General features: G+C 36.6%; 1 protein-coding gene and 1 pseudogene across 4 annotated transcripts; one reads left to right on the top strand and one right to left on the bottom strand.

The window, feature by feature from the left end:
- Positions 1-47820: 47820 nt before the first annotated feature.
- On the bottom strand, positions 47821-275302 carry Mpp7 (MAGUK p55 scaffold protein 7). Of its 4 annotated transcripts, XM_071599942.1 has the most exons (19): positions 275105-275302; positions 265612-265754; positions 252563-252589; positions 217792-217949; positions 193052-193170; positions 135759-135836; positions 133092-133172; positions 119004-119135; positions 108539-108620; positions 107964-108049; positions 104638-104712; positions 104243-104439; positions 103685-103749; positions 78223-78393; positions 64416-64496; positions 55845-55938; positions 54686-54794; positions 52494-52637; positions 47821-50956 (listed from the first exon to the last, which is right to left on the bottom strand). In XM_071599942.1, the coding sequence occupies exons 4-19, from the start codon at positions 217826-217828 to the stop codon at positions 50777-50779; spliced, it is 1731 nt and encodes a 576-aa protein (XP_071456043.1). In that variant the 5' UTR covers positions 217829-217949; positions 252563-252589; positions 265612-265754; positions 275105-275302; the 3' UTR covers positions 47821-50776. The 4 variants fall into 4 exon arrangements, with proteins under 4 accessions (XP_071456043.1, XP_071456044.1, XP_071456042.1 ...); XM_071599943.1 differs by lacking the exon at positions 252563-252589; XM_071599941.1 differs by lacking the exon at positions 265612-265754.
- LOC114087041 (large ribosomal subunit protein uL11-like) lies at positions 211076-211529 on the top strand (annotated as a pseudogene).
- Positions 275303-288358: the final 13056 nt, after the last annotated feature.

Raw genomic sequence — 288358 nt, 5'->3', positions numbered from 1 at the left:
GTGCCTTTTGAATTAATAAGAAGCAGGATAAGAATGCAATTGTGAAGTATAACTTTAATTTTTTCTGAAAATTAGTATAGAACATATTGATCCTATCATGAGAATATTTTAACAATCCAAATTTTATATTCCCTGCCCATTCATGTTGCACAGAATGAAAAAAAATTTATTGTAATTCACAACTTTCTTTTGAGAACAAATGTGACAGAAACAAGAAGAGAAAGTCTTCTTGGACTGTTATCTAAATTGGCTATCAAAACAGTCTAACAATAATATTTAAAACCAAAATTCAAATGAAATAAATTTCACCTTGGCTAAATCAAAATTTAGTCTTTAAAAGATCTTTTAAAAGATGACATTATCTGTAACATTAAATAGGAATCAATTTTGAAAACAAGTTCTGATGTTAATTCATAATGGGTATTGTTTTCAAATAAACTATACTTGTGTGTGCTCTCATTTGTAATAATACTGATCATTAAAATCTTCTTTCCTGAATACTAGATAAATGGTTGCAAAGTTAAATATCGAATATATTCAGATTTTTTATCCATTATTATTACAAAGGCCCAGAAATATAAGATTCTACAGAAATGACTTGGAGATTAAACTTTCCATAGTGTATTAAATCTTGAAACCCAATAAAAGGATTTTAGCACTCTAAAAAGGGCACTAATTCCTGCTCGGAAGCAGTATAGAAATATTATAAAGGCATCTAGTTATCAAAATGAAAGAAAGAGGACACCAATGGCATTTAGTGATGAAGACAAAGAATGCCCAATGTCCTTTTGTGTAGGACAATAACCCAAGAGGAAGAATTCTGTTGCAACCTAAAGGTATCTGGTCAGAGAAAAACTTCAGATAAGCAATATGTGAGCCTGGAATTTTTCTTACTTTACAAAAATCACCAAGTATTTTTTCCCAGTTTTAACATACATAGCATAACATGCTGAATTTTCCAGGATTGTAACTGTCATACAAATGAAAGGAAGACTGTACATATTTCATTTTACCAAGAGCTCAGCATTTTGGAAAGGCATATGCTATTGGTGGCAATGTTATGGACAAAATTAAAGTTGCAATGACAGACCTCAATTGCAAAATTAAAGTTGCAATGACAGCCTGCATTTGGCCTAAGTAGCATCTGATAACTTTCTTATATATTCTAGCATGGTGGTACCTAAGCATTTATAATTATTTTCCATTCAATTTTCCTTTTGCAATTAGAATACTATCAATATTCCAAACTATATTACATATGTAGGATTATTATATATGATCTTGATTCCAGAATAGTAAAGTAGCATTATAGAATATTTATTACAAAGAAAACAAGCATTGGATCAGATAGAGTTGAAACAACTGATCAAGATAGATAGCACTAGTGAAATATATGTAATTAGTGTACAATTTTTTTGTTATTTTGTTTCTATTGTTAATTGACAGAAAATGTTTTAGATTCAAACATATAAGCACATATTGATGTTAGTGTGGCACTTGAGTTTCCCCATGTCATGAGAATAAATATAAACTAAGAATAAGTGCAAATAGCTTTATCTTACACAGAAAGGCTTTGATGGACAGTTCTGTTCTTTTTTTAATTTTAAGCATAACATTTGTTTAGGTGATCTTATAAAGATGTAGTGATTGCCTCATTTCCTTCCTACACCTTTTTTAAGAATAATGTGAAATTGCATAGATTACATAAAATTGTGGAAGTCAACATACCATACAATAACTTCTTAGAAAACAATTTAGAAAGGAACTAATAAATACAAAAAAAAAATCTTTTTGTCATGAGAAATTTTATAGAAATATAAGTGAAACTTACATTCGAATCTATTCAAATTGTTTTGATCCAGGAGCCACAGGGATACACCAGCTTTATTCAAGAAGGCTGGTTAGCAGAAGCCATAAGCAAACCTTAGGGATCTATGTCAATCCAGAAGACAAGTGCAATATTACTGGGGGGTGGGGGAGAGTGTTCAAATGAGGTCAGCATAACTCAGGTAAAAATACTAAAACCAAAACTTATCAAGATAGGCTGCTTCTGGTGTCTACCCATCACCAATCCATTAAGTCTTTAGGCCTAAAAAAAAACCATGGTTACGATGAATCTGTGCAAACACAATGTACATATATTTGAATTAAAGTAAATTTTAAAGAAAAAAAGTTCAAAGATAAAAGGAGAAAGGTTTCCATGTAGGTGTTTGTTTACACAAACTGGGAATCACAGTCTCCTCCTTTTCTCTTCAGATCCAGTAGATAGAATTTGGTTTTTCTTTTTCCAAATCCGTTTTGAGCTTCGACTATCATTAATAAAATGAAACCCTTTCGTGCACAATCTCTGTGACCCTGGAGCGGAGGCGAAACCAAGCTCTTTAGAAAGCAATGGAAACGTGGCCATCCACTCTGAAACCTGCTGGTAACCCCCCTGGGGAGCCAGAGCACACCCGCACTCTCAGCATCGAGAAGCCAGTCCCTGGGACCTACAGAAAACCCAAAATTCCAGAACTGACACGAGCCCAAGGCGGCGCGACGCCGGCCCCCACCCCACCTTCACGAGGAGGCTGCGTTTCCAGGGACGGGGTGGGAAGGGGCTGCAGAGACCGGGGGGACAGTGAGGACGCAGAGCCGCGAGGGCGGGCGGAGGAAAAGGGAAGGAGACGGGGAGCGCCTGGGGGAGAGGATTCAGCCTGGACGGTGGAGACGGGTTGGAGGGGCCCGAGGTCCGGGCGGGCCGAGGCAGGGAAGGTGACGGAGAGGGGGACAAGGACGGAGAGAGCCGGGCTCCGCTCCTAGCCGAGAAAGGGAGGACCGAGAGAGAGACGGCCGCGGGGCTGGGGGCGGCCCCGGGTCCTCCACCGTCGGCAACCGGGCGCGGGGTCCGCCGCGCTGCACCCACCTGCAGCGCCTCCGGAGCCCGCCGCCCGCGGTCCGGCCGCCGCCAGAGCCGTTGCTAGGACGCCGGTAAACACCCGCGACGGCGCTCGGCGTGGCGCTCGGCGGAGCGCACGGCCTCGGGGACCTCCTGGAGCGCCGCCGCAGTCTTCAAGTGCCGCGTTTGCCCGCCCCGACCGCAGCCGAGTCTGTCACCGAGGTCCGCCAGCTCCACCGCGTCCCAAGTTTCCCCGCCGAACCCGTGGCTCCGAATTCCGGCGACGCTCTGCGCTGGGTTCCACCAGCGTCGGCGACCTGCTGCTCGCCTCTAGTCCCCTCCCTGGAAACTGCTTGGTTCCACTGTCTTCCTCCAGGACTGGAGTATTCATCCCGACTCATTCTGGGCAATGGGGCCTGTTTATCTTAATTAAACTGGGGGACAGTTGAGGGGCTTTTAGCAGCCACATAAAATGAAACAGAAAGCGAAAAGCAGAGAATAGTCCTTAGAAACATGGTTTCTGTGGTTCTCCAAAGGCTTCCAGATAAGTGTATTTTGTGTACCTTATAGCTTCAGAACCCTGGAAAATAGCATAGGGATTACATTTCTCTTTCCAAAAAGATAATAGAGTAGAACGTGCTAATATCACTAGAAAAGCAGAAACTGCTCCTCAAAGAACTTGAATGAAAAGAAAACCTTCCGCCATCTTTTATTTTAGCTTTTTAATGTATTTTACCTTTGTCCATCAAGATAGTCTTGATCCCCCCCCCCCCCAGGAGACACACTACTATCAAGAAGCCCAACTCTGAAAAAAACTCTGGGGACTGAGGAAGTGGTAAAAAGAAAATATTCAAAGTAAAACAATAAATAAATAAAACAGAATGAGCAGTATACAACTTTAGGGGGCAGTGTGTTTAGCAACCAAGCTCTGGATAATTAATTGAAGGTCAAAGAGTGTTTAGAAACTAAACCTGATTCTTTCCCAAAGTCAAAGAGGCTTTGGAATGATGTTAGGGTAGTATATGTCAGAATGTTATACTGCCTCATTTCAACCACGGAACCTTTCTGTAGATACTTAGAATATGAAATAGAGATATTTGGCCTTTGTTTTATTTTATTTGTATTCTCTTTTTGAAAGTATAAAAGCTGTTAGGAGTGGAATAGTTTTGCCTAAAGGAACCATATGCAACAGAGAAGTGTAATAACCTGTCTGAAAGGGGTCAGTGCCCTTAGGTATATAGGGGAGCCCTTTAGAAAGATAGATGAGACACTTAGAGACAACAACAGCATCATACCTGTGGAGCTAATTCAGGCCACAATATGGTGAAAACTGTAGAGTTCACCATTCAGAAGGGTTCTGGAGCATTCCTGAAAGAAGCTAAGCTTCTTTAGGTACTTAATTTCACTTTTTTGAAATCATCTATGTAATATGATGGAGCATTACTGGGCTCAACATAGAAACCAGCCAGAAATCTATAGTTCAGGGCATTTGACAATGGTTTGTAAAGCTGAAAAAGCTGGTATTATCAAGATCTGAGCATTCATGTCTTCTTTTGCCAAACTCACACCAATATCACAATGTACCATTGCCTAATCTGAAGGCAAAATTTGAACTTATTTTACCTGAGATTTTTTCAAGTAAAAAATAAAAAATAATATTCAAAATGAAGAGGTCCTAGCTGACTGTACAATTTCCTTGCCACGCTGAAATTTCATTGGCCAACTTTCAGCTCTCCGCTTAAATGACTGCTTATCAGAGAGGCCTTTCCTGACCACCCAACATGAGGAAGAATCTTCCATGTTCCTCGTGAAGGACACACCAAGACCAGTCTGTCTTGTTGCCTATCTTCTACCACCATAAAGAAAGCTCCAGAAAACACTGTCTCCTCCAAACATGGAAGGAACAAAATTGACAAATCATCTAGTGAAAAATGGCTTGCTCCCTAACGCTCTTTGTTGAACAAGGCACAAGAAAGGCAAGGCCCACATTTTCTTGGACATGGCCAGTAGAACCAATTAAAAGAATCTAAGTGCCCATACTCCCGGCAAAGTCCCTGTACTCAATACCAAGAGTACACCCAGCAGTTTGTTGAAGCAAACTGACTACAGCTAGAGAGCATAGACACATGGCCCAGTTCTGCCCAGTGGAACTTCCGAGATTTGCCAGGGGTTTCAGGGAAAGACTTCAAAGATTCTGGCCAATCTCTGTGATTTTATTGCCAGTTAAATATGCTTCCTGTGAAACATCTACTCTGGCTTGGACAAATCACCTCTTCTGGGATGGAATAGAGTTTCAGGCACAGATTCTGTGCGGTAGTTTTTAAGGCTATCACAACAGCAGTGAGGGAAGGGTCCCCACCATATTTTTCTTCCTGGCTGATAGATGGTTGTCTTCATGTTCACATGACATTTTCTTGGTGTGCCTACCTCTGTGTGCCTAATGCATTAACACTCAGCCTAATGAACTCATTTTAACTTTGCTACTTCTGAAAGGACCCTACATCCAATGAGGTTGTTCTCTGAGGTCCTTCAGGTTAGGACTTAAACATAACAGTTTTGAGGGGGACATAATTCAACACTTACCCTTCTGTGCACAGGTGAATCAACAGGTTCATTCATCCAGGTGAAAGTGGGGCCGTCTGGTGAGGCCACCAACAAAAGTACTTACAGGCCACAACAAGGGCGAAAGTGGTGGGCAAGATTGGTCTAAGTGTTCAGTACCTCAGTCAGAAAAGGGCTGAGAAGGATGATGCCTCCGGAGGGTGCAGGGAAGTGTGGTCATTTCTATTGTATACTAGTAGAATTAAGCCTCACCCAGGGCAGGATTATTTGTTAGTGGACTTTTACCGGGGATATCAACAGGAATTCTGATGAGAGAAAATTGTATGGAATCTTATGAAGTCCTAAACATCAAGTCCTCCAGATCCTACCTTCCCTTAGAGAGGACAAAGAATCAAAAACATTCAGTCTCAACTATCTCCATATGTCCTAAGATATTACCCAGTGATGCACTGCAGACTCCGTCCCATGGTCTGGAAGTGAAATGGCTCCTTCTTAGATTCTAACCTCTTGACACTTATTTACTCAATGCTTTTGGATACCAGTATATGCCAGGCACTCTGTTGGTAGAACTGGGTTATCCAATTTGAGTCCTGATTAAAAAAAAAAAAATCCACCACATTCTATTTAGGGTCCCTGCAACAGAAAGGTCAGTGGCATAAAGCACAGTAAGCAAAGGACAGAGAGGAGAGAAGGATAAATAGGAAAGAGGATTGTTTAAGGTAGGCCCTTTAAACCCTAATAAAGGTTCAATTTTTATTCTCAGAATAAATGAAAGCTATTTCAAAATTTAAAATAGGAAGTGGTATGATCTGATTTGTGCTGTTAAGAAGCCATTCCGAAATAAGCCAATCCCAAAGAAAGAAAGGTTCAGTGTTTTCTCTGATATGTGGATGCTAATTTATGATAAGGGGGGAAGGGGAAAAATAGAGGTATTTTGGACTAGACAGAGAGGAGTGAAGGAAGGGGAAGGGAGGGAAGGGGGAGGATGGGAGGGGTGGGGTACGGGGGTAGAAATGGTAGTAGAATGAATCAGATATTATTCCCTATGTTCATATATGATTACCTGACCTGTGTTATTATATATCGTGTACAACCAGAAGAATGAGAAGTTGTACTCCATTTATGTATGGTTTGTCAAAATTCATTATACTATCATGTATAACTAATTAGAACAAATTTAAAACTATGTTTTAAAAAAGAAGCCATTTGGTTATACTGTGGAAGTAGACTTATAGAGTAAACGCAAAAAGAATATTAATAAACTCCCTTTCATCAGGTTCCCCAGGACGTAAACTCCTATACTGAAAAAAATGTAAGAATTTATTGAAGAAGTGCATTCAGGGGAGTAAAGACAACAAGATTTTACAGAGAAGTTGAGTTTTAGTGCAATAATCAATACCTCATGGAGGATGCTGGAACTGGGATGATCCTACAGAGTTTCCCATATTGAGGCAAAGGGGCTAGATTTATACATCCCCCACCATTAACTGGTCATCGCCAACCAGTCACAGGATACAGACTGTCTCCAGGAAGAAAAGAGATCTTCAGTCTTTTAGTGGAGTGCTATTAGCTATTAATATTCCCCAGCAGCTGAGGAGAGGGGTACTTCAGTCCCAGAGAGTTAGGATGAGGCAGGGCATCGGGATGGTCCAATCTTCCCTTGCACAGCTTGTATCCAGCAGCATTGTGCAATACATCTGGGAGCAGCTCCTCCAGGATTCTAGTGGGCCTCTTTTCCTGGGGAAATTTACAAGAGAAACCTATATACCTCCTGGTTCTACGGCTGGTCTCACGGTCACAACTGATACTCACCAGATCCCTCAACTTTCACCAGCACCATTGCTTACCTAAATAGCTTCCCTGGTTGGTTGATCTTGGTCCTACCTTATGGAGAGTCTGATTTCCCAGTAACATACACTTTTCAAGTGGGGGTTACTCTATTTTTACCTTTACTATCAAAATTGGGCAAGAAAGTTTCATGAAATTCACAGGTGAATCGTGGGTTCCAAGTATATTCTTCTTTTATTCCTCTATCTCCCCCTGATGATAAGGATCAATTTTTCCTTTGGGATCACAGTTCATGTACTTGCCTGTTAGTCTGTTGCATAAAGATCTCAAAGTCACAAAGTATCAGCCATAACTTGGTGGCACATTCCTCCTCTAGAAGCCAGGACTTCCAAATATGCCAAACCCAGGTTTGTGGTGACTGGGAGCACACATTCCTCAAATGATAGGTAAGGATGGTCATTTCTACTTCCATCTCTTGATTCCAGTACCATGTAATTTGCTATTAGGCACCCCAGTCCCATATAATGACTGCTGATTTAGGGCACACACCACAGCCTGGAGACAGACACTGTAACCTCAGAGAGTATCATCTCCAAGCTGGCACTTAAGCAGCACCTTCAGAAGGCTCCATTGCTCTACTAGGACAGTAGCCAGCAAGATGAACTAACAACTTTGGGGGTTATAAGTGCCCTTTCACTGAAATTGTTGAATATAGATGACCGTCTATATGAAGAAATGTAAAAGAACTTGGCAGGGATGGAGGTCATGCATAATCCCAACAACATGAGTGTCCTCTGGCCAATATTGACTTACCTAATGCCACTGCTAAGTGTCCAATCTGCCAATAGCAAAGATTCGATGCTTTTCAGGAAAACAACCAGGCTACCATGATAGGTCCCTTCCATATTGGGGGTGGCAAAAAGATTCCTTTTACTAATACTGATATGCATTCCAAATATGTGGTCCTTCTCTGCCCACAATACGTGCCAGCATTACCATCAATATGGTATTTCACTTAGTAATGATTACCTCAAGGCAAGAACTCATTTTGAGCAACACAGATATAACAAGAGGCTCCTGACTATAAGATCCACCAGTATTACCATGAATCACATTGCCCAGAGGCAGCCATCCTGTTGACACAGTAGAATCACATATTGAGGATTCAGCTAAGGTGCCAATATGGCGCAATACCTCTCAGGGTTGGTTCCCCATCCTCCAAGATGTGACACGTGCTTTTAATTAACAGTTGGTGTGTGACATCTATGTTGTGCTCTTTTTCTTAATAGCTAAAATTAATGTATGTACAAAACAACGAGTGATAAAGTAGATCAAGGACCTGGGCATTAGACCAGATACACTGCACCTAGTTGAAGAAAAAGTAGGCCCAACTTTCCATCGTGTCAGCTTAGGAACCAACTTCTTCAATAAGATCATAAAGCACAAGAAGTAAAATAAAGACTCAATAAAGGGAGTGGTATCAGCCTAAAAAGCTTTTTCATAGCAAAGAAAAATCAGAATGTGAATAAAGAGCCAACAAAATGGGAGAAAATCTTTATGACCTGCACCTCAGATAGAGCATTAATCTCCAGGATATACAAAAAACTCAAAAAAACTTAACACCAAAAAACCCCAAATAACCTAATTAACAAATAGGCAAAGATATTTCACAGAAGAAGAAATACAACTGATCCAAAAATATATGAAAAAATGATCAACATCTCTAGCAATTAGAGAAATGCAAATTAAAACTAGACTGAGATTCCATCTCATTCCAGTCAGAATGGCAATTATCAAGAATACAAGTAACGATAAAAGTTGGCAAAGATGTGGGAGAAAAGGTTCACACATGGCTAATGGGACTGCAAATTGGTGCAACCATTATGAAAAGCAGTATGGAGATACCTTAGAAAACTTGGAATGAAACCACCATTTGACCAGTTATCCCACTCCTCGGTTTATATCCAGAGGACTTAAAATTAGCATACCATAGTGACACAGTCACATCAATATTTATAGCAGCTCAATTCACAATAGCCGAGCTATGGAACCAACTGAAGTGCACATTAACAGATAAATGGATAAAGAAAATGTGGTATACATACACACAATGGAATATTAGCCATAAAGAAGAATGAAATGATGTCATTTGCCTATAAATGGATGAAACTGGAGACTATCATGATAAGTGAAATAAGCCAATCCCCCAAAACCAAAGGTTGAATGTTCTCTCTTATATGCAGATGCTAACTCCCAAGGGCAATAGGAAGGGGAACAATAGAAATTAATTGGATTAGACAAAGGGGAATTAAAGGAAGGGAAGGGGGATGGGAATAGGAAAGATAGAATGAATCAGACATAACTTTCCTTTGCTTATATATGAATACGCGACCAGTGTAACTCTACATTATATGCACCCACAAGAAGTGGATCCTAACTGGCATGCACTGTACTCCATGTATGTATAATATACCAAAATACATTCTACTGTCATGTATACCTTTAAAGGAGAGAGAGAGAAAGAAAAAAAGAATTAAAAAATAACAAACAAAAAACCAAGGAGGGAATCTTTTCACCATAACTATTAATGACATACTTGTGAAATTTAGGCTTCTCATTCACACTACCTTGTGGTCTACCAGATCCCAGATCTTAAGTTACCATGAAGAGACTACCTCTACCTGGTAGTACCATGTTCCATTGAACTTAAAGCTGTGAATCCATGTGGTTATTGTAAGACTGGAAGACGCTGCACCACACAACACAGATCACCAAAGAGGTTTCCACTTTATTACAAAAGGCTGTGTGTTTATATAGGTCTAAGGAGAGGTCACAGGGCTGAGGTAGATAACAGGTCGCCCGTTTATTGGCAAGCTCTTCCATATGTCAGTTCCGGAGCCCAATAGGTTAATTCTAATTGGGGCTAAGGCTTCCCACCAGCAGGGTTTGAGCATTGGCGCCAGCGGGAACGTTTCACGCCAGTGAAAGAAACAAAGAGGAGAAAGAGGGTCGTTAGACGCCATGTTGGGGTTTTTCTCTGGGGTGCTGCTGTTTTCCCAACAGTTATTTTGAGTTCCTTATGCTAGTAAACCCGCATGGGGGTGAGGGGTGGGTTATGCCAGTCATTCCTTGGTCATGATTATATGAGAGGTAGAGGAAGATGTTTAGAACCCAGGGCCTAGGGGAGTCACTTGAGAGCAGACCAGCTCTTCCAAGCTTTTCAACAGTTGTGAATTGGAAATTACAGCAACCACAGCCTAAGGAGGAAAATAACTAAGAGCTCAGGCTCTCAGAAATAGGGATCTAGGTCATCCTACTAGGCAAGCATACCAGACCAGCCAAAGTGCCATCGAAGGACTAGGGACATTTAAATGTGTGATCCCTACTTCCTCCTACTTTGTCGTCACTATTTCTTACCCATGGCTGCATTCTAACCCTTTGGGTATGAAAGGACTTGGAAGGAAGAAGAAAGAAGACCAGGAATATTCTCATTGTCTGGCCCCGTCATATGAGCTTTGCATTCTTTGCATGAAACTTGGCCTAACTCTTTCTCCTGTGGGCATTTATCTTGGCTCCTCAGAAACCTTGCCTCATTGGTGCCATTTCCCTTGTGTTTCACTCCACCCAAAATGAGCTTCTTTATTCTGGACCTACACTTGGGAACCTGGCAATTTACTTCATCTGTTTACTGAGGTCCTATAGCTGTCACGGCCCCTCAACCTCCCCCCACAAGTATGTTTTCCTGCCACAACCTAAATCTGGACCGTGAGAAGCACTCTCAAATTATTTCCCGGGCCAGCTCTGGAAGTCCAGGTCAATCCCAGCACTATGAAGACTCTCTTCCAAAGCCACTCTGCCAAGCCTGTCATCCCCAGGACTCCTAATGTGGGAGTCAGATACCTATGCATGTGTCCTCTCCAGCCCACAGCTAGCTCAGGGCAAAGGACATACATTTTGCTCTCCAAGTGATCTCCTTAGAGTCCCTCTTTTCCTTGCCTTTCTGAATTGAGGCTGGTGACAGGAAGGCAATGAGTAGAGAGGAGGGGACTGTCATGGCTCTCTCCAAAGGGCTTCTCCATGGAAATCCACTCATTTTCCTTCTCAAACTTCAGAGTGTGTGAGTCAGATAATTGACTTTCCAGTTCAAGCTTCTACAATTTTATATGTCAGCTTCATACCTCATTCTGGAATAAATTGTCTATTGTATCTTGAACTAGTGAAATGACTTGAACAACTTATTTCTTAGGTATGTGTTGAAATTGTGGATAGTTGCCCAGTCGCTCAATAATGCATTTTTGCCTTAGAAAATGAATGGGTGGGGAAGAATGATTAATTCTTCTAATTTATAAATCTCTATCTTTTGACCTTAACCTGTTTTCCTATAGTAAAAATATAGGACAGTGTAAGAAACAATAGACATAGAATGTATAAGTAAATTTAAATTATTTATATGTGTATTTACTTTTTAAAATAAGTATTTAAATTTACTAATACATTCTACTATATTTATTTATTTGTAAAAATTAGGCCATATGTCAAATATAAAAATATAACAGATTATTTCATATGTATCAAACAAAATTATTTTGATCCTAAAGTAAAACTATACAATTGCTTTAAACATTTTGGCCTCAAGCAACTTTATGTAGAAAATATGTTTTGTTTCTAATCCTTGTCTAGTACTCCAGTTATCTGGCATTTAGACTAGAAAACTCAAGCAAGAAAATAATCAAAATGACTGGAACCTGAAGTTTTGGGGTACAGAGTAAGCATGTCACGTATTTCATATAAAAGAAACCTAAGGAGGTATATTATCTTCACAGTCTGACCAACACCTCTAGAAATAATGGAGGCGGTCTATGCCATCAATGGTGTTTTAAATCTACATACTGCACCACTAAACTCTCAATGAAATATAGGCATTATGCACGTCCTTTAACTCTGCTAAAACTACAGTACAGTAAGAGAACAGGAAGGAAGTGGAAATAGGCAAAATATGTCAATAAAATATGGGTAATAGAAAGCAAAAGAGTTGAGGTGGCTTAGCAGTGAGGGGAAAGCTGAAACTGAATAGCTTAAAGGGGTCAAAGCCAACAAAAATAAAACAACCGTAAATCACAGACCTTGGAAAGGCTCAGAACTTGGAGGCATCTCTGAAGACTGTGGAGAAGTGGGCTGGAAACAGGAAGACATCTTGTTCAAAGGTAGCCCAACCCCAAACCCTTTCCCCCAACAGAAAGAAATCTCTACAACTCGGGCTCCAGACACAGCTGAGAACACTGTACTGAATTCTGATTCCCCTCATTCTCTTCCTTGCATTGGCAAGATAGCTTACATCTTCAGGCAGAAAAGCTGAGACTGACCAGCCTGAAAGCAAAGATCTATAGGGATTCATATTTAAGAGCCCTTCCAATCAAATACAGTCAATCCTCCTTATCTATTTCTAAGGATACAACCAACTGTGGATCAAAAATATTTGGGAAACATTTTTTTCTTTACTGAATATGTATAGATGGGTTTTTTTCCCTTGTCATTATCCCCTAAACAATTCAGTATGACAACTATTCACATAGAGTTTACATTGTATTAAGTATTATAAATAATCTCAAGTCGATTTATGTGTATAGTTTCTATGAAAATATTATGCTACTTTACATAAGGGACTTGAACATCCTTAGATTTTGGTATCTGAGGGAGTCCTAGAACTAATCTTCCGTGGGACAACAGTACACAAAGACTGAAACAGGGATGTGTGTGGGTAGGGTGGGGAAGAAATGATAGTTGTAGAATTAGACCCTCTTCTTTGACAGTAAGAAACGAATAATAATCTCTAAAAAAAATAAGCAAAAAATAGTTAAAACATGTTGTTTAAAAATATGGAAATGTTTAAGCAACACTAAAGACAATGAAGGGTAAGAGTTGTTGCTCAAAACTATGACTTTTAGAGAGGAACAACAGGAGCAAATAAACTTCTCAAGAAGAATCAGGGCCAATCACTTTGTAGAAGATTTGTTCTCCATTATCCAGGCCTGGTGAGTCATCCCAAAGGCTCAGATAAATCCCATCCTGATGAACACAGATTATCAGAGAGGATGAAGCTTCTGTGACTGTAAACTATCACTGCAACAATACTACATAGCACACTGTCCCCAAACTCCAAGTATTTGTGTATTAACACTCACATTTGAGAATCTAGTCATTTATAGTTTCATTTGCGTTTGGGCTGATCTATGCTGGACCTAAGTTTCTTTGCTTCAGGCTGTGAGCCTTCTGAGCTTGGTTGAATCTGCTTCATGTATCTCATCCCAAAGCCCAGGTTGAGGGGCAATTGCTACTTATGGGGATGTTCTCATTGTGTGGATCACTTCCGCTGAAACTCCAAGGCTCTGAATGCGTCATGTTCCCTAATATACTACTGACCAAAATAGGTCGTAAAGCTACACCCAAAGGCAAAGTGTGGGTGCTACAGTTTGAATCTTAAATGTCACCTACAGGCTCATACATTAAAGGTTCAGTCCCCACTTGACAATTTTGGGAGATGGTATTACCTTTAAGAGGTAGGGCCTAGGGGGAGGTGATAGGTCACTGGGGACATGCCCTTGAAGGAAATTTGGGGGACTCTGGTCTCTTCCTCTTCCTCTGTCTCTTTTGCTCGAAGCCATGAGGTGAATGGGCTTCCACCATCACACACTGCTACCAAGATGTACTTATTCCCACTACAGGCCCAAAAGCAAAAGGGCCAATCAAGCATGGACTAAAATCTCTAAAACTAAGGCAAAACAAACTTTTTCTCTTTTTAGTTTGGTTAACTTAAGTATTTTGTTACAGCAACAGAAAGTTGACTAATAGAGTGAGAAATCATAATTTTCCCACCACAAAGCCATGGTATATAGATGCATAATATAGATGCATAATAACACTAAGCGAGAGTGAGGAAATAATTAAGACTAATAATTCAGTCTGCCAAAGTACCCTTCTTCATCATACCAATCACCATTCATCAATTGCATTCCAATCTTTGTCATTATTCCCAATGCATTATCAAATTCTACCAGTTAGCAAGAATATCTAGGATGGATAGCAGAATTAGTGGTTTGCATTTGCTTCTTTTTTAGTAGTTATTTTAAATATGTTAAAATCTTTTTATGAATTGTATTCAAAGCCTTGCTGTTTTATAAGCTCTTTCTTTTACCTAAATAAGAATACAGAATATTGGCTAAAAAAAAAAAAAAACTTTAAAACTGATTTTTGTTAGGATGCACTTGTTCTGGATTTTTTTAAAAGTACAAACCCAGATCAAAATACACTGGAATGCAGGGAAAGTTATTTGATATAGAAAATGTGTAGTCTAGCCAAAAAGTGATTACTCCAGAAATCCTCATGGAGAATAAAGGATTTAATGTGAGACTTGATATTTTGGAAAAACAAACTGAGGATTAATAATATCCGGGTGATGTCTCCCAATAACACCAAAGGAAACATTGAAGACGTCTTAAAAGAATGGCTTCCAGATGCCTAGTAAATCATGTGTCCATACCAAATGAGAACGTGGCTAACAGAGGATATTTCTTATTTTGAGAAAAAAAATCATTCTTTGGGTTGCTGGTAGTATTTTTCACATCAACTTTGTAACATTATTAAAGAGATAAAAGCCAACAGTGTCAGCCTTTTCAAATAATGAAATAATGGAAAACTAGATGCAATGAAAACTAGTTTTGCCATTCAGCATGATTTATTTGTTAGAAAATAAGTGAATTAGAGTTAATGGTGAGATTTGTTTATTTCACTGGCTGGGATACACCTTAAAGTCTTGTACAGTAAGAGAAGCATAATTATAAGAAGGGAGACAGGACACGAAAACTAGGATGACACTTTGCACATAGGGACATTCTTAGATACCCAAGTTTTGTTTTTTGTTTTAAAGACTCTGGAATCTAAAAATTGATTTCCTACAAACCATTTACACCCACAAGCCCTTGGGAAAGAGTTCACAGGTACACCATTTGGAAGACCACTGATTTAGTTCATTGCTAGCATTCCCAAACTTCTATGTCTTTTGAGGTCTTAAGTCATTTCCTCCGACACACTCCTTTAAGGAGTTACAGAGTTATGGCACCTATCAAAATGTGCCAGAACCCGTGAGCCTTCAGAGTTAGCCTCATGAAGAAAATTTAGTGAAGTCACTGGCTTTTAGTTTTTCCATATTGAAATCTTCCCCTTGACTTTCTTGGTGATTAATTTTTTCATTTCTATATTACCTGGCAAGTGTTTGCACTTGAATAATTCTCTGGGTCTTGTCACTGGAAAACAACAGCAAGAGTAGCAGAAGCAAAACTAGTTCTTAAGGAACACCAATTTTTGTAATCAGATATTATAAAACAGAAATTAGAATGTGTACCTTCTAATGGGATATTCCTTTTAATCAACTAAACTTCCTATAGAGGACATTAAGCACAAATGGACCATTTGGCAATTTGCATGGATATTAAGTGGTTGAAGGAGGGATGGGGGAAGAAAAGGAAGTCTGAAGGAACCAAATTAATCTTCCATTTCCTTCCTAACTGGTTAATCAGCTGAAAGTAAGAGCAGAAACATAAATTAATAAACCACATGCAATGTAACGCCAGTCGTCATTTGAGGGAACTACATTTTTTTTCTATCATGTTAATTGCCTAAGTGTTACCATAATATCTCAAGAACTCCTTGGGATTAAGAAAGCAATGATTATTTTCCCCTCCTTTGCAAAAGTGTCTATTTTATTGGTTTCGATAAATTCATTCTGTATTAGCTAAGATTAGGTTCTGGTGTGGGAAACAAAGATTCCCGGCAATAGTGGTTTACAGAAGAGAGAAATTATATTTTTCATAATATTCTGGAGGGAACAGTTAAGGTCTGCAGTGATGGCTCTCCTCTGCAAAGTCCTGTGAGTCCCAGGCCCTTTTTCAATGTTCAAGGACCATGTCCCCAAGACCTGCTCCGTGTCCAACCACCAAGACCACATCACAGCCAATAGGAAAGAGGATGTCAGGCTTTCTGTATTTTGAAACTATCTTAATAGGCATATAGAAATTTAAATCTGTTCTATTTTCTTGGGGGTTGATCTTTCATCATTATAAAATGACCCTGTTTTTCCATAGTAATGATTTTTACCTAGAAGTATATTTGATTTAATAGAGGTATATCAATTTTCTTTTGGGGTTTCCCTTATATCTTTCTTTCCCCATCTTTTACTTTCAGCCTTTCTTAAAACTTAAATATGTTTATTATAACAATATAGCTGATTTTGGGGGGATGGGATTGTAGCTCAGAGATAGAGTGCTTGCCTTGCACACGTGAGGTCCTGGTTCGATCCTCAGCACCACATAAAAATAAATAAAAATAAAGAGATTGTGTCTATCTACAAACAAAAAAAATTAAAAGAAAATATAGCTGATTTTAAAAAAATCTAGTCTGACAATCTTTGTGTTTAATGAAGGCAATTATTTATTTTCATCATGGGTCATCTTATTTTGTACTATTTGTCCCATCTTTTTCATGATTCATGCCATCTTTTGTCAGTTTTTGCTGTTTGAGTTAATTATTTTCTTCTAATTTTACTGTACCCACTAATATTTGGGTATTATGCATTCTGATATTATTTTTTAGTGTTTGCCAATACACACACACACATACACACACATTTAATTTATCAAAGTCTCAAGTCAGTCAATATTTTTACCCAGTTGCTGAATGTTTCCAGAGTTGTATGCCTCTCTGTATTAAGATGCCACTGTTATTTATACTAATCCACGTATTTACTAATTTCTGTGCTTTTCACTTTTTTAGAAATAGAATTATTGAGGTATGGTTGACATAATAAACCACACATATTTAAACTGTACAATGTAAGTTTTGAAACATGTGAAACAACTGCTACACTCAAGAGAATATGTGTATCATCACCTCCAAAATATTTCCCTTGACCTTTTAAATCCTTCACTTCTGTCATTTCATTTTGTTGTTGATGGTGGTGATATTTCAGGCAGAAGCCTAAATGGCAAATCCTTATCTTGGCTATTAGTGGAAGTCTCTCCCTATTTCTGTTTGTATCTCAGACTTGGAATATGAGATCACTTTCCTTCCATCTCTAGCACACTCTTAGATTTTCCTTTGGCGAAAATGTACTGAAGACAAACTCCCCTTTGTTTTGATGGCCTGAAAATGTCATCATTTTGGCTTCATGCAAAAAAGCCCTTTTCTCCCCCTAAGCATAGAGATTTAGGTTGAGAATAGTTTTCCTTTTGCACATTGAATATGTCATTTCAAAGACTCCTGGCTTCCTTTACTGCTGTCAAGAAATGAGCTGTCAGTTTTTGCTCCTTTGAAGGTAATATATCTCCTTTTATGATCTTCTCTTTGTCTTTGTTGCTGTTCAGTTGTACTGTGATTTATCTAGCTGTGGTCTTTATATTTATCCAGTCTGATTGTTCACTGTGCTCCAGATGCAATCTGGAGAAAGATACTTTTCATTGATTCTGAAAATTCTCAGCCGTTTTATTCTCAAATAATGTTTTATTCTCTGTACCATTTTTTCTTTCTTTTCCTTTAGAACTCTAATTAGACACACTTCCACTCTACCTTTCTTAAACTTCCATTTTTTTCATCTAATTTATGGGCAACATTTTGCATAATTTCTTCATACCTATTTGCCTGTGAGATCACTAATTCTCTCTTCAGCTGTGTCTAATCTACTTTTAAGCCTGTTTACTGAGGGTTTTTGCTCATTTTAGTTATTGTGCTTCTCATTTCTAGGTGCTCTGTCTAGTTCTTGTTCAAATTTGAGAGATCAAGTAATCATTCTGTATAGATTATTATTATTATTATTATTATTATTATTATTATTATTATTATTAATTACCAGGGATTGAACCTATGGGGACTTAACCATTTAGCCACATTCCCATCTCCCTCTCTCCCTTTTTTCTGGAGACAAGGTCTCACTAAGTTGGTGAGGGCCTTGTTAAGTTGCTGAGACTGGCTTTAAACTTGTGATCCTCCTGCCTCAGCTTCCTGAATTGCTGAAATTAGAGGCTTGTACCACCATGCCCAGCTAGTTTATTATTCTTTACATAGATTTTTCAAATGTTTCTTTCACTTATTTAAGCATGCTAAACATAATTATTTTATAATCGGTGACTTGCAACAATATTGGAAGTAACTCAGTTTATTTCCGGTATCTCCATTTTGCTGTCTCTATGTAGTGTTGTTTTGTTATATTTTGAATTATTTTTGACTGTGAGCTGCTCATTTCCTTTGGGATTTGTTTTTCAAGGAAATTCTTTGATAATTGGGGAAAATAAGCTTCTTGCAGAAAGGACTGACATTTGCATTTGTCAGATACCTGCAGGCATTGCATATCTCAGACTACTTTAAGCTATTGGTACCATTTTATATATTTGGTTTCCAATTTTTCTTTTAACAATATATAATGAGATGTTCATCATTCCAAGTGTTAATTCATTCATTATTTTTAATGACTGTATGGAATCTTGTAATTGATCTAACCCTTCACCTATTGATAGTCTAATAAATTGTTTCTATTTTTTTCTACTAGAAACAGGTATCACTGCAAATGTGCATTTTTATTTGCATAATTCCCCCTTACGTATACATGTGTGCATGTATATGTCTGTATATATTGGTGTAGATACAGTTAAGGATATATTCCTAAAAGTAGAACTGCTGTGACAAAGATAATAGGAATTTTAAAAATATTAATACATGCTGGGAACAGTGGCACATGCTTGTAATCTCAACAGCTCGGGAGACTGAGACAGGAGGATCTCAAGTTCAAAACCAGCCTCAACAAAAGTGAGGTTCTAAGCAACTCAATGAGACCCTATTTCTAAATAAAATACAAAATAGGACTTGGGATGTGGCTCAGTGGTTAAGAGCCTCTGAGTTTAATCCCTGGTACAAAAGAAAAATTAATGCATGCTACACATGACTCTTCAAAAAGATTCTATTGTTTATAGCCCATTAATATATAATCCTGAACTTGAAAGCACTAATGCTATCCATCTTTAAATCTTGCTGTTGTGATGAGAGTACTATAATATCTTTTAAGAATATCATAACATATTACTACTTATATGGCTGAACATATTGCTACATTTATTGACTATCATTTACTTAGTCCATTTTATACATTTTCCTGGGTCATTCTTTTTTTTGAATTTAAGAATATTAATGTCTTTAATTGTTTAATATAAGAATAACTTCTAAAATATAAATATGAGCTTGTATAAATTAAATTATTTTCATTAAAAAATGAATGTTTTACTATTATACAGTATTATAGTTGAGGCAAAAGAACTTAACAATGAGCTAAATTATATATTTTATTGTTATGAAATGAAATCTAATTGCTTCCTCAATATTTTTAAAAAGGTGTTGGAGATTCATGTGGTAATAATCATAATTAGAAAGATATTTTTACTTAGATTTTTAATGATTTACCAGCAGAATATTTATTTTCAGAGACTTTTTATTTTAGAAAAATTCAAGCACTCATCAGGTAACCAATTTTCTCCAGCTTATTTCACCTTAATTTATTTACAGATTCTATTTATATGAAAAAGGTATTTATGTAGATTTTATCATTATTGGAATTTGAAGTTTTAATAATTCATATTTTCTATTTTGAAAAATGTTTAGTTTTAAAATGATTATTCACATCACTGTTTTTGATAAAAATTATACTTGACTCAGTCAATTCTTTTGTGCTATAAACTTTTATAAAGTTATTGAATAAGATTTGTGACAATTATAAAACATTGGCTGTAATTGTTAATGATTTTTACAAGTCTTTATAATGTGAATTGTTTGACTTCACACATTGAAATAAACTTATAAATAAGGGAAAGATTTTTATTCTCCCCTTGGATACTTTCTTCGTTGTAGAAAATATACAAAACGATAAAACATCAAAGATTTTTAAAAACTGATTTGATTTTCACAGCATTTAAACTAGAAATATACAAATTCAAGTTGGATAAACACTTAGAAGAGGAATATGGTATTGTCTTAACATATCTATATTTTAAGAAGCAAAATTGTTTAACCCTCACAAAGTTAAGAATTGGCAGGTTTTAGAAATTATATTTCTCAGAAATTTCCCAAGCAATCTACTAAAAACATATAAATTCATCTGATTCAGGACTGATTCAAAAGTAGAAGAGATAACAATAAAGTCTGAGCAAATTTTGTATTTCTCAGAAAATCTTATTAACTATTTTGAACATTCTTTGCATTTAAATATCAAGTATTCTTTCTTATTTTATTCAGGAACATACCACTTAAAGTTATAAAATTTAACTTTTGTTTTTTAAAACTCAGATTCATTTGATCACTCAGAGTAAATAAGACAAGATAGTCAGGGGGAGATGATCCTTGGAATTGTAATTCTCTATAATCAGTCCAGAAATAGTCTCAGAGAATAAAGATATAACTGACTTTCTCATGATAAGCACTATAAATCTTAGGCTTCCTTAGTAAAACTATACTTAATTTTTGTATTATAAGAGATGTTAACCCTTCCTGTTAAGTTACAATAATCATGTAATTTGGAATCTGATAATCAGGGTCAAAATTACCTACCTAAGTTATCAAGCAAGTTCTGGAACTCTCTGGATTTGGGGACAGGATATCTGTCAGGATCAAAAGATACCAAGATCAGAAGGGAAGCACACACAACTAATGGAAGAAAATTTCAGGAACACTGTACAGGCATCGAATCAAATCAAAAGTAGAAAGTTGAGGCCCTAAAATTACTATAGTCACCAAGATCAGAGAGAAGCTGTAGAGACATCTCAGGGGCTTATACTTTTACTCCAGGACACTAATGTACCTGGAATGGCATTAGCATAGAAAGAAGAGTGCGAGAAGGCCTTACTTGGAGTGTAAATCTAGGTGAACACTTCAGCTTCACTGTCTTAGTCTTAGTAAAAATGGACATTCAATCTCCATAATTGATCGTAAAATTTATAACAATAAATATGTAAGTCACACTAAGTTTTGGGATATACAACAACATATTATTGTTTATATATCATGAAGACAACCATTTGGTTTTCTTTTTAAAAATCTCTTCATCATCTATGCTGAATATTGATTAGCAGCCACTGCTAAGACTACTAATAATCTGAATATTAAACATGATCTGTGTATTAGTTAGCAGCATGTAAGCAAAGTGTCTAGTCAACTCTTTAATTTCCTTTGCTCAAGTATTTAATTAGCTGTACTTAAGTCCTTAACTGTACTGAAATCAGTAGATACATAGTGAATAAATCATGAAATTCAATAAGTGAAACTATATTTGGAAAATACCACCTCAGGGAAGGAGCATAGTCATTCCTTTCTTGTGTTATGTATAATCTTAGCTTTTCATTGCCTATTTAAAATTAATTAGGTTGATCAAGAACCAAAATACTAGCAAAAGGCTTATATCTACAAAATTTAAAGGAATGTTTCAATCCATACCACTTTCCACATTTAGAACTAAAAAGTATCTTTGTTCGCTTTCAAAAACTTAATATCATATTTTTATTCTCCAAACACCTCTCTGCAACATACACTTTGAACTTTCCTCCCTAAGAATAGAATCCCAAACATGCACTACAGATATATATCTGATTATTTCTGAGCACAATAAAACTTGGAAACATAAGTAAAAAATATGAATATAAAAGGTTTGCTTCTCCATCTTGGAATTTTGTTTATGTGTATATATTTTAGTGTTTAATTCACAAAGCAGAGTGCAAAATTCTAGACATATTGTAGTTACAACTATGTAAAATACACATACAAGATAAGAAAGGATGGGCAGGAACCCGCTAAAATTGTAATAGTGGCTCTGTTAGGGTTACAGAACCAGGAGTGTTTGTTGTTTTTTTTTTTTTTTATTTTCCAAATGATATACAATGTGGTTTACTACACTTACTATGTACTATAATTACAGTGCTATTATGTTCTAATTTAGATACCTTCTTCTCCCTGGTGTATTTGAATGAGTACCTCCAAAAGAATTTACTCAAAAATGTAGAATTTATTGGGACTTCATAGGGAAGGAGAGATCGTCAACACTCATTCCACATTGAAAATCTGAAAGCACCTTTGATATCTTCTGTGCTGTGTTGCCAGGAAAACCATTCTTTTTTTTTTCCCCATCCCCCTCCCAGGACCTCGTCACCACAGCCCTAGTTTCACTGCCCCCAGTCTTTGCCCTCCAGAATCCCACACCTCCCCCTTCAAGTTTTCCCTCTCTTGAAACTATTCAGAAAGATTTATTCATGTCTTCGCCTCCACCTCTAAACTTGCTTATCAAGCCCATCCCACCAAGGCACTCAGAAAACAAAAGTTCTGCAATTAATTGCTAGGAATCACCCTCTAATATTGATATTAAATCAGGAAGCTACAAAGCTCTAAAAACTAAAGAGAAATCATAATGATGTGCATGCATGGACATCTTTTTTTTTTTTTGTATGTGTGAGTATAAATTAAAATAATGCTCAAGAAGATACTGTAGTGATGTCTATCAAAATGTAAAGTGTATATACCCTCTGACCCTGAAATCCCACTGCCAGAAATTCATCCTATAGAAGTAGTCAAGAAAATTCCCTGAAGAAAAATGTCCATGGATGCTTAGGGCAACAATGTGGGTAATGACAAAAAGTGGGAAATACCCCCAAACAGCCACAATCTGACTATTCATTGTATTCACATAAAAGACTGTTACACAACTATTAAAAGAAGAGAGAGAGAACACAGAAACATACAGACATGTAGAAAACTCACATATACAAACATAATATATATGTTTTATGTAGAAAATATATTTAATTTGATGTACATATTATATTTATATTATATATAAATATGTATATTTAAATCAAGATGTTGAACAACCTTTAAACATTTTTCAGAGGGTGAAGTGCAAACTATCTCTATTTATATAGTAAATAGTAGATAAGATCTAAATAGAAATAAAAGTCGGTGGAGGAATATAACTGTCCCAAAGGCACAACTCTGGAGTCTCCTGGTTTGTGCCAACACACAAATTGAAGAGAGAGCCAGCACCTGCCTGAGAGGTCTCCTCACTTTCTAGCCTTAGGGATGTGTGTGCCCTCGTGATCTTTCAGGGGACAACAATGCCGGTGGCCTAAGTGGCTAACACGACCACCATAGCAAGTAGCCACAAAGTGTGGTGACCAACCCCTCCTGCCGCCCTCTGGTTGCCCTGCTGTGACCACATGGGAAGCACCATGGCCAGGAGGTGCAGATTTAGGGCCTGCCACAGAGGGAGGTCTGGTGGACTCTGCCACACGGTGCACTCCGTCATTACTCTGCGGGCCTTGTACATTCCTGTTTTGTGCAGAGAGGCCAGATGGGTCTGATTTTTCTGGTGAATTCCTGTCAAACATGTGACCTGTGTTCTTTGGTTTCTTTCATTATATCCCTCTGAGATGCTGAAACATCAACCCTATACTTTAACAAACAGCACCTGGACTTTCTCATCTTGTTTCTTTCTAAAGCAATCGAAAAACACTTTAGTATAAAAGATTTATGACAACTTTTCTATTTTTTTCCATTTTATATGTCTGCTAAATTCCATTTTTTTCCAACATTATAGAGAAAGTCACTGGTGGAATCACAATGTCTCGAAATGTTAACTTCTCTGTAAAACTGAGGCCACTCAAATCTTGTTAAACTGATATTGTATTCATGGTGCCTCTTAATGCCCACGTTCATTCCAGAGGACTTATAAAATGAAATCATCAAAAAGTTCCCAGCTGCACAAGTCTTTTGAAACTTCTCTGTCGTAACAGAGTCTGTGTTACACATTACAAAAACACGCAAGGGGGCTTAAAGATAGTTTAACAAAAAGACTAGAAAGGGAGAATATCCAGGTGGCTTTTTAAGTGTGGAACATAATAAAACAGTGTTTGGAAAGTATTGTGCCAAGATGTAATAACTAGAAAACAAGAAAGTCCATTTATGAGCTGAAGTGTAACTTCAAGTCATAAACAGAAGAAATGTTGGGAATGCAAAGGGAAAATAATAACATGAGTGCTTATGAAATGTGAAACAAATAGCAAAACCCCTTCAGATACACAATGGCAACATGGCTGCAGGTTTGGGCCCATCTTTCCGAAGCTCCGTACTCAGGCTTTGGGATTTCTACTGAATCGGTCAGAGTCCTCGCTGGGAAGGGAAACAGAGGGGCCTGGTACAGGAAACTGGTCACGTGGGGGAAAGAAGAGCTGAAATGCTCAATAGCAAACCGGAAGGTGACTCACCGAGATTCATAGTCCCAGGAAGGAAGCCGCTGTCTCCTCTGAGACAGAGCAAGAGGCAAAGAAGCAGGGAGTTAGAAGAGACCCAACAATTGCATGGGATGTCACCTGGGCCAGAGAAGAAGTGGAAGAAGTAGCTGGTTACTCCTCCCTCCTGTCCCAGATCCCACTAGTGCTGACCAAGCCATTCTCAGTTTAAGAAAAATATTCTGCAGGGTTCATCCCTCATGCAAGGCAGGGACAGAGCGAGCAATGGATCTAAAGACAAACAAACAGGACCTGGACCAGCACTGCCATTGATCCTGTTTGTGATGAGGATGTTCCACTGAGAGGGACCAGTATCCTATCAGGAAGAGCCTGGGATTCCGACTCACACTCTTTCTCTCCTGAGCAATGCCTTTGCTCAAAGAAAGTAGTTTCACTCTGATTGTTCCTGACCGTGTTGCTGTGCTGCAGTATTTAAAATAATATTCCATTTTTTCCATACTTTTTTTTTTTAAAGGGCCCACTTGACCCCTAGTCTGGGTGTCCTGCTGTAATTCATCTATTGGCCTTTGGGCAAAGCAAGCTTTATAACAACATCAGAGGCAGGTTAAGTAGAAGTCCAGCTGGGCCATTGTCCATGGCACCAACCTACAAGGGGCACTATGTGATCAGTAGGCATTAAAATCCATATTTCTGTGGAAATATCACTAGTTGGAGGAGAACAAAATCTTGTATTTCTCAAAGCTCCTTTTTACCTGGTTGAACTTTTTAATTTGCTTTTAGACACTGCCTCTCCAAGTTCCAAGGCTGTTCTTTGTCTCTGGAAGCCTCCCCCCCCCCGCCCCCCCCCCCCCCGCCAAAAAAAAAAAAAAAAAACTGAACAGTAAAGGAAATATGTTAAATGATATAATTAAAAAACAAAGGTCAGGGTAAACTTCAGGCCAGTCTTGACTCACAGCGCAGTGAGGTGTCCTGAGTCCCTATCCTCTTCATGGTTGGCTTCATAGTTGCAGAATGGCTGCCAGGCACATGCCCAGGAAGACAGAAAGAATGTCTCTTTTCTCAACATTAGACTTTGAGGATTGTCAGAATTTACAGACCAGGCTTGTGACCTCTTTGCAAATACCATTTCCTTAAAAATTTATCTATTCCTGCTCCCTATTCATCTGGCCACTAATGTATGAATTAAGGTATTGGAAATGAATGAGGAGAATGGGGGTGAGGTTCAGACATAACAATTTTTTTTGTTACTATTGGTAACACATATTTTTGTTTATTCAGGCACCATGCTTAGCTTTAAAGGAGAATTAAGCATGTTCAACTTTGAAAGGCTTCAGATAATTGGACTCCCAGATTCTATGAATAGCAAGTCCAATAGAAAGTTACCTCTTTGTAAAGTCAGACATGAGAAACTTCTTATCCAACATGGTAGGACTGTCTGTTGCTCAACATAAATTCAAAAGGAAACATTAAAAGCTATATATACATTATTTTTTAAATTTTTTTAAAATAACGAGTTTGCTTTTTTTGAGAGAGAGAGAGAGAGAGAGAGAGAGAGAGAATCTTTTTTGTAGATGGACACAACACAATGCCTTTTATTTTTATGTGGTGCTGAGAATCGAACCCAGGTCCGCGCGTGCTAGGCGAGCGCTCTACCGCTGAGCCACAATCCCAGCCCATATACATTATTAATATTTTAACTCATTTACTAATATTTTGGTGTGAGTCTATGGTTTTTCCTCCAAATGTGGGTCTTTTCCACACGAATCTTAGCCCAAACACATCAAGGCATCTAAGATTTCTAGTTTCTTTTTGTTTTTGTTGCTGCTGATGATGATGATGTGAAGTAAGAATTTAAATACTCCTGTGAAGTATGAGAGCAGAATCCTCTAAATTTTTATAATTTCTCCAATTTTTTATAGTTTGAGAGCAAATTTTAAGGCAATTTACCAAATCTTTCCAAATAATTTATTTTTCATAGAAAAAAGTTCTCTATTTTCATAATCATTGTTCACTATAATTTTTATAATTCTGCAATATTTAATTAAAATGTATAATAACAATAAATGCAATTGGCATAAATAAGTTTGGGAACAAAGACAAATATGCTAGCAATTGGTGAAAACAGGTATACCGGTAGGGGAAGTTTAGACCCATAGCCAAGAACATGCTGAGGACCATGAGTATGGGACTGGATTTTTTATAGAAGAATGGAGCACATCAAGTTTCCAACCAAGTCATTTCAGAAGAGGTTGGTTAAGATAGCAACTATTGCATTATATTCTCTCTGCTTTTAGGAAAACAACTTGCAGACTAAGTTTATATCACTCACATAAAAACTAACTCAGTGCTACAAGATGTACTCAGAATCTCCCAAATCTTGATTTTATTCCCCTACCAAATGTCTTATTGCTATAGCCTTGGAAGAAATGTGATCAGAGTCTCAAAATACAATTAAAAAATATTTTAGCCACCTATTTCACTGCATAAAAATGTCACCAACTTTCCAGCTTAGGATAGATGGACTCACCCTTGTTTCCTTCCACTACATTCTTAATTCAGACAATTCTACATTTTAGAAATTGTTCTTTGCAACTTTGTAACATTTCCTTTTCTAGTAACAAATTATATATGTTGTGCTTCTTTTGATCAAATTGACTTAATCAAAAAATGTTTGGGCTCATGTAAAATTCCAGAGGAAGAACAGTTTTCAGGCAAAGATCCAGTGTTTGGCTGTGTAGATCACGCACAGTGCTAGATACAGTATTTCTATCCAGAAGTGCCTTATGTGTTAACAGTAGGAGCTCTGAGCTCAGCATTGTCAACCAAGAATTGGTTCGTTTTTACCTCTTTTCTGCCTTTCCTTATGTCAGGTACATCCACAGGTTGATTCTACTCATATTCACCAGATAAAGGCCAATATCACCCAAGTCTTCCTTTTCTTTGTGTAGTGAAAGAGTGAGTTCACAATCATTCAATAGACTCACCTCACATTGGATCAACCAAGGTCGTGCCTGATCACTATGGCGGAGAGACTGAACGCAGTGATTGGTCAATGTAGGATCTATCTCTGCCATTTTGCTACTTGTTTTCTTTCATATGTCATATGTTCTTTTTTTGTTTCTCTATTTCTCCAGCAGTACATATTTTCCAGCAATTTAAATTTCCTTGTTGTTTCTTTTAGTAAATTTTTCATTTATTTTCTTCTTGGTTGCCTCAGAGAGTACAATGAACATTTAACTTAAAATAATCTAGCTCAGAGTAATAGCAATTTAATTTCAATAAGGTTTACAAAGTTATCTCTAATATACTTCTCTTACTTTCCTCTGCCTTTCTGCTCCTGTCATGCAAATTACATTTTATACTTTATAAGCCCAATAACAGTTCTATTATTGTAGTATGTAGTTTTCTTCTTTTAAATTTTGAAATAACTATAGAATTATATGTTCTTATAGAATCGTACATAATTATAAGAAATAATACAGAGAGATTCCATGAACCATTTACCTACTTTTCCCAGTGATAATACCTTTAAGACTGTGGCATAATATCACAACCAGAATATGGATGTAGCTGCAGTAAAGATACAGAACCCTTCTATTATCCAGGAATCCTTGTTATTGCCTTTTGTAGACATACCCACATCCTTCCAACTTTTGCCCTCCCTTTAACTTCTGGCAACCACTTAATTTGTTTTCCAACTGTATAATTTTGTCACTTGAATAATTTTATATAAGTGGAATGGTGTTTTATTTAACCATTTTGGAATTGGCTAATTCCATTCAATGGAATTGTCTGGAGATTCATCCAGATTGACCTAAGATTTGATCTAGTACAAATAAAACTGCTATAAACAGTTACATACAGATTTCTGTGTGAATACAAGTCTTTGTTTCTCTGAGATAAATGTCCAAGAGTGCAATTTCTCAGTAATATTGTACTTGTGTGCTTGTTTTGAAAACTTCACATTTTCCATGGGAGTGTGCCATATTACATTCCCTTCAGCGTTGTATGATAATCCCTTTTCTCTGTTTTCTTACCAGTGTTTGGTCTTTGTATCAGTTTTCTTGGGCTAACTAAAACTAAACAACCAAACCTTTGGAAGCTCAGACAACAGACTTACTTCTCATAGTTCCAGAAGCTGAGAAGTCCAAGATCAAAGTGCTGCATATTGAGTTCTTAGTAAGGACCCTCTTTCTGGCTTGAGGATTGCCACCTTCTCACTGTGCCTTCACGTCATGAAGATAGCATGATCTCTTTCCCTTTCTGTTCTTATTAAGCTGCTAATCCCATCAGGAGAGTCCTACTCTTAAGACTCATTTAACCCAACCTTCAAAGCCCCATCTCCAAAGACCACCACATTAAGATTAGAGCTTCGAGTATATACTCAGAGACCGGATTTGGGGAGCAGAGAATGGTGTGGCAGGCATTTCCCCCTCTTGTGTAACCATATCCTGATTGTCTCTAGAGCAGTGATTCTCAGTGTAGTCTGAGGACTGGTAACCTCAGCTTCTCTTGGGAACTGGTTAGAAAAATAAGTTTTCAAGCCTTATTGAATCAGGCATTCTGAGATGGGGCCCAGATTCCATGTTTTATCAGGCTCTCCAGGAAATTCTGATATCACTAAGGTAGAAAATCACCCCTTCCCCTAATCTCTGGCATCCCGATCAGGGATGGAGCATAGGACTTACACTTGTCAATTAGAGTAAATGTCAGGATTGTATCTGAGGCTCCCAGAAGACTCCTGTTCTTCCAGCTGTTGAAGTTAGTTCCTGGTACCACTGACTTATTACCCCTAATGGAGAACCTGTCTGAGAATGAAGCCAGCTGGTGGAAGAAAGCCCAGCGAGCTGGGCCAAGCCCTGGGCCTCAAGGCAGAGAGAACCAGGTCTTGATAGTGTTGCTGGAGTCCTGACATCCTGCATTACTGCAAACCAGCTCTGCCCTGGGTTATTTAGATACTAAAACAAATTACCTTTTTAAACTGAAGCCAGTTTGGCCCAGATGTCTCAGCACTTGAGAGTAAAGGAATTTTAAGGAATATCATCACGTCGAAATGCTAGTCTATGCCAGTCAGTAAAGATAAGGTTTTGTAAAGAAAAGAGCCACCAAACTCTGAGAACTCACTCTTAGCAGAGAATCTTGCCTCCTCACTTATGAAGAAAATTAAGTTCCCTTGGGCTGTCTTATCAACACCCCCCTCCCTTCCACCACTATGACTCGGCTATGTAAGTCTTACCCCTTCCCCATGTCCTTGACCCTTAAATTTTCCATTTCTCCTAGGACCTTGTACCTCTAGGCACTGTTTCTCTCCTACATCCTCAGCCTTTCCCTGTCGATGTCCCCTTGCCTTCAATATATAAATATTCTCTAAATATGATTATATCTTCCATCCTAAAAAACTCCTCTCTTGACACTCAGCCCCCCTTTAGTATGGTCTAGGCTCTACCATCATTCTTGCTCAACCTTTGAAAACAAACAGTGTATATTTAATAGTTTCATTGCCTTAACTCCCAATGCATTTCTGTCTGATCTCTCCCTTCACCACTTATGCCGCAGTCCGGCTGGGCAAATAACCGGGAGGTGACAAGCAACTTGAAGGCTGAAACAGGAACTGCTTTATTGCGAGTGAACTCACCGGGAACTGAGCGAGAACTCAAAGTAGCGGGCACCCAAGGTAGCAGGAGCCGCTCCTCTGCGAGACAGCAGAGGTAATATATACCTAACTAATTACACACAGCTTGACTCAATTAACATCATCTAGATACAGCAGTCCAATAAGGAATCCTCATCATCTTAATGGCTCACTGGCGTTGCTTCACAAACCACTCCTCCTGGCAAACTGCCAGGCGCCATCTTGACTTGATTTGCATCCCCAACACACTTATCTGGAAATGTCTTCATTAGAGTTATCAATGATCACTCATGTTGAATTCAATGAACATTATTCAGGCCTTACTGTCTCAAGTTCTCATGTATTTAGCATCATGATCATTTCTTTCTCTGCTCTTTTGGTTTCTACATCATTGCTTTCCTATCTTTCTTCACACTTCTAGCTCTTTCGTTACTGGCTCCTACCATCTTTTCCTCTGGGTACCTGGTAAAAATTAGTAGTATCTGAGATTCTGTCTTTAGCACCTTGTTGCTTTCCTCCTAGATCCTCTCCATGGATGATCTCAACAGCCCTTAAGTCCTAACTAGGACTTTTGGTCTGCGGACTCCAGAATCTGGATATTCATGCCAGAGCTTCCTTTGAGTTTTCAGACTTGTGCATCCAACTCTCCATTGAACATCACATTGATGTCCTGCAGGCATATACATTCAGTGTACCAAGGCTGACCTAATAAAACCCCTTCGTTCTGTATTTCTTATTAGATTGATGACAGCACTATTCATTCAACACTCCTGCTACAAACTCAGCTTCTCCCTCTCCTTTATCTCTTATTTCTTTTTAAAAAAATTTATTTCTTACATACATGACAACAGTGGAGTGCATTACATTCATAATTATCCATTCACAGCACAATATCTCTTATTTCTAATCAATCACACATCCTCCAGATTTTGCCTACCACAGAATTTCAGAATCTGGCTTCTCCTTTCCATCTCTATCACTTCTACCCTAGTTTGGATCAGTGTTCTATTCCCTACAGACGAGATCAGATACCTTTTTTCCTCTCCAGATCAAGCCCCTCACAAACTTCCAGAAGGTCTGTTATGGAAGCATGGCAAAGCGTAACTCCACTGCTTCCAGCACGCTCAGATTTCTTGATTGCTTTCTCATTGCTGATGACACCATTTTTCAAATCATCAACCAAGGAACATCTGCGTCTGGCCCACCTAAGGTGCCTGTGACAACTCCAACTATTGAACCTTACATCGGTCTTATCAAATGACAATCTCCAGCTGGTTCCTAGAAATCTGAATTTTTCCACACATACCTCAATGAGGCATGCATTTGAACATCTGGCTTAATGATAAAAACACCTTCCTGATCTTAGCTCTTGCCTCTCCAATCTCATTTACTTCTCACTACTCCCTGACTTTAGCTCCATGCTTTGGTAATCCTCCAGGCCTGTATTTTACTATAGTGTGTATCTCACTTGTATGATTTCACTTATGCCTCTGGCTCCTGCCCTTCATCTCCAGCCTCCTTTTATATAACTGTGATTCGGCTCGTATCTCCTGAATTACAACAATACCTAATTTTCTAACCTCCCATTTCTCTTCCCCCCATGTTTTGTCCTCTGTTCAGAGGATCAGACTCCCTTTTGAGCATCATCTCTATTATGCCTATCTCTATTATGGCCCTGACTGTCTGATCTCATAATTCCTAATCTGTGTGTCTATTTCTCCTTCTACAATATGAGATCTTGAAGTGAGAGACTCTACGAGTTCACTCATCAGTTCCCATCCCAAGCATAGACTGAACAAATGGCAGGAAATGAGTAATGTTTCTTCCATAAAAGAAGTGAACATGTGTGCTCTACCTATCCTTATTAGTGGATTCCCTGCTACAGAAATGAGAAATCAAGAGTACCAACAGGCAAAGGCACAAGTTGAGCAAGGAGGAGGTGACACGAGTTCGATAGAGACAGTATTAAAGTTGAACAGAAAAGGAAGATGCTCATTCAAAGGGACCTTCAAGGTCATTATACTAGTTGAGGAAAGAGGTGATGAACTTCTGAAAAAAAGACAGCAGAAGAGAAGGTGGAGAGGGGAGGACAGAGGTAACAGGTTTCTGAAAGGATTTCGTGACTGAACTGTTTCTGGGGGGCAAGTGTCCTGCTGTGTAACACATTCCTAACACATTTAGAACCACGCTCATTTTTGGCTCCCAGTTCTGTAAGTAAGAAGTCTAGGGATGGCATTGGATGAGTTCTCTGCTTAGGGTCTTATGTGGCTAAATGCAAGGTCTCGGCAGGGTTTACTGCTCATCTTACTTGAAGCTTTTCTTCCAGGCTCCTCTTGTTGTTGGCAGAACTCAGTTCCTTGCAGTTGCAGGAGACCCTTGCTTTCTGTCTGTCAGTGGGTCTTCTCTCAGCTCCATGTGGCCACTGGCATTCCTTCCTTGCCCTGTGGCTCCCGTCATATTCATAGCCAGCAACAGAGAATCCCCTCGCATGAAATCCCTCTCACACCTGGAATTTCTTTCCTCAGGAAAAAGCCTGATCACTCTTTCTTGCTCTTTTTTATTTTTATTTTTGATACCAAGACTAGAGCCCGGTGGTGCTTAGCTACTGAGTCATATCCCCAGTCCTTTTTATATTTTTTATTATTTTGAGACAGAGTCTCCCTAAGTTGCTGAGGCTGGCTTTCAACTTGGGATCCTCCTGCCTCTGTCTCCAGAGCCCCTGGGATTACAGGCATGTGCCACCTCACCCAACGACTGATCTCTTCTAATGATTTATCTGATTATCCCTAGATAATCTCTTTTTAAGGCCAACTGATGTGTAATCTTAAATTATAATCTTAAATTACAAATTTAATCTTAAATTACCTTTAAAATCCCTTCATAGCAGCACCTAGATTAGTGTTTGGTGGAATAACTGGGAGTGAACATGTATGCACCACCTTGCCCAGCCCTGTGTATAATTTTAGAAACAAATGTACACCAGAGAACAGATCTTCTAGAGGTCATCTCCGAGTAATAAGGAGAGACTGAGCATTCAATCAGGACATATTAGAGGGATATTGGAGCCATTCATTAACTAAACTTGAGAATACAGAAGGTGGAAGAGTTTTGGTGGGCAAATGAGTTCATATTTACATACATGACTACCAAGCTAAAGAGAAAAACAATCTGAAGTAACTTTTTTTTTTTTATAAGAACATTTCCTATCAGCCTACTTCATAAGGGCTGAAGCCCAATAGAACTTTTTTTTTCCAGGAATATGAAATTATTGGAAAAAATTAGCTGGTACAAGAAACCGATCTTTAGGGAACATAGGGTAATAGGAAATATACTTTATAAAAATATTTTGTTCTGCTCAGCTATCTGAAAGTTCTAAAGAATATCCTCTGACTCATAATGGTTTATAAAATGTGCCTGAAAATTGGGGGCCAGGTTTTTATTCTCTAATTCTTACGAGAACCTGGCCCCACATTTTCATTACAGTGGTATTTCTACCTCATGGCAGGAAATGGCAGTCTGTGGGATAATGGCCTTGCATATTTCCATCAACTGAAGACCTCAATGGGAAAAGTTACAGGGTAATTTTCCTACTTCTTCAAAACATATCCACACGTCTAAAGTATCAACTACACAGGCTACCAAATGTTCTTGCTTTGTGTAGTTAAATAGATTTCCATGATTCCGTCCACCTTCCCATGAATTATTCAAATGCCAGGCATTTCAGGGAAGAGAGAGGAAACTAATACAATTAAACATTTTCTGCATGCATCTGGCAGAGATGGGGGTAAAGGCAGATAAACTTGAGGGTAGGTCATTACAATGGGACCTGACCAGTGCTAATGAATACATATATGAGGTGCTGGGAGATGTAAGGATGGAGGTGAGCCTCAAAGACCAGGCAGACAATAGATCATATAAGACAAAGACATTTTTAATAACAGGATTGATTGTCTTGTCTTGTTTTATTCTGTAGATGCTTGAGATCCAATTCTCTACTTTGTGTTCTTTATTTTTTTCTTTCAGAATTTGTATTGATTCTTTTTGGTACTGGGGATTGAACCCCAGGGTGCTTTACCACTGAACCAAATCCCCATCACCTCCCCACCTTTTTTTTTTTTTTGTACCCGGAATTGAACTCAAGAGCACTTAACCACTGAGCCACATCTCCAGCCCTATTTTGTATTTTATTTAGAGACAGGGTCTCACTGAATTGCTTAGTACCTCCCTTTTGCTGGGGCTGGCTTTGAACTCGCAATCCTCCTGCCTTAGCCTCCTGAGCCTCTGGGATTACAGGCGTGCACCACTGTGCCCAGCCCCTTTTTCTATTTTATCTTGAGACTGGGTCTCTAAGTTGCTTAGTGCCTCACTAAATTGCTGAGGCTCACCTTGAACTTAGACCAAACCTAACATTTATTGGGATAGAGGAAGGCACAGAGATTCAAATGAAAGAAATGCATAATCTCTTCAATCCTTCAGTCTCAGCCTCCTGAATTGCTGGGATTGCAGGTTTGCACCACCATGCCCAGCCCTGTATATAATTTTAGAAACAAATTTACTGAGGTAAAATTTAAGTATAAGAGTCTCAGCCCAAGACTTCCTCCTCCACCCCTGTGGGAGCCCAGGCCCAGGTTGGGCCCAGGTCTGCCCTGCCTACCAGCAGACTCAAGCTGGAGCCCATAACCTGGCCCAGGACTGTCTCTCCACCCCACCCACATCTGGGAGCCCAGGCCTAACCCACCTCCATTTTGGGACACTGCAGCCATCACCATAGCCCTCCCCTCGCAGTAGCCTCCACCTTGCAACAAAAGACAGGGTCTAGAAGCAGCTGCATCTTGGAACAGGCATCCCAAAGCTAGTGTAAGGCCCACCCTTCCAGCACCATCTCTGAAAGAGTTTGCATCCATCCTACTGCTATCTTGAGTTATCTCTGCTATTGTCACCACCACCTGTAGTTGTTGTAGCATCCATCGTGGGACACCTATAGGGTCTGGAAGCCCAATTCCAAGGTGAGACAGATAATCTGCACAGATACTACAAGATTATAGGGTAGAAACTATAATCCCTCAGATCTGCACTACAAGAAAGGAGGACACATAGACAACATGAAAAAACAAGGGAGGAAAGTGCCCCAAACAAATTAGGACACTATAATAGCAGAACCCATGGATAGTGCAGTTGAAGAAATGTTAGAGAAGGAGTTCAGAAGGTTCTTAATTAAAATGATCTGTGAGTTGAAGAATGACCTAAATGAGCAAATACAGGCAAAAATTGATCACCTCAACAAAGAGATAAGAGACCAAATACAGGCAACCACTAATCACACCAACAAGAGATAAGGGAGCAAATACAGGTAGCAAAAGACTACTTCAAGAAATATATAGAGATTCTGAAAAAAAATCAATGAGAAATCCTTGAAATGAAGGAAACAATAGACCAAATAAAGAACTCAATAGAAAGCATCACCAACAGACTAGATCACTTGGAAGACAGAATTTCAGATAATGAACACAAATATACAATCTTGAAAATAAAGTGGACCACACAGTGAAGATGGTAAGAAACCATGAACAGAACATCCAAGAATTATAAGATAGCATCAAGACCAAACCTAACATTTATTGGGATAGAGGAAGGCACAGAGATTCAAACAAAAGGAATGCACAATCACTTCAATGAGATAATATCAGAAAATTTCTCAAACATGCAGAATAAGTTGGAAAATAAAATACAAGAGGCTTACAGGGGCTGGGATTATGGCACAGTGGCAGAGCACTTGCCTCACACATATGAGGCACTGGGTTCAATCCTCAGCACTACATAAAAATAAGTAAATAAAAAAAAGTATGTGGTCCATCTACAACTATATATAAATAAAGAGGCTTACAGGACACCAAATGTACAAAATTACAACAGATCTACACGAAGGTTTATTATAAGGAAAATGTTTAGCATACAGAATAAGCATAAAATCTTGAAGACTACAAGAGAGAGGAATCAGATCATATAGGGGGAGACCAATTTGTATCTCAGCAGATTTTTCAACCCAGACCCTCAAAGTCAGGAGATCCTGGAATAACATATACCAAACTCTGAAAGAAAATGGATGCCAACCAAGAATCTTATATCCAGCAAAATTAAGCTTCAGACTTGATGAAGTAAAAATCTTTCATGATAAACAAAAGTTAAAAGAAGTTACAGTGAGAAAGCCCACACTTCACAGCATCCTTAACAAAATATGGAGGAGGAAATGAAAAACAACAATGAAAATCAACAAAGTAAGAAACTACACTAAAGGAAAGGCCAATCAAAGGAGAAACTAAGTCAAGTTAAAAACCAGAAATAAACCGAAATGACCAGAAATACAAATCATATTTCAAAAAATAACCCAAATCATATTTCAAAAATAACCCTCAGTGTTAATGACCTAAACTCATCAATTAAGAGACATAGACTGACAAATTGAATTTAAAAAAAAGACCCAACAATATGTTGCCTTCAAGAGACTCATCCACAGACTGAAGGTGAAAGGTGGGAAGAAAATACACTACTCACATGGACCATGTGAAAAGAAGGGGTTTCCATCCTCATATCAGATAAAGTGGACTTCAAATCAAAGTTAGTGAAAGGGATAAAAAAAGACATTTCATTCTGCTTAAAGGATTCATACATCAACAAGACATAACTACCATAAATATCTATTCCCCAAACAATGGGGCGTCTCTGAACGTGAAACAAACCCTTCTCAAATACAAGAACCATAGACCACAACAAAATAATACTGGGTGACTTTAATACACCTCTCTCACCACTGGATAGATCTTCCACACAAAAAGAAACTCTAGAACTCAATAATACAATCAATAATTTGGATATAACAGACATATATAGATTATTCCATCCATCAACTAGCAAATACAGTTTCTCCTCAGCAGCACATGGATCCTTCCCCAAATATACCATATGTTATGCCACAAAGTAAGTCTTAGCAAATGCAAAAAAAATAGAGATACTACCTTGTGTTCTTTCTGACCATAATGGAATAAAATTAGAAATCAATGATAAAATTTAAAAAGAGAAACTACTCCAACACCTGGAGACTAAAGAATTTAGTCTATTGAATATGCTATTGAATAATGCATGAATAACAGAAGACATCAGGGAGGAGATAAAAAGAATTTTTAGAGAAATGAGAACTCCAATACAACTTATCAAAATCTCTGTGACACTGTGAAGGCAGTGCTAAGAGCAAAGTTCATTGCATGAATTTAATTCATTAAAAGAAGAAAAAGTCAACAAATAAATGACCTGAAAAGACCTAAAAAAAAAAAAAAGAGAACAAACTAACACCAAAAGTAGTAGAAGACAGGAAATAATTAAAATCAGGGTGGAAATCAATGAAACAATCCAAAAAATTGACAAAATAAAAAGCTGATTCTTTGAAAAAATAAATAAAACTGACAAACCTTTAGCCACCCTAATGAAAAGGAGGGAGAAAACTCAGATTAATAAATTTGTGATGAAAAAGGAATTATCAGGACAGACACAACTGAAATACAGAAGACAATTAGAAACTATTTAGAAAATTTATACTCCAGTAAATAGAAAACTTCAAAGACACCGACAAATTTCCAGAGGCATATGATCAACCCAAACTGAGTCAAGAGGACATATACAATTTAAACAGATCAATTTCAAGCAAGGAAATAGAAGATGCCATCAAAAGCCTTCCAACAAAGAAAAGCTCGGGACCAGACGGATTCGCAGCTGAGTTCTACAAAACCTACGAAGAAGAATTAATACCAATACTCCTCAAATTATTCCATGAAATAGAAAAGGAAGGAACCCTTCCAAATTCATTCTATGAAGCTAGTATTAACCTGATACCAAAACCAGGCAGAGACACATCAAGGAAAAAAAAATTCAGACAAATACCCCTGATGAACATGGATGCAAAAATCCTCAATAAAATTCTGGCAAATTGCTTACAAAAACATACCAAAAAAAATAGTGAACCATGATCAAGTGGGGTTCATTTCAAGGATGCAAGGTTCGTTCAACATACGGAAACCAATAAATATAATTCATCACATCAATAGACTTAAAGATAAAAATCATATGATTATATCAATTGATACAGAGAAAGTGTTTGACAAAATACAGCACCCTTTCATGTTCAAAACACTAGAAAAACTAGGGATAGTAGGAACATACCTCAACATTGTAAAAGCTGTCTTTGCTAAACCAAAGGCCAACATCATTCTAAATGGAGAAAAATTGGAAGAATTCTCTCTAAAAACTGGAACAAGACAGGGATGCTCTCTTTCACCACTTCTATTAAACATAGTCCTTTAAACTCTAGCCAGAGTAATTAGACAGATGAAGGAAAATAAAGAATATGAATAGGGAAAAGCAGAACTCAAACTATCATTATTTGCTGATGACACGATTCTATACTTAGAAGATTCAAAAAACTCCACCAGAAAACTTCTAGAATTAATGAATGAATTCCGCAAAGTATCAGGATATAAAATCAATGTCCATAAATCAAATGCATTTCTATACATCAGTGATGAATCCTCTGAAGAGAAATTAGGAAAACTACCCCATTCACAATAGCTTAAAATAAAATACTTGGGAATCAACAAAAGAGATGAAAGACCTCTATAATGAAAACTAACAAACACTAACAAAAGAAATTAAGAAGACCTTAGAAGATGGAAATATCTCCCATGCTCCTGGATAGGCAGAATTAATATTGTCAAAATGGCCACACTACCCAAAGTGCTATACAGATTCAGTACAATTCCAATCAAAATCCCAATATCATTCCTCATAGAAATAGAAAAAAACAATCAAGAAATTCATTTGGGAAAATAAGAGATCCAGAATAGCCAAAGCAATCCTTAGCAAGAAGAGTGAAGCAGGATGCATCACAATACCAGGTCTTAAACTATATGACAAAGCTATAGTAACAAAAATAGCATGATATTGGCACCAAAATAAACATGTAAACCAATGGTACAGAATAGAAGATACAGAGAAAACCCCACACAAATATAGTTATCTCATATACACAAAGGTGCCCAAAACAGGTGCTGGGAGAACTGGAAATCCATGTGCAACAGAATGAAATTAAACTCCTATCTCTCACCATGCACAAAACTCAACTCAAAGTGGATCAAGGACCTAGGAATTAGTCCAGAGACCCTGTGCCTAATAGAGGAAAAAGTAGGCTAAATCTTCATCATGTCAGATTAGGCCCCGACTTCCTTAACAAGACTTCTAAAGAGCAAGAAATAAAATCAAGAATTAAGAAATGGGATGGGCCCAAACTAAAAAGCTTCTTCTCAACAAAAGAAACAATGAGGTGAAGAAAGAGTCTACATTTGGGGAGCAAATTTTTACCACATGCATGTCAGATATATATTTCCAGGATATAGAAAGAACTCAAAAAACTTAACACCAAAAAAACAAACAATCCAATCAATAAATGGGCTAAGGAACTGAACAGACACTTCTCAGAAGAAGATATACATTTGATCAACAAATATATGAAACATCTCTAGTAATTCGAGAAATGCAAATCAAAACTACTCGAAGACTGTGTCTCACCCCAGTCAGAATCGCAGTGATCAAGAATACAGACAACAATAAATGTTAGTGGGGAAAAAGGCACACTCATACATTGCTGGTGGGACTGAAAATTGGTGCAACCACTCTGGAAAGCAGTATGGAGATTCCTTAGAAAACTTGGGATGGAACCACCATTTGATACAGCTATTCCACTCCTCAGTCTATACCGAAATGACTTAAAATTAGCATACTATAATTAATATAGCCACATCAATGTTCATAGCAGTTGAATTCACAATAGCTAAACTGTGGAAGCAAACTAGATGACCTTCAATAGATGAATGGATAAAGAAACTGTGGTATATATACACAATGGAATACTACTCATCATAAAAAGAATAAAATTATGGCATTTGCAAGCAAATGAATGGAGTTGAAGAATATCATGCTAAGAGAAGTAAGCCAATCCGAAAAAAACAAAGGCCAAATGTTCTCTCTGATAAGTGGATGCTGATCTATAGAGTGGGGTGGGGCATGGGAAAAATGGAGGAACTTTGGGCAAAGGGGAGGGAGTGGTGGGAAGGGCTTGTAGGGGCAGGAAAAATGGTGGATTGAGATGGACATCATTACCCTAGGTACATGTATGATTGCACATATGGTGCGACGCTATATTATGTATAACCAGAGAAATGAAAAATTGTGCTGCAATTGTGTACAATGAATCAAAATCTATTCTGCTGTCATATATACCTAATTAAAATAAATAAGTTAATTTAAAAAATTAAGTACAAAAAAATACACAATTTTATAGTGTAAAACTTGATCCATTTTGACAAGTTATCTATCAAGTCATTAACATAATTTAAATAAGAAACATGTCCACTTCCCTGAAGTTTCTTTGTGCTTTGTTCCTATCCCCTATTGCATACATACCCTGGTAATCTGCTGTGTAATTACAGATTGCTTTGAATTTTTTATAATTTTCTATAAATTCAACATGATTTTGAGATTCATCCATATTGTTGTATGTTATCCATATTGTTGTATATTTTATTCCTTTTTAGTGTGGAGTTCTATTCCATTGTATGGGTGTATTATAATTTGTTTATCCTTCCACCTGTTTATAGACATTTAGGTTGCTCCCAGTTTGGAGCCATTGCAAATAATAACAATACCAATGTTTGTGTGTAAGATTTTACGTGACCATAGCCTTCCATGTGTTTTTGGTAAATATTTAGGAATGGATTGGTTGCATTACATGGTTGAAGGATGTTTAAGAAACTGCAAAATTGTTTTTCAAGGTGGCTGCACTATTTTCCCCCCCTCCGGCAAAGTAAGAGAATTTCCTTTGCTTTACAGCCTTGTCAAAACTTAACATGGTCAATCTTCTTTAATTTTAGTCAACCTAATGGGTGTATAGTGGTATTTCATTGTGGTTTCCATTTTCATTTCTCTTTTGACTAATGAGGTAGAACATCTTTTTATATGCTTATGAGACATTTATTTTCTTTTGTAAAGTGTTCAAATCTCTTGCCCATTTTTTTATTATTTAAGACACTGAAGGAATTCAAACAAGAGCGGGTCACAAATTTATGTTTTAGAAAATCAAGCAAGCTGGAAATATTGAGGATGAATTACCCCAGGGTGTTGAAGTGCCGAACAGGGATTAGTTGAGAGATATTAGAATAGGTCCAATTAGAATTGGTCCCTGGCAGTGGGTTAGGAGACATTTTTGAGATATGACTCATAGGTGCTGGTGGCCATGTTTCCATGTGAGAGCTAACCAAGAGGGAAGACATTCAATTCCATTGGAAATGAAGATCTCGAATGCAAGAAAAATATACATAATACCAAATACCTATTGCTATGGTTTGAATGTTTGTTTCCTCCAAAACTCATGTTAAAATTCACGTAATAGTATTGGGAAGTAGGTCCTTAAAAGTGTTTAGGAAGTCTCCCCTCATGAACATATTAATGCCGTTATCTAAGGAGCATTCTCTCATTATAGAATTCTTTTTTTCAGGGTTCAAAAATTTTAGGAAGTATCTGGACCTTTTTATAACATTTTGGTAGGCCACTGAATGGGGATTTTATGTAAATCTGAAGATAGATCTTCAATTTTATTTATTTATTCAAATTTATTCTATTATTATTTCACATCATTATCTTACTTTTTCTTCTTATGGGAAATCATATTAGGTGGAAGTTGAATCTTTTGGATCTATTATCCATGTCTCCACACTTTTCATTCCTTACCCTTTCTAAATTATGTTCCAGGAGATTCTATGTCAGCTTGCTCTTTTAGCTTAAATATTTAGGTCTATAGTAATGTCCATTGTTTTATTCAATCCTATTAGATATTTTTTTGAGAATAACTTTAAAGGCATTTTGTTCTTCATCATCTGTTTGTACCAGTATTATTTGAGTATACTATTTATGCTGTTACATATTAATCACATAAAATATCATATTAAAATAGGATGGGCAGTGAAGCTCTGCTATAGTTTGGATCTTGATGTCCCCTACAAAGGCCCAGGTGTTAAAGGTCTAGTTCCCAGCTTGGCCAATGGATGGTGATGGAAACCTTTATGAGATGGAGCCTCGTGGGAGGTTTTCACTGGGGATGTGTGTTAGAAGGGGATTGTTGTATGCTGGTCTCCTTCTCCCTCTCTGCTTTCCAGCTGCCCTGATCTGAACAGCTTCCTCTGCCATGTGCTCCTGCCATCATGTGCTGCCTCACTACAGGCCCAAAACCAACGGGGCCAAAGGACTATGAATTGAAACCCTTTAAAATTGTAAGCCAAAATAAACCCTTATTTCTATTGATTTTCTTAAGCATTTTGTAATAGTAAATGCAAAACTAACAAACAAGCTTTAGTGTGTGAAATAGATGGGGCTTAAATGACCCTGCATCTTAAGCAGTGATACTCTATTATACCCGATAGTCCCTTTCTGAAAGAGAATTTTGTAAGATCCCTTTTTTTTTCTTTCCTGAAAATGAAATCCACAGATACTGTAATCTGCACAATTAAAAGAAACTCTATTGCAATGGAAGGGGAAAAATAAAAGGAAAGATATTGAAAAAAATAATATATATTTTGGCTTGCACTTCCCTGGCAGGCAACAGTAATCAAATGCAGGAAGACATTGTGTATGCCACTGTCAGTCTGGTACAGATGTGCACTATTAAAGACCCAAACACCTCCAGTGGCATGGTCATTAGTGACACGATGTTCCAAAATTTGAAAAGCTCTAGGTAAAGTCCTAAAAAAAAAAAAAATCCCATAATCTTCCTTTGATTTACATGGTAGTGCATTCCTGGAAAATTCAGTGTATATAATAACGTAGCCAAAATACTACTCATGTTATTCTTTTCCGAGTTCTTTGAGCCAATGTTTATTTTTATTTTTTATAAGTTTTAAAAGTGACAAATTTTCCTGAGCTCAGTTTTAGTCCTATTCCACAGACTGTTAGTTTCATTATTTTCTAGATAATCTGCAATTTCATTTTTGTTTCCTCATTGACCAAAATATCTTAAAATTGAAAAAAAAAATCTTTCTAGGTCTTTATGGTTGTTGTTCCTTCATTTCTAGTTCTATTGGATCATGGTCAGAAAATGTAATTTGAGGTAAATAATTTGGAACTTAATGAGTCTTTCCTAGTGGCCTACTTTAGGATTACATTTTGTAAATGCTCAATGAAACTCTTGAATATAGTGTAATCAGAGTTTTCGGGACAAAATAGTCTTTCCACACCTATGAGATCAACCTGAGGAACTAAGACCCTTCATAACCATTTCTGTTCAAGGTCTATGAGAACATTTTACGGATTAACAAGTAATGTGGCTTTATTGGTTGCTTTTGAGTTTTTACTTAATGTCTTCAATGCTCTTCTTTTTATGGCTTACACCATTGATTACTGAAGATTGACTTTTTGACCCAATTAGTGAACACTGAACTCAATGCTGGTATTATTAATATCCTCTCTGTTTCATATTGTCACCAATTCTGTTAACTTGAAATCTTTCTCTTTTAGAAGCAAATGGCTAGTTTCATTTCTTGATGTGGTGCAACTTTTCAAATTGTCTCAAAATACATGAATTTATGCCATTTAAAACTGTAGTAAGGATACACATGGTCTTGTTTCCATTACCTCACTTTAGGGATCCTCTCTGATTCTCCTAGTTCCGTGGGTGATTGCTTCCAAAATCTTAAGAAACAATGATTCAGTATTGCTTCCCTCTTCCAACCTGTTATTTGGGTATCTTCTAGATTTCTAATATTTACCTATTTTTATATCCAGCTTTAACATTTACAGGAATTGTTTCATTTTGTAGCCATAGTTCTTAGAATTATCTAAATATGTTTCTATTTAGAACTTTTCTATATTTAGGTGGATGTGTATAAACAGCTTACATGTATTAATCAGTAAGGTGCCGAGTTTAGAGCAAAGGCTCAATGAATGGAAACTTTTCACATTATTATTGCCCAAGTCAGATTAAAAATGACATAGGTATTACTTCTTTCAAAATGGCAGACTCGGGTAGTGTTTGGTCAGCCTTTTAGTTTATATAATATTTTGAGCAACTGATAAAATTAGAACAAAACCATGATAAATTTATAAGTCCAAACACTGAAGAACAAATTTGCTCTAACTTAAATTTTAAGGTTTCCCATCCTAAAGCTGGGAATGGATCCACCATTTGACCCAGCTATCGCCCTTCTTGGACTATTCCCTGAGGATCTAAAAAGAGCGTACTATAGGGATACTGCCACATCAATGATCATAGCGGCACAATTCACAATAGCTAGACTGTGGAACCATCCTAGATGCCCTTCAATAGATGAATGGATAAAAAAAAATGTGGCATCTATACACAATGGAGTATTACGCAGCACTAAAAAATGACAAAATCATAGAATTTGCAGGGAAATGGATGGCATTAGAGCAGATTATGCTAAGCGAAGCTAGCCAATCCTTAAAAAACAAATGCCAAATGTCTTCTTTGATATAAAGAGAGCAACTAAGAACAGACCAGGGAGGAAGAGCATGAGGAAAAGATTAACATTAAAAAACAGACGAGTGGGGGGGGAGAAAGGGAGAGAGAAGGGAAAGCATATGGAAATGGTAGGAGACCCTTAATGTTACACAAAATTACATATAAGAGGTTGTGAGGGGAAAGGGGGGGGGGAACAAGGGAGAGAATTGAACAACAGCAGATGAGGTAGAGAGCGAAGATGGGAGGGGAGGGGAGGGTGGATAGTAGGGGATAGGAAAGGTAGCAGAATACAACAGTCACTAATATGCCATTATGTAAAAATGTGAATGTGTAACCGATGTGATTCTGCAATTCGTATTTGGGGTAAAAATGGGAGTTCATAACCCAATTGAGTCAAATGTATGAAAGATGATATATCATGAGCTTTGTAATGTTTTGAACAACCAATAAAAAAACAAAAACAAAAAACAAAAAAAAAAACAACAAAAAAAGATTTGGGCTGGGGATGTGGCTCAAGCGGTAGTGCGCTTGCCTGGCATGCGTGCAGCCTGGGTTCCATCCTCAGCACCACATACAAAAAAAACAAACAAACAAAAAAAAGGTTTCCCATCCATGTAGTACAGGAAAAAAATAGTAAAACCCAAGAAAAACACATTTTGAATGCAGTCTCTTGCTTTAGTCCACCCTACAGGTTCCAGGATGTTTTAAAATTCAATAGTTATATCCAGGGAGGGCATGTGACAAGCTTGATAAGTGAAAGCAGATATTGAGAGTGGTCTACATTGCTCATGGATACTACTTTTGTGTGCTTTCAGCATCAAGAAAAACAAACAAAAAAACCCAACAGTGACTTAACCCATCATAACATTTTTTTCTTCAACAATTACAGAAAAGAATCCTTTGGATTGATTCAGCAGCTCAATAGTTTTATGGATTTAGGGCTTTTCTCTTTTTCTATTCAGTCATCCTCAGATGATAGGCTTTACCATCCTCTCTAGCATAGGTGTAAAATTATGGCTGTCCTATTAATAAGCATCACAACATGACCAAGGCATCTCAAGCAGGAAGGATGGGGGCAGGAACATGAAGTATTTTCACTTCATGCAGTTGTTTAAATCAGAGAAATGTGTCTTTCTCCTCCAACAGACAAGGCATTATCTGGAGCTGGTAGCATGACCAGCCCAGATCAATCTCCATAGGAGATTGATTGACTTACAAATCATGAATCATCACTAAGGACTGGGACTGAGACTAAACAAACAATTGCCTACTATGTAAAGTACTTAGAGCAACTGAGTTCATGTTTTTGTATGCTTCTGATCATAGCCACTGGTTGTGATTAACCCACTCTCACAGGCAAAGATACTTTAAGGTATATCTGATCAAAGCAATGGTGTTCTGAGAAAACTATTAGGCACGTGCATTCAAAAGCAAAGATGCATGATTGCTCTAATTATTCAACTCTTACACAAGTTTCCAGCTTTATCTCAAGTTCTAGCAACACAGAGAAGCACAACTGAGTGAAAATCTCATGGAGATGGAGGAAGCTGGACATTGATTCAAACCCTGATTCTACTACTCATCTCCTATGTGGCCTTGGGCACAGTACTGTAGCCCTCAGTTCTCTCATCTATCAAATATGAAGATAATATATCATCCACATAAGATCATGGTGAGAATTAAATGAGATAGTGCATTGAAATCACACAGACCTTCCAAGATTAACACAGTGCAATTTCATCAGGCTAATGTATGTCTCTAAGATAGCTCTTCTAAAAAATAGCTTCCAGAAGCTTATGTAACTAAGCAAACATTGAGGAAGGTGGCAGCAGAAGAAAGAGCAATGAAACAAGAGGTATTTCTTTCAAAATATTATCAAGCATACTGCATCATATTCAGTGTTTAAAAATAAAATTAGACTTTATTTTCTTTTGGGTATTGCCTAATTAGTTCCTATGTTTGGTGGGAATCAATGGAATTTTAAAAAAATAAAGTTATAATAGAAATTATTAGGAATTTCTAATGAGTTCACTATTGTAATAAGGGAGTTTAGTGTGATTAAGAATACTTACATACCCATTTTTAAATTGTGTGATGTGATAAAGACCATTATAAAAAATGGGAGCTCACAATTATTGAGTGCTTCAATTCCAGATTTGGCTCTAAATACTTAACATGGATTCTGTCATTTGATGCCTACAACAATCCTATGAGGAAATATCTATTTATTATCTATATTTTCCTGATGAGAAAATAAAGACCAGAGACATTTGATGTTTTTTTTTTTTTTGTTCCCAAGGTTGCAACACTGGTAACAGGCAAAACCCAGAATTTCAGCTCAAGAATTCTGGATTCAGATCCCAAGCTCATTCATATGTATATGAACACACACATATTTATAAATGAATTATACATAAAATATATATGAAAAAATATATATCCTTGCTTCTCAACAAAACTGGGGATTGAACCCAGGTCCTCATGCATGCTAAGCAAGTGTTCTACAATCAAGTTTCATTCCTATTCCTTTTTAAAATTTATTTAGAGACAGGGTCTTGCAAAGTTGTTCAGGCTGGGCCCAAAGTTGCAATGCAACTTTTATTTGGTACCTCATTATAAAATCATTATGTGGAAGCAGGGCTTGAACTATTGCAGCAAGAACAATATTTGCCTGTTTAAGAGAAGATAGTGTGTTCTTATAGGTGTAGCTAAACAAGTTCAGTTTTGCATAACTGGCTCAAGAAGAAAATATAACAGTCCTGATGGGGTGGGGGAAAGGAAGTGGGGAAGCAGAGGAGTGTTCCCATCATGGATGGTCCTGGGTCATCCAAACCACTCTCTCTCTCCACATCTTTATGCTGTGGTACTTATGGGTAAGAGCAAGACTAGTGAATCTGGTGACTCCAACAATTTTGATAAAAGCATTGTTTGAAAAATCAGAAAACTTAATTTTAGACATGCCAAGTTGAAATAAATCACTTCATATCACAGCAGAAAAGAATTTGTCCTACCATGGAAAATAGTATAAACTGAATATTCAAGTGCAAAAAGAAGTTTCAAGTACGCATACTGTTTATAGATACTTTATTAAAACCAAGGGCTTTCCATTGTCCTTTCTTATCCAAAAGAAAATAAATAATAAAAATCTATCTTCAGGAATATTTTAACAACATAGTTTCATAAATCTGAGTTTACAGTTTGTCAGATTTAGATACATTCAATCATTACTCAATACAAGAAATGTCAGCCTTAAAGATACTAAGAATTTCTATACTGACCAGTAAAACCATTGCAAAACTTGTATTTCAATTGCACCTTTTTTATTTTTAACTAATTTGTCAATCATGAGACAAAAGAATTTCCTTCTTGGTTCTGGATTTTAACACACAGTTGAAAATTAATCATCCCCTTCTGTCAAATCGTGGCTGACATTCCATGTTGGGAGTATAGTGCTCTTTTCCTCAGGGGCAATGGTGGATGAAGGTGGAGGACAGAATCCAGGCCAATTTATGCTACAGTTATCAACAAGTCCTTGGAGCTGGCCTGCCTTATTAAATTTTAACCCAATCTCTAAGGACCCACAAACACCACTTATAAGGCTATGTATACTACCTGATTTTTCAAATTGCCCTTCTTTTCATTATTTTAAAAACTTTTTTTCCAGTTCTGGTCTAAAAAAGGACAAAGGTCTGTAGAGTTGTAGTTTCAGAATGTAGCCATCACCACCACCATCTGGAAGGACTGTTTCCACTACCCTCCACTATCTCTATCCCTAAAGTAATGAATTAAGGCATTTATCTGGAAATGCAGGAAAAAAAACATGTAGATATTTCAGAGTAAAGAAATAGGGCAGAGTAAATTATTCAGAAGATTGCCTATACTATTATACATTTCCCACCATTCTTTTTATAGGAAGTCTCATTTCACTGGAAATTTTAGCCAATGTTCAAAGCATGATTCCATGCTTTCAACCCAAACCAGACTTGCACTTCTCTTAAGAGAAGCCATATAACTTTAAGAATGGCTACAATATGAGATCTGGTAACCTTTCCCTCATTTTTTTTTAAGTGAAATGGCTTGCTATTTAATAAATTTAGAACTCACTCGGTTTGTGTTGTTAAATACGATTTAGTCTGAATATCTGACTACTTCGGATGTGACTATGTATCAGGGCCATTGAAGTAGTTTTTGTTCCTGTTTCTAGTATGTAATTAGACATGTCTGAAATAAATCCAGTGATGAATGCTACCAAATGTGCAGTGTATATATAATGTACTTGTGAATCTATCTGTGTAAAGGTCAAATATTTACATGGAATGTTGACCTTGATCTATAAAACTACTATTTTAACTTATGACATCTTTACATATAGTCAATTTATTTTATGGAGAGCCCCATTTGATAATTAAAAAAATATGCCTTTCAAATATTTCATAAATATATAAAATTTTAGTACATTCTATATTTTTTAAATGTGACATCTAAATTCTTTACAAAGTGACAAAAATAATTATTTTGTATGAAAGTCGTAGATGCAGTGAGTTTTGATTGGCAAGATCTTTCTACATGCAAGAATAGCAGGACACGTTCTCTTACAGAACTTATAGACATTTGTAGTATTTTGAATTATATAATTCACTTTCTGAAGATCAATAGTACCAAAGAAAGACGAGAGATACCATTTAAATATTTTACAATATAAGGGTCTTTCTTTTACTACTTCTTCTTCTTTTATTATTAATATTATTATTTGTGGTGCTGGGGATCAAACCCAAGGCATTGTGCATGCTAGCCAAGTGCTGTACCTCTGAGCTACTCCCCAGCCCTTCTTATACTTCTTTAGGTTAAGATGGTATATGGCCAGTGTTCAGAATCATCTGGTGACAAAAGTTACATTACATAAAAAGTTTTCTAAAACAGAGCACAATTTACATATATGGTGATCAACTGCACAAATTGGAAAAATGATCATTTTTTAACTGTATCACTAACATATAAAACATATTTTACATAGTTTAGGAATAACATTTTTATAATTTATTGGGAAAATACAAAGCCTTCTCAAAATATCTTTTTGGTGACTCCAGCAATGTCTTCTGAGAATTTACAAATAAAACTATCCTTTATAATTATTTCTTCCCCACTCTTAACACCATATGGAAAGATTATGAGTTATATTTACAATAATTTTTAAAAGTCTACTGTCTGTGCCAGGTGTAGTGGTACACACCTGTAATCCCAGCTACTTGGGAGTGTGAGGCAGGAGGATGGCAAATTCTAGGCCAGCCTGGGTTATAGAGAGAGACCCCTGTATTAAAAACAAAAACAAAAACAAAAAAACCTCTGTTTTCCCTTCTTACATGTTATGTCACTGATACATACTCGTAAGGACTACTCTAAAATTATAACATGAGGTCACTCACTCAAGGTAAATTTTCAGTTACGCCTCTAAGATTTTAAAATGTACACACTGTGAACGTATTTTGTAGACATAAGAAAAGTTTGTACTCTTAAAGTAGTAAGAAGACTATGTCTTAACTGTCAGCCCAGTTAAGTCATGGTGACCCATCTGAAAATTCAGAGCTGACATGTCTGTAGAGGTTCTTGAAACTGTTCAGTTAATACCTTCAACTACGGACATACAGATTGAATGGCAGTGGCCACATCTGAGACCAGCTGGAGTACAGAACGTCTATCTATTTTGTCTCTAGCTGTATCTCTTTAAAAAAATTCAACCTCACGTTGCAGATAGAGATATATTAAAGACAGCTGGAAGGTCCAAAGTTTTGCTCAGAATATAGTATTGAGCAAGGGTGGATTGTTAGATTTTAGAGTCACATGTATTTCAAATAAGGCCATGAAAAGACACAAACTAAACTACTATTCAATTTTTACAAAGATTATACATCTATGATAGTGATATAATTAAAAAACTCTACCACCAAAATGGCAACTGATTTAATTATGCATTCTATTAAAAACAAAACAACACATACACACACAAGTGTGGAAATTTCCTGTAATTATGAATGTAACCAGCTCACTGGTACCCAATGGGTATCTGTCTCTAATTTGTCAAAAGTTGTTTTGAGCTCATTAAATGCCACAGTGAGATCATCATTTATTATAATTTTGTCAAAAAGATGACCATACTGACTTTCCATTATCTGTGCAGATTTAATCATTTCTTGAAAGTCTTCTTCCTACAAAAGGAAGTATTTTTTAAAAAACTGGTTAACCAGGCACTTATATCATTTCACACCAATGTAAACATTCTACAGTTCTTACCTAATACTGTTTTTAGCATTAGTATCCTTACCTAATACTGTTCTGGGTTTAGCCTTTCACCTCATCCAACAATAAAAATTACCTTCTTTAACCACTAGTTCTTCAGATGTCATAACCTCTAATATTCTTTTCTCTAATCTGCTTATAACTAAACTCCTCTGAGAAGATCCAAAACTCCCACCTTAACTAAATTTCAGGATATATAGTCACTAACTTATCATTACATGGTTATGTGGTTATTAAAATAGCTACTTGGGGAAAAAGAACTGCTGACTCATTGCATTGGTTTGTGGCATTATTTATGTTTATGCATAGGAAGGAATTTACAACACAAACATTTTCATGGTTGGATACGTTATAAAAAAATAGTTACTATCTCCCTCTTTTGGCTCATTTGAAGTGCTTCAAGAGCCTTACATGGCCACATTTTTTGACATCAGGAAGTTATTTTAGCTGGCTATAAAACTTAAGGCTACGTAAGTATATACATAAAGGTTAGTGAGACAAATCCCAAGAACATATTATCATTTATCTTCACCAATAAACTTTAAATTTATAACAAGATAATAATTCTTCATATTGCACTTATTGAAATAATTTAAGAACCCACATTGCAATGTCACCTATGATTTCCCAATAGAAAATTTAACGTTAGTGTTAATCAAGAACCTTGAGTAACTAATATCATATGTTAACATCTACTCAGCATAGATAGATACTGTTAGCATTTTGAAAAAAGATCAAATATTGTGAATCATAAACAAAATCTGTATTTGTAATCACAATTAAAAGTACACAGATTAACAGAGACTAAAGTTAAATAGAAGGGGGGGTGTTCTTAACATTTAACTTCGTTACTTATTTTGATCCAAAGGTAGAATACATTATCTTGATAAGACTGAAAACAAAACCAATAAAAAGACTTGCCAGAAGTCAACATATCCATTGACATATCACAGTCACTATTTCCAATAACACTCCTAGGAAATACGAATAGCACTGTTAGAAAATAACAGTCTACTAGTCTTCTCCTCAAATGGTGCCTTTTCTTTTTATAGTGCTAAATATGATACCAGGAGAAAAAGGAAGTTATTACGTTTTTCATTTAGACTATTAAGAAAGAGTAGTAACTGATTTGGGTACTTTTATCTTTAAATGTAAAGCTAATCTGAAAAATAATTAGCCTAATTTTAATAAATGCTTGGCCTAGAAAAATCTAATATATACATATAATAACATACAAAAATAGTTTTAAGTTAATATGAAGCTGCATTCACAGAATTACAAAAAGAAATTAATAGTGCAATGGTTCAAAATATGTACATAAAGACAATTCTACCTTTTACAGATTTTTGAATCACAGCTTTGTCTTTAATAGCCTTCCTGAGTAGCCACAGATGCACGTGCTTTTATGCACTGCTTAGATACCATCACTAATATCTTGGTACTCACCGTAAAGGGCTTTGCAGCACCCTGGTCATCTCTGCTTGAAATAATCTTTGCATTTTTCCTTGTCTCTCTCAAACGCTCTATTGATGGTGGTTTTATAAATATCACATAGGGCTTAAATTCTAGGGTCCTTAAATGTTTCACTGTCTACAAGGAAGAAAAGAATTTTTTTCTTGTATTTCGTCATAACCTCATGAATTATTTCATTTTCTTAACTTATTTCTAAACTTATTCTCTAATTAAGGTCAGTAGGTCTTTTGATGTATTATTCAATCAGTTATTAACAATTGAAGGTGACAAATGTTCCTCTCTAAAAGAAGCTGGAAAATGCAAATTTCATTAAAAAATGTCTGAAATACATCATCATAAATGTTGAACACAAGTAGCTACGAACACCACGAAACTGGCTTTTAGAGCAAATACCAAAAAGATGTGACGGGGTAAATTATAATAACAGTACTAATAATATAATAAGTCACCTGACCATCCCTATGGCCCTCTCCTGATCTCAAGCAGGAGTCCTTGGCCTTCACCTGCCCCTAAGAGGGAGTGATAAAGGCGGCCCCTGCTGTCTGTGATGGCACCAGCATTCCCTCATCAAGGGTCTTACGTTATTTACACTCTGCTTCTGGGGACTCACCTATCATCAAGGGTAACCGACAGAAGGGTGAGGGCTGAGGAATGTTCTTGAACTGTGTGTCAGATCCTTCCAAAATATGAATATAAATGATAGGCGTCACCTAAAGGATAGGCAGATGGGCTATGTGTAGGCAGCAGAGGGAGTGTGGGGAGTGGGGGTAGTGCAGGTGGCAGGGGACAGAGGGGTGCTACAGGCACTAGGAGGAGAGGCAGAAACTGCACTATGAGGATCCAGGAATAAACAGATCCAGTGGAGGCTATGTGCCTCAGGGTACCACCACTGGTAGAAGGACAATCTAGGGCCCCTGGAGGACCAGGAAAATGTTATGGGTTTGGCATCAGTGGGAACATATATGATTTGACAAGGAAGTGAATGGCTTCATCCATTGGCATCCTCAGTCTGGAATTCCCAGGTGCTGGGTGAGGCAGCACATGCCTGTAATCCCAGTGGCTTGGGAGGCTGAGACAGGTGGATCACAAGTTCAAAGCCAACCTCAGCAAACTTAGTGAGTTCCTTAGTAATTCTGCAAGACCCTGTCTCTAAATAAAATACAAAAAAAGGGCTGGAGATATGGATCAGTGGTTAAGTGCTCCTAGGTTCAATCCCCAGTACAAAAAGAAAAAAGAAAAAAGAAACCAAAACACAAAACAAAAACCCCAGGGTGACAAAGATCAACTGTTAAAGGGATCTTGCCCAGCACAATTCCTGGGAAAAGTCTCATAGCTCTAGCAGGGGTTTTAGGTTTCTAGGACATTTACAAGACCCAAATCAAAGACAGAGGATTGAGAACCAAATGTCCACTGTTAAAAATGATAAACACTTAGAATAATACATAACATAAAAAATACATCACATGGAAGATGGAAGGAGAACCTCGTTGTTAAACAGAATACATATATGATGTTGTAATGAGAAAAAGAAAAAAAAGTGTGTCACATTAGATTGGATAGAGAGAAAGGATGGGATAGGAGGGGAGGAGTAGGGAGGATAGGAAGGGCAGCAGAATAGACAATTATGATTGATGTATGTACATTCCATGTATGTATTATGTGTCAAAATACATTCTGCTGTCATGTATGACTAAAAAAATAAAAATAAATCGTATGGTTAAAAAAATACATCATATGTGTAATAATGTATTCTTTAAAAATATGAAATACACAGAAATATTTAAAAGTCATTGAACTTGACTGGAAATAAATGAGAGTTACAAACACAGATCTTTGAGCTCCCTCCACTCCTATTTCCTAATTATATTGTGGGCTTCCCCCACCCCCACAAAAGATATATCAAATTACACTGATGAGTAGACTTTATATTTACCTTATACCAAAATGCTCACATGAAGTGCAGTAGAGTACATGGGTTGCAAGTGTTCTGAATATTTCTTTTTTTTAAAATTACTACTCTTCTTTATTCAAGATTAATATCAATATCAAAGATATGTTTACAATGAGCATGTATTTAAACAAGATTTAAATACACAATATTCTAATCAGTTTCTTTATAGCCTGAAACAATTATCAATATTATAGATATTCAACTGTTTACTTACATGAGGCTGAACATCCAACAAACAAACTTTGTTTTTAGCTAGGACAGATCGAACTGAGTCTATACTTGTGCCATAGTAGTTGTTCTTATATTCACCATATTCAATAAACCTGTGGAAAATTAGAGGCTCATCAGAATCATTTGTGAATTAAATTCATATGTGGCAAGATATAATTCATAGGTAAAAGACGTTTTTGCTTAACATTTAATTTTTTACCATATTTAATAGAATAAATAGGGCCAACTACTTCAGAATGTCAATTTTTAAAAATCTTCTATTCTACATTTTCAAATCAGTAACACTTGCTTGTGTTACACTTAAGCAGAAAAAAAGTACTTCAGTCCAGTAGAGCTCTAATGTTTTCCATCACCCCTTTTTCAGAACTAATGCAATGCAATAAAACCATGAATCAGCCAAACAATAGAAACTACTGAAATTTCATTGCATACTACAGAGTAACCAAGCTTAGCTTCAGAACTACAGGAGCTGGGTGGTGGCTAATGGAATCAGGGCAGCCGATTATGTGCTATAAAAACACAATCATTGCTCCAAATGCGAAGAAAGCATTTCGATGTTTCAATAAAATCCCACAATCCTGCATTAAAACACACATTGCTTTTGATATCATCCTAAAATAGTCATGCTTAAGCAAATGGAAAACCCAAACAGTGTTGGGGGTGGGATTTTACAGCTCGCTAGAGAAGATGGTATGTGTACAACTTAACCTTATTTCAATTTCTTGAAGTATCAATGTAAGAATGAAATGTGTGTGTATGGAACAGATTGTAGGACTAGGGATATAGTGAGTAGCTGTTCACCAATTTAAAAAATAAAATTCCACCCAAATTACATGTTAAGATTAAATCAGTGGGCTGGAAAGAAGTTACAATAAGACACCAGTCAAACCTTCCCTCATACTGCAAAATAATACCTATGTGTTTAACTTAACAGAAACGTAACAGTTCTAGTTATTAAAAAGGGGTAAATATTGGTAAAAATTAATAACTGAATTGTCATTTTATATGGGTTTCAAATAATACTGTGGTAAGTAAAATACATTTTCAAATGCAGCAAAACTCTAAGTGGATATACAGGCTGGATATATAGGAATATGCTTAAAAACAATAGTCATATAAAACTTGCCGAAATTTTCACATACTTGTTATTTTGTACATCTGTCTCAAACAAATGTTTGGAAATGAAAATATATTCAACACCATCACTCTCCTGGCTTCTTCTTGCTCTGGTGGTATCTGTGAGTTGATTAAAAAAAAAAGTTTAGAAAAGCTCATACTTGATTTTAAAAAAAGAGTATAGGAAATATTAAAGAAATGATCATGTATAATCGAAGCAGTTATCTTACATGGAATTAAAAAACTTATAAATAAGTAAATTAGTTAATAAAATATAGTAAAGTGTCAAATGCAGATTTTACTACTGATATTAAAATTTGAAAATTGAGTAAAATTCAATTGCATTGTGTGTCTGTGCTATTACTCATTATTTGAAGGTTTTTTAATATAATTAAATAAAAGTGGTATCCTAAACACTTTGAGGAAAACTCCTTTCTTTTGCAAATAATATGCTCATCATCTTTATTTATTGATCCTCATTCACTGAAGAAAATCTGCTGCCCACTAGTTACAAATTATGAAATTATCTTATTACCTTCCTAACACAGCACTATGTCATCAATGCTTTCTATTACACTGGATAAAGTCAAATACTTCTATGTGCTATTCATTATCCTTGGCAAAGTTATAAGCAGCACCCTCTTAGAATATTATTTAACTTCCAATATTCCAGTAATTTTTCTAGTTATTTTTCAGTAAACTGTAATGGAGCAGAAAATGCAGGATTAATTACAAACAACAAAACTCAAGGTTTTCTATTGATATGGCAAGTAAAAAACACACCACAGTCCTACTGATTACAACAAAAACCTCTGAAACCAGGACAACTGCCTGAGTACTCTGAAAAATAAATAAAACAGGTAAGATTGTGGAAGCGGGTCAATCTGCATGGGGAAAAGTTTAGCTTTATTTTTTTTTCTAGGTTTGCCCCAAGGGTAGGAATCACTCCAAGAGAATCATAGTGGAATGTGTGCTAAACTCCAATAGATGTCCTGCCAATTTCAGTGAAAGGACCAGAAAAAAAGGGGATGGGGAAAAATCAAGTCATTTTGGGTTAAAGAGTATGTAGGAAATCCAGGAGGGGAGAAAGTATAGAAGGAAATACTTTAACTCTAGATATGAACAACCATTAGTCTAAGAATAACTCTTGCCCTTACGCATGCAGTTCAGATTCAAACCAGCACAGTAAAGTTTTTAAGAAGTGAACCGGAGATTAGAATACTCAAGTCTAGGTCTAAACCCTGCATAATAGAAAACACTGAACACACCCTTAACAGTGTAGGAAAAGCTTGGAGAACTGAGCTGGATTTGAATTATGTATACAATCTCAGACTTGTCTTCGAACCAGGACAGATACAAATCAACAAAGATAAATGAGACAGAACTTAGTATCAGGCAGTTGTTTACCTGCTAAGATAAATACATCAATATTTTCCAGAATTTAGATCAGGACCTAGTGTTAATATAACATAACACTCACAATACCTAGAATGCAATCCAAAATTGTTCAATATAAAATAACCAAGGAGGGCTGGGGTTGTGGCTCAAGCAGTAACGTGCTTACTGGCATTTGCGGGGCACTGGGTTTGATCCTCAGCACCACATAAAAATAAAATAAAGAGGTTGTGTCCACCGAAAACTAAAAAATAAATATTAAAAATTCTCTCTCTCTCTGTGAAAAAAAAAAAAAACAACAAGGAAATATGACCATTCTCAAGAGGAAAGATAACAGATGGAAACCGCAAGACCCAGAAGTTAAAACACAGACTCTAATGCAACTATCGTAACTATGCTTCATAAAGTAAAAGGAAACACTTGAATTCAATGAAAATGTAAGTCTTAGTAGAGAAATAGAAATTATAAAAGAAGAACCAAGTGAGAATTTTAGAACTGAGAAGATACAATATATAACAGAAACAAATCACAAGATGGTTTTAGTAGCAGAAAGAAGATAATAAATAAAAGAGCCAGTGACCTGAAGATGATCAATAAAAACTATATAATCTGGGGCTGGGGTTGTGGCTCGGTGGTAGAGTGCTCACCTAGCATGCCTGAAGCACTGGGTTTGATCCTCAGCACCACATAAAACAATAAAAACAAATAAAGGTGTTGTGTCCACCCATGACTAAAAAATATGTATTTAAAAAATTGTATAATCTGAACAACAACAACAAAGACTGAAAAAAAATAAATGGAACTCCAGGGACTTGGATTCAACAGGTGAATAGACAGAAAAATATTGATATTTCCATATCAAGAATGAAAATGAATCAACTATTGATCTATGAAACAACATGAATGAATCCCAATGCTGAAATGTCTACTGTATGTGTAATTAGGTGCTAGAAGGAGAGAAAAATTATATTGGAGCAGATTCTGGAATTTTAAAATTTGGTGAAAGACATAAACTTACAGATTTCAGAAGCTCAACAGATCCCAAACAGGATAAATTCAGAAAAAAAGATCATGCCTACACATATAATCACATCAGTAAAAGTCAAATGTAACTAAAAAATTTTGAAGTCAACTGGAAAATATAATACCCATAAGGGAAGAATTATTTAAAATCATCACAGATTTCTTTTCATAAATCATAAAAGAAATAAATGAAATGAAATAAATCAACCAAAATATCTTTCAGAAATAAACGCAACATAAAGACTTTCTAAGATGAGGAGAAACACAGAATTCATCAGCCCCTTGTTCTAAGAGGAAAAATGGACATTTTAAAATGCTGAAGTGAAACGGTAAGAAAGAAACTTGGATCTTCAAGAATGAAGAAAGAACAAATAGCTGAATCCAAACGAAGTCCACTTTTACCCTCTTAAGTCCATTAAGACATATATGACTGTTTCAGTAAAAGTTTTACTACTGATTGATAGAATTTTCAATGTATGGAAATATAATATATTCAATAACTGCAGCAGATTAAGGTAGGGGAAAAGGGAATTACATGGTTGCAAGTCTTGTATATTTTATGTGAAACAATGCCAAGTTAACTCCACATAGATGGTAAATGGTTAGATATGTATATTATAATCCCTTAAAGCAACCAGTAAAAAACTATTGCAAAGAGATATAAACCAGAGTGCCAATAGGTAGATTAAAATGGAATACTAAAAAACCTTCAGATAATCTAAAGGAAGGCAGAAAAGGAAGGAAAAGAAAATGAAATACAGAAAACAATGAGTTAAAAAACAACGCAATCATTTTTATAGTTAAATAAATGCTTAAGGTTTCTGTACACCCATTAAAAGGCGGAGATTTACCCTAAAATGGGTAAAAGATAAATACCTTAGTACATTTCTGCTGATAAGCCTATAAGAAAGCATATTACATATTAAGACACAGATACATGGTCATTCTCCTACTTACTTGCCCAAGAGAAACAAAACATACGACCATCAAAAATCTTGTATACTTGGGCTGGGGATGTGGCTCAAGTGGTAATGCGCTTGCCTGGCATGCGCGGGGTGCTGGGTTCGATCCTCAGCACCACATAAAAATAAAATAAAGATGTTGTGACAAACCGAAAACTGAAAAATCTCTCTCTCTCTCTCTCTCTCTCTTAAAAAAAATTATCTCTCTCTTTAAAAAAAAAAATCCTGTATACAAACCTCATAATACCTTTATTTGCAGTGGCCAAAAATGGGGTGGGGAAAGAAACTTCTAAATATCCATCAATAGGTAAATAGATTAAAAAAATCAGTATTTCCATAAAAAGAATGGTATTCAACAGTGAAAATGGATCAATTAATGATCTATGAAACAACATGAATGAATCCCAAGCTCATGTTGAATAGAAACACAGCAGGTATATGCTGTGTAATTCAATTTAAAGTACTAACAATTCCTACCGACCCACACGGCCAAATGCAGACCAGCAGGAGCCTTGCAATAGGAGTAGAGGGATGGGCTGCAAAAAGCACATGGACATCTTTGAGGAGATAAAAATGCTTTGTTATGTTGACTGTGGGGATAGTTTCACATGTGCATATGTATTTAAGACTGATCACATCATATTTAAAGTATGTGCAGTTATTTTAATTGTATTTAAATAATGTTATAAAATTGTGAGAAGTCGGGGAAATAGTAAGCTAATTCAAACAGCAATGGATTCATAAAACCCAATTAATTTAAATTATATCCAAAATTTTAACTCCCTTTTGTTTAGTTAGAAAGCACATTTTCCTACAAAGTTCTTATTTCTTGAAAACAGTTTTTCATACTTGTTTCCACGTGTGGCGCACCCAGAAGCAGTGTTATTCTTTATGGAATGTCACACCCTTTACAGGAACTGGATGAAGTACTGATACTGATACATTTTATTCTATCATAAAAACTAAGAATAAGTTTCATAGCACAAAAATGTTCTGTTGGGTGTATGTATAAGTATCTAAGACTTTGAAAGATTAAAATTAGTATGATACTGTGCTTTAGAATTAAGGTTTATATTCATTTATCACTTAATCCGTTTTGTTACCACCATTTGTTATTGTTCCCTGAGCAAATGGTAGGCTTAAGATAAAGTCTTGCAGAAAATCAAAATAGAATTTTCTACACATTTGTTTCTCATTAACTAAGCAAAGACTGACTTTATCCAACTGTACTGGCAGAACATGCTGACTGAAAATCTACAACAGTTAAAATCACTTTCCCAACACATGGAGTCCCCCTAGAGGGTTAAAAATATTTTTAGAACTACATGAAGTAGTAATTAAGATATTTATTATGTTACTGAACATACTACATAGGTATATGTCTACAACCAAAGTGTTTGTGTATCATAATCAACCTGAATTAGCTAGGTCTGATGCTATTTTACTGATGAAGAATTTCAGCGTCTAATTAAAATGAGCAACCTTGGGAATCTCATGAACTCAGTAACAATGAGGGATTCTGAATGAAGGACCTAGAAATTCACAGGACAAGGAGATTCAAAGGGAAAGATGGGCCATAGCAGGCCACTACTTCGTGACTGCTGATCCACTACGCTTATAGGTTAAGACAAAAATCAAATGCATATAGAACAAGTTCTAGCCTCTCCTCCTTGTCCCCAACAAAATCCCAGAATAATAACCATGGTGAATTAATTTTTTTTTAAAACTGGTATCCTCATTCAAAACATTTATAGTTTGGAAATTTTAAGTAAGGCATCCTGTGGACAAAGGAGTGTTCTAAAACATAGGTACTTGGAAATCCATAAAAACACAAAATTTGTGATATTTGCTTTCAAGGAAACCATAGAAAGTGACTTGGTGGCGAGGTTGACTCTTAAATCATAAGAGTGCCCAAAGTCCAGACTATAGAGATTCTAGAATCCACTCAATATTTGAGATCTACTGTAATATTTTTTGTTAACTACTTTTCAGCCATTTTAGCCCAACAACAATAGCATTAACCTGATTTGGAATTCCTTTATATGTTTATATATTGTCCTGTGCTTCATAAAGACATTTTGCATTATGGACTGTGCATACAACAGTGTTCCCATAAGATAATATTGTCCAGTGACGCAGCCAACTTAGCTTGTGAAAGTTCAAATGAGGAAACTGCCTAACATTGCATTTCTCAGGATGTATCTCAGGGTTAAACACTGTGTGATTGTGCTTATTTTTTAAAAAGCAGAATAATTATAGATTCAAAAGTAGTTATAAAAATTGTACACAGAGAGGTCCCATGCAACCATCCCTCAGCTTCCTATGGTAGGACTTATAAAACTACAGCACATTGTCAAAACCAGGAAATCAACATCAGAAAGCCAACTAAACTACTAGGTATTTATTTTGAACATTAAAAAACCCAAGTATGATATACAGAAAGAAAAGTTCACATAAAGTTATATATACACTTATAAATATATGGCTTGATGAATTTTCACACATCAAACATGCCTCTGTAATGAGCACTTCTGATAGAAGCAGAAAATTGCCAACACCCACAAATTACTGGTCAATTTTTCCCTCCTCAAAATTTCGAAGGGCACATATTGCTGTGCTCTTTTATATTTATAAACATGGAGAAATAATGCAGGTCCTCTTCTGTGCTTGCTTCCTTTTACTCACATGATGTCTGTGGGGTTCATTTGTATGGGTCTGTGTATTTGTGTACTACTTTTTTCTGTGTTCTAGTATTTCATTGTGTAAATATGCCTTAATTTATTATCTATTCTACTACTACTTTTCTTTTTTCTTTCTTTCTTTTTTTTGTACCAGGGATTGAACCCAGGGGCTCTTAACAACTGAGACACATCCCCACCCTTTTTTTGTATTTTATTTTGAGACAGGGTCTTGCTAAGTTGTTCAGGGCCTCACCAAGTTGCTGGGGCTGGCTTTGAACTTGCAATCCTCCTGCCTCCGTCTCCCGAGCTGCTAGGATTACAGGCGTGTGTCACCTTGCCTGGCTTCCATTCTACTTCTGATAGGTGTTTGGGTAGTTTCTAATTTTAACTCTGATAAATATGTTTCTAAGAATATCTGAATATATGTCTTTTGTACATATGCAATTCTGTTGGGTGTATATCTGGGAATGGAATTGCTGGGTCATACGGTGTGTTTGAGAAGCTTTAGTAGATATGGCCACTTAGTTTGCTGAAATGGTAATTTATACTCTGATCAGCCATGTACAAGAGTTCCATCTCTTTTATTCTACCTATTCTCGTGGATGTTATATGTCTCAGAAAGGAGAATTGTAGTATTAAGCATCAAACAATACTAGTAATCATCAAAACAATAATTTTTCTCTAATATTCAATATTTTTTTCTATAATATTCAAGAGTCTGCCCAAAGTACTTTAGAAAGCAAAACAATGAAATTTCAAAATTACTCTTAAAATATATTTTTCTTAAATTAACTACCTCACCCTTAATTGATGCTCTAGTTATATTTTCCAAACATGTCTGATCTTATGAATGACCTGGGATGCTTGCTATAAACATAGTCTCAGACATGTATTTTCTTGCAACCCCAAGGAGATTCTTATCATTAGGCATGTCTGAAACCATTGGTATTTGGGGACCCAGTGACATTAATACCTGTTTAAAGTGGATCAGAGTGGAAAATAAATACTCTGAGGATTTTTTTTCAGAGTCTGAGCCCCAGGATCTTTCTAGATATTTTCTGATTCTATAACAATTTTGGAGACAGGTTATCTCAGCACTTAAAAGCCAAAGTGCCTTGTTCTAGGGCCTTTGGTAACACCAAAACCAGTACAGAAGGTTACATTTGATAGAGGGCCTTATTGATATTTATCATCTTCACTACAGTTTTTACTGCTCCCTGGGCTTTCAGTAAGTAGTTTGAAAGCATTGCTAGAGAAACACAGGAGAAGAACATAAGCAGTGCTGTCAAAACACCTGATTTCAAATCCAAGTGCAACTATCATCGACTGAGCTATGAATGAGTCCAGGTACTCTTTGCACTCTTTCCTTCTCTGTGAAATAGAGAAAATATCACCCATCTTACACCACTGTTGGGAGGGCGACATAAATTAAGATGAACAATGGAGATGAATCTACAGTAGGAAATTGAAGTTTGTTTTTCCTTTGTAATCTGTTTTTGCATCTCAGGTTTCTTCTATAGTTGCTCACCTGTAAGCTTAACAACCATTTGTATACTTTTCTAGTTACCTGTAAATTGAAATTCAACTTTAGTAGGTAAGAGAAGTGAATTAAAGGGGGCGGCGGGGGGGTGGGGGTGGGAAGAAACTGTCTAATTTCACATTTCCCTGGTGGAAACCAGCAGTCCTATAACTTACGGCTGAAAATGATTACAAACAATAATTTGGAAAAATGTAGTAACAAGATGTAACTTGAGGTAATAAAAAACTATAATTTTAAAATAAAGTTGAACTCTTCCAAAACTAGAGAACATTGCTAAGGGCAATAGACAAATGATTTTTTTTTCTAACATTACTAAAACCACTTGAAAAAGCCAACATTTCAATTTAGCCTTTTAGACAGCTTTCTAACATCAACATATTAAGTAGTCAAATGGCATTTATTCTGGAGATCAAAATGTTTCAAGCATCATATTTCATTTGTAAGAATGCCTATGAAAACCACTTTTATAAAAATAGATCTAATTCTGTGTACTGAAAAAAAGCCTACCATATTTGGTCTATATGGCCATGAAAAGCCCATTTAACACTATCTGCCAATTACTACATATAAAAGGTAATTAAGAAAGGTTCATATTATGAGAAGTCTCCTTCAGTTCTCTGTGGTTTGTTCCTTCTAATCGTAAAACTGGAGAAAAACTCTGGAAAATATTAGCACTTATTTTAGGAAATAGAAAAGTGAGTCTTTTACTTAGAAGAAAATTTGTAAATAATAAGTTGATGTTATCTGTGAAGTAAAATTCCTCATAAAATTCTAAAAGTAGGGAAGCTGCAATTAACAAATATCCTACCAATCATCCGTGTCATCTAGGGACAATTCCTTAACCCCTGGTACCTCTGTTACCTCCTCTGTACAATGTGGATAATGTCACTGCACACTTCTAGAGGCTGATGGGAGGTCCAGAGGGTGCATGCTCTCTAAGTGTTCAGCAATCCCTACTAGTGCAGTCACAGTAGCATTGAAAAGTACAAAACTCACGGGGCACTGTTACACCATAATGCTGTGTATCACTGATCAGCAGCTTCCGTTTCAGTTCATTCAGACCCACTCCTACGGGACCTGAAAAACAAGACAAGAGAAATTCACTAAATGAAACATTATTTAAACATTTCTATAACTGATCTGAATCTGTATGTTAGACTGAAAATATGGATCCAATCTTGTACTCCAAGTAAAAAGGTATTTCTAGTTAAGTTGTACATTAAAAAAAAAGAAAGAAAACTAGAATTTCTTTCGTTGCCTTTTTACTTTTAAAATTTAAATCCTGATCTCTTCCTCAAAAAAGGATAAAAGTACTTTACATGAAAATACTCAAAGTATATCTGAATATATTAACAATTAATTAATGGTACACATAAGATCCTAAAAAATAAGTGCACCTAAAAAAATTGGACAATGGTTCCCATAGTGATAATTTCAATTCTAAGTATTTTTAAATTTTAATAAAATATGACCTTTGACCTTGACTTTCTTTGGGATGTAAATTCCACTATGCATTTTAAATTTGCAAAACTATGGCCACATTTATCTTTGCCAAGACCTTCTCCTATACTATATATTTTTGGTTAGTCCTTAAGCATTTGAAAACTTGCAAAGGCCTTACACATTTAAATCAAGTAACCCATACATACTGAACATCAACAAGAAGCAAAAGGCATATGGTAAATGTTGTAATTATAACAGATACTAAACAAACTCTACTTTCCAAGAAAGTAACCAGTTAAAATACTAAAAATCAAAGGGCAGTTTCAAAAAGGAGTCTGAAATCAAAGTTAGAAGGGCACAAGCCCCAAATAGCCAGCATTACTTTTCTATTGAAATGCTTTTCACAGCACTGCCATTAGGGTCCATTTAAGGACTATGTACTGCAGCAGAGAGAATACAGGCTATAGCGCCCACCTGGCCTGAGCTGCGTTTCCCATCTCTTCCACCCAGTATTCCCTCTCCTGTGTTCCTGGGAGGTGAAGACACTGAACCTGCGCAGATGTTCTGAGTGGTAATGTTCCGTTCTTGGGTGAAATTAATGAGATCTTATGTACAGTGCCTAGCACAGAGCCCAGGTACTTGAGATTATCTCACTGCCCACCTCTTCGTCCAACCTGGTAGATCAGAAGATTCTTTGAAAAAGAACACTGTTTAAAGTCAGACAACGATGGTGTTTTGGTATGGATGTGAAGTGTTCCCCCAAAAGCTCATGCTTTGGAAACATGGTCCCTAATACAGCAAGATGCATTGTTGGGGTTCTGGGGCAATGATGAAAGCTGCAACCTCATCTGTGGACCGATCCATTGGGTAGATTAATAATCTGAATGGATTATTGGATAACTTTAGGCAGGTGCAGCATGATTGGAAGAAGTAGGTCAGTAGGGGCTTATATCCTGCGCCCAGGCCCTCTCTTCTCTCTGCTTCCTGGCTGCCAAGAGCTAACAACTTTCCTCTGCATGCTTTTCTGTTATGGTATGCCACTTGCTTCAGGACAAAGCAATGGACCTGGCTGGCCATGCACTCAATGTCTGAAATACACTTTTCCTCTTCTAAGTTGTTCCTGGTCAGGTATTTTGGTCCTACTAATGAAAAGCTGACTAACACAGAGGGACTTGCAGATGGACAGAGAAGAGTATGGTGGGCATTCTGGGTGGAGGGAAGAGTGTGAACAAAGATAAAGTGGCAGAGTTGGGAACTGCACCTTCCTTCTCTACTGTACTTCTCAGTCCAGCACCCTGTATAAAAACACCTGTCGCCCTGGTGGTCATTCAATACCACCTTTTCCCATACTGTTGCCAAGTATTAATTCTCTAGCACCTTCCTCTTACTCTCTAATAAGACAGTGGCTCTCAACATTCCGTTTTAAACACTACAGCATCCCACTGATATCCTGAAATGATGTGAATTTAGCATTTCTTTAGTAGATCTCAGCTCTAGAGTGTAGGTACTTTGCTCAGTGACTAGCATTTTCTTCTTATCTAATATCTACATTAAAAGGAGAGAGATTTATTTTAACTGTGGAGAAAAGAAAAACTACAAGTGTTTGCATTTACAGGAAAAAGTATTCCCTCTCCAATGTGATACCCTTAGATTTTGATAGTATTCAATTTTGGCCTCCATATGTTAATTTTATAATTCAGCCCTTACAAATGAATTTACTTTATCGAACACTCATGGAATACACATTCATATATGTCAAGATTATGTTATTCTAGATTGTCACTTTCAAAGGTAGAAGCACTGTTGCAAAAAGCTTAAAATAGGGACATAAATTCAATCATTTTCACTATAAAACTGTCTTGCAGACCTACAAATAGCATTTTCCCTGCAGGGCCCTTGAATCAATTCTGCCACCCATATTAGAGAAGTTAACAGTTTCTCTTGACATTGAAAGGAGAACATTCCTGTTCTGTATCCCCCTTCTGTGGTTAGGTTCTCATTTTTTGCAATAATTTTAGTAGGCAATTTTGTATATAGAATACAAAGGCTATTTACACTGCAGGCAATTTAAGGATGTAAACTGCGGTTTATTCATATGACTCCTCAATGAGATGGCTTCAATTCACCCTTCAGTACATAACATTTTTTTTTACAATAGGTGAAATACATTTATATATACACAGCTAAATAGATTTTAGTTTGTTTTCAACTGCACTTGCTAATGATAAAGTGAAGCAGAGGAGAGAATCTACATAGCACATCTTTAAAGTGCAGACAGCAGGCTTTGGAATGATGATGAGGATGACAAGGACAAGGTGAGGCCCTTTCATGTGGCAGGCATGTGTTACATAGTTTCATACACCATTACTAATCTTCAAAACCTCCCTAAAAGAAAGCTATCATTATCCTTGTTTCACAGATGAGAAAACCGAGACAACAAAAGGTTAGGTAATTTTCAGAAGGTCACACATCTGGAATGTGGCTTAGGTAGTATTAAAAAGACTTTCTGTTTGCTCAAAAATTTTGTGTCCTTTTTTTTTACTCTATGATCTTTTCAAAAGAATGCTGATGATTTCAACTTAATTATAACTCCTTATTGAAAGTGGGCAAATGTGTCAAGTGTGAATTTATTAAAAAAAAAAAGTTCATTTTAGCCAAAGAAATATAGCCCACTTAAAGTGTCAATAAAGTGATGCTGGTAAAGTTCCCTTTAAATTTTACATTTAAGGAAACAGTCACTGTTAACAACCTGCAAACATTCATTTTTAGCTTAAAAGGTTAAGAAATCATATACAAATTCTCAGATTTCACTTATGTAGAAAGGTAATTTAGACACATGACACCTTTTCCACAAAGGACCCCCTAAATCAGCTGACATTATTGTCATTACAAGAGGTTAAGTATTTTTATTTCAGATTTTTATCTTTTCATACCACAAATATGTGTAAGTGCTTATTATTTGTAGCAAATGCTAGGGGTGGATATTTTTATTAGAATGCTGGCACAATACACTTTCAAAATTAATTCATAGATGATGTGTTTTTCATTCTGTAATATGGTGCCCAAAGAGATCTACTTCCTGAATCTGAAACAGACATTGAAAAAGCTAAGTGAGTATAAAAAGCACTGAGGCAATAAAACCTGTACCTAGACAAGTACTTTCAAACTACTGTTAAGTGCACTGAGAGGGCTTTAAAATATTGTTCACCATTCTTACATGAAAGAAAAAAATGTCTCAGGCCATGCCTGTGGCATTGTACTTTGGAGATTCAATCACCTACATATTAATATGTTCATGCAGACCGTAAGTGAATGAATAAGTATTTGCTAGAATAGCAATTATTATAGTACTATTGTGAAAATACTTTTATTGTAATCAATGAAATGTGAGATATATATTTATGTATGTTATATATATTTCAAATGACATGCTTTCTACAAACAATGAGCATAAAGTATTTTTTATTTGTAAATGTCTGGCTTAGAATTTAGGCATAGTTTTTCTGATGGCTGGTGAGTACTGAATTGAACAACTCAAGGGTTTAAGTATCTGTTGCTCTGACAAAATACTATTCAGATCTTAGGATCTTTGTATATCTTGTTGTAAACATAAAAATAGCACATTATATGGAAGGCTACTGACATCAATGTAGGTTTTATTATGTGCTCACCTCCAGTGTATCTGTACTGCTTCACATGAAAATGCTTCCACAATTCCCTATAGACATTTTTATGATATTGGCCAGACTTGTTGCTCTTACAATCCAGAGAAAAGTAGAAGAATTACTAGAGTCTGCAATAAATATTCAAACTGCCTTGTTACCTGAAAAAGCATACTTATTCATTTGATTTACTACAAGATAAATCAAACAAAATCTCTAGGTATCCCTCAGATCAGACATGTGTTATAGTATACTTATCATATTGTAGCACTACTATCTGGTTGCTCTAGGCATTAAAAAAAAAAAAAGCACACACGCTAGTACATTTGACCCAGTCTTAGAATTATCATATTAGTGGGTGGCTGGATTATTGCATTCGAGAGTGACAAGTCTGTTTATAAAACTAAATTTAAAGTTCCTTTGGAATCAAACTCTATAAAAAGTATAGCTACTTGGCTGTTCTAAGAAGCCTTGATAGAAATTCAGATTTCCTTGCCTCTGTTGCATTCAAATGGGAGAAAAATGTTAATAATGAAGCATCAGTTTGTAATGTTAGTTTCCAGAAAAGAAGGAAAAAAGGACACAAAAAGGGAGCAGAAAGCTTGCTGAAAGAGCATCATTTTTTCCATACCAGCTATTTGCCCTAGACTTACAGAGACTGGCTTAAGTATATGCCTCACCTCTATCTCAGAACTATGGTAAAAGGGAGAATAAAATTAAAAGGTCAAGATACAATCATGCCCATCTTCCTTAGTTAAGTAGAAGAGGGCTTGAGTACCTTCCTTCAGAACCTGCTCTGAATGTAACCTTTCAGCAGGGCAACAGGAATCCTGAATCAAAATCTATCATGTCCTGGTTCCAAAATCCTAATTCCCCCATAACCGGCTGCCCTATCATTTCCTCTGCAGCCTTACCACCTTCTAACAGCTATAGAAGTGGCTCTATCATTATCATTAATTTATTACAAATATGGTTTTGGTCTATCTTCCCTCGTTAGAATGTAAATGGCTTGAAGGCAAGAATGCTTGTGGTGTTCACTAAGGAGTCCACGTGTCCAGTGCAAAGGCTGGCAGTCAGTCTTCTGTGAAAATCAGCTGAATGAACAGCTCCATGACTTAGGCCCAGAAATTAAGCCTGAGTATAAAAAGACCAATGGCATCAAAAGCCAACTGTGATTCTAATGAAGAGCATATTTGCCTCTTCTAGACAAGGATTATAATTTTAAATGCATCACACACTCATAAATTTAATTATGACTTTTGGTTTTATGGTTATCTACATAAAATCCTCCAGAGCAGACTAATTCCTACAAGCCTTCAATGGAAGTTCAACAAAAGCAATGAAAATTCTAAGACATCTATTAACCTTCATGTTTAGTTCTGAGAGAGTACTTTTCGTCTCTGCTTTATGTGGGAGACTGTGTTACATCATCGTTTTATGGAAAAACGATGACAGTCTTATAAATGTCTATTTATTCAAATGACCTCTGAAAAGCAGTCTTCAGGCAGCATGTAAGATCCAGCACAAAAGAAGGGCAGAACAGTACTTAATGCTCAAGTTAGAAATGTGAAATATACGGAAAGATTTATTATTAGTTTCCTCTTATAACCAGACAGAACAAGTCGCAAATTGTCTGAATATCCACAAGATGAATTTCAGCTCTAGTTTTGGCTTAGACCACAAAAAGTGTTTTAGTAGCTTTTTAACACCAAGACTTTCTTCCTGCTCCTCTCCCCAGCGCCCCCTCATTATTTGACTTTATTACTTCACTTTGAAAAAAGTCAGATTTTACTAAAGATAAAATTTGTCAGTGTAGGAAAACATACTAAATGCCTGACAGTTTTCACAACACTTTTTAGAAAATAAAAAGCAGAAAATTTAACAGAAAACTATCATGGACATGTTTTATGGCTAAAATGTGCCTCAGGAATCATACGTTAAGGGAAGATTAAATGCTTCTAATCAAAGTTCAAAGTCTTCTGATGCCATGATGATGCCACAGTAACAACTTGGTCTATCTTTATTTCTTCAACATAAGATCCAAGAATAAAAATTATGCAGTATTATAGTAATAATATAAAGAAAATAGTATGCACCTCCCCAATGATGTTCATTTAACAGTTTCAAGGCAAATATCATTACTCCCAATGGCTTTGAAACCACTGGGTAGAGATAGACTGGATATATTTCTGCTGTAGATGTCATGAAAATATATCCCAAGTATACAATTTTTTTTACAAGATCATGAAAGTAAACAGTCAACTCAAGAGCAAGATAGAGCTTCCAAAACATGTATCCCCTGCTTGCTTACTTATTTCAGATGATAAACTGCTAAATGAGTTTTGAACACTGAAGATCAAAGTCAGCTAGAGCCTGCTCACACTTGATTTCATGTTTATCTTGCTAGTATTTTTAGATAATATAAAGAACTGCTTTTTATTAAAACCTTACTAGCTCCTAGGAATTGGTTTAAGTCTTTGCAAAGATTATTGGGTTTCACCCTCAAGTCTAGAAAGCAAGTGTTCTTATCATTGGTACTTTTCAGATGGAGAAACTGAAGGACAGAGAGAATGTGAATGACACTGGTGTCACATGATCAGGCACAACAGAATTGGGGCTCTGCCTGTAAGGCCCCCAAAGGCCTGTTTCTTTCCTTCTATGCTACCTTGCCTCACAGATGCAGATTTCCTCAGGCAACAAACTAAACTTCTGCTACATCAAAGATGCCAGACACACAGCAGAAAGGTTTTCTGAGCAGTGACTATATGGAAGAAATCTAATTAAAGGGAACATTCTGGAAGGACAGTTTCATAAAACTATCCTGAGCAGTCACCAGATTCCACTTTCATTTTGCATGGAAGGCCACAGAGTGGACAGGAGTGGAAGGACACACTCTGAGGCTCCTCAGTGGCACCAGGGGAGATGTGCAAGCCTCCACCTGTACAGGCATTTTGGCAGGTTTACAAGTCTTCCATAAATAGAAACATTCCTAAGAAGTTTACATGAACATAACATGTTTACATCATTCTCTTAATTCTTCATAGACACAAGATATATACTATTCCCCAGGTATGATATGTAATATGATGTGACAAAAAGAATAAGATTAATATTCTTCATCTGTTCTGTTGCAAGGTGACTGTTATCAATTTGAATACTCCATTATATCAGCCACTGCTCCAAAATGGGGCTAAAGAGTTTGTTATTTTTCCTTCAGGGCTTTCAAAATAAAAGCTAAAAATAATAATGAATCAATTGATCAAAACAGGCAAAGCAAACCCAAAATATCACCGAGAAAATTATGAACAGATTAGGATAAAACCCAAAGTTTTAGCCATCATCGTAACACAGGCACGAGAGAGCACAAAACTGAAAGGTGATACCCCCAAAAAGGTCAAAATAATCGGCAGCCAGTTTGCAAAGACCCACCAAAGAAGTTAATGGCAACTGAACCCACTTAAACACATTGCTGGACCACAGCAATGAGGCTTTTTCACCCACTGTGTGCACAGTGCTAGTGCCTTGTGGCACTTGCGTTATCACCAGTAGCGACAGGTGAAAAGCTCAATGCACTGCCTCATTAAGGAGGCCAGCAGCATCTGGAAACTTGTTAGAAACATAAACTCTCAGACCACATCTCAGACTAGCAAGAAACTGCATATCAGTAAGATCCCTAGGTGACTGGAATGCATGTTACATACAGTCTGAGAGGCCCTGGAGTAGGGGCTGGAGGTCAGAGGGGAAAGGTTAGTAGGGCTCTTTCCTTGGTGTATTCTCCAAGGCTGCCTCTGTCTGTGGCTATCAAAAAACAACTAAAAGGTAAGTTCTCAGCTCTGAAGACAGATCAAATAGCTCTGGCATAAACAGAACCTTCCTTGGTATCAGGAGAATTATCCCAAGTGGGCTGCAGATTTGATAGGGAAAGCCCAGGAAAGCCAGCCTAGAATACTTCAGAAATTCATCAGTGAGTTGTAAAGAGGGACAGTGAAACAGTAATGTGTGCAATAAGGGGCTCCCCCTAGGTAGTATGCAGAATGAATGTGAGGAAGAGGGAGAAGAGCCTGGCAAGCCTGCTGCACCAACCTGGGGGCTGCAGTGGAGAATCTGAGGGTAGTGAAGGGGGCTGGATTTAGGGGAATGATAGATGCTTTTGGAGGACTCAGATCCAATGTTCACAAAATGAGGAGGTCTTTGTCAGGAAAAAGAATGGATGGACCCTAAGTCAATGAGGAAAGAAGAAAAATAAAATATTTGGATATAGCATGGAAGTAAAGCGTATCCTTGATGTTGCAGATTGGAAGCCATACTCCATAGTGACAGGAGAGGGTTTTAGCTGGGTACAGCGGTGCATCCCTGTAATCCCAGCAGCTCAGGAAGCTGAGGCAGGAGGATAGCAAGTTCAAAGGTGGCCTTAGCAATTTAGTGAAATCAGAGGTAACTTCGGGAGATGCTGTCTCAAAATAAAAAATACTAAAAAAAAAAAGGCTGGGGATATGGCTCAATGGTTAAGTGACCCTGGGTTCAATCTCTGGTGTTATGTTTAGATATGGTGTCCCCCAAAAGCTCACATGTGAGACAATGCAACAAGCTTTGCAGAAGAAATGATTGAGTCATAGCCTTTACCTAATCAGTGAATCAATCCCTAGTGGGATTAACTGAGTGGTAACTGGAGGCAGGTGGGGTGTGGTTGGAGGAAGGGGTCTATTGGGAGCGTGGCTATGGGGTATATATTTTGTACATGGAGAGTGGAATCTCTCTCTCTGCTTTCTCATCATCACGTGAGCTGGTTCCCTTTACCACAGTCTTCTGCAAGGATGGTTCTATGTTCTGCCTCACCTTGAGCCCCCAAGGAATAGAGCTGACTTTCTATGGACTAAAACCTCAGAAACCATGAGCCCCTGAACAAACCTTTCCTCCTCTACAGTTGTTCTACTTTGGTCTTTCAGTCACAGCAGCAAAAAAGCTGACTAAATCACCTGGTACAAGAAAACAAAAACAAAAACAAGTGGATTCTGGTCTGTAGTGGCTTGGATCTGATCACACCACAGCTTAACAGCTGTGGAACCTGGGAGAGATTACTTATTACTTCTCTCTGTACTTTATTTCACCATCTATAAAAATGGGTGCATAAAAGTATTTACTACACTGTCATATTGAGGACTGAAGGCAATAATATATGCATAGCCTTTAGCTAATGGCATTCCACATCATGGAGAAGGAAAGGCCCCACTTGACAAACGAAAACTTAAAAACTCAGGGGGACTGTTAGAAAGGATCCAGAAGCAGGAGAGGGTGGTGAAACAGTATAGCTAGATCTTAGTAGTAAAGAAACCTGCTAAGTGGTAAAAAGCAACAAAAAGACAGAATAGGTTGTTACCAAAGTAATTGAATTGCTATTTACTCAAGGCCCAGAAGAATCTGCAGAGTGAGGATACAGGAGTGAAGGAGAGACACACGACAAGAAAAGATGAGCCCTTCCTGACTGTGCCCTTGGGAGAAGCTACATCTAGTTCTGGCTTAGGAACATCCTGAGGGTGAAGCTCCCACCAGAAGATCAAGAGTGCATCTCCACCGAGGATCGGGGCTCAGTCAGCATGTTAAGAACTGCCAGCAGAAGGCCGAGGAAGGGCAGTCATGGCAGCAGGGCTGACACCACGGGACAGAAAACAAAGCTTTAGGATCCTGCTAGAAATAAAAAGTTATCGAGAAGAGGGAGATGATTTCTCTGTTAGAAAGGTCTGGCATCTGCCCAAAAAGCAGAGTCCATACTCAGCTCAGAATTCAAGTGCCAGGAACCCAAAGAACTGAAAGGCAAGGGTAAATAGGGCAACTGAAGTGCACAGGAATAAATTGACCTATTTGCTCAAGGTTTTAGCCAGCAGAGTTTTAGTTCAACGATTGTGGATCTCAATAACAGCATTCATATAGAGCAGAAGCCAAAATACCTCAGGTTACTGTGAGACTTGGGGCTGACAACGGAAAGTTTGATCTGTTTCTGGGGGTAACTTTTTTTAACCTCCAAAGGTATTTGGGATGACACTGTGATAAACTCTTAATGGGAGACATGAGTACTGGGGCTCCTTGCTCAAGTCTGAGGATGCTGACTGAAGTACACCAGAGAGAGAGGCCAAGATGTGCCTGTGAGATTAGTTTTAGGGAGCTCTGGTGCCACAGTGGTAGGGAGCCCAACTATCTCTCCATTGAATATAACCAAACTCTCTGGATGAAGCGTAAAACACAATAACCTTAGTACTCTAAAATGTAAATGAAAGCAGCCAGATGATGAGAGGAAATAAAAAGTGATCGCTCAAGTGGGGGCAGTTCCTATTTTACTTTTTCTTCCTACCTTGGGCTTTGCCTAAACATGGTGAGGCCCCATCTCAAAGCTGCAGAGGGGAGCAGTGGCGGTCTCCACGAAGAGACTCAGAGCAGCTCAGTCTCCACAAAGGTTCTGGGCTTAACCCTGGGCAGGGTACCAATGTCATGAATCCAGAGCAGGACAATGAAGGCTTTGAGAAATGAACTCAGTGTGAACCACTGTGCATGTCTCTGACTAACCCAAGTGCCACATGCAGGGAACACACCCAAGGCAGACACTGGAAGCTGACCTTTCCTAACCTAACCTTTCTTAGTGACTAAGAGGGTCAACCCGGGTGGGCTGCTGCAAGTGTGAGCAGACACCAAGACCAGGGAAATCAGCTGAGAATACTTTAGGAATTCACTGGTGCAGCCTACAAAGCAGCCCATGTTCTTTTTTTGTGAGTGTGTGTGTGTGGGGGAGGGATAACAACACTCCCAGTCAGTAAAATGAAATGTTTAAAACATACAAGATATAGAAAATATGCAACATACAAAGAACAAGACAAAGGCGACCAATTCTCAAGAAACAAACAAACAAACAAACAGTTGACATCCCCAAGATGTCTCTGAAGCTAGAGTACAAAACAATAAAGCATCAGTCTAACTCAGCGCCGTGAGCTAAAGATAAACACACTTGTAACTGTCAGAAAAACAAAATCCTGGGCAGACCAACAGCAACCATGGAAAGGAATTAATTGGTAATTTAACAACATATAGAAATCAAAATGCGAAGGAGAAAATTGACTTGGGGGAACTAAATACCAAAATGATAATAGAAAGAGTTGGGGATTCTGGAGATAGACCAAAAGACACTATTGAATTTGAAAAAAGAGGGAACAAAGTACCCGAAAAATATAACCAGAGCCTCAGGAACTGTGAGGCAATATTGGAAGATCTAATGTATTTGCTATTGGCATTCCAGTGACAGTGGGTGTGAGAAATCAAGGACAAGGGCAGGGTTTCTGAGCTTAGTAGCTCAGATGGTGATCCCCTTGTGTTTTATCCCCAGTTAATGATGCCTGGTTAGGACTCTGGCACCTACTGCAGCTCAATAACAGCTTTATTTTCCTTTGGCATTTGCCACGATTAGGATCTTAAATGTCCCCCACAAGGTCCACATGTTAAAGGTCTAGAACCTTTGAGAACTGGAGCATGATGGGAGGTCCTTAGGTCACTGGAGGTATACAACCCCCAGGGGGAATATTGGGAACTTGGTCCCTTTCTCTCTCTTTGATTTCCTGATGAGGTAAGCAGTTTTGTTCTACTTCTTGCTCTTGAGCTTTACCACAGGCTCAAAGTGATGGGGTCAAATGAAATTCCTTGATGTTTCATATACACTTTATATACATGGCCTGAGGATAATTTTTCATAAGATTTTCACTGTGCCTGTACTCTGGCTGCAACCTACCACATGAGGTCAGGTGTAAGATTCCTTGTAGAATCATGCTGGCACTCAAAACCACAAGCCAAAATGAGCTTTTCTCTTTATAATTAGCCCAAGTATTTTGTTTTGGTGTTGGATAGCCGATAACACAGCATCCTTCCTCTTTATACCCTATGGGGACTATAGAGAGGGGTGCTGAACTACATTCATCTGTACCCTGGGGCAGAACATAATGAGCAGGTCCCACACACAGGATGACTGCATCCTGTAACCTGCTTTTCCTTTGGAAGAGTCTAGGGGTTGGCTATTTCTTTTCCATAACCATCAACCACCTATATCTGTTTCAGACAATGACTTCCTTTCATTATTACCTGGGTATTCAGACTCATAGTTTAGCCTCATCCACCTACTCTTTCTCACCCCTAAGGAAAAGGTTTTTATTGTTAGCACTTACAGGGGGGAAAAAAAAAGGTAAAATTCCTATTTTAATCAGATCTCCTATGGAAAGGTCAAAGCTCACTATCCTAACTTCAAGAAGTGATGATCATTTTTTTTCCACCAGTGCTGGGGCCTGAACCCAGGGACATTTTATCACTCAGCTACATCACAAATATTTTTTATTCTGAGACATCTTGATAAGTTACCCACCTGACCTCAAACTTGTGATCCTCCTGCTCAGCCTCCTGAGTAGCTGGGATTACAGGCCTGCACCACATGCCTAGGGGTCACCTTGATGTTAGGGCAATGAAGCGTTACACTATCATGTTATCTCTGCCCCTTTATTACAATGGATCTCCTCTGGACTGAGAAGGAGAGGCAATGGGAACAAAAGAGATGCTGCAGGGATCAGTGCCATGAGGGAGGGGCACAGTGGGGACAAAGAGAGGGAGACAGGCAGAAGGCCAACGAGGGACCACTGGATTTATCCATGACCACCAGCACCATATGAGTCATGGTATGCTCTTACTCATCAGCTTGACTATCAGGGCTAGAAGTTCAGACGCTGTGAGTTCTACCTAACATCAATACTTAGAGAGGTGTGGTGTGGGGAGGTTCAGGTGAGGAGATGTGAATACTGCTAATAAAGAAAAATTGGAATTTCCTTGGAGTTAATGCCTGATGGTGCTAATGATCACTTCCAGTGCCATTAGAAGTGAGCAACTGCATCATTTCCCAAGATTCACCACCATCTGTGTTGTAACCTTTCAAAGTTCTTCACCTTACCGAGATGGGGCAATTCCTTGGCTTTCCATTTATTCTCTTCCCTGTAACTGTCATTTTGAGTTTATAAAACGCCAATTAACAAGAGACACCATGCTCCTTTATTATAAAAACTTTTCCAAAATTATTGGCTTGGATCCTGGAAACTGACATGGCTCTCACCACATTTTTAAAGAAACACAGTGGAGGTGGGGTAGAGCAGCACAAGGCTGGGATGTCTGTGAAACTGGACAAGATAGATGTGAGAATGTTAATGTGAGCAGAAAGACCAGCATGCACTTACTACACCTCGAGGCACTTTTATTAACTGATAGCCCTGCTTGGAATACCCTAGAACTCTGTGTTAATAATTTGTTTTGCTGAAGCTCTAAAAGCTGTAAGAACCTTCTACCATGGTGACTGCTCAAAATGAATGGAAAAATAACTTGCATTATATTTTGAAATATTCATTTCTATTATTTAGTTACTCTGATACATCTATTATTGCAGTGGGGTCTGCTATCCCCTCTCCCAGAGAGGCTTCCCCAGCATGCCAGGACTAATCCTCATAGAAGCCTTAAAAGTCTCTGAATGGCATGTAAGTATGAAAGACTAAAAAGATTTCATTTTAGAGACTAAGCAAAGACTGTTCAAGATGGGATTTTTAGCTTGTAAATGTCAACTATGATACACTTCAAAGTTAAATGTTTATTATTTTGCACATTTTTGCAGAATTACTTTCAAAAACACTTACCAACCAAGACAACAAGTCTGTATTTCTCATTAGTTTGTCGCCGATATGGTGTCACTTCTTCATATGTGGGTACGTCTGCTGTATCATACTGATCGCTCTTCTTGCATTCATACATGGATTTATTTGTTTTCTTGTCTTTTCTGCTAAGACGAAAACTTCTTCTAAAACCAGCTGCAAATAAAAAAAAAGGTGTGTATGTGTATATATATATATATATATATATATATATATATATATATACATACATATATACACACACACATATATAATATGTAATAACATATGTAATAACTAAAAAAGAAAACCCCCCCAAAAACAAAACAAAACCTTCAAAGTTGGGGTAGCTTGAGGTAGAGTATATGCCCAGTATGTGCAAGGCGCTGTGTTTGATCCCCAGCACCACAAAGACCCAAAACAAAACAAAAAATATTCTTCCAAGTTGTGTCGAATTTTAATTACCGTAATTGTTACAAGTGCATTTAGTAAGGGAAACAACTTAGATACTAAGCAACTTCATCAAAATAGAAAATCTATAAGAGGATTATCTAGCATTTACTTATGTAGCAATAATAATATAAATTTCATTTGGTTCTAAATCATGAAGAGCCTTTTTCAGAAATCAGTGAATAGAATAACTGTACAATGAAGCAAAAAAAGCCAGAAATCACAAAGATTATTTATCATAGACTTACTGGTGAACACATTTCATAAGTTAAAAATCCTAAACAAGCATTTAAAACATAAATGACAAACTCTTTCATGCAGTATAGTAAGAAAAAAAAGATATTCTGAGTAAAAACCTAACAACATACCTGTGGCACAGACAGCATCTATCATTAAATAAAAAACAAAACCAAATTAGGGAAAGCACAGTGTTGAATATGCCTATGCACAAATCAGGATGACAGAAGAATCAGGCTCAGTTGAGAACAGGTCAGTCCTAAGCAAGTCATTTAACGATAATGTGATTCTAGCAGGATGGAGTAAATGACTGAGCTTCCAATAGAAACTCTATGCATCTATGATGTGAAGCACACAAAATGAAGTAAGTTTCAGGATAGGTCATATGACGTTTTACTAAAATAATAGGTCATATGACATTTGGAAGTCACATATCTTTGCCCATTCAATGACCAAGGTAGTGCATTTCCCCTTTCCATATGATGTTTTACTAAAATAAATTTTTTATATCTTTATTTCTTTTTATGTGGTGCTGAGGATCAAATCCAGCACCTCGCACGTGCTGGGCAAGCGCTCTACTGCTGAGATCCAGCCCTAGCCCCTAAAATAATTTTTAAACACTTAAAAAATTTCATGTGTGCTTTATCTTTCCCCAGCTTGGACTTAAATATTTCAGCTAAAGTTCCTTTTCTTAGTTAATGCCACTTTCATTCTGTTTACTCTTCATGCTGTCACATGAGTCCGGTTTTATTTCATTTCTAGATATGTGATAATCATCACACATACTATTCAAGAAAGCACTACGATGTGCAATGAACTCTATAACTAACCAACTCGATCTCTCTCAAAATCCAGACTTTAAGGAGAGAGAAAATACTTTGTTTATTGAAACATTATATGTATTCTACATCAGCTCCATAGCATTAGTAAGGGAAAATTAGATTTCATACGTTTAAATGTATAAAAATATATTTTATTTAAAAAGAATATTCATCAAGCTAGAAAAATAGAAAACTTTTTTTTAAATACATATTTTTAAAAACAAAATGTAAAAATGACATAATTGATCTAAATGAATTTGGGGGGATATAAAGGAAGTGAATAATTATTACCATTGGGTTTACAAATTAATAGGATGTAAACTAATTAATATTGAAACATGTAGTTGTATGACTCTCCTTATGGATTCAGAGTGTAACAAAAATTTGTCAAAATATTAAGAACAGACTAATAAAATTTGGTCAGATAATGTATTTCTGTGACTCTCTAAGAGTTGCTCTGAGTTGAGGGGATCCTTGGATTACTTCAGGGAAATAATTACTTGTGAAGGATTTGAAATGAGGAAGAAAGTCTCTTAAGGTCCCTTACAGAGGTAAAGAGGAGAAGCACACCTCCCCAGTCATGAAACCAGGCCACAAAATAGGAGGAAGCAAAATGCATGACCTTGGTTCTGGGATGGACCAAGATGTGTGACTTTCAAAATCCCCCGTGCTGAGAAAATGGAATCTCCTATAGGAGGGGCCCAAGGAAGTACTGTTCCTCTTGTTTCCTAGGACACTGGGAGAGATTTGTGAGAACCCAGAAAAAGGATACCTTCTATAGGTGGTCTTTACAATAGCAAAAGAGGTGGTGAGATGCTTACAATGACTCCCATGTGCTAGTCCAGTGGCTCTCAGACACGGGTCTCTTCCTAATTTGCAGCCTCTAGTTATCCCAACCCACCAGTTACCCCTAACTCCGTCACTTGTGACTGCTGACTCAAGAATGGAATTCAGAATAACAGGACTTACAATTTAGTACAAAAATTACACGTTAGCTATTCTAGTTAGAAAAGGTCAAATGTGGGTATTTCACAGTGTTCTAATTTCAGGTTCCCATGGTTCTTGCCTCCTGAGAAGCAATTATAGATAAGCAGGTAAAACTACAAATTCCCTCACAATTATTCTTTGTATAGAAGGAGGGTTTTCCTTAAGTCACTACAAACTTTTAGCACAGGAATAGACATAACTAAAACATAAATGCTTCATCCAAAGCAAACAAAGTCCAAAAGTAAAACCTGAATTTTTTTCTGATCAGTGAATCACAGCTAAATCCTAAATTTCAGAGCAAGTATTTATCTAATTACGATTCATTGAAGCTTTTAATTTTCATCATAAACAGTTGGAAGAGAGAGTGGGGAAAAGAGATGATGATCAGATTTCTATGTGAGGTTGTGCTGACAGACATCAAAAGATGGAGACCATGTTCCATGGGATGGTTTGGTGCAGTGGAGGGCTTCCTACAGAAGAGTCGCTTGATAAACATTTCCAGAACTGAAGTAATTAGAAAAGGCAGTGACCAAAACCCTGTCGTTCCTGTTTCACCTTAATCAACAAAGCAAGCATGACATATTCGATGTTTTCACAAGAGTTAAAATTCACACATAGAACAAAGGACAGAACACTTCGTAAACACCTTAGAGCTGGAAGGAACTCTGGGGGTCATCCAGGCCTGCTCCCTCTCCTAGGCACAGATGTCCCTGGTGACTGTCACTCTTAGACTCATACCCACCCAGCTTTTCAGTAGGGACTTCAAATCAAGTGGGTACACAAAGATTCTGAATGAAGCTTCAGTGCCTTGACCCATATACTTATTTGACAAAACAGGAGCAAAGATGGTCAGGTGGCTACAGGACTCTCTGAGTGCAGGAGAGTCACTGAGTGTTAGGAACAAAGGCTGGAGATGGGCATTCTGCACATGCAGTGGTCTCTGCCGCTGACTTACCAGAGGCTGTGTATCTTGGGGAGCTTCTCTACTTTAAAATGCGAGTAACAGCAGTATCTACCTCTCAGGTGGTTACAGATTAAATTGTTCAGGTAGAGCATCTGAGCCAGTCTCCAGTCTATGGTAAATGCTTCCACATGTTAGCAACAGGCTGATGCTTGATTATGTCTCCAACTACTTGAAAATACCTTGAAGGCAGGAACATGTATTCTTTGTATTCCCATAGCCCAGACTCTAGAGAGAAAGGGAAAAGTACTTTCGTAGGCCTAATTAATCAGTGGTCCAAGAAATACTGAACAAGCCTTTTACTAATTTATGTTGATATTCATCTTTTACTGAACAGATTACTTATTATGTCATGACATAAAAAGGTGATTCTTGGCCTAAGTTGTGCTTATTCTCTTATTAGTAATATCAGTACCAGAAAAACAATATTAGTGTGGTAGTCATTGATATTTATTGAGAACTTGCTAGATGTCATGCTCTGCTCAAAGAATATTATGTGGATTAGTTTATCTAGTTTACGTGGATTTATTTAGTTCTCACAGCAACCCTATGCAGTAGATGTAATGATCCTCATGTTTAAGTAGACCTTTCAGTATAATAAAAAAAATGCATGCCATGGCTTTGCTTTAAAGTAGCAAATGATGAAGTGAAGAAGAATGTTTAAAAGGCCATACACAGGTGCATCACAGAAAAAAATGATGAGCTTTCTGTGATTTTATAAAATAATTTATGGGGAAAATTTATGAAAGAGGAACAGAAGTTTAATTTAGGAATTAAAAATATAATTTTTTTTCTCTGGGGGAAAAGACAGCTTCTAAATACAGTTAAGTAATTTTTTATATTGCTCTATATTCAGATGGTGTATAAATTACAAAGAATATGTGAGAGTATAGCCCACCTCACAAAGCCCCCAATCTGCTAGAGGGTACAATAATTATTCTCAAACACTTGTAATTTAAGTTGTTTTCACAACATGGGACCATACTATATGATTTTTTGCATCTATTCTAATGTCTGATTTGATTTTCACATTTTTTTCAAATAAAAAAATATCTGGGAAGTTGTGATTTGGTTATTTTCAAAACTGATTAATTACAATGAATTTGTGTAACACATTCATAAAAAGAACATTAATTCTTACATACTCATAATTCTTAATATTAACCTTAAGAATCGGTTAATAAAGTAAGTTTCAATATTGTAGATAAAGTTACACCTATATTATAATTTTAAATGTTAGCAGTAATAGTTTAAAAAAAAACTTGGAAGAAGCCAAAATATGCAGAAGTATTGAAATGATTAATTAAATCATGAAATACTTCAAAGAACTAGGGTTAAAGCCATTATGATTATATAAAGAAAACTATATAACACCATAGAAATGCATTTTGTATAATAAAACTGGAAAAAGCTGGATAGGATACAATAATCATACTTGCTTTATGTGTTTTACTTTTTTATGAATATGAAAATTGTTATAAATAAAGAAATATAGAATAAAATAAAAAACAATGGTTGGGTCAGGTAGCAAAGGCTATGGGCAATTATTTTATTTTCAATGTTTTATGATTTATAATTGGAAAAGAAACCACAAAAATAAAGAGTTCATATGTGAAAAACCAAACAAATAAAGCCCATTACTGGCAGATTTATTTGTGTGGTTATACCAACATATGATACAAAATATCTTTGATTATGTCTCAGAGGCAGGTTTTCATCTCCTATGTTTTGAATGATTATAGCAATAGACAAGTATCTCCGTTCAAAATAGTTAGAAATAGCCAATAAATTCAAATATAGAGCTAGACAGGACAGCAAAAACAATGGAAATCTATAGAAAATGAAACTATGGTATAAGAATTAAAGATCAGGGAAAACAGAACCAGCAATCTCACACAAAAAAATTAAGTTTTGAATACTTAAAACCAAAATAATAAAACTGATGTGAAATTTTTTAAATCACAAATTATCATATTCTTTGATGTCCACAAATAAGTAACTTCAATGTAAATTTTAAATGTAATAAATATTTATTAGTTTTAATAGTCTCATTTTCATAGATTGTGCCATTTAATATGGTATTTTATTGAAAAATACATGATCATACTATATAGAAATATGCCCATTAACACAGAAACCATTACAGCCCACGTTGCTCACCAGCAGTTAAAGGCCTTAGAAATCACACATGTGAATAGGAGAAAAGTGGCCCTGACTTTCTGTTAACTCAAAGAAAATAAATACTGAATTATTATGCAGCCACCTGCAATTTTTCAAATGGGATTCAGATTTGATCTTTGATTACATCTCTTTTAGACAACCAACCTGGTCTAGTAACATCAGATACTGTGCATTTCTAATGTCTAAGTAAGCTTTTAATATGTTTAGATTTTATAGATGTTTATAGCAAGAGAAAAAAAATCTTAATGAAACTTTCTCAAATCAGAACAAATATAGGTCATGGGTGCATCCAATATTAAAAACTTATAGAAAGATCCATGCGAAATAAAGTTCCTATTTTTTTAAGAAATATTTTATTCGATGTGAACATAGTCAAGAAACCTACTTAATTTCCAAAAAGGAGACACATTTTTTGAACTGTTTTTTCTCATCTTCAATATACTAAAATGTAGATCTCTTTTTGAAAAATTGGGAGTACTGCCAAAAATTTATGAGAATTATTGTCTGCATCTTAAAAATCAGGACAGTTTGATCAAACAAATATTTAACTGGTTTCATAGGTGCCTTAATTACAAGGAAAGTAAAACTTTAAAAAAACTTAAAAAAATTTTTTAAAAATGTACACATTAATAAAAACAAAGCTGCTTAAAATTATACAATCTTTCCTTCCTGACAACAAAATGAACATTTTCAGGAAAATAAATATTCTGAATATAATGCCAACGTTGTTGTAATGATGCAAATCACCACAGACAAATTTTTTGTTGTTGTTGTGTTTTTTGTTTTTTTTTTTGGCACCAGAGATTGAACCCAGTGGCGCTTAACCCCTGAGCCACATCCCCAGCCCTTTTTAAAATTTTTATTTAGAGATAGTTTCACTAAGTTGCTGAGTCTGGCTTTGAACTTAATCTCTTCCTGCCTCAGCCTCTCAAGCAGCTGCAGCTGCTTTGAACAGAAAATTACTGAAATGCTGTCCCCTAAGGTGCCAATCATAAAGTTATCACAAAGACAATGAAGGATAATTAAAAACAATCTTAAAGTGACAAGTGAAGATCTGGGGAGGAATCTGAAACTGAGGGGGAAAAAATGCCAATACACAACTGTAGACGTTAATGGGATCTGAAGAGCCCAGATTAATCAGTTTCTATATTCATCATCAATGCTAGGAAAAAATCACCAAAAAACCATGATGCACTATCAATACCTTATTAACCAGTCATACATATGCTAATTTTGTATAAAAAGGAGAAACAGGCTTTTGAACAAAGGGAAAAAAAATCACCTCTGGGATCTTACAGGTTTTAAAGTTGCTCAGCTCATCTCAGACTAAAAATAAAAAGTAATTGATAAAACCACAGACGTTAATATATCAATTTACAGTTTCCAAAGGAAAAATTACATATTTTTGTTAAAAAAAGTTTTCCTGATACCATAGACCATTTTTTTAAAAAAAAAAATTATTTTCCAAGGTACATCAAAGGATCACCTTAAAAAATAGAAAAGCTGTATGAGAATTTAATTTTCTGATAGCCATCTCATAAAGAAATGAGTTCTTATTTACATTTTCAAAATTATGAGAAAATACAGTGTGTATACATAAAACTCCATAAAAATAATAATTCTGAACAGAAAACTGGGTTTAAAATTTTAATGTTTTTTAAATTGAAAACTCAAATTCTTTAAGCAGAAATGACTTCCTCCTGTCAGAAAAATAAAATATTTTCAAGTAGTATTTCAGACATGTTACATTATGGAGAGTTTTTTTTTGTTGTTTGTTTTTTTTAATTCAAGAAAGAACCTGTAAAACTTTGGAAAGAATGCCTCTAGATGATTTTTGTAAAAGAATTTAATTTTGAAGTATTAGAGATATTCTGACATAGCTGTACTTACATACCCAACAATCTTCTAAATGACTGGATGTTGTAGTAAATGGGAATTTTTAGTAGATTTACAAAATCAGTAATGTAACTTATTGAGAATCAATGGTGTTTAAATATAGGAGAAATAGGATTAGGAAAGAATGCAGAAGTAGAGAATGGGTAAATAATAACCTTTAAAAGAAATAACAGCAAATGAAAATTCTTGTTTTTATTTAACTTTTTGATAAACACTTTGGTTAAGTAGATGAACAGTCTGAGCATCCGTAAGTCCCAAATTGATCTTGTTTTAAAGGAATGCATGAAGTAATCCAGCAAGGACAGGAGTAAAGAAAAATCCACTTTTCAGGAAATCATTTGTAAGAAAGAATGTCAGAAAACAGACGCTTGATTTGCTGTGCTTTGTGAATTGATTAGAACAAATTTTCTATAAAAATTAACCAGAATAAAACATTGTGCAATTCTTACTAATGTTAAAAAACTTAGTAACTCTTCATATGGACTATTTTTTTCTGCCGTAAGAAAAAGGAGAATCTTTAAAAGCGGACTATTCAACTACACAAAGCAATTACACTTTGTAAGCAACACCACGCACATAGACCAAAAACACATAACTACACAACATTCACCAAAGCTAAGTAAAATTTCCAAGATGGGGAACATGGATTAATTCTAATAATTCATATACACAAATACAGTATGTACACATAAATAACTAATCAATCTATAAATGACAAATGTTCATTTATAGGCAGCTCTTGGCTTGTAGCGATTAAACTTTTAAAAGTATAATTTAAAAAAAAATTTCTGCAATTCATACATACAGTATAATTACTTATTAACCTTCATGTTTCAAAATTTTATGCGGACTACATATAACTTATATTACCCAGTCACTGAGCTTTTCCCTTCCTTCGAATAAATAATCAAACCTTAACCTCCAAGAAATGACATATCAATAAGAATCATACTACAGAGAGTACTTCCACAACAGTGAAACTTTATTAATTATGCTTTTAAACTACAATTCCTATGAAAATCAACATTCAAACCTTGAAGTGCCATAATGTCATTTTTTTCAAAAATCAAATTATGTTGATGTGACATTTATTTTTCAAAAATGTCATCTATCATCAGGTCAAGGGCTATTTATATATGCTGTTTTGTGCTTGATTTTATAATATTTAAATTAAATGAAAATAATCAAATGTCTTACATGAGCTATTGGCTTGATTTAGATCCACTGTAGTCAAGGGCTCTACAAGTATATCCTGGACAGTTCCATTTTTTGGTTCAAGGATATTCTGTTTTTAAGGTAGATCACTTCTATTTCTTCTTTGGAAAATACAAGGTATGAAAGTGAATAAGCCAAGGATAAGTTCCTAAAATAAGTGAGAGCTTCAGAAATTCTCTTAAGGAATCCTTGCTAAAGATCTCAAGAGAAGGCTGAATTTCTAGGAACTCCTTTGGTTATTTTCCAGAGCTACTACTCTAAGATAAGACAAAAGTATTATGTGCTAAGGATTGAAACAAATATTCTTTAAAACTAGTGTCACTGCCATGTATTTGGGAAAGTGGTGGTGTCTGCTGGGACCTGATGTATCTATCCCAGAATACTATGATTCCTTCATATGCTATGTGGTAAATGACTAAAATGTTACAAGCCCATTCCATCTTGTTGAATTACACCGTTTAAATTATGAGAAAGACATGCTATATAAAACATACCACATCTCCAAAGGAAAGTTTTTTTTCTCCAATGCAACAATTACCATAGATATAATTTTTAAAGTATTATAGGCAAAAGTGATGGTCAATTTATGTGTTGCATTGATTGGGCCATGGTGTCCAGACATTTATTTGGTCAACATTATTTTGTATGTTTTTGTTTCTCGATTGACAGTAACATTGGAATATGTTACTGAGTCCCATCTACAATGTGCGTAGACTTTGCCCAGTTAGTTGAAGGTCTTGATGGAACAAAGACCTCCCTGATTAAAAGCAAGTCAACCAATCTTTAGAAATGCTTTGTCAGGTCAAGGAAGTTCCCTTCTGTTCTTAGTTTGTTTTTATTACCAAAGTGTTGGATTTTTGAAAATGTCTTTGAATCCAACCAAACTGCTATCAACAATGTCCACTAAGGTCACCAATAACTTCCATATTGCTAAGTTCATTGTCAGTCCTCATCTTCATCTTGTTTGACCTCTCACTCTTTCCTCCTTGAAATTTTACCTTTTCTTAGCTCCCAGAAAAATGACATTCCTGGTTTTCTTCCTACATGAAGTTCTTTTGTTGTCTGTATCTACACTCCCCTGGTTATTCTTTCCAGCTTCAATTCCCAATGTATCCTAAACAGAAAACCTAAACTTTCCTCACTGCAATCCACTCCTCCACAGTCCTTCCTATCTCAGGAAATAGTAACTCAATTAGGAAATTCTTAAATTTCCTAAGTTTTCAAACGGTACACTTATCCTTGGTTCTCCAATATGTCTAAATTTTTTTCCATGTTTTTTTATCGATGCAGTGAAGTTGTACATAATGATGGGATTTATTATTACATACTCATACATGCACACAATATAACAATATAATTTGGGGGCTGGGGTTGTGGGTCAGTGGTATAGCACTTGCCTAGCATGTGTGAGGCACTGGGATGGATTCTCAGTACCATAAATAAATAAATAAATTGTCCATAAACAACAACAACAAAAACAAATTTTTTTGATTCTTAAAAAAATAATAATAATTTGGCCAATGTCAGTCACCCTGAGAGGTATCTAAAAATTTTGTTCAGAATATGACACCTTCTCACCACCTCCACTGATGATAACCTGGCTCAAGGGGACAATCATTTCTGGCTTCACTTACTATGGTAGCTCTCTGTTCCTGCCCTTGCTCTCTTCCAACACATTCTCAACAGATCAGTCAGACTGAGCCTTAAACAGGTCATGTTCTGCTTCTCAGAATGCTTCAATTATTTCTTATTTCACATAGAGTAAAAGACAAAGTACTTGCCCCTCCTTACCATAATCATGTGTTTCCTCAACCACTTCAATTCTCTCTTGCTCATGCTGCTCTGGTCATGTTGGTCTCCTTATGGACCCCCAGGTATAATGGACATCCTGCCTCAGGGTTGCCGGACATGCTTGTTGTGCTATCTGGCATGCCTGCTTCCTGTAACATTCCATTCAGGTTTTTGCTCAAACATGACCTTCTCAGGGGGGCCTTGTTCAATCACCCTATTTAAATTTGAAAGTTCTTTCACTATTCTGTTCCTGCTTTACTTTTCTTCTTAGGACTTATTACTATCCAGTGGATTATATAATTTATTTAGTTATCCACCCTTACTCCCAATTAATGGATTATATAATTTACTTAGTTATACACCCCTGTTTATTTAGTATCCACCCCTATTCCCAATATGGAAGTGCTAGGAAAGAAGGATATTTGCTTTGATCCCAGTTGAAACTCTGTGCCCATTACAGTGTCTAAAACATAACAGGCACTCAATGAAATAGTTTTTAAAAATCCAGAAATAGCATCACAAGAAAGTTACATTTTGTACATAGCAGAAGAAACTGCCAACCAAAGCTAAAAAGACTTCTCAAGAGAGGACATGGGACTGGGAAAGAAGAAGATAGGGGCTCCTGTCTTTAGTCTGCAGACTTGAAATACTATTTGGACTTTTCCACCAATAGAACAATTTCATATCTAATGGATGCAGTATTTTGATAAGACTGAAGTAGAGCAAATTATTATATTCTATGCATGCATGATTATGCTAAAATGAACCCCAAACCTATGTATAACTATAATGCACTAATAAAGACATTTAAAAATACATAAAATTTTAAATTATTCTAAATAATTTTGTTGTGGAATATATAAATGAAACTTCAGAAGAAAAAAAGGAAATAATTAACAGATTTGGCTATGTTAAAGTAAAATGTCTATATGCTGCAAAAGTCGGCACAGAAAAAGGTAAAACACAACCAAAAGACCGGAAGAAAATGTAAGCAACAGAGGAAAAGTTAATATTCAAAACAGAGAAATGGCTCACCAAATTAACCAGAACTGACAAAGTAACCCAGCAGGAGGCAAAACTATTAAAGGAAAAAAAGAAAGAAAAACTACTAAACAGTCACAGTTGCACTAAATCACTGCACACTTTAAGGTGTTTGTTAAATATATACCTCTACCATAAATAAGTTTTGCCATTTATGTTAGCATGTTGCTTATGAGACTTCTTTTTAAAACATACAGGATCTGTAGGTGTTTTAATAATTTGGTTTGTGTACACACATTCTTTTTTAAACAGAATTCTTTTGTTATATGTTTCTATTCTCAGGTATCTTCCTCTATTCTCTTTTCTCAGTGGTATCTAAAGAAACTTCTATGTACATAACCCTTGTGATAGACTCTGGCTGTATGTTAAAACAAGTTTTTAGACCAGGAACAAATAATGTCATAATGCATCCTGGAGTTTAGGTCTATAATATCCTTAAAGGTCCATGTGTTATAGCCCTGTTCCCAAAAGTGGTAATATTGGGAGGTGGTAGAAAATTTAAGAGATGGGGTCTAGTCCTTTAGGCCATACCATCAAAGGGGACTGTGGGATTCTGGCTCTTCTTGTGTCTTGCCCATTAGGTGAATGGTTTTACCATGTGTGGTTGCCATAATGTGCCGCTACGGGCCCCAAAGTGATAGGAACAATTGATTGTGGACTGCAAATCTCCAACATTGGAGCTATATAAACATTTTCTCTTATTAAGTTTATTATTTCAGGTATTTGCTACTTTGAAAAAAATTGATTAACACAATGCAAACATATTACACTCCATTGGCTGAATTTTTCCCTTTGCCATAGAAAAGTATGGAAAGGAAACTATTGTTTCTAAGACTAGGAGTTGAATGCAGTGAATGGCTACACTCCACAACCACAGCTTGCAAATCCAAAATCCTATCCAAGCCAGACTGGTAGAAAAATCATCAGGTGCATTCTGCCAATGGTAATATATCTATAACATAGTTAGTCCTTGAAGACTGAACCCCTCTTGGGTTACTTTTACTTCTCCACAGATGAAACTACAGATGAAGTACACATATAACAGGAGAATGTTAACTGATATCCTGTCAAAATTGGCAATATAAGGAGGAGTGGTGGGGACTGTACTGAATAACTAGAGAGCCCATATCCCATTTAAGCAGTTATCCATAACTTAGCTCAAGTTAGATAATGATGTTGGGATGTGAAGGCCTAGTCTGGTCAAATCTTTTGTTTTGCCAAAGGAGCTCTAAATTTGTATATAAATTGTTCATTTTCAGGTCTAACCAAAAGTATATCTTTGTCTAAACATAGCCTATTGATTGTCTGTGAGCCACCAGCTTGATATGTTATGGTTCATGATATTTTCATTCAACCAATATGGTCTCCTATTTTCATCTGTAACTGGGTGATGTAGAATTGTCTCTTGGAGGCACAAAACCCTCTGCCTTTTCCAAAGAAATGATTTTTCTAGATCATGGGATATTTTCATGCTGAACTTCACCAGCTCATGCTAAATTCTTTTATCCAACGAACTCTTAATTCCACCCAATCTAGTCCTGGGCTTGTTTTAGCAATTATTTCCTATCTCAGATATTCAACCCTACCATAGGAATCATCATCTCTGCCTACAAAAATAATCATACATCTTTACTCACTAAAATATTCCTATCCTCAGCTATAAAAACTGCCTTGAACTCAACTGCTATCTTTCACTGTCAACTGTTATTCCTGACACCTTGCAATTTGGCTCCCAGTAAAACTGTTTCTCAGATGTTATCAGTGACTCCAAGTTACCAGATCCAATTGCATATCATTTTCTGCATACTCTATAAAGAAATCCATATTGTTGACCATTTCTTTACTTTTGGACTTTAATTCAAATCTACCGATTAAATATTCATTTTACAAAACTTCTAAATGTTAAAAGAGAGACTCAGAGTAAAAACCTACATTTTGTTCTTTGCCTACAATTTTCACAAAGAATGATGCTGATACCAATGCTTACAGAAGCATAATTCACAAGAGCCAAGTTATGGAACCAGCCAAAGTGTTCCTCAACAGATGAATGGATAAAGAAAATGTGGTATCTATATACAATGGAGCTTTATTCAGCCTTAAATAAGAATGACATTATGTCATTTACTGGTAAGTGGATGGATCTGGAGAACATCATGCTATTTAGATTCAGAAAGTCAAAAGAGTTGAATGTTTTCTCTCATATGTAGAAAGTAGAGAAGTGGGTGGGGACTTTAAAAAAAGGAGGGAATCACACAAAAACAGAAGGAAGACTGTTATGCTTTGTATATGAGTATCCCCCAAAAGCTCATGTGTGAGCAATGCAAGAAGGTTCAGAGGAGAAATGATAGGGTTGTGAGAGTCTTAACCCATTAATCCCCTGATAGGGATTAACTGAGTAGTAACTGAAGTCATAGGGTGTGGATAGAGGAGGTGGGAATTGGGAGTGTGGCTTTGAGGAATATATTTGTATCTGGCAAGTGGAGATCTCTTTCTGTGCTTCCTGATCATCACATGGGCTGGTTCCCTCTGCCACATTCTTCCACCATGATGTTCTGCCTTATCTCAAGCCCTGAGGAATGGTGCTAGATTTCTTCTAGAGCCCTGAGGAATGGAGCTGTACTTCTATGGACTGAGACCTCTGAAACCATGAGCCCTCAAATAAACTTTTCCTCCTTTAGAATTGTTCTGGTTGGGTGATTAAGACACATCAGCAAAAAAGCTGCTAAAACAAAGATCAATAGAGTAAAGGAAGGGAATTGAGAGGGATGGAGGAGGGAAGGGCAAAGGGAAGTACTGGGGAATTTACCAAATTATGCTATGTCCATGTATAGATACACTATAATTAATCCTGCTTTTCAATATAATTATAATGTACTAATTGAAATAGAATACATAAAATAATATATATTGAATGTATATATGAATATGGCATAACAAATTCCACTATTATGTATAATTATGATGTACCAATAATGCTGAGTATAAAAATTAGGTAAAACTTCAAGTAATGTGTAAATTACTTAGCTTGATGTTCAAGATCTCACACTGGCAAGTAACCAAACTAAGCTTCCAGCCTTATTATCTACATATCACCCAAACTTAAGGCCCTGGATTCCGCAACATTCAAGTCTTCTTCCCATGCCGCTTACATCTTTATCCCCTGCTGCTAACTAGAATTCCATTTGACCTTTGGTGCCAGTTGTAATGTTATCTCTTGAGGATTAAGGCTCTGACTGCCTCAGTTGAGTGGATCCTCTTCCTCTGGAATGAGCATTTTACAGTACTCACCACATGTTACTTTGTGTCACAAGGATCCATTGGAAGTATATAATCTATCTAATTCACTGCATAAGATCCTAAATCAAGCAGAATAGGTACAACTGTCTATTTTTGAATCAGCAGAAGCATGCAGTAATAACTGTATCTTATCATACCTCCCAGTATCCAAGCTCTCACACTGACTCCGCTTGGCTAGGAAACTGGTTTTGGTCAATGGGACATTGCAGATGTGATGCAGGCAAAGGCTTCAAAAGCACTCACAGGCTGGAGACTTCTTTTTCTTGTGGCTCTCCAGACTCAGACTTGTGATGGGCAGAGTTTAGTGCAGGGTGAAAGACCATGTGAAATAAACAAGTTCACCCAGCTGAGCTCGCCAAATCAACCAGATCCCAGCCAACACACCAGACTGTAAAGCACCTCAAGCTGAACCAGACCAGGAGAACAGCAGCTGACCATGGAATCATGGGAATAAATTCCTGGTGACTTAAGCTGATCAGGGATGTAAGGAGAGGTGTTCATTAACACAGCGTGTGTTAATTATCTAGCACACATTATTTTTCTGAAACAAGTAAAAAATTAATGATCATTCAATTCTCTCTTATATTTTCTCTACACTACAAACTGTAATATTCCATATGTGTACAGAGTTTCTGTTTTGTTTCATAAAATGAAAATCCAGAGGGAAGCACATTGTAAAAGATAAGAGGATAGGTATTTTAATACAAACGTGGATTTGAATTCAGGATGTATCATTTACTATCTTCTAGATATTAGGTAAATACTGTAAACTTTCTGGGCCTTATTTTCAATATTGCAAAATAGATATAATACTAAAAACTTCAGGGTATTGGAGACAGTATGTTTAAAATACATATGCATATGTGCATACAATGTCTAAATCATTTCTCTGATAATCAGGAGATAGTATCATTGTGTATATAAATGTTAATCTTAAGGATGCTGAAGCAGTTGATCTCTAAAACTGTGTTTCCACACTACTAACTATAATCAGCAATGAAAGGAGAGAACTTCTCAACATGCTTAAAGATGACTAAAATGCGAGAGATTGAAAGTGAAATGCAGATGATAATAATTTTGATGCCCTAATGATTTCTAGATATCTTTGCCACCATTCATACCATCCCTTGGCATCTCCAAACTAGAAATTTCTCCTTCCAGTACAGATTAGAAAATTAATGGTAAGGTCCAGCTATATGTGGGGTTCAGACAATGGTTATTTACCCACATTATGGGAATAGCAAATCATAACAAAATAAAATCAAGAAGTTATTCAAGAAGAAAAAAGTTTTTTTAGAAGTTCTGAATAATTCAGTTAATCAGATGATTTAAAAAGTATAGGCATTGTTACTTGAATACAAGGATGGCACCAAGGGGATGCATTTTCATCCTCTATCAAAATATATATAATGCTTTACCAAGTTAGAGTGTCTAGAAAGCTTCCTGAGTAGTAACCAAGGAACATTATGAAATCCTTTGTGTCCAGCCCACTGAGCCTATTTAATACAAAGGTTTATGCTACCTACACTAATATCAGAGCATGCTAATGCAAATATGCTCATTTAAGATAAATAATATAATAACTGTGAAGAAAGCAACAGAAAGAAATAAATCCTCTTCCGTGACCAATTGCTCACCTATATATGTTCCACTGTTGTTACCAGCATATTCAGCATCTTCTGGATGGAGTGTAAAAGCATACAGAACAAAAGCCAAGAAATAAAGCAGAACAGTTAGAAGCCCAGCCACTGATGCAAAAAAATAAATTACTCAAAACAATCATGTAAAGCACAGCATAGAACAGCCCTCACAATGCCACTCTTAAACATAAAACATTTTGTTTTATATTTAAGTTTTAATATTTTGAAATATCATGCAGGGTTTTTTTTTTCAACCTTCTTCAGAGGTTCCTTGATGAAGTTCCAAGAAAATTATTATAAAAGACTTGTCTGAAATGTTTCTGCTTTTACAGTTAATAAAACTATAGCACTTGATGCCCAAAGAAAATTGACTTTGGTAAATCAGGCTCTTGGACAATATGTAAAGTATAGCACTTATTTTGGCTCATTGGATTAGACAAAAAGGTTAAGATTAAAATATATTCTTTCTATTGACAGGTACTCATTCCATGTTGGAAAGGAATAAAGGAATAATATTTCCATTTTTATTTAAAAAATAATTGAAAGTAAATAATGTGCCATGCAGTGAAACACTGATTATGTACTTAAGATTTTAGCCTCCAATATTCAAATAAATACACCCCTAGATTAACACAGACTGGAGATATGGTTCAGAAGTAGAGCACTTGCCTAGCACGTGTGAGTCCCTGGGCTCAATCCAAAACTGCTACTACTATTACTACTAATAATACTAATAATATGGTTGAGAAGATGGTCCCTATATCCTTATTCAAAGTAAGTCTGTCAATATATTTAAATACACTGAACATATGTCAGTATATTTGAATACATTCTTTATTCACCTTAAAGACTACTGACCAGAGACAAACATCATGTGCTATTTGAGATTACATCCTATATTTCTTCTATGAGAAGCAAAAAACAAACAAACAAACAAACAAAAACCCAAAACAAATGAAAAGTACATTTCTTTCAAAAACAAAGTACAACCATGACTTTTGGTACTGAAATGTCAAGATGGAGGTATGGATGTACAAGAAAGTTCTCTTTCATAACTGCTTGGTATATTTGCTTTAATCCTATTACTTAGGATCACTAAATAAATCACTAGACTATTCAGAGAAACTTTCATACATGTACCTTTAATTTCCTCTGAGAAGCACAAAGAAAATGAGAAAGGGTATGGTTAAATGAGCAGAACATACAATTAAAGTAGGAAAATGTTGCATCCAAGAAAAAAAAAAAAACAACAACAAAATACACCTACCACACTCAACTGCTTCCTCATCTTAGAAAAGCCAAAGGGGAAAAAAAGAAATGTATTTAAATGTTTCAAAATTATTAGTTAACAATTAGAATTTTAGACTGCAGTATAGACTTAGTCTAAAATGACTTTTACGCTTTAGTAAAAAACACAAAGCCTTCATGTAACAACCAAAAGGGAAAATAACCAGAAAAAAATCCTCAGCGATTTTTCAAAATGATACCTTGAATAAGGGAATTTGATTTATTTTCATAGATTGGTTGTCTTTATAAAATCAATGTTTAAGACATTTGAAGAAATTTCATGATAAATATGGTCAAAAGAAGAAGGAATTTTAGAAACAATAAATTTTGCCCTTAAAATGTCTAAATATCCTGACAATGATCAATTTATTATACACATCAAATGAGTCAGGTGGATCCCTTTGTTTTCATTTTGTCTATATCATCTGATAAAAAGTATCTTAAAAAAAGAAAGTCCTAAACAGTTCTTAAATTACTAATTGGATAGTTAAATCTGATGAGACTCACTTTCAGTAAAGGGTGAAAAATGTTCTGGGAACATCCACAAAACCAAACCAAACCATGAGTTAAGATCAAACATATTCTACAACATGACTATAAAGAGTAAATAGGAGCAGTAAGAACACTTCTCTGCTCACTTTGTCCGCAACTACAAAATGGCAGCCAGAAAACACTTTGGGCAAAGTGTATACCATTGTATTTTTATTTTCAAATACACATGGGTCTTCTAACTGTGTTGGTTCTACTTGACAAATATTAGCAAATATGATAAGCAAACCATTAGTATTCAAGCTCATTTTATGAATTACCCAAGTTGTGAGTTTATTTATGCATATTTCCTTGTAGCTCCAAAATGTCATGTGCACCTAAAATGAATCATCAGAAAATAAAAAGCAAACTACATGATATAGATTAACCCTACCAGACATATAGGCTTGATGGAAATAATGAGTAGTTAGTTACAACCAATAATCATGAAATCTCCTGGACTCTGCTACAAAGTGAATTGTTAAGCAGTGTCTACATTTTTTGATAGGAATATTAGGATAAATTGAGTATTGCATCCTTGATTAAAGACTCAACGTCATGGTAATCAGATGATAAAAACCATGCCACAAAACAAAAAATTAAAATGCCAAGACCAATCCACAATAAAAATAAACACTCTATATTAGAGATACGTATATTTCATATTCTAATAAAAGGTCATGAATATGCTGCTAAATTTCCAAAAGAATATTTCTCCATACAATTCTTTAGAAAAGGAATGATATATTTTAGCATGACAAAGCCACACACGTGTGTCCAGTAGCAAGTTCATGCTTAATAGACATAAGTAGGAAAACAAAGAAACACATTCTCTTAGAATTAGCAAGTTAGAAAAAGGAAGAAATATATATAAAAAGTTGATCACAGAAGAGAGCCAACCACATGGTTCTTACTATGTTCAAGGAACTGTTCTAGGTACATTAAATGCATAAAGTTATTTATTTCTCCAACAACTCTATAAGGGCCAATACTATTATCCCCTTTTTACAGATGGGACAATAATCAGTAAGTGGCAAATGCAGGATGTGGACACAGTCTGGTTCCAGACTTCTGAGTGTCTAATTATAATGCTATATAATTATGCTAAAATCATTTGATGATTACTCAGTCTTTGGGCTAGAAAACAAAATGAGGGGAGAAGTAAAGACATGAGTTTTTTTCCAAGACTCCTATCTACTCCCATTACCTCCCAACACATTTCCCTATTGCAGTTTCCCCACAACATCCCAAGAGTGGTTCTCTTTCCAGTGGTATCAGGAGTCGGCCATCCACTAACTTGCAGCACTGAAGAACAGGAGAGAAAAGAGAACCACGGGAGGTCAAAAAGCACATTAAGAGATAAATTTAAGCCAGGTACAGTGGCATAAGCCTATAATCCCAGCGGCTCGGATCACAAATTCAAGGTCATCCTCCACAACTTTGGGAGATCTTAAACAACTCAGAAGACTCTGTTACAAAATAAAAACACTTAATGGGCTGGGGAACATGGTTCAGTGGTAAAGTACCCCTGGGTTTCAATCCCCCGCACAACAAACAAACAGAAAATGGGGAAGAGATAAATTTACTGTCTCAGGGAATGGACTGGAAAGGCTCTCATGAGGAACATGAGATGAGCTCTGCAATTGGCCATTCCACTGGATACAACTCTTAGTGGTACATATCTGACACTCTTGACAACTGGAGCAATCTTAGGTCTACATTGTTCAGGTATTGTGCATATGGGCAAGACAAAATCTGCTTTTCTGTTTCCTTTACCCTCCTATTATAAATCTCCCCTAAAATTCTGAAATAATCCATGTCCACAGACCAGAGTTTTAACCAACTCTTTCCTACCTGCATGGCACTGGGTCCCCAGGACAAAATCCAAGGAATGTTTTAAACCCATCCAACTAGACGAATCTACTCTGAAGGTGTTTTGGAAGCAACACTATCGGATATGCAAAGAGAAAGCAGTTTACTGAGACTAAAAGGTGGTAATAATACCTCATCCATATAATCAAGGAAGTAATAGGACATGAGACTTACAACCTAGTTCATTTGCACCTCTTTCTACACAAACCTTGAACTTTTGGGTCTTCAAATGTTATTAATAAATATTAAAATAGAACAGTTTGGATCTGGAACGTCTCCCACATTTCCATGTTTTGGATAGAGGCATGGTCATCAGTTTGGCACTATTAGCAAGTGGTAGAATTTTTTAGGAGAGGGTGCCTAGTGAGAGGTCTTCCAGTCTCAGAGGGCGTGGTTTCGAAAGGGACTGTGGGACCCAAGGGAGAAGCTCTGCTCCACTGTATGCTCTCACCCCAGTGCGCTGCCTAGTCACAGGCTCAAAAACAGCAAAGCCCAGTCATTCACGGGCTGAGATCTTCAAAGTTTCGAGCTAAAGTAAACCTGTTCTTTTATAAGTTGATTATCTCAGGCATTTGCTAAGATAACAGAAAGCTGACTAATCCATACAGAAAAATGCTTTTAGAAAATTTTTTAAAACTCCATGTGTTTCTGTTTACTGAAAATCCCATTAAGAAAATGTTTGACAGTGTTTACACATACAAACCTAATTTTCACAACATAAGCAATCTATTTGTTTCTGAATTAACTCTATGTGTGAAAACACTGAATAAACATTATTGAGTATGCCAGGAGGAATGTACTCAACTTGAAAAGCTTTATTAAAACAACCTGTAGAGTTCCTGTCATATATTTCTTACATATGTGGCCTTCTAAGATATTGGGACCATGTACAGGGAATTCATTATTTCAGTGCTTAACTTTCCCTGGTTAAAGTGATCTGCATTCCACAGTGTGCTTGTCTTGAAAGAAGCAGGTAACACCTTGTTTGAATGGACACCCTGTGTCTGCCCTTAAATATTTTCTTTTTATCCACATAAACAATTAAAATTAGTGAAACAAATTATAAAATTTTGGTTTTAAGTTCTAAGCTTTAAAATGTCAAAAACTACTCTCATTTCTTTTATGACAAATTTTATGAGATACTTTTTAAAATATTTCAAATTAGTATTATTTAAATTGTCATATTAGAAATGTTCAGGTATTTATACTTTGATAACTAAAAAAGGAAATAAAAGCACTGAAAATAAAAATCATACTTGAATTTCTGCTGTAATATATACTATACAACAAAGAGCTATTTCTCCATCCTTCCTGAATATCATTTACACTTCATTTAAATACAAATTATATCCTATTGAAGTCAGCATTAATGTAATTAATTAGGAAGACAATTCTTAACACACACATTTAGATTTCAATAGAAGAGGAACAAACAATATTTCAAATAAATTCACATTTCTTTTAGGTCAGGTGATATCATATGCTATATAAATGCAAAACTACTAAAGTAATTACTTTAAAGTATTTTGAAACAGAAATGTAAGCTACCAACAATTTTCCATTATAAAAAACTATTCCTGTATGTGACTTGAGACATAATATTCACCTATACTTATTTTCAGAACACTTAAACTCCCTCTTTTATGTAATAAACCAAAATTCATCATATCAAAGAAAGTCTATCAGACATCTAGGTCTGCTCTTTTGTCTCTGTTACTGATACAAATATATTAGGTGGAAGCCTATCATTAGATGATGGGAGGAAGGAAAATAAAGTTCTTCTAAAAATTTTTGTTGTTGTTGTTGTTACAAAGGCAATTCTTCCAAAAAGCAGAAAGGGGGAAGAAAGGAGATGAGTCCCCATATTAAGCTTCTAAGATTTAAGAATATTTTCATTTTAAGAGTCCCAATCCCAAAAAAACAAATGCCGATATAAGGAGGTTGACTCATAGAGGGGTAGGGAGGGGGAGCATGGGAGGAATAGATGAATTCTAGATAGGAAGAGGGGTGGGAGGGAAAGGAAGTAGGCAGGGGATTAGCAAGGATGGTAGAATGTGATGGACGTCATTATACAAAGTACATGTTTGAAGACCTGAATTGCGTGTCAACCTACTTTATATACAGAGATATGAAAAATTGTGGTATATATGTGTATTAAGAATTGTAATGCAAAAAAAACAAAGTACATGTATAAAGGTATAAATTGGCATGAACATACTTTATATACAGAGATATGAAAAACTGTGCTTTATATGTGTAATAAGGATTGTAATGCATTCCACTGCTGTCGTGTATTTAAAAAAATAAAATAAATAAAAGATAAAAAAGAAAGAAAGAAAGAAGGTAGGGGAAATGGTGGCCTGAGTAAAGGTTGGCTTGGGTCCAATATTAAAAAACTATAAACTTTATTAGAGTAGAGGTTATTTATTTCATTCACCAAGAATAAAATTATATTGTTTTGTCTCTGTTATCTTTAAAAAAAAGTCAATTTTTTCGATTTTAGGGATGTTTAATTTTAGGAAGCAAATTATTTTGTTTGGGAAGCCTAGTTTTTGGATATGTAGTAGATAGGCCAAGATTCTTAAGAGGAGATAAAAACCAAGCTACAAAGACGAATGCCACCTACATTGTGAGTTTTGCATAAGGATGCTAATTTCAAAGCCTAAAGAGGTTCTTATTATCATATCTCCTGACTTTATTTACCTTAGAGTCAGGAACCAGAGCTCTAGCACAAATATAACTGCAAAGATAACAAGATTAGAATTTGCCATTCCTTTTTGCTTTCTATGTTGATATTAATTGAACCTCTACATTTCCAGAGTCATCTTCCATGAACTTTTTCTCCACGGAAAACTTCAGTATGGTGATATACTTAAGAATTAAATATAGAGTAAGATCATAGCAATATAAACAATCACCCAGGAACAAAAATTAACCAATTTAACACATATTACTAGATGACTAAGTTCATTATTCCAGACCCAATGCTTATAATATCTTCCTGGCATTTAAAGGCACTTGTAAAAGTAAGTACGGAAAATTTTCATCACTATAAGTTTTTCATAAAGTTGTAACACCAACATGAAAGAATTATTCTTTCAGAAATTTAACATTTTATTTAGCACTGTCAGAAACTTTTCTTAAAGTTTTCATGAATATTCAAAATCATAAAAATTATTTTATAGATTATAATTTAGCAAAGGGCATGATAACATGAACTTCCTATTCCAAAAATCTAAGTACCAAATGTTGACTCTAAGAAGCAGTGAGTCAGATGACCTTTAAATGATACAGCTATATTTAAAGAATCACTACCAAATCCACAGGTTAAAATGCTTTTAAATTCCACTAAGAATGTTCAGAACCAACACAATGACTTATGAACAGACTTTAAGTTTATAAAACAATATTCAAAGATCAAACAGAATTTCATTTCTTTCAGAATAAAGACACTAGCCTTCTATAATTTTCACATAAACATACTGTGTCTAGTCAAGGCCATATTTACCATAGCCTGAAGATTTATTTGGATAATCCTTGGCTAGCTTTACTTAAAAATAAATAACACCTAGATATGAGAACAAATAATACATCTTTTAGTGAATCTTTTAGTGAATACATCTTTTACTTTAAAAAAAAAGAGAGAAGTGGGGGAAGTAAGAAAACAGAAGATCAAGAAACATTTCTAAATGGCATTCAAGAAGCCAAAAGAAAAAAAAAAAGCCAAAAAAAAAAAAAGAATACTTCTCAGATCTAAACACTGAAGAGTTAACATCAAAAAAACTGTGCAAATCAATAGATGAAAAACCTTTTATTACAATTAATGCTGTCTACATACACGCATATACACACACTCTTCTCACATTCAAATTCACACACATCTATACCAAATTCAGTGTGGGAGAGCTACTGAAAAGCCAATCACCTTTGTGTATATAGTTTTGCAAGGAAATATAATTGATTTAAAATTTAAATAAACAAAAATTCAAAATTATAATAAATCATAAATTTCTAAGTTGTCTTATGATTCAAACAAACTTGAGTCTGCATTCGGCTTTAAGTAGTCATATTTCCCTCATTTTTTCAGTGATGCATGTTTATCCATTAAATGTGGGTACAACTCTGATTTAATGCTCCCTGAAAGAGCCAGTCAGGTGAATGTCTCAACGTTCCTTTCAGCAGGGAGTTGCTAATGAAAAGTCGCCATGCTTAGAAATAACGCACCATTAAATTTTAAGGAATCTGATGTCTTAGGATGCCACACGTATTATGACAATTTTTTTCCTTCTGCACTGAAAAAATGTAGCAAGAACAAGCAGGCTTTTGAATCAGTATTCTACTTAAAGTATTTGCTTGCTATGGGATTTATACTCAACTGTAGTCTGGCTCCCTTACTATGTGATTCCTGGGCTCTAAGAATCTACAAACTGACAGAAAAAACAGGAGATGTGAAAAATGCAACAATACTAAAAACAGATGTTGGTGTAAAATTCCAGGGCATTTCACTTTTTAATGTACAATTTCTATGCTTAAAACAAGGGACCTTTTTTTAACTATTAAAAGAAAACCAGAACCATGAAATATTTAGGGAGATTAAACTGAAATTTATGAACTGGAGATTCGAGAGGACATGATGTGGGAAGTAAAGAAAAGCTGAGAGAAGGGTAAGATGAAAGAAAAACAAACAAACAGTGTTTTTCAGAAGCTGTACATCATTCTTTTCCTTACTCTCATTTTCTTGGAATCTAGTCTGGTGATAAAATCCAATCATATGAAACAAAGGTCAGAGTTTTAATGATTTATAATTTGTGGATATAATCTGTGGATAAGAAAGGAATTATGATCCATAATTATTCTTAGGCACAAATGCTTTTGTGCCCAAGAAAATGGTGGGATTTTTGCACTAATCTTTATCTGGAAATATCCTACCCAAATCTCCTGAATTTGGAGAAAGAATAGTTGTAGTCTAGGTTACATTTACAAAAATAGTTAACTTTGGATATCAAAGAGAGCAGTAGTTTTGAGTTATTTTCTTAAAGAGTGAGTCATGGGTTTATTATAAACATCTCCAACCACACTTTTCTTCCCAAGATTCACATTAATATTCCTACTGTGAATTTCTTACGTCTTTGGTTCCTGAAAAATGATAATCCAAAAGCTATTGCAAGATAATATGATTCTGTTTTCTTCCATGAGCACCTGCTTTAATAGTCAAAAATAAACAGCAGGATTTAGTTACTCTGCATTCTTATTAACAAACTTACATGATTTCCTGTTGGAAACTTTCAGGGGCTGAACTAGTATTTCTGGTCGTCTCAGAGCCAATCTCCTGGAGGAATAAAAGGTCAATATGCCTATCAATTTTCAGCATATGTCTGAGGTTAATGTAGTAGCAAAATATTAAAAATCCTTAAAAGAAAAAAAGAAAGAAAAGAAAACCCAACCTTACAAGTTAGGTGGGGAAAAACATGATGCAATTTTCTCCAGTTATAAAACAAACCTTCTACTTTAAAATTTTTCTAATTATTTGCCCTGATCCTGAAACAACTATTTTTCTCTACCTTTCACCACAACACTATCAGATATTAATGCGCTGTTTTCCATTTGCTTTGTAACAAAAACTTAAGATGACCTGGTACTGTCATATTATTTTTGGTCATTATTCATACTTACTTAGACAAAACAGAAATCCAAACCCAAGGGATAATGAATTCTAAGGCAGGGTTTTAGAGCTTATTTTATCACAACTATGATGGAATGAAATTTTTCAGAGAACAAAAGGTCAGTTGAAGAAAGGCCACCATTCCATGCCAGGAGCTCACCTTTCCTGGAAATGCTTTGAGGGAATCAAGCCAGCTCTGGGGTTGGCATCACCTTCATGCCTTGCTTGCCACCACGTTGCATCATCTTGGCTCATAATCTGAAGAATATCTCCCTTTTTGAAAGAAAGCCCAGCTTCCTTACATGGAATTGCCTTATCCTCATTAGGATCGTAGTCAAAAAGGGCTTTGATAAACATCTGGAGGAAAGTTTCATTGAAGAAGAATAAATATAAAAAAATAAATGTGAAATGGCCTACATTCTTGCAATGTATATTTAAGAAATAATGATCCAAACGACTAGAATATGAAAATAAACTTGTGGTGAAAAAGTAGATATGTATTAAAAGAAAAAAAATTACTTCCCACATGCAAAAATATTTTTAAGAAACGATTACCTTGCCTTCTTTGGAGGGTGTCTCTTCTTTGATGCTGGGTATAATCTTAAATGTAATTGCTCCCTGAGACTGACCCTGATATTGGGTGAAAGAAAGAGTCATAAGAAAACTCTTGCCAAGGAAAAATAAGATAAAATAGGTAGAAAGCTAAATGCATCTAAAAATTTACAAGCTTGGGATTACTGCTCTTAGACCAAACTGAGGAAACTATTTTTGTAGAAATTCCGGTAATATGAGAAAGCTCTAAAGTTTGTCAAGTAAGTTAAAAAACATTAACCACCAAATCCACTTTTACTTTCTGTGTACTTCTAAGTTATCCCTCAATATTATCATCCATGTCAAGCTACTTCAAAATAGAAACGCAAAATATAATGTGCAAAGTTCAGGCTATTACATTTTACATACTGGCATCTATGTGTTTTGAGACAAAATACTTCTACTGTCAGTACTACGGTTATAGACACATGATTCATTTAGCAGCGGTGACCATCAGAAAAAATAAGGAACATTCAAATATATTGTGTTCTGGTTTGTAAATTACCAAATACAATAGATTCATTAAGAGATGAAAAGAGAGAGTGTGTCTATTCTAAGTTTAATCAAAACAGGCATCACCAATCTTCCTTGACTCAGACGAGGATAGGCCCCTCTTCAAACACACTCTCATATTCTGTTTGCCTCTCTCTTTTGAGCACTGATCACAGCCATAATTATTTATGCAATTATTTCATAATATCTGTTACTCCTGCTTAATTTAAAGCTCCATAAAAGCACTAAATACCTGGCATATATTTAAAAGAGATGAAGAGGGGAGAAAAAGAGGGAAGAAAGGAATAAGAAAACAAGACAGGGGCTGGGGATTTGGCTCAAGCGGTAGCGTGCTTGCCTGGCATGTGTGCGGCCTGAGTTCGATCCTCAGTACCACATACAAATAAAGATGTTGTGTCCGCCGAAAACTAAAAAATAAATATTAAAAAATTCTCTCTCTCTCTTTAAAAAAAAAGAGAAAAGAAAAGAAAACAAGACAGGCAGAGAGGAAAGGAGGCAAAGAGGGAGAGAAGAGAGGAGGAAGACATCTCCAAGCAACTATCAGTGATGCGCTGGTAAACCAAGACTCTGAAATGGGGCGGGGCTGATGGTGCTGTCAGCCAGTTTCCAGGGTATAAATGCTCCCACCTTAGCCAATTTCAACTTACTGGCAGTTTCTAAAAGTTGGGTTGGAAAATGTCACAGAGTCAGCTCTAACAAGCTATAGTGGTGTCAGTTTCAGCCCAACACAGTTAGTAACACAATTTATAAAGGAGTGATTTATTTTAAAATGGCATTACTGTTTTTATATTTCACAAAAATAATTAACAAATCTTACTAAGAACTCAGTCTAATACTGAATTACACAAGTAAAGAGAAAGCAAGATCTTCTTTATAATCCACCCACACTTTTCCAGTTTTTATGTGTATATTTTATTTATTTATTTATTTATTTTGGTGCCAGGAATTGAACCCAGGGGCACTTAACTACGGAGCCATATTCTCAGCCATTTTCATTTTCTGAGACAGGGTCTCACTAAATTTCTTAGAGCCTCACTAAGCTGCTGAGGCTGGCCTCAAACATGTGATCCTCCTGCCCCAGTCTCCCTGTTGGCTGGATTATAGGCATTTGCCACCACTCTCACCTTATGTGTATTTTCCAAAATGGAGGGAAATCCCTCAGAACAGTGTCATTTATTAAGGGATCAGTTACTGTTAGCAGTTATTATTAGTACTATTATTTTTAAGTCACATAGGTCTATCAGCCATTGTGATTATTTCCCAGTAAATCATCATCTAAATGATTGCAATCTTCTTTGAAGTTTCCAATATTTAAAACAATTTTTTATACATTTGCCAAGTTATTTCTGGAGGATTAATTTCTAACAGTTGAATCTCTAAATAAAGGATATGCACATTTAAAATTTTGGTGGTTTTAAAGGGCCATCTCAAAAACCCTATTAATTTACCCCATCCCTAGAAGCACATAAATAGCTATTTCTCCATACTCTGGCCAACTCTGTGCATTAGCAAGCTTTTAAGTCCAATGAAATCCAGTGTTTTTCAAAAATATCTTTTTTTGTAAATTGTACATATAAATATCCCTGATTTTTATAATATTTTCTTAATGATTTTTATGGTTTCAATACATGTTAAAAATGCGATCTTTTTATAATATATATTGCAAATATTTCCCTATAATCTCACTTGCCTCTTGTTTATAATATGGTGTCTTTTTTTTTGTACAGAAAATTTTGAGTTTAGTAGAAATAGCTGTTATTTTTCTATTTGAATCAAGGTTAAAAAGTCTTCCTGTACCTTACAATTACAAAAATTACATGTATTTTATTGTATAATTTCTGTGATGCTTGGCACTTAAATACTCAACGTATTGGGAATTTATTTTTCTATGTAGTGTAAAGTAGAGATTATCCTTATTTTTTTTCTGATTTAAAAATGCTTTCATTTTCTGCCCCTGCATGATGAAGGTGATGGTAAGGCTCAGCTCCAGATTAAACTCAATGTGCAAGCACATGGATGAGAGGGGGAACTGATGGATGAGGCACATGTCTCTAGAATTTTCCTGGTTGAAACAACAATCTCCCTTTGAGGTCTTGTCATGTACTCTGTCATTATTTCTATGTGCTCCTATAAAATTCTCTCCTTTTAAAATTTAAATTCATTTTCTCAACTGATCTATAAAAATATAAAGGTTGTACATGTTTATGAGGTACCATGTAATATTTCAATACATGTATGTATTGTGTAATGTTCAAATCAAGTTAAGTATATCTCCTTAATATTTATCATTTCTTTTATGGAGTTTCCTCAAACATAAGAATTAACAGCGTGCAGGCCTAAAACAATTGCCTTCAAGTTTTGGATTTCAAAAGACTTCTAAATCAGTTTCAGGACTTATGACTTACATACTAGAATTCACAGCCTACAGGATGGCTGTCTCAAGAGGAGGACAATGAGGATGCATCCCCTCTACCAGTGTAGATACCACTCATTGACTGATTATACCCACTTTGGGAGAGACCATGTCCTTTCTCTAAACTCTTTATATACATTACCTAATTTAACCCTTAAAACATGTGAGATACTTACCTCTTCTCATTCTCATTTTGCAAATGAAAACACCGAGGTACAAAGTAATTAAAATATTTTTCAAAGATACACAGGGACTTGGATTAGTAAATCCAAATCCTGTATATTTCAAACAATGTCTGAAAAACCTGAAATTTAGTGAGTTGATTTGATTTTCATTGTTATTTTAAATTAAATTTACAGCTTACCAGAATCTGTATTATCTCCTCAGGCCGTTTATCCTCCACTGGTATTCCATTCACTTCCCTAAGTTCATCACCAACATGAATAAGACCTGACAAAGACAAAATAGGCAATGTAACCCACAAAAGAAACTGAAATTTTCAATTGTTTCCATAATCAAATCATCATTAGCTCCTTTAGCATATTTAAAGAATTGGAAAGGAGATAACTTCTCAAGTTTCAGATTCTGTGCCTCTATGGCAATGAGTCAAAGAATATAGCATAATAATGCTGGTAAAAATGATAACAGTATCTTGGTCTTTGTCTAGAAACAAACATTATTGACATCTCATAAAATAATATTTATTTATTTAAAAAGCTGCATGCTCTTAATGGTATTTTGCAAATCAGAAATATTGCAACAGGTCTTAAAATAACTTTGAAAGCCTGTGCACACTACAGACCACAGAGTTAAATTCATCATTTATTTATGGAGGTTCCCATATTATGTTAAAAGACTGTCATCTTTTAAGTTATATACTGGGGATGTCATAAAATACAATGTCACCTGTCTATATTCAGTGAACATTTAGACTCTCACCACTCCTATCTGCAGCTCCTCCTCTCATGATTCTAGCCACAACAATTGCCCCGGTCTGCTCATCCTTCTTAATGGTAGCTCCCTTCAAAAAAAAAAAAAAAAAAGTGGGTAAATGTGCACTGGGTGGTAGGAAGGGAGAGACAGAAATAAGGACATTCATCTGGAAAAAGTGAAAACAACTACAAAAGAACAATTAAAGGAATGAGGCAAGAAGAAGAGACATCTTGCCATCTGTCCCACAAACACTCCTTACAAGGTAAAGAAATTCTATCTAAATAGCACCTAAGCATTTCAGCACAATTTTAAGATTTAAAAAAAAATTAATCTCTTTAAACTATAGAAATAAAAAACTTTTTTATTTAATACCTTGCATTTGAATGTTATTTTTACTTTTTTAAAGCACTTTCTCATTTCATTTTATACTTATAATAATCCTTGACGAAGGTGGAATACTGATGATTATGTCCAACAGGCAAAAGGACATGCAATGAATTAAACGGTCATTTGAGTGTATACTCAGTGGGAGAGCATTTGCTGAGCTTAGGGGCAAGGCCTCGGTATGGATCCCCAGCACTGGAAAGGAGGGGAGGAAGGCCCAGGTTATCAGACTTTGAGTTTAATGATCTTTCTGTTACACTAAGCTGCAATAGTAAAGAAGCTTCATGATAATGTTCAAGAAATAGAAAACCAAACCAAACCAAACCAACAAAGCTGGTAATTAGTTATTGCTATTGCTAAGGTAAATGAATGGATATCTTCTCTTCCCCTTCCTGCCTCAAGGGATTGGCGCAAAGGGCACTTCACCACTGAACCTCATCCCCAGCCCTTTGTATTTTTTTGTTTAGAGACAGGATCTCACTAAGTTACTTAGGGCCTTGCTAAGTTTCTGAGGCTGGCTTTGAACTTGTGATCCTCCTGCCTCAGCCTCCTGAGTCTGAGATTAGAGACGTGCACCACCACACCGGATGACAGCTCTGTTTTAATGAATTCAGATTGTACCTAGTATAAACAAACAAACATTCCACTATAATGTTAAGAAAATCCCAAAAAGAGACAAATTAACAGAATGTTGCTTTGTAAGAATATCACATGCAAATGGTTACTTTGAAAGCTTTTGCATCAGCTTCCTCCCAAGAAACTGGCTGCATCAATGAAAAGGTAGACCTGAAGTGGTGGCAGAATTCTTCCTGAGTGTGTTGAATAAGCACATGCATTTCATTAAACAGATATGTAAACAGTACTAATCCATTTGTAATAAGTATACTTTATATACTACAACTATCAAATACATACATACCTAACAATAAAAATCAAAACTTAAGCAATACGATGTGCCTTTTTTTTTAACCATCTATATATGCAGACAAGGCCAAATACTTGAATCTGCATCTCTCCATTGTCATAAAATTAGACCCACCAATTACTTGTATTTTCTGCTTTTATTTAAATAGCTAACTCTTGGCCATAATGACTGGTGATACAACTAATTACTTTAATTACATCAACTTTCATTCCTTGAGAATGTGTCTTAAGATTCCCACCATAGTAGGCTAAACTGCAGAAGAGCCTGGTAATCTAACTTTAAATTTTATTGATGAAAAATCAAATTCCAAATGGTCATAATTTATCTAACATAAAATAACAAGTATGAATACAACAGACACTAGTATGGCAATATGTAAATCAATGGATGTGTAACTGATGTGATTCTGCAATCTATATAGGGGTAAAAATGGGAGCTCATAACCCACTTGAATCAAATTGTGAAATATGATATATCAAGAACTATGTAATGTTTTGAACAGCCAACAATAAAAAATTTAAAAAAAAAAAAAAATAACAAGTATGAAGTGAACAGGACTCTTTGGCAATCTGACCAGATATTATTATCATTCATTTGTTGCTTATCCTAAATATTTCCATAAACTTTGCTGACAGTTCATTTTGTCTGCAAGTTCATGAGTTCACAAGCCTTATGGTAGCTTGTCTTTAAGGTAGACATGATCAATTCCTTCCCCTCTTGTGTGTGCATGTGACATTCCCATCTCAAATGTGGAACATGGTTTTGAGGTTTCTAAGGAAATGATAAGATTTGAAGCTGTCACCTGGGCTTGAAATACTTGCTCAAGGTAATTCAGCTGCCTTTTAAGAAATCATAACTACCACCATGCAGTGAGAAAGCCAAAGTTGGTCAAATAGAGATGCCACTTAGAGAAAAAGATACTGGACCAATCCCCCATTTTTCTGCTCCCAGCTCAGGAATCAATCATGTGAATGAAGAAGCCCTCAGATGACTTCAACTTCAGCCACCATCAGACAGTACATCCGAGGGACCTCAACTGAGAACGTCTCATCTGAGCCTATCTCAAAACTGTGAGAGATAATATGTTATTAGTCACACATTTGGAGATGTTTTGTAAAAATACAACTACATAACCAAAACAACTCTCTCTTCATACTATGAAGTGTGCTATTTTTCAGTATAGAGCCATCACATTTTTTTGTGTGTGTGTTTAATGCTGGTCCCTCTGATTTAGTCAATGAAGTGATTCAATGAAGTAAACAAATGTCAACTGAGAACTATGTACCAGTGTTCTAAGGACTTGCAATATGTTGGTGAACAAAACAAAAGGGACACAGAGAAAATACAAGCCATGAAATACTTGGTATATTATATATTATATTAGAAGGTAGTAGGCACTGTAGAAGTAGGAGAAGGAGCAGAGTAAGAAAGATCCGGATACCAGGGTAGGTAGAGGGGAATCTGTAAGGACACAGCCTCACTGAAGTGAGTAAATAAAGACTAGGAAGAGGTGAGGGTGTTAGCCAAAGGAGAGAGAAAAAATGGCTGGTTCAAAGGTGCTTAGGGGGACCTGTGAATGAAGTGTATAAGGAACAGCAAGGAGTATGGCTGAAGAAAAAGGGGAGAAGCAGGAATAGCGACGTCAAATGGAAGCAGAGAACTAGATTATTCAGTGCTTTGTAGACTATTGTGCGAGGACACCCATTTCTGATTTATATTACTAGAATTCCTTCTCTGAAGATGCCTTTGACTCTTAACCTGCTAGGGAATTTTATTGTTGCTGTGAACTATGCAGTCTTGTGTCTCTTCTAATAACCATCTCTCCCTAAACTGACAGATATCATTTGACAATTAATATTGAAAATAAATACTTTTAAATTTTTTGGTTAGTACATTTTTAAAAATTTAAAATTTTAACTGGGCACTGTGACACATGCCTGTGATCCCAGCAGCTCAGGAGACTGAAGCAGGAGGACCAGAAGTATGAAGCCAGCCTCAGCAACTTAGGGAGACCCTAAGCAACTTAGGAAGACCCTTGACTCAAAATAACAAATAAAATGGTCTGAGGGTATGGCTCAGTGGTAAAATGCCCCTGAGTTCAATCCCCTGTATCAGAAAAAAAAAAAAAAAAGAAAGAAAAAACAAAATTTTGTTCACCCAGTAGTCTTTTATTTTCACAATAATTGTCAAACTAAAGTTGATATGCTAGTTATAAATTTGACAAGAAAAAATTCAAGACAAGTAATTGTCCTCACTTGATTTCATATTCTCATTTGAAAATGACATTTAAAATCTTAAGAGCTTCCAATCACTCCTGCAAGGTAGGCGGGCCTGCGACCCACCAGCAGAAGAGGAGCAGCGGCCTGCTGAGGGGCAGAGCCGCCCCCCACCCCCCGCGCCTGCCAGGTAGGCGGAACTGTGACCACCGACAGAAAAGGCCCAGTGGCCCGCGGAGGGACAGAGCTTCCAATCACTCCTGCAAGGTAGACGGGCCTGCGACCCACCGGCAGAAGAGGAGCAGCGGCCTGCTGAAAGGCAGAGCCGCCCCCTCCCCCTGCGCCGGCAAGGTAGACAGAACTGTGACCACCCACAGAGCAGGCCCAGCGGCCTGCTGAGGGGCAGAGCCGCCCCCCACCCCACGTGCCTGCCAGGTAGGCGGAACTGTGACCACCAACAGAAGAGGCCCAGTGGCCCGCGGAGGGACAGAGCTTCCAATCACTCCTGCAAGGTAGGCGGGCCTACGACCCACCAGCAGAAGAGGAGCAGCGGCCTGCTGAGAGGCAGAGCCGCCACTCCCCCTGCGCCGGCAAGGTAGACAGATCTGTGACCACCCACAGAGCAGGCCCAGCGGCCTGCTGAGGGGCAGAGCCGCCCCCCACACCCCGCGCCTGCCAGGTAGGCGGAACTGTGACCACCAACAGAAAAGGCCCAGTGGCCCGCGGCGGGACAGAGCTTCCAATCACTCCTGCAAGGTAGGCGGGCCTGCGACCCACCGGCAGAAGAGGAGAAGCTGCCTGCTGAGAGGCAAAGCCGCTCCCTCCCCCCGCGCCTGCAAGGTAGACGGAACTGTGACCACCATCAGAACAGGCCAGACCTGCAACCGACAGACAGAACAGGCCCAGTGGCCTGAGGAAGGGTAGAGCCGCCCGCCCGCCCGCCCCCCCGCGCCTGCAAGGTAGGCGGACCTGCGACCCACTGGCAGAACAGCCCCAGAGGCCTGCAGAGAGGCAGTGCTACTGCCTGCGCCTGCAAAGTAGGCAGAACTGCGACCACCGACAGAACAAGCCTAGTGGCCCGCAGAGGGACACAGCCGCCGCCCGCGCCTGCAAGGTAGGCGGACCTGCTACCGACCAGCAGAGCAGGCCCAGCAGCCGGCCGGCGTGGTAGGCACATTGCCCCAATTGGAGGAGGGGCAGAGCCGCCGCCCGCGCCTGCGAGGGAGACTTTGCAACTATACAAGACCAATATAAATATATAGGGGGAAAATTCAATAGCACAACAATTTCACCAAGTAGAAAGGAACGCGAACAGTATGAAGAGACAAGGAAAGAAAGGACCACAAGCAATGCAGGTCAACTCAACGTTAGAAGAGGTAATAGCTGCAGCAGATGGAATATCAGATAAAGAATTCAGGATATACATGCTTCAGATGATCTGGAGTCTCAAGGAAGACATCAGACAGCAAAATCAGACAATGAAAGATCACTTCAACAATGAATTACATAAACAAATCCAAGAAGCAAAAGATCAACTATACAGGGAAATCGAGGTTATAAAAAACAAACAAACAGAAATCCTAGAAATGCAGGAAGCAATAAGCCAACTTAAAAACTCAATTGAGAATACTACCAGCAGAGTAGAACACTTAGAAGACAGAACATCAGACAATGAAGATAAAGTATTTCAACTTGAAAAGAACATAGACAGCTCAGCAAGACTGTTAAGAAACCATGAGCAGAACATCCAAGAAATATGGGATAACATCAAGAGACCAAATTTAAGAGTCATTGGGATACAGGAAGGGACAGAGTTTCAAACCAAAGGAATGAGCAATCTATTCAATGAAATAATACGAGAAAACTTCCCAGACTTGAAGAATGAGACAGAATCCCAAATCCTAGAAGCCTACAGGACGCCGAATGTGCAAAATCATAAGAGACCCACACCTAGACACATTATAATGAAGATGCCCAACATACAGAATAAGGAGAGAATTTTAAAAGCTACAAGAGAAAGGAAGCAGATCACATTTAGGGGTAAGCCAATCAGGATAACAGCTGATCTTTCAACACAGACTCTGAAAGCTAGAAGATCCTGCAATAACATATTTCAAACACTGAAAGAAAATGGGTTCCAACCAAGAATTGTGTTTCCAGCGAAATTAAGCTTCAGGATGGAAGATGAAATTAAAACCTTCCACGATAAACAAAAGTTAAAAGAATTTGCAGCTAGAAAACCATCTCTTCAAAACATCCTTGGCAAAACATTACAGGAAGAGGAAATGGAAAATAACAATGAAAACCAACAGTGGGAGGTAGGACAGTAAAGGGGGGAAAAATAATCAAAGAGGAAAACAAACCATGTTTAGTAACATAAATAAACAAATATGGCTGGAAGAACAACCCATATCTCAATAATAACCCTAAATGTTAATGGCTTAAACTCACCAATCAAGAGACACAGGCTAGTAGAATGGATCACAAAACAAGACCCAACAATATGCTGCCTACAGGAGACGCATTTGATAGGAAAAGACATACATAGGCTGAAAGTGAAAGGTTGGGAAAAATCATATCACTCATATGGACTTCTGAAACAAGCAGGAGTGTCCATACTCATATCAAATAAAATAGATTTCAAGCCAAAGTTAATCAAAAGGGATAAAGAGGGACACTACATACTGCTTAAGGGAACCATACACCAACAAGACATAACAATCATAAATATATATGCCCCAAACAATGGTGCAGCTATGTTCATCAAACAAACTCTTCTCAAGTTCAAGAGTCTAATAGACCACCATACAATAGTCATGGGAGACTTCAACACACCTCTCTCGCCACTGGACAGATCTTCCAAACAAAAGTTGAATAAGGAAACTATAGAACTCAATAACACAATTATAACCTAGACTTAATTGACATATATAGAATATACCACCCAACATCAAGCAGTTACACTTTTTTCTCAGCAGCACATGGATCCTTCTCAAAAATAGATCATATATTATGTCACAGGGAAACTCTTACACAATATAAAGGAGTAGAGATAATACCATGCATCCTATCTGATCATAATGGAATGGAACTGAAAATCAACGATAAAAGAAGGAAGGAAAAAGAATACATCACTTGGAGAATGAACAATAGGTTACTGAATGATCAATGGGTTATAGAAGACATCAAGGAGGAAATTAAAAAATTCTTAGAGATTAATGAAAACACAGACACAACATATCGGAATCTATGGGACACATTGAAAGCAGTTCTAAGAGGAAAATTCATTGCTTGGAGTTCATTCCTTAAAAAAAGAAAAAACCAACAAATAAATGATCTCATACTTCATCTCAAAATCCTATAAAAAGAAGAGCAAAACAACAGCAAAAGAAGTAGAAGGCAAGAAATAATTAAAATCAGAGCTGAAATTAATGAAATCAAAACAAAAGAAACAATTGAAAAAATTGACAAAACTAAAAGTTGGTTCTTTGAAAAAATTAACAAAATCGACAGACCCTTAGCCATGCTAGTGAAGAGAAGAAAAGAGAGAACTCAAATTACTAGCATACGGGATGAAAAAGGCAATATCACAACAGACACTTCAGATATACAGAAGATAATCAAAAATTATTTTGAATCCTTATACTCCAATAAATTAGAAGATAGTGAAGGCATAGATAAATTTCTTAAGTCATATGATCTGCCCAGATTGAGTCAGGAGGATATAGACAACCTAAACAGACCAATATCAATTGAGGAAATAGAAGAAACCATCAAAAGACTACCAACTAAGAAAAGCCCAGGACCGGATGGGTATACAGCAGAGTTTTACAAAACCTTTAAAGAGGAACTAATACCAATACTTTTCAAGCTACTTCAGGAAATAGAAAAAGAGGGAGAACTTCCAAATTCATTCTACGAGGCCAACATCACCCTGATACCTAAACCAGACAAAGACACTTCAAAGAAAGAAAACTACAGACCAATATCTCTAATGAACCTAGATGCAAAAATCCTCAATAAAATTCTGGCGAATCGGATACAAAAACATATCAAAAAAATTGTGCACCATGATCAAGTAGGATTCATCCCTGGGATGCAAGGCTGGTTCAATATACGGAAATCAATAAATGTTATTCACCACATCAATAGACTTAAAAATAAGAACCATATGATCATCTCGATAGATGCGGAAAAAGCATTCGACAAAGTACAGCATCCCTTTATGTTCAAAACTCTAGAAAAACTAGGGATAACAGGAACATACCTCAATATTGTAAAAGCAATCTATGCTAAGCCTCAGGCTAGCATCATTCTGAATGGAGAAAAACTGAAGGCATTCCCTCTAAAATCTGGAACAAGACAGGGATGCCCTCTCTCTCCACTTCTGTTCAACATAGTTCTCGAAACACTGGCCAGAGCAATTAGACAGACGAAAGAAATTAAAGGCATAAAAATAGGAAAAGAAGAACTTAAATTATCACTATTTGCAGATGATATGATTCTATTCCTAGCAGACCCAAAAGGCTCTACAAAGAAACTATTAGAGCTAATAAATGAATTCAGCAAAGTGGCAGGATATAAAATCAACACGCATAAATCAAAGGCATTCCTGTATATCAGCGACAAATCCTCTGAAATGGAAATGAGGACAACCACTCCATTCACAATATCTTCAAAAAAAATAAAATACTTGGGAATCAACCTAACAAAAGAGGTGAAAGACTTATACAATGAAAACTACAGAACCCTAAAGAGAGAAATAGAAGAAGATCTTAGAAGATGGAAAAATATACCCTGGATATGGATAGGCAGAACTAACATCATCAAAATGGTGATATTACCAAAAGTTCTCTATAGGTTCAATGCAATGCCAATCAAAATCCCAACGGCATTTCTTGTAGAAATAGAGAAAGCAATCATGAAATTCATATGGAAAAATAAAAGACCCAGAATAGCAAAAACAATTCTAAGCAGGAAGTGTGAATCAGGCGGTATAGCGATACCAGACTTCAAACTATACTACAGAGCAATAGTAACAAAAACAGCATGGTACTGGTACCAAAACAGGCGGGTGGACCAATGGTACAGAATAGAGGACACAGAAACCAATCCACAAAACTACAACTACCTTATATTTGATAAAGGGGCTAAAAGCATGCAAAGGAGGAAGGATAGCATCTTCAACAAATGGTGCTGGGAAAACTGGAAATCCATATGCAACAAAATGAAACTGAATCCCTTTCTCTCGCCATGCACAAAAGTTAATTCAAAATGGATCAAGGAGCTTGATATCAAATCAGAGACACGCCGTCTGATAGAAGAAAAAGTTGGCTACGATCTACATACTGTGGGGTTGGGCTCCAAATTCCTCAATAGGACACCCATAGCACAAAAGTTAATAACTAGAATCAACAAATGGGACTTACTAAAACTAAAAAGTTTTTTCTCAGCAAAAGAAACAATAAGAGAGGTAAATAGAGAGCCTACATCCTGGGAACAAATTTTTACTCCTCACACTTCAGATAGAGCCCTAATATCCAGAGTATACAAAGAACTCAAAAAATTAGACAATAAGAGAACAAACAACCCAATCAACAAATGGGCCAAGGACCTGAACAGACACTTCTCAGAGGAGGACATACAATCAATCAACAAGTACATGAAAAAATGCTCACCATCTCTAGCAGTCAGAGAAATGCAAATCAAAACCACCCTAAGATACCATCTCACTCCAGTTAGATTGGCAGCCATTATGAAGTCAAACAACAACAAGTGCTGGCGAGGATGTGGGGAAAAGGGTACACTTGTACATTGCTGGTGGGACTGCAAATTGGTGCAGCCAATTTGGAAAACAGTATGGAGATTTCTTGGAAAGCTGGGAATGGAGCCACCATTTGACCCAGCTATTCCCCTTCTCGGTCTATTCCCTAAAGACCTAAAAAGAGCATGCTACAGGGACACTGCTACATCGATGTTCATAGCAGCACAATTCACAATAGCAAGACTGTGGAACCAACCTAGATGCCCTTCAATAGATGAATGGATAAAAAAAATGTGGCATTTATACACAATGGAGTATTACTCTGCATTAAAAAATGACAAAATCATAGAATTTGCAGGGAAATGGATGGCATTAGAGCAGATTATGCTAAATGAAGCTAGCCAATCCCTAAAAAACAAATGCCAAATGTCTTCTTTGATATAAGGAGAGTAACTAAGAACAGAGTAGGGTCGAAGAGCATGAGAAGAAGACTAACATTAAACAGGGATGAGAGGTGGGAGGGAAAGGGAGAGAGAAGGAAAATTGCATGGAAATGGAAGGAGACCCTCAGAGTTAGACAAAAGTACATACAAGAGGAAGTGAGGGGAAAGGGAAAAATAATACAAGGGGGACAAATGAATGTCAGTAGAGGGTGCAGAGAGAGAAGAGGCGAGGGGAGGGGAGGGGAGGGGGGATAGTAGAGGATAGGAAAGGCAGCAGAACACAACAGACACTAGTATGGCAATATGTAAATCAATGGATGTGTAACTGATGTGATTCTGCAATCTGTATATGGGGTAAAAATGGGAGCTCATAACCCACTTGAATCAAAGTGTGAAATATGATATATCAAGAATTATGTAATGTTTTGAACAGCCAACAATAAAAAATTAAAAAAAAATAAATAAATTTTAAAAAGACTCAAAAAAAAAATAAATAAATAAAATCTTAATACTTTTTTAAAAAGGAAAACCCATCAAATACTTTTAAAATTTCTTCATTTAAGTTGAAGGGATGTTTTTCTATATGGAGGTATTATATTAGAAGCTAATTTTTTTGTTTTTAAATAGTTACTTAGCCTGAAACATGCAATCAAATTGAGGATGAGTTGGAAGATAGCATCCCCAACTTTTTAAAGTAAAGAAATATAAAAGTGCACTGCACAACTTAGGCCAAACTCACCAGTGGTTCTCTATTCTTCACTAGACGAATTATTTTTACAGAGTCTTCCTCATCGTCAATATCATCAGGCATAGGAGGCAGTACAGGATCGTAATTCTTCTGAGCCACAGTATCATGTACAGAGAGTAAAGCCTGTAGAATTCAAAAGTTGGTAAAAATAATTAATCAAACACAAAAGGACAAACACTTCAAACTGTAAAGAAAACAGAAATAGTGTTATGATTTTGGCCTGGTGGTAGCAAATCAACTTCTTGAAAGGGGTCTTTTATAAACAGGATGGTAAGCAGAACCTGCAGAGATGCAGCTGGCAGCACGACCTAGCTGCACCTCTATCTCCAGGGTCATTAATGCAGACAAGAATGAGCACACACCTTCCTCTAGCTCAGCTATTGCTGGTTTATCCTTACAAAGAAGGCAACTTGGAAGCAAAGGTGGAGAGGGTGTGTGAAGGGAGAAAATGAGGCTATAGATACATAGTCAGTGAGCCAGAAGGAATCTGAGAAAACTACATATTTTTTCTTCTTAATATTTGTCGTCCTGTTGGAAGAAAACACAGAACTATCAATGTGATTCTTTTGTTTTCTCATGTTTTGTGTAACAAGTGTGTATAGAATAATAAAAAGTATTTTTAGTTATGATAAGTATGGGAACAAAACTCCATAGTGCATGGATATGTTGTGTTTATAGACCAAAGATGGGGGGAAAAAAGCACTGAAACCTTGCATGTCACTACTATTTTAGAAGTGTGGGTTTTAGACTTTCAATTAACTTGTCTCTTAATCTAATCAACAGCATAACTGACCATAATTTATTCAAGTTGGAAGTCTGCCAATCATCCTTGAAATCTCCCCTCTCACTTATACTCGCAATATCCCATCTTATACCCTATTAAATCCACTCCTCAAATATATCTCAACTTTATTTCCTTCTCTGTAGATCGGAGATTCGTACAACACTGCTTATTTTTGTGAATAAAGTTTTATTAGAACATAGTTGTGCTTATTTATATATTTATGGTTGCTTTCATGGTATAATGGCAAAATTCAGTAGTTAGAAAAGATAATTTCTTATCTAAAACATTGGCGACCCCCAGTCTAGATGACTGACGCTATCATTTTGGGCTTGGAGTACTGCAATAGCCTCTAAATGGTCCAGCTGCATTGAACTTCATCCATTTTCATATCCATACTTCAAACAGTAGCAAGACTGATTATTTTGAAATTTATCCCTTCTAAGCCCACAGATCTTGGAAGATCAAACTCTTTGACATCTTCTAACAGTCTCGTTATCTCTCCAACCTTATCTTACACCATTTTTTTTTTCACTCAAGTAATTTTTTTCTCATAGAGGCATGGCCCAGATATTCAGTATAAATATTAAATGGCAGTTCCCTCCATTTCTTCACTTCATCACCTTATTCTTTGCCTTCATAAATGTTCACAACTTGTAATCACATAGGTATTTTATGGTTATATATTTAATATTGGCTATCTATTGAACCAAGCCCTAAGGTAGTAAAAATGGTGTCTTTTTCAATTAGTCATTTTTAGTGACTCTTAACATATGCAGTCATCCCTCAGTATTCACAGGAGATTGATGTTAAGACTCCCCTCAGATACCTAAATCCTCAGATGCTCAAGTCCCTTACATAAAATGGTGTGGTATTTACATATAACCTACGCCTAGCCTCCCATACACTTTAGGTCAGTTCTAGATTACTTATAGTACCTGATATAGTGTAAAAGCCATGTAAATGGTTGTTACACTGTATTGTTTAGGGGAAAATGACAAGAAAAACCAAGGTCTATATATGTATAGTACAGATGCAATGTTTTCTTTCAAATAGTTTTGGTTTGTGGTTGGTCGAATCTCAGATGTAGAACTCACAGATATGGAGTACCAACATAACACAGAAAGTAAAGCTTGTAAATGCACTGAAGGATGAATTTAAAAAATAATATGCCCCAAAAGAAACTGAACCCTAGAAGCTCCCGTTTAAGTGTTTTACTATTCATCCTGCCTCTCTATCCCCCAAAGGGTGACTCTATTTGAAAATTAGGATTATAAGAGTGGATTCAGTTTTTCACTAATATTAAGTAAGATTTATTCAAGCTGTTACTGGTGGCAGTTTTCATTTTTCATATAAATTGTATCCCAAATACTTATTTCAGTTCTTTAGCCATTACATTTTTGAAGGACATATAGTTTGCTTCAGTTCTTGACTATTACAAATGATATTCCTGTAAATAGTTAATGTCTTTTGATGTATAGATATATAATTTTGGCTAAGTATATTTAAGAATGGAAATGCCTAGGCCACTGGTTATAAGTATAGCCAACATTAGTAGACACGATTTTTCAATTATACTCCCATTAACAGCATAGATGAATCTACTTTCTTCCCCAACATTTTACATTATTTTCATCCCCCAACACTCTACATTATTAATTTAAATTTGAGTCATTCTGAGTGTGTACCATCTCCTCTGGTTGAAATTTTCGAATAACTGATGAGACAAAAGGCAAAATTCTTCTACATTGATTAAGCATGTATATATATATTCTTGTGTGAGATGCCCCTTCAAGGCCCTTTTCCATTTTTCCATTGTATCTCTCTTTTTCTTATTGATTTGCAAGAGTTCTTTACAATATGCTGGATTAGAATGTTTGTCAATTACACATGCTATAAACATAGTTTCTCACTTGGTAGCTTGCTTTCACTTTCCCAATGGCATTTTTCAATCAATAAAGAATCCTAATTTTAATGAGCTCAATTAATGCTTTTGTGTCCAGTAAGAGTTTGCTTCAATGGGAAAAAATGAAAAGTATCAAGATGATGAAATTTTTAGAAATAATGGCTACAAATTTCCGAGAACTAATGAGACATCCTGAGATTCAGAAAACCAAGGATTTTTCTAAAAAGCAGGAAAAATAAAAAGAAATCCATGCACAGAAATATTATAATGAAACAGCTGAATGCCAAAATAAGGAAAAAGTATTAAGGAAAGAAAGTTTGACCAGCAGAAACAATGGAAACTAGAAAACAGCTGAAATACTTTGAAAATGCTTTGAAAAAATAAAATCCAGCCCCACATTTTATATCCAGCAAAAGTATCTTTCAAGAACACTGATGAGGGCCAAGATGAGATTACAAGTACCCACCTGGAAAACGCCTTTTAAACAAAAGGAAAAGGAGACAATAGTTTTCTTTCAAAAAACACTGGACATTAAACAATGAAGGACAGTGACTACTGAGAAACAGAAAAATATCAGAGAAGAAAGAACCCATATAGAATTCTGACAGTGGTCTAAGTTGTAAAAACAGAGGTAGAAATGAATCCAAGGAAGTCAAGAAGCTGAAGTTCTCAGGGAAGACTATGGGGGAAGAGAGAGCGGCATAGACACAGAATTCCTGAGATATAAAGGATAGCCAGGCCCTAATCCATAGCATGCATATGCAAAAACTACCAGATGGTCTGATTAATATTCATATATATAAGATTCTCAAACAACTACACAGTAAAAAATTATTGACTTAAAAATGGGCAAATGATATGACTAGACATTTCTCAAAAGAAGACATGCAAATGGCTGACAGAAATAGAAAAAATGCTCAATTTCACTAATCAACAGGCAAAGAAAATCAAAACGACAATGAAATACTACTTCATATATGTATGTACTGTTTATTATAGCAATATTAACAATAATCAAGGTATAGAATCAATCTACGTGTCCACCACTGAATAAGTGGTATCTATACATAATGAAATGTAGGCTCATGTACTACAAAAATGAATGAAATTTTGTCATTTGGAGCAACAGGTGAGGAGGACATTATGTGTTAAATAAGCAAGGCACAGAAAGACCAACATTTCATGTTTTCAATATGTGGAAACTAGAAAAGCTGACTTCATAGAAGCAGTGGGCAGGACAGTGATTACTAAAAATTACAAAAATATAGTTAGGAGGATTAAGTTTTAATGTTCTATAATGCATCAGGGTGAATGCAATCGACAATAAAGTTCTGTGTATTTCAAAATAACTGAAAAAGAGAATTTTCAATATTACCAACACAAAAGAAATGATAATGTTTAAGGTGATGGACATGCTAATTATCCATTTGATCATTGTATCTCACTGTAGCCCATAAATATGTAAAATTGTGTGTTAATTTAATAAATACTATCAGAAAGAATTAGATACATGATTCTTAAGGGAAAGTGATTTCACTCTCCAGGGAACATTTGGCAATGTTTGGAGGCATTTTTGATTGTCACAATTTTGGGGTTGCTACTGCCATCTAGTGCACAGAGGCAAGGGATGCTCCTAAATATCAGCACAAAGAACAACCCTCTTACCCCAAAAACAATTATCCAGCCAAAAATGTCAAAACAGTGCCAAGGTTGAAAAACTCTTCTGCTATAGTTTGGATATGTGGTTTGTACCCCAAAGGCTCATGTACTAGAGGTCTACCTCCCAAAGCACTATTAAGTGGTAGTAGAACCTTTAAGAGTTAGTGCCTACTGGGAGGGAATTAGGTCAAAGCGGGTATCATTATGGGAACATATTACTCTCGAAAGAGAAGTTAGCTCTTGAGAGACTGGATTGTTAAATTCAAGACCACCCTGGGCACCTGGCCTCTTCTACACATGACCTGTTCCCTTCTTGTTTATCTACTTGTTGTAATGCAGCCCAAGGAGTCCTTTACTAGAGGCCCAAACAATGGAACTGCCCGATCTTGGATTTTCACCTTCCAAAACTGTAAACTAACTAACCCTATTTTTTAAAATAAGTATGCAGCTTTAAGTATTTTATTATAGCAATAGTAAACAGAGTAATACATTCTGAACTACAAGGAACGATCCCTGAAGCAGGAGTAGTTCTTCTCACCTGAGAGAAGGAAAAACACAACACATTGAGTTGTCACATAGACTTCAACAGTTAAAAATAGGCCCAAGATTAAGTGTTGCTATGGTGTCATCTAGCAAAGCTTAAACATAAGCCTCTGAAGGATCAAAATGTTTCCAAATAACTTCACTATTTAACAGAAAAATTCTTGAGATTTTTATTTACAGAAACACAAAATTACCCAGCTTCATGAGAGAAAACCCACAATGATTGAAATTCAATCAAAAGTTGCCAGATATCCAAAGAAAGCAGAAAATATTACTTATAATGAAGGAAAAAAAATAAAGCAATAGAAGCAAGCCCCAAAATTACACAGGTATCAGAACTAGATAAAACTAAACCCCGAAATTACACAGGTAAATAGACAGTAGATAGGGAAATTAAGTTGTTATTAGAGTTATATTATAAATGTTCAAATACCTGTGAGACTGAAATAGGAGATATGAAATATGGTTAAAATAAAGATTCAAAGCAAACTTCTAGAGATGAAAAATGTAATGTATGAAATAGAAAAAGTACACTAAATGAGATTACCGTAAGTTAGATACTGAAAAAGTAAACTAATAGGCAAATTAATACAATATATCCAAAAAGAAACACAAAAGAGAAGAAATGTTTTAAAATGATGAAAGGAATATTAGCAAGCTGTGGGACAACTATGAGTGACTTACTATAGTAATTGGCATGTTCAAAGAAAGGTAGAGTGATGAAAAATATTTCAAGAAATATGGCAGAAAATAGTCCAAATTTGATATTGGAAAAAAAAACCCCACATAGTCAAGATCAAAGTACCAAAGCACAAGAAACATAAGATCAAATTGCTTAAACAGTGAGAAAATTATTAAAACCGCCCAAAGGTGGGAAGGTGGTGGTCGTGGTATATAACATATGAAAGAATGATTATAAAAAAGGAAAGCATACTTCTCATCATAAATAATATGAGCCACAAGACAATAGAGTAATATCTTATTATCTCAAAATACTTGAAAAATATTGTTAACCTAGGATTCTATACCCAGCAAAAATATCTTTTACCTGGCATGTAGTAAGAACAATACAAATAGCTAATGAAAACATTTGTAGGTAAAGCAATTGTCATTGTTGCAATAGTATATGCAATATTAAGAGTACCAGTTATACACATCTTTTCTCACTAGCCAAAATTAAGGAGATATCTGGATTCCAGAATAACTTTATGGACTTCAAGTTTATTATTTGTAATAGCTCTGCTTTACAAATACTGTTGTTTAGCAACATTTTTACTGTGGACAACTAAAAGTCATTTTGTATTCCATTTTCCTGTTTTAACTATGATGATTTTATTTTTCAATATATAGATTTTCCTTTCAAAAGGCAATATTTAAATGAAAATTGTGTTTCCATATGCCATAACCACCAATCACAACTGATGGGTTTACCTGTTGCTCAGAAGGATCTGCAGGAAATTGAACACTAGGCCTTGTAACTCATCTGGCTCACAAGCTTTCAGTGCCTCAGACCCCCTGGAGTCAACTCTAAGTTCTAAGTATCTGTCAGGTTCACAGAATTGAGTATCCAGCTCATAAGGATGAGGAACATTGATTTATCCCTCCAGAAGGAAGCTTAACTTTTTTCTTTAGCATGCTTTAATGAAGCCTCATCCATCCTGCATGCTCTAGCAATGAGTAATTTCTGGTAAGTGAATGCTTTCAAAAGCTAAAAAATTACAAAAAAAATTTTTATTTTATCCTACCAAATTCTCCCTGACTTCCTAAATTATAATACCATGTTTTCAAGATAGTGTCACTTCACTATTTTATCCAAATGAGCCCCTGGATGATGACTCATACCAGTTAATTTGCCTTTACTGCAGCAATTTGATGGCTAAAAGTGGTTCCTAATTGTTAGTGAGTGACAATGATTTTCCTAGAAACAAAATTTCTGTATAGACCAAAATTGCTCCATTAATGCAGGAAGCATCTGGCTACTTATTAACTTTTCCTTTTCTCCCCATCTGTCATTTCTTTTATATCTTATTGTTTTTCCTAGACTTTAAGATCGAAACAATAGGACTTTGTAGATACTTTTGACTTATAAAAATAATTTATTTTTGGATATGTTAATTGATAATTTATGTTGGTATCATCTTTAAAAATCTTCTCAGCTGAGACTATTTTTATGGAATGGCAAATCATTTTCTCGGTTAAAGGCTTAAGAGCAACAGGCTATATGAGACAAGTGTTGGCAACCCTTCAAAGCAAGGGATTATGAAAAAGTGAAATGAATAGGATCATGACTTTATATTATTATGAATTAAAGAACATGAATGAAAACCTTAATAGGTATATGAATATGCTGAATTATCTTATATGAAGATATAGGAGATGTAAAAGATTATAATGGAATAAAAATTCCAAATGTTTAACAATTTCCATTGATTTCAATTTACTGGGAATCCCCTATGTTCCAAGCTACGTGCTATAAACAAACAAGATCATGTCTCTGGTGCAGCCATAAGAAAAACAGACTTGCATTCTTTGTTGAATACAGAACACAGAATACCCCTGAAACACACAACACACACAAACATGTTAAATGTCCAGTTTAGTTAGTTTCTGAATGCAAATTTTTGAGCTTCAGTGTTCCTAATACTCAAAAGAGAGTTATATTCAACTTTGTGTATAAACTTGTATAGGACCATGTTTATGTAAAGATTACTTTCATATAGTTACATTTACAAAGAAAGATCAAACAAAAAATATCTTTGACAAATTTTACATAAAACAGGTTGAATACTGTGATTAATACTGATCACACTAGAAGTTAACATATAGTTAAAACATCAAGAAGAAAACCCAAACAAATCCAGAAAATTTAAACAAGTCAGGATAGTAAACTTATCAATATTTGCTAGAGACTATTGAGAAATTAACATCAATACCAAGGGGACATAAACAATAAACATGGAAACTTATCAAATTCAAAAATCAAACTCAGCTTTTATGATTTTATGTTTTTATCTAACATTTATGCTTTTAATATAGCATATGTAATGCTTATATGTTACATATATATTTAATTTATATAATACTTTTATATGCCATATATAACATGTAAAATTTATATATGCTTCTATAATTCAACAGTGTGAATAAACAGGCCAAGTACTCAGCTGAAGAAGCTGGAGGGGAAGACAAACCAATAGAAATCAAAGGAAGGTAAAAGAAGAAAAAACTGAGAAACAGAATTGATATTAAATAGTCAGTTATTTTGAGAGATTAGGCAAACAGTTTTTGCTATGCACAGTAAAAAAAAAAAAAGATAAAAGAAAATATGTACATTGGTAGTATTGGGAAATGAGATAGAACTTCAGATATGAATCAAGTAGGAAAAAATGTTGAGTACCACTAATAAATCTGAAAATCTATAAAAAGAATATTAAGTTTTCTAGGAAAAATTAAAACAACTCTAGAAGAGGTTGAAAATCAGATTAATGACAACAAAAGAATCTGAAAGAACTATCAAAAAGTTTTCTTCCCAGATGGTCCTAGTACTAAGGGACTGTATTAATGTTTTCTATGCTACTTATAAGCATTGCATCACTCAAGAAAACCATGAAAATATTTTTTATTTCTTTTCTAATTCTTTTTTAAAATAATTTTTAGTTGTCAATGGACATTTATTTATTTATATGAAGTACTGAGAATTGAACCCAGCGCCTCACACATGCCACACAAAAACTCTACCTCTGAGCCACCACCCCAACCCCTCTTTTCTAATTCTTTTAAGAGATGGGGTCTTGCACAGATTGGCCCAGCACCACTCCTGACTACAATATCTTTTGCAAAAGTGTCAGAACCAAACTGTAAAACCTAAACACAATGCATAAAATGATAATACCACAACTCTTGCATCAGAGTGGATTTTTAAAAAATATCTGAGGATTACATTAGAAAATCACATGGTTAGCATAGGCGAGGTTGTGGGAAGCGGTTCTCTCACATGACTGAGATACCTCCCTGACTGGGTGTGAGGCGCTCAGACCAGCTGAGTCAGAGCTTTCCCCACCCTTTCCAGGTGCGAGGGCTTGTCTGTGTGGGGGTGTGGCTGACCATTGACCTGGAAACCAATCACTGACCCTGACTTTGGAATGCTGTCTCCCTCGACCTTCACTGGATGGAATTTTCCCCTGAATTTTTTGTTCCCCAATAAAAGCCCACTCTCTGGCGTGCTTCTTCCTCTCTTTCCTGCTGGTCTCTTGTGTAAACCTCGATACCGCCAGGTGGATCTAGGCAGGAGCCAGGAAGGGCCGTCTCTGAGCTGGGCAAGAAAAAGGTAAATTGAGTTTATGTGTCTTTATTTTGATCTCACTAGTTAACTTCTATGTTTGGAACCTCTAGTATGAGGTTCTTAGCAACTCAGTGAGACCCTGTTTCTAAATAAAATACAAAATGGGGCTGGGTATGTGGCTCAGTGGTTGCGTTCCCCCGAGTTCAATCCCTAGTACCCACTTCCAAAAAAGAACAAGCTAGCAATAACCACCCAAATTTTTAAATATGAATGTACAACAATTTACTGATATGATAAAAAATATATTTTTATTCAACATTCCATAAAATTCTGTTATATAGCCAGGTGCAGTGGCACACACCTATAATACCAGCAGCTTGGGAGGGTGAGGCAGGAGGATCAATAGTTCAAAGCCAGCCTCAGAAATAGCAAGGCACTAAGCAACTCAGTGAGACCCTGACTCTAAATAAAGTACAAAATAGGGCTGGGGATGTGGCTCAATGTTCAATGGCCCCAAGTTCAGTCCCTGGTACCAAAATAAAAAATTCTGTAATATACAAAAAATGTACATCAGTGTTTTTTAAATAATAGAAAAACAGAAATGACAGAAAGACCCACTTATAAGTAATAAATTAAGCAGATAATTATATTCATCCCAAGAGAAGTTCACAAAATACCCAAATGTTAAAACCAAACAAACCCACAGTTAAGTAGCATATTCTATGATCACATTTATGTGGAAAAATGTACATTTAATATTGATATTTAGGAAAAAATGGAAAGGTAATTCAGCCAGCTAAGGACAGTTATTCCCCAAAGGTATATGAACATATAATTCACAGAAGAAACAGTGATTATGCATATCAAGAGTTATTAATCTTCACTAAAAGCAATGAGAAGAGTGGCTTCTGAACTTTGTCAACAGTTTGAATTAAAAACATAATTATGTATCATCAAAAAAGAATATATGTTTGCTTTTGTCTTTATCAAGAAAACTTTTAAAAGGTAAAATTAAAGTTTCACATTTTACTAAGGACAAACATCATAAATCATTTATATAAAGAACTCCTTCTAAACTCATTCAGGGATTTTTAAAAACTCCTATGGGTATGAGCACGTGTATGTGTTTCTGTCTGTGTCTATCTGTCTCTATTCTTGTGAACACTTCTCTATCCCATGATCAAATAATCTTTTGTTGTTGTTGTTGTTGTTTTGTTGCAAATTTCTTCTTTTTGCAGTACTGGGGATCAAACCTAGGGTATCACACATACTGGGCAAGAGCTCTACCACTGAGCTAATATCTCATGGTCCAGTTTTTTTTTTGGCCAGGGGTGGGAGGGGGTGCTGGGATTAAACTCAGGGGCACTCAACTATTGAGCCATATCCCCAGTCCTATTTTGTATTTTATTTAGAGACAGGGTCTCATTGAGTTGCTTAGTGCCTCACCGTTGCTGAGGCTGGCTTTGAACCCTGATCCTGCTGTTTCAACATCCCAAGCCACTGGGATTACAGGCATGTGCCACCATGCCCAGCACATGGTCCAATTTTTTTTATACTTCAGGCTTTATCCTATTTGGAATCCATTCTAGTGGGGATTTTTCTTTTCTATTTCCTCCCCCAAATATCATGTACTAAAGTTATCCCTCAAAATGACCTGTCCCCCATTTCCTTCATCAGGGCCACAATCATATTCCTTTTCCATTATTTCCACAGACTCCCAACTGACCTTCCTTGATTGCGGTATTTCATTCCACCCACCCTTCATCCCTCAAAACTGTTCCATATTCTACATATGGAGTGACTCTGTCACTGCCTATGTAAGTCCTTTCAATGACTCTTCACTACACTTCGGATGAAATCCAAACTTATCATGTTCAAAATTAGTGTGGTCATATAATAAAACATATAAATAAGGAAGCAACTGAAAGTAAAAGAAGGGCTATTAATAATAATCCTTAACTACAAGCATAAGCCAGATTCTGTGGGACAAGCCCAACTCAAAAGGCTTGACTTCCTGCTCCAAACTCTTGCCCTGTCCTCTCTCACAGGCTACTGTCCAGTCATGCTGAACTTTAAGAGACTTCACATACTATGCATTTGCCCTAAAACCTTTATTCTTCACACTCTGCTGATGACCCATTCCACATGCCCCTGTTCTGTTCTGGTTACCCGGCATTCAACCTTCAGGCCTTCCTCTATAGTTTTCTTCAACCAAAGTTTGGATTTAGCATCATTCCTATATGTTTCACATCATTTCCATTTGTTCTCCCTTTTTTTAAACCCAATATTTCTTCTTGCCTTCATTAATCTATTTACTACAAGTCGTATCTCCAGAGGGCCTGGCACACAGTAGGCATTGAATAAATATCTGAAAAAATATATTTCTAGCAACATTTACAAATCACCAAAGAAAAGTTCTAAAGCTTTTTGAAAAGAGTTATTAGCAAATCTGAGGAATACACATATTATTTTTCTGTAGTGGCTGCATATTTGGTTGTTTGTACCTGAGTGTTTTTTAAAAAGTCATATTAGGGCTGGGGCTAGGGGCTCGGTGGTGGAGTGCTTGCCTCGAACGTGTGAGGGACTGGGTTCGATCCTCAGTACCACATAAAAATAAATAAATAAAATAAAGGTATTGTGTCCATCTACAAATAAGAATATTTTTAAAAAGGTCACATTACTTGGTAAGCATATGTCAGGTTTTCTTTCAGTTACTATGAATAAAATATTTAAAATAGAATAACCATCTAAACAGTAAATAATTTTGTATCTGCTAAAAATGACAGACAACCCTCAAATTAACACACCAGAATTACATATTTCATATTTCAACTGTCAGTTCAACTAATAGCCCATGAATAGATAACATATTCTACCGTACCTTCCTGTTGTTTTAAAAGAGGAAAATAAAGCAAATATTTTAATTTAATTCCTAGGACCAAAAGAATTGACTGATTTTATTCTGAAAATGTCCAACATGTATTTTAGGGCTGAGCTTTTTAAAGAATTACTTATAGGTGACATTCAAAATGATGGCAGTTAATACAAATGACTTCAAGGAAAGCTGTATTATATGTTAGGTGAAAAATGGAAGAAAGATATGTACTTCCCAAGACTGGCTAACCACGGATTGTCATTGCCAACTGAAACATCATGTGTCTGAAATATCATCTGCTTTTTACTCATATTTAATATACATCTTTTACGCTGACCTCTCATCCATTCTATTGTCTCACTGTTAAATATGAAAAAATAAACAACATAATCCATATAAAATACATTCCATACAATGAAATTTAACCAATTATTAAATTTTATCAAATGGGATCTTCATAATACCATCTAAGTTATATCTCCTTTTTAAACCAAATGCCAGTCTACCTCTTGTATAATTTATTTTTAGCCATTCCATTTCAAACACTGTTGAGTAGAATACCAAAGTCACTTTTTAAAAAATCTGAAACATTCCTCTTTAGTTTCTAATGTCGTTGAACCAAGTTAATAATCTCAGAAAGGGATCTGACAAGCTTCTTATAGCTCATCTCACCCTGCTCTGGTGATACTAACTTTTTACATACGGTTGATACTAAACAGAGCTTTAAATCTCAAGATTTAAAGAAATCTTGACAATGGTCTCCACAAATCTCCTTCTTGGAGTGCTTAACCATGTGGCACCCTTTCTTTTTAATACTAAGCAACTTTTCTGTTCTAATTTGATCTTTGTTCTTTTAGAAATAAAATTTAATTAGACTCCTAAACCATTAGAAATTAATTACCCTGACATTATTATTCATAGTCCATTTACTTCTGACTTCAATACATTCATGTACTTATAAGGGTTAGACACTATGGCCCATTTTATACTTCATTTCAATAACTTCAAAAAAATTTATTTTAGTCGTTGATGGACCTTTACTTATTAATTTATATGTGGTGCTGAGAATACAACCCAGTGCCTTACACATGCTAGGCAAGCACTCTACCACTGAGCTACAAACTCAGCCCTAATTTCAAAAACTTTTTAAAAATATAAATTTTAAAACCAAATACAGCACAATTTCAAAGGGATATTTCTCCAAGAAGGCAAAAATCAGCTTTTATACCTGAACGTAAGTTTTTTCATTCAACACTCTATCCTTACCAGTATTCATAAGACAACTGATCATTTTAATTATGCAATTATAAAATTCATATGTAATTGTGACTCATGGAAACCATTTTACACACAGTTGCAGTAGTTTCAAATTCTCAATGTATGCATTATAGAATTTTATGTACTGATAACCTTAGAATAAGAGCAAGACAATTGTGAAATGCCTTCTCCAAACCAATCACATTCAGAAAATAAATAAATAAATAAGTGAATAAATAAACTCTGAGGAAGCAGGCAAGACAGAATTGATGTCTATCAATATTTTAAGAGATATTTGACACTGGACAACTGCTCTATTCTATAAAATGGTATGATATTTTGAAACATGAATTAGCATAAGGATAGAAAATGGGGCAGTGGAAGGGGGAGAGAAGAGTGCCAAAATAATCCTACAGAAAAATAGAGATATTTGTCAAATATATTAAAATAATCATTAACTGGCCAAGTTAAATGAACCTAAACAAAATCATTGTGGTTCTGTATTTTGTATTCTTAATTTCATTGTAAAGGAAAACGACCTTGAAGCTGCACTATATTAAGCCAACTTAAATACTGAGTTTCCCAGTTAAAGTACTGGGTACTACTTGTCACAACATTATAATTCTTTTACCTTACTAGGATTCGGGCTAATAAAATACTGTGTACTATTTGAAAATACATTCAGTTGAAAATTGATGCCTGAAACACAATTCATCTGAAGACTCAGAAAGTGGCCCTTTCAGAAGGTATTTATTTCAGGAGTAATATGTCCTCACCTTAACATTGGGTTTTGACAGTAGTTTCAACAGCTCTCTGATCTCACTGTTTAATGGCTTGTTCTGAAGCTCTTCAGCCAGCTGCAAGGAAGATTACATTGACATAAGTAACGTTTAGCAAGAGCATTGTGAGGTTCTGTGCAGAACTGAGAATCTATTTTGCTCAAGGTTATTACTTTCCAGTGTTTAAGTCAGCATGAAAGAAATCAATCAGTGCTCTTCTTTTCTGGTCCTTAGAAGAGCAGATTCAAGCCCAGGCTCTGGGCTGAGTACAACCTGCGTGATCATATCAGCTACATCACTTCTGATTTATTGCAATGAGGGCAAATCCCAGCACTTCATCTGTGCGAATGGTCTTTTGCACGTAGACAAAGGACCATTTGTAAAAAGGACTGGATCAAGTTTTGACACTGTGAAAAAAAAAAAAAAAAAAAAAAGATGGAGAGTTTTTGAATGAGGTGGTGAAATCCACAGGGTTTCCAAAAATCCACAGTAGCTGTGCTGTTTATAACCGGGGTAAAACGAACTAAAATGATCCTAATAGAGTAAATGACCTGAAACTTTTATTATGTTTATCTACACAGACTAAGAAGTCTATTAAATAAAAACCAAGTTAATCATAAATCCATAATAGATGGAGAATTACTCTGGCACCAAAAATGCTGACTGTACTTTATTGTAATGATTAAGAATTCCCATTTGTCAATTTGATATGAAGAAAGAACTGGAACTTTGAATCTGCCTCACATTCTTCAATAAGAATGTTTTGAATGTTCTTACCACAAAGTAATGGTATATGTTTGAGCTGTTGGGTAAGCTAATTAATCATATGTGTGTGTGTATGTGTCTCAAAATATCACACTATGTACCATAAATACCTACAATTATCTTTTGCCAGTTATAAATAAAAACTTGAGACTTTCCTATAAAAATTTCTCAGTAAGGATCATATAATTCTATAAGAAAATCAAGACACAAATATAAAAAGATAAAGTTTATGCAACATATATGGTTTATAATTCAAAGTATATAAAAGCATTTTATCTTAAAATACTGCATGAATTTTCCATTTGCCCCTACTGTTTCTTTTATGCTAAAAACAATGGTTCTTATCTTTGGAAATGGACTTTTCATACAGAAAATAAAATCAGAGAAAGTTGACAAATAACATTACAAAAATTGCTTTTACTTTTTCAGGGTAACATTTTTATAGAATTCTTAACTTACAAAAAGATACAAAAGGCTCTTCATATTCTTTACTCACTTAATACATAATAATATATGTTTAACATTTAAGTATACTGTTATAGTGAATTAAAAATACTGTGTTGATCATATTTAATAGTAAGGTTTACTATTTTATTTTATTTTACTTTTTTCTTCAGTGCTAGGAATCAACTCTAGGGCCTCCCGTATGTTAGGCAAGTGCTCTACCCCTGAGTTCTATTCTCAATCTCATATTCTGATTTAAAAAAAAAAAAAATTTACTATGTACTATGCTTGGGGGTAAATTATATAGGTCTCTACACAATTTTTTCCTAAAACCCTCAGCAGTAGTTGTTTGAAAACTGGTTTTAAAGCCTTTTTCAAATGTTAGCTGAAGCTTAATTATGTAACTATATATACACTTTTATTCACCTTTGTTTCAAAAGTTTTAGTTTTACAATGCAGAAGTAAGCTTCCTCATTAAACACATGTATTGAAACATATGTCTGGAGATAAAAATATAGAATGGAAAATATTTGAGGACTAAACCAACACACATAACTGGATTATTATTACATATGTTTTAATTTCTAAATTAGGATACAAAATATCAAAGAAAATCAATTTCTGAAGATGGTCAATTCTTTTTTTCTTACTATATTATGGTCCTGGCATTTTACTAAACTGAATTACAGTTTGCCTTATGGTGATACAGGAAAAAATTTAAGAGCAACAAATAAGTTACAGGATATCACTACCACACACTAAACACATTTCTCGACTAGCTGAGTGTCCTTTATAGTTTATCCAGGTGTGCTCTCAATTCATCCGAATCCGAAAGTTAACAGTAGGAATCAGCAAGTTTGTTTCCCCTCCCCCAGACTTAAAATAAAATTATAGCTACAGGAAATTAACTACTCCATCAATGCCAACTGCCTCTAAAATTTACTTTTTGGTTATGAAGGTAATTTGGAAAGGTCTAATATCCATAAATCATAACTGTGCTTTATAATCCATTTTAAAAACAATTCTGTCTTTTTATGTATTTCATATATGCCTCACTCCTATCCTAGGACCTGTCATTTTTTAGTACTGTCAGCAATATAACTATCTCATTTGTCTTTATTTCTCTAAAGCTTTCCCCTTGTCTGTGACTTTCTCAGAACACCAATGCCTGACAGTTTCTTTCTCTCCATAGAGTTTGAAGCCTAAAATTTCTATTACGTCGTTATTAAGGCAGAACACAGGGGTAGCTGCATGCACAATTTTTAGAACAGGAAAGTGAATGAAAATCAACATAATATCAGCATAAGCTCAGTGATGACAGGGCTTTGGGAAACATTTGCAACTTCTTCTGGTTTTCACTCGTAGGATCACACACATCTGTCTGCACTAGGATGAGTTCCACCTCTGCCAGGCCTGCGGCAGACACGTCCCGTGAGCTCAGAAAGACACACTTACGTCATTGGCCAAGGCCGCCGCACCATGGAGAATGGGCACCGGGCTCTGCTTCTCATAGTAGTGGAGTTTTTCATGAATCTGGAAGAAAATCAAACAAATGTGAGCTTACCTGCTAGCAAACAATCACAGATATTTAAATAGTTTTATAACTATAAATAGAATTGGATTCCTTGGACTTTTTCTACAGCCATGTGTTTAAATAAACCTATAGGTGGCAAATATGTATACAAAATTCATCTATTACTGTGTGGAGTGAAATAGAAAAGCATCGTCATTAAATAGGACCGACCCACATAGAAACTAAACCTTAGGTTTTCCTCCTGAATAAACATGTCACATTTCTAAAGCTCTATAATTTCTAAAATATATAGCTTGGATACCTCACGTATTATTTGTAGTTTATTTTCCTTAAAACATAAGTAAAACAAAGCAATAAGTAAGCAGCAACACTATGAGAGGTTGGCACGTAGGAGCCACCAAGAAGCAGCAATTGGTGTGGTGAATACCTGGGTATCAAGTCCAGAAACACCTTACCAAGCACTCTGTTCCTGTTACCTATTGCTCATTTATTTTTGAAACTCCCTAACCTTTACCCCAAATTCAGATTTCAATGAAACAAAGAGATTCCTCATAACTAGAGACATTTCTCACAACTAGTTAGTTTAAATAACCTTCTCCATATTACAAAACATGTAACTTATATTAATTAAAAGGAATTTAGCCCTTCACATTTCCTATCATTGTGACCCAAGAAACACAAAAGCAAGAATCTATTTTAATGCTACATGAGGCAAACTGAGTCCTTAAGAAAATCTCATACTAGAAAGTTGAGAAGTAAATGATGCTTCGATAAAGGTGTACCTGTTGGTACTTAAGTTTAATCTATTTCAGCTCTTACATCGGTGTACTTCATATTTTTTTACTTGAAAACTCACTTTAGCAGCTTCTATATGTATTTAAAGAAAATGTTCCACAATATACGAAAACCAGTTGCACCTCACAATTTCCTGTCTTTAATAGGTATCAAATAATATGCTTTTTAATTATACTCGAAGCTAACCAAACTCCCCTGTAAAAGTCTGGAAGACAGATTTTATTTTGATTAGCCAGAGGCTATTGCTAAGAGAGGATTTTATTACGTTTTTGGCAACCTGGTATATAATGTAAAGCATCCGGGAAAGAACTGTGACAGTTATGATATTACCAGAATGATCAGGACAACATTTTTACTTAATATCTTGGAGCCTTCAAACATTTATCACATTGAGGTAATAAACAAATTTTAAAGAATGCAAACCATAAAAATAATAAGATCTGATTTAAGAAACTATGAAAGTATAGTTTGAAACAAAAACCAGCCATACTAAAAGCTAAGCTAAATTTGGTTAAATAATTATCAAGAATTAGGTCATTTTGATATATATGATCATGGAACACTGAACTTAGCCTATTATAAAACTCATCCAGCTTTATTGCAATTACTTGTTTAAATGTCTTCTTCCCTGATATAATAAATATAGAAGCGTATACTTATTGGGCACTTACCAATGTAAATTACCTATGTAACAGTTGTTAGCAATACTAACAATATAGTCTTTAATGAGTTTTATCTCTTCATTCCTTGGCCATTATGGGAACATGAAGAGGTAGATAGTAAGATTGTCTCACTTTACAGATAAACAGATATATAGGAGTTAAATAACTTGCTACACTCTCACAGACAGCAAAAAAGCCAGAACTGGACTCTCAAGCTCCAGCCATCTGGCTCCACGTCAGAGCTCTTAATCACCCACTTTCCTGCCTCTCAGACAAACATGTCGAGAGCCAGCCTGTGTTCCTCACTGGGTGCTTTCAGTGCTGAGTGAACGTGACCTGTACACAGGGCACGGAAAGGACTCAGGAGAGAGATGACAAGGAATAGTGAAAGTCCCCAACAACTAAAAGGATTATGCTGGCTCCTCTCCATCCTTCTCCCTTATCTCTTCTTTCTGATGGTTCCCAGTTTTCCTGGATTAATCCTGTAATTATACCCTAAAATTATATTCCCCAAAGAAACTGACTCTGCTTCTTCTGAGTGTCTTATAAAAACAAACAGTTCCTCCTCCATCATCTTCTGGGTAAGCACCAAGTAAGATAATAGCCCACACCCTCACCTCCCCATCCCTGGACTTTGTACTATTATCAAGAATTTTCTAAATGTTCTTCAAGAATTGCAAAATGCTGGCAATCCCAGGTTGATACGTGTTTTATTTCACTAGTCTTAAAATCTTAAAAATTGAGTTGGGAGGAAAGTTAAAAAAGATATATACACGTGAAATAATTCTGAGCTATTCCTTGTTTCTAAAAATTAGTACTAGTATTTATAATATCCAGGGAATAAAATCATTTTAAAATTCTAATAAAATAAATAAAAATAAACAGGTATCACCTATAGATACCATTCAAGGCCAGCCAACAAAACTTGCTGTGAGGCTGAAATGCTCTATAGCTACTTGTGCAACGTGGGTAGCCACGAACCACGTGGCTATTGAGCGCTTGAACTGGGACTAATGTACTTGGGAAACTGAATTTTTAATTTTATGTCATTTGGATTAATTCAAATTGAAATACTCACATGTGGCTACTAGCTTTCCTATTGGAGAACATGGCCTACCTTTACATTACACTCTCTATAATTTTCCTTTATAGTCCAGAAAAATTCACTAATATAGCTTGGAAAATTGCTCTGAGTAGGAACATTTTAAAATCCAGTAGACAGATGTATAACCAAAGAGGCAGCTTAATTATCAACACCTATTATTAAATAGAAGGCAAAATCTCATTTATTTTTAACTATATATTTCCCACAGCAGATCCAACCATATAATGATAACAGTGTGCTTTCATTTTTCTCCCATGAGCATGAGGAATAAGGGAAGGAATTCAGGGAGGAAAGGAGTTAGGGAAAAAGATGTCTGGAGAGAAGACAGAAAGACATACCTACTCCACAGAAAGCTCCTAAAATAATGACATGCTGAAATATTTAAAATATACTATTAAGAGAACATTTCAAAATCTACATATATTATGCTGTATTAAACGGTGCATATGTATGTGTCCCTAAGAATTTGTTTTCTATAGTTACAGTAGAGTTAGAAAAAGTCAGTTAAAATAAAAATCATTTATTTGTGGAACCAGTTCTTATAAGAAAGCTATAGTTACCTTCATTTATATATCTACTAAAATTTTTATTTTTAGTAAGGGAATTTGGTGTCAGCAATCTAATTTTAGTTATACACAAAACTTTTTAAAATGAAGCTCCCATAGTCAGAGTATGAATAGGACTTAGAAACCAGTCCCAACACAATCATTTGTACTAAACCTCTCAATGATGTGTAGAGGTATTTACACTGGAAGAACTCCACCATGTTTTTTCTAAATTATTTTATATTAAATAAACCAAAGCTATAATCCTTTTCCTGGTTTCTAAGTATAAAAAGCAGTGCAAACAACTGCTTAGTAGTTTGAATCTCTATTATGTTAATCAGTAGTAACCAATCTGGAATTAACACTTGTATGAGCACATATATGCCATCTACTTTATTTAAAAAATGGAGGTGGGTGTGGGGGGAGATCTGATTATTAAATAAAGAAAACCCACAAGAAGCAATCACAGCCAAGAGAGCTGGAATTCACATACTATGTTGTGTAAAAATAATTTTTTACATGTAATGGCTGGACTCTTTTTAAAAAATAATAATAATTTAATCTTTATCCAAAAGAAAAATATTGGAAGTCAAAAGAAAAATGAGACAATAAAGAGGAAATTTAAACCTAAATAATAACAAAGAGGACAGAAGGAACAATACAAATTACACATATTCCTTTCCAATTTGATACGCTTAACCTCTCTCTTGTAGTTAATTTTCAAATGGCTAATAACTACCAAAAAAGTAGTAAAATTCATATCATTGTTTTGCTTCTGTCTTTAATGATAAATTTTGACTTAATATTGCTATAGATCTATACTTCATGTGAAATCAGTATTCATGCATTCTAAATTTTTCAATAAGTTTTTAGTAGCTCAACACTATGACACATGCCTGTAATCCCAGCAACTTGAGGTTGAGGCAGGAGGGACACAAGTTTGGGGCCAACCTCAAGTAATTTAGTGAGGCCCTAAAGCACACACAGTATATAGTACATCATTCTTTAAAATTTTTTGAAATGCCTTATTGATTAATATCCTATTACCGAGACACTTTAAACGTTTTTTTAAAAGAAAATATGATAAACACTTGCATACACAGTATCAAAGTCAAACATATTAACCTGGCATATTTGCTTCAGATAAGTTCATTATATTTTATCATTAGTGATATTGCTAAAGACCCATACTTCCATTCCTTCCTTCTCTCCTTCCTCCAAGGAAAAAGAACCATGCTGCATTGCTGGACATATTCTGCAAAAGAAATTGCTGGATATTTGGATTTTAAACATACAAACATCTATGAACAATATAGACTATTATTTATTTCTCTGATGCACATATATGGCACTATTTCCTTTACCACTAGATTTTTCACTCAATATTACATTGATATATCTACATTGGCACATGTAGAACTAGTTGATTCATTTGAATAGTTAAATAACATACTACCATAATAATTAACGGTATTTGCATATCCACACTTTGACCTAAAGCCAATACAGTTGTTTCTACATTGTTGCTATTGAATATCCTTTTACAAGACTCCTGTACCAGGACAGATGTGTACAGGAGTTCACTGTTTTCTGTTCCCCTATACCTTTGCCAACACTTGGTGCTATCAGACTGTCTGGCAGATGGCTATGACATGGAACCACACAGTGGATTTACTATATATCCTCTGAGATCTAGGACTTGCCTTTTCATCATAGTTTGTGAGGGAGGGAAAGCTTGCTGCTCCCCAGTATCATTCTCCCCTCCACAATAACAGAATCACAGCTGGGATGTGGCTGCTTAGTCAAGGGCTACATGTCCTGTAATGCTCAGTCTTTCCCCTTCTTCCTGCAGCTCAGTTAGTGCCTGGGATTAGTTGTCTAGCATGAAAGGTTAAGTGTACGTTCCAATGCCACTTCCAGGCTAAGGCCTTTAAAGCAAACAAACAAAAACAAAAACAAACAAAAAACAGTATACTTTTCCTCCATATTCTTCTCCTTACACTACCTGAATGCAGATTACAACAAGACACTAGGAGACAGCAAAGCACCACATGGAAAGAACTTGGGTCTCCAAAATACCCCCCGGAGAACATCAATGCATCAGTTTGGCATCTCACTTTAGGATTACTGAGTAGAAACATATTTTATGCATGCATGCATCTAAATGTCACACTGTACCACATACACATGAGTAAAAACATGCTTAATAAATGAGAAGAAAATGTTAGCTATCCTGATTTGGTCATGACACATTGTACACATATATTTACAACACTGTAACCCATAAATTTGTGAATTTGCAATAAAAAATAAATTTTTTAAAACTTCCATTGTACCTACCATTACATTTTTTTGGACTGTTTGCCAATTGTTTATCCCATCTTAAATGTTGGCCCTGGGCAAACAGAAGTTATTTTAAAGTAGCCAAATATATCTAGATTTTTCTTCATGATTGTCCATTTTTTTTGTTTGTTTGTTTCTTTTGCTGTACTGGGAATTGAACCCAAGGGCACTCTACCACTGTAGAGTTTTTGGTGAAGGAGGGGACAGGGCCTCACTAAATTGCCAATACTGGCCTCGAACTTGTGATCCTCTTCCTCAGCCTCCTGAGTAGATGAAATTACAAGCACAAAAAGCTGCATCCGACTAGATTTCATTTCTTAAAAGAACATTCCCAATCCTAATGTAAGAGGGAGTCCTGTGATTTCTTCAAAGTATTACAGTTATACTGTGTATACTGAACTTGCATCCATGAGAGATTCTAACTTAATAGCACCATTTAATTTATTTAAAACTCCCACATAGCTGGGTACCTATAATACCAGCTGCCTGGAGGCTGAGGCAGGAGGATCAGCCTGGGCAATATAGTGAGTGCCTGTTTCAAAAATTAAAACAAAATTTAACATATATTAAAGATAAACTCCTACATACAAGTGTATCTGGACTTTCCATATTGTTCAATTCTTTGTCTTTCTCTGAGTCAAAACCATTACTATATTTTTATGTACTCTTAATATCTGGTAGGACAAAGTTGTTAGGCATACATTGCCCCATGTGGCTTTTAGGATCAGTCTACCACCTACCCATATGTCATGGAAAACTGAGTTGCTGTGTCCTACCCAACATTATTATCTCTACATTCTAGGAAATTTTCCTTAAATCTATCTTCCAATTCACTTTTTTCCTCTTAAACTGTGTCTAATCTCTGAGGAATCTATCCAGAGTTACATGTGTTTTTCTTTTTGATGACTATGGTTATTATTCTTATGGTTCAAAATGGTTCTTTTATGAATATTTTTGTTCTTTTTTTCTAGTAGTTCTTTTTCCTAATGATTGTGGCTTTCTTTTATGCCTTCCTATCATTTTGTAATTAATTAATTTATTTTACAGTAGAATGCATTTTGATATGTAGTACACAAATGGAGCACAGCTTCTAATTCCTCTGGCTGTACATGGTTCAGAGTTACTCCACTAGTGTAATCATACATGTATATAGGGTAATTTCTGTCTTTTTCTACTGTCCTTTCCATCCCCACAACCCCACCCCTCCCTCTCCCCTCACTCCCCTCTACACAAACCAGAGTTCCTTCATTCTTCCCTATGTCCCCACCCCACTATGGATATCTTTTAAACATACATGTTAAAGGTATGAGACTTCTATTATATAAGATGCTCAGGTTTTAACCTTGGTACTTGCTATGCCTGTAGGTTGTGACTGAGGTTAAACTGTTTTCTCATGTGTTTTATAATTTGGGGTTGTTAGTGCAACCTTCATGGGGCTTTCTAAGAGTCATCCAGGGGTTGGTGGTATATTCTTTTAGAAAATATTTTTATTTGCTTCTGATGAGTGACCTTGAAATCTCACCAGCCACTTGCTAATTTCACAGTGTAGGACTCCTGGATGGGATGGATCAAAAACCTCACATCCAAAGTTATGGACCAACCAGTCCACATCACAGATTCTGAAAGTAGACTATTTTCTGTTACCACCTAATCCCAAGAACAGACAAAACAGCTTCTTTGTCATTTCTCTAACAAATAGTTGGAATTTTTCTTACCTTCTGAGATGAGAAAACGAAGTCATTTTATGTGTGTCTCAGTACCAATTCCCCACCTTTAGTTAGCCTAAATTATAGGGGAGGGAGCCCCATCCCCAACCCAATCCCCATAACAGAGATATAACTGGAGCTTAAGCAGTATCCAGAACAGTATTCAATTTACCACCTATTTCTGAAACTACAGGATTCCGCCTATTTTCTTTTTCAAGCTTGGCAATGCATGTAAAGGAACATCAGTCACTACTAAGAAATCGCATGTATAAATATTGCTGTTTTGGTAAGAGCTATAGGGGAGTCATGTTGCAGAGTAATAAACACACTTACTTTCAATTCAGACAAGGTATAAAGCTTGTACTTTCTACTTACTAATAAACAGAAAATTAATAACCCCAAAAAATAAAAATTAAAGAATGTTTGCAATTACCCAGAATTTCTAGGTACTTGTTGTAGTACTTAAAAGGCTGGATTAATTGGCTGGGGCTGTAGCTCAGTGGAAGAGCGCTTGCCTAGCATGTGTGAGACACTCGATTGGATTCTCAGCACCACATAAAAATAAGTAAGAGAGCAGAGCCGCCTCCCGCACTGCAAGGTAGGCAGACCTACGACCGACCGGAAGAACAGGCCCAGCGGCCCGCCAGCGTGATAGAGAGATCACCCTAACTGGAGTAGGAGCACAGCCGCTGCCCGGCCCTGCAAGGGAGACTTTGCAACTATACAAGAGCAATATAAATATATAGGGGAAAAATTCAATAACACAACAGTTTCACCAAGCAGAAAGAAACACGAGCAGTATGAAAAGACAAGGAAAGAAAGGACCACAAGCAATGCAGGTCAACTCAACTTTAGAAGAGGTAATAGCTGCAGCAGATGGAATGTCAGATAAAGAATTCAGGATTCACATGCTTCAGATGATCTGGAGTCTCAAGGAAGACATTAGACAGCAAAATCAGACAATGAAAGATCACTTCAACAATGAATTATATAAACAAATCCAAGAAGCAAAGGATCAACCATACAGGGAGATAGAGGTTATAAAAAACAAACAAACAGAAATCCTAGAAATGCAGGAAGCAATAAACCAACTCAAAAACTCAATTGAGAATACTACCAGCAGAGTAGAACACTTAGAAGACAGAACATCAGACAATGAAGACAAAGTATTTCAACGTGAAAAAAACATAGACAGCTCAGCGAGACTCTTAAGAAACCATGAGCAGAACATCCAAGAAATATGGGATAACATTAAGAGACCAAACTTAAGAGTCATTGGGATACAGGAAGGGATAGACGTCCAAACCAAAGGAATGAGCAATCTGTTCAACGAAATAATACGAGAAAACTTCCCAGACTTGAAGAATGAGACAGAATCCCAAATCCTAGAAGCCTACAGGATGCTGAACGTGCAAAATCATAAGAGATCCACACCTAGAAACATTATAATGAAGATGCCCAACATACAGAATAAGGAGAGAATTTTAAAAGCTTCAAGAGAAAGGAAATAGATTACATTTAGGGGTAAACCAATCAGGATAACAGCTGATCTTTCAACACAGACACTGAAAGCTAGAAGATCCTGGAACAACATATTTCAAACACTGAAAGAAAATGGGTTCCAACCAAGAATTGTGTATCCAGCGAAATTAAGCTTCAGGATGGAAGATGAAATTAAAACCTTCCACGATAAACAAAAGCTAAAAGAATTTGCAGCTAGAAAACCGTCTCCTCAAAACATCCTCGGCAAAACATTACAGGAAGAGGAAATGGAAAATAACAATGAAAACCAACAATGGGAGGTAGTACAGTAAAGGGAAAAAATAATCAAAGAGGAAAAACAAACCATGTTAAGTAACATAAATAAACAAATATGGCTGGAAGAACAATCCATATCTCAATAATAACCCTAAATGTTAATGGCTTAAACTCACCAATTAAGAGACACAGGCTAGTAGAGTGGATCAAAAAAAAGATCCAACAATATGCTGCCTACAGGAGACACATTTGATAGGAAAAGACATACATAGACTGAAGGTGAAAGGTTGGGAAAAATCATACCACTCATATGGACTTCGGAAACAAGCAGGAGTGTCCATACTCATATCAAATAAAATAGATTTCAAGCCAAAGTTAATCAAAAGGGATAAAGAGGGACACTACATACTGCTCAAGGGAACCATACACCAACAAGACATAACAATCATAAATATATATGCTCCAAACAATGGTGCAGCTATGTTCATCAAACAAACTCTTCTCAAGTTCCAGAATCTAATAGACCACCATACAATAATCATGGGAGACTTCAACACACCTCTCTCACCACTGGACAGATCTTCCAAACAAAAGTTGAATAAAGAAACTATAGAACTCAATAATACAATTAATAACCTAGACTTAATTGACATACATAGAATATACCACCCAACATCAAGCAGTCACACTTTTTTCTCAGCAGCACATGGATCCTTCTCAAAACATAGATCATATATTATGTCACAGGGCAACATAATACCATGCATCTTATCTGATCATAATGGAATGAAACTGGAAATCAACGATAAAAGATGGAAGGCAAAATCATGCATCACTTGGAGAATGAAAAATAGGTTACTGAATGATCAATGGGTTATAGAAGACATCAAGGAGGAAATTAAAAAATTCTTAGAGATAAATGAAAACACAGACACAACATATCGGAATCTGTGGGACACAAGGAAAGCAGTTCTAAGAGGAAAATTCATTGCCTGGAGTTCATTCCTTAAAAAAAAGAAAAAGCAACAAATAAATGATCTCACACTTCATCTCAAAATCCTAGAAAAAGAAGAGCAAAACAACAGCAAAAGAAGTAGAAGGCAAGAAATAATTAAAATCAGAGCTGAAATTAATGAAATCAAAACAAAAGAAACAATTGAAAAAATTGACAAAACTAAAAGTTGGTTCTTTGAAAAAATTAACAAAATCGACAGACCCTTAGCCATGCTAGCGAAGAGAAGAAGAGAGAGAACTCAAATTACTAGCATGCGGGATGAAAAAGGCAATATCACAACAGACACTTCAGAAATACAGAAGATATTCAGAAATTATTTTGAATCCTTATAGTCCAATAAAATAGAAGATAGTGAAGGCATCGATAAATTTCTTAAGTCATATGATCTACCCAGATTGAGTCAGGAGGATATAGACAACCTAAACAGACCAATATCAATTGAGGAAATAGAAGAATCCATCAAAAGACTGCCAACTAAGAAAAGCCCAGGACCGGATGGGTATACAGCAGAGTTTTACAAAACCTTTAAAGAAGAACTAATACCAATACTTTTCAATCTATTCCAGGAAATAGAAAAAGAGGGAGAACTTCCAAATTCATTCTACGAGGCCAACATCACCCTGATTCCTAAACCAGACAAAGATACTTCAAAGAAAGAAAACTACAGACCAATATCTCTAATGAATCCAGATGCAAAAATCCTCAATAAAATTCTGGCGAATCGGATACAAAAACATATCAAAAAAATTGTGCACCATGATCAAGTAGGATTCATACCTGGGATGCAAGGCTGGTTCAATATATGGAAATCAATAAATGTTATTCACCACATCAATAGACTTAAAGATAAGAACCATATGATCATCTCGATAGATGCAGAAAAAGCATTCGACAAAGTACAGCATCCCTTTATGTTCAAAACTCTAGAAAAACTAGGGATAACAGGAACATACCTCAATATTGTAAAAGCTATCTATGCTAAGCCTCAGGCTAGCATCATTCTGAACGGAGAAAAATTGAAAGCATTCCCTCTAAAATCTGGAACAAGACAGAGATGCCCTCTCTCACCACTTCTGTTCAACATAGTTCTCGAAACACTGGCCAGAGCAATTAGACAGACGAAAGAAATTAAAGGCATAAAAATAGGAAAAGAAGAACTTAAATTATCACTATTGGCAGGTGACATGATTCTATACCTAAGAGACCCAAAAGGGTCTACAAAGAAACTATTAAGAGCTAATAAATGAATTCAGCAAAGTGGCAGGATATAAAATCAACACGCATAAATCAAAGGCATTCCTGTATATCAGCGACAAATCCTCTGAAATGGAAATGAGGACAACCACTCCATTCACAATATCTTCAAAAAAAATAAAATACTTGGGAATCAACCTAACAAAAGAGGTGAAAGACTTATACAATGAAAACTACAGAACCCTAAAGAGAGAAATAGAAGAAGATCTTAGAAGATGGAAAAATATACCCTGGATATGGATAGGCAGAACTAACATCATCAAAATGGTGATATTACCAAAAGTTCTCTATAGGTTCAATGCAATGCCAATCAAAATCCCAACGGCATTTCTTGTAGAAATAGAGAAAGCAATCATGAAATTCATATGGAAAAATAAAAGACCCAGAATAGCAAAAACAATTCTAAGCAGGAAGTGTGAATCAGGCGGTATAGCGATACCAGACTTCAAACTATACTACAGAGCAATAGTAACAAAAACAGCATGGTACTGGTACCAAAACAGGCGGGTGGACCAATGGTACAGAATAGAGGACACAGAAACCAATCCACAAAACTACAACTAGCTTATATTTGATAAAGGGGCTAAAAGCATGCAATGGAAGAAGGATAGCATCTTCAACAAATGGTGCTGGGAAAACTGGAAATCCATATGCAACAAAATGAAACTGAATCCCTTTCTCTCGCCATGCACAAAAGTTAACTCAAAATGGATCAAGGAGCTTGATATCAAATCAGAGACACGGTGTCTGGTAGAAGAAAAAGTTGGCTATGATCTACATACTGTGGGGTCGGGCTCCAAATTCCTCAATAGGACACCCATAGCACAAAAGTTAATAACTAGAATCAACAAATGGGACTTACTCAAACTAAAACGTTTTTTCTCAGCAAAAGAAACAATAAGAGAGGTAAATAGGGAGCCTACATCATGGGAACAAATCTTTACTCCTCATACTTCAGATAGAGCCCTAATATCCAGAGTATACAAAGAACTCAAAAAATTAGACAATAAGATAACAAATAACCCAATCAACAAATGGGCCAAGGACCTGAACAGACACTTCTCAGAGGGGGACATACAATCAATCAACAAGTACATGAAAAAATGCTCACCATCTCTAGCAGTCAGAGAAATGCAAATCAAAACCACCCTAAGATATCATCTCACTCCAGTAAGATTGGCAGCCATTATGAAGTCAAACAACAAGTGCTGGCGAGGATGTGGGGAAAAGGGTACACTTGTACAGTGCTGGTGGGACTGCAAATTGGTGCAGCCAATTTGGAAAGCAGTATGGAGATTTCTTGGAAAGCTGGGAATGGAACCACCATTTGACCCAGCTATTCCCCTTCTAGGTCTATTCCCTAAAGACCTAAAAAGAGCATGCTACAGGGACACTGCTACATCGATGTTCATAGCAGCACAATTCACAATAGCAAGACAGTGGAACCAACCCAGATGCCCTTCAATAGATGAATGGATAAAAAAAATGTGGCATTTATACACAATGGAGTATTACTCTGCATTAAAAAATGACAAAATCATAGAATTTGTAGGGAAATGGATGGCATTAGAGCAGATTATGCTAAGTGAAGCTAGCCAATCCCTAAAAAACAAATGCCAAATGTCTTCTTTGATATAAGGAGTGTAACTAAGAACAGAGTAGGGACAAAGAGCATGAGAAGAAGATTAACATTAAACTGGGATGAGAGGTGGGAGGGAAAGGGAGAGAGAAGGGAAATTGCATGGAAATGGAAGGAGACCCTCAGGGTTATACAAAATTTCATACAAGAGGAAGTGAGGGGAAAGGGGAAAATAATACAAGGAGGAGAAATGAATGACAGTAGAGGGGGTAGAGAGAGAAGAGGGGAGGGGAGGGGAGGGGGGATAGTAGAGGATAGGAAAGGCAGCAGAATACAACAGAAACTAGTATGGCAATATGTAAATCAATGGATGTGTAACTGATGTGATTCTGCAATTTGTATACGGGGTAAAAATGGGAGTTCATAACCCACTTGAATCAAAGTGTGAAATATGATATATCAAGAACTATGTAATGTTTTGAACAACAACAACAAAAAAAAAAAACTTAAAAAAAAAAAAAAAAAAAGAGGCAACAAGGTACCAACTCGAGCACCTGCATGGACCGGAGCATAGTGCAAGAAGGTTTGGAGGAGAATGATTGGGTTATGAGAGACTCAATGAATGAGTCTACTGATGGGGTTAATTGAGTGATAACTGAAGGCAGGTGGGGTATGGCTGGAGGAGTGGTTCCTGGGGGCATACCTTTGGGGTATATATTTGGTGTCTAGCAAGTGGAGTCAGTCTCTCTCTCTCTCTCTCTCTCTCTCTCTCTCTCTCTCTTTCTCCTTCCTCATCTTGATGTGAGCTGCTTCCTTCTGCCACACTCATCTGCCATGATGTCCTGCCTCATCTGAAGCCTAAGGAATGGAACCAGTTGTCTATGGACTGAGACCTCTAAAACCATGAGCCCCAAAATAAACTTTTCTCCTTTAAAAAAAAAAAAGAAACAATAAGTGAGGTAAATAGGGAGCCTACATCATGGGAACAAATCTTTACTCCTCATACTTCAGATAGAGCCCTAATATCCAGAGTATACAAAGAACTCAAAAAATTAAACAATAAGAAAACAAATAACCCAATCAACAAATGGGCCAAGGACCTGAACAGACACTTCTCAGAGGAGGACATACAATCAATCAACAAGTACATGAAAAAATGCTCACCATCTCTAGCAGTCAGAGAAATGCAAATCAAAACCACCCTAAGATACCATCTCACTCCAGTTAGATTGGCAGCCATTATGAAGTCAAACAACAAGAAGTGCTGGCGAGGATGTGGGGAAAAGGGTACACTTGTACAGTGCTGGTGGGAATGCAAATTGGTGCACCCAATTTGGAAAGCAGTATGGAGATTTCTTGGAAAGCTGGGAATGGAACCACCATTTGACCCAGCTATTCCCCTTCTCGGTCTATTCCCTAAAGACCTAAAAAGAGCATACTACAGGAACACTGCTACATCAGTGTTCATCGCAGCACAATTCACAATAGCAAGACTGTGGAACCAACCTAGATGCCCCTCAATAGATGAATGGATAAAAAAATGTGGCATTTATACACAATGGAGTATTACTCTGCATTAAAAAATGACAAAATCATAGAATTTGCAGGGAAATGGATGGCATTAGAGCAGATTATGCTAAGTGAAGCTAGCCAATCCCTAAAAAACAAATGCCAAATATCTTCTTTGATATAAGGAGAGTAACTAAGAACAGAGTAGGGAGGAAGAGCATGAGAAGATGATTAACATTAAACTGGGATGAGAGGTGGGAGGGAAAGGGGGAGAGAATGGAAAATGCATGGAAATGGAAGGAGACCCTCATGGTTATACAAAATTACATACAAGAGTAAGTGAGGGGAAAGGGAAAAAAAAACAAGGGGGAGAAATGAATTACAGTAGATGGGGTAGAGAGAGAAGAGGGGAGGGGATGGGGGATAGTAGAGGATATGAAAGGCAGCAGAATACACAGACACTAGTATGGCAATATGTAAATCAGTGGATATGTAACCGATGTGATTCTGCAATCTGTATATGGGGTGAAATTGGGAGTTCATAACCCACTTGAATCAAAATGTGAAATATGATATATCAAGAATTATGTAATGTTTTGAACAACCAACAATAAAAATTATAAATAAATAAATAAATAAATAAATGAAGTCTAGCATAAAAAAAATAAGTAAAATAAAGGTCCATCAACAACTAAGAAATATTTTTTTAAAAAGGCTGGATTAATTATTTACTGTAAAATAACTCACTACTTAACAAGGCAGCAGCCAGTTCACTTATACAATATGAAAGGGAATAAAGTGACTTTTTAATAATCAGGAAAACAATTTAGGTTGATTTATATAGGAATTTCAAGAGTTATGTTCATTTTCTTGTGAGATTCATTTTGTTGAGCATTTTTACTTCACCTCAATGCTTTTTTTTTTTTTGCTTTTTTTTTGGTCTTTTTCATAGTGCTAGAAATCAAACCAAAGGCCTCACACCTACTAGGCAAGTGCTCTACCACCGAGCTATACCTCCAGCTTTTGAAAAAACTGAATATTTCATGTAATTTGGAATTACTTTTTCAAGTTACAACAAAGATTCTCATCCTTTTGTCTATGGGCCTTCTGCATTAAAGGCTCTGTGAGTACACTTATGTTACGAAGTACAGTTAAAAAGCAATGTTTCGCCAGGCACAGTGGCACATGCCTGTGATCCCAGTAACTTGGGAGGCTGAGGTAGGAGGATCACAAATTCAAGGCCAGCCTCAGCAAATTAGCAAGATCCATCTCAAAATTTAAAAAACAAAGTTCCCAGAACAATATTCAAGATAAAATATGCAAGGCATTACATGGGAATATCTTAGTGATTCAATTAAAAGAAAAAAAAACTAAACTCGAATTAACCAATCCAGAAGCATATGAGCTGTCTTATTTTAAAGCAACCCAAGACCTGTACATACATCTTTCACTACTCTCATACTACAATGATCAGATACAGCATTTAAAAATAAATATAAACTTTAACAATTACTGAAGAATTAGGAACTGTTAAATTTTTTTTTATCAAAGCAGTATTGGATGGTATTACAAATGAAGTCATGGAACTCAGCTTTCAACATATCCATAGAGATCAATTACATGTACACCAGGGATTGAACCCAGGAGTGCTTAAACTGAGCTACATTCCCAGCCCATTTTATTTTGCTAAGTTGCTGGCTTTGAACTCATAATCTACCTGCCTCACCTCCCAATCTGCTATTAAACAGGCCTGCACCACTGTAAGTGTACACTTTAACAAACATGCACTGAAATCACAGGTTTAAAATAAAATTGTTTAGTGACAAAAGAAAGAAGGAAATGACTTAGCTGGTAGAAAGTTGCATATCTAGGGCCCGTGGGCTAACTGAGTTCGTGGATGGCTCTCAACTGGTCCAGGATTTTCTGGAAATGGTATGCAAATTGTTTACATGTTTCCCCCCCCCTAGGAAAACAATCCAAAATGCAGATGGATTGTTCCTGTGAAAAGGCTTGATCCTTACCCACTAAAAAGAATAGCAAGCCATTAAAGAAGAGGAGACACATAACTCAAATTATGCTTCATTCCACAGTCAAGAGGATACTGCCCCAGTGGGAACAGATTCCAAGAGAACTTGTCATGCTCAGGGTAGGTACCTTCCGAGGTTCCTCCAGCTCTCCTGTCTTTTTCTTGGCAGCCAGGTGGATTCGGGCAGCTTCCTCCTCCTCTCAGTACCAGCCTGTGGCCTCTGTGAAATAAGCTGGACTCTTCCTGGCTGCTATTTTCCTTGCTGCTCCCAAGATGAGCATTTAGGCCCACTGTGTATTAGGGATGTCACTGCTATCCAGGATGAAGGAAAGAATCACAGAGAACTTACAACATTAAAAAATAGTGTCAGAATAGCTTACCGAGAGCCTTGAAGACCAATATCTGAGTTTAATTCCCAGTTCTGCCCCTTACTTGCTTTTAGGCAACTTATTAACTTTCTAAACCTTTGTTTCCTTGTAGTTAGAAGAGATGACAACAGTAACTACTACATAGGCTTATACTGAGAATTAAATAAAGTTGCCATTACAAGAGCTTCATGCTACCCCTGGAAACAGAGAATATCCAATAAATGGTACTTTAAGTCCCAAATCCTCCTCTACCCTCCACTGCTATTCTATATATGTAGCATAAAAGCAAGACCTAAAGATAAAAATCAGAGAAGAATTGGTACCATCTGTGCTCACAGAGAGAATATGTATTTCTGAGGGTCCAACTAAATGCCATCTCCTTTGACATTTCTTCAAAGCAGTCAAAGTTACAAAATACAGAAACAGAGAACCTGAACAAAGGCAGGACCGCAGGGTTTAGGGAAGCCTGACAGGAGCACAGAAAAGGCAGGAATATATTTTGACCATACCATGTGGCAAATGATGGAAAGACTGAAAAAGCAAGTTGAAAATAACAGTGTGACTTCCAGTCAGAATGAGGACTCTGAGGTAGAATCTATATGTTGATTTACATACGCAACAGGACCTGTCCTGAAGCAGCTTCACTCTAGTGTCCTATTCCTAAAGGAGAGAGGAACGAAATCCTCACACAGGAGAAAGCATCACAGCTAGATGGAAAGACTCTTAGAGAAAAAGAGTCACCACAGAGTTCAGAGGCCATGAAAGGGCAGCTTCCATTGTTGTCTGCTATCATCTCCCTGTAAGAGTTTAAAGACCTTGTGCCCACAGTCCCAAATTCTACTGGAATCAATGTGGAAATACATCATTTTGAGATGAGCTAGTATCTGGGGAATGCATTCCAACGTGACTGTATGGAAAATGTGTACTGGAAAAGAAGCAGACTTCATTCACAATGGAATCATAAATTAGTTGTCACTTTCTTATTTAGGTCTTTCAATGGCTTTTCATTGCATTGAAGATTAAGGGTACACTTGTCAATGCACTGGGAAACTCAAGCTAGCTTTGGGGCTATGTATAGCGTGACCCCTATAGAATTCGATTTCAAACCACGCTACTCCAAGTTCCAAACACAAGGAGCTTAGGCTAGGTCCTCCAATCTACAAGGTCCCTTCACTCTCAAGGTCTTTCCTGTCTGCAATGTCCTTGATGCAGGTTGGGGGTGGCAGAGGTGTGTGTCTACACTCAATTCTGTGTCTCAACTCTAATGCCACTTACACAAAGAAACTCTCCCCCAAGTTCCCATCTAACCAAAATTAGCTCTCCCACCATTGGTTCTGATAGCTGTTCTTTTTGCTCCTTACTCTTATCAGACTTTGTATTCTTGTTGCATTTATATGCTGATACCTATTCCTATGGGTAATGAAATTCTTAGATTAGGGAAAATCTATGAATTCACAAGTTAGGGACAGTGGCCCCTGGAGGTCACCACTTTGTCCCTAGCTCCTAGCCCGATAGACCATATAGAATAGATACTCAAAAACTATAATTATTACGAATGATGAAAAACATTCTTGCAATGTTGGGTGACTGGTAAGACCCTGGGATCATGGTACAAAAGGATGGAGAGTGTAATTTTATTCTTCTTGCCCCAAAATTTATAACTAACATTCAAAGCTGAGAAAAAAGAATTAAATTCCACACTCCAAGGAAAACGTACAAGAAATAAAAATATGAATCTTTTTAGAACTTAAGAGATGGATGAAATGTAGCCACCCAGTATCTTCTCCTCCATCATCTTATCTGCCACTTTCCGGGGGAGGGGTATGGGGGGGACTGATGAAAGAAAATTTTCTTACTGGAATAGGAAAAAAGAAGAACAGGAAAGAAGAGTGAGAATGGGGGTAGAGATAAGGAGACTGAGAAGGTCTTCTCCAGCTCCTACGTACAGGCAGCAGACTGGCTGGTTGGGTTTTGGTGCCTATCTAATAAACGGGAGAAGAGAAGTGAGGAGAGAGGGCAGAATTTTAAAAAGGGACCCATCACACAGACTATTGTTTGGCCCACAAATGATGCAGGAGTTTCCCAGGGGTCAAGTGGGCCCCACTGAAGACAGCTGGTCTTGAACCACTTTGTTGAGGACCAAGCCAACAGCACTGCAAAAGGCTCTGGACTGCACCAACTGTGCACCCTACAAGAGACATGGCACTTGGGCACTTTCCAGTCAGTGTTGGATGCCAGTCAGGATGCCAGTCAGAGTTGGCTTGAGGAGAAACAATAAGGTGGCTAATTAAGGAAGAAATACTTTTCCATTCACTTTTTAATTTTTTTTTTTTTTATTCTCCCAGCCAACACACAAGAAAAGTAGATCTCTTTTCAGAGTGAACTAGTCCATCTCCCAAGGGTGGGGCAGTGTAAGATAAAAGAAGAACACATGGGGCCCCATCTCCATGTCAATTCCCCACCCCTGACTGCCACTAAGGAGAGGGAAAGGTTGAGATTTAAGTCAGATACAAAGACAAAGGAGTATTAAACTGGCCTTGTAATTACTGAAAATGCCTTAAGACGTTATAGATTTCGCCAGAAATTTTGTTAAAGGAGAGAAAAATTAGTTTCAGTGTAATGCATTTTGGTGCAGTAAACAAGAAAATTTAAATTGTCTCTTAATTGAAATAAGTTGCTTGATTTATTGGCAAGAATGTTCTCAAACCATTATGGTCTCCTAACCTCCTGACACTCATAAAATTTACTTAGAACCCATAGTCCTTATATGCATTGTATCTATTGGTAATTCTAGTATTAACATTAAAACCAAGAAATATTTAGATTAATCTATTCAAAATGAAATGTTAAAATAACATGTTTATAAAAAATAAACGTATTCTCCAAAATAAAAATTTCAGAAGAGTGGCACTGTTTCACAGATTTGCAAATATCTTTCATTTTTGGCTGAAAAGGAAAGACCTAAATTGTCCTATCTTCTTCTGCATTCAATTTGTTGGTGTATATTGCTTGCATTGAGTACGTGGAGAAAATCTGACCTCACACAGACTTGCAATTGGAAAAGAAAGACACATTTTAGTGGCCTTTTAAGCTAACTGGAGATATTCATTGATACTTGTGGTGTAGATATGCGGTGTCCCCCAAAATCTCATGTGTGAGACAATGCAAGAAAGTTTAGAGGTGAAATGATTAGGTTTTAAGAGTTTTAACCTAATCATTGTATTAATCTCCTGACAGGGATTAATTGAGTTATAACTGTATGCAGATAGGGGGTGACTAGAGAAGATGGATCCCTGGGGATGTGCCTTTGGAGAATATACTTTGTGAGCTGAGCTTTGTCTCCCTTTTTCCTGGTGGCCATATCCTGAGCCACTTTCCTCCACCACACTCTTATGCCTTGATGTTCTGCCTGCAGCAATGGAGTTGCCCACATATGGTCTGAGACCTCTGAAACTGTGAGCCCCTAATAAACTTTTCCTCCTCTAAAATTATTCTTTCAGGTGGTTTAGTGCAAAAAAAAAAAAAAAAAAAAAAAAAAAAAAGAAAACGTGACTAAAACAATACTACACCAGAATTAGAGAGATGGTGATTTCTCAGAGGTAAGATGCAAAGGGAACTCTGCAGCTATATCGATGAACCCTCCACACTCGATGACATTACCGTCACCAGTCTCTCTGCATTCTCTATGGCTCTTACCCACGTATGGTCTTGTGGTATCATGCCCTAGTCATCTGGAAAATATTACTTCACTGAGTTATGCAGACTTTCCAAATGTTCACCCATTTCATGGTATAACAACAAAGATCACATTTGTTAATAATACCACCAGTCTCATTGGGGAAAAAAAATTAAACACCAGGAAACTGCCAATCCTCATGGTACAGCAGATACAAGTTTTTTAAAATTCTAATATTTGCATGAAAGCTGGAACTTTATCGTTGATGACAATATTTTGTTGTTGTCTTTGGAATAGCACTCACTTTGATCATTTGGGTGAAAAAAATGTCTTCCAAACACCAGTCAACCTGAATAAACTATCTTAGAAACCTAGAGTTTCTAAAGGTATCTTATGAAAAAAGCAGGTAGTACAGTTCACAAATCACAAAATCCCACAGGAGCTTTTTTGGGAGGGGCAACCAGAAAGCTGGTTTGCAGCAAAGACATATACTCAAAGGTTAAGGTTAATGCAATTAATAATTTTCACTGCTTCATCAACACATTCTTAACTAAATTAAAATGGTGCATTTTTCCTCTTTTTTTAATGTGGTAAAGAACATAAGGACCCACTGGTGGCCCTTAAGTAGTACTAACTAGTACCAGTTGGTATCATTTGGTGTCCTGGCCTCCATTTGTGTGTTAGCACCAGCTGTACCACCCAACAGTGCTTTTACCCAACAATACAAATGTCAACTCAGTGAAAGAAACAAACTGCATCACAATATTATCATGAAAACACTTCTTGTGGAACCCCTGAAATAGTATGAGACCCTCAGAAGTCCCCAAATCACACTTTGAGAACCACCACTACACATATGAACTCTGAATGAATAAGTGTAAAACTTCTTTGTGGCTTCACAACTCCATGACTTACATGACTCTAGGACAGGAATACTTTCTGCCTGATGTACACTATCTTCAGAACTTGGCATTTTACCTGAAGCCACACATCCAGGTTTGTGATGTGCATTACTATCTGAACCAGGTGACCCTTTTTCATAAAATATCACAGTTCTGAAATCTGAAAGTGGTGACAAGAAGCTTTAAGGAAGTCTAGCATAATTTTAATGAATTCATTTATACAGAGTCACAGATCAGGTTTTAGCATTTCATGAAATTTAAGTTCGCTCTGTCCCTTGATGTTTCACTATTCACATTTTTTTCCCCAAAGTTCTGACTTCAATGCCTTTCATTCTGACCTACTTCTGCAACAGCGAGGTCATTTAAGCTTAAGCAATTTATGACAGTGTCCCAGACCAAGTGCTTCTGGCACCTGCCCAGGACTGCTTTTATCATCTTATTTATTGCACCTCTTCAAAATGTCCCTTTTTTCACACATCGACATGTGTTTTTCAATTGTATATTTTAACTTTCATATATTTTTATGCTCCAAAATACGGTTCCATTTTTCTGCTTTGTATAACAACATAAAATGTCATCTGCTTGCATTGCTGCCATCACAGACAGCTGGGATATTTTAAGGCACTCAAGAGTGTGTGTCTGTAGTGGTAGTAGATTCTGAAAAACAGTACTGCCCTTCCCCCACTTTTAAATAAAACACAGCTACCATTCCTCTTATTCCTGGCAGTTACCTAAAATGTTTATCTTCCTATGAAAAACATTTTTCACTGTGAATTCATTTTTTAATAGAAAATCAAAGCTGCCGTTATACATCAGCTCTTCAGGCACGAGTAATCAAATATACCTTTCACTCAGAAAGAGAAAATCTTGTAACACTTTGCATGTAGGAAGATGGTCCCTAGGTGGATAGATGAAATTCAGAATCAAAACTAATCATTTTAATCTTGTACCAAAACAAATTTTCCTATCACCTGAAAGGCTACACACCCTAAGTTAAAAAATCAAAGTTAAAAATGTGTGCAGTTTAGTTCTAGTAAAAAAAAAATAAAACCTCATTTTCTAAGAAAATTATTTCCAAATTTTCACTCTATTTCCTTAGATTCACATGGGTACTAATGTTAAAATTCATTTATAGAAATGAAATTGTAAAATTATTACTATGTCCTTCTACTGGCTTCCAAACAATCTCATGGTTCAGACCCAAAGATTCATACATTTGATTATTTTCAAATGACAGAAAGCTAAAACACATTATTAATATAGTTTAGAAGCCCAGAAAACCAAACCACAATTCACAAAACAAGTGAATTCAACTGTTGGGGTTGAATCTATCAAATCCTAAAATCAAGCTGACATTTTCTCTTAGATCAATTAAACCAAAGCAGAGTTTAATACAAAAACCTACTTGGGACAAGTTCTGGCCACAGGGATATAAAGATAACTCTCTGAAGGAGCAGAACAATTTTTCCATCAAATTAATATTCTATGGGTGAAATATTAACAATTCCATCAAAGGTAAGAAAAGCTACCTTGAAAACAAAGAACAAAGTTGTCTAGTTTCCAAATGGTAAACTGAACTGACAGATTTATTACCTATTTCTATTCCTACTCAAAATCCCACTTAAGTGACTAATTTAAAAAAAAATAAATGACTTTTTAAAAAATGCATAACAATAGCAAGAAATGCCATTAAAAGGCCAGGAAATAGTGGAATATTTCTAGAAAACATGAAGAAAAGATTGTAGGAAAATCTGAATCCATCTGAGTCATTGTATTCAAAGTCTGTTCTCACTGCTTAGAAGTGGACAAGTCATCAGAGATGCAAACTCACCACACCTAGAGAAGCAGAGGTTCAGAGAGAGTAGGGGAAGGATATCAACTTAGTGTCCAGCCACAACCCACTAAGTGCTGTGGTCAGCAGCCTCTAACATGGCTGTCAAGGAATCTCCCCTCCCAGCACTCATCCCCAAGGGGAACCAGTTCCCCTGTGCAGACTGGATCTGGTGACTGGATTGTAATGTACTGAAACAGGCAGAAGTGATGTGATGTCCTTCCTGAGATGAGGTTACAAAAGGCTGACTTCAGTATTGTATACGTGTGCATAATGCCCCCTCTCCATCCTTCTACCAGTGGCACCATCCTAACATCTTTCCCTCAGTGTGACCCTCCTGCTTCCCCAATTCAAGGGACTCACCTGGATTACATTGGACTCACCTGGATACTCCAGCACGATCTCCCAATTTCAAGATTCTAAATTTGATCACATCTGCAAAGTCCCTTCTGCCACGTAAAGTTTCCAGGGATAAAGCCAGACAGTCTCACGGTCAGGGGAAGGCTCTGTCCTGCCCACCACACTTACCTTCCAATTCTCCTGTGATCTGTTCCCCTCTTTCCTGTCAGAACACACCCCCTACACTGCTTCCCTCCCACTCACTGAACTCTGATCACTTCAGGATTTCCCAACTTAGGGACTTATTATTCCTCCTGTCCCAAATGGTCTCAAATGGCTGGCTCCTTGTCATTAGGTCTCAATTAAAATGCCACCTCTTGAGAGATGTCTTCTGTGATCTGAACTACTGTATTTCACATCACCCTCTTCTATTACTAAGATAGTACTTACCGTGTAGAAGTTGTTTTATTTTGTCACTTCTTCAACACAAATTCTATGAGATCTTGGTATTGTCATGCTCATCCCTATGTGCTTAGGGTCTAGAATACTGCAGGAGATTTAGCATATACTCAAACACTTGACTCATAAATCAGGTGGAATAAAAAGTACTTGGAGTTTGATTGCTTGTAGTGAGAGAAGGACACGTCTGGGACCAGTCCTTCACTTCCAGGAGAAGTGGAGGAACGATGCTGTCATTTGCTGAAATTCAGAATTCTGAAGGACAAAGACCAAAGTTAAAAGAGATAATCAGGTCTTTAGTTTTAGGTGCATGAGTATAAGGTCCTGAGAGACATCCAAGTGGAGAAGTAAACAGGCCATTGTTTATATAGGCCTGACTTTCCAAAACAAAAACAAAAACAAAACTGAAGGCAGAGGTTTCAAAAATCAGGGAATGCAAATGGTAACTTGAAATGATCCAAAGTGAATAAAATCTCCCAGGAAGAAAGTACTGTGCACAGGTTGAGAAGTGGGGCTGTAGCTGCAGCTTATCTTAGCCCAGTGCACCTCCAACAGCAAAGGCTGGGTAAAGGAGGAGCCTGTGAGAGAGACACTAAAGTCAGGGAAGAAACCGCAATGATCCTGTCATCTCATAATCCTAGAGAAGAGTATTTTAAGGATACTTATGAGGAGACAAAATGAAGGTATTCCAGAAGTGAACTAGTATCTTCTCATATGCGCAGCTAACTTTTCACTCTTAGACTTTCCTTGATGGGAACTGGTAAGTGAGTAGGGGTACTACAAAGGGGACTCCAAATATAGACACCTAAAGGAGGAAGGCAGTCACCTTGCAAGTACAGCTTCCATTAAAAATTGGTGTGGGGTGGGAAGAGGGGTGGTGGAGAACACAGTAACAAATGGCTCGATACAAAAACAGCATTCTAAAATGCTCTTGGCCTATCTGGCAATTCTTCTCCTTCCCACTGAACACCTATGGCTTTGAATGAACAAAGATATCTGATGATTCTCAGTTCCAGAGGCTACAACAAAAATATGCAGGGGCAATAATGGGGCATGTGGTAGCTGAGTAATGGTACTACAAACATGCCTGTATTCCAACCCCCAACCCTGTGAATAGGTTACCTTCCATGGTAAAGGGACTGTGTAGATGTCCTTTTAAAATAAAGCTTTGTTTTCATAGATAAAGACACTAAGAAGAGAAAATTATCCTTAATTAGCCAGGTGGGCCCAATGTTATCACAAGGGTCCCTACAACAGGATCCTGATACAGAAGATTATACAGAGGAAGGCTTTGTGACAATGGAAGCAGAAGGAGAAGAAAACAATGTGATGTGGTGACAAAGCCAAGGAATGGGGACAGCTCTAGAAACTGAGTCAGGCCATAGATTTTCCTTAGGGGGTCCAGAAAGAACAATCCCTGTGACCCCTTCATCTGAGCCCACTGAGACATTCCAGCCTCCAGACAGTAAGAGAATAAGCCTGTGCTCTTTTAATCCACCAAGTTTGTGGTCATTTGTTACAGCTCCAACAGAAAATTAATATGGGTCACAAACTAAAGAGGCTCAGGAAGGGTGTCAGTGTAACTGCTCTTGCTTCAAATATTTACTTGTTACAAATACCAAACAACCACCTAGGTTTTGAAAACTTCCTATCCCTACCACCTACCTTGACCCAACAGATGAGAACCAGAGGTCTGATCACTTCTTCAGGGCCATTTGCCCCAGGAAGCTTCTACCCACCATGCCAGAGGAGAGATAGACAAAACCAACCATCTATGTCAAACTAGATCCTCCTTTCACAAACCAATAACCACTAGACAGAGGAGGAAAACCAAAGGAGGATGAAGAAGAAAAATGCAATTGGAAGAAATGATCCCTGGTGAATTACATTTAAAACAGCCTCATCTTAAGGTACATGGAGCAGATGGCAGCCATCATCAATCAGTTAATCATATCAAACACACACACACACACACACACACACACACACACACACACACACGGGTATGACATCTTCCAAAAGTCATTTGGATAAGTGCTGACTCCTGCCAGACCAATCAGAATAGAAGAAAATTTGGAATTTAGTTTCCCACATGGACCTGAAGGTACTTATTTTTCAAGCACCAAGTAAATCTAAATCCTAATGCATCTTAACTATATAACATCTTTAATGATACTGTGTAATGTTAGCATCATTTCTTTTTTCTTTATCTTATTAATATATCATTGGATACATAAAAGAACATATAGTATTTATAAAAGCACATAAACATTTTCCCAAAATGTTAATAAAGCATGTTTAATTAGGAACATCCAGGCTTTTCCACTGAAGAAAGTCCAGCTACCATCCTGTCTTTTCTTCTCTACCCTACTCATGCTCTCCTCCCAAAGATAACCATTACCCAGATCATTTTAGTATCTTTTCATTTAAAAAGCTGGTTTTATAAATTCTTGTGACTGGTTCAACCATATGTTGTTCAGTTTTTTTGAGCTTTATAAAAGGTTTCAAACTATAAGTAATTTTCTGGGACTTTCTTCCCCTCACCCTGAATGTGTTTTGAAGATTTTATTTCATGTCCTATAAATCATTTGTTTTTCACTGCTGCATAATATTTTATGGTGCAGGAAAAAAAAAAACCCCACAAGTTATTTACCTGCTTTTCTGTCAACAGCTATCTAAATTATTCCCATTTATTGTTTTTGAGAGCTCTGATGCTAGAGCAGTTCCCTGACACACATATGTAAGAGATTCCCTGAGATGATTATTATAAGAAGTGTCAGATCACAGAGAATAAGTATTTTTTAACATGATTACCTATTTATACCCCATACTAGCAAAATGTAAAAGTTGTTCCAGATTCTCACTGATCCTAAGTATTAACAGATGTTTTAAATTTTGCCAATCTAGAGTTTCAAATGAGTAGCTAGATCACTGTCATATTAATTTTAATCTTGTACTTAATGATGAGATTATAGTTCCTATGTCTCTGGTCCTAAATGTATCTGATGTTTTAATCCATTTTTTAAAAATTGTTTTCTTGCTATTTTGTAGATAGGTGGTGTTCTTCATACTTTCAAGAAACAAAGCCTTTGTAAAATTATATGTCTTATAATTATCATTTCCCAATTTATGGATTTCCTTCTCATTTATGGAACACTTTGATGCATTTAGTTCTTAGGGCTTTTTAAAAATATTTTTAGTTGTAGATGGACACAATATCTTTATTTATTTATGTGGTGCTAAGAATCAAACTCAGTGCCTCATACGTGTTAGGCAAGTGCTCTACCAACCAGTTCTTAGTTTGAACATAATAAAAATTTCACACTTCTTTTGTGGGGGCAGGTAGAAAAATAGTCTTTCATTTCATCTTCTACAAGTTTTCAAGTTCTACTTTTGAAATTACATATACAATCCATCTAAAATTGATTATTTATTTATTTGGTGGTGCTGGGGATTGAACCCAGGGCTTTGGACATGTGAGGTAAGCATTCTATCAACTGAGCTATATCCGCAGCCCTGATTTCTGTTTATAATGTGAAGTAGGGCTCCAAATCTATCATTTTTATATAGGCAAATTATCTCTGTGGCATCCTTCTTTTCCCACAGTCCTCTCAGTTCTGGGCACTTGCAGGTCTGGAAGCAGGAGCTTGTTTGCTCCTCTGTCCCACTTGCCTACCCTGTGCTGACACCATGCCACCTTCGTTATGTAGACTTTATGATGACCTCAGTATCTAGTAGAAAGCAACCCTCACATCATCAGTGCCTGCCAGCTCTTGATGGTGCTTTGCTGATCTTTGTAGCCACAAAACACTTTGAAGAGAAGAGGCATCTTTATAACACTAAGCCTTCCTATCCACAAATAGGGCTTCTTTCGCCACTTATTTGTGCCTCTGATAAGTTTTGCCATGTTCTGTGTATAAATTTTGAACATGTTTGAACATACTTAAATTTATGTTTAAGTAACTTATGGTTTACACTGCTATTGTAAAAAGGGTTTTTTTTTTTTTTAATAGCATTTTTATTTCATTTTCTCTTGGGTACTGTGATCTAGACACAGAACTGATTTTTGTATACAGACTTTATAGTGAGCCACCCAGTGCTGGGCTCTCTGTAACTTGTCTGTAGTTCTTTTTGGGTTTTCCAATGTACAGACAACCATATCACCTGTGAATGATGCCAGTTCTGTCTTCTTCCCCAGTCCTTGTCCTCCTCCTCCTTGTCTTACAATGCTAACTGAGATCTTCATTACAAGATCTTTAAAAGTAGTGACAGAAAGCATGTTTTATTTGTTCCCAAGTTTTAAAGAAATGCTATTTTTCTGATTAAGAATAATTACTACTCTACAAGTTATTTTCTATTCCTCCCATTTTCTTTTTTTCTAAAGTGTTTCTAACCTTTTTAACCTTTTTTTTTTTTTTTGGTTATAGATGGACACAATATCTTTATTTTATTTATTTATTTTTATGTGGTGCTGAGATTCAAACCCAGTGCCTCATGTGCTAGGCAAGAGCTCTATCACTGAGCTACAACTCTAGCCCCCTCCCTCCTATTTTATGAAAGCATTTTTTATCTTTTTAATAAATTTTATCAACTTTGCCTTTCCTACATCAATCAAAATAATTGTATGCAATAATTATAGATCTTTCTTAATGGTATCTCCAACTTAGTTACAGTATATGTGTTAATCAGCTTTCTGTTTACTCTAACAAAATATCGGAGATAATCAATTTATTAAGAGAAGAAGTTTATTTTACTCGTGGTTTCAGAAGATCCAGTTCCTGACTGGTCTTGATGGAGTGAGCTTGCTGCAAAGCAGAACATCATGGGGAACAAACATGTGGCACAGCAAAATCACTCACCTCACAGAGGCTAAGAAGCAAAAGAGAGAGGCGGAAGAGACCAGAGTCCCACAATCCCCTTCAAGGACACACCCTTAGTGACCCAAGACCTTCCATCTAGCCCCACTTGTTGCACCACCTCCCAAAAGTGCCAAGGGGACCCAGCTTTTCAATACATGGGCCTTCGGTGGACACTTACTCCAACAGGGCAGTGCCCTATCTGTAGCTTCATGGCTGGTTTTCCTTTGCTAACACTTTGACTTCTACTTTCATGAGTTAAAATGGTGCTATGATTTTCTTTACACTGATACTTCTAGTTCTGGTATCAAGTCCCATGAAATGAGAGAAGCACACTTTCTTTACATTCTGGAAGAATTTGCAGAGGATTAGAGTAGTCTATTCCTTGAAAGTTTCGTAGCAGGAAACAATGAAAACCATCAGAGCCTGGTGTTTTATCTACTTTTGACTTATGATTTCTTCTTGCCAATTTTGTAATGATATCTTCCTAGAAATTCTCATGTGCCATCTACATTTTCAATTACCCTGAGGCCAATCAGATTATCCTCTAATGACCTTTCAAATCTTTCCTGTACCTGGAATGACAGCCCTCTTTTCTTTCCTAATAGTGTTTGTTTATGCATTTTTTAAATTTTCCCTCAACCAATGTAGCCAGAAGATTGCCCGTTTTATTAGTTTATTTAAAGAATCAAATTTTGGCTTCAGGGAACTTCTTCCCCTATACCCCAATTTCACCAATACCTGCTCCTACCTATACTATTTCCTTCTTTCAACTTTAAGGTAGTGATTATTCTGTTTTGTTTTTGTTTTTTTAACTTAAGCTGAATGCTTAACTCATTATTTTTGTCTTTTTTTACTGTATAACTAAATTTTGTTTTTAACAACTTATCTGTAGGTTTTTAACTCAAAAATTTAGTCACTTTCATAACTATCATGACTTTACTTTTGCATTGATTGCCTTGTTTTTAGTGTTTCCTTTCCTTGCTCACATGATTCAAAACTTATGCAATCATGTAGAGCCATCAGCTTGAATTTGTCCATGCACATTAACTGAAGGTCTAAAAGGTAAACATTATCTTCACCCCCTCACAAACACAACACAGACAAAACAATTCACTGCCCTCCCAACTCCCATGCTATTGTGCCCAAATGCGGTACTCAATATATTCTAGTCCTACCTCTCTTTACACACACACACACACACACATACATATTTTAAAATTCTATTTGCAGCTGGGAGCAGTGGCACCCACTTGTAATCCCAGCATCTCAGGAAGCTGAGACAGAAGGATCATAAGTTCAAAGCCAGCCTCAGCAACTTAGTGAGACCCTAAGGAACTTAGAAAGACCCTGTCTCAAAATAAAAAATAAAAATTGGGGATGTGGCTCAGTGGTTAAGCACCTCTGACTTCAATCCCTGGTACCAAAAAAAAAAAAAAAAAAATTGCAGTATGCTATACCTCATGAATCTGAAGAGGAGACTTGATTCCTTGTCAGTACTGGAAAATTTGCAGCCATTCTCTCTCAAAATCAACTCTCCTCTGTGTTCCTTGTCATCGTTTTCTGGTTCTCCAGCTGAACTATAGACTTTGACTCTAACGTTTCTAACTGTTAGCATTTCTTTCATATTATTTATCACTCTCTATTACTACATAATACCATGCAATATATAATAAAATATGCAATTATAGGTTATGTGTTGGATTTCTTGCTATTTTCTTTAGATAGAAAAGTTCACCAGTTCTCTTTAGCTGTCACTTATCTGTAATTTGAGCCATTATATCCATTCAGTTTTTTATTTCAACAATTACATTCTTAGAAGTCACATTTTCTACCATACATGCTTGTTTACTCTAAATAACCTCTAACTGGAGCTCATTTTTTGTGACAACATCCTTTATGACTTTATTCATTTTCTCCCTTTTAGTTTTAGATTCAGGTAACACACTTAGACTCGTGTTTTCTCACATAACAGTATAACAATTATATAATAACACCCCACACACTCCAAGTTACCAAACATTTGATTTATACAACTTCAGCATTTCACAATGGTTCCAAAAAGTAGATTATAAAACTTTTGAAAATGTCACATATGTGAAAATAACATAAATTAAGAAACATGTACTAGACATTAAGTAACATGCCCTGTCAATGTCAAGGATACAAGAAAGGATATGAGATAAATTCAGTACCTTTTTTCTTGATGTTCATAGTGTCCTGGGTAAAGGGGTTGACAATAAGCAACTTATTACAACTATTTACAGTTGTTTGAACTTCTTTTTACCTTATTTTCTCAAAAAAAAGGGGGGGAAAAGATGTCTTAAGCAAAAGAAAAATGAAAACCAGTAGCTTAAAGGAAAATTCTGTATATGCCACTTGTATGTCTTTTTATTTTTAACCTCAGAATTTTACGCTGTGGGTAAAGTCTATTTTCCTTATAGTTTTTAATTTTAATAGCTGAAGAAAAAATTGCTAGTTAGATTTGGTGGTGATATGTAAAGGAGGCCAAACTGTGGGATCAATGGCATTTCAAATGAGCCTAGAACTTTAAAAAAGTAAAAAATGTGCTTTCTCACTGGAAAAAGAAACTATTTTATCTGGATCTTCTCTGCACACATACTGAATTCACTTTTTCTAGCTTTTATTTTTCACTGAGACATGATTTTTGTATTTATTAATGAGATAGAGCAGAACAATTCAAGACATAGATACAAGGATCAAAGCAGGATAACAAGCACGTCCATTGCCTCAAAAATTCATCATTTCTGTGTGACAGGTATGGTGTTCAAAGTTTATGCTTCAGACCAGACGTTTTAAGCATACCAGTATTTTAAACTTGGCAGGCAAGGTAAGTATTCTGTGGAATCCTTGGATTAACCAATCATTTGTAACATAGCCACATCTTCTGAATAAATCTGGATTGTGATATCAAATGCTTACACTGCCTATGTACAGTTTTAGCAGTCTTTGTATAGTCTCTTTCTATATAGAAGACCTTCTATAGTTTTGTTATGCCTTTCCCTTTCTACCTTGTCTTACTTTTTTTTTTCCTTTGTCTTTTTTTGGCTCATGTCATGGTCATGTTCCAAAGAGACAGCCTTGTGGGAAGAGGAGGCAGGGAGGGTAGCTGGTCCTTCTATTCTAGATGGTGAGCTGTTCCCTGGGTGCACTCAATAATTTTGCCAAAATGGCAGTCATCAATATCCTAGCAGTTATAGAGCATGTGCTAAAGTCTTTGCAAATCTTAAAAACTGCCAGATCTTGGATGATGCAATATACTTTCATTGGCCTATAGAGAGGATGATGTCACAGACTTTGGCAACATGTTTTCATGAAGTTGAAAGATACCAAATCAAATTGTCTTATGAATCTCAAGGGTACATATACCAAAATGCAACTTAGGACCTCAACATATTGTCAATTTTAAAAATTGAGTAGAAATAAAAATATCACTAGGTAAAATCTGTGATTTAGAAAGAGGTACAGTTGGAATTATACCAAAAAGACTTCACAAAAGTTAGACACGATTCAATCCTAGTCAATCCTCTCATTGCTGATTTATATAGGAAAGCCAAACAGCTCTATGCAGCAAATGAAGAAGACCTATTCATTCTAGACACTTGCTCTGCCCTAGACATACATATATTATGTTTCTACTTCTGCCAAAGCAGCTACTGTGGATGTATTGAGATTTTTACTACACTAACCTGGACTATGTGGGTATAACAAATATTTGCCAATGAATAGCAGCAGAACGTTCATTTTCTAATTAAAATGAAATAATATTTTTCACCAACTTCCCAAGATGAAATATAAATCTAATAACATTAATAAATTTAATATTAAAAAAATACTTTCTCAGTTATAAAAACTTACAGCAGGGCTGGGCTGTAGCTCAGTGTTTGCCTACCATGCGTGAGGCACTGGGTTCAATCCTCAGCACCACATTAAAAAAATTAAACAAAATAAAGGCATTCTCTGTATATCTATAACTACCAAAAAATTTAAAAAAAAACTTACAGCAATTATACTACTGATTGCTCCTTGTGTATCTAACTACACATGTGCCCCAAAATGAATCAGACTAGCAATAAATTAGTCTTACTTTCTATATTTTTCTTTTAATCACTATCAACTTTAATACTCTGCTCAAATAATTTTTTATTTTCTTGAATGAATGGATTAACATGACACTTTCTAATTGCCAAATCATTATCATACCAACAAATACTGGTTGCTTATGATGGTCAGACTGTTCTGGGTACTTCATGTGGGTCAACCTCTTTAATCTGTTCAACAGTGCTATGGATGTTATGATTCCCATACCATGGATTACCTACATATTATCTGTTTGGTTAGGATGAAGTAAAATATTTGAGTAATTTTTAAAATAATAAATCACGAGCCAAGAGAGGGCAAGATGGTGGCAGAAGCTCCCTTCCAAAAGGCCACCAGATAGGAGAAACTACTGAAAGCACAACTAAAGTAGGATAGGAACACTGGAGGCATGGCATAGAGTGTTCAGAGTGAACAGGTGCATAGTAATGAAAAAATACATGGAATTATATTGGCCCAATTATATGGTTATGTTGTGTGCATGTACAAATATCTAACAATGAAACACCATTATGTGTAATGATAATGCACCAATAAAAAGTATGGAAAAAAAGAAGTCAATCTCAGGTGAAAACTGAACAAGAATAAATACTAAGACACAGATTTTGAAAAAAATTACATATGGGGAAAGAGACAGAGATTTATTATTATAATACTTATTCAACAATGTACTAGAGGTCCTAGACCAAACAATAAGGCAAAAACACATAGATAGAGAAATACACAGAATAATGGTTGTTAAGAAATTACCATTCATTACAAAAGACTCCACAGATTAAATAATAAAAATTCTAAGTGAATTCAGCAAAGTGCAAGATGCAACAATACTACACTGCAACAATATGATATATTTCTATGTACCAGTAGCAAACAAGTAAAAACTAAAATTCTTAATGCCTAGAAAAAAATTCTAATGAAGGATATGCAACACCTATAAAAGAAAGTTATAAAGTATTCTGAGAAATTAAAAACCTAAATAAATGGGGGAAAATGCCATATGTGTGAGTTGCAAGACTCTATATTATAAAGATATCCATTCTACCCAAATTGAACCATAAATTCAATGCAGTAATAATCACATCAAAGGATTTTTTAAGTAAGGCACTGTGGCATTGACAAAAAGACAGAACAATATGTGTAATGATAATGCACAGAAAGAAGGGATGGTCCAGAAACAGACCCATATATACATATATGGATGCTGGATTAATGATAAAGTTCGAACTATAGGACTGTGGAGAAATGAAGGCCTTCCCTTACACAGTACTGAATATCCACCAAGAAAAAAAATCAACTCAAGATAAATTGCACATCTATATGTTCTATATTGTTAAAGGTATAACAATGAAATTTCTAAAATTTAATACAGGAAAATATCTTCATGACCTGGGGTATACAAAGTTTTCCTAAACAGGACACAAGAAAGTGCTGATCACAAGGAAAAGATTAATAAACTGTACTGTTACAACTGAGAACTTCTGTTCATCAAGACCTCGTTTAAAAGAAAAACCACAGAGGGGTAGTGGCGTAGCTCAGTGGTAAAGCACTTGTCTAGCATGCATTAGGCCCTGCATCTGCTCCTCACCCAGCACGACCACCAAAAAAAAAAAAAAAAAAGTAAGAAGAAAGGCCACATGGTGATAGGAGACATTTGTAATACACATAACCAACAAAGTATCCAATCTACAGTTGAGCACTATAAGGCATTTATAAGTAATTCCTATGAATGGATTAAAAAAAAAAGTCTAAAAACAACAACAAAAAACCCCACCTAGGTAGAAATCTTGAACAAGCACTTCATTAAAAAGAATCTCCAAGTGGTTCACAAATATATGGAAAAAGTGTTCAACCTTATTGATCAACCAGCTTGGGTTACAAATTTAAAATCAATGAAATACTATTATAACACCACCCCTCCCCAGAGTGGGCTCAAAAACAAAAGAAAAAACAAATCCTATTATCCTAAAGGCTACAAAAGTGTGTGTAGAATAGCAGCAACTGTCATACCCTGCTGATAAAGAATGTAAACTAGAACAAATTTTTGAAGAAATAAACATTATCTAGCAACTCCATTCTCAAATATATTCTTACAGAAATATGAATACAAATAATTGAATGAAAACCCCACTTCCCAGTGATTTCATTCCTCAGTATACACCCAACAGACAGGTGTACATGGTGTACATGTATAAAGTGACACGAGTGCTTAGGGCAGTGTTATCTACAACAGGCAAACATCAGAATGTAGGGCTGGGGGTACAGCACAGAGGTACAGCACTTACCCACAAGCACAAGGTTTGACCCCAGCACCACAAAACAAAACAAAAAAATGGAGTCAGAAAGAAAGTATGTCCTACAATAGTTGAAACAATTGAGGAATTCTTAGAGAATACAGCAATTTAAAAAATGAATTAATCTAATCACAACATAAATGAATCTGAGAAAAAGTAGTGAGACACAAACAAATAGGGTACTATGTCATTCCATTTAAATAAATCCCAAGAACAGACAAAACTATCCACACAGTTTAAAGTCAGAAGAGTGATTTACTCTTAGAAAGGAGAATTGGAAGTGAGGCAGCAACTAAGATGGGGCGCAAGGGAAGATTTTTAAAAATACTACCATGAAATAAACGTGTATGAGCATATGTGGTTAAAAGGACACGCCGAATACCTGGGGAAACTGATACACAACCTGCACCATTGAGAAATATTCTTTAAAGATTTGAAAATAAAAAGAAAAATTGCCTTTCAACATCAAGACAAAAAACACAAAGAAAAGAAAGTTATATTGGTATTGGACTATAATTGGAACACCTGTGCAGAGGCTGAAGGAGCAACACACTTAAGATATTTAAAAAAGAAAGAAAATATGAATTCATGATTTTAATTTTAGACAAACTGACCCTCAAATATTAATGCAAAGACCACAGAAAAAGTCTAAGAGGTTAGGTAAAATTGTTTCCATGAGCCCTACCCATGACAAGCCTACTGGAGGATAAATTTCCCAAACAAGAAGCCCCTGGATAAGGAAAGGTGGTTACCTGTTACTACATTTAACCAAAGCAAAATCGTGGTGCTAGGGGTAAAAAACAGCACAACACAGCTCATCTGAGATGTGGCAGTGCAGGTTAAGCACAACTAAAAACAGTTAAGAAGAGAGATATTATATGGAAAATAAATGAACTCATGGATTACCTTACAGGTATTAGCTGGAATTTTTTTTTTTTTAATTCATGCTTTAAACTAGAAGTTGGGAAGAGCTGGGTAAAGGCATTTCTATAGGTCACTATCAGGAATCAATAGATAGTATCAGAAAAAGAGAAAGTCTCAAAAATCTATCTTAAAGTACAAAATAAGCCTGAGACACCTTGTCAGTTCTGAAAGTAAAGTAGTTATCAAAGCCTAATGGAGTTGTGCTGAAAAACTAGAAATAAACAATAAAACCCCACAGGAGCCAGCTTGAAGGGGCTTCCACTGCCCAGTGATGAAGGAATTTTGAGCATCAAAAGAATAATAACTGCAATGGCTTGAGCTCCATTCAGTATATAAAGATCTTTGTGCTCATGATGATACTAAAAAGACCATTACCGATTAACTGCAGGATACTAGGATACTAAAATGATTTTTTTTTTAATTATTAAGTTAAAGGAAAGACTCAAGCATTGATCCTATGGCTCCTGTATAAATTGTAATTTAAGAAGTGATGAGGAAAATTCATGTCCAACAAGAAAAAGATTAAATTACTCATAAGCAGCTGGCAGATTGCAAAAAAAAGGCAACTAATCATTATGGTTACAAAATTCAGTGATGAATAACAGATATGAATATCTTCTTCCATCCTAAGTGGTACAAAAAAAATTTTTTTTTAACTAAAAGTATTGGAAATGAGCAGTCGGGAAACTAGAATGGTCAACGAGTTTCTAGAAAAAGAAAGTCACAGTGTAGAACTAGAACAAACTTGGAGCCATTTGGCCCTGAGAACACTGTCAGGAGTGTCAGGGGTGGAGGGCGAAGAGGATAATACTGAGAGGGGCTCCTTCTCCTTGGCCAACCTAGAATGTCAGGCAGCCAGCCACCTAAGTCCCAGGCAGCAGATGCCGGGTTTCTTTGATGAAAAAACTGAAAAGCTATGAAGGAGAAAGTGTCTACTTTAAAATATGCAAACTCTCCTCCCTAATGCTGGGTTTAAACATCTTAGGCTAGATCCTTCTTTATTGTAGGAGGCTATCCTGTGCACTGAAGATGTTCAATAGCATCTCTGGTGCAACTACCCACCAGAAGTATCCCTTCTCCTCAAGTTATGACAATCAATATCTCTCCAGATGCTGCCAAGTGGAGAGAGGTGAGGGGGCAGGTGCACAAAGTCCTCCATCCATAGTTGAAAACTTCTGCTCTAAAGAGTCCATCGGGCAACGGACCATCGAATCATCTTTTTAATCACTTACTATTAAACACAAGCAGATGCCAGGCATGATGATACACTCCTGCAATCTCAGCAATCAGGAGGATGAGACAGTAGAACCACACATTTGAGGCCAACCTCTGCAACTTAATAAGACCCTGTTTCAAAATTAAAATAAAAAGGGCTCGGGGTATAGCTAAGTAATAGGGTGCCCCTGGGTTCAATCCCCAGTACCATAAATTAAAAAATGATAAGTAGATAAAAAACGCAGGACCAAAAATTATTAGACATTTGAGAAAAGACTCCACCAAGAGAAACACCAAGCAAACAGAAAAGTCCCATAGTAATCAAGAATTGTGAGTAGCATCAAAAGAATTTATAAAGCCCAAACCATTCTACTGAGTATCCACTAATAAGGAGAACAGCATGATGTTAAAAGCACAGAATTTAAAACAGACCACCTGGGTTCAAGGCCAGTTCTATCAACTATTTGGCTGTATAACCAATCGAAACAGTGCCTTGGTTCTTTACCTCCACTGTCAATCAGTACCTATCTATTAGGGTAGCTGGAAGAATTGAACAAGGCACTGTGAAGTTTGAAAAGCACATGGAACATACTAACTGATGAACAAGTAAGAAAGGAGGTTCTGTTTGTTTAAATTATCCTTAAAAAGATTCTGCAGTGTATCCATGGAATAAGACAAGAATGTTACGAAAAAGGAACAGACACCCCACCCAAACTTAGTGCAATTAAAATACTGACCATTAAAATATGTGGATAAAGAGCATCATGCTAATTTTTTAAAATATTAAATAGAAAGATGGGAAGCAAAAGTCGAGGAAATCTTCCAGAAAGCAAAAGCATAAGGAAAACATTAAACAACTAATCCCAAAAGATCAATATCCACCTAACATCCAGCATTCAGAAATATGGAGAGGAGCTGAGGGAAAAAAAATATCAAAAAATGAAAGCTGAAGCACATAAGTCTCTGGGATTAACTAGTAAGGCCCTTGTATCAACCATTCTAATGACTGACAGGGTTCTGATGAAGAACGTCCAACTCCACAATAACACATTTGGAAATTTCTCCTCTAACTCATTTCTACCTGGTCAATTCTTCAGAGCTCATTTAACCAGCTCAGTAGTGAATTCTTGAACAAAATTTCCTAGCATCTGAGCAAACACTCCCTTTTCCATCTATTACATACTCATTTATAAATTTACACTTCAAGTGATTGAATACTGACTCCAAGAGTCATGTGGCTAAAGACCACCATGCCTGTTTTTTAACCATTCTATCTCCATCACCTAACACAATATACAATTAGCACTTAAATACATTTTATATGAGTCATATAATAAAATCACTGATTCTTTGGAAATATAATACAATATTAATCATAAATACATCTGCCACAGAGTTCCACAGCTCTTTACATGACATACGAAAATTTCACAAGTTTTTCATACTGCTTTGGCCTGAATTTGCTTCTTTTATTTTTAACCCATCAGTGACAGAATTGACAAGTTCCTTCAGCAAGGTCTCAGATTTCCTAAAGGAAAGAGCACCATCTAGTGGAATTATGTAAGATTAAAAAGCAGCTTGAGTCACTACCTACATTTACTAGGCACAATTTAGAGAACAACCAAATATTTATTCAAATTAAAAGACAAAGATGACTGTCAAATTTTTTATATAATGAAAATCAAAAACCTTATGATCTATGTAATTTATAATATACTAACTGAAACAAATTCACAACTAAAATTTATTCTTTAAATTGCCAGTTAACGCCATTTAATTTGGCTTGTAATTAACTAAACAGAAATGAATTATGATAAGGAAAAAGGTGATTAGAGATGTTATGCATCTAAAGTGCAAAAGAAAATGAAGTTACATGTAAAATGCTAATTACATGTGAAAAATCCAGTTTATATATATATGTATACACACACACACACACACACGCACATGTGCACACACACGTTATATCTTTAACCATTTGAAAGGTGTTATAACAGAGTCATATAAAATGAACAGTTGTAGCATTAAGAACGGAGAAATTAGGGGGGATAGTAGAGGATAGGAAAGACAGCAGAATACAACAGACACTAGTATGGCAATATGTAAATCAATGGATGTGTAACTGATGTGATTCTGCAATCTGTATATGGGGTAAAAATGGGAGCTCATAACCCACTTGAATCAAATTGTGAAATATGATATATCAAGAACTATGTAATGTTTTGAACAGCCAACAATAAAAAATTTAAAAAAAAAAAAAAAAAAAGAACGGAGAAATTAAAGACTTCCCTGAGAAAGTGACAATTGCATTGAGTCTCGAACATGGAGTAGAAAATTTCTTGGTGAACAAGGACTAACAGGTCAATCCTATCATCCCATTTTGTCATATTAAAGGCCACTTTTTTTTAATAAGTAAAAGCAAATTATCAGATGGTATATTTGTGTGTGTGTGTGTGTGTGTGTTATACTTTTGAGATTGGAAGTCTTTGCTTGCTAAACAAAAATAATCATGTGAAATTTAGTAACAAAACAAAGGAACAGTGTACATATATTTGTCTTCTATTTTATTTGTGATGAAAAAGAACATGAAATCAAGGGCACTATGGTCCAGATGACACACTCTTGTGCTATTACATGACACTGTAAAAATCATGGAAAATAATGACACCTTATAATCATATCACCCCTTCTCCAGCTTTGTCACAGTGGTGAGAAGAGAGATGTATGTCTGTCTATCAAGGAAGAAAATGCAGAAGTTACAAGGTCTGACAAAAGAATGAGTATTAACTGCTTACAGTGCAATGGTGAGATTGATAGCGGCCACTTAAAAATAACCTTATGGAATGTTAATAACTGCATTTATTTGAACTTCTACAGCACTAAGCCATCTTTGAAAATAGACTTGAAATGCAATATAGTAGAGATAGTTGTTAGAATTACATACGTGAAACTGTGGTAATAAATAACCCCTAAATCTTAGTGGCTTATAACAGTGAAAGTTTATATTCACGCTGGCACTCTTTGTCCACTTCACGTTCTCATGGAACCCTGTTCCACATCCCCACATGCTCAGACCCAAGTGAGAGAGCTCCCACCCTCTGAAGCACCACCAGTCGGGTGGCCAAGGGTGAGGAGATGAGGTGAACAGTTTCACTGGTTCTTAAGGCTTCTGCCCAATAGTGATGCTCTTTACTTCTGCTCACACTTTAATTACTATACAAATCATATGTCCATAACTAGGGTCAAGGGGTGGGAAAATCCAATTCTATATGTACCTGTGAAGACCATAACCACAGGACAACTGGAAGGGTAAATGGATGAATGGGTGGGTGGATGAGTGAGTGGGTGGGCAGTTAAAGATACAAAATACTTTTTTGTTCTTTAAATTTAGCATGGATCATTTGAAATTAATTTTTACATACATTAAAGCCTATAATTTCACTTTTGTGGATTTTATAATGATTTGTTTATATTAATGCCTTATTCATGAAATTAAGATAAAGTATTTTAAATAATGCTTGGAACTCTTAAAAATAACTTGAGGGGCTGAGGCTGGGGCTCAGTGGTAGCACACTTGCCTGGCACGTGTGAGTCAGCACCACATATAAATAAATAAAAAAAAGGTCTCTCAACAACTATATATATATATATATATATATATATATATATATAACTTAAAATGTTCAAGATTTTATGAGTATTTTATGTGAAAATAGAAAAAAAATTTAAACATCTAATTCAATTCTTTCCTTTTGAAAGTATATTATTTCCAAATCATGAAAATCAAAAAACTCTCCTAATTCCTGCCTTTATTGACACATTAGCAATGTGATATGTTGATAATTGGCATTAACAATACTAAAATACAATAACTTTCACTTAAAACCAATTGTATTTAAAAATATCCTCTTTATTCACTGTCATCTATCTGTCAGAAAGATGATACAACTTATGCCATACCAGAAAAAACAAACTGCATTTGTCAGTTATCTGTGACTAAGCTTAACACCTCAACAAACAAATGCAATGGGATGTGGACGTACGTTACTGTGCCCTATAGCACTCACTCAAGTTGTTGCAAAATGAATGGAAAATAACTGTTTCAGCAAGACAGAGATTGGAATGGAAGGTTTCCTTTTCTCCTGTAAACAAGTACCTCTTGTGAACACCTACCACACTTCTAGCAATGTGGGAAATGCAGAGATAAATTATCCACAGATCCTGCCTGAAGAGAACTTTACTCAATGAACTGTCTGTAGTTGTACTAGGTGCTAAAAATACATTATATAGATGCTTACAACCAAACAGGAACATGAGATCAGTGCAAACAGTCCCTGAGGACCTCTCTAGAGCCAGCAAATAAAAATAAACCAGTGCTCAGACTTGACCGGGGGCTACACACACCTCAGACTCTGATACTTATTCTTAGTAAGATTCACTGAGCTGAGGTTTTGTGTTAGATGTGTTAGATGCTTTTGCTCCTGCAATTTTTGATGGACAGAAGACTTTTTATGTGGGTCTATTTTAACATGATAAACTAGAGTGGAGTAGGTATGGACCATGAAGATATTGTATATAACAAAGACCCAGAATCAGATAAAAAAAAGAAATTCCTACAAATTCCAAATAGAAAAAGGCAAATATCTAGGGTAGCGGGGAGGATAGGCAATGGATATAAAAAGGAACTGGAATGGCCTATAAAGGCATGTTCAACCTCTAATACTCAAGTAAATATACAACTAGGAGATGGCATTTCAAATCAACACTTAGCAAAAGTTAAAGTCTAATAGTTCCAAGTGTTGACATGTATGCGAGGCAACTGCAACTCTCAGACTGTAACACAATCCCGTGGAAGAAGAATTAGACAACATCAAATACAGTGTGAGATGCACATCTCTGTGGCCAGAAACTCTACTCAGGTGTGACCATTTGGACAAGTGGTCCCGTATGTGGTAAAGGGGAGTCTACACAAAAGTTATCTGCTGCCAAGAATTACATGGAGAGAAAGGTGGTTTCCTGACTGTAGGGCTCTTGTACCCAGAGGGTGGTTCTCAATGGAAATAACCATTAAAAAGATCATACATAGATCATTTAAGATATAGCCACATAATGCCATATATAGCAATGTAGAGGAATGAATTAGGGGTATCTGTAGCACCATAAATAAACCCAACCAAATGTTAAGTGAAAAACTAGGCTACAGAAAAATTAACGTGTCAAATATGACTCTACATATAAAAAGTCTTAAAACATACAAAAGAATATCTGTGAATACAAACTCAAGATGGCAGTTATCTCTGGCAGGAGAAAGAAAAGAATAGGAACAAGGAGGGACTTCAACCGACTCTGTAATACTGTATTCCTTAAGCTGTGTGGTGAATATGTGCATGCTCAGCATATTATTCTCATTTTAATGCCCAAAATATTCCACCATGTTTTTTTGGGTGGGGTAACCAGAGATTGAACCTAAGGGCACTTAACCACTGAACCATATCCTCAGTCCTTTTCATTTTTTGAGACAGGGTCTTACTAGGTTGCTTACAGCCTCACTAAGTTGTTGAGGCTGGCTTTGAACCAGTGTTCCTCCTGCCACTGAGACTACAGGCATGGGCCACTGCACCTGGCTTCCACATTTTTAAAGTGAAAGTTACAAAACACACTTAGCAACTCAGGAACTTTTTTTTTCAAGAGTCTAATCAGACTGTATCAATTTTTGTTGGAATTTTAAATCGAACAAAAGTTTATTAAGGCTGGAAAACACTGTCCTGAAAAAAAACAGCCATGCATCCAAAGGGATATAAGAAAGAGTGGTGCAGATCCTGGCATCCAGCAGTGAACATGGCTAAAAGGAGGGCAAAAAGGGAGATGACAAGAATCGTAACAACCATCCTCATCATAACGACTGTCCCAGACTCTATTTAAAGGAAATCTTATATATTAATCTACATAACCCTCACAACAAACATTTAAGGAAGATAGTACTATCCTTGCTACCTGCCAAATGAGGCACTGTGAAGTTAACTAATACCATAAGGTTATTATTTTCTTATTCTTGGCCCAGCCAGAATCTGAGTCCAAGCAATGGGACCCCTCAGGGCATGCTCTGAACTACAATTAGAGATGCTTTTTAGCAGAGAATAGAGCTTAGATTTCTGGACATGCAGAACAGTATTCAGTGTACCTGCCTGAGATTGAGGTATTGCCAGAATGAGAAAGAATTGTGCATGAGATTGAGAGAAAAAGAAAACAAAACAAAAATAAGAATGGAGACAGCAAAAGGTGTTGACTTGATGTGAATGAATTGTGAACACTGTCCTGGAGGTACAACATGCTGCTCTCTGGAAACCACTTTTTTCTCCATCAGCCACATGATGGACTCACTTGTTCATTCTGTTCATTAACGAAAGAACTGATCTAAACTAAACTACCCAGATCAAATAGATCAGGCAATAAGTTTACTAGTAATTCTAATTGGTGCCAGAACTGCAAATATACATCTCACTAGCCAGTCAGTCGTCCCCCCTACTGGATATGGTGTAGTCACTGAGTAAAGCAACTTGGCAACACTCAATGAAGCAAGAGATGCCCATCTCCGTGGCCCTGCAACTCCACTATTGGGTGTCACATCTAGAGAAGCCAGATATTTTCCTACTGAAATTCCAACTCTCTGGATTTAGGGAATAACAGGAATTGCCTCTACAAGGGAAATGATAGTGTTTCAGACTTACTGACTCCACATTCTAATGAATGGACAGTTCTAGTTCTAGTTCTAGATAAGAAACCATTTTTATGATACACATAAATTCCTTATCATTCAATTATGACTAAATACAAATGTAAAATGGTGGTTCTGAAGCTAAGCATATTTGAATAATCAACTAAATGCACAATAACTTCCAGGAGGCATTCCATTAAATGCAGACCATGCAGGAAGACACTGCCCCAGCAAGTATTCACAAACCTGGCTCCTATTCACTCATCCCTACTCCCTTGGCAAATCTCTAAAAAGGGCTGCATATGGCCACTGTTTTGAGAGTATGAATTACAAAGGCAACAATTTACTCAGGGCCTCAGGAATTCCTATCTTCAGCAGACTGTACATGTTTCTGTGCCTGAAAAAATGTAAACTATAACGTAAGAAATAACTTTGTCTGGCTTCTCCAACAGAGCTGGCTGGACAATTACCTTTGATTGGCCAAGGAGCATTACCAGCTGTTGAGACCCGACTCTCCACTCTATCAGACCAGGTGGCCATGGATCATTCACAATGTCTGGCTGTCTTTTTCTTTTTCCTCCCGCCCAAGGCAAATGATATTTCAGAGGCAAGTAACATAACCTCCCTGATGGGTTTACACTCCGAACTTAACTCCATCTCCCCTCCTCAAACAGCACAATTTGTTTCCAAAAGAGCCTATACCTGTGCATATCTTATAAATAGTCTTCCAGCCTTGAATCTGATTCACTACACTATAACCATCACCCTCACCTCCAGTATGATGCTTTTCATTGCTTCTAAATTAAAGAGAGGAATTTACAAGTAACTGTTTATAAAACCATTGCTCAATAAAATGCTCTCTTCCTTTTTCAATAGCTTTACCACATCAAGCTAATTTCATAGTACTAATTACTACAAAAATTTAATTTGTTAAAAGACTAAGATTGAAGATTACCTTCAAACTAGTTTTTCATTTTCTGAAGTGTCCGCTTGGATATGTCAAATTTTAAAAGTACATTTCTATTCACGGGTTTCTCTATGAGCATCCATAGAAGATTCTCACTTTTAGAATTAAACTAAATTCATGAGCCTAAAAATTTTTATAAATTCACATTAATATGGAGAGTCAATACAACTCCCACTAATTTTCCTCCCGTGCTTTACTTCTACCAGTCAATTAATACACCCATGACTTCATGTGTCCTTTTAAAAACAAAATTTCAGGAAATGTTTTAAGAAGAGAAACTGGATATTCTGGATTACAAATGAAATTATTGCTTGATACTGAGGAGTGGGTATTTCTTTTAAATTACAGATAAAGAAAATTAGGAATGCACCTAACCTCAAAGTGTTATCTTTATAAAGTGGTGGGCAACAAAGAGATTATCATGGCACTTCAAAGTGTCACCTGAACTTGGTTATATGTATTATTGTGATTTACAGCAAACTGATAACCAAACAAGAGAACTTGTCTATTTGTAGGGGAAGGAAGAATAATCAGAGCATGGCCAGGATTATCTTGTATGGAAGAAGATGGAAGTCTCCTTCATGTTTTCTCTTGAGTGAAATGGATCAAAACAGTAAGCAAATAAAGTTCATGTTGGTTAATCTGGAAAGTTTGCAAGAGTAGAAATAAAGATGTGATTTGCCAATCACATTTTGTAAGAACCTTGCACCAGAATGCATTAAGACAAACTAAAACTCCTTCAAGTCAGTAATTAAAAGAAAAATAACCAAATTAAAGTATGGGCAAAGGGAAATTTATGTCTAGTCTCAACTCCAACATAAAGAGATTGGAAGTCTTCACTCAAGTCCTCATAACAACAAAAAAAAGGAACAAATTCAAATATCAGTGATTTTTCTTATATCTAGCAGAGAATTTAAGTCACAGGGCAAACTGTCACACTGAAATCTGGAGAGAAAGGAGAATGCAGAGATTCACATCTGAGCTCAGGAAGCAGGAACAGAAGCTACTGAAGCCAGGAACCTATAGAACACTGAAAATACTAATTTTGATGAGCTGATGGTGGCCAAGTGAAACCTAGTCTGAGAGTTAAAAACTTCTGTGGACCCAATCTAAGAAGCACCTCCCCACCCACACACACACACACACACACACACACACACACACACTTTCCCCTAGGAGCCTCACCAAGTTCTCAGGGGTGGAGTTAGGAAGAAAAAAATCTCCCAGTGTGTTTCATTTGGAGGGGGAAGAGGTGTCTGTGACTATTTTGAACTCCACAGGCCTAGAATTTTATCCATAACAAAAGCTTGCCCTATCCAAAGAAAACTGCTTTACTAGAGCTACATTGAACCTGTAAAAAAGGGTAATGAGACAACCCAAATCCCCTGTTGTATTTTCCTCCCTTACCAATTTGAAATTGGGGGAGGGGGGGATGGGTAATAAGTGCTTCTGAGGGTCACAGCCCAGGGACTCAGGTCACTAAGAAACTGACATTTAATTATAAAATACCTTCACTCTCTAATAACTTATCACCATCAACAAGTGTCAGAGTAAGTAACAGTAGATCGTAACAGAGAGCTACAAGACACAGGCTCCAAAAAGAGCTCAGAAGAAAATCCAAAGACAACAGATTGGGTGGCTGGGGACAGCATTAAGGAAACTAAAACCTCTGGCACTTGCCTATATAGCAAGCCTTAAACACAGGCCAGTTCCAAGCCATATTAACATAAAATCTCACACCGAAAGTCTAATTATTTAGTTCCTATTACCTAGTACATCATGTCTAGCTTTCAACGGAAAATTACAGGGCATGATAATGGCAAGAAAAACAGTCTGAAGAGCTGAAGCAAGCTGCAGACTTGGGACTCAGATATGACAGAATTTGGAATCATGAAGCTGGGAATTTAAAATAAGCTTCATTAATATGCTAAATCAACTCATGGAAAAAGTGCACAACATGCAAGAAGAGATGGGTCATGTAAGGAGAGAGGTGGAAACTGATAGAGAATCAAAGTGAAATGCTAGAAAACAGAAATGACTATAATAGAAATGAAGACTGTCTTTGATGGGCTCAATAGTAGAATGAACAGTCAAGGAAAAATTGAAGAGATGCTAAAAGAACTTTCCAACTGAAATGCAAACAGAAAAATGAATGAAAAGGTGAGGGTGGGGTGACAAAATATAAAAGAACTGTGGAACAATAAGAAGAGGAAGAGCATATTCAATAAAAGGAAAATCACAAAAAGAGAAAAAAGATCAGAGGAAATATTTGTGGTAATAATGCGGAGAATAACCTGAAATTAATAACAAATAACAAATCACACATCCAGGGAGCAGTGAAAAAAAAACATTAAAAAGAAGAAACACCAAAAAAATCTACATTTTGACATAATATTAAAACTTTAGAAAATCAAAAACAAAGAGAGAGGCTTGGGGGAAAGCCTGAGGGGAAAAACACCTTCCCTCTGATAGGAAAGGATAATACCAACAGATTTAAAAAGAATAAAAAAAGAATATCAGATTTTTTAAAAAATCAGAAACCATGCAAGCAAGAAGAAAATATTGCATTGTACAGTTTTTTTCTTCCAACACTTAAAACATATTTCATGTTTTAAGTGTTGGAAGAAAAATCTGTACAATGCAATTTTTATCTCCAGTGAAATTGTACTGCAAAAGTAAAGGAGAAATGGGGATTTTTTTCAGATAAATATACTTTCAAACCATAGCATATACTAATTAAAATAAAGAGAATAGTATGGGTAAAAGGAAGACTCAATTATAGGTCATCTAGGAAATTCAGAGCAAAATAAAGAGGCTGGAGAAAGATAAACCTTACTAACACAAACCAAAAGAATGCTACAGTACACATACCAATTTCAAACAAAGCAGGGGACAGAAAAAGAAGTCAATTCTCCAAGAAGACATAACTATTCTTAAGGTTTATGGTCCTAAGAAAAGAATGTCAAAATTCACAAAGCATAACTGATACAGCTGCAAGAATGGACAAATCCACTATCATTCTTGAAAACTTCAACATCCCTCTGTCAGTTACTTGACAGATCCAGCAAAAGCTTCAGTAAGGATAAAGTCGAACCAAACAACACACCATCAACCAACTGGATCTGACATTTATGCAATATTTTATCAAATAATAGCAGCATAGACATTCTTTTCAAGCTCACATAGAACACTCACCAAAACAGACAACATTCTGCATCATAAAACATAAAACCTAAAAGAATGGAAATCACACAGCATGGAAGTTCAGATTACATGGAATTAAATCAGAAATCAATAACAAAGACAGCAGGAAAAAAATGTCTAAATATTTAGAGATTAAAAAATTCTAAATAACACATGCATCAAATAATTCTCAAGAATAATTTGAAATAAATGAAAATGGAACTCACGAAAGTTTGTGGATACCGAAAAACCAACAGTTCAAATTTATAACACAAAGTAAACATTTCAAAAACAGAAAAATCTAATATGCATAAATCTAACTTTCGCCTTTGGCAACTATAGAAAGAAATACAAGCATAAGACAAGACACAATAAAACTAGAGCAAAATTAAGTAAAATTGAAATAGAAAAAAAATAAAAATAAAAACTGATAATCCTATAACCAGCCTAGCCAAAAAGGAAAAAGAAGGAAGAAAGGAAATGGAAAAAAATATATAGTATGAATCGACGACAACCAAATATCAGAAATGAAAGAGGGGTCATAACTATTACCCCAAGGACAACCTTATGAACAATTCTGTCCTCAAATCTGACAACCTAAATGATATGCACCAATTCCTTAAAAAAAAAAAACAAACTAGTGATAAAAACACCAAAAGAGAAAAAGACAATCTGAATAGGCTTATATTATTAAAGAAATTGAATCAATAATTAGTCAACTTCCAAAATAGTAAGTACCAGACCCTGGTGACTTCTACAAAACATTTAAGGAAGTTAAATGTACAATCAAACACAATGTCTGCCTAAGGATGGAGGGTTAGAAAACAAGTAGAAAGCAGAGAGTACACTTCTCATTCCGTGGATAACTCATATGAGGCCAACATTACCCCACAAGCAAAATTAGACAAATGACATTACAAGGTAGGAAAATTACAGAATAATATCATTAATAAACAGCAGTGCAAAACTTCTCATGAAAATGTTATCAAATTGAATCCAACAATGTACAAAATAATCATAGATCACAACCAAGTAGATTTACTACAGATATGTAAATATCGGTTCAACATTCGGGAATTAAGGATGTAATTCATCTCATCAACAGGCTAATGAAGAATAAAATCACATCAACAGATGCAAAAAAAAATTTTAATCTAGCACCCATTCATAATAACTCTCAGCCAACTGGGAATAAATGTACTTTTTCAACCTGATAAAGAATAACAATGAAACAGCTATGGCTAACATCATATATACTAGTAAGAAACTAGATCCTTCTCCCATAAGATTATATGAAGGCAAAGATGTCCCTTCCCACCACTGCTGTTACATACTGCATAGGAATTTCTAGTTAATGTTATAAGACAAGAAAAGGAAGGAGAAAAAAGAGAAAAGGAAGAAATGAAACTGTCTTTGTTTACAGATTCAAATGTAAACAAATACAAAAACTTATATAAAATTTCTAGGAGATAACAGAGGAGAAAACCTAGGTGATCTTGAGTTTGTTGATGAGTTTTAGATACTGTCATGCATCACTAGATGATGGCAATACATTTTAATATTGAGGACACTTTCCAAAAAATGCACTGTGAGATGGTGTCCTTATTTGTGCAAACACAACTAAGACAGCTACGATCAAACTAGGCAACATAAACTCAAGGGACTGCAGTTGTATATGCAGTCCATTGTTGGCAGAAATGTCTTTATGACTAACTCCAAAAGTACAAAGAAAAACTGATGTGGGATTTTATATTAAAATTAGAAACTTATGCTGTATCAGATAACAAAGAGAATATAAAGAAAAGCCACAGTCTGACAAAATACATATCTGATAAAGACATATGTAAAAGATACAATGCAACAGTGAGGGGAAAAAAACAATTAAAAAAAAAACAATTTTAAAAGGTGTCTCTGAAGAGACATCTCAACAAAGAAGATGTACAGATGAGAAACATACAAAAAGAAAACATATGAAAACTTAACAGGTTTCAAGGAAATTGCACACTGAAATAATAATGAGATACCACTACACACCTATTACAATAACAGAAATTATTTTTTTAAAAAATGGACCATACCAGCTATTCCCCTTCTCGGTCTATTCCCTAAAGACCTAAAAAGAGCATGCTACAGGGACACTGCTACATCAATGTTCATAGCAGCACAATTCACAATAGCAAGACTGTGGAACCAACCTAGATGCCCTTCAATAGATGAATGGATAAAAAAAAATGTGGCATTTATACACAATGGAGTATTACTCTGCATTAAAAAATGACAAAATCATAATAGAATTTACAGGGAAATGGATGGCATTAGAGCAGATTATGCTAAGTGAAGCTAGCCAATCCCTAAAAAACAAATGCCAAATGTCTTCTTTGATATAAGGAGAGTAACTAAGAACAGAGTAGGGACGAAGAGCATGAGAAGAAGATTAACATTAAACAGGGATGAGAGGTGGGAGGGAAAGGGAGAGAGAAGGGAAATTGCATGGAAATGGAAGGAGACCCTCAGGGTTATACAAAAGTACATACAAGAGGAAGTGAGGGGAAAGGGAAAAATAATACAAGGGGGAGAAATGAATGACAGTAGAGGGGGTAGAGAGAGAAGAGGGGAGGGAAGGGGAGGGAAGGGGAGGGGAGGGGGGATAGTAGAGGATAGGAAAGACAGCAGACACTAGTATGGCAATATGTAAATCAATGGATGTGTAACTGATGTAATTCTGCAATCTGTATATGGGGTAAAAATGGGAGTTCATAACCCACTTGAATCAAAGTGTAAAATATGATATATCAAGAAATTTGTAATGTTTTGAACAACCAACAATAAAAAATTTTAAAAAAAAATGGACCATACCAAATGCTGATGAGGATACAGGGCAACAGGAATTCTCATTCATCTTTGGTGGTAATGCAAAATGGTACAGTCATTTATGATGATAATCTGGGCAGGACTCTGAGCACACCTGTAATCCCAGCAGCTCAGGAGTCTGAGGCAGAAGGACTGCAAGTTCAAGACCAGCCTCAGCAAGGGGGCCCCTTAAGCAACTTAGTGAGACACTATGTCAAAATCAAAAATAAAAAGGGCTGAGGATGTGGCTCAGTGGTTAAGAGGCCCTGGGTTCAATCCACAATACTAAAAAGAAAAAAAAAGAAGAAGATGACAATAATATGGCAGTTTTCTTAGAAAACTAAACACAGTGTTACTGTATGATCCAGTAATCATGTTCTTATCATTTGCCCAAATGAGTTGAAAATATATCCATATAAAAAGCTGCACATGTATATTTATAGGAGCTTTACCTGTAATTACTTGAAACTGAAGGCAATGAACATGTCCTTCAATTAGTGAAAGGAGAAAAACTGTGGTACATGCATACAATGGACAAAATACTATTCAGTGACATAAAGAAATGAATAATTGAGCCATGAGATCTGAGTAAGATCTGATGAAACCTTACATACCACTAAATTGAAAAAGTCGATCTGAAAAGGCCTATATGATGCCAATTATATGCCAGTCTGAAAAATGCAAAATCACAGAGGCAGTAAGAAATCAAGTGGTTGCTGAGATAGGGAGAGAAGATAGGTAAAGAACACAAGGTAGATTCATAGGGAGGTGAAACTATTCTTTGTGATATTGCCACGGTGGATACATGACAATGTGCATTTGTCAAAGGCTACAGAATTATTCAACACAAAGAGCCCTAATGCCAACTGTGAACTTCCGTTAATAATAATATATCAATGTCAAATTGATAAACATACCATGTTAACACAAGAGATTAATAGTAAGAGAAACTGGTGGGAGTGCTTGAAAAGCACTTGATTTCTCTATTGGTTAAAAAGACTTCAATGGGAAAACGCAGTAGACAAAGAATCCCAAGAAGCCATTTTTCCAAAGACAATACATAAATAGCTAATGGACACATAAAAAGATGCTTAACATTATTTAGTCATGCCTCACTTCACATCCAGTAGGATGGCTAGAATCAAAAACCCAGATTAAAAATAAGTGTTGGTAAGGAGATATCCACTGCTGGTGGAAATATAAAATGGTGCAACCACTTTGGAAAATATTCTAGCAGGTCTTTAAAATGTTAAACACAGAGTTACCATTTGACTAAACAATTAAACAATTCTATTCTTAAACATATACCCCAGAGAGTTGAAAATATATCTACACAAACACCTGAACACAAATGTTCTTAACAACACTATTCTTAACAGCCCAAATGTCTATCAATGGATAAACAAATGTAGCATATCTATACTGGACTATTCTGCGAAAGAAAGGAATGAGGTACAGATACATACCAGGTGTGGGTGAAGCTTGGTATTAAAGTAAGTGACAGATGTGTCACCAAAAAAGCACATGATTCCATCTTTATGAAATATCCGAATGGGCAAATACACAAAGACACGAAGTAGATTAGTAGATGCTTAGACCTGGGATGGACAGGAGGATGTAGGGATTAGAGGACAATAACTAGGGGTACAGGGTTTCTTTCTGAGGTAGTCAGAAGGTCCCAAAGTTGACAGTAGAGATTGTTGTATACAACCTTGTAAATATACTAAAAATAACAGAATTTTGTTTTAAATTTATGAATTGTATAGTGTGCAAATTATATCTCAACAAATGTTAACCAAAAAAAAAAGTTATCACCTAAATGTTAATAAATCCCAAATAGAGTCGCCAAGTTTCACAAGTGAAAATACAAATACTGCATGGTTCATGCTTACACTAAAAACTTCCACACTGTGTATCTGAAGTTTAACTTCATGTCCTGTACTTTTCACCATAGCCCTTCCCCCATACTGATTTTTCTCAACCCGGAACATAATTATCCTCACTTCTAGGTGCACGTATCCAACCACATAATAGGCATATCTATCTGATTATGCTCCAAATACCAAACAAACATAAACAAACTAAAATCAACTCTCATTTCCTCTGAGGACCAGCAAATATGTAAGAACTGATACCTGGGACCTTAAGTCTGGCTCCTGGAGTGTACTTTCAACTCCCAGTGACCTGGTATAAACCCAGTGGCTGGATCCCAGGGCAGGAGTTTTGAGACATTAAGCACAGCACACATGCTGTGATCAGTCTCTGTTTCTCAAACTAAAAATCAGCTCCCCTTTCCCAACACTCTGCCACCATCACCCTTGAACTAGAATCTCTTGCTCCATCAGTCTCATGCTCCATCAGGTATGCCAATTTGCTTCTGCAAGAAAAGTATTCTTTCAATGGGAAAGAAATGGGCAAAGAATCCCAAGTAGTCATCTTTCTAAAGATGATACACAAATAGTGAAGAAAATGTTCATAATAGCTAGGAAAATGTTCATTTCTTTACTACCCTGCTTTAAACCTTCCAATACAATGGCTCCACCAGTCTGTACACCTTGGGTGGTTTAAGAATAGGTCTCTGCTTAACTTTTTGCCACATGTTGTCCACTCTTTCTTAATTCACATACCAGCCAAAAGATAGTCCTTATTCTAAGGATACAACTCTTGCTCTTACCTCCAGACATTCTGCATGTTACTCCTCTGACCTAAACTCCCACTCTCCCCCAGAAATCTTACCTGAACAACTCCTACTCAGCTTGCAGGGTCTAGCTGACATCAAATCCTCCAGGGGCCCCTCCCTGGGGCCGGTGTTGAGTTACACACCTTGTGTCTCTCATAAAAGCTCTCAACATGATCTACCACAGAATATTTTAATTGTTCCATCTTTTCATCTGAGTCCTCTGGAAGACTGGAGATTCAACAAGGAAGGGGACTGTGCCTACCACCTTAGACATTTCAGCCCTGACAGTCCCTATAGTGCCTGGCACATAGTAAGTACTCCACAAACAGAGTATGAACAAATTAATCAATAATCAAAAGTTAAAGTTCTGTAACAACATTACAAGGATCTAGCTGAATATTTATCATCATTCCTTTAAGGCTGAAACCACTAAAATAAGTACAGTAGTTCAACCATAAGGAGCTGTGTCTTTAAAATATCAATTTGTGTTTGCTGAAATATCTCAGAATCTGAAAAAAGAATAAAATTCAAATAACTACTTCTTTGCTCCTGCCCTCACATACATCTGGCTATTTAAATGAGGAAAACACACCAACTATTTAAAAAGTAATGACAGTTTGATATTATCATCCTGGAAATCCAACACAACTATGAGTTAAAAACGGAAATTTCTTGAAGAAACTACAACCCAGTTTCAAAGCAATATAATATCAAAGCTAGACTGTCATATTTTTTCTATAGAGAAATTAAAACAGATTACAAACATACAAACAACTAGATAAAAATAAAATTTCAAGAGATCTCAATAGAAAAAAAAGTCAGGGGTAGAAGATAAATCTACAAATATTAGAACATAAAATATATCCTTCAAGGGCCAGTATATTTGCTAATGATGGGTCAAAAATGTGGCTATACACCTAAGACTGCTGCTCCATTGCACTTACTAGGATCATGTAAATTATAATATGCTTCTTCCACTCCCCCCATGTATATATATTTTTCTATTCCTTTTCCAGGTTCTCTCTCAGTACCATTTTCCTTCTGTTATTTGCAAAATCTCATACTCACAGATTTTATTATTCAGTTTTTCTACTTAATATCTCAAAAAAAAAAAAATCCTCAGTTACCACCCGGAAGGATAATCCTATTTCTTTCCAGTGACAAGCTCAATACCCCAAAGTGGCATGCTGTACCTGTTACACACTGAAATGCCAAGATGCCTCTTTTTAAGTCTATTTTACATTATCTCCAAAGGCTTTTCGTATTTAAAACTGTGTGATGATTTACAACTAGCTTTTTTATATACAAAATCTGATGATGAAAATTTTGTGCTAGGATATAAAAATCAAATTTTGTGTTCACCCAGTTCTAAATCACAGACTAACAGCTTTAACTTCAGGCAAAAGCTCATAAAACCAAAGCACATTTTGATTCACTCTAAAACAAATCTTTTCAAACAAATTCCTTTTGCTCTACCAAGATTTATGTACAAAAGCTGAAGGCTTCTATCCTCCAACCTTGAATAGAGGCACTTGGAATACAGAGAAGCATTTTTTTCCAGCTGTTTAAAGCTACAATCCCATGAGTCTGCCTCCTGGAGGCATTTAGACTCTACTTATTTGAAACGAACAGAATGGGTCAGTCAAAGGACACACTTGGTCTGCATCTGATCAATGTTGGGGGTGGGTAGAAAATATTAAGAAATTGAGAATGTACTAGAGGTACATAATAAAACTAATTTTTAAAAGACATTTTATACTAATTATGGAAAAATATTTAGAATAGCACACGTTAACCATGCTATCTAAATACCGGCAACAGCAATTTATTTGCTTCTATTTTTAACAAACCAGATAGCGACACCTTCCGGGATGCTTCCTAACTACTTGTTACTGACATATACTTTGGAAAACAGCCTACGCTTAACAGTTACCAGCCAATGTAACTTGAGAATCTGTTGTATACCTTAGTTTTGTTCTTTTAATAGAAATAACAACCACTTCTGTAGTTTTTCACGTGCTGTGTAATTATCTTTTGCCTCAATACTTAATAATGTCTATTTAACATTGCCTAACCTACACATCTATCAAAGAACTTAGGGTCTTCGTTATTTTATCTGAAACTTGCAACCCTGCCAAGAGATATTCTAACTTCCATTTTACATAAGGAAATTGATATAGTAGTCATGCTCTAAAAAAATACAAACATACAGCCATTGTTTGGGGACATTTTATTTAATAATCAAGGGATGATGATGCCAAATCAAATACACTCTACTCCCCCATCAAAGGATCAAGTCAATATAAATCAATCCATAGCTATTCGACTCCCATACATACAACACAGAAATATTTCTATGATTACCTCACCAAGTCATAAACTTCATCCACTGTAATCCCAAAACCATTTCTAAGAAACCCCAAGAAAGCAACTAAACTGCCTAAAATTATTTAGAGCACAAAGATACCTTGGCAATTACCTTATTAGAAAAAGTAAATAAATGAACAAATAAAACTTTAAATGCATTGCCAGGGAAATGCCATGTATCAGCTTTCACTTCTTGAGAACTGTTACTACTCAGAGCACACAAATCTCAGTAAATTGCACAACAAGAAAAAATATATATATATATTTATATATATTTCTGTTCCATAATGTAATTGCAACTAGAAGTGGCTCCTTTTCAAATACTGTACATCAATTAAAAGCCTCCTATCATGACAGACAACCATAACAAATTTAGCTGAATTAAGCATAGGTCCAGATTTCATGGAGGCAAAGGTTTCTACCTCCTACAGACTCAAGTAAGTCTCTAAATTTCTTTCAGCTTGAGTTAAATGAGAGAAAATGCAATTCATATTTCCAGAAGCAAGAGTAACATATTTTCCAGTAAGTTTCTTGTTCTCATTTTACTATTTTAAGAGTTCTGATCACTCCCAGTGTTTCTGTAAGCAAGATCTGGTTCCTGGTGGCTGATCATTTTCATGGCATGATGCTTCACTAAAACTGTCTCCAAAAACTGTTTTTATTCATATTTAGGTTCAGTGTATTTATCTACAAAATACCATTTCAATGGAGTTGTGCCAATAAAAGAAAAGAGCTTACTAGAATTTCAGTTGACTTTGTTAAAGGAAATTATTTTAAATTAATGTGGCTACTGAACTGCTGCCATCCTTGACCTCAGAAAATATATTCCTTCTAATTTTTGCTGTGAACATTTATTTATTTAAGTTAAATTCCAGCTCATGAATGTTGACCATGAAGGAGGCTAAACCTTCCTGCTACTATTTCATATTCTTTTTCTAAACAAGGGCGACCACATGTTTGCTGCATTAGTATGCACAGCCAGATCACCACCATTAAGTGAAATCATCTATGTATTTTTGGTAGAATCTTTAACAACTTCCACGCCTGTCAGTGAAATGAAACAAGGCTGTTTTGTTTTCAGAGAGCAACAATTTGATCTCTGGTTTACTAGATGGCGCTCAAAATATTTTTCCATATGTTTTTTGCAAAGAGAATCTGACATCAGCATGGTTTACCTTTACCAGTGAATGCAGGCTTTTTTCACCAAACATATCCCAGAGGAAGGTCAGGTCTTCCTGGCTATCCACATGTGGCTGCAGCTGGGCTGGCAGAGCAGCCAACAGCTCATAGAGACCTATAAAATGAAAATAAAACACAAAGCGTAATCTTAGAGTGATCTCATTAATTTCACTTAAGGTGTGTGTAAATGACGGCTGGAACATGTCATTTTAACTGGATTTGTATTCTGGGTCATCAAGCAAAACACTGTGCCAAAGAAGCAAAGTGAAGTTTTTTGATTTTTCAGTTCCAAAGAAGTATGTATTAACAGACAAGCTTTTACCTTTCACGGTTGTCAACATTCTGCAGTCATCCAAGTTTACATAACCCAAGACAGAAAATGTGTACAGGTTTTCAGAAAAAAGAAGAAAACGCATACATTCCTTTCCTTAATCGTTATTACATTTCCCTCACTGCTAGCCAAAGAGTGAAATGAGTCATGAATAGGAAAAACTTCCTTAGGAGAACAGAAAATTGATAGAGTGGTCTACTAAAAAGGCTTTGCAGTGTCCAGAGAGTTCCTAATAACATAGAGCTTCAAAATATTTGTATAACCTAACATCAAAAATCAAGTTCTACTAAGGAAGACCAAATAATCTGCCCATGGTGCTACATTATTGTAGTCAACAATTAAGAAAGAGAAAGCTACACAGGACTGAGTCTAAATTGGGGATACGTGACGTTCACCTAACTCCCCTCTGAAAGAGTTAAAATAGCAGACACAGGTTCCCATGGCACTGCTCACTGGAAGACTCCTAGGGGCAGACAGTAGCATAGTGTTCCACAGTAGCATGCTCACAAACCATCCATCTCCATCACAGGCCGTCAGACTCCTGTCCAAGAAATGTTGCAACAGCGCTTGCCCGAGACTCTTTAGGGAGGTGACCTGGCAGAAGTCAGTATCAACTCATAGCACATGTTTCATTTTCCAGTGGGATTACATGAGGTAAAAAGGACAAAATTCCTTTTATTTCTGTCTGCTGTCTACAAAAACACCAAGACCTCATGGGACCAGCAACACACGGGACTGCTGTTATTTTGGGTCTGAATAAGTGCTGCTGTTCATCACGGGGACAGCTTTACAAGATATTTAGCTAGCAAAGAATAGTATATTATGGGCTGCTGATTAGTAGATCTATTATCTTCCTAAAGCAGGATCACACCCTGCTAATCAGTGATAATTCACAAGCAAATGCATAAGGTACCACTTTGAAAGTTTGATGAGTAACTTGGGAGATTTGATTAAATTCAAACATTCCTGGGGCTATACTTAGATCCCACCAAAAAGCTAAAACTCTATTAAAAAAAAAAAAAAAAACATTTCTCCCAATTACATTCTTAAATATTTTTGATGCTTTACATTTATTCCCTTAAAAACCTGGAATCCTGCCTAAGCCAGCTCTTATTTCCCATTTTGTAAAACTGTTTTTAAAGTATGTCAACCTAACTCAATAACAACATAGGTCTCTCTGTGTGTGAAAATGTGTGTATGTATGTGTGTGTGTGTGTCTCTGTCTCGTCTCTCCCCCTCCACATAGCTTCAAGATCAGTAGTTACGGTCAGAGGTTCAAAATGTAAAATCATGTTAAAAGAGAGTGGAATTTCATTCTTTTACGACTGATTTCAGAAGTTATAAAAATAATTACCCATCCTTGGTAATATGAGTTAGAGTTTAATTAAGGATAACTAAGTCAGCTGTGATATAACTTACACAGGTCAGTATTCAACATGTTTCATATGTAACTCAGATCCAGTCATTGTTATTACTAATTATTGTTATTAATCATATTATTACTGAAAAAGCAAAAGTTCAGATCAAACAAACATAGATTCAAACCCCATACTTGGGAGCATTTCACATAAGTTATCTGAATCTTGTTTCCCTCATGTGTTTAAAAGGAAATGACAGAAGGCGTAGCTCAGTGGTAGAGTGCCTGCCTAGCATGCACAAGGGCCTGGGTTCAACCCCCAGTACTGGGGGCGCGGAAAGAAATAATTGACAAGTGGTAAAACCGCACAAACTACACACACACACACACACACACAATAGTACATAGAAAACTAGTGAAATCTGAATAAAGTCAATGGGGTGTCCTTCCATTCTGTGGTGCTATCACAAAATATCACAGGGTAATTTATAAATGATATAAATAATACACATTTACATTAAAGTCAGAGCAAATGAGCAAGAGGGGGCCAGGCTCACTTTTACAGAAGCCCACTCTTGCATTAGCATCAGTCCATTTGTGAGATCAGAGCCCTCATGACCTGATCACCTCTTCTGAAGTCCAGTCTCCCAACATCATTGCATTGGGGACAAAGTTTTCAATACAAGAACTTTCACAGACACATTCAAACCACTGGCTGTTTATTCCAATGGCAATTTCCTAGTCTCCACAACTCTGCTGTAGTTACGCAGGAGGTTATCACTGGGGAAAAGTGGGTGAAAGGTAGAGGTCTCTCTGTATCATCTGTTCCATCAACATGTGAATCTACAATTACCTCAGAATAAAATATTAACTTAAAACAGAAATGGTGGTTTAAAAAAATCATTGTAAGAATTGAACAGAACAGTGCACGTGGCAGCATTTAGTGTCATGGCTGGCAGAATAGGTACCTGATAAAAGGTAATCCTCTCATTTCCTTCATATCCCTTCCTCTAGAATGAAATACCATTTCAACTCAAAGGTTTAAAGTCAAAAAACAACAGCTTAGTCATACATTCCAACTGGATACAATACTACACTGAGAAATAAAACCACCCTAGTCTTTTGCATATGGAAAGTGTTAACTTTGCCCAAATACTGCTTCCATTTTGTGGAATAAGTCATATTAAGCTTAAATTAAAAAAAAATAGTAATTTTTCTGTTAGCAGAAGCTCATAGACCTGAGTTTTCTGGGTTTGACTGGCTTTATGCAATTGTAATTTATATGCTACCACAGGCTGGCACCTAGTGACCACAGCAAGCCTTGCCCTTCAGCTACCATATCTGGTAACCAGGACCAAAGCCAGAGAGATAGAACAGTGTCAACCAGAAATTAAACATGGCTCAAATAAAAAAATAACAGGGTAGAGGTGTGCACATTCTGAATGAAGACAACACAATCACTTCCAAAGAAATATTACAGGCCCTAAAATCCATCTCTGTCCACACAAAAAACTTGATCTGTGTTCTGACATGTTTCAAAAGACTCCTAATTTTCAGCTCCTAGAGTTATAGTAGTGAAGAATGTCACAAAATCCAAATCTTTTTGAACCTGAATATCCACAGAGCAAGAAATGAGTTTAGATAGCAAGAAATATTCTTTGAAATGTTTACCTAAATCATCTTTGTCCCTGATAAAGAACTGTGATAATGAAAGCCTGCATTTTGCAGTCATTCAAGGTCATGAATGCTTCATTCTGAAAAGCACAGTACCTATGAATCAGGCACTGTGCCAAGCTCTAAAGATCTAAGACCCATCAGACATGGCTCCCATCCTCAGAAGTTTATAGTACAGAAGACAAACACAGACAGGTCCATTAGTGAGAGGCAAAGGAAGGGGCCGATTCTTAGAAATGAAGAAGACATAAGGAAAGTCTTTACAAAAGTTGGTAACACCTGAGTCTTAGTTGTGGTTTGAATGTGTCCTTCCAAAAGCTTGTTTGAAAATTTAACCCCCAAAGAAAGAGTGTTAGGAGGTGATGACTAATGGGAGGTGATCAGGCCATAGGGCTCCTCCTGCTGCAGTGACCCTCCAGTTCCCTCTATGACAAAATTTAACATCATAACAGCAGCAAATTGATTTAAATCTTCTACAAATTGATTTAACTGAATGTGGGCCTCATGAATGGATTCATACCTTCATCATGGGAACAGGTTTCTCATCGTGTGAGTTCATTATAAAGGCTAAGTTCTGTCTTTCTGTCTGTCTCCATCTCTGTCTCTCTCTTTTTGCTCTTCTGCCATGTGATGCCACAGTAAGAAGGCCCTTACTAACCGTCCCCTCAATGTTGGAACTTCCATCCTCTAGAACCGTGAGAAAATAAATTTCTATTCATCATAAATCACCCAGTCTTTGAAATATAAGATGCCCTCCTATCCAAGGGGGATATTTTCAAAGATCTCCAGCAGATGCCTGAAATCACAACAGTACCAAACCCTATGTATACTATCACTCCCTCTATATACTCTCTTGCTTTGGGGCCATGATGGAGTAAAACAAAGGCTACTTGAGCATAAACACTGTGATAGCATGGAGTGGATCTGACAGGCAAGGCCCACAAGGTGATTAACAGTTGGGCAGTACACACAGTGTGGATGTGCTGGGCAGAGGGCTGATTCATGTCCAAGGTGGGGCAGGACAAGGTTTCATCACACTACTCAGGATGGTGCACAATTTAAAATGCATGAATAGTTTATTTCTGGAATTTTGCACAGAATATTTTTGGACTACAGTTGACCACGGATAATGGAAACTACAGAAAGCAATATCATTGGAAATTACTGTACTTTGTTATAGCTGCACAAAATAGACTAAGAAAGTATTTAAAAGCTATGCTCCTAAAAAGCAATACTTGCTGAGCTCTTATATTCAGAGAACTATGCTACTCATTGGAGATACAACTAAAAAGAAAAAACCATTGTCTCATTCTCTCTCATACTCTTTAATGACACAGACTACGTTATAGATGTGACCAAGCATAAAACAATCCTAAACGTAAGGATCTCCTATCTGCCCAAGGAATGACACGAAATATTTTTTCTGAATAAAGACATAATTAGGCTGCCAAGGAAATATATCTTAATTATTCAATTACACGTAATTAATAATTCAAACAATTCATTTTTAACAATGTTGATAAAATATTCACACTTGCTTATAGCATTTAAATTATAATTTAATTAGGAACACATACTTTAATTCCCTAAAAAGTGAGATATATTAGTCTAGATGTCTTTTTACCTTACTTGTACATTTCATGTAACCATTTTATTTAAACTCTTCACAATGACTTCCTATCATTGATTCCACTGTTAGAATATATCATTTTCACCTCTAGATAAATTGTGTAAGAGACAGCATTTATTTTATTACCTACAAGATGCTATCACTAGGAATAATCTGCCTAAAGCTGATACTTTTTCATTTGTCACATACTCCTACAGTTTGCCTCTACAACAGAACCACTTAGTAACTTTAAAAGTATCTTTAATGGCCATGCACCGTGGTCCATGCCTGTAATCCCAGGGGCTTGGAAGGCTGGGCCGGAGGATCATAAGCTCAAAGCCAGTCTTAGCAAAAGCAAGATGCTGAGCAACTCAGTGAGACCCTGTCTCTAAACAAAATACAAAATAGGCTGGGGATGTGGTGCAGTGATCAAGTGTCCCTGAGTTCAATCCCTGGTAGCCCCCCCCCCAAAAAAAATATCTTTAATATCTTCAAGTATGAGATCATAAACCTTCTCCAGGGACTGAAGAGACAGAAACATTCTAGGGGTGCATAAAACTGAGGGGCTAGCAGGCAAGGAATAGCCCTCTGGTGTATCAGCACATGGGACCTAGAAGTCAACCTGGGGAATGTCTATGGGACTCACTGAGAATCTGTCACTGGGCATGGTACTAAACACAAGGAGAGTGAGTGCCTCTGAACACCCTCACATGGTGCTGTCAACCAGCCCAGGAAGCAAATGAAAAACCACCATGAGGAAAAAAGTGTCCTCCTGCTGCAGTGTCCTTCCAGTTCCCTCTATGACAAAATTGAACATCATAACAGCAGCAAAAGAGAAGCAGGCAATGAAGGATAGATCTGAAGCTAAGAGGCAAAGAAGTGATAACTGGCTCAGTCTTCTACAAATTGATTTAACCGAATGTGGGCCTCTTTCGGGTGGGGGAGTCTCTTTTTGTTTTGGTATGGCCTTCTGTTGTTTGGCAAGTGGGGATACAACGAAAAATATCTAGTGACTAGTGAAGGTAGACGTTTTACTAATATGGATTTATTTGAAGGGGAAATACTATTTAATCAAAGGTTTGTATTTACATTTGCTTATTTTAACAGTGTGAAGAGTTCAGTTGAAGGACAGTAAGTCAAAGTTCTGAGTTTAACAAATGACAAATGAATATTCTTGTGATGGTTGATTTTATGTGTCAACTTGACTGGGCTATGGGATGCCTAGGTGTCTGACAAAGTATTATTTCTGGGTGTGTCAGTGAAGGTGCTTCTTGAAAAGAATTTACATTTGATCCAATAGACTGAGTAAAGAAGATCCATAGTCAACAATATGGTCAGGCATCATTCAATCCATTGAGGGAACAAAAAGGTGGAGGGAAGATGAATTCCATTTCTTTGAGTTGGGACAACTGTCTTCTGCCCTCATCTCAGAAATGGGAGCTCCTGGTTCTGAGGTCTTCCATCTCCAGCAGCCCCCACCCATCTGGCCTCCATCCCTAGTTCTCGGGCCTTCAGACTCACAACACTGGCTCCTCTCTTCTCAAGCTTTCCCCCTCCAGCTGAATTATATCACCAACTTTCCTGGTTCTTCAGCTTGTAGATGGTGGATCATGGGACTTGTCAGCTCCTATAACAAGTGAGTCAATTCCCATAATGAATCACCCCTCACAAATACACACACATATATATGTGTGTGCATGTATGCATGTGGGTGTATGGATACTTAGATATACATATCTTCTTTTGTGTTTGTTTCTCTGTGGAACCTTCATATAAATCTGATCAAAAGAGAACTCTCTTTTAACATTAGCCTCTTAACAAAAGCATATTAGTTAAAAAATTAACAAAAACAGATCATGATTTCCCAACATTAAAAAAAAAAAGACGGAAAGCAGTATGGAGATTCCTCCGAAAACCTGGAATGGAACCACCATTTGACCCAGTTACCCCACTCCTCAGTTTATACTCAAAGGACTTAAAATCAGCATACTACAGTGATGCAGCCACATCAATGTTTATAGCAGCCCAATTTACAACAGCTAAACTATGGAACCAACCTAGATGCCCTTCAACAGATGAATAGATAAAGAAAATTTGGTATGTATACAAAATGGAATATTATTCAGCCTCGAAGAAAAATGAAATTATAGCATTCTCAGGTCAATGGATGGAACTGGAGAATATCATGCTAAGCAAAATAAGCCAAACCCAAAAAACCAAAGGCCAAATGTTTTCTCTGATAAGCAGATGCTAATACACATTGGGGTAGGGGGGAGAATGAAGGAACTTTGACAGAGGGGACTGAGGGGAGGAGTTGTGGGGATGGGAAGGACCGTGTAATGAGACGGACATCATTACCGTATATACATGTATGATTACACTATCTGTGTGACTCTGCACCATGACCAGCCCAAGGAAGGAGAAGTTGTGCTCCATTTGTATACAGTGTATCAAAATGCACTCTACTATCATGCATAATCAATTAGAACAAATTAAAAAAATAAAAAAAGTAGGGGCTAGAGGTATAGCTCAGTGACAGGGCACTAGCCCAGCATATATGGGCCCTCAATTCCCAGTACTATATTAACAATAATAATAAATAATTCTTAAGCAGGAGAAAACAACACAAAGTACAGAGTGGGCAAAAATTTTAGGGGCTAGTTTAGTTCCTGTTACTGATAACAGGATCTAATTGCAGAGAGATGCAAAGATGTTTGAAGATTTTTAAATAGGTCACTGACTCCTACTGTTTGGGAACCAAATCTTGTCACCTCATCTCTTCTTTCTGGAGGAATTTTATATGGCAAATTCTAGTTGTATGTAATCATGAAAAGCAATACTAACGAGAAGGCTTCCAGTACAGTACAAAATCACTCACTCTGTGAGCTAGTTCATTAAGCCATGTCCTCTATAGACTTATGATCTTAATTTAACTTCACTGACTTATTTGATCAGATTTAAATGTGCTACAGCTGGCTTCCCTATAACCATGTTTTAAATCTGTCACTTTTCCTTGAAGATAAAAACTATAGGCTTTGAGGTAATGAATTATTTGATTGGACTTAAATATGCTGTGTCTAACTTCCCTGTAGCCATGTTACACTAAAGAATAAACACAACTGCCATTATTCTTAAAGACTTAAGACTTTTTCCCTGCGACAACTTGTAGTCCAAATATGTTAAGGCTTCCCAAGCTCCGGGCAACCTAATGGACAGAAGGTCAGTGGCAGTGATTGATGAGCAGTTTTAAATACTTTTGATGCTTTTAAAACTTCAAAAAATTTGTCTTGCAATTTTTGTTTGCAATATTTAGATAAGAGAGGTACTGTCGAGCTAAAGTTGTTTTGTATCATAATCTTACTATCTTTATATAGGATAGGTATAAGTAATAGGTGTGATCCCACCAAGGATTAGGGAAGGCAGACAATACTGACATTACCCATGAGGACATGTTGAATAAACAATTCACCCAGAGTTTTAATAAGTTAACCAGAAATTAATCACAAAGTATCATCATCTTGTGCAAATTATATATTTCATTACCTTTTTTTTAGTTGTAGATGGACACAATACCTTTATTATTTATGTATTTATGTGGTGCTGAGGATTGAACCCAGTGCCCCATGCATGTGAGGCAAGTGCTCTACCACTGAGCCACAACCCCAGCCCTATTTCATTACCTTTTTAAGATTACTCACCCACTGGACTTTATCACAGTATTTGTAACTGAAAGTAAAAGTCTCATCATCATAGGCAGACCCCCATTAATTTTTCATTTTGCCTACTAAAACTAGCTGTTAAAAATTATGCCTGTTTCTATCCTCTCTCCCCTTTAATCTACCCTCCACCAGCAACTGATAAAGCTTCCTAAGATAATACTAAGCAATAATTATTACCAGTAGCAATCCCCAGTAGCATTGATCATGCATCATATTTGCAGAGCTCTGACACTTAGTAAGTGCTTCAGGGGTTATCTCATTTAGTGCTATTACATCTCCATGTTCCAGAAGAACACATATTTACCCTAGTAAGTAGCATATTCAAAACTTAAAACTCAGCTCTGGCTTGTGCTTCCTGTAATAATCCTATCATGTTAATCTACTAAAATATCTTCAGAAGCTACCTACAAGAGAAAAATGGAATGGCTTATCTGAGACCCAAAGTATAGATGGATCAAATACTTCAAACAATTTGTGAAATCACAAAAGTAGCAGAGGAAGATTTCACAGAATATTTGGGGGGAAAAAAAAACTTTGAAAAACTTTGAAACTGTAAAAGGCATCCTGCGTAAACCACGTCATGTGTGGCAAGGCAAGAAGCATTAATTGCAAAGGACAACAGTAGCCCAGTATAAGGTGGATCCCAAGAGCTCAGTGGACAGCTAACAGCAGTGATGTGTAAAGTAGCCCGGGTGGGCCACAAGGAGAAGGCAACAAAGGAGCACAGGCCCAAAGGTACAGTGGTTGGCCACACAGGCAATCTGAGGGAATCTGAATTCTCAGTAGAATTGTCAGAAATTTTTTTAAAACAAGATTTTTTTTTTCAGGACAAGGCACTAAGGAAAAGGGGCAACATAACCAGCATGATTGCAGAAAAGGGAGCACAAGAGGTGGTGCAAGAGAGGCCATGGGGCGGGTAGGGGCAGAGCAGGGATCGATAGGGCCTGGCAGGGATGTGCACTGAGGAGTGGAAAGATCTGACTTACAGGACAGAAGGCTACTGAATGGAATGTGGACTGCAGGAAGTCAGGGGTGGAATCTGAGAGCTTTTCTGGAAGGTCAATGGAGTGATCCAGGCACCAGGGGACGGTGGCCTGGTCTCAGGTATTAGCCAGCAGTAGTGGTGGACTTTAAAACAACATACTATAGGACACAGCCATATCAATATTTATAGCAGCACAATTCACAATAGCTAAACTGTGGAATGAATCTAGATGTCCTTCAGTGGATGAATGGATAGGGAAACTTTGGTTTATACACACAACGGAACATTACTCAGCATTAAAAGAGAGTAAAATCATGGCATTTGCAGATAAAGGGATGGAGCTGGAAAATATAATGCTAAGTGAAGTTAGCCAATTGTTAAGGTCTGTAAACAAGTCTGGATGGTGCCTGGCATTTTGCCAGAGGGAGTGGTTTGTGAAGTAACGCCAGCGAGCCATTAAGTGTGGAGATTCCTTATTGGTTGACTGCTGTATCTATTTTATGTTAATTAGATAAGCTGTGTGGAATATATATACCCCTCGGGTCCTACAATAAACGGCTCCCACTCCTGCTGTATCAATCTACACAAGTTCCTCGTCACCCCCCCCCCCCATTATTTTGCTGCAGCCGGACTGCGGCAGATGGTGGCCCGTACGGGGAGCCCCGGGACACTCGTGGGTAAGTGACGAGAAAAAAAAAAAAAAAAAAAAGCTGCCCGTCCCTAGATAGGACAGGAGCAAATCTGCTCGTCCCTAGGCAGATAGGGCGAGAGGAAAAATGGCCATTTCAAAAAAATGGAGAAGATTGATACAGTATGTTTGTGTCTTGTTTTGTCTTGAAATGTTGTATTGTCTTTGTGACAAAAATATAGAAGGGGTATTAAGTAAATTACTAAGGAAAGGAGGCACCCCAGTGGAACCAAGAATAGTTAGGGCATGTGTTGATAAAAGCCCAGGAACTCTAGTCAGAAAGAAAAAGAAAGTTCAAAAGAAGAAGGATTATCAGGAAAAAAGTTGCAGCAAAAGGCTATTACTGAACACTTTTTGTTACCGGATGGTGTGTAAATCGGCATGGTGGCTGCCACGTGTGCGAACCGGTCATGGCACAGTAAGGACTTTCCAAGCGGTGGCAGCCGGGGAGTGGGATGCCACTGCAAGAGCCCAAATCTAGACTTGACCAGGAGGCACAGTCTCACGGGTTCTTGCTCCCTGTGCCTGGAAGCAGTTTGAGTCCAGGACACTCCCCAGGGCCATCTGGGGCTGCCCAGGAAGCTACAGCTGGCAGAAGAGAATTAAGTCCTAGACACACTCTCAGAAGGGATCAATATGGTTCCTGAGGGCCAGGTCAGTTATTATTAAAGGAGCAAGCCTGGCCCCTGGATTTCTCTTCCTTCGTATCTCACCATGTGCTCTCTCCCTCTTGCAAGTAATCCCACCCTTATACCATCCGCCATGTTGTGCACCAAAACTAAGGAGATGCTGGCACCATGTTCCTAAGACCTCCAGATCTGTACGCTAAATAAATTACCCTAATTTGTATATTTTGTTTTAACAACAGAAAATGGACTAGTAACAAGGACTGGAATGAGAATTGACTATTTGGAGTTATTTGTAAAAATGATGACTCACTTTGTTGAAAATAAGTTCCAAACTAAATGCTAACTATGTGACTAGGCCCAAGCATTAAGTACACATGTTACAAAATGTAAGTTTATCCTGCTGAAATGCGTTAAGGGGGAAAAGGATTTCACATAGGCACTAAAGATAGGCAATGATGGTCCCCGTGTATTGGGTAAACAGTAGAGAGATGAGATATGAAGAATGTGGTCACACACCCCTGACAATAGAGAGGACATGGGAAATGACAAAATTATCTGTCTTCAAACAGCTTAATAACTTTCAACATAAAAGTGTGACATGTATTTGCAAGCAACATCAATAATTTGGGGGGTATCAATATTATATGTTCACAATGTACTGACCATATTAGCTTACATAAACTGTATGGCAATACAGGATTGTCATTCTATATCAAAATCCTAACAAGGCTCCAGGTAACCAATCATTTTGCCATTAACACTAAACACACTAAAATAATTGTGGATTCATCTTAAAAAATCCTCCAAATGATGCAGAAATATAATATTAATCATTTTAGAGATGATGATAAATAACTTTCACTTCCCTGCAGACTACCTGTGTTGGATATCATAAACACACTGGAGGTGATCAACTATAGCACACCTGTGCTGTCATACTGAAACACTTAACTGAGAATGTGTCCAACAACAATTGTTCATCCAAACTATTTAATCCCTCTGGATCTCTGTGCCTTTAACTCTTATACTAACAGTGGAAACAAGTTCATTAGATATAGAATCAATATTTTATAAATACAAGCATAGTTATCCTCATTCTTTTTTGCCAAACTAAGAAAATCTTAGCCACATTCAGAGATGGTTGCAAAAACAGCAATATAATGAATCTCAAGGAGTTCTTTTTTTTTTTAATTCCACAGGGAACATCCCTATATCTTTAATCAACACACAGGGTTTTGTTAATTAGCATAATATGCTACATATTATTATTTTTTTATTGGTTGCTCAAAACATTACAATGCTCATGACATATCATATTTCATACATTTGATTCAAGTGGGTTATGAACTCCCATTTTTACCACGTGTACAGATTGCAGGATCACAATGGTTACACATCCATGTTTATACATACTGCCATACTAGTGTCTGTTTTTTAATGACCTTGGCTTAAAGCCTTTTAGCATTAGTTTTCCCAGCAATTTTTCCAAGAGTTCTTGATATAATGAACATTATTCATAAGAAAACTATAGAGAATTCCCACTTACAGGTTCCTGTTACTGTTTAAAATTTGTGATACTTTCATCTTCTATTTCAAAGGATTTATTAATAACAAAGGAAAAAAGATTATAGAATTGGAAAGCCAACAAGGCTATCCTTCACACAAGGATGCCACATGCTCAGAATCAGAAAAACTGCATCAACCAAGAACTCATGCCAAAACCATCACAGAGGTTTTACCATTTGGTAGGAATAATGCCACAAAATTCATCTTTATTGTAGAAATCATCTTTTCAATCATTTCAATAGGATGGGGAAAAGGAAAAGCAAGTAGCGGTGGGAGAAAAAGAAGTCAAGAAATGTATTTACTTCTTACACAGGCAAGAGTAAATCCATAATGCTTTGTAAAAGAGGAAAATTACCAGAGTTGTGTCTGTCAAATGAGAGAACAGTCTTTTCATCAAGATGCCTATAAAGTGGGGCAAACCATCTGGACCACATCAAAAGCAACCCGAAGACAAAGCCAAAAATAAAAGCCTCTAACTGACCAAGTGTTCGTGGTTCAGAAAGCCCAAAGAGAATTAGGCAGCAAAGTATGTGAACTATGATTTTACTAACTCAGATTGAAAATGATTCATATCTGCTTATGCAGACTTGAAGCCCAAATGGAAATAACAGTGTGCAATACAACTTAAAGTTACTGGAGGGCCTGATCAAAATGACAAGTATCCAGAAATGGAGAGTAACAATGACAACAACTTCGAGTGGGTAAGGAGGAGACCACAACCGTCCAGTGGAGAAGTGGCTGCAGTTCAACTGAGATCTTGCGGTGAAAAGGCAGGAAACTGGGGAGGAGGGGGCAGGGCACACTGGGAAGCAAGATGATTCAGTGGTAAAGGAATGAGTCCTCAGGTTAAAGGATCGAGATGATACTAGGACTGTGCACACATTTGGTAAACCATGTTCCTGTACAATCCCACAGCAAAATGGGGTGTGGAAGAAAAGATGTAGCTTTACTGGTTCCGCATTCAGTCTGAGCTGATGAAACATCAGGTGAAACAGATATGCTAACTACACGATGTCACAAGGAGGGAAGAAGGGCGTCTCATTGTAAGTAAACAAAACAATAAATTTTAAACACATATTAGATATTCATGGCACATTAAGATATGAGTGAGACCCAACACGAACCTTTCTCATGGGGAATCCAGCCTGTATTTTAGACACAGAATCGCAACCTAGCATAGCAACGCCATCTTCCAATCGAGGAGCAACCAACAATAAATACAAACCCTGCTGAGGCCAATTCAGAATAGAAATTCACTCAATAGAAAAAAAGGTTTAAAAAAAAAAAAACAGGAAACTTACACCAGTTTATACTTGTTTTAACCTCAACTCTTGATTTCGGAAATGTTTTACAAATGAAGAGCATGGAAAATGTTGCATGTTCCTTCCCTCCACCTCCATAACACTTTTCAAAGAAAGAAATGCCATAATCAAGACATAAGGCATCAAGATACACAATGTTGAGCCTAGAAATTCAAGGGAAAAGATGACAAAAAGGATAGAGCAAATATCCACCTACAAAAACTGTAAAGAAACCTTTATATTGAACCATTCGTTTTCTATTGCTTTTCACTGTATTTGATCAAATATAAATTACTGTTATTAAGCCTAAGGAAATGAATTGAATGCTAAAAATAGCATTAATTCTCCAAACAATGGTACAGCTAAAACCTGAAAGCATTAAAAAATACAGAAGCACGAGCGAGAAAATTTTTTCCAGTTCCAGAGAATTGTTTCTGTAAAAATACAATATTCTGTACAAGACAGTAGTAGTTCCTAAGAGAATAAGTGGCTCAGAATATGATGAAAGTGTTCCCACAGCGAACAATTCACTCTTCTTGCAGATTCCAGATGCTCAACATTCCTGACATCAGAATGGAAAAATTTACTGGTCGTCTAGAGAAATTCAATATCACCATTCTTGTCATATCCCTCATAGCTTCATTATTAGAACAAGTCTGGGGAAGCTATAAACCTATGTTAAATGATAAAAAATATGTCCTCCGTGTTCAATCATATTTGATAGTTAAGCAACCAAAATATTTAAAAATCATATAGGAAAAGACTTGAGAAAACAAAAATAAGTATTTATTTGGTTTTTTCTTAGTTTTTGATATGTGCATTCTGTACAGTATAGACAGGCAAAGAACCAAAACATTTTACTATAACCTAGGGCTAATAAACACTAAAGAACATATATCGACGCCCAGAACAACACTATTAAATTTTATTATATTAATAAAATGGGATACACCAAGCTTTAAATTTTCCACTTTGTCAAAGGTAAAATAATCAGCACTATTTAGTGCCATTCATAGCAGGCCTCAATTTTTCTCATTTAAAGTGGTGTTTTATTTCCATAAGTACCTGTAAGACTAAAAGACTTTAATTCAACCCTGACACAAGCAATCTCTTTCTTACACAATCCCTCTATTCTGAATAACCTAGTAGAGCATCTGGCAGGCTAAGTTTTTAAATATACAAAACAATATAAATAATTATAATATTGTAGTTTGCTCAATAACAATTTATCTAATTGCCTTAAAATCTATAAAATCAGGCTGAGTTAACTGAGGGCAAGTGCATACATATACCTGTACTTTCATTTTTTGAAGCTATCTCTAAGCTAGAAATGGTTCCAATTTGTAATTAACTTAGTGCCACTTTTAATATTGGAACATTATATATCAACAGGAATCTGAAATCTACCAAGACAATCCTTTATATATTTGGACACTGAAACCATCACAAACTCTTTCTGGAACACTAATATTGTGCTGAGAAAGAAAGAAAATATTGTTGTGACAATGAAGCCTACTATAATACAAAACCTAGCAATTTAGACAATTTTAGTATTATGCAGAAGTGTATATGGAAAATTTTGCTATAAAAATAGTTTCTCAATATAACTATTTATTTCATAAGACCACAAATTTAATAATTGACACTCTCTTTCATTTAAATGACACTTTTAATAGCATTTTTCCCTGAGCAAGAAACTGCTAAGGAAGCAAAGATGGGCATTTTCCAAATCGCTCACTGAGTTCCAAGCCTCTGAGGAAACAGTGCAAGAAATTAGATTGACTCTTGTTCCTTGAGATGTGGCCTGTGGAACATTAGAGGGTCCCAGTGGTCTTTCAAGTGGTCCTCAGCCCATTTCTATTGGTAATTTAGCACTGTCGAAGGAAAAAAAATCAGTAATATTTTGTTCCGGTATGGTCAAATTTACAACAAAATTATGACTTTAACAAAAAATCTGTTCCATTCTCGTTACATGAGGCTATATAAGGATGTAAGGGTGGGTAAGCCATCTGGCTGGAACCGCTCTCAGCCACTGATCATCAAGGCCGATCTGGCTCACATGGCTGGCTAGATGATGTCCCCCTTCCCTCTCATGGATCCATATATATTATTCATCAAAGCTGTATGTTCAAAGAGAATGACCTTCCCAGGTAAAAAGAGGGTATTTCTTTGGTTACAGGTGAACTAGGGCTTGCACTCCTGCTAGAAGCTCCAGACAAGCTCTCAAGGCCATACACACACTGCAGAGTTTAGGCTTATCTGTGCTCATTTAGTCAACTTCCACTGGTATTTGCTTACTGCCATTGTGTTTGGAAAAATAATATTTTACCCAATTGCAATTATATAAAGATACATATTCCATTGACTAAAATAGACCAAATACTTAGAATTAGTTCACAAAAGCATCAATATATTGACTAAAAATAGTAATGCTAATAGAGTTTCCCAAATGCTAATTTGCACACTGTTTGTTGTTTACAGAGAAAAGCTAACAGGCAGATACAGGCCTGGAAATCCTGTTTTGGAAGGAAACTGTGAAAAATATAAATATGATCAAGTCAAATCAGCAGAAGATAATTCTTTCTGGGAACTACTAAAAAAAAAAAAAAAAGCACACCAAGCTCAGAGTTGCTTTTCCACAATGAAACAAACAAATTATCAAAGGGAAAGAAGGATCATAGGAGGCTTTTTAAAAATGAAAAATGACCACACCATATTTTCATGACATTGACAATAAAAATAAAAGCATATTCTTGCTATTTCAAGTGGCTTCCTTTAATGGCATATCTCAGTGACATATCAAGTACCTTCAATTGTTAGCAATTTTTAGCAATAAAATATTTCTAATTAAGGTAGATACATTGGTTTTTTTTAGACATAATGCTATAGCACACTTAAGAGACCACAATATGGAGTAAACATTACCTTTATATGCACTGGGAAAACAAAAACTTTACTCACTCAATTGAGATATTTGCTCTAATGCAGTCTGGAACCAAATCCACAACATCTCCAAGGTATGCCTATACAAAAACATCTGAATGACTTAATCAACAAGTTTGATGTATGAGACACATACAGGAATACAACTACCATTAAACACATACATATAGAATACTTATTAAAACTGACCATGCATCAAACCACAAAGTAAACCTAAAGAAACTTTGAAGACTAAAATAAAGCAAATTCAGCTTTCTGAAAATATTTTTAAATGATAAGGTAAAACTTGGGGATGAATAGTTTCAAAGGTGAACATTAAGAAAAAAAGGCAGACTGAATAGTTGTGAACAAAGTCAATTAGTAAATCCCAAAATTTTATCTCTCAAAAGACTAACAGAACTGAAAAAACTAACAAAATTAAGCAGTGGGGAAGAGAGAGTAAAATTATCAAAATCAGGACCAAATAAGAAGAAACTGATACAGAAACTGCAGACATAAAATGATATTATGAACAATTTTATTTCACAACAAAGTTGAAAATTTTTATAAAATGGCCTGTCTTAGAAAAAGGAAACTAACCAAAAACTGACACAAGAAGAAATAGAAAGATTTAAGGATATCCTTAATACCTTTAAAATAAATGAATTGTTTACTAAAAATCTTAATTGAAAAAAAATTCCCAGAACCAAGTAGCCTAACAGGTAAGTCCAACTCATGTAAAAGTTAGTTTCAATGTTTCACGATCTTTTCCACAAGAGGAAAAAAAGGATTCCACCCATTGCTGGCATGACTTTATGAAAAGGTGATAAAAGAATGAGAAAGGAAATTACAGGCTAAACTTACTTGCGAATACAGATTTTTAAAAATCTGAACAAAATATGAGCAAACCAAATTCAGAAGTATATAAAAAGGACAATAAATTATGACCAATTTAAGTTTGTCTCTAAAAAGCAAGTTGGTTTAATGTTCAAAAAATCAATATAATTTGCTACGTTAAAAAATTAACAGGAAGCCAATCACAGGATCATTAAGGTGAATAAATGAAAAGCAAAATTCAATAGCTAATCATTTTTTGATTAATGGAAATGTTGCAAACTAGAAATCAAAGGAAACTTCCTTAAAAAAGGATACACAGGACTTTCAGTTTTTGTCTCAGAGGAGGATAAAGTGGATCCTTCTTCAAGTGTCCCAAATCTGAGCTGATCCTATACCTTTCACCCCAACAAGATCAAAATGGTATACCTGAGGTGCACCAGTGCTAAATCAGTGCCACATCTGCAGTGGCCCTCCAAATCAAACTCCTGGGTCTGTCTCCAAAAGAGTTTGATGATACTGTGGTAAGTGGTAAGTCAAGGATCTGAGGATCACAGTGAAACTATCCATTCAGAACAGTCCCACATTGAGAGTGTACCTATTGCCTCTGCCTTGATCATCAGTGCCCTTCAGGAACCACCAAGAGACAGAAAGAAACAGAAAAACAAGTGAAAATATCCCCTTGGATGAAACTGTCAACACTGCCAGCATACAACACCAATCTTTACCCAGAGAACTCGTGGAACCATTAAAAAGACCCTGGGGACTGCCCAGTCTGTGGGCTCAATGTTGGTGGCCACCATCTCATGACACAGTAAATGACATCAACAGTGGTGCAGTGGAATGCTCAGCTAGTTAGGAAGTACAAAGGAACACAAATAAAGGATCATGTGACAACAAGAAAGGGGGAGAAGGATATACACACTGAACAAACATGACAAAGAAATGCTGAAATGATTCCTTTGAGATATAAAACTAAAAACAATGATGCACACTCTTACCACTAACACCACTGTCCTGAAGGTCCCAGATGCTGCCATTGCCAGCCAAAAGGAAAGGCCAGTCTTTATAAGAGTCACCATGAAGCACGTGGATAGCTGTATGGAAAAATCATCCTACCTCACACCTCACACCTCACACTAAAATCAATTCTAAAGTCTTAAAACTAGTATACAGAGGGAGAAAGCAATAACTCCATGGTCTTAAGATAAGGAAATATTTCATGCATAAGATATAGGAATTACTAATGCTAAAGGAAAATGGTGCCCAACTACATTGAAATTAATAACTTCTGGGCATGGAAGTCGGGGAAGACAGCATAAAGAGTGAGAAGACAAGCCACAAAAGAACACATAAAGGCTGGTGGTATTTGAGGGAATCTAATTAAGGATGAGTTGCCATTGAAGATAAATTTAATTTGGGTTTAGTGGGAATGTAATTATGTAGTGGGCTTAGTTACATAGTTCCTTAGTGCTGTATATGTTTAACTTATTGTTAGCCATCCAGTGGAAAAAGATTTTGAGGATTATTACAGCAGCCCACTGTGCTAAGTTGGCTTCATAACACAGGATGCGGGTCCAGAGTATGTACCATTACATGACCATGTTCTGTAGCCCCCAGCACCAGAAGTATGCGGGTAATTTGAAGCATACTAAGCCAAAAGGCAGTTTGTAAAGCTTCTATCAATCATTGAAGTTTTATAAAATTGTATGCTGAGGAATCTATTCTCATTTAAAGCTAGTCAAAACAAATTCTCTTCTGTCAGGAATATATTCAATAAGGCACCATTGATCATTTTTAAGTTGGGTATCATACAAAGAAAAATTTAATCAGAATTTCTGTGTGAAGTTGAATGCAGCTTACCTCCAAACTATCAAGAGTAAAATAATAAATAAGGATTGAATTGTTTTTCTCTTAAAGACTGTATTATATATGAAGAAGTGATCAAAGAGCAGACAGCCAGAAAATATAAAAGTGTGTCAAGCAATTAATTAATAAAAAGATTATGGTTTTTCATGGGTTTTAAAATAATTATATGTATCTACTTTTCATTCTAAATGAATACTTTCAGCCTAAGAAAATCTACATAGCTTAATTCCATTTATAAAGTTCAACAATGAGCAAAATTAAACCATATTGACCTGGAATCATAAGCTATGCATTATGCATAGTGTGGAGTAGGAATCTTTTCCATTTTCCCTGCCCATCTCAAAGGAGGTCACCACTTAGAAGCAGTTGCTTTCAAGGTGTTCAATTTCTTAACCTAGGTGGTGGCCACATGGATGTTATGAACACTTTTAAAACTGCACTTGTAAAAGTTTTACATACGTTTCTGTACATATATTACGTTTCACATTATATGTTTATACAAATCATATTTAATGAAATTATAAAACTAAAACTAACATGGGTGTTATGTGGGAAAGAAATGATTCCATAAGATTTTTTTAAAGTATGGCACCGTTACAGGAATAAAAATAATATCAACTCTGTAGCTGATGAAAGCTGTTTCCCATGGGTTAACAACTCTGATATTGCTAGATATGTAAACTGGACTTGAACTTAAGATTAAATAGACTTGTCATGGATAGGAGGGGCAAGTTTTTTAACTGCTACAGAAAGAATTTAGAGACAAGCAAGAGAAAAAGGCTAGAATGATCCATTTGCTAGAAGATCAGAGTTGGAAACTTCAGTCAGAACTTATATTAACTTGATATAGCTATAGCTGATCACACATAGAAATGTTCATTATATAGATGTGGAAATTTCTATACTATCTTTGTAAATTTTCTATAACTCTAAAATTACTACAAAATTGGTTTATTAAAAATTTCTTAAGATACTGGCCTTCTATTTATTTACTTACTAAATTTACTTATTAACTGTACATAAAAAGTGGGATTCCTTATAATATATTCACACATGTACAAGCATAATTTAGTCAATTCTACTCTTTCTCCCCCTTTCCATTCCTCCTCCCTCCCTCTTTGAATCCCTTCTTTGACTCTACAGGGATAAGTGGAGGGAAGGAGAGGGAAAAGGGAGATACCAGGGGAAAAATGGAGCACATTATATTATATGCATGTATGAATACATCACAATGAACCCCACTATTACCTATAACTATAATGCATTAGCAAAGCCAAGAAAAGATGTCTTAAGATAAAATCAGTGGACCATTATAGTCAAGAAAGAGAACCCAGATCGAACGTGATGTTGATATGTGATAGAGGAGCTACTACAAATTTATGTGGAAAGAATGAAATGCTGGCACTACTGACAATCCATGAGAAAATAAAATTAGACTAACATTATATTAAATAATTGCCTCTATGCAGTTGGATTAAAATTCCAAATGTATAAAAACCACTTGCCATATACAAAATATATAACCTAGGGCTGTGGCTGTGGCTCCATGGTAGGGTGCTTGCCTAGCATGTGTGAGGCACTGGGTTCAAATTATTAGAAGAATATGTATATGATCTTTGGACAGCAAAGGCCTACCTAGGCAAAAGAATAAAAAAAAAACTAAAGATTGACTTTACTACATTAAAATTTTCAACTCTATGAAAGAAATTATACTATTTCAGGGGCAAAAAGGACAAACATTTGACCAGAAGAAATGGTGTACCGTCTCTAAGAACCAAAGAATATGTAAAATAAAAGTGAAGAAATTCTGCCAATAAATTAGAAAATGATAAGCCAATACCAAGATGGTAAAAGGATTTGAATACCTAAATCACCATTTAGGTCAGCTTTTTTGATGCTGTGACTAAAAAGTCCTGACCAAAACAATTTTGGAAGAGGAAAAGTTTTTTGGGAGGCTCATGGTTTCAGAGACCTCAGTCCACACAAAGCTGGTTCCATTCCTTGGAGCTTAAGGTGAGGCAGAACATCATGGTGGAAGAGTGTGGCAGAGTGAAGCGGCTCATATAATGATCAGGAAGGAAAAAGAGACCGCTTGCCATATACAAAATATATAACCTAGGGCTCAGTGGTAGGGTGCTTGCCAAGCATGTGTGAGGCACTGGATTCAATTCTCAGCACCACATATAAATAAATGAAGGTCCATCAACAACTAATAAAATATTTTAAAATATATATATATAAAAAAAAAGACATGCTCCCCCCCACAGTGACCCACATCTTCCAGCCACATCCTACCCAACATCACTTACCACTTAGTTAATCCATTCAGGGGATTAATTCACTGATTGGGTTAAGGCTCTCATAACCTAATCATTTTGCCTCTGAATGTTGTTGCATTGTTTTATACATGAGCCTTTGGGGGATATCTCACATCCAAATCATAACAATCACAGAGGAATGAACAGGTATTTTCATTTGCTAAAATCCTCAATGTCAGTTGTAATGCACCTTTAACACTTAAAATACTGTTTTTACCATTAGGTGGTAAAAATTATAGAGGCTAAATATGCTGAATATCAGCAAGAATATGGGAGAAAGGAACTTTAATGCAGTGTCCATAAATCATTAACTGGTTTAACTAGTCTGGAGGACGGTTTGATGGTATCGTTAAGTGTGCACATCTTTTCTCCCAAAATATTTACAAAAGAAGCAGAACCAGGGTTTCATTAATAATAGTATGGTCCACTACCTTGTGATAGTATGAGAAACTATGAACTAGTTCAAAAGAATGAGGTAGATATATAGATGTGTATAGGAATAGATATATAGATAAATATACATAAACACACACACTTTTATAGTGACTATATACCATGGAAGTACCTCTCCAAGACATACTGCTTGATACAGAAAATAACAAGCCATAGCATATAAAAAATCCATGACTTTAAAAAAATTCAAAACAATGTATTTATGTACACTCATATCTGATTAATTTTTTGTTAGTTTGTGGTTTTCTGGTGCTGGGGATCAAATGCAGGGCTTTCTGCATGCTAACGTGTGCTCTACCACTGAGCCACATCCAAACAATGTAAGTGTTTAATGCATAGAAAATTCTTGGAAGCTTCTATCAAAATGACAAAGAGACTGGGGAAAGGTAGTTGTTACCATGTTGAACTTGTATAATTAATTCTTTCTTCTTAGTGAAATAAGTAGGAAGGGGAAGACTGAGGAGTGAATGGTAAAAGTGTTACATCGAAAGCATCTTCCCAAATAAGTACTGAGAGGTTGGGGCATGCTGTCCGTTGGGTGCCATTCCGTCAGTTATACTCTGTTCTGCTGGAGACCTGATGAGGGGTCAACATCAACCATATTGCTAAGCAACAGGGCTTATGGTAAAAATGACCCCAGATGGCCAAATGCATCTGGACAGGGAGGACCTATAAGGGAACTACAAACATCTGATGAGAATACCACACTTAGGTGCTCTCTTAAGTGCACTAACCTTGGAACAGTGTCTTCTGTGCCTGATTCCAACCCAACTGGGACATAGATCAAAAAATACCATAAAGCAGAATGTCAATCGGATGGTACTTTAGATACGCACTAAGTGAGATGGTATGTGTGGAAAAGCTCTTTGTAAATACTAAGTAGCCTGTGCCATTTTTCATGACTGACACCTAAACTGCCCAATAAACCATAAATACACCTTTTTAATCATGTTTTGAGTTATATGTAAGCAAAACCACTTTGCATTCAGTTAAAATAACACCTTTTTTGATGAAAAGCAGGGCATAAAACACAACTATAGTAAATTTATGGTTCAAATAAATTTTATCTATAATTCTGAAACCACTATGGAAAGTTTAAATCATTCATTTTTATATAGAAGAACACAAATGTGAGAATATATAATAACTAAAAAGAGGAAAAAATTCCAAAGGAGCTGTTTTCCAAATTAATATCTTGACAAAGAAATATTTTATATAACTTAACAATCAAAATTTCTTCCTGACAAAAGCTAGTGTAAATCTATCTGGGGGGGAGGGGAATTCTTGATAGATAAAGATGAGACAAAACTTTCCAAACTGTTAGTATGGAAATGCCAGAAAATAGCAAAGAATGATATCTGCAAACTGTGCAAATAAAAATGCCAATGTAACATAATAACAACACAAAATTACATTTGTAACTCAGCTGTTTCTGAAGATAAAGAGCAGATGATTGGAATGGTATAGGCTGAAATAGCTATGTCAGCTGGTTGGAAAATAGGACCAGTAGGACCAAATTCAGCACAGCCAGTGTGACAGAGAGGAAATTTTTTTAGTCACAGTATGCCACCACTTCTTTCAAGGGGTCTTCAAAATGCAAAGCAGAGCCTTCAACCATGTGCACTTTTTTTTTTTTTTTTTTTTTTTTTGGTTATGGGGTTGAGAGGCGGGGAGGATACTGAGGATCTAACCCAGTGTCTCTCACACATGCTAAGCAAACACTCTAGCCCTGAGAATGCCCTGGTCTCCCAGACACACATCCTTATAGGCATCCAGGGGAAAAATCACCATATCTGAGGAATACCAGAAGGACCTTCAAGGGGCATCTGCCACCCCCACTGCAATCCCTAAATTAGATCAGAAAGGGGCAATTTTACATTCACATATGGGATATTTTTTCTTTTCTTGGAAACATTCACTCTGCATCTCTAAATCTTAGAAGTGAAAAGATGAAATGTGTTTGAGTTTTAACTGAATCCCTCAATGACCTCTATCAATTTAGAGATAGGCATCACGTCTGGAAGAAAATAGAGGAATGGAATAGGGAGGATGTTTTCTTCTTTAAAGAAAAAATAAAGTGAGAGGTCTGAAGCAAAGGCGGCAAAAAGTTTATGTCTGTTGTTAAATCTGTGTGGAGGGCAACACAGGTAGATATCATGGAATTTGCCAGAATTTTCTGTTTATTTAAAATACCTCATTTTTAAAAAGCAAACACACAGCACTACTCCAAAAGCAAGACAATGTGAGAACACCGACACAGAGCACCACAGGACACCACGACCTGGATAGAGGAGCAGCCAGAGAGAGGCCTCCGGTAACTTTTCTACCAAGGACACGTCTAGGTTGGTTTCATGCCCCTCGTGTTGGTCACAAAGAAACAGGCATGAGCTGTTGGTGCTTTCTTACAGAAATGCTGCCTCTCGGCCCAAACAAGACTGGAGTAGGGGTGGAAGGAAATCGGCCCCTCTTGGCTTGGCATACCTGTGTCACTAGCAGATCCTGTGGACAGAGCTGGCATGATGCAGGCTGCGGGTGAGGGAACCCTCCACACACTTACGCCTCAGAAAGCCACGGGGAGCTCCAGTTCAACCGCCTGCAGCCACGCTGTTGCCCAGGATTTATATGTTTGTGAGCCCTTTCTAGAAAGAAAAGAAACGTTTAGATATTAAAAAAAAAAAAGAATATCATTAAAAGGCAACATTCAACAACTAATTCTAAATTCTTGTTACCACACACTACCAACGAGATCACAAGAATTCTAACAGAATTTCTTCTACAGACAACATGCAGATATTCAGTAAGAAAGCTTCTGATTCTGATGTGCAATTTCTAATTGAAAACAGGAATGGGCTTCACGCACGTACCAAGGCTTCCTTAAAGATTTTTACATTTGGTCTGGGGGCCGCTGATGGGACAGATGGAGAACTTTAAGAAGCTTCTGTAAGTCGATGCCATTCTAAAATTCCTTTCCTCTGTTATCATAATTCAAGCTATAATTCTTAAACGTATAACCAAGACCATATGAATTGTCAGCAACCTATAACTAATTATATTTTTTAAAAAGCTCATTCTAATATGATGACTACAAAGTTTTCTAACTGAAGTCTTGCGAAGAACCTTGAAAGGCTTTTTCTTTTTTTTACTAAAATTGAAGCAAGAAATTATTACAGATTTCCAGAGTGTTAGTAATTTAAACTAAACTTAATGATCCAAGCTAATAAGTAAATTCTTTTAGTAAAAACTAGGCTTTGATGTATCTTGGAAAATGTCAACTTTTTTTTTTTCCCAGTAACTATCCTAAGTTTATCCCAAAATAGGCAGTATAGGCAATATAGCATAACAGCTGAGCACCAGGGCTCTAGAGTTTGGTTTAATCTCTAATCCTGCTAGCTCTGTGATTTTGCACAAGTTTTTAATCTTATTAAATAAGGCTTAATTTCCTTACAAATGAAGACGATAATGCAGAACTGTTGATAATTAAATATGCTAAGACATACAATATAGTGTTTCATACACTATAAACAAACAATAAATGTAATATGACCAGGGCTTTTTTAAAATTCAGGTAATCTAATTATAAAATTCAAACATAAAAGAAAGTAGCAAGATTAAAACTTACACTGACCTAACACCTAGAAGGAGGACATGTGGTTTAAATTTGGATCACTGCTGCCTAATAATGGAAAATACACTCCATTTACACTTTTGTAGAACTCAGAACTACACAATGCACTTATGTTCATTTTCAAATGCTTTTGCCCCAAATCTCTATAACAAAGTCAGTCATTTGAAAGCATATTTTAACATATATAAGGACAACAGGAAAAACAGACACTGTAAACACTGGAAAAAGTAGCTCACTTTAATTCCTAAAACCTTTTAAAGTTGCTGATTCATATTACAGAATAAAGAAGAGTTTGCCAAATTTTACTTGAAAAAAATCCAACTGTAAAAATCCCATTAAAGCCTTCCAAATTAACTTTTTAATCGTCAAAGTGAAACTTAGTATAAAAAATTCACCAAATAGTCTTTCTTAGACTAAACTATCTGTTGTGATGTCTTGAAATCTGCTTCATATAACAAAGGTTCGTGTAGTTAAAAATGCACAAATTCATACAAAGATGAGTGCTGATTAAAAATATGAGGGCAATTATTTTAAATACCAAATGAAAATATAAATCACTAAACTAAAAATTTTAAATGAGAGAAAAAAGACAAAGCAAAGTTTCATTAATGCTCAGCTCAGAAGATATTTTCCCAATGATTTTAAAAAGCAACTTTGCTTTGGTTGCATAAATTATTCCAATCAGGACTAAGATTCAACTACATGAAAATATTCCTTATATAAAGCAAGGGTAGAAATGAAATAATTCATACACAAAGCAAGTCCAAAATAGACTACATATAATTTAAAGACAGCAATCAATTAATGGACTTTTATTTGCTCAAAGGAAAAAGAAATTAAAAACAGTTAAAATTTGAAAAGCATATGCACATACATTTCTATCATTAGAGCAATATGTATGTATGTACATTGGCAGGCATTTGTTATATGTGCATGTGTGTCTAATTTAAGCTCTTTATGCCTTGAGAAAAGTCATAATTTGTATGGTATAGATTGCCACTGTAAGTATAGAAATGGATATATAATATACAATCAATACTATGCAACCTACAGTTTCCTTATGGTTTAAAGAATTTATAATATTTTGCTTTTATAATCCATATATATCATTTAAATTAACGTGCTTTTATCAAACAATTAAAATGTGAACAGTGGGGAACATTTCATTGCATTAATACTAAAGAAAACCTTAAAATCCACACCAAAACATCTGTTTGAGCAGATATTGCCACATGTAAAAGAATTTAATCTCTCTCATTTTTTTCATAATGAACATTCAGGGTAAATTTTTCCAAATCTGTGTATTTACTACACTGTAAATATCATCTAAGTATACATTCTGCCAAGTAATTATCTTCTCAGAACATACATGTAGATTTTTAAAATGGTTTGATAGAATCCTAATCAGCAAAATACTTAACATTTTGTAGAACAAAGTTGTGATGCTGGGTTTAACTTTCAAATTGAGTTAAATTTTTGTGTAACAACGTTATTTTCTTTGGCTAAATTTATTGAAAATGCTTTGGAATTTGTCAGAACCCAGCCATAATTATTACTGACTGTTGTATGGAATCGATTTACTACAATACAAAAATACCAGCTGTTACAGTATGTCCTGAGAGGGATTACTGAATATTCTTAAATTGAAGTTCAATCCATCTTTCCATAAAAAAGAGAAAGACCCAAAGCCAGGAACATAACAGCTGTATCAAGTACACCTGAAGCATTTACAATACCCAACAGAACTATTACAATCCTCCTTTTAAAAGGCTTATTTTTGAAATTTCATTATTCCAGTTGTACCTTGCTTCTATATATCACACTGTATCAGGTTCTTCTGGCATTGATCACGTGGAAACAGTGAACTACGAGAAGGTGTATGAGCTTTCAATGCTCAATTTCTACTGTCCCTGACTAACCCTCAATGCTCCTGTGCCACTCATGACATCTAGTGGCCAACCAGAGAAATGCAAGTATCTGGAACAGGAAGTGGTCTGCGTTTTCAGTAATTCAAGAATTTATTTCATTCTGTCCAGTGACATAGTCATTTGCATATTTTTTATTAATGTGAACACACACAGTTAATGAATACAAATAAGAAATTGAGAAATTTCCAAGCACATTCCCTTCTCAATTGGGGGAGGTGTTCAAGAATATGAAAACTTTTAATTAAATGTCATCACAAATAACCTCTTTAAGAATTATATTAAGAGGCTATCACTTCACAAGACAACAACTATAATCAGAAATCCAACTGCAGATTTTTTCACAAGGTGAAAGTACTATAAAGTTGCATTTTTAAATAGCAATAAAATAACACAAAAAAATAAATTATCACAAATTTTTTCTTGAAAGTTCAATTTGAAAGATTCATTAGCTATATTTTCCAATGCAAGGGCAGACTGACATCTGTTAACTTTACTTGAATCTTCATAAATCCTATCTGTAAGAATATGAAGGAAGCAACATATAGCTAAATGGCATAAATCTGCTTACATGAAATAGTATTTATACCTTATATACTAGTGCTTCTGAAGGTGTGGTAGTCCCCAAGACCTTTCTAGAGGGCTTCTTGAGGTCAAATTATTTCTAGAAATATAGTGAGATGTTATCTGGCTTTTGCACTGTCAGTATGTGCACCATAGTAAGTGAGACCACTGGCACCTCAGCATGAATTAATACAGTGGCACTGAACTGAAGCTATTCATGGTTCACTTCCCAGTACTACAGGAGGGGTAGCGCAGGTGGGAGGGAGGAGGAAAAGGGTTGCTGTAGATTATCCTTAATGGAATAATGAAAATCAAAAATTAATGGACTATTAACTTATTTTTAATATTCTCTGTGATAAAATGGAAAGTACACATAAAGTACTATTGCTGGGAACAAAGCAAAGGCTAGCTCAAGAAACATTTGTGTAATGATTTCAGTTGTGAACTAGCTAGTCACTTTTTTCACGGGTGCTATTTTTACTTCAAAAGAGCAAATGAATGCTAAACCTTAGTAATTGTGCATTTGACAGACATTTCCTTGAACATGAATGAAATGAGTCTGTAACTTCAAAGAAACTAACAGTATGTGTTGCTAATGATAAAACGTGAGCTTCCAAGCAAAAATTTTATAAAGTTTGCATCCACCAGAAATGGCCCTCTCTTTGCATGGTATGCACCAAGTTAACCAAAACAAATGCAAAATATAGGCAAATGAGTCTCCACTTTGCCTGGTTCTATCAGCGTTCCAAAACTCACAGGCTTTTCTGAGAAAATCAGTGGTGGTACTAACCAATGTGACTTTTTTTTTTTTTTTTTTGATACTGCGGCAATATTTGGAAGACCTGTATAACTCAGTGAACTTACATTTTCTATTTTCTAGTAATACATTAGAAAATCATTAATGAATAAATTCATATAAAGCACAAGATAGATTTAAAGTTCCAATACAATAAGTTTATTGATGTTTTCCAACTCTACACTGCAGCTTGTCCTGCCATGTGCCGTGTTTTGCTGTAATAGAAAAATATATCCACAATTGACTGAAGAGGCTACCAAAATCATCCTACAGTTCTGTGGTAGGTTGGCTTTCCTCATATCTTTCAACCAAAACACATGATACAAATTGAGCATAGACATAAATGAGAAAATAACTGTCTCCTGTTAAGCCAGGAATTAAATAAACTTGCAACTCACTAATGTTTTTTTGTTTGTTTGTTTTGTTTTGTTTTGTTTTGGTAGGGGAGAGTTATTTTTTATAAAAATGTTATTTGTTTTTTCAAAGAACCAACTTTTAGTTTTGTCAATTTTTTCAATTGTTTCTTTTGTTTCGATTTCATTGATTTCAGCTCTGATTTTAATTATTTCTTGCCTTCTACTTCTTTTGCTGTTGTTTTGCTCTTCTTTTTCTAGGATTTTGAGATGAAGTCTGAGATCATTTATTTGTTGGTTTTTTCTTTTTTTAAGGAATGAACTCCAAGCAATGAATTTTCCTCTTAGAACTGCTTTCAATGTGTCCCATAGATTCCGATATGTTGTGTCTGTGTTTTCATTAATCTCTAAGAATTTTTTAATTTCCTCCGTGATGTCTTCTATAACCCATTGATCATTCAGTAACCCATTGTTCATTCTCCAAGTGATAAATTCTTTTTCCTTCCTTCTTTTATCGTTGATTTTCAGTTCCATTCCATTATGATCAGATAGGATGCATGGTATTATCTCTACTCCTTTGTATTGTCTAAGAGTTTCCCTGTGACATAATATATGATCTATTTTTGAGAAGGATCCATGTGCTGCTGAGAAAAAAGTGTAACTGTTTGATGTTGGGTGGTATATTCTATATATGTCAATTAAGTCTAGGTTATTAATTGTGTTATTGAGTTCTATAGTTTCCTTATTCAACTTTTGTTTGGAAGATCTGTCCAGTGGCGAGAGAGGTGTGTTGAAGTCTCCCATGATTATTGTATGGTGGTCTATTAGACTCTTGAACTTGAGAAGAGTTTGTTTGATGAACATAGCTGCACCATTGTTTGGGGCATATATATTTATGATTGTTATGTCTTGTTGGTGTATGGTTCCCTTGAGCAGTATGTAGTGTCCCTATAAACAAAATCGACAGACCCTTAGCCATGCTAGCGAAGAGAAGAAGAGAGAGAACTCAAATCACTAACATACGGGATGAAAGAGGCAATATCACAACAGACACTTCAGAAATACAGAAGATAATCAAAAATTATTTTGAATCCTTATACTCCAATAAATTAGAAGATAGTGAAGGCATAGATAAATTTCTTAAGTCATATGATCTGCCCAGATTGAGTCAGGAGGATATAGACAACCTAAACAGACCAATATCAATTGAGGAAATAGAAGAAACCATCAAAAGACTACCAACTAAGAAAAGCCCAGGACCGGATGGGTATACAGCAGAGTTTTACAAAACCTTTAAAGAGGAACTAATACCAATACTTTTCAAGCTACTTCGGGAAATAGAAAAAGAGGGAGAACTTCCAAATTCATTCTACGAGGCCAACATCACCCTGATACCTAAACCAGACAAAGACACTTCAAAGAAAGAAAACTACAGACCAATATCTCTAATGAACTTGGATGCAAAAATCCTCAATAAAATTCTGGCCACTCGGATACAAAGGCACATCAAAAAAATTGTGCACCATGATCAAGTAGGATTCATCCCTGGGATGCAAGGCTGGTTCAATATAAGGAAATCAATAAATGTTATTCACCACATCAATAGACTTAAAAATAAGAACCATATGATCATCTCGATAGATGCGGAAAAAGCATTCGACAAAGTACAGCATCCCTTTATGTTCAAAACTCTAGAAAAACTAGGGATAACAGGAACATACCTCAATATTGTAAAAGCAATCTATGCTAAGCCTCAGGCTAGCATCATTCTGAATGGAGAAAAATTGAAGGCATTCCCTCTAAAATCTGGAACAAAACAGGGATGCCCTCTCTCACCACTTCTGTTCAACATAGTTCTCGAAACACTGGCCAGAGCAATTAGACAGACGAAAGAAATTAAAGGCATCAAAATAGGAAAAGAAGAACTTAAATTATCACTATTTGCAGATGACATGATTCTATACCTAGCAGACCCAAAAGGGTCTACAAAGAAACTATTAGAGCTAATAAATGAATTCAGCAAAGTGGCAGGATATAAAATCAACACGCATAAATCAAAGGCATTCCTGTATATCAGCGACAAATCCTCTGAAATGGAAATGAGGACAACCACTCCATTCACAATATCTTCAAAAAAAATAAAATACTTAGGAATCAACCTAACAAAAGAGGTGAAAGACTTATACAATGAAAACTACAGAACCCTAAAGAGAGAAATAGAAGAAGATCTTAGAAGATGGAAAAATATACCCTGTTCATGGATAGGCAGAACTAACATCATCAAAATGGCGATATTACCAAAAGTTCTCTATAGGTTTAATGCAATGCCAATCAAAATCCCAACGGCATTTCTTGTAGAAATAGAGAAAGTAATCATGAAATTCATATGGAAAAATAAAAGACCCAGAATAGCAAAAACAATGCTAAGCAGGAAGTGTGAATCAGGCGGTATAGCGATACCAGACTTCAAACTATATTACAGAGCAATAGTAACAAAAACAGCATGGTACTGGTACCAAAACAGGCGGGTGGACCAATGGTACAGAATAGAGGACACAGAAACCAATCCACAAAACTACAACTATCTTATATTTGATAAAGGGTCTAAAAGCATGCAATGGAGGAAGGATAGCATCTTCAACAAATGCTGCTGGGAAAACTGGAAATCCATATGCAACAAAATGAAACTGAATCCCTTTCTCTCGCCATGCACAAAAGTTAATTCAAAATGGATCAAGGAGCTTGATATCAAATCAGAGACGCGCCGTCTGATAGAAGAAAAAGTTGGCTACGATCTACAGTCGGTGGGGTCGGGCTCCAAATTCCTCAATAGGACACCCATAGCACAAAAGTTAATAACTAGAATCAACAAATGGGACTTACTCAAACTAAAAAGTTTTTTCTCAGCAAAAGATACAATAAGAGAGGTAAATAGAGAGCCTACAACCTGGGAACAAATCTTTACTCCTCACACTTCAGATAGAGCCCTAATATCCAGAGTATACAAAGAGCTCAAAAAATTAGACAATAAGAGAACAAACAACCCAATCAACAAATGGGCCAAGGACCTGAACAGACACTTCTCAGAGGAGGACATACAGTCAATCAACAAGTACATGAAAAAATGCTCACCATCTCTAGCAGTCAGAGAAATGCAAATCAAAACCACCCTAAGATACCATCTCACTCCAGTTAGATTGGCAGCCATTATGAAGTCAAACAACAACAAGTGCTGGCGAGGATGTGGGGAAAAGGGTACACTTGTACATTGCTGGTGGGACTGCAAATTGGTGCAGCCAATTTGGAAAGCAGTATGGAGATTTCTTGGAAAGCTGGGAATGGAGCCACCATTTGACCCAGCTATTCCCCTTCTCGGTCTATTCCCTAAAGACCTAAAAAGAGCATGCTACAGGGACACTGCTACATCGATGTTCATAGCAGCACAATTCACAATAGCTAGACTGTGGAACCAACCTAGATGCCCTTCAATGGATGAATGGATAAAAAAAATGTGGCATTTATACACAATGGAGTATTACTCTGCATTAAAAAATGACAAAATCATAGAATTTACAGGGAAATGGATGGCATTAGAGCAGATTATGCTAAGTGAAGCTAGCCAATCCCTAAAAAACAAATGTCAAATGTCTTCTTTGATATAAGGAGAGTAGCTAAGAACAGAGTAGGGTCGAAGAGCATGAGAAGAAGATTAACATTAAACAGGGATGAGAGGTGGGAGGGAAAGGGAGAGAGAAGGGAAAATGCATGGAAATGGAAGGAGACCCTCAGAGGTATACAAAAGTACATACAAGAGGAAGTGAGGGGAAGGGGAAAAATAATACAAGGGGGACAAACGAATGTCAGTAAAGGGGGGAGGGGAGGGGAGGGGAGGGGAGGGGAGGGGGGATAGTAGAGGATAGGAAAGACAGCAGAATACAACAGACACTAGTATGGCAATATGTAAATCAATGGATGTATAACTGATGTGATTCTGCAATCTGTATATGGGGTAAAAATGGGAGCTCATAACCCACTTGAATCAAATTGTGAAATATGATATATCAAGAACTATGTAATGTTTTGAACAGCCAACAATAAAAAAATAAAAAAATAAAAAAATAAACTACTAAAAAAAAAAAATGTTATTTGTGTTAACAAGTTTTAATATTTTTTTAAAAACTAAACCTAGTTAAATTTCCAGTGTTTAATATTGATCAATACAGCCCACATAATCAAACCTCTTTAGAGTCTTCAAATAACTTTTAAGAGTGTCAAAGATCTGGAATCCAAAAGTGTTGAGAATGGCTATTCTAAGCCAAATCCCAGCAAACATTTTCTGGGAAGGACCAGACAGGAAACACTTTGGGCTTTGTAACCCATATGGCTTCTGTCTCAGCATAAATAACAGGCATGTGAGCGTGACTATGTTCCCATAACCCATTCATTGCCAAAAATGGGGTGTGCTGACCACAGTTCTATATGCTTGCATCCTACCTGCCAGTGACTTCAAGATCTAAAAGCAACATGCTTGTAACATTTTTATTGGTTATCATGGAAATAATAATAATAGTGCGGTATAAAACCAGATGCAAAGTAAGAGGGATGGAATTTTTAAAGATGCACTTCCTAATCATCAACAAAATTAGACTCCAATTTTGGCTATCCTAAGAATCTTGTGCTCAGGGTCACTGTCCAGCATGCTAACAGAGGATCGCCCCGCATGTTGCTAGCCCAAGAAGACATCCAAATTCAAAGTCTGAAGTACGGATTCTAATCAAGGCATATCACTTTCACACAACTGTAAAGTAGAAAAGTGAAATTTTATGAAGTGAATTATCCTAAGTTGAGAATTATCTGTATATGTAGGAACCTTTAAAATCTGCTTACAGCTGCCAAAGTGAATAGTGAATGCTAAGTTAAAAGAGAATCTAGTCTATGTTGGCCCTTTATGTATTAAATAGTGAAGACACTCATCGTCAAAGTCAGTTAAAAGCCAAGCAAATTCTTAAGAGGACTGTATTGTCCATAAAAGTTGTTATGTTATTTTCTTCAATAACCTCAATGAACTTCATTTGTGTTAGATGCTGGAATCTACTGACTCTACTTTGTAAAAGTTTTAATTTGCCTGTCTGAACAAGACTATTTTAGTTTCCAGGATGAAACGAACAGACGATAAGAGGAAAAGTCAACATCTGCAAAGTCTCCTGTGAAGACAGAAGGAAAGTTAAGTTGCTATGGAAAGTAACATGCCCACCATTGTCCAAAAGCCATGGGAAATATTTACACAAGAGCATTTCACAGAACTATGTATCACCTCTTAGAGGGCTAGTAGGCAAACTCCTTCCCACTAACATCCTCTGGAATGAGTCCGGGTAAGGAGAAACTCACTTTCCAATGAATTTAATATCAAGAAATCTGAGGGTTAGGACTTGAATGAAAAAGAGAAGGGTGGAGGGACATACTGTGACAGAAAATAATTTAAAGATTATTTGAAAACCAGCTAGTAAGTCACTTCCTATGCATGCGTTCCTGAGACATGCCTACATGATGCACAGCAAATAATGCCAATTCTGAGCAGGACACTTTGCACACAGGAACATGGCTACTGTGGTTCAGGTTTCAGAGGGCATCTTCTCTGGGGAGCCTCCTTGGCCACCCCGTCTACTGTCTACACACACACACACACACACACACACACCCATTCCCACTGTGTCTTCACTGTGCTCACCACCACCTAATACACTACATATATTCCGGGTGTCTTGTCTGCTCTCTGTCTTGGGTACAAACCACAGGCAGGAACTGTTTGTCTGTCTTGTACACTGCTGGATCCTTAGTGTCTGAGAATAATCCTTGACAGAGTAACAGGTGGTTCCAGAAGCTATTTTTTGAGTGGACAAAGAAATGAATGAGTGAAGTGGAACCCTGCCAATTTTAGTTATGATACTATCTAGTGTTTTATATGTGACATTGTTATTCATCTTATACCTCCGCTCATTCCCTTCCTAGTTCTCCTGGTCAATGGAGGAAGGAAGCTGATCTCATTTATCATAATCTGTAACATTCACCAGACCAAAGGTAAGGCCAGCAAAGTCTCTTATTAAAGGTCAGTGTCCATGCCCACTGCCCTTTAGCATTTCCTGATCCCTTCTCCTGCAAGTGGTCCGTGCTTGTGCCAGTGGCTTGCCTCCTGCTCACTCTTACCATGGCATGTGGCTGGACCATAATTGCTCTCCCTGTGCACCTGCTTTCTCAAACTTCCTCTCCTCTGGGTTCTGGAGTGATTACAGAGCCTGCCTCCTTTCCAGGTAGGAGAAGTCTGACCATCTCCGCTCTAATCCCCCTTTCTCTTCCCATAGAGAAGCCTCCCATGGGTCACTGTCTTGGCCAAGAACCATTTCCAATAATACTTTTTTGTGCATTTGATACTTTGCTCTAATCAAAAAAGTTTTCTAAGTTTTATAAAAAGCTTTGATCTCAAATTTAATAGCATTTGCTATACGCAATGCCTCTTGGAGGGCTAGTAGGCAAACTCCTTCCCACTAACATCCTCTGGAATGAGTCTGGGTAAGAAGAAACTTACTTCCCAAAAATCTCAGAAGGGTCAAGGAAGAGAAATACTGTACAACTACAAGCTTGTACGGTTCTTTTTTGAGATATGACAAAATCTAGTATCTACAGTCTCAAATCCAAACTTTTCTGATTATATCTCCCTAAACATCCCTCCCCTGACATCCCAGTTTTAGAGAGATACTTGTTAAAGTATTTAAGGATGTAATGATTTCTGTGAGTCACTCAAAAATGTTCAGTGAAGAGAGAGAGAGATAGCACAAGCCTGCACATGGCCAAATGTTATAAATTGCTGGATTTAACATAGGCATATAGTTATTCATTCTACTGTTCTTTCAATATTTGTGTCTCAATTTTTATGCTGTCTTTGGAAAACAAATAATTTCTCTGTCTCTCAGTCTCCTGTACCTCAGAGCTGTGTCTCCTGAGGACCCTAATCAGCCAACTTAACAAATGCAATGACTGTCACACTAGACTGTCCCCACCTCCAGCCCACTCGGCTCACAGCTGCCAGCAGCCTCTCAGATATATACATGATCACATGACTGCTCTAAATAAAACTACCTGGTGAATCAATGGCACTTCTGTGATAAGTTTTAAATTCCGTAAAATTATATGTGCCCTCTGAGATTTCTGCCTTTTTTCTCTGCAAAAATCATACTGAAACTTGCCCCCCAAAATTCTATAATGAACAGAATGCACTGTGCTATATCTTTCAACTCTTGAGGTATTTGCTCAACTTGAGTTCCTCAGCCTGTTTCAAAATATGGGTTTAATTTGCATGTATAATGTCACACTGCTTAATGACGAGCAAAAAGGAGCATCATAGCAAGACTGAGGGACAACAAGGCCAAAATATAAACATGCATTCTTTTTTTCAATCCTGAAAATTACTATTCAGCAATTCCTTTCAAAATCAGCAGAGGGTGCCACACTTTTATTTATACAAAGGAAAAGGAAGGTCACCTTAACAAACTTGCAGTTTCAGACTGTTAAAAAAAAAAAATCTCAAAAATACATTTCCAATAAAAGAGGAATCAAAAGAATAAATATCTGATATAAATTGAATCAGAACATGTATCTTTATTTAGCAAAAAGAAACCATCTGATAATGTATCAAAGTTCTAAATGTGATTATACTCTCTGAACCAATAATTTCACCTGCAAGGAATTTACCCTAAGAAATAATCAAGTATGCAACTATGAGCCAATCCATTTACACAAACTATAACAAAAGAATGCTCAAGTTTTTAATGGCACTATTTTGACTGCAGTTACTACGTCATTCACAACATCAATATGAAATGAACTCTAGATATTTCTCCTTCAATATACCTGCACCAACAAGGAAGTCCGCATTCCCTAGCACAACTCATGCAATCAGTTTCACTTTGGGCTTTCTAGTTTGTTCTACCTAAGCTAGTTTTCGGTCTATTTTCAGCTTCAGTTTTTATGTTTCAGAAAGGGGCTGACAATTGAGTGACCACAGTTTGAAAGGACAATAAAACCTAAAGTTTACTGATACTTAACACATTTTTGACAGGACAATAAAACTTAGAGTTTACTGATACTTTCAACATTAATCATGTCATTTTATGACTTATATATTGCTTATAGTTATAAAACAATTAACAAACTCATGTATTTGCATAGTACTATGCCAGAGGTGTTACAGAATACCAAATTATAAACACACCTAGATTTCACTCTTTAAATCAAGTCCAATTCTAAAGTGCTAAATCTATGTGTATATATTTTATTCTGCAGTTATTCTCATTAACTTCAGGGACTCCTGAAACATGCTACACCAAGAGCATTCGAGACATTCCACTGTGTACATTATAATGATGGCTAGATTTCTTATCTGAAAAACAGAAGAGATGGGATTGAACAAGAATAGAACCAATATACTTGGGAATTTATCCAGCTTTCTGTAAAGAATGAAAAATCAGCTATTACTCAAGTCTAGGTTGTAATATGAGAAGCTGGCATCAACTTTCATGCCCAATTTCTCCCTATCACAGCCCCTCTTTCTAGACAATCTGCAACCACTCACTGTTTTGTGTGATATGTAAAAGGCAAAAAATAAGCCTATATCTAATATCAAACAGAGGCAGTAAAAGGCAACCAGATAAGATTTTTTTTCCAACTTGGCAAACTCAAGTCTTACTAGTGGAAACTCAATAGACTCTTGAAATCTGAACCTACTTAAGTAACACTGACTAGCAAACAATTTGAAAATAAAAGCTTACATTACTGGCACATATGTCAGGTAAAAACCCCACTCACATCACAACTGGGCTGTCTATAACGAGTCTGTTCTCAGCTTCATTTCTTTAAACATAAGTCTGGTTGGGGGGGGTTTTGGTAAAAGATAAGTTGGCAGGGAGGAAATTACTGCCACCCAAAAGCAGACTAGGGTGTTTGGGACTATGATTACAGAGTTTTAAAGTTTGCTGGGTATGCCCAAGTGGTTAACCAGATACATGCAAAAGAAAAATGAACCTTTTATAAAAGATGAGGACTCTGACTTCCGTGCAGCCTAAGAACCAGATCCAAACCCAAAGGTAGGATTAAACAGAAAGACAAAAATTAATAAATCTATGTTAACTATTTCAACATCAAGAAGATCTATAAATATCATAATGAAGAAACATTTACTAATACTTTTCCTTCCCACTTGATAAGCTTTACAAGATTTGAAATGAAAAATCATCTTCCCTAATTTTTACACATTATACAAAATGAGCTAAGTCACTGATTCTACTTGGCTGTTTAAGACATCAATTCCCAATTATTTAAAAAAATATATGTACTTTTGCTTTATCTGCTCCTTTGTGAATTCTCTTCAGTTGCATTATAAATTCCTCATATTAACATGTGACAATGTCTCAAAAGATTCCTCATACTCTACTTATGACACTTGAGAACATTTCAAAAACCATTAAGTTCACAAATTAGCCAAGACCTTGAAGAGAAAAATCACAGTTGCAGAAGTTCTTAAAATCTTGCTAAATGTGTCTTCTGGATCAAGGGCTGCATTTCTTTGCCCTAATCCCTAGAGTCAAATGTTATGGAAAAGAAAGAAGAAACTCAAGGACCCAATAAAATAAAGGGTTTATAGTCAGAAATCAGTAACACATTTTAGTGAGCCAAAAGCCTTTTGGCTTCCTGTTCTGAACTACTAATTTTGCAAAGGTATGACAAATGCAGATAATAACACTGAATCACCTGAATTAATAATTTGATCTTATCTTTTTAATATAGGGATTCCAAGATTAGTCAAGCTGATCTAAGACCTTAAACAGTCAATAAAAAGAGACCAGAGCTAATTACTTAAAACCTACCCAACAGAATTATCCCAAATGCAAATAAAAAGTATTACACAGAAAACCACAAAAACAGATTCATCTCGAAGTAAAAACCCAGGGAGAGTATACTTAACTGAGTCATTACTCGACCTACACCCTAGATAGGTCTCACAATCAAACCAACAGGAATGGCAGAGAGGATAGAAGGTGCAACCTGCCATCTTACTCATCAAGAGTGAAGAGCTGGCTAGAAGAGTAGCTGTCCTGCCCAGACATGCAAACAACTTAATGACCACCTCAGGGAGAACAGCTGAATTCAGGCAGCAAGGGAACCTGCACAAATCAACAAAGCCTATTGAGACCTCGCCGAGTCATTTGCTATGTATGGTGGCTGGGAAAATGATTATATAATGGTAGGGACAAAAGACTTTCGCAGGAAGCTGGCATCAGATAATGAAACATGAATTCATCCAGTTTTTCTAGTTATTTGTCAAAGTACTGTAAAATTGAAAACTGGAAATCACTGAATTTTCACCTTTCCTCCCCTTTTGTTCTCTCTTTTGTACTTGTTCTAATTTAGTGCATTGGAATTCTGGGGAAAGTGTATTTATAAAAAAGAGAGACAGAGAGATGGAAATCCATTTCTCCTTAATTCTACAACTTCATTATTTGAATTTTTTTTTTTTTTTTTTTACTGGTCAACTCTACAAACTCATAAAGTTCTAGTCACGGAGCTCAATGATGGATATGCATTCGTTTCCAAGAGCACTCTCATTTATGTGGAGTGGAGTAACCATGAGTATTTCTACTGGTCCTTGGTGGTATCCTAAAATGTTGGAAGGGAAACAGAGGGAGATGATGAGACATATGGCAACCAAGTAAAGGCATGTTAGTTTAAAAACTAGAGAACTCTCACTCCACATTAGTCATTCCTTTGGAGCTCATGGAAGACCCTGGAAACACTACTCTGCAGAGTCTCCCATTGTCAATTTTCTGTGCTCTAACTATCAGAACTATGCCTGAGGTCAACAGGACACACTTTGCAAAAAAAAAAAAAAAAAAAAAATAGAATATGGAACAATTTGGAGAGAGCAAGTCTAGATAGGGAGGACAGGTGGGCAGAAGCGGCTCCAGGGGCAAGGCGAGGAGGTGGGGCACTGGGGCAAAGAGCTGAGGAGAAATCAAATGCAACTACCCAGATTCTGAGACAGACCTCTGCAGATGCTGTAGTTATATTTTTAAGATGACTTGTCTTCCAGCCTACTGCCAACTGCAACTAGCCCACGAGCCTTCCAAGGTTTTGGTTATCTTTAAAAGCAAAGCCTATTAATTTTAAGGATTTTAGTAATCAGCAAATACACTCCAGAGAAATAAACTTTAGCCAGGATTCTACTTGTGGGAATTTTCATGACACACATAATTTATACACGTGAATAAATATACATGGACAAGAAAACTTACCAAGCATCATTAATGACAGGGGGGAAAAAAAGAAGAATGACCTAAAATGTCTATCAATTAGGCAATAGTTCTTGAAAAATTAATAATGAATGAAAAGTAGAACATAGAGGAGGGTTGGGATATAAAATAGGATTAATTCTTAGCCTCTATTCTTGGCACTTTTAAAATTTAACAGTAAATATTCATTGAAGTTTTCTATAATTAAACACAGAGAAAAACCATACATATTATTACAATGTTTGAGAAATCAAATGGCAGCCATGGCCCGCAATTCCATTGTAGATCTCAAGGCCTATTTAATCTATCACCATATTTAACACCTTTATACAAGTATCTATGCATCTCCTCCATTAGACTATAAATTATTTGGGAACAAAAATAAATATAAATCATCTTTTATAATGCCTGGCACAGAGATGCTCATTAAATGCATGCTGAGTGAATGATGAACAGACAAAATACACATTTGACCTAAGGCTAATACAGGAAAACACACTTAGCTACAGTTCTGATCAGAAGTCCTCTGAGCAGTCAGCCTGACCATGGGGAAGATATAGATGGTTCTCAGAAAACATGAATTTTAGAAGATTCCACAATTCCTTGTAAGGATCTAGGTCACCTAGATCAAACTAACTCATCACAATATCACCCACAATATATTAAAAATTAAGTGACAGCAATGATCCTGTGGATGTAGGTCAGTTTAGAGCACATGTTTAGCATGGATAAGGTCCTGGATTCAATCCCCACCACCAAATTAAAAAGATCAGAAACTAAAAAATAAAAACAAACTAAGTTGTAGCAGTGAAGTCTTCACAGTATTAAAAAGCCATAGGTAAAGTTGAGGGTTTTGTGTCATAGAATGAATTGGAAATAATATCACTTACCTGGTATCTGGAACGAAAGTCTAGGTTGTGAGAAACAAATTGGTTATATTTTCCTTGTATATTATCATTATGATTTTAAAACTCTGAAATAAAGTATTAAAGTATAGGCTTGGGAGACTGAGACAGGAGGATCGAGAGTTCAAAGCCAGCCTCGGTAATAGAAAGGCACTGAGCTACTCAGTGAGACCCTGTCTCTAAATGAAATACAAAATAGGGCTAGGGATGTGGCTCAGTGATTAATTAAGTGCCCGGAGTTCAATCCCTGGTACAAAAAAAAAAAAAAAAAAACAAGTATTAAAGTATAAAATATGAATTAACTTAAAACTTACAAAGAAAATCTCAGATACCTTCATAGAAACAAAAGCTTGTTTCCATGAGCATAACTATCTTTCATTGAACTCTGCTTATGGTGGCTACATGAAATTACTGATCAAGACAGATGCTTGGAGCAGGAGTTGTGGCTCAGGTGTAGAGCGCTCACCTAGCACATGTGAGGCACTGGATTCAGTCCTCAACAACACATAAAAATGAATAAAATATTGTATCCATCCATAACTAAAAAAAAAATGCCGTCTTCATGTTTTGGCTGGATCCCAATTAATAATAAAGTTTGAGTACCTAAAGTAATAGAAAATGTAAATCCTTTTTATAATCAAAGATGTTATTAAAGTTCATGTCTCTGGTTCTTTCATTAAAAATGTGTCTTATAATAAAAGCAAATAGACTTTAAATTCACATTTTTTTGTATCGGGTTGTTTAATGTTTTCCTTCAAACAATATATGCTGTTAGTCTTAATAATTATTTTGTATTCAACATCTATAAAATATCATTTTTAATCTCATTTTTCTTGAGTTTTTGTTTTGAACTAATAAACTATCAATAAAAAGTAAAATATACCTACACAGCAGTTCTCCCAGTTTTCTATTAAGTTCATTAAGATATTGAATTACAACATTTTACTTAAATGAAAACTACCTTTTTTTTTTTTTTTTTTTTTTTGGTACTCTGGATTATACACTGAGCCATATCCTCTGCCCTTATTTATTTTTTTATTTTGAGACAGGTCTTGCTAAATTACATAGGCCTCATTAAGTTGCCAGGGCTGGCTTTGAATTTGGGAGCCTGCTCAGCCCCCAGACCCTGCTGGGATTACAGACCTGTACCTCTGCACCTGGCTACTATCTTTCAGCTTCATGACAACCATCCCTCCGCAAATCTACAAAGTGAGACCATTCAAAAAAACAAATTCTCAAACTCTTGAGCAATATTTCTTTTGGTCTACTAATAAAGTATTAAAAAGCAGAGACTGGTATGCTGACCCCATTCCTTTGCATAAGTTAAAACTAAACGATGAAGGGTTCAGGTTAAATTCAACCTCAAGGGCTAAGATGTTGTTAGATTCACTACTTTTATAACATCATTGAATAAAGAAATAAGATTTACAGGAAACTTTTATATAAAAGCTTCTCTTTAAGTAAAACAACAGAAGACTTGAAGTTTTTCCTCCCCCAAAAAATAACAAATGCTAGTAATTCTGTAACATTTTATTTGCTTCAAACTATTAATTTGTCACTCTGAATACTTCAAAACTTAGTAAAGTGCAAGTATTTCTTTCAGAATAAAACACCTGTTTCATTCTTTTTTAAAAAATATTTATTTTTAGTTTAGTTGGACACAATACCGTTATTTATTTTTATTTTTAAATGGTGCTGAGGATCGGACCCAGGGCCTCGCACATGCTAGGTGAGCACTCTACTACTGAGCCTGAGCCACAGCCCCAGCCCCCCCTCCCCAGCCCCGTTTTTCATTCTTTCAACCATTTGTCTTTAAGAATTCTAGAAAATGCTATTAGTAAATCTCAGCTGCTAAAACTCCTGTTGGTCATCTTAGATGGAACATTTGTGATGTAGTAAACTCTTAGATAAGAGTTGTCGTTATCTAATCTTACTTGTCATCAACAGGCTAACAAAAAAATATTTTTTAGAAATAAAACATCTTGAATGTTTCTTTCTTCACTGGTTTCTAACAGTGTTCAAAGGTTCCTGGCAGGATGGCAAGACAAGCAACTCTGAATTCCATAATGCGTACAAGCTGGATAACTCATTTTTAACTGTGTGTCCTTATCATTCATTTCATAATTCAATGTGTTATAACTAAACTTATAAAACAATTTTGCTTTTAATTCTGCCCTTGCAAACCTTTAAAAAAATCAAAAATCTTATGCAGTACAAGATAGGCAATATGTTTTAAGGACTGGAATCACCTGCTTGGTACCACCATATCATGTAATAACATTCCACACAAATGAGGCATTTAGATTGAGAAAGAGAAGAATTATCAAGGTATACAAGTTCGGATGTGAGATCATCTTTTATTATATTAATTAATGGAAAACAATTTTAGGCTTTTATGTTTATCTTGTTAGTCTATTTACTTTCAACTTTAAAAGTTTCTCATTATAGAAAGAAAAAGAGTATCTTCCACTGAAATCATTAATATATGAAGCACTCAAAGGAACTTTGGGTATTTACAGCTGAAGAATGTAAATTTTTCAAAATGGTTTGGGCTAACTTCATTCTACGACTGTTCAAAATAATTCCACAGGGTTAAAAGGAAAAAAAAAAACCCAGATTACTCAATATGCAAAACAAAAAGATAGAAAATGTTATTTTTCATTTATCTTAATAAAATTCTGAAAAAATAAATTACAGAACTATATTCCTCTCTGTAATCAAAAGTGGGAAAATCATTTTTGTAAAGCTTTAAATTAATAGTCCCTTTAATCAAATTTAATTAGGTTCAACTATTTGTTTTTAGATATAAACATCATTTACTTCTTTGAAAAATGTCATTATAAAATTCTACCAAAATCAGACTCTGGCTAACTGTTAACTTCAAAAGCCGAACACATATAAATGCAATGTGTTATAACTAAACTTATAAAATAAGTTTTACAAGAAAACAAGCAAGATTAATTCATGCTGTACCTAACCCATAATAGATGATGATGATGATGATGATGGTGGTGGTGGTGGTGATGATGATGAAGGAGAGGTAAGGAGGAAGAGGAGGGAATGGAGAAGAAAAAAATCACAACCATTAAATGTGGACAGATTTAAAAAAAAAAAAAAAGTTTAAAAGCTTCCAAAGCAGAATTAGAATGGCCAAGATCATGGAGAAAAAGTGAACTATTCTTGGGATGCGCTCAATATTCTATGCAGCCTCCCCAATACCTTTCCTAACTCACAAGCAGTGGAGATGAGAGGTTAAGAAGGAAGGGAGAAGACAACTACTAGAAGACAGAAGTTGGGCAGGGACTTTGTTTGACACAGGTAGGACGACAAACACTGGGTTCTGAAGGAGCTAGGACTTGAGGGGTCAAGATTCCAGAGAAAGGAAAGGCATGAAGAAGTGAGCCCAGTAATCTGAGCTGCCTTTCTTCTCACAGTATTCAAGATTCATCAGCAAAGCCAACCAAACCACTGGTAGAATGAAGTTGCTAAGGGAATGAAAAACTGAGCAGAGATACAGTCTGTCTCAACATACTGGGAAGGCAAACACTGGAGTGCAGGCTCCAGCAAGGAGAATGACCCTGGTAAATTCTACCATATTTTAGTGGGACCCCTAAAGGTCTATACCCAGTTGAGACCTCTAAAGAATTCCAACAGGGAAAGGGAGAACTCAAAATAAACTGGACTAAACATAGCCTTTTAATCAGCTCAATCCCTCACAGAAGTTAAATGATTATCTCTATCCAACTGCCTACAAGAAGCTAAAGAAAATCCTATGTGGGAAGGTATCATCAGAGCCTCTGCAATTTTCCATATATAATGTCCAATATTCAATCAAAAATTACTAGACATACCAAGAGATAGAACCAATGGGAGGAAAAAAAAAAACAAAATGTCAGACCTGGTGGCACAGGCCTATAATCTCAGTGACACAAGAGGCTGAAAGCAGGAGGATCACAGATTCAAGGCCAGCTTCATCAACTTAGCAAGGACCTAAGCAACTCAGTAAGACCCTGTACTAAGAGAACTTCTCATTTTTATTTAAAAAAAATAAAAAGAGCTAGGGATGTAGCTTAATGGTAAAGTGCTCCCAGGTCCAATCACTAGCACCAAAAGAAAAAAATATTACAAGTAATCTAGATGCTAAAATCACCAGATAAGGACACTAATCACAGTGTATGTTGAAAAAATTTTAAAACATGTAGAATTTCAACAATACCTCTAAGGAATGAAATGAACAGACATGGTTAACAACCATTAGGCTTTGGAGTCAATCATACCTAGATTCAAATCCAAGCTCTGACACTTACCAGATAATGTCTTCCTCCTAGTGTCACTATGAAAATAAAATGCCTTTCACAGTATCTGGCCATTATGGTTTGGATCTTAAAAGTCCCTCCAAGGGCTCATGTGTCACCACGCTTGGTCACCTGGCAATGGCCCTACTGGGAAGTGGTAAAGTCCTTAGGAGGCAGAGCCTAGCAGAAGAAAGTTAGGTCATTGGAGGCATGGCTGTGAAGTGGATATTGTGACTCCAGCCCTTCCTTTTTTTGTTACTGGTCACCATGAGGTGAGCACTTGCCTTCTGCCATGATGTACTGACTTGCCCTAAGACCAAAACCAATGGAGCCAAGCAACCATGGACTACAACTTCTGAAATGGTGGGCCAAAATAAACCTCTCCTCCTTCGAAGTTGTTTATCTCAGGATATTGTCACAGAGATGGAAAACTGACACACTGGCAGGTGATAATAGTCAATAAACCTTGTCATGTGTGACAGTCAATAAATGTGAGATCAGAATTATCTGACCATGTTTCTTTGCATACTTTCCTTTCAATGTAGCAGAATCATACACTACTATCAACTCCTTTAAAAAAACAGTAGCAAGTGAAAAAATCCTATCTATTTTTCTTTTCCTATGTTTTTAATCACCAAGAGAATGTATTCTGGAACTACCAATGCATCTCAGAAAAAGTATTTTATAAATAGCACAAAAATATTAATTCATATTCTTCCCCAAAAAAAGAGCTGAGGTAAACAAGAAGCCAGGCTTCTGTTCTGTTATTTGTTGATGGGGCTTTTTTTAGTTTGCTTTTTAAGTGAGAAAGGGGGAATCAAGTGATGGAGGGTGGGTAGCAGAGGGTGGGTGGGCATTAATTACAAAAGCCTCTACATTAGGCTTTATATCATGTGCTGATACCTATGGCACATGAAAAAAAAAATCACTCTGTAGAACTTGACAGCATTGGTGCTTACACACTATTGTTTCTTCTGACCCACAGCCCTCTAAGGCAAGCTGCAGCTCCATCTTACCCTTCCTGTTTATGTGATAACAGCACAGACCCAGGTCTCGATCCCACTGTCCCTTCTACCCCATATGACTCATGATTCCTTTCCAGGTAGAGCCACAGTGATACCACCAAGAAGAAAAACAAGTTCTCATTTTAAAAATGTAATCCTTTAAAGCTATCTGCACCAAAAATCTACATCTTGTCTACACATAAAAGCTATCTGGTAAATTTTCTATGAGGACTGATTAAACATACGGCTTTACTCTGGTTAGACTGACTGCACATATCCAAAGAACATTTACTGAGCAACTATCAGGCCTGGGGCTAGGATCATAGAGAGAGGGATCCTTTCCCTGCTCTCAGGAGCACACTGGGTAGTTGGGGAGAGAGGGCCCCACACCCTGATAAACAGTGACTAAAAGGAAATGAGAAAAGCCTCAGTGCAACATGATCACATCACCCACTCAGTGAGAAGGTTTAGGGTTCAACCTTCCAGGCAAAATTATTCCTCCACTCTAAACACTGCTCCCCAGGTTACTTGTACTCTGAAATACACCAACTCAATAAAGTTAAACAGAAGCTGCTATGTCATCAATAATCTACATAGTAGTTCCAACTTTCCTTTATATGCTGTCCTCACAATTTTTACATTAAAAACTACTTTTTTATTTAACATTTTTCTTAAATCCAACTTTTTAACTTAAATACCTACATTTGAACCTTTTAAAATAAATACAGTGAAACCATGTGTTTGAAGAGCTTGTTATGTTTTTCTAATACACATGAAAATACAGGCATAGTACTTAAAACAAAAAAATTCACTAGAACAGTTCTAAAATAACCCTACATGTCCATATTTAGGGAAAAGTAGCATTAAAAACACAAACCACTATATAGCAACTATTGATAAATTCTGTTTCATAAATAGAGTGCTTGTGACATGATCATGAATATCACTGTCATCCCTTTCTCTACTTGTTAATTACTTTATACTTAATTACCTAAAAAAGGACTCAATTATTCCCAAGGGAAATCCATTCCATTCCAACCTCCCCAATTCTCTATAAATGAACAGACTGTCTATATCTAGTTATTAGTTAATGATCTGAAGCAGTGATACAAATTTCCCTTATGCCTACAGATAACTATGAGTTTTTCCCTTCAATCATTTGTAAAGATAGAGAAATTAAAAACATCATGTATCATATTTAATTATGTTCTAGCCAAGTAGCTAGTAACTCTCTTCTGATCCAATTTAAAATGAACTGAAAAGGCTATTTTCTACATGATACATTTCAGCTCAGTGAAAGATTTATTTTATCCCCAGTTTTCTATTACAGAAAGAATTTCAATGGTTTTTGCAAATTTAGATGACTTAAAATTTATACTGTAAAATTATTCTTTAGTTCCTTATCAAAGTTTTCTTATGTCAATCAAGCAAATCAGCCATAGGGAGCCCAAATTTAATTATCTTTTATCTCTCAACCAAGAAAAACTGTTCTCACTGACTTTGTCTCAAGAGTTCCCTGTCCAGAATTAGCCATTTTAACAGTGAGATAATGTAGATTCATTAGCAAAAGCAGATCTTGTACACAGATGAGACAAAAAACTAGCCTTGAACACTTTCCTCCCCAGCAATGGGAGCAGTGACCTGCACCACCATTTATGTAAGACTGCCAACTGGTTCATGGGGCAGGAACTCTCTGGTGTTTACCATAAATGTACCAACCGCAGCCCAGGGGCTTCACATTTTACCAGGCAGTGCTTTTGATGATGAAATGGGTGGAAGACCAGATCCACAGCATTTACTAGTTCAGTAAAACTTTTACAAGGAGATACAGAAAGTAAGACACACACAAGGATTTAAGTATGGAAAAGCACTCTCTGCCATCATCTCCTGGAAGTGGTCATAATAGGAACACCTGTGAGAAACCCTGAGTACTTATTCAATGCCAACAGTACCTCCATTCTTCCCTTACCTCCCAATAAGTATCTCCTAGGCTGTTCTCCATCAGATGACCCTTGAGTAGACAGGGGGTGGGAATCAGGAACATGCCAATGGTAGTAATGCAGAACACCATCCAACTTTTCAAGGAAATCCTCTGGTCACATAATATACTAAAAAATAAGCTATTCTATCCTGGGAGACACACACAGACACTGGTTTGTCTTACTTTCTGTATCTCCTTGTAAAAGTTTTACTGAACTAGTAAATGCTGGTGAAATAGAGCTTAGACTTAAGCACCATGCATTAAGCTGGGTATCCATTACCACAGGTACTTTTTATTTTAAAAAGCTGACATTTATGTTTCAGTTATTGTTTAAATTGCATAAATAATACAGCTTCAGCATTTCTAATCTGAATATATGAGTTCAAAATGATCTGAAATCCAAAACTCTTTGAGTACCTTGGGTTATCACAAGTCGGAAATTCTATACCATGAAACTCTGCTTCCTGCATAATTATTAAAAATGTTATCTAAAGTTATCTTCCAGCTAAATGTATAAATTGTATATGAAGCATAAATGAATTTTGTGTATTGACTTGGATTTCTTCCCCAAGATATAATGTAAACAAAAATGTTCCATACTTTGAAAAATCCAAAACCCAAAATTCTTCTGGTCCCAAGCATCTTGGAGAAGGGATATTTAACCTGTACTGAAGTATAAACAGGTCATGGGTTTAGAAGATAGAAGTCTGATCACATACCAGTTCATGAATTCTTGCCCTGGTGGCTTGAGAAGGCTAATACAAGGCAAAATCTCACAAAGAGCCTGCTTATACAGGGGGCCTAAGGGCCTAGCATATCTAAGTCATATGTCATTATGAAACACTTTAAAGAAAATCCAAAATTCTGTACTACTAGTATATTCAAATCCCTTTACACCATGAAATACCTTATACCAAGTAACAACAGCAGCTCTTGAATTTGAGAAATTTAACAGGTTCTACCAGCTAACAGTAGTAGCTCTTGAATTTGAGAAATTAGGAATGTGACTTGATGGGGTGAAGGAGGGTGAAGTCACAGTATTCAAGTTGTGCTTGCACAATTTCTGAAACAAATATTCAGAACACAGCAATTGTTCATATCCAAAAAAAGGGGAGTCGGTATTATGGAAGGGATAAAGTCCTAAAATGTCCCTTTTAACTTTGGTCCACCACCGTAAGATCTTTAAAGTTCTACAGAGCTACATTTTTCCACCAATGTTGGCTGTGAAGAGAAAGTAAATTGGCTCATGAGCCACATACAGAAAACTCTCTGTATAAAATCATCACTGAAGTATTTCCCCTTCTCAGAACTTGGCTGTGAAGTATGATCTAAGCAGCTAGAAGGAAGGGGAGGGATCCTGGAGCTGGTCCATAATCTGCAGACCGGAAAGCATGGGAGGGGAGGATGGAGAGGAGAGGCCACCTACAGCTGGAGGAGGAAGGCAAACATCCCACGAATGTGGAGATGAGGACCGGACTCAGGCCAGGGGACAAACAAGGAATCCTGGGGTGCTTGGGAGTCAGGTAGATAGGGTGCTCACCAGCAAGGAAGGCATCCGATGGAGCCACTGGCCCTGGACTCAACTCCAGGGACAAGGCTTTCATCCCCAGGAAGGGAGACTTGAGATAGACAGGGTTGCAGGAACCAAAGGAGACAAATAGATGCACCAGGGCCTGGGCTGACAGGAAACATATGATTAAGGTATTTGTACTTACCCCTTAGTATCTGTGGGATATTCATTCCAGGACCCAGAGGATATCAAAACCCACACATGCTCAAGTCCCTTATATAAAATGGTATAGGATATGAATAGAACCTACACACATCCTCCTCCTGTATACACCAAATCATCTCTAGACTACTTATAATATCCAATACAATGTAAAAAGTATGTAAAAGGGTGTTTTCTGCATTGTTTAGGGAATAATGACATGAAAAGAGTGTTCTATGCACATTCAATGCAGATGCAATTTTTTTCCCAATGTTTTTGAGCCATGGTTGGTTGAACCCATGGATGCAGGACTCCTGAATAAAGAGGGTCCACTGTACAACGCAAGCAAGAAACCTAGGGTGGGATGATGGCGGACAATAAACCCTGCAGCATGAGGAGGCTGAGCTCTAAATTCCACCTCCCTGTTGACCACCCTTGATCAATCAGGGAATTAGAGTAGAGATAAGCAAAATGGACACCAACTCCATCCCAGGGAGTTTTTTTAAATAAAATGTTATTTCAAACTATCAAAGTACCAAGAGTCTGACTGAAGAGACCAAGCATTAATCTAAGCTGCCACCCAACAGATTGAGCAAACATATGGAAGTGGGAAGCACAGAACATGTTAAGGAAACTGTTTATTACAGTTGGGATAAAACACAAGGTAAATGTTGGAATGAAAAGTGGGAGATAAGATTAGAATTGCTTGTGATCCCAGGGACTTGGGAGGCTGAGGCAGGAGGATTATAAATTCAAGGTGGGAGGCGCTGGGTTTGATCCTCAGCATCATATAAAAATAAATAAACAAAATAAATATATTGCATCCAACTACAACTAAAATAAATAAATTTTTATATATATATATATATATATATATATATATATATATATATATATATATATATAAAAGAATTGTGACTTAGAAAATTAACTCATCAGAACAACTGCAGAAGCCAGCCAGCCAAGGGAGAATGAATTCAGGAAGAAAGCATAACCATTACACCACATGCTAGCGATATGAAAAAATGTAAAATTGCTATCAGAAGGCATCCTCTCCACCAGACTGATTAAAGTGGGGGTTGTAGGGTAGGAAGATAGGTCAAGGGCAGAACCAAGGAAAGCAAAAGAAATAAGTGGTCGGAAAGGGAAAAAACCTAACCAGTACCATGCACCGTAAGTGCCAAGGAAACAGATGTCCTCTCTGACACAGGCATCTCCTCAAGGGGACCATGTGTAAAAGGAGAGCAAGACATGATTCCCTAGGTTCCTAACAGAGGCATAGTTTTTGTTGTTGGCATTTTTAAAGAGGCATGAAATGAAACTAGGTAAACTGATAAGCAAAGGATGTTTAAAAAGAACAAAATTAAGAGCTTGGGTCATATCAAAATGCCTTCATATCTAAAAAAGAATTCACTTTGAATCCTTTTCTAATGAATAATTTCTCAGGAATAATTTCTCAGAATAATTTCTACAAACTATTCAGTGTTAACAATGTGTCTATTCCAATGTCCATGAAATATACATCATGGTATGTATTTAACTTAATTAAGGCAATTAACAAATTTTGACATAAAGTGTGTTCTTTTAATGAAATGTAATGAGCAGAGTAAGTACAAAAGGAGAGGTAAAGAGTGAGTTTTTGAATTATCCAGATCTGGTTCTGAACCATATTTTTAACATTAATAAAACCGTGTCATTGCTTGAACACTTAAGTAATTCCCTGCTCCGTGATCTATACAACTCACATCTGATCTTCACAAGAGCCTTCTTAAGAAGCTCAACAACTTACCCAAGTCAGTAAAGAAAGAGGCAGGGCAGAGATCTGGACTTCAGTCTGGCTTTAAAAACAAATCTTTTTACGTCCTCAAATCCTAATGTCACATGTACTACAACTCTCTTAACTCTCTGAGCTCCAGGTCCTCATAACACCTTCTTTAGAGTTTTGCCAAGAAGCAGAAAAAGTAATACAAGGAGAAGGTGCTCAGTGAAGATGGTTTCCTTCTCTCTGTCCTCTATTTTTGTAAGCAACTTCTTAAAACTCATCTTTCTGTTCTATGGTATGGCCTCATCTCTGTTCCCACAATGTTATACATACATTACTAAAACCATGAAACATAATCGCTGGCTTGTCTACTTCCCAACGAGTAGGATAACCTGCGCGGTAGCTATAGGCAGTTCTTAGCTTCAAGGACTACAGCCTTTGCCCATCATCAGCTTTTAGTCCCTAGTTTCCATATATGTGGCATGTAGTAAGCGTTCAATAAATATTAATTCTGGTTCACATGCAGTCCAAGTGTTCTATCTGCTTAGGTTGCCTGCCCTTTGAAACCTTAGTCATTAGGCCCAATAACATCATTCCAGATGTTAATGAGTTTAGGTATCCAATATGCAATCTGTTCTGAGGTCAGCAAATTGCAACAAGTTGGCCCAGCACCTTCTTCCAGCAATAAAGCTTCACTGGAGCCCAGCCATATTCACTCTTTATGTATTATCAATGATCACTTTTGTGTTCCAATGGCATCGTACCCGCAACAGGAGATGACAAGGCTTGCAAAGATTGATATAATTGCTAATTTAATGTAATTTCTAATTCAATATAATTGCTAATTTATAGAAAACATTTGCTAACCTCCCCCATTGTTGTATCCATTTGATAAGTCATTAAACATTAAGAATATGTACTATTTACTGTGAGCCAGCCACTGCCTTTAGGTGGTAGGTTTGTTGTGATGAACAACACAGGCACCACCCCTGGCCTTTAAAGAGCTTAATATCCACCAAGCAAAAAAAAAAAGCCAAAATATAAGTACCCAAATAGATAAATAGTCAATAAATACTATTAAATGTGATCAACAGCAAAGAACAAGTAGACAATACTACTTGAGAGAATAATGACTATAAGTAGAGAGGAGGCATATTTGTCTTTGGGTAAAAGAGGAAGTTTCTTTAAGATGAAATTAAACTGAGATCCAAATCATTCATTGGTGAGAGAAGAACAGTGGAAGATCCTTCATGAGCTTAGACTCTGAGGAATAAAGAGGCCCAAGATGTCCAAAGGAGGTGCAGCTAGAACATAATGACCCTGAAGGAAACACTGATTAGAACAAAGTGGGAAAGCAAGACAGGCTACATCACACAGCACCTTGCAAGCCATTTTGCCATCTGGATTTTCACTTTTAAATTTCTAAAAAACACTTTTGTTATGGTTTATATATTAGGTGCCCCTCAAAAGCTCATGTATGAGACAATGCAAAAAAGTTTAGAGGTGAAATGATTGGGCTATGAGAGTCTCAACATAATCAGTGCATTAGCCCACTGAGAAGGATAACCTGGGTAGTAGCTATAGGCAGGTGGGGTGTGGCTAGAAGAGGTGGGTCACTGGGGATGTGCCTTTGTCCCTGGAGAGTGGAGCTCTTTCTGCTTCTGGTGCCATGTCCTGAGCCATATTCCTCTACCACACTCTTCCACCTTGATACTCTGCCTCACCTTGGGCACAGAGCAATGGATCCGGCTTTCTATGGACTGAGACCTCTGAAACTCTGAGCCCTGAAATAAACTTTCCTCCTCCAAAATTTTTCTTGTCATGTCTTTTGGTCACAGGAGCAAAAAAAAAAAGCTGATTAAAACACTTTTATTATAAAAACAATTAAGAAAAACTTCAGATTCACAAAGTTGCTCTTCCTTCCAGAATATTCACAATAACAATACCAAGTCCAACTCTAATTACTCAAGAGTAAGAACTTTCTTTTTCCATAACTATCTACACTTCCTTAAACATTTTGATTACCTTTACTTATTACCCCATAGTTATGATTAACAAGATACTCAGTCTCTCCAACAAATCGACTGTTGCAGAGGCAACCTTTTGTCCCTAATTTCAGACTGACACATTTTTATAACAGGTGCAAAAGTGTTGGTAACTAAAATACTCATAACTACTTTCCATAATAAAAATACAAAAGCAAAGGTTATTACACAACTGGTAAATTAAAATGAGACTCAGATTTGTTACAAACAAATGAAGTTTTTTTTTCAAGTACTATTGTCTACTTGTTCTTTGCTGTTGATCACATTTAATTGCAAATCAGAATCAAGACTTTCTCAATTAAATGTGATCAACAGCAAAGAACAAGCAGACAATACTACTTGAGAGAATAATGAATAAAAATTAATAGAATTAGTTTTTAAAAAGTGTTCTAAAGCACTTCACCCATGTAAACTCATTCTCTCTCCATAACTTTGTAAAACCGGGACATATTTGTACATCTATTTTACAAATAAGAATATTCAGGTACTGATAGGTAAATTAAGCTGCCAAGGTAACCGAGCCCATGGTACTAACCCTGGGCACAGTGCCTCCTAAGAGTAATATCACTCTCACTGATTTGCATTTTGGAGTGCAATTTCACTTAATTTCCCAGGTATGTTCTTAGCAGCATGTCATTATGCTTAATTATCTGTGGTACCACAAGAAAAAACATACTGATAGAAGGTAAAGAACTGTGGTGGTAGGAAAAAAAATAAGGTATCTAAGAAACCTAAGCACATCTGTTATTTACTTCCTTAAACACACATAGCAACAAGATAGCAGCAATAATAGCAGCAACCATTTATTGAACATCTCTTATATGCTAGGACAGTCACTTTACCTTAGTAATCTCATTGGCTATCTACAAAGTGTCATTAGTACCAATTCACATACATACAAAATGAGATCTGAGAAGTCAAGTACCTTCATTCCAAAGCTCCTGTTCTGATTATTCCATATGCTATTTGTGGATCAAGACAGCTTTCTCTGTATGGCCAAGTCCATGGAATCTGTGGTTATATAATTCTTTATTTGAATAAAACATATTCATCTGACTTATTTAGGACCTTCTATAAAGGCAAGTGAAGAACTTTTCTGCTGTTGTAATCCCACTGCTCTAGCCAAAGAATGGAATAGTTTGATATTCAAGTTAGATATTGCTCTTCCCTTACCAAGTAAGCTCCATGACAGCAGGTACTACACAAAGCTGGCTCAAGGCCATGTCTTCAATGCCCATAGCAATGACTGACAGCCCTCAATTCTCAATAAACTGGTAGATTTTAACTAAATTCCATGAGTCTGGGTCTAATTTGTGTGATCCCCAACTTGTAAACCCACTTTGTCCAACATCTTCAGACAGTACCACAAAATAAGTCATTCTGTCATTGTCCTTCTGAGCTACCACATATATAAAATGATTGATTACACAGAGGAACTGGTTTTCAAAGTGTGAATATTTTAAATACAAAATCAGTAAGTTACCTTTTAAATTACATAAAATCAGAAAAATATATTCAAAACTTGGGTTAATGCAGAATATTTCTAATTAGAGTATTCTTTTTTCTTTTTTAATTATTAATGAAACTTTATTTTCTTTATTTATTTATGTACATGCAGTGCTCAAAATCAAACTCACACATGCTAGGCAAGTGCTCTACCACTATGCCACAACCCCAGCCCCCAACCAGAGTATTCTAAAAGGACAGGTTCCCAGGATGGAAAGCAAACTGCAGTGGAGCTAGGGAAAGTGGGCTATAGCCTGGGTTGGACGGGTTCTCTCAGCAATACTGACATGCCCAGGCCCACACCCTAGCAGGCTAAAGATTTCCCATCTGTAAAACTTAACAGATGAACCAGACCTATTTCAGCTTCTCTATCCAATGACTTTAGGTTGGATGATGCCACTGAACTTTACAGTACAGCTAAAAGGGTGACAAGCTCCAGGATGAAGAGGTATTTGAACTAGTCCTTCAGGAACATGAGGACTTCAACACACAGAAGAATGAAGTTGAGGTAAATCTCAACTGACTACACCTTTATCTTTATTTAGTAAAAAAAAAAAAAATCACAACATCTCCTCTAAGGCCAAATCTGTCTCGTGGTTATAATCACCACACACAAGAACCCAATGGTACAGAGACTTTAAAGGTTTAGAAAACATTATTTTAAGAAAGCCAGACAGTCTATGGATAGCAACCACGTCTCTCTCCCCTGTAGAGCTGGGTGCAGGGGAGGCACGTGCCGCCTACTCAGTTCTATCTATGGGGCTCTGCTCCACATGCACATCCTCCATCCTGTTTTTCTTAAACGTTCAGTAGGAAATTAAAGTAAAATATTTATGGTAAAAGATGTGTAAAAATATCAGATGATCACAAGTTAAAAATGTCTTTGGAGAACTTGCTGAATAGTTTATCAGAGACCACCAGCTGCACAGCTTGGGCTGCAGTTGTGGAGATGGAGTTATGAAGCTGGGGAGCTGCTTTGAAGACCACAACCCTTTGAAATAAGTACGTGCTGCTCTGCCTCTACTGCCATTAAATGACGTCAGGATCGCTTTGTGGGATATTTGGACTGTTTGGCACAATAGAAACTTCAACACTGTACCGATATCAGCTGAACTAGAAACAAGTAATTAAAGGAACAAGTATATGACCTTGTTATGACCTGCAACTCTCGTATTGCAATTTTTAAAATTAACTAAAATAGTTCATGTGCATAATTTAAAAAAACACAAATGAGCTCACAAACATGGTTTCCTAGCAAAAGGGATTTAAACGAGATTTGCAATGTGCCTTACCCTCTTTGCAGATGTGCAGCCTGTTCGGAAGGAACAGAGAAACCTAAGGGAAAATTCACTTAAGATAGGCAACAATCACTGGCTCTGAACCTGTTGCTCTACTTAAGAAGGAAAAAATAGTGGGTGGTGGGGCTAGGCGATCATAACACCATTAGGGGATTTCCAAGAATTGGCCATGACAACACCAACAAAAATCACACCAGTTAATGATTCAATAGAAGTCTGTTTGGTATGCCAATAACACTACATAAAATAAGGACACTTTTTCTTGCTAATCTGGCTTGATCCAGGAGTGTATTTTAAAATATCTAGTGTAACATATGATGTATACATGCTTTATACACTCCTTCCTAAATACCGCTCCTTTCAAACAAAGACTTTGACAAATACTGAACAGCAGGGAGAGCACCTACTTGAGTTGCTGGATTCCTACACATGCACCTGAAGTCCTTCTGTGAAAAATGAGGCCTTTACAAGGATGCAGACGTGAATAAAAAGACAACCTGCTGTGGCTCTGTGGAAGCTGAAGAGGGCACGATCCTGATTCCCGTCTAAAAATTAGGCAGACTGAAGGATCTCAAGTCCTCAGTGTCGTGGTCTGTAGAGCATGACCATGAGCAGCTAAGCCTGAATACACCTGAGGTGATGCTATAGTTTGAATCTGGAATGCCTGCCCGCCCCCCCCCCCAGTAGATTCCCAGCTACTGTGAGGTAGTAGAACCTTTAAGAAGTGAGACCTAGTGGGAGAATGTCAGGTCACTGGGGGGGTGTCCTCAAATGGACCTTAAAACCTCAGGCTCTCCTCTCTTCTTCCTGGCCATCAGAGGAACAACTGGCTTTACCACATACTTCCCACCACGATGTGATACCCGGCCACAGGCCCAAAAGCAACTGAGAGCTCCAAAACTAAGAGCTTTGTCTTTATAAATTGATTATCTTAGATATTCGATAGAGTAATGAAAGTTGATAAACATAGAGAAGAACAGCCACACATCTTCTAACAAGCTAAAATGTACCTCTAGCGGGGGTTGTGTGGTAGAGCACTTGTCTACCATGTGTGAGGCACTGAGTTTGATTCTCAGCACCACATGTAAATAAATAAAATAAAGGTCCATCAACAACTAATAAAATAAAGGTGCATCAACAACTAATAAATAAATAAAATGTACCTCTAAATTCAAGGTTTAGACAAATATCTGTTCCCAACACACAAACCTAGAAAAATTACTTGCAAAATATACTATTTCAACAAGTATGTCCAATTCACAAAAATGCATCAAGCTACACACTTACATGCACACTGTCTGTTCTGTATTTTACTGCTAAAAGTTTTGTTTACATCCATAAACATAGTAAGTACATTTATATACATATAAAATAATGAACCAAGGTAATGTAAGATATTGATAGATCCTCCAACAATGAAGAAGTGATACTTCTATAGAATTGTTACTTACAATCATTGAAAGGCTAGAAAAATAATAGGAAATAACTTAGTTCCAGTAGCAATTGCTGATGAATAATCAAAAATAGCTAAATGACTCTCTCAACTAGATTTCACCTTCTCATTAACTGAGTTATCACAAAGATTTCCTTAGAGGGCTGGGGTTATAGCTCAGTTGGTAGAGTCCTTGCCTCACATGCACAAGGCCCTGGGTTCAATCCCCAGCACCACAATAAAAAAAAAAAAAAAGGACAAAGATTTCCTTAGATTTTCATTTTATATATGTTCTTACTTCTAATAATGAGCAAGAGAAATGTTTTTTTAAAGAAAAATGTAACAAAATAACTGGGGATATAGCCCAGTGGTTTAGCAATGCAAGGCCCTGGGTTCAATATCCAGCATCAAAATAGAAATAAACCAGGCATGGTGGCTCACACCTATAATCCCAGCTAACGCAGGAAAACTGCAAGACTGAAGCTAGCCTGGGCAACTGAGAACTACCCTCCGAAAATAATAAATTCAAAGGCGGGAGATGTACTTCCATGTGTGAGTCCCTGTCTTCAATCCTCAGTACCACAAAATAAAAAAGTAAATAAATAGAGAAAGGGAGAGAAGGAAGAAGGAAGAGAAAAGGAAGAAAGATATATGGATGTTGATGCTTAGAGATATCAGAATAGCTTCAATTTTTGAAGTTAATGCACTTACTTAAATCTTCTCATTCGTTACTGCGTCCTACCAAAAAAAAAAAAGAAATGATTTCATTACAAACGAAGAGAAACAACCCAAAATGTCATTTTATATCATCAACAAAATTAGCTGATATGAACAGTTTAAAAGGAATCTGAAGTAGTCTTCAAAAAGACTGTAAATCAGCATACCTCAAATTAATTAGAAAGTCTTTCTGAGTCTTCTGGTACAATTACAAAAGAACTCTGGGGCTGGGAGTGTAGCCCAGGGATAGAGCACTTGCCTAGTAAGCACATGGCCCTAGGTTTGATCCCAGAACCAGGAAAATAAAACCAATTACACCAGAATTCTATCTTTAAAAAAGATCATAGCCTGAGAAAAATTACAAGCACTCAGATCAATGTATTTTGTCAACATTTCTTCAGTGTCTTCACATAGGTACAGTTACAAGGTAACTGGAAACCTACATAAGCAGTCACTCAGCATATCCTCTCATGTGGCCGAGTGGAACTTCAATGCAGAAAGAAAATCCTACCCTCCCCTACATTCCAGGTCACTCACTCACACACACCTTAATGCTAAGAGATAAGCATTCAGGATCTAGAAAAGCAAAGAGTTTAAAAGTATTTTGTCTGTTTTAAGACAAATAACATCAAGGGGGCTATCACAAAATGCAAACACAGTGTGGGGGTTGTAGTTCAGTGGTAGAGTGTTTGCTTAGCATGCAGGATGCCCCAGCACCACAAAACAAGACAAATGCAAACAGTGGAAGAAATTCCACTTCTTTGCAGAACACAATCTTCTTTGCCATTAACAAATAAACGTCTAGATTTATTAGACCTCAGAATTTTATTCCTAGTCCTGAAGAAATAATAAGAACAGCATATATCTCAGAATGTTCATTAGAAAGTAGTACATTTATAGTTACCAAGGCACTCCTAAACTCGGCCCCATATTCTCCAACAATCAAAAGAAAGCATTTCATACAGTATTAATGCCATGGAAACAAAACAAATTAAGATAATATGGTTTTATAGAATTAACCCACTTTTAATGGCCTTCTAATAAATTAAAAGATTCTTTGGCTCCCAGAACCAATGAAACCAAATATACAGATTTGCAGAACAATCATACCCACCCCACCCAATGTTTACACAATGCCTACCGTACATCGACGGAAGTATAACATGGCTCAAATCACATAGCACATAGGAGTCTGCCTGGACAATCTCTTCCCCACTCTTGGGCTACTGGTAAAGAAAAATAAATGCCTTTCAAAATAAACTATCTTCAACACCATCCCCTCCTAATTTTCTACATGCCATCAAATTCTGCATTATAAATCAGCAACCATAAGCTATCCTCATTTGCCTTTCTATTCATAGTTCATTCTGCTTTCAATTTTTATTTAGTTTACCCATAGAATCTAAGGTTCCAAGAGAGAAAGTAGATAGTATTCATCTTTGTATCTGCCCAGAACCCACATTATACCTTTCAAATAATAGGAATCTAATAAAACTTAATGAAATCATTCAGCCAAAATGTTTACAGTACAGACTTAAGAGGTACTGTCCAATCTGAAAATGTTGCCATTAAAGAATACCAAATCCAGCTGCAGTTGTCACTTTCAAGCTGATGACTCCAATTTTCTGTCCCCATCCCAGACCTACCAGACAACCAAGTGTAATTTTCACTTAATGTACACAAGCCTCAAACTCAACACATTTAAAAACAATTATATCTTTTAACTACCTCCCCACAGCTGCTCCTCCCAGCATGCCCTCTGTGAACGGCATGGATCGGCATGGCCATCCACCCAGATGTCCCTGTCAGAAATCTTGTAGTCCAGGTTGAGTCTTATCTCCCTCTTACCTATTACATCCAATCAATCACCACATCCTGTCATCTTCCTGATTTTTTTTAATTGGTTCTCTTCCCTACATCTGCATTGTCACCAACACACTAGTTCAAGCCACACTCTCTCACAGCTAAACAACTTCTTAACCAATCTCACCATGGATCTGCCTCCAAAACCCAGGTCACAGAGAAATTCTAAAAAGTAATGATTAAATTAAAAATTGTGTGTGCACAGCATAAGTGTATATATGTCTCTCTGTGTGTGTGTGTGTGTGCACATGCAGAAACCTTATATTATAGTGATATATATCTTATATATCACTATATTTTTTGGAGTACCGAGCACACAGTCCACAATAAATAAATATAAATGCCTATTTGTTTGTCAAACTTTCCTGACCACACTCTCATGTCCTTTTCACACCAAGCATAAACATTACCAAGTAAGAAGCTTTACTGAGTTATTATTAAATAAGCCTTAGCCATGATTAGGCTACAGACTGACTCCAAAATAGAGGGCCAGACCAGAATTGTAACTGAGATGAAGAAAGAGCTTCTACATGCAAAGTAGTAAACTAACAAGTGGCATTGCATAAAGACAAATAAAGGAATATATCACTGTAAGTTAGTGTTGCAAGAAGCAAACAAATGCAAGGGAGTGTGTATAAGTTGGATTGTTAGAAGATGAGAAGAATAGAAACAAAAAGGAGCCACTACAAGGAGGCAGGGGTGTAGCTCAGTGGTAGAATCGTGCTTAGCCTGTGCAAGGCCCTGAGTTCAATGCCGAGCACTCAAAATAAAAATAGAACAGGAGGACAGTATAAATGAAAAACTATGAAAGGACCCAAAATTGGGGTGTGTACACTTACAAGAGCACATATCACGCATGTACAGGTTTGACTTGAAGGGAGGAGGGTAAAAGACCAAAGAAACTGATCTGATTACAAAACAGGTTTGTGTTTTAAATGTTAAGGCTGAATGCTTCAAGAGCAGCACAATATTAAGAACAATGAAATCTGGGTAAGTCCATCATGCCAGCTACAGAATAGGAGGTATAGTCTCTGGTTTAAGCCTTCTACAACCATATAACTACCATTATTACTACTTCAGTTTACACAGCAGAAATTGAGTCTAAGAAGCACTTACAATCTGAAGGTCATTCAGCTGGTAAGTGGGAGAATCTGAGTTTGACTATAGCAATTTCAGAGCCCTTACGAGTCCAGAGGAAGACCTCTGTGAAAATAGTGTGCTGTTAGTAATGTTTTAAAACTCTATAACAGGGAACAGGGTAAACTGCAGGCTGCACATTCAGCAAAGCAACAGCAATGGTCACTTGGTCCAGAGGTGAGCATAATTAGACCAAGAAGATGGCAATGAGATTAGAAGAGATTAGTGCAAGAGAGACATTAAGGGGGAAAAGCAAGCCTGAAAATAGAAACTCAAAGAGCCGTTAGGATTAAACTTTAAGTTTCATGAAAACCATTGTGGCCCCATAAATGGGAATTGGGTCAAATGAAAAATGGACGTGTTGTTCCATTTTAGGACTTCTGAATGAGGCAAATATTAGATATTCACATGAAAACACCCCATAGGCAACAGGAGCAATGAGACCTAACTAGAAGACGGGGATAAACATAATATTACAGATATTCACTTTATGTAACTTTCTCAAACTAATGGAGACATTGCTTTAATAATGAAAACAAGGGCTGGGGCTGTAGCTCAGTGGTAGAGAGCTTGCCTCGAATACGTGGGGCACTGGGTTCGATCCTCAGCACCACATAAAAATAAATAAAGATATTGTGTCCAACTACAACTAAAAAATATATTTTTTTAAATATTGAAAACAAACAACTGTTACCAAAAGAAATAAAAAAAATTTTAAAAATAACAACACTTCTGGCCACAATAACAAGTTCTCAAAGTGGCCCTAGCAATAGCACTTCTGCATATGTTAGTTGAACCAAAAACTCCCTGCCACCTACTGGAGTCCCTTGCAAACCATCCCATACCCATTGCAATACCGGTGCAGCTTATTTTGGAACACAAAGTATTGAGACTGTGTGCTAGTATAAATACGGAAAGTTCAGCCAAATGTTAGATTTCAACTTACTGTCAGCGTCAATTCTTAAATTTCAAATCAATTTAAGTCATGCAAACAAATAAGGATTTTTACTAAATGTTAAGGAAACAACAATGGATTTATACTAGCAACCAGGTACATTAAAAAAGGCATGGCACACAACACAAAAACTAGAAATGAAAATGTCATCTAGTCTTTATATCAACATGACTAGATACTATCAAAGTAGACAAATTGAAAACGCAAGTAGCATGCAGTATGTCATTTATGTTAATGAACACTTAACACGGTACATGTCCTCAAATTAATGAAACACGGGAAGATGATAATCACAGGGTATAAAGCCTCAATTAAATAGACAACCAAGTATGATTTTTTTAAAAGATGTTGCACAACAATGTTAAATACATCTAATTATTTCAGTTTCACTGGAGGGTGGACCTCAAATGTTCTCATCACTGAAGATGTCAATGTTTGAGATGCTGGATGAATTGGTTGGCTTGATTTTGTCATTCTACACTCTATTCAAAAATCATAACATTACTTTGTATAGCTACAGTTTGTCAACATATAATAATTTTTAATTAAAATCCATATATAGTAAAAGTACATTTAGAAAAAGATGAAAAGACATACATAAATTCCTATTAGAAACTGCTTCTGGGGAGAGAGGGAAGTTGAACTGAGAAGTGAAACAAAGTATATTTCAACTTTATCTGTGATGTTTCATTTCTTCTATTAAATAAAAATCTGAAACAAATACACCAAAATGTTACCAACTGTTAACACTAGGAGAAAGTCACCTGGTATTTATACTGCCTTTCTGTATTTCTGAAATCTTAACAAAATGGAAAAGAAAGGGGGGGAATGCAAATTCTCTCACATAATGAAAATATCATATGAAACTTATCTGACATATCCTGCCCAAATAACTCCAGAGTGAACAAGGTAAACCTCATTTTTCCCCAAGCAGCCAATTTCTATTTCGGACTCCTAACATTTCTCTTGAAATAGAATGGCATAATGAGCATATCTAAATTCTTGTTTGATCTCCCAATGTGAATTGATGGGGTGGATTTTAACCATAGACAAGGTCTCCAGTCGCAGCAACCAGGAAGTGCACCTGCCTCGTCGTCTCCTAAGGAAGCTAAGAGGATGAATTGAGAGGGAAGAAGCCACCAAAGATAATCTTATAAGCTCAGTGTCTTTCCTCTCATCACAATCTTTGTCCCTAATGCCTTTACAGATCCTTCTTCAAACACCAGCCACCTGCAGAGATGTCTACCAGACAGTGGCTCCTTTTTCCTTTAAAAGATAAACCTCTGAATAAAGTCTTCCAAGTAAGTCATTTGCTCACTCTAGGAATGCACAGCATGCTCTTTAAAAAAATCCAGTTACTCAATAATCATTTATACCAGATGGACACCAGGGATATAAGAAAAAGGGCAAAACACCTACCTTCAAAGACACATCTGTTCATTTTTCCCTCCTCTCAATTTCTTAGTCAGATCCAAAAAAATTCACATAGAAACTGTGGCTACATGATCCCTAAGAATCATCAATATTAGCACATGCCCGGGTAAGGAGAACTGGAAATGTGAGATGGGGGAATGAACAGGGCACAGGCTAGATGGTCTTTGCTTTTCTAATGTGCCTAAACCATAACAGGTAAACCTGACTACCACTTTCCTTCAGAATGATGGGGGATTAAAGAGAACAAGGGGCAACACATGTTGATTCATCTTGTATTTTTTTTTAACCAGCCAGGGTGATTCATTCAGTTCAGCAAGTGTCAACACCTCTACAGCTAAGGAGACAAAAATAAATACCAAGGGAACATTATTGTACAACTACTCGATATGCATCTTTCCAAGGAACAATAAGATAATAAGGTAGTAATGTAGTGATGATGGAGTTCGAATTTCAAGAAGCAGAATTCCTTTCATCAGGACTGAGGCAACCGGACACTGGTACACTTTCTAGTTCTCTTGACTCTGAATTCATATTAGCAATAGTATAATGAAGTTTCTCAGGCTCTAGATTCCCAAGGGCAGACCAGGGCCTATCCTGGAGGAGGGTGTGACTGGCAAGGCCCTGATCAACTCAGACCTGGGAAAAGCACAGACCAGCTGGAGATGACATGTGACCTCCACAGAACAGGGCAAAACAGTCCCATGAGAGACAAATGAGCATGTGGCCAGTGAAGTGATCCAGGGTGGCAACTTAGACAACAGGGAAAGAGAACGCATGACTTGGAACACATTCCTAAGTCTGACTGGAGCAGAGGCTAAAAGAAAAAGTGTCATGGAAAATACAGAGGTCCAGTATGACAGGCTTTGAAAGTCAGACAGCAACTTAGTCAGTATGACAGATCCAAAGAATCAAGGGCCATTTCTAAAAAGGAAGACTGATGCACAGAGTCACGCAGAATCCAGAATCATGAAGGTCAGCAAGCAGATCGTGCCTGCAACCTAGACAAAAAGTGACAAGTATCTAAGATGGTGGCAGCAGCAGACACTATGGAAAGGAATTGACAGGAACACCTGGTCACTGACAGGACAGCAGAGATGGAAAAAGGACAGCTTTTTAGGGTGTTTAACATGAATACTGTTAATTAGTAATGAATACCAACTATCATTTACTGAGCATTGGTTTCTATTATACTTCATAGGTGTTTTCTGATTTAATTATCAGGACCATCATTTGTGATAGGTATGCTCCTCAGCCTGTTTCAGATAAGAAAACTGAGGCTAAGCAAGATTAAAATACTTGCTGTTATGGTTTGAATTCAGAATGTCCCCCCAAAGGCCCAGGTGTTAGGCTTGATCCTCAGCTTGGCACTACTAGGTCATGATGAAAATTTTAAAAGGTGGGGCCTAGTGGGAGGGCATCAGGAACATGCCCTTGAAGGGCATATAGAACCCCATCCCTTCCTTTTATTCTTTTTGATTCCCAAACCTGCGGTGAACTGCTGTTCTGCCATATGCTCACACCGTGATATGCTACCTTATGTAGGCAAAAGAAACAGATCAACCAATCATGTAACTAGAATCTCCAAAACTGTGAGCTACAATGAACTTTTTTCTTTATAAGTTTATTTTCTCAGATATCCATTATACTAACAAAAAACTGAGTAACACATAACTCCATAAGATCAGCAGTGACCAGAGCTGGAATTAGGTTAAACTGACCCTCAAGGAGTCATTTTATAGTTCACACTCTTCAACTTTAGGATATATGGCCTTAAGGTTTTTCAGTTGGGTGAGCATGGCAGTGAACATAGATTAAACAAGAAAGAGAGTTGTGGGAACAGACCTTCCAGGACAATATGAAGGGTCATTGTTAAGAACAACAATGGGCTAGAGTTCTAGCTCAGTGGTAAGCACTTGCCTAGCATGTGGGAGGCACAAACCTCTGCATCACATAAAATAAATAAATAAAATAAAGGTATTGTGTCCATCTACAACTAAAAATATTAAAGAAGAACAGCAACTCTTATTCCTCCTCACAATGAGGCTTTTGGCCTGGAGGAAGCAAAGTCTTACTCAAGAACATACTGTTGGTGAACAGCAGGACATGTACAGATAGTTCCTGTGAGGTCCACTGGAAGTGTGATGTAATCCTTGGCCTTATATCTGCATGCCTCATTGAGAACCAAGGGGCCAAACAAAGGCCATCCACCTTCCATGGTGTTTCTGCACCCCTCGCTAATCAATTAGAGACCTGAGTCTAATGTACAGTGCATGTGGGTACAACCTCTTCTACCCATTCATATACCTCTTAAAAATGCTACAGCTGATTTTAGAGGGATGAGCATTTCAGATGAAACCTGCCAACTCTGGGACATTCAAATATCCAGGAAATATCCACTGAGCAACTACAAATTTGAGAGAGCAAATTACCAGGTGCATGTGTTGAACTGGAGCTCACTGAAACCACAGTGTAGTTTAGGCATTTATAAGGAAATAACTAAAACCAAAACAATAAGTAAAAGTTTAATGGAGGCAGGGATTGAAAAGTGGATCAAGGACTGAGGATACTCCCAGAATTAAGGGATAGGAACATGAAGAAAACCAGTAGAAGAACTGAGTTCCCTGGTAGGTAGTCATCAAATCTATTCCTTTACACTGCTCAAATCTCCATCATATCTATTCCCAGTCCATCACCCCTTACGCCTCAGCTCAACTCCTTACTGTCTCTCTGTACTATGTCAGAGTCCTCCTTCCAGTCTGACCTCATTATACCAACAGAGTGAATTATTTGCAATCTCCATTTGACCACAATCAATCCTGTATAGACTGTACCTCAAACTGAAACATACTGTGTGGTTCAGGGGGAGTCATAGAAAATAACACATTTTTTTCCACACATTGGAAAGCCATTTTTAACCTATTAGATCAAACATAAAATTTCAGAATAATTTCATGCTAGCAGCCAGCTACTGTTTGATGTGCGCCCAGCCTTCTCTTGCGCAAATTTCTGTCATTAAGTTGTACACTCTGGTGAAAAAAAATTTAGAACACTAGTCAAAGTAGGTGAGATGTGTGTTTGTCCAGATGGAGGCAAGGAACCAAGGAAGAAAAGATTAAGTGGATAAGCTAGAGGAAAATTCCAACAGGAATTCATATCATGTAGTTCTCCCACACTCTGATCTCTCAAGTGCTGGAGAATGGGGAACCTGGTTTAAATCCTGGCTTTACTACTATCTGGTTATAGGGCTCAAGGGTAAATTGTTTCATTTCTTCATGACCCAGGCTTTCATTTGTAAAATTAAAATGAGGATACTCAAAGAGCTGCTGTAAAATTTACATAAATATCTAGAGTGAGATTGGGACCAATAAATAGCAGCTATTATCTATGAATTCTAAGCTTGTCCCAATCTGTTAAAGCACTCCATAACACTGTTAAGTTCAAACTTACTGGACAGCAAAATGTCTATTTCGATAAGCAGTCTTGCCATATGGTTCACAGTCTGTTCTGAGGGATACTATAAGGCCACTATGCAAAATTAAGAATAGACTTAACTACTTGATTTTAGATCCATCTGGAGATAAGATGTGTGGAGAAGAGCAGAAGTCAAATCAAAATCACCGTAGGTATCATTTGTAAAGTATAAGGCACTGAACTGAAAACAATTTAACAGATCCTGGTGAATTAATAGTATGCACGTCTATACTAATGCTTTGTATATTCTGAAATACACAGGAGAGGAAGAGGACAGGAAAAACTAGTGTCACCAAGAGTCCTCCTACTGCTGATCCTGGACAGCGGGGAACAGGTTCCCAGGAGAGGTCTGCAAACATTCACAGACACTCCTAGAGTCTTTTCTTGTCTAGGCTGTAAGTGGAGTGTATCCAGCAATCACAGGAACCATGAGAAGGAATTCAGGGAGGGAGGAGTAGCTAGAAACAGGTCCGACCTGCAGCACAAGGACCTGTTTCAAGCCCCCGTGAGCACAGGCAGGAAAGCAGAATGAAAACTGCAGTCCTGTGCCTCTCCTTCCCTCTGTCTCACAGATTAGGATGGGAGCCCTTGAGTTCAACCTGACTTGCCCTCCCAAATAATCAGTTTCACCTACTACTTCTCTTTGTCTAAAGTAAACATTAGTTTGTTGCCCATCATCCATCTCTCACCATGTTAAATTTTGAAAAGAGGGAAATACTATAACAAAGATAACTTTTGGTTGTTTATCATTCTATCCATGTATGCCAAATTTAATATTAATTTAATGTAATGATAATAATAATAATCAACCTTTTGCCTATTTGATTATACTACAAGCATCTTAAAAGCAAAATAGCCTTTTACATTCTCAAATCTGAGAATATAACACAAAACACATATGCAATGCATTCATTATTCTAAAGATAAAAAAAAAATTAAAGCAAGATTTTTTTCTTTATTCCCATTTCTTTAACAGTTCTAAGGTATGTCTCCTTTTTTTTTTTTTTTTTCTAACTCCAAATGAATTAAGCTACTTTCAGAATATAACAAGAGGACTTTTCCATTAATAGTTCTGGGGCTTAGAAAACAAGATCCCAAAGTGTAGCACTCTGGCTTGTGGAATACTTTGAATTAAAGAAAATGGGAAGGCCTTAGAAACTGCCTTAAAGTCCAAGTTTCTCTACCCCGCCCTGTTTCTCCCTCAAGTGCTCCCTGAGTTCCCTGAGTTCCCCCATCTGAAGCTCTTCCAGAAGAACTGCACTGTCTTAGACCTCCTTTCTAAAATCGCATTAATCAGGGAAGATTAACTCCTGTCACAGGAAGAAGACAGAAGAACATCAACACACCCGGACAGACTGCCACAAGCTTCTGCCAGGTTTATTCAGCTTCCAAACAGAAACATTCATATAAACTACTGTCTATTCTTTGGGCCCATTCAACTCCCCTAAAAATCTTTTATTACTTCCAAGATTTGTCTACAGTTCCCCACATTTCCCTCTCCCCTAGGAGGGGGATATTTAAGCCTCAACCATCTGGCCCTGCTTTGAGTTTCCTATTTTGGAAGGCTCTTATTTTGTGCACAATAATAAATTTGTACACCCTTTTTCTCTTGTCAGTCTATCTCAGCAAACTGATAAAGAACAGAGCAGAAGCTTTCCTGCCTTACAAGAGCTTCACGTAGATTTACTTCCCCACCCCCCCCAAAAAAAAAATCACTGCATTTTAACTTGTTATTTCAAAGCAAAACAATATGGAAACAAATTTAACTTACCCACAAATTTGTTCTATAATCTTAAAATGGATAAACTTAAAATGTTGAAATCTGACTTAAAAGAAAAAAAAAAGACCCACACATTTAACCTGCCTTCTCTATAACAAGTATATCTCACAGATAATGGAGAAAAGTTTCTCTTTTTAAAAAATATCTTAATAAAAAAGTTGGAATAAAAGATCAACCTTTTCCAAATCTCTGAGAATATAATGGATGTAGGCAATGATTATCAAACTTCATGAATATCACAAAAAGAGAGATTCAATACCCAGCACTATCGAGAGCGAGAGCGAGAGAGAGAGAGAGAGAGATTTCAAGCAAGCTCAAGAGTGAGGGAGCAGAAGAGATAACCAACATTATCTACTTCCAATTACAAGCATAAGTTACCTTTTTAGCAGTTTTGCCAAAAAATAGAAAAGGAATCAAATCAAGATCTGAGAGCTACTTACTTATAGGAAACTGAATAAGTTAAACCATCATTAACTACAGGTGGCAACCTGTTGTCCTGTTTAATATTTAATTATGATGTTATAAAATAAATATTTCTTGATAAATGAACAGAACTTCCCTCCAAAATCTCAATTGTATCTTAAAGATGAGAAAAGTTGATCCAGGGCTCACATTTCTATGGATGTATTTATTGTGCTAAGACAGCACAATTCCACAACTTCATAGAGGTTCAAGGTGTGTCCACATTTTTTTTCCAATTCCAATTCATAGAGGTCAGGCTAGGTTCAGACACATTTTCTTTACTAGTGATAATAAACTTCCTTTCACTTGGAAAAATAGAGCCCAAACGAGCCAAAAAGTAGCACGTCCTGCTTCTTTCTAATCAGACAACTTTAGGAATGGAGAAGGTGGAACCAGTTCAGCAACCTCAGAGGAGACAGATCAATAAGAAGCACCAGCCCTCAACTAAACTGACAAAAGATGCTATGATCCAGCTGTTCTCAAACGGTCCAAGACACTCTATGGGTCCTCAAGAACCTTTCAGGGCATCCATAACATCAAAACTATTTTTTATAATCAGTAGTGGAGCAGATGACAACAACACAATAGAATAATGCTGAGAGGTTATCTGCAATGCACGCTATACAGACAGGTGCACTGATGGTAACAAAAACAAAAGTATGCAAAACTGATGGTGCTTTAGCACAAATCATGGCAGTGGCACCAAGAGTGTGGGTAGTCAGTATCACTATTAACTCAGAGTGGAAAAAAAAAAAGTTTCATATAAGAATGTCCCTGATGAAAACAGTGAAGATTAACTATGGTGTGAAATCTCAATTCTTCAATACATGGGCTTTTGTAAGGTTCTGTGTGATGAAATGGGAAGTGCAAACACAGGATTTGCACTGCACACTGAACTATGATGGCTGTCTCAAGGAAAAGCACTTGATCAGGAAGCTGAACCAGCAGCATTTTTCCCCATATCATTTTTACATGAAATTGCAAGATAAACTATGGCCAATGTTTTATCAAAAATGAATGAAGTAAGCCTCCTGCTTCAAGGAAAACTATTAACATATTTGTTGACAATGATAAAATCTAAACTTTCAACTGAATACCAGAGTTTTGAAAAACTCATATCTTCCACCAAGAATGTGACAGCTTTCCCAATATTTACATAGTTAACAGTAAAGTACTATGTACTTAAAAATTGGTTAAGCTGGGCAAAGAGGCGCATGCCTGTAATCCCAATGGCTGAAGGCTGAGGCAGGAGGATCACAAGTTCAAAGCCAGCCTCAGCAACCTGGTGAGGTCCTAAGCAACTTAACGAGACCCGGTCTCTAAATAAAATGGGGACATGGCTCAATGGTTAAGCATCCCTGGGTTCAATCCCTGGATCAAGAAAGAAAAAAGAAAAAATTTGGTTGAGAGGATAGATCTTAAGTTACTTGTTTTTCCTAATACCAAAAAGAGTGGGGGAGGGGCCACCAGAAAATGTTTGGAGGTAAAAGACACATTTATGACCTGGATTGTGGTGATGATAACATGAATATAAATAATTGTCAAGTTCATCAAACTGAATACATCAACTATGTACAGTTTTTGTTATACCAATTAATTGTACCTCAATGAAACCGAGGGTGGGGCAACTTTTATGATGGAACCGCTGGTGATTTTAACAAATGTGTTTTTTTTTTTAAATAGCATCATAAAATATGCTAATATTTGGGGGATTTGTATAATTCCATGAACCAATATTTTCCAAATCATCCAGGGGTAAAAAGACTCAAAGAGTAAGCAAAACCAATGGATTTAAATGTAACACAGTGAGAAAAGTTTACCGATAATGCTTCAGATTCCAAACTGCAATTAAACTTTAAGACACAATTATAAGCAGAATTTTGCAAATGACATTTTCAAATGTAATTATTAAGATAATATGCTTATTAAGAAAATACTCACAGTTATCCAAAAAGACTATTAAAATACTCCTCCCTTTTCCATCTGCAGTTTTATCTGAGGCTGAATTTTCTTCATGTACTTCAACCCAATTGTAATAGATTGGATACAGAGGCAGACATGAGAATCCTGTTCCTTGTATTAAGCTAGGCATTAAAAAAGAGTTGCAAAAATGTAAAACAATGCCACTCTTCTCACTAACTTCTCTTCACAACATTTAATTTTCATAGACGTGTTATTTATGTTAATGTACAATGAGGTTTTATTTTTAATTATTTAACAAACACTCTAAAATTTCCTGTTCAAATTTCTAATATGGTAAATACTGACAGATATTTTTAAAAGGTCTTTGAGGTAGAACCTTAATAATTTTTAGAAGTATGAAGTGGAACCATACATTTGAAACCAGGGCTCCAAGGAAATAAAGCCAAGGTCAAGGATGTGCTTGTTCAAATGAGTTTTCAGACATGACCTTCTTACTTTTTGTCATTTTATTTTTGGTTTTCCTATATTTGCGATTGAATCCATGGCCTACCACATGCTAGGCAAGCATACTATCATACTATGAGGTCCATCCTAGCCTTTGTTTTTATTCTTATTCTGAGATAGGGTCTCCCTTAAGTTGCCAATACTGGTCTCAAACATGTGATCCTCCTCCCTCAGCCTCCCAAGCAGTTGGAATCACAGGTGTGCATCACCACACCCACCACAAACATGACCTTATTCTTCCATTTCTTCTTTGAAGGAAAGACTACAAGTTGAGAGTCCAATAGGAGCCCATTGACAGACCAAGAGCACCTACCACCTACCACCCATCACCAGCCACAGCCATCCCTAGAAAGGGCCTTCAGAGCATATTTTGGTATTAGGCCATGAAGGAGAGGTTAGGAGACCTGGGGTGGGGGTTGGGCAGCACTACTCCCTCTTAGTTCAGGTGCCTCTGTCCACGCTAGTGGATTAAGAAAGCTAGAGGTAAACTGTTCCCCATGTTCTTTTTCCTCGAGCTAACTTAAGAGTTATTCACAGCAAAAATTGATCATTTTCCTTTTACACCAGACTGGTAAACTCTTCAGGACCAGATTTATAACAAAAGTCACTTAAGCCTCAAGGTTCGAAGTATGGAAGCCTCAACTTTCAAACATTTTCCTCAGTGTTCAACAAGATGTACGAACAAGACCTTCCAATCAAAACACAGAATGTAGAGTAAGTAAACTATTGTGGAGGCTTTGCAGGCAGCCAGCAGCTGAAAGGTTCAGAGCAGATGAGTGACATGACCCAACTAAGTCTACCCACAATTTCATATAGAGAAAAGGTTTTAGGGGCAAGGGCAACTTAATTATTTAATGCTTCCCAGTAAGGCAAAACCATTTCTAAGGTTACTACTGACAGATAAGATACATGAAGAGTCATATCCCACTGAGCAATAACAGAAGTCTGCGGGGATTATGTTGTATATTCTATCTGTAGCCCCCGCTCAAAAATTTTACAGTCTTTTTCTTTTTACTTTTTATTAGAGAATATTCAAGTACATACTAAGTAGAGAGACAGTAGAATAGAATGAGCCTCTATATACCATCATTCATTTTCAATACACGGTCCATTTTATTTTCTCTACAACTCCTCTACCTTCCCACCCCAGATTAATATGTAGTTGTTTTTAATTACTATATTTGTATTATTAAAAAAAATGACTGTAATGCTATTACAAAATTTTAGGAAAACAAAGACAGCAAAGAAGTAATCACCTTTGTCTTAATGCCCATTAACATTGTTATTTGAACTGTTTTTATTTGATATGGACATGAATGGTACAAGGACAATTTATAGAATTCTACATGAACATAAATTTATTCCTTATTACTAAAGTAGAATGATCCCGATTACAGGATTTTGTAATATTTTGCCCAGTTTATACTACCGATTTCCATAGACAAGAATAATAAATGTCTATGTTGTGCATTTAGGTTGTTTCTAATTTTTTTAGGTATTAAAATTGTAATGAAAACTGTATATATAAACCTCTAATTACATACACAAACAAATGCTAGACATACTTAATGTAGATAAAATAGGTTCCCAGGTATATCCAATATAGCAAATGATAAAAGAACTAATACCACAAAGACTAGGGGACCTAGCTCCTTTGGACTGAATGACTTGGCAAGAATCATTAACTAGGGACTCAGATTAGCCTTTATGAAAATAATCAAGCCTAGTTCATTTAGGGAATTTTTGCCTAAAGCGAAACATTAGCCAAATATATGATATTTGGAGAAATACTAAAGACCTATTAACAAATCAACTCAGGGAACTTAAATTCTGCAAAACTGTTCAGCATCTACAAAATCAAGTCACCATGTATTAAGAACATACTAGGTACTGAGACTAAAAAATGAAAAAAAACAATGTGTGTGTGTAAATATCTGATGATCTTAGAGGAGACATAATTACCAAAAAACGTTGTAAGCACTTTCCTAGAGAAGAGGATATAAGAGGAACTCACTTCTCTAGATGTCAATATACATATTGTAGCAGTAAAAATAAAAACAAAACCACTGTGGAATTAGAAGAGGAACACATTAATCAGAACAGTGCAGGGACCTAAAATAGATTTAAGTGGGGATGACTAAGTGGGTAGGTGTCGGGTGCATGCTCCTGGATGTATGGTAGAGGTACATCACAGCCCACTAGGCCATTTAGTAAATGAGACTGAGGAAGAAAAGCTGCCAAAAAAAAAAAAAAGTAAAAATGTAGAAACATACCTTTATTAACTAGGAATGGAGAAAGACTTCCTAAACAAGACCCAGAAGGTGAGAAAATGGATGGCTCACAACAAAATTAAAGATTCTATTTAAAACAGGATTTCAAAGAAAAAAAATTTTTTTTTGACAGGAATAAAACTGAGATTTTTTTTCCTGTGCTAGAGACTGAAATAGAGACATCTGCAATACTTAAAACCCAGTAAGAAATTAACACCTACAGTATACACACACACACACACACACACACACTATTAGAGCACAAAGGCAGGAAAGAGATAGGAAATCCTAATAGGAAAGGAAACAAAGATATAAAATGCCCAAACCACAAAAGGGGAAACCCACACAGCTAGTAAGCATGTGACAAAGACACTCAGCTGTCCAGTAACCAGCAAATCCAAGTGAGAACAGTAACATCTTACTTTGGGCCTGGATTTCTCCACCTGTTGCATCAGATTGGAAAAAAATTACAAAGTCAGAAGATATCAAGTGCCAACAAGAATGTGGAAACAGCAGCTGGTGAGAGTGTCAACCACACAGCCATCCTGGATACCAATCCAGCAGGCTTCATGAAGCCAGGCATAGGCCTGAAAGAGCGTCCTTATAGGGTAAGAGACACGTAAACGGGCATGGGGGAAGGGGGAAGATACAATAAATTAAATGGAGACTCTGCATGGACCAATAATGATAGTGAGCCATGAACTAGTAATTCACTCAAGTCTGCGCACCTGATTTGAGAAGGAAAGTAAGAAGGGGACTCCATGCCATACATTCTTTCATTGAACCAGGTGTGATGTCATCTTATAGCAAATACTGTGCCCAGTTTTGGGGTCCCAGTAACACATATCAGGTCCTTGCCCTCACAGAGTTTATACATGGTGATGAAGGAAACAATAAAAAGCAAACAAAATTGTGAGTATGGTAACTGCTACAAAGGAAATAAAGCAAATGACTGAGACAGTAATGGACAAAGGGGTTCTACTTTTCAGAGGATCATCAATAAGAGGGAGGGATTCTGAGAGGACTGCAGAAAGAAAGTCAGGCACTCAGCAAACAGGAAAGAGAGCTTCAAGAACTACATTCAAGGTCAAAGTCACCAGACTACTACAGGTGAGGCTGTGTTCTGAAGATGATTTTCAGATACTTCCAGTAATTGAATAACCTTGAGAAATCCTGTTACATAAAGTGTGGACTACAAGAACTGCTAGTCCAACACTTTCATGACCAAAAAATTCAACCATGGGGACGGGTAGCAGTACTGGAAACATGCATATCTACATCTATAAACAAATGTTTCTGAAACATTATTAGAATCCGCAGTCATAAACAGTAATTGAGTGCTCATTATTTTCTCAGTATAATGCCAGGATGAGGATAAATATAAAATTTTCTGTCCTTAAGGAGCTTCCTTCAATTTCCTAAGATTCAGGATTCTATATTTCATAACACTGATTTTTATCCTTAAAAGTCAACATTTATTACATGCTTTGCAAGCTGTTTTGTTTCTGTACCCATAAGTTCATTTAATATTAACAACATAATATTATATTATTTCCACCTTAGAAATGAAAAGCAGAGGTTCAGAAAATTGCCTGAAGTCAAAGATCTAGTAAGTGGCTGGACAGAAATTCAAATAGATCTAACTTCAAAGCCTACATCAACAATTACACTTCTATTCCTTCTAGAATCTATTCAATGGTTTTCAAAGTGTGGTCCCAGGATCAGCAGCATCAGCAGCATCATCATTACCTTGGAACTAATCAGAAATGCAAGGAGCCCAGACCTACTTAATCAAGATACTCCAGGACAGAGGGCAGCAGCCTAAGTTTTACTAAGCCCTCCAAGTGATTTGAAAGCATGCTAAAGTTTGAGAATCACTTGTCTATATTTTTCATACTAAGCTTAATGTTAAGGAAATGACAACCATTTTAAAAACTCCAAAATTTAAAAGGCATGAATAAGAATAAATCAAAACAATGCTAATTAATTGCCTCACTGTCCAGGACAGTACCCTCTTTCCCCAAACTGGCAAAATACCTAATCTGCATCCTGATTATGCTACATTAAAAAAGTAAAGTGAACCCTCTGAATCCACAGGTTCCACATCCCAGGATTCAACCAAGTATGGGTCAAAAATATGCAGGAAAAAAAAATTGTGTCTATACTGAACCTATAGACTTTTTCTTATTACTCCCTAAACAATACAGTATAACAACTATTTATAAAGCATCTACAATGTATTAGGCATGATAAGCAATCCAGAGATGATTTAAAGTGTATGGGAGGACACGTGTAAGTTATATACAAATACTGGGCCATTTTATATAAGCAACTTAAACATCCATCCTCACATTCTGGAAGCCCCAAGAGGGTCCTGGAACCAAATCCCTGATGGATAACAAAGAATGAATGTATAACTCTGATGGGCCTTACTAGGAACTGAGCGAAATGCAAAATAGGCATAGAGCAGAGAAGTCCACACTAACTCCAAAAAAATCAGAGGCCATATTAGGAAGAAAAAATACATTTTGAATTTGGGCAGTAGAAGCTTGATAAATCTTGAGCCATAACTCCATAATCCTTTTTATCCTGGGCTCAACTCCAAATTTTTACAACATCAGTTCAACAAACTTCCAATTGCCAAAAAAAGAAGTTGCAGCCTTCAGAAACATTTGATTCTCGATTCAAATTACTTAAGTACACAGAACTGTCTTTCCGTGAGCATTTTTAATCACAAGTAAAGGTAATCAACACCTAATTACACAGCAACCACTAACATGATCCCTGCCCTAATTACACCTGCCCCTAACAACATTCTGTCTGACCCTTCTCTTTTCAAAGCTATATCAAGAACAAGAATCTTCATCCCCAGCCCAAGTCCTCAATTTGAGCAGTACATGTATACTCAAATTTGCCTATTATCAATTAGGTTTTTTAAAAAAAGGAAAAAGGATGGAAAAGATTGAGAAATAAGTATATTAAGTGTCCAAGATAATTTGAGAACTTATAAGGTAAATAACTCTCTGAAGCTATTCACTTGCATACTTCATTAACTTTATAAAGTTCAATTTTTTAAGGCATCAATTGGAAGACTAAAGAGTACCTAGTCCAAGACTAGACCACAATAGAGTTATAAACCTGACTTAAAATGCTCACTGACATGATTAAATTCCTTTAAAGGTGAAGAGAACCCTGGGAAGACAACACCAGGATAGCTTTAAACAGCCTGGCCACTTAAAACAACCCACCTTCCCACACCCATGCTCATCCAAGGGCTATCTAGTGCACTGCCAAAGAACTATCTAACCAGAAAGGATGAACCCTATTTATTTCCCTCCTTCCAAATCATCATCAAATCCCCTGAGAACAAGATGGCTCCAATAAACTAGTTATCATTGCTCTTCTCCCCACCCACAGCACAGTAGAACTGAAATAAACACACCTAAAGACCTTCACATTTAAGCTACCATATCTTACATTTGCCCAGGATACCTTCAAAATATCTTGCAAAATGCAATCATCCCAGATTCTCCCAAGAACATGAACCATTCCTGTCCCTCAAATGGGTATTGCTTCTATCAAAGCAACAGCTGTGTTTTCTGATCTTCCACCTGCAACCATCAGTAAAAAAGCAACTTGATTAGTAACAAGCCCAACTAATAGTACCTATCAGAGGGAAAAGAATACTCCCCTCCTACGTAAGTAAAGCCAGCAAATAAATGTTCTCCTGAAAGAAAGATTTGAGTATTTGAGTAAAGATTTGAGAAAAAAATATTTTACAAGCCTGGAAAAAAATTATTTTACTTAAGCAGCTGTTTATAGTTACACACACCATTCACCACTTATTTTAAAGAATCAGGAATCTAGGGGCTGGTGTAGTGGCCCAGAGGTAGAGCACTTGCTTACCATGCGTGAGGCACTGAGTTCGATCCTCAGCACCACATAAAAATAAAATATTGTGTCCACCTATAACTAAAAAAGAAATATTTTTTTAAAAAAAGAATCAGCAATCTAAAGAAAAGCAAATCACAAGGCTTTCCTCAAATAGCTTAGTACCAAATTATATAAGATTTCAACTAAACACAAAGCATTTTGTAAAAAGTTCAAATATACATAAATAAGAAGCAATATATCTACACTCTGGTCTGGGTCCCAGACCTCAAGAAGAACTAAAAGCTTTGGAATATTTGTGAAATTGCTAGCAATTTCCTTCCCTTTAAACCACCCTATCCTTCCAAATAACCTTATTCAATAAAATTTAAGCCATTCATTGCTACAATAGAAACAGTTGAACATTTTTGTTTGTCATTGAAATGTTTATAATAATAATTTTTAAATCAGCTTGAAATCACCAATAAGCAGCATTCAGTGCACCATCTAGTGGAAGTCATGTAATGTAAAGGTAATGCAATTGATTTTTCTTTTCTTTTCTTTTTTTTTTTTTTTTTTAAGAAAAAGAAAAATCGCTGAAACCAAGAAAACCATATAGGTTGGAAGGGGAAACTCAGGTATGAATTCAGGCAAATACAAACAGCCAAAATCTCTTTCCAATTTCCCATACTGCAGGAGGGCTGGGCTCATCAAAAGAAAGGATTCATCCTTACAAATTAACAGATGATGAAAGGTTTCCTTATGGAAATTTTTTGCTTCAATGCTAGAAACTAAGTTAACAGGAGAGTAAAAGTTAAACAAAGGTGCTAAAGCATAAATCAGTAAGTTAGTGTAGGGCAAACTGACAAGCCTTGTGTCTTGTATGTTTCACAAATAAGCTATATCAAAATATACCTATAACATGCTATAGATGCATCAGCCATAAAACAAAGGATTACTTCATGATTCAAAGAGTTCCATTCATTAATTCATAAAACATTTCCACATTCCCCCAAAACACAGACTTTAACAAAACCTGACAACTCTCTAGAGTTCCCTAAGTATTGACATCAAAGAGGTTACTCCCAACTACCCATGTAAACCTGCTCCACATTGACTGTTAAATTCCCTTGTGTGAGTTATTCTAATTAGGGAATTTTGTTACATTTTCAACCTTTCTATAAATTTAGAATAAAGATGCCCCTAAAGTCATAATCACAAAATACACTGGACTTCATTTGTATTTGCCTTTATGCAAATTATTTCAAGCCAATTCTGAAATAATAGTCCTGAAATCACTTCTAAGCTGCAAACATAAATAAGGTTCTGGATTTTGGAAAGCCCCCCAAATTTTAAAATAGAGATTCTCATATTTTTCGTTGTGCCTGTGTGGAAAATTATCTTTGGGCAAAATCAAACTATGTTAGCAACTTAGGAGAAAAATGAAAAATAAAACTAATAAACTATTTCTTTTACTTGGAAATAACCATCTTGGTATCTGACTCCTGTACATGTGATGGAATCAGTATCCAGAAGCTGGCTTGATAGAAAAAAACCTTTTCCAGATCTTGGATTTAAATCTAGGTATAAATTATGGGGGCTGGTGATTTAGCTCAGGTAGAGTGCTTGCCTAGCATGTGAAGGGCCCTCGGTTCAATCCAGAGTACTGCAAAAATAAACAAAAAATTAAAATAAACTAGAAGTCAAGTGAGTAGGGTAGATTCCTGTCATCTCTGGAGCTTTCAGTTTATGTGCCTTAAAAGTGGGCATGCTATGCACACCCTATCTCAGTATCGTAGGAAGATGGCATACTAAAATTGACAGAGGATATGAACTTCTCAACCAATAGATCTAAATGAAAATACTGTTTTGTAGAACATTCGTGGACGTGGACAGAGAAAATGCTCTTCAGGAGTTCTCACTATGCCATTATTACTAAATTTCGTTGAGCTTTATCATTTCACTTGTGACTAAATGGTGTACCGAGCAGGGGAAAAAAAAAAAGAACAAAGAAAAGGTTATAGCAATTCAAAGTACTGCTTTATAAATGCGTCAAATCACGCATTGAATTGCCTAAGGCTTGTCTGCAAAGTAGTACCAGTGAGCAGCAGGTGCATCCCTGGACGCCTAAAGTCCAGAGATTGCTTCAGAAGAGGCTTTTTTTAAAAAAAATCTGCTGTTCTTACAAATCATAAAAAGAAAAAAAAATACCAATTCTACTTCTACCCATGACAGAGTGATAGCAACAAGGTCCCACCCCCACAATCCTTTCAAACCTGCACAAGCATTCCTTATGAATATTACTCCCCCTCATTCCTCTCTCACCTTTCCCCACTTTAGTCCAGACAAAGGTGAGTCACACTGCTGGGTCTACTTGTCATTTAAGGAAAAGCCTCCAAACAAACTCACGTTAAAGGCTAATCTTAATTCTAAAAATAATAAATAACTGAAGATAACGTTAATGTGTACACCGCACTGCCAAGTGCCTGTCTGCAGAAAATGTGTAATTAACACGACCAAAGTAAAGACGCCTTTCTGGCTTAGGGAGCACACAGCTTATCGCTACTTATCAGTAGGTCCTGCAATTCCCCTCCACCTGCACATCTTCCCGCCCTCCCTCCGCCCGTCGCCCCACCCGGGTCCAAGAGGGTCCCCAAGTCCCGCCCGCGGCGGCTCCCCACAACCGGCCCCGCCCCCACCTCCCCGCAAGGTGCCGCCGCCCACGCCACGGCGGGCTCCCGGCGGAGGCCGCTGAAGGATCCCGGTGACCACCGCCCCCGCCCGGTCGCCCGCGGCCAGAGCAGCAAGGGGAACGGATCCCGCCGCCAGCCGTAAGCTGGGTATTGGGACAGGCGCTGCCCCATTACCTGCTCTGGTAACCGTGGTCTCAGGGAGACGCGCTGGCTCTTGCCCCTGAAGCCCGGGGACAAGTAGGCAGCTACCGGGGCAGCTGCAAAGGACAATCACAAGCCAGCGGGCTCGGCTCCGCTGCGGCGGGCGCAAAACGCACAAACCCAGTGGGAGACCGGCCCCCACCTCCAGCCCCGCGAGTAACCGACTCAGCCCCCTCCCTAGGAGGGGTGGAGACACGGGCGAGAGGCGGGGAAAGGGCGGGGTCGCACCGCCCGCGGGGCGTGAGCTTCGCCGATGGTTTGTAAGAGGCGCCCGCTGATAGGCTGCGAAACTAGTGGGAGTCTCAAACTTGAGGGCAGCCTTTCCAAAGGAACTCCCTCATTGGTCAGGAAGGGAAAACAAAGAGTAGCCCTGATTGGTGACAGCTCTGTAGCTCCTCCTCTTGCCCGCAATCTTGTCCAATTTAGCTCCTACCCGCCCGGTTCGCTTGCCCTTGGTTCCTGGGTCCCAGGTGGCTGCAGGATGGGGTGTGTTTGACGAACAAACAGCCTCCCTGACCAAAACCCCGGATGCCCAGGTTCATTTACCGGATACGAGCTTTCTTATCTATAGGCAATTCTTTAATTTTCGTGTGAACGTGGTGAATAACAACTGATTTTAAACATCACGTGAATTTAGAGAGGTCTCTTGGTTATGCTAGAAAGTGCTGCGTAGGATTCTGGTGGATATTGTCATATGCGAAGAAAAGACAAACTGTTTTCACCTTTTATGAGATATTAGGTGACTTTATCTTTCTGCTTTCCATATTTTAGCATGTATTGGGGGGAAAAAAACATTTTGTAAGAATAGAAAAATAAGTAAAACGTACAGAAAGGTAAAAATTTTAAAAAAACTTGGAGGATAAGCAGGGAACTAACTGATCCATCTGCAGCAGAATAAAATACAGTAAATACACTTAAAAATCTAAGGACTATCAAAAAATATGAACTGGTACCAGCCCATTTCAGCGCTCTTTAAAAAAACTTAGCAACCATGACTGAGGTACCCCATTTCCTTCCTGAGTAACCACTATTTTTGCAGCTCATAATATAGATAGCACTACCCTGAACACAGCTTTTATTATAGAAAAACACCTTCATAGGAAATGTTTGGAATCCAAAGTACAAAAAAGACTACAGAAATAAATTCAGATATGAATTGGAAAGCTTAGTTAATGGAGGAAAGAAAAGAATGTGACAATACTTAACGATGTGACACAGGCTTTGAAAATTAAAAGCTAAGGGAGGGAATTGAGATAAGGATCACTGGTGACCCAGGCTGGGTGTCATCTTGGCCAATTTAGAAGGGAGTGAAGTATATCTCACCTAAGAACCATTCTAGCACAATTCTCTCCTGCTGCCTTACCATTCTTTGTGAGTTCTAAAACAAGCTGTGTGAAATTAAGCACTTACTTCCTCCAAAACTTCGTGAATTATAGAACAGTGAAAAAAACAGAGATTGACAAAAATCAGATCTAGCAAAGGAAAGGAATGTTAAAGTAAACAGCAACTTGAAAAGAAGCAAGGACAAGAAAGCCGATTCAAACAGCAGGACAAATCCTTTTTTCCTCTTACTTCCTGAGAATAAACTTTGTCTTTGGAGGACAAGGTAACCACATTTCCTAACAAAGGCTTTTGACAGAACCTTTGAAATAAATGGAATCCTAAACAATAGTCTGAAAATATATGTCCTGGAGAAAATACTCTGGGCAAGTAGCTTAGTGTTCAGATCTACTTAATTTTAAACCATCTAAGGAAAAAAGGGAACTTAATGTTTCCTAGTATGAGCAAAAAAGGAAGAACACAATCCAAAAGCCTTTTCTACAATAATACCAGAAATTCCATCACTAACTTTCTTTCATTGGGATTAAATAATATGTATCTAAGATGCTTTTTTTATTCATTGACTCATCAAGCATGAAATCAATATTAATTCTCTAATATACTAAGCATTCAGAATGTAGCCTTGAACTAGACAGACTTGATAGGCTATTCTCATTAGTACAAGAGGAGAGATAAATGAGTAAATAGGTTAATTTGCAGAGTGGTTCAAGGACAAAGAAGAAAATTAAAAAGTGACCAGAAAATAGTTTATTTGGGAACAGGAATAATTTTCCAGGTATGGCACATGCCTGTAGTTCCAGATACTCAGGAGGCTGAGGCAGGAGGATTGCTTGAGCCCAGGAGTTTGAGGCCAATTTAAACAAGATCCTGTCTCAAAAATAATAAATAAATCAAATTTTCTTGCATCACAAACTTGCCTAGCATGGATGGGCCCAGAATGTTGAAATGCTTTGCGAAGAAATTCTAAAATGTAAGCTGCCACCTAAGTGAGGAAACAACCAGCTTTGCAAAATTCCAGGAGAGCGTAAACAGTAAGGGCAAAGGCCCCAAAGAAGAAAAGGGATGTATGGGGAGAACAGGGAGAAGGCTAGTAAGGATAGACTGGCCTAAAAAGGGAGTGGTATCAAATAGGTCAGAGAGGGAAGAGGGCCCCTTGATGACAGGGGTAAGAACTATGTGTTTTATTACAAGGATTCCTGACAGGTATAATGTGAAGTTTCTAATGTTGGAGTACAATCATATTTTTTTTTCTTTTTTAGAGTAATGACAGAAATAGGCATTCATTCATTAAGTCAGTCCATCAGGCATAGACCTATGAAGAATTTACTGTTTGCCAACCGAGAGATTAGATCTGGGGATATAACAATGACAAACTATTACTGTGCAAATGATGAAGAAATTAAAGGTGCTATAGGCACACAATCTTGAAAGGGCCAGCTTTTTCTGGAAATTACTTCAGTTGGATTCTAGGCACCCAGGACTCTCCTTGGTACTAGCTTGAAGTTTGCCATTTCCCTTTAAGGTCTTCTACTAATTTCCCTTTCCTTTCTGAAATATGCCTGCATAACCTAAGTTTACTTAAAAAGCAAAAGCACTTGCCCAGTTGGTAAATGTCAATGAACAATCCCACTGTCCCCAGCTCAATGAGATCAATATGTAAAACACCCAGAACTGGTGGAATAGCAGGAGGCCAACCATTGTCTGCCAGTGCCTATCAATAAAGAGTCAGTGGGAGGAGAACTGCCCCTGCCCTGGGGCAATCCCATAACTTTTCTAATGGCTATTAGGTATTAAAAATCCTTTGGCCAACTAAGCTCCAAAATGCAGTTTCAATTCAGAAATTTAAATCTCCATGCCAACATTTTAATCAACACTTCAAGTTACATCCAAAGGTAGACCCTTCTTCGTCTTCCCAACTAGGGTCAATGCTGACAGGCCAGGTAGTCCCAGAAAGGGGAAAGGACTCCATGTCTTCATCCCATAGACCCTTCTTCCAATTCATAATTCAAAAAGCAGGAAGAATCCTGGACTAGCATATTTGTGTTTAACTATTTGTGTTTAATACTATCGCCAGGAGGGTTTGCTCTGAGCCTGGCCAATGGCTAAAGCTTACAGTTTCCCTCTTGGATGTTTTTGGAGGGTCTTAGCGACCTGCACCTGAAACATCTGTCTGCACCTCTCAGAATCTGGGCAATGCAATTTTCTCTGGAGGCCTCCTCCTCCTTAGTTACTGATTCCCTACAGGCCACATCCTATAGATTCTCCTGCTAAGAAAGAGGGGAGGAATGTTCTCCTGGCCTCTCCAGGTGTTCTTCTTGGGTAGGATTTAAACATCTCCTCCAGCCCAGCTCTCTCTAATTAATGGCTCTTATCTGGTCTCAAGAAACACTCAGACATACTTTCCCCAATCTGTGGATGGGCAGCTACACCCAGTGCAAAGCCATTTTCAGCATTCTTTCTCCTTCATCCTCCCCACTCCACCCACCCCCACTCCACCCCACCCCCACTGCCTTAACCCAATACCTTTAGTCTCTTACTCCTGAGATTTGTCAGGTTGTATCAGAAGCTCCAAATAGAGTACATCAGTCAAGTTGCCCTAGTGGTCCTACTGACACCCCTGTGTAGTGAGTTTAAGAACAAGATCTTGAAGGAGTACTGATGCAACTCGTAGTATTGCTTTCTTCAAAGAAAACTCCTCCATAGGTCCTTTCCAAATCACCACACCCTCCACCTTTTATGATCCTATGTTGAGTGAAGGGGTTTTAAGACTCACCAAGTGCGAAATTTCCTTTGCAGATTTGCTTCCTGTTGCAGCAATTTATTTTAGAATTTCACACCTATTGTTTCTTGCGGGCCTCAGTCAAAACTTCACTTACATCTTGTCATACTATAAAACATTTTTGGTTAATTAACACCAAGGACATAGAGTAAAGAAAACGTGTTCTCTAAAATCATGGTGTCAGACACATTGCTGTTTGAATCTGAGTTAGAATGGCATGCCCGAGCCATGTCTTGCTTGTGGCACAGGGAAGCAACCTTGATTTCCAGCCTAGGGAACAATATTCCTTCGGTTCCAGGATTTATATTCTGTCTTTATCTTAACTTTATTATTTCCAAAGAAATAGTACTCTGAATCTATCTTTGAGGCCAAACCTCATGTGAATAAAAATATTATTAAATGTTAATAAAGTAATTATAGCCTTGTTTGGCTTTGAGTCTATCACAAGACTTTCCTTCAAATGCTACCTGAACTCCAACCCCTCCCCAAATCCTACAAGAACTCTTTCTTTGTTTGGCAAGGGTCCTTGTCACACTCTTCTATATCACAAGTTCATAAGCTCAACCAAGTTAAATTGCAGGCTTTTCTCTGGTGCGGTGTGACTGTTGGACTTTATCATTAATGACCCAGTCTTCACTGTAGAGGTTACTACTCCGGGGTTCTGTATTCCAGTCTGCATCTCATTAGGCTGCATCAAATCAAATAAACCATCACCACCATTGTACCATCTATCACCAGAGTCATCCAAAATCCTGCAATTATAGTAATGTCACAATTCCTACACCATAAACATGCATATGCAGAACAGAAACATCTGTGGTTTGCAATGGAAGAAGAAAACTAATAATTTCCATATACTGTTACTTTGCAAGGATATTAAAATTATCTGAAGGGCTTTTTCAAATTCCATAAACCGTAAGAAACTGGTACAATCCTTTCTGCTTATTCTCTCCCCAGATATATGTTCCTGGCTGTTATCACATCAGTAATCCTACTAAAGATGGTAGAATACTATCAGGTATGTTTGGGACAAGGTTAGAAACTATTCCTCACTAATCCTATAAACTCCTTATCAAAATTCTAAGTTCCTGAATTAGGGGAATTTTTTTTTTCTCTCTGTCAGATAAAAATATAGACTTGGTCTTACTTATAAATGGGGGGAAAATGGCCCAATGATGGCATGGGGCTTTTTCTGACTTATTCACCATATTATCCCCAGTTACATCACAGGTCTGACACATAGGAAATGCCCAATGTATACTTATTGGATTCATTAATTTGGAACTCATTTTAAAATAGGAGAGTTTTGATCCACCAATTTTATCTGAGCAAGAAACATTCATCTAAATTATTAGCAGTGACTGGGATCTGTTCTATTCATTTTTGTGTATTTGGCAACTCTTCAAGATGGCTTTCTCTGGCTTGGGATGTAGCTCAGTGGTAAAACGCTTGCACAAGAACCTAAGTTCGATCTCCAGCACTGCAGAAAGAAAGAAACAAAGAGGGAGGGAGGGAGGGAGGGAGAGAGAGAGAGAGAGAGAGAGAGAGAGGGGAGGAGGAAGGAAGGAAGGAAGGAAGGAAGGAAGGAAGGAAGGAAGGAAGGAAAAGAAAAGAAAAGAAAAAGATGGCTTTCACATACAGTTTGTATATATTGGCTGCCTCCTCAAGGTCTGTTGCTGTAAGTAAGAGCCATCTAACTCTGAAAAGTAGGGTGAGGAAAGGTAGTGTGACATGTGAGGTGTCTGAAATTTGATTACTAATGACTCCATAAATTTCTCTGTACAAACATCTGTGTGGGCCTCAGCATAGTAAGTTACCATATGTGCTATAGTAAGATAGCCAAGAACTTCTGAGATGATAAAGTACAATAAAGATGCTAATTGCTTAAATGCTAGTATGCTAACCTCAGGAGACTCAGCCTGTTTGTAGCTTATTCTCTGCCCATTCAAAGAAGATATGCCTAGTGACATGCCTACCTGCTATGGTTTCAATGTCCCCTCCAGAACGCACGTTGGTTTTTAATGGCATTGGGATAATGTTGGGAAGTGAGGCCTTTAAAAGATGCATAGGTCATGAGGACAGGGCACTCATGAATGGATTAGACCATCATGGCAGGCGTAGATTAGTCATAAAAGCCTGTTCAGTTTCCTCAGCTTTCCCTTGTCACCTCCCTCTTGTTTTATCCTGTGTTCTTCCACCATGTGATGCCCTCTGCCATGTTATAAAACAGCTTGAAGGCCTTCACCAGGTGCCAGCATCTTGCTTCCCTAGCCTCCAGAACTGCAAGAGATCATTTTTTATAAATTACCCAGTCTCAGATATCCTGCTATAACTACACAAAATGGACTAAGACACTATCTGATTGAATTATGTATCTATATGCATGTATGGGTACACACACGCATGCACTCACACACACACCTACACACCCACAAAACACTTAGATTCCCATATTGAAGTAAATAAACCTCCATCTTTCCACTTGCCTTTGTCTGGAAAACTATAAATGTGAAGTTGTTTAAAGCAGGTTTTTTTTAACACTCTTTATACCTATAATGCTTGAAATTGAGGTCTGAAATAATTTTTTAATTTGCAAGTGTCTTTTTTTAAAAAAAATCCTCCAGTCACAATTATAAATCAAGACCACTTATACATAATACCAAAAATTCATTCTCATCACTTGTCAGCCATATTCATCATGTAGGAACAAAGCCAAAGAACAAAGAACATCTCTACTTTGTCATGTCTATATTTGAGATAAACATTTTACATTCAGAAAGAAAGGGCACTGATAGAAAAGTTTGAGGGAAAAAAATATGCAGTTCAAAAGAGGAGTCATTTGGAATCTATATTTAATTAAGCTCAATCATCTTTGTGCTTACCACACTGAGTTCCCAAGAGAGTGTGGCAGGCAGAGTTACGCTTGCGCTACTTATGTTACGCCAGAATCGACTCTATGCTATCATTAATTAATTTGTGCTGACCTGGAAAGCAGAAGCTTCCTCATCTCAGCCCTTTGAAAATTGAGTAACTCCTTTTTCACAGAGGATTGGGTATCCAGTAGGAAGGAACTGGAGCAAAAGGCCCATGACCACACAGCAGGAGGAACAGTATGAGAAGGTACCCACACCACACGTCAGTATTTCTGGGGCTCACACTGCATTACCAGCAAAGATGTTACTTTAAAAAATGGGACTCCTTGGGCACAGTAATGCAAGCCTGTAATCCCAGTGGCTCAGAAGGCTGAGGCAGGAGGATTATGGCACCACTTACTTGGAGCAGACTTATGAAAGAGGTGTTATAGCAGAGATTTCATCATCCATGTGCGTTCATTAAAGATAGGAAATCTGGAACAGGATGATTCTTAAAAAAGTTAAAAACTATGAATAACATCCCAGGCAAGACACTAGAACTAGTAGAAGTGTGGCCTTGGCTACCTCATTTAGTTTTCTGAGGTTGTCTTCTTAGTTATAACATAAGCAGTGACTTATCTACCCAAGAAGTCACCAACTAGAGTTACACTGGGCAAGCATAGAGTTTCTAGAAATTTTAATTAATTGCCAACATTTTGATATCAGATTTAATGTGAAAGTCCAACTTACCAATTTCTACTTTTAAGAAGAGGAAGATATGGTATGTTCCCATGTGGGAACCTTTTTCCAGGAGCTGAGATGTGGGTCCTTCAAAACTGTCATGTGCTCTGGGTCTGCCATATACCGTGCCCAACCTGCTGCCCTCCTGGCCACTGTAGGTGTTTGCATTTGCTTCTCCTGAATACAATCATTTTTTAAGAGCTTGTTTTTGTTGCTTCTTAAAGCTACAGGCACTGTTTTAAGTTAATATAAATTTTTAAATAAACACATACATACATATAATATGTACATATGCATTATGTACATATTTATAAGGGAGAAGAAACAAAATCTTCCATGCAAAAGAATTCCCAATAATCTATGTAAACACTGCATCCTTGAGGAGATGGAGCATACCTCTCTAACCCTTCAGTGTGGGCTGTGCATGGCGACCTCTTTCTAAGAGCATAGTATGCAAAGGAAAGGAGGAGAGAATAAATTTACAGTGGAGAAACCTGACTACCACTACCTTGGCCAGGCAATCAAGGCCAACATCAACGGTGATGGTAAGGTATGTTACCAGTATATATGGGTTTTCTCCTCAAAACTCATAACCAGTCTAATCTTGAGAAAAACATCAGGCAAATTGAATAGAGGATATAACTGACAGTTGAAATCAATGGATTCTACTGTCATGTATAACTAAAAAGAACCAATAAAAAATAATTTGCAAAAGAAAAAAATTCCAATAGAGGGGCATTCCACAAAATACCTAAACTGTACTCCTCAAAATTACCAAGTTCATCAAAAACAAGGCAAGTCTGAGACTGTCATAAACAAAGAGATACAACAAGCAAATGTAATGTTATGGATAGGATCCTGGAACAGTAAAAGGACATCAAGTAAAATCTGAGGAAGTCTGAATAATGTGTGGGATGTAGGTAATGACAATGTACCAATATTGATTCATTAATTATAACAAATGTTCCATACTAATGTGTTTATAAGGGAAAGTAGGTGCAGCTAGGTACCTAGGAAACTTCCTATTAACTTGTCAATTTTCTGTATATTTAAACTGTTCTAAAAAATAGAGTTGATTATAAGGAGCACATATGCATGTGTGCATGCATGAATATATGCATTTATGTGAAGGATAATGAAACCACTCCAGGAATCAGTGGAAGATGTGGACACTCAAGACTGGAGTGAAGGAGTCAGGTCCACAGCAGCATCTTGCCTTTATATCTCTGCCTTGATTTGACTCAGCTCCTTCATCTTCCAGGCTTTGTGTCTTTCAGCTCCACGTTTCAAATTCCTCAAAGGCAAAAGTGCATTTCTTCATCCTGGGTCAAAGCCTGGATCTATTAATCACACACTGGGATCTGTGGTAGAATCACAGTACCTGTCCCCAAGCCTTTTGGATGACCATTTTCATATGGGTCAGAAAGGTCCCTTTAAGCTCTGAGCTGCTGAGAAGATGATGTTAGAAAAGAGGCTTAACTGATAATTCCAGGCTCCTAAAACTTAAGGCAAGATATTTTAAAACAAAGGAGCATTCTTGTAATTTGCATTTGCCATTTATCTGTGCTAGAAAAGCTTCTGTGCTAATTGGAGATTTTACAAGATTTTATAAAGACTTATAAAAGTTGTTTTCTATAAAGATTGGTTTAGCTCCCAAGTACTCATGGCAGCTTTCCTGGCTCTAACCACAGTTCTTTTTCTTTTTTCTTTTTCACTATATTAAAAGGACGGCCTCAAGTACTCTCCATCATAGGAATCATGAAAGATTTGCAACACTGATCTCAGACAGGGAGATGAGTCAGATGCAGACCAGCTAGGAGAGGCCTGGGGCAGTTAATGATTTAAGGTGTAATCACCCCAGGCTTTGGCTAACCTGTGCTGTTGGTATCTTAACATTAATTAGGTAAAAACATCCTTCCCCAAGATGACTTACATCCATTAGTTGTGAATTTGTTATTAAATGATACTCTGATTAGAATGAGACACTTTAATCAAGTGTAGTATACAAGCTAACAGTCACCAGCTGCTACTCTGGGCACCCTTGTCTACTATGCGTATAGGTCATCTAGAGTCTTGGCAACTGTGAGGTATTTTCATACCTTGTTGTATATAATTCTCCCAACAAAGTAGGCATTCCAGTGATCACAGATGATGATTATTGTGTTTACTTTGGATTGAAATTAAAAAATCCAAGTCTTGGATAGGTCCTATAATTGCAATGTCCTCAATCATGAGAAAGAGAATAATAACATCATTGCATAGGGATGTTACAGTCATTAAATAAGAGGACATCAAAGCTTTAAGCACAGTGCAGATAAAGACTTCCATCAGCACTTGACTCTTCCTTCTCTGCATATCAATAAAATGTGGCTCATGAGACTTGTTGAAAGGACAGAGGATCATTTCTGTCAAAGTAGATAGATACATTTCTATGTGCAAGAAATTGAAAAGGTTTTTACTTGTCTAAGTGAAGCCAAATCCAAATATCTTAACCCTGTGTAGACAATGTATGTTTTCTCTTCACAAATTAAATTGCAAGAAGCAGCTTATGACTTGTTTTTTTTAAAGAACCAATTTCTAAATGTAGCATGATGAAGCTTTAGAAATCTATACCAAAGACATTCTTCTACTTTGAAAAATATTGGCTTTTAATACCTACCTAGATTGAAACTTTATATCTTAAGTCAACTGTGTTATGGGCTACATTGATTGCAGTGGAATAAATTTAGAATACAAATTCAGAGGGGATGTTTAAATATTGAAAACTGAAAATGCTGCTTATAAAAGTACCCAATTTGGTCTTCTGAATTATTCTGCTGGTGTCCTATGTTGCATGAGGTAAGGGAACTGCCCCATTTAAGGTACTATGTGAAGCCCTTTAATTACATCTTCTAGTCAGGCAGGGAACATCACAGTGTGAAGGAGTCAGTTTGTGTCACTAGAGAACAAAACTGAGACACCAATGTGAAGTGAAGGAAAAGACACAAGTCAAAGGTGGGAAATTTTATGTAGGCTTGGAAGGAGCCCCGGAGGAAGGTGTTCCTTTGGGATTCATCATGAACAAAATCTTTGAGGCTGTAATGAACTGTATATGTTTAGAGAAATATGAGGATATCAGGAACCAAAAATTCCTGGAAGGAAGAGGTAGACAACAGTAGAATGACCTACATTGCCAGGCTGAGAACTTTGGGCCTGATGCTAAAACCAATAGAAATCACTGAAGAATTTTCCGTTTGAGCAGAAAATGTCATTTTAGGAAAAAATAAACTGGGAAGAGAAAAAAAGACTGTTTCAAATAAAAGTAAAGGAAATTATTTATTTTATTTTTTACAATGAAAATGAGAAAGGGGCTGGGGTTGTGGCTCAGTGGTAGAGCACTTGCTTTGCATGTGTGAGGCCCTGGGTTCGATCCTCAGGAGCACATATAAATAAAGGTATTGTGTTCATCTACAACTAAAAAAAAAAATGAGAAAGAAGATCCTTATGATAACCTTTTTAAGCAAAAAAGAAGGAAAAGCAGAAGAAAAGGAAGAGAGAAAGGAAGAGAAAAACCAATTACTTACCCAGAGTGGGAGGAAGTCAGATTAAAATCATTGCACAATGGGCCAAGGACCTGAACAGACACTTCTCAGAAAAGGATATACAATCAATCAACAAATATATGAAAATATGCTCATCATCTCTAGCAATCAGAGAAATGCAAATCAAAACTACTCTAGGATATCATCTCACCCCAGTCAGAATAGCAGCTATTATGAAGACAAACAACAATAAGTGTTGGCAAGGATGTGGGGGGAAAAGTACACTCACACATTGCTGGTGGGACTGCAAATTGGTATAGCCAATATGGAAAGCAGTATGGAGATTCCTTGGAAATCTGGGAATGGAACTTCCATTTGACCCAGCTATCCCTCTCCTCAGACTATACCCAAAGGCTTAAAAACAGCATAGTACAGGGACACAGCCACATCAATGTTTATAGCAGCACAGTTCACAATAGCTAAACTGTGGAGCCTACCTAGATGCCCTTCAGTGGATAATGGATAAAAAAAAAAAATGGAATTTTACTGAGCAATAAAAGAGAATAAAATCATGAATTTGCCAAATATTTTCTCTGATATAAGGAGGCTGACTCATAGTGGGGTAGGGAGGGGGAACACAGGAGGAATAGATGAATTCTAGATAGGCCCCGCAGCAGGAGAGGGCAAGGGAGGGGACAAGGAATTAGCAAGGATGGTGGAATGTGATGGACATCATTATCCAAAATACATGTATGAAGACAAGAATTGGGTATCAACCTACTTTATATATAAACAGAGATATGAAAAATTGTGGTATATATGTGTAATAAGAATTGTAATGCAAAAAAACACAAAGTACAGGTATAAAGACATGAACTGGCGTGAACATACTTTATATACAAAGATATGAAAAATTGTGATCTATATGTGTAATAAGAATTGTAATGCATTCTGCTGTCATGTAATTTTAAAAAAATAAAATCAATAATAAATAAAATAAAATCATTGCACATCTTTTCATATTTATTTTGTTTTCCATGCCCTTAATTATTCAAAGTGGCCCCCATATCTTCGCTTCACAGTTGATGATAGTTATATGTTTTCATTAATTTAAAATAATTTCTTGATTTCTACCTTAAATCATACCCCCCTCCCCACTTCCAAATTTGAAAACATTGTGGCTTTTGTTGGTTTGTTCATTTGTTTTCACAGTGGCTTATAACAAAGGAAGACACTGAGATAGCCCCTGACAAAACTCATCCTCCTATCCATAACCCTGACGCAATTCAAAGGCAGTTTCCGGAAGCTAAGCAGGTGGAGGAAGCTCCAGGCTCAGTGCCTGTTTGGACACACTGTATCAGGAAAGACTTCCTCTCCATTGCAGAGCCAGCAGCTGCCCACTCCTGGAGCTTTAACCCAGGAAGTTTCAAAATCTTCATAGGTTGGTAGAAACCAGGAAGAAAAACTGACATCTCAAATATATAAGCAGTTTCTATCTTGCAAAAGGTAGAGAATAGAATATAGCTTTGAGACAAGCTGTTCTGGAAAACAAGAAAAAGATTAATTATAGATATTAAACATCCAACAAGAAAAGATCTTTTTTTTTTTCTTTTTTGCATTATTGCTTCAAATACCTAAGTTGCTTCAAGTTAAATGACAGCATGGTGAACGTCCATGAAGTGTCTTACTTGGATTACAATAAACATCACGGGATATCCATTATTCTTTTTATTTTACTGATGAAAAATCTGACATCTAGGGCAATTAGATTAAATGCTCAAATTTAGATGATTAATAATTGATTACACTGGAAATCACATCTTTCTCCTTCATGCCAAAGTCAAAAACCTCAACTATCATTCTTAAACCCTTCTTATTGTTTTCTTGACAGAAATGTTTTAAAAGATTTCTTTTAAGACTGAACAGGGATTAAACCATTACTTGATTTGTGTTGATGTGTGTGTTTAGTTGTGTAAACAGAAAGTAAAAACCT

This window comes from Marmota flaviventris, chromosome 12, assembly GCF_047511675.1.
Source record: "Marmota flaviventris isolate mMarFla1 chromosome 12, mMarFla1.hap1, whole genome shotgun sequence".
NCBI classification, from domain to species: domain Eukaryota; kingdom Metazoa; phylum Chordata; class Mammalia; order Rodentia; family Sciuridae; genus Marmota; species Marmota flaviventris.
The sequence above is the reverse complement of the archived record's forward strand: the minus strand, read 5'-3'. Positions and strand labels throughout refer to the sequence as shown.

Bases quoted from the DNA above. Each gene is read 5' to 3' on its own strand.
- Mpp7 (XM_071599942.1), bottom strand. From the start codon at position 217,828: ATGCCAGCTCTGTCCACAGGATCTGCTAGTGACACAG. The intron at 64,497-78,222 runs GTAAGTGTTTTT...CTTGTTTTTCAG, and splicing joins CAGACTTGTTGTCTTGGTTG to GTCCCGTAGGAGTGGGTCTG. The intron at 52,638-54,685 runs GTAAGTAAACAG...TCTTCCTTGTAG, and splicing joins TGTTGGATGTTCAGCCTCAT to ACAGTGAAACATTTAAGGAC.